The sequence below is a fragment of the Borostomias antarcticus genome (genome assembly GCF_949987555.1).
Source record: "Borostomias antarcticus genome assembly, chromosome: 21".
Taxonomy (NCBI): domain Eukaryota; kingdom Metazoa; phylum Chordata; class Actinopteri; order Stomiiformes; family Stomiidae; genus Borostomias; species Borostomias antarcticus.
Genome location: NC_140254.1, coordinates 15,247,326 through 15,532,261, shown reverse-complemented (window position 1 = coordinate 15,532,261; position 284,936 = coordinate 15,247,326). Strand labels below are relative to the sequence as shown.

The window sequence follows — 284,936 nt, the reverse complement described above, 5'->3', positions numbered from 1 at the left end:
AGACATCTCTCTCCGCTCTGAAGACACGAAGACAGCGATGCGCGCGCTCTCCCTGTTCCACCTTAGATCAAACCATCACCAGAAGGCTAGAATCCAGCGTCAGTACTGTTACGCACGGTTGTGATTTTCGTGCAGTTAGGATGGAAAACGTTACAGCAGCTCAAGAAAACCAGACCTTGCAAACTTGGACTGACCACAACATCGAATACAAGGTCATAGGCACCTTGTTGGTTTTCGTGATATGCGCCTTGGGGATCGTTGGTAATATTATGGTGATCTTGGTGTTTCTTACTACAAAACACATGAGGACACCCACCAACTGCTATTTGGTGAGCTTGGCCGTGGCCGACCTTATGGTCTTAACGGCGGCGGGCTTACCAAACATAACGGACAGTATCTATGGATCTTGGGTGTTTGGCCGCTTTGGGTGTTTCTGTATTACTTTCTTCCAGTATCTAGGAATCAATGCGTCGTCGTGCTACATAACCGCTTTTACGATCGAAAGGTATATCTCCATTTGTCACCCCATAAAAGCGCAGTTTCTGTGCACTCTGTCCAGGGCGAAGAAGATCATACTGTTCGTGTGGCTTTTAACTTCGCTTTACTGCGTCATGTGGTTCTACCTGTCTGATATTCAGGAAAATGTCTACGAGAACGTGACCATCAAGACATGTGGGTACAGAGTTTCAAGACAGTTCTATTTGCCTATTTACTTTTTCGATTTTGCAATCTTTTTCGCCCTGCCCTTACTGTTGGCAACAATTCTATACGGACTCATAGCACGAATCCTCTTCCTGAATCCGTTACCTTCTGATCCCAAAGAGGAAGGCAAGAACACGAAGATAAGCAGTTGTAAAACTTCCCGTCACTCCGACTCCACTGCGACCTCCCGGAGACAGGTGAGCCGTGTAGAAGCGCAATTACGCACCTGTAACCTGACATTGGTGATCCTTTTTTTTTTAAGCCATAGGTTTCTCATAAGTTCAGTTACTACCACAAACTGTCGTCATTGCATAGGCCTATATTTATTATATTTAAATTGAATTGTATTCTTATTCCTAGGTGACCAAGATGCTGGCTGTGGTGGTGATCCTGTTCGCCGTACTGTGGATGCCCTATCGTGCGCTAGTGGTGGTCAACTCGATCCTGGACCAGGCCTACCTGAATACTTGGTTCCTCCTCTTCTGCCGGAGCTGCATCTATCTTAACAGTGCTATCAACCCCATCCTTTACAACGCCATGTCGCAGAAGTTCCGCGCCGCATTCCGTAAGCTCTGCCGCTGCGGACGGAAGGGATCGGAGAAACCCACAGCGCACAGCGTGGCGCTCACCTACAGTGCGGCCAAGGACACGTCAATGGTGGAGAGCACCGACCACTTCACCACGGAGCTCGACGAGCTCACAGTCACTGACGAGTTACTGCCTGATAAGAATTCTTATGTTTGAAGACTCCGTCGTGTCGTAAGGTGACTTTCAACAAAGCCTGATGCTCTGAAAGAATAAACAAAACAGCCTGAAGTACCAGTCCTATCGTGCTGAGGTGTTCAGAGTTGGGCTACAGAGTTGGGAGATGCTGGGGCGACCAGTCCCAGTTAGGCTAATGCAGTTTTTAGATGCAAAACCACTGTTTGCTTGCTGATGCAATGTTTGGTCCACACAGCCTATGTGGAGACAACTGTATGTGGTTAAATGTAGGCTACTCAGTGTACTGTTGAGACGGTTGTGATGCAGCACAACTCAAGAATGGCAAAGTTCCTCCCTCTCTGGAGTGACAAGGTAGGCTTGTTCGACTGCTCTTTGGTTGACGAGCAAGTAGACAATGTGGTGAATATGCATGAAAGGGGTTGCTCTGTTTAGATATGCTGTCATCATGTTACTGCTACTCAATAGAGGAATATCTGAGTGCGCCCTACTGAACAAAGGGAACATAACTGGGAGAGGCGCTATAACTGAGGAATGTTAGATGTCCCTACGAGTTTAATTCACATTTTAATGTTTTTTTTATTTTTTTTTATGAATGTTGAATGTGATTTCAGTGGGTTTTCAAATACATTTTAACTCGATAGTTGAGTCACGCATCATTGTGTGCGATTTGTATATTTAAGTGTTTTGTATATTTAAGTTTTCTCATTTGGAGTGTTTTTTAAAGGCATAGCCTATTATTGTATGACTGCTTCTGTAGTATATCAGCTATTCAGACTTTTTGTCGACAAAAGCGTTTTGCAAGGTGGAGACAAACCTGTAATGCCAGGATTTACACTGTTCATAGTGCCGTGCTGCTCTTTGAATGTCAGTGTAGCGTGTAGCCTTACTTTTAAATCGTCATGATCAATGCAATGTATTTGTTCTTTAACTTGTAGGCTACTCTCACGTTTCTGATCCAAATAAAGTTGACATTGATATATGGCTGAGTATATTTAATCAGGAACCAATGCAAACTGAGAGGCAGGGTTCTGACAATTATGGAAGTCTAGGACTTTATACAACCCTAGAGGGATAATCATGTAGGCTATTTTGAGTATTACATCCTATATGCCAGTGTGTAACTAGTAGTGAGTCACCAAATCAGAAGTGGGTCGCACACATCCCAACATAAGGCAGGTGCTGGACTAAAAAAGTATATGTACCATATGTAGCTCCCATTAAGATTATTTATGGACAAAAAATATATTAGAAGTGACGTTTCGAGCGACGATGCTCTTCCTCAGACAAGAAGCCTGAGCCTCTTCTCTTTGAAATCGAGAGTTTAACATGTTTTTGAAAGATTTTTCAAGGTGCCCACCCACATCTATTGTATGACCTAAACGGTGGTAGAGCAATAATCAGACTTTCTCAAAAGTGCTAGTTTTGTCAACGTTTTGATCTGAACCATTGTATATGATCATAAGTAACCTTAAAACAGGGCTAAACATGCATTTTCCCTTTACTACTCCTTTAAGAGATATTATACAGGCAATTAAGATAACTGGCCATAAGAACTTGCCACCAATTGAGAGGCGGAGAGATGGGCAGATAGAAAGAGAGACACAAAGAGGTGGGGAAGTTAAGATTGAAAGTCTGGTGTAATAAAAAATAAATGTGCCTTGTTCTGTGATAATGGGAAATGTAACAATGTTAGCGGCAGCCACAAGGGCGGCTCTGAAGTAATTACAGCTCGCCTGCAATGAGGGAACAGCCTCTGCTTCCAGAATCATTAACCGTGGAGGAAGATAACAGCGCTGCATGTCAAGTGTCTGTCCATAGAGAAATCACAACACTCGACCTCCATTACATGGTCAGGAGTTGAACAGAAAGCTCTGGCAGTATGTTCTTCCACTGACAGAATGGGATAACAATGGTCGGATTGGTTTCACAAGACAAAGCTAACTTCTGTAGGATAAATAATGTTGGACAATAATTTTATATTTTTCAGTAACCTAGCCTGCACCGCGTGTTTGGATTGCAAGGGAAAATTTGCTGTCTGCCAGGGTAAATTCAGTCTGGTTTCACATTCATGGTTCACTGATTGAATCTCAGCATGCATACCTCTAAGGGAGGACACACCCTCAGCTCTGAGCTTTTAAAATAATAATAATAATATTTTTTTACGATCACTATTCCCTCTCGATTTATCATAGCAAAAACAGCAATATTGAAATGTTTAATATTGTACAAAAATCGTACATACTGTAGCTTTAAAGGTGCTCAGTTCGATTTTCTTCGGCCACTAGATGGGGCAGTGGTGCAGCGTATCAGATATAAACAAGTGGGCGTTTTCACTCCATACAGTGCCGTTCAGGGGGTGGGGCTCAGCGCCGGGCCGGCTTCGCTCATAATAAAAATAAATTCTGCATTTGCTCCACAGGCACTACACCGTTGGCTATATTTTCTGTACAGATAGTGTAGTATATTTTTATACTGTATTATACTGTATTACATCAATCATTTGTTTTACTCTCATGTAGTAATCATTTTATTAAGAATAATGAATAAACTTCAATTTAGGTGAAACTGTGTTATTATAAGTAGTTTAACAGGTCAGTTACAACAGATGTCCTGTCCTGAGTCAGCATTCCTTTGTCCCTGAGTCAATAAGATAGCACCTTTGAAGTCAGTTATACAGTTGTAAAAGGATTCTAGGAGGAATCTCCACAGGAAGACCCAAAATAGCTCCATGTCCGAGGGGGTCAGAACATCAGTTGACCGTTTGTGACCATGTTTGTATTCCTTGTATGCAAATTTATTTGTCATGTGATTCCTGGCCTGAAGCCAGATATAAGCTCGGCACCTCTCTGTGAACTTTAGTATTTGCCTAGAGATTTGGCCCTGTTAGGCATGCTCAATAAATTGATGATTCTACGTATTTGGCCTCCTTGAAGTTCTGTTCCACACGAAGATTGATGCCTTTGAAATACACTGCAATAGTTATGACTCCCCTGGACCTATTTGTTGCATATACTTGATTTTTTTTTTTTTTTTTTTTTACAAAAAGTGCAGTAAATTGAACAGAGCACCTTTAACAGAGTTCATAGAAATAAGGCCCTGGGTATTTACCAACAATGGAGAGGGCTCAGGGTCAGCTACTTTATGGCTGACCTTGAGTGATGGGACTGCAGTGTGTGTGTGTGTATGGGGGGGCTACAGCCATATGGTTCCTATGGTCTGAGCTGATATCTTCTGAAAACAATGACCTGTCAGAGTGTCAGTATAAATTAGGAAAGGTCAACGGCCATGTTACATTATAAGGCACTGTTATAATAAACCTGAGTTTTGGGAATTGATTGGGAAATATTGCCTGCTATTGCAAAAACTAAATCTGAAATCAAGAGTGTTTTGAAGTGTGAGTGACATTAATTTCTATATTTCTTTATATTCAATGCTGTAACCACAGATAACTAAAAGCAATTTGCTGAGTGTTGTTATTTGACAGAACACCAAAAAGGAAGAGAGACCCGGCCCGGAGGAAGCCCGGGGCCCTCGTCTGGAGCAAGGCCCAGACGGAGGGCCCGCATGCGAGCGCCTGGTGGCCGGGCTTAGCCCGAATAAGCAACGTGGAAGCACCATCTCCTCCTCCATCGTCCCGTGGACCCACCACCCGCGGGAGGAATTGTCGGGGTCGGGTGCGCTGCCAACTAGGTGGCGGTGAAGGCGGGGGGCACCGACGGACCGGACCCGGGCGGCAAAGGCTGGCTCTGGGGACATGGAACGTGACCTCGCTGGGGGGGAAGGAGCCGGAGCTTGTGAGGGAGGTGGAGCGATACCAATTACACCTGGTGGGGCTAACCTCCACGCACAGCACCGGCGCCGGAACCAAACTCCTGGATAGGGGTTGGACCCTGTTCTTCTCCGGAGTTGCTCACGGTATGAGGCGTAAGGCAGGTGTGGCTATACTAGCTAGCCCCCAGCTGAGCGCCTCTGTGCTGGAGTTCACCCCAGTGGACGAGAGGGTCGCCTCCCTGCGCCTTAGGACTGTGGGGGGGGGGACTCTGACTGTGGTTTGTGCTTATGCACCGAACAGCAGTTCAGAGTACTCAGCCTTCCTGCAGACCCTGAGTGGAGTCCTTTTGGGGGCTCCTGCAGGGGACTCCAGTGTCCTACTGGGGGACTTCAATGCACACGTAGGCAATGATGGAGAAACTTGGAGGGGCGTGATTGGGAGGCATGGCCACCACGATCTGAACCCGAGTGGTGTTTTGTTGTTGGACTTCTGTGCTAGTCACGGTTTGTCCATAACAAACACCATATTCGAACACAAGGATGCCCACAAGTACACCTGGCATCAGAACACCTTAGGCCGAAGGTCGATGATCGATTTCGTTATCGTATCATCTGATCTGAGGCCATGCGTTTTGGACACTCGGGTAAAGAGAGGGGCAGAGCTGTCCACTGATCACCATCTGGTGGTGAGCTGGTTTCGATGGCGGGGGAAACTTCTGGACAGACCTGGAAAACCCAAGCGTGTAGTGAGGGTGAACTGGGAACGTCTGGAGGAAGAGCCTGTCCGGAGAGATTTCAATTGCCACCTCCGGCGGAGCTTCTCAAGCATCCCTGTGGAGGTTGGGGACATCGAGCATGAGTGGTCGGTGTTCAAAGCCTCCATTGCTGAAGCTGCGGCTGGGAGCTGTGGCCTGAGGGCCATAGGTACCTCAAGGGGTGGTAACCCTCGGACACCGTGGTGGACAGCGGTGGTGAGGGAAGCCGTCCGACTGAAGAAGGAGGCCTTCCGGGTTATGTTAGCCCGGGAGACCCCAGAAACAGTTGCAGGGTATCGACTGGCCCGGAGGGCTGCGGCTTCGGCCGTGACCAAGGCAAAGCAGCGGGTGTGGGAGGAGTTCGGAGAAACCATGGAGAAGGACTTTCGGTCGGCACCAAAGTGTTTCTGGAAGACCATCAGACACCTCAGGAAGGGAAAGCGGGGGACCATCCAAGCTGTATACAGCAAGGAGGGGACACTGCTGACCTCAACTGAGGAGGTTGTTGAGCGTTGGAAGGAGCACTTTGAGGAACTCCTGAACCCGACTAATCCACCCTCTACGATCGAGGCAGAGCCGGAAGATGATGGGGGGTCGTCAATGTCCTTGGAGGAGGTCACTGAGGTAGTCAAACAACTCCACAGTGGCAGAGCCCCAGGGACTGATGAGATCCGTCCAGAAATGCTGAAGGCGCTGGGTGTAGAGGGGCTGTCTTGGTTGACACGCCTCTGTAACATTGCGTGGAAGTCTGGGTCAGTGCCGAAGGAGTGGCAGACTGGGGTGGTGGTCCCAATATTCAAAAAAGGGGACCAGAGGGTGTGTGCGAATTATAGAGCCATCACATTACTCAGCCTCCCAGGGAAAGTTTACTCCAAGGTGCTGGAAAGGAGGGTCCGGCCGATAGTCGAACCTCAGATCGAAGAGGAACAATGCGGATTTCGTCCTGGTCGTGGAACTACAGACCAGCTCTTCACTCTCGCAAGGATCTTGGAGGGGGCTTGGGAGTTTGCCCAACCTGTCTACATGTGTTTTGTAGACTTGGAGAAGGCTTACGACCGGGTCCCTCGAGAGGTCTTGTGGAGGGTTATGCGGGAGTATGGGGTGAGGGGGTCCCTACTTAGGGCCATCCAATCCTTGTACACCCAGAGCGAGAGCTGTGTCCGGGTCCTCGGCAGTAAGTCGTCTTCCTTTCCGGTGGGTGTTGGCCTCCGCCAGGGCTGCGCTTTGTCACCAATCCTGTTTGTGATTTTCATGGACAGGATATCGAGGCGTAGCCGGGGGGAGGTGGGTTTGCAGTTCGGTGAGCTGGGGATCACGTCACTGCTTTTTGCAGATGATGTGGTCCTGATGGCATCAGCTGCCTGCGACCTCCAGCACTCTCTGGATAGGTTCGCAACTGAGTGTGAAGCGGCTGGGATGAGAATAAGCACTTCTAAATCTGAGGCCATGGTTCTCAGCAGGAAACCGGTGGCCTGTCCGCTCCGAGTAGGAAATGAGTCCTTACCCCAAGTGAAGGAGTTCAAGTATCTGGGGGTCTTGTTCACGAGTGAGGGAACCATGGAGAGGGAGTTTGGCCGGAGAATCGGAGCAGCTGGTGCGGTTCTGCAGTCGCTTTACCGTACTGTTGTGACGAAAAGAGAGCTGAGCCAAAAGGCAAAGCTCTCGATCTACCGGTCTATCTTCGTCCCCACCCTCACCTATGGTCATGAAGGATGGGTCATGACCGAAAGAACGAGATCACGGATACAAGCGGCCGAAATGAGTTTTCTCCGGAGGGTGGCTGGGGTCTCCCTGAGAGATCGGGTGAGAAGTTCAGTCATCCGGGAGAGACTCGGAGTAGAGCCGCTGCTCCTTTGCGTCGAAAGGAGCCAGTTGAGGTGGTTCGGGCATCTAGTGAGGATGCCTCCTGGGCGCCTCCCTAGGGAGGTGTTCCAGGCGTGTCCGGCGGGGAGGAAGCCGCGGGGTAGACCCAGGACTAGGTGGCGGGACTACATCTCCGCACTGGCCTGTGAGCGGCTAAAGATTCCCCAGGCAGAGCTAGTTGATGCTGCTAGGGAAAGGGATGTCTGTGGCCCCCTGCTGGAGCTGCTGCCTCCGCGACCCGACCCTGGATAAGCGGATGAAGATGATGATGATGATGATTGTTATTTGTATGATACTGTTTACAAATCGATAATACATGAACATTGTGTATGTACAATTATGACTATATTACAATACGTCTGGTTTCCCTGTTTCTGAATTTTAATTCAATTTGACATGTAAGCATGTAACGATTGTCCACGGGGTGTCAGTAAAGCTCTATCAGTAATTTACATCAAAGTTTGCTCTTTATATCAGCATATCGGCTATTGTCTTCAGAATCAGTGATAAATAAACATAGAGTGATGCAATTGTATGTTCATATTCGCCTGCTCTTATCCCATCACATTCAATCAGGTGACAGCGCTTAACAACTGACCCTTAGGAAACATGAACTGTCCATGTCAAATTTGATTGTGCAGGTTTAACAGGTGTCACTACGTCGCTCGCCACCGAAAAGATAGCAGTTCGATAGCGCGGGTGGAATTGCTTAAGATATTTATGCTGAGGAATTAGGCTAATTTAACCAATTTCACTCGACTACACAGGCTCAGACTGCCATTGTATTCATAGCCTATACCGAGGACTCTTGGTAGCCTAGGACATTGGGCCTTGGTGTTTCTGAGGCCTACACATAACCTATCTGAGCATTTATTAGACAAAATCAGAGGCGATATAGTAGGAATATATATTGTTAGACTTATCTTAATGCATTGTTTCTGTAATTTCCCAATTAAGGGCAATATCACACAATAAGACACAAAGATGTACCTATTTTTACTCATTATCAAGAGAAGTTGAAAGGGGGCTATTGTTGTATAATTACCAGCAGTTTTAGTCCTGTTCTAAGAATTGGCAGCTGGCAACTTCCTTGCATGTTCTAACTCAAATTATATAAAGTCTATATTTGGCATAATTACCGCCATTCTCAGCTCAGTTCCTTAACCATCAGAACAGTTGGTGAGGGGGTGAGAGAATTCTCACCTCCACAGCGTCATGTAAAAGAAACAATCGATTCTGATAGGCCGGATTCATAGTCGACGCAAACTACATAAGCGCAAGCAACACAAGCTTCGCAAGGCCACGCAAGATCTCGTTGCGTCCTTGCGTGTATCATGCCGAAATTTGTCACTTGACGCAAGCAATAGTGCAATTCCTTGCGTTTCCACAAAACAAAACACAGAACGCAAGTTCTCTAGTCATGTTGGAGCTTGCGTTCACAACGTAGCTTGCGTTGTTTACGTCGACTATTAATCTGGCCTAATTGTGCGCGAAAGGACAAGGGAGAGAATTCCTCCAATAGAAAGACGCTTCCTTCAAAGCTAATTTGTGCCAACAGAAAGACACGAAAAGCAGAATCTCTCATTTTCATATCTCTCCGCTCTGAAGACACGACAGCGATGCGCGCGCTCTCCCTGTTCCACCTTGGATCAAACCATCACCAGAAGGCTAGAAACCAGCGTCAGTACTTTTACGCACGGTGGTACGAGAGGACGTAGACATGTGTGCAACAAAGATTTCTTCTACGTTTCTAGATATAATCCACGATATATTGAATACATCTTAAAACATAGATTAATTAAACATAACATTGATTTTCGTGCAGTTAGGATGGAAAACGTTACAGCAGCTCAAGAAAACCAGACCTTGCAAACTTGGACTGACCACAGCATCGAATACAAGGTCATAGGCACCTTGTTGGTTTTCGTGATATGCGCCTTGGGGATCGTTGGTAATATTATGGTGATCTTGGTGGTTCTTACTACAAAACACATGAGGACACCCACCAACTGCTATTTGGTGAGCTTGGCCGTGGCCGATCTTATGGTCTTAACGGCGGCGGGCTTACCAAACATAACGGACAGTATCTATGGATCTTGGGTGTTTGGCCGCTTTGGGTGTTTCTGTATTACTTTCTTCCAGTATCTAGGAATCAATGCGTCGTCGTGCTCCATAACCGCTTTTACGATCGAACGGTATATCGCCATTTGTCACCCCATAAAAGCGCAGTTTCTGTGCACTCTGTCCAGGGCGAAGAAGATCATACTGTTCGTGTGGCTTTTAACTTCGCTTTACTGCGTCATGTGGTTCTACCTGTCTGATATTCAGGAAAATGTCTACGAGAACGTGACCATCAAGACATGTGGGTACAGAGTTTCAAGACAGTTCTATTTGCCTATTTACTTTTTCGATTTTGGAATCTTTTTCGTCCTGCCCTTACTGTTGGCAACAATTCTATACGGACTTATAGCACGAATCCTCTTCCTGAATCCGTTACCTTCTGATCATAAAGAGGAAGGCAAGAATGTACACAACACGAAGATAAGCAGTTGTAAAAATTCCCGTCACTCCAACTCCACTGCGACCTCCCGGAGACAGGTGAGCCGTGTAGAAGCGCAATTACGCACCTGTGACCTGACATTGGTGATCCTTTTTTTAAGCCATGGGTTTCTCATGAAAGTTCAGTTACTACCACAAACTGTCGTCATCGCGTAGGCCTATATTTATGATATTTAAATTGAACTGTATTCTTATTCCTAGGTGACCAAGATGCTGGCTGTGGTGGTGATCCTGTTCGCCGTACTGTGGATGCCCTATCGTGCGCTAGTGGTGGTCAACTCGATCCTGGACCAGGCCTACCTGAATACTTGGTTCCTCCTCTTCTGCCGGAGCTGCATCTATCTTAACAGTGCTATCAACCCCATCATTTACAACGCCATGTCGCAGAAGTTCCGCGCCGCATTCCGTAAGCTCTGCCGCTGCGGACGGAAGGGATCGGAGAAACCCACAGCGCACAGCGTGGCGCTCACCTACAGTGCGGCCAAGGACACGTCAATGGTGGAGAGCACCGACCACTTCACCACGGAGCTCGACGAGCTCACAGGCACTGACGAGTTACTGCCTGGTAAGAAAATTATGTTTGAAGACTCCGTCGTGTCGTGTAAGGTGACTTTCAACAAAGCCTGATGCTCTGAAAGAATAAACAAAACAGCCTGAAGTACCAGTCCTATCGTGCTGAGGTGTTCAGAGTTGGGCTACAGAGTTGGGAGATGCTGGGGCGACCAGTCCCAGTTAGGCTAATGCAGTTTTTAGATGCAAAACCACTGTTTGCGTGCTGCTCCTGTGGATATAACTGTATGTGGTGACATGTGCTCAGTTGAGACTGTTGTGATGCAGCACAACTCAAGAATGGCAAAGTTCCTCCCTGTATGAAAGCTCTCTGGAGTGACAAGGTAGGCTTGTTCGACTGCTCGTGTAGGCCCACCCCCCTCTACCACACCTGTTATGCGATCTCATATAATTATCTACTCTACAAATGGTACGCAGATGTGGACTTTTGTAGACTTAAAAACACACTGTCCACACAGGTTGGTTGCCACAAGTCTAATCACTTCGAATTTACCTCTGTTTGGTTGCTGAGCGTTACAGTAGGCCTATATTGGTCAGTGATGCTATGCTGTGGAGTACTCTGGGATTGTTGCTTTTTGTTTTTAGTTTTGTAGGATTTGGTGCAATGTGAATGTGGTGAATATGCATGAAAGGGGTTGCTCTGTTTAGATATGCTGTCATCATGTTACTGCTACTCAATAGAGGAATACCTGAGTGCGCCCTACTGAACAAAGGGAACATAACTGGGAGAGGCGCTATAACTGAGGAATGTTAGATGTCCGTACGAGTTCAATTCACATTTGAATCTGTTTTTTATGAATGTTGAATGTGATTTCAGTGGGTTTTCAAATAAATGTTCAAATACATTTTAACTCGATAGTTGAGTGAGTCACGCATCATTGTGTGCGATTTGTATATTTAAGTGTTATTTGTCATTTGTGAAAGGCATAGGCTATTATTGTATGACTGTGTTCTTCTGTAGAATATCAGCTATTCAGAAAAAAACATTTTTGTTGTACAAAAGCGTTTTGTAAGGTGGAGACAAACCTGTAATGCCAGGATTTACACTGTTCATAGTGCCGTGCTGCTCTTTGGTGAATGTCAGTGTAGCGTGTAGCCTTACTTTTTAAATCGTCATGATCAATGCAATGTAGGCCTATTTGTTCTTTTTAACTTGTTGTAGGCTACTCTCACGTTTCTGATCCAAATAAAGTTGACATTGATATATGGCTGAGTATATTTCATCAGGAACCAATGCAAACTGAGAGGCAGGGTTCTGACAATTATGAAAGTCTAGGAATTTAAACAACCCTAGAGGGATAATCATGTAGGCTATTTTGAATATTACATCCTATATGCCAGTGTGTAAGTAGTAGTGAGTCAGACATGACGTTTACCTTCCATGTATCTTGCTTGCTCCACATTTACACAGAAACACAAAACACATGTAAAGCAGGACTGTGCAATCTATGTGAATTATTCGTTTTTAAGACAAGATATCCCCCAGTAATGCGTGTTCTCTACATGCAGTAATAAGACGGTGTAAAAACCTAAGTGATTCTTGATAGCCAGAATCCAGTTAAATACAGGAAAATATACCCAAATAGGGTTTAAAAAACAAAATCACAAAAACAAACACTTGCTCATCCCTCTTCTAAAACCAGCACATAAGGAGGGTGAGATGAGGGGCTGTGTTTAATGTACTTGAATGTCTGCACTTCATTTCTGTTAATGTAGCCTATACTAATTGTATGTATTTTTATGTTACAGCCTTTATGTCCAATACAAATTTCCCTAGGGACAAATCAAATGAAGTAATCTTGAATCTTGAATCAGGCTTATGTGGTTTCTGACAGAGACCTTGATAAAGAATGTACAGTATTGTGTTGATGATTGTACAGGTAGGCCTATTACAGCTTTATTGAACAATGCAGGCTAATGTGGTTTCTGACAGAGACCTTGAGAAGGAACATACTGTGTTAAACAATAATGTTAAGTCAGTGAAGTATCAATATGTAGACCTATGATTTACACTAGATAGATCACTCGCGCATATAGAAAACCATGTGGCATCTTGCAAATGGTTCGTCTTCTTGGCATACCATGAATGAACACACATTTTACATTCTGCTCAAATCAATGGAAATTCTGTATATATACTTCATCTTCTATTCCCTCTTGAAGACCTTGAGAGTTCTTGTGAGCACCATATTGTAGTACCATGCTACACTACTACACTACACTACTCTAGACTCAGACAGCGAGCGACTATGGCGACAGTGGTCGCTCTGGTTGCGTGCATCGCGTCGCCAGCTCCCCGGCAGCCAAGAGCTGCAGACGCCGGGGGGGCGGGTTATTCATGTGTCACTCACATTATTGAAGCTGTATTCTACTGCCATTCTGAGGTAACCTGATCTGCTATTGGTTGCTGCCTCGGCGATGTCGCTGCTAATTTGCATAAAGTTGAACTCTGCCCTACTTAAAATCTACGCTCAGATCGCTGGGATCGCGTCGCTCGCTGCCGCCTAGGCGTCCGTCGCCCTATGTCGCCAGCTTCCATTGAGAATGAATGGCAGCCGGCCGCTCTCGTCGCTCGCTGTGTAGCCTACTACACGAGTACTAGGGCTCTCCAACCAGCCAGCCAACACCTGACCTGCCCTGAGCGTTGGCTATGATCTGGCGACGAACAGCAGGTCTGGCTGGCTCTTGTAGCAGAGGAGCTAATCAGTGTCAGGTGCGCTTATTGCCTGATAGAGACCGCGTCGTCGCCTAGCCAACGCTCTCCTAGCGCGCAGAGGTGGAGGGCTGGTCAGGTGTTGGAGAGGCAGATCGGGATGCTCAGTGCACGCCCCACAACCTAAAACAGGTGAAATACCCTGCAGAAATGCTGTTCCCTGTACTCTGGACTGTACTCTCTGACACCAATGCTATAGTTTAGCCACAGTATTTACAATAGGCTACATCAATTACACTTGGCAGAAGATGCACAGCTTTTAAATAAAGATCAGAGGTGCAAACAGATCACAGGTGAAAAAGGTGACAAACATAATGTAACCTGGTGAATTGAATATCACAGGACACAACTAAAAAATATGGGTTCTTTATTCTCGACCACTTTGCAAAGAAACAAAATGGCATTAAATTAAAGTGTGGTCTTCCCAAAGTGATAAGGCTAATATAAACTCCCTAGATCTGAGCTGACTGCAATAAACAAAATTACCTAAGAGTCACACAGTGCATAACTAACACTAAGGTAATGTGAGATGCATAAATAACACTAAGGTAATGTAAGATGCATAAATAACTGTAGAGTCGTTCTTCTATTGACAAAAACTAAAGAAATCAAACCAAAAATACCCACAGTTAATTACAATAGAACATAAAACCTGTGGTAGCCTACATTAACAGCAACTGAAATGTGCAGCCTTTCTCTATACTCACGTACTGTAGGCTATCCTATCTTGGTGCTGCTAGCTTCATGCTTCATTGCACATGATGGCAGGTCCTTGACTCTACTCAGGTAGGCTATTATGCAAACAAAAAGAACAATTACAAATATGTACCTACTCCTTTAAGATATATTACACAGGCAATTAAGATAACTGGCCATAAGAACTTGCCACCAATTGAGAGGCAGAGAGATAGGCAGATAGAAATAGAGAGACGCAAGGAGGTGGGGAAGTTAAAAGGCGTAGTAAAGGGAAAATGCATGTTTAGGAGGGCTAAACATGCATTTTCCCTTAACTACTCCTTTAAGATTGAAAGTCTGGTGTAATAAAAAATAAATGTGCCTTGTTCTGTGATAATGGGAAATGTAACAATGTTAGTGGCAGCCACAAGGGCGGCTCTGAAGTAATTACAGCTCGCCTGCAATGAGGGAATAGCCTCTGCTTCCAGAATCATTAACCGTGGAGGAAGATTACAGCGCTGCATGTCAAGTGTCTGTCCATAGAGAAATCACACCTCCCGACCTCCGTTACATGGTCAGGAGTTTAACAGAAAGCTCTGGCAGTATGTTCTTCCACTGACAGAATGGGATAACAATGGTGGGATTGGTTTCACAAGACAAAGCTAACTTCTGTAGGATAAATAATGTTGGACAATAATTTTTATATTTTTCAGTAACGTAACAACCTGATTTAGAGACTGCAGACTGAAGATGATGGAAGAGGGTGCATTGTTCCTCACCCCAACACCGCAATAAGGTTTTGAGTACGGAAGATAAATACAGCCACTCAATGTTCACACAATCTACAGCAGCCAGACAAGTGAAGTGTCCATCTGCCGCGGTGAAGTATGCCAGTCACATTGCAGTTGTGTATGAAGGCTGTGGGGAGTTATAGATCCACACTGAAAAGAGCACTTTGCCTGTCCCTAGGACATGCTGCCTGGTCTGCCAGAACAGCGGTTGTCATTATCCCAGCAGCCCAAGCATCTCAGACCTCCGACAGCCGTGTCATGGCACACGCACGCACGCATGCACACACACATGCACACACACAAAGGTGGAGATAGTGGCCTACACTAGCATCGGCTCCCATTGCGGGGTGCTTATCTCCTCTGCTGCGGTGCAGATGACAGTCTTCAAGCCTGTGTAGTAGTGGTGTAGTGGTGAGAAAGCAGATATGTTCCTCTTTTTTTAAATCAAATATTGCAGCCATGGGGGAGCCAACAGTAATTGTGATTCAGTAAGTGACAACCAAAGCGAGGGGCAGTGTTGGTAGCTAAGGGCTTTTGTGACTTTCAGAGAAATTGGGTATTTCTACTTCCAACAACTCAAGTGGATGCATTCATTGTTGAGAAAAAGGCAAAAAATAATGCAATAATATTGGTAGCAGAGTGCTAGTCAGTCCCAAATAGACGACAGTTATTAGCCTACATCTACACTGTCCAGGTAAGAAATAGTAGCCAATCACACATAAGGACAGTTACAGAATAACAGCCTTATCAGTTCAGACAAATTACAATTCTCAACCACTCAATCACTATGGTGAGACGACTTGACAACGTGCTCTGGGCTGTGTTTGAGGAAGCAGTGATCCATTCCACAGAAACATTAGCGTATCTGACAAGACTTCCAAGTAATCTAGGGTTGCTGCAGGAGCTAATCCAACCAAGCGGTGCAGGCTAATTCAGTTGCTCACCAATAATCAAATCAAAAAACGACATTTTCCCAACAAAACAAAGACAGCCAAGAAAACAAAGTGATTACCCATTACCTACAGCAATGCTTGGCTCGGGTAACAAATTACCTCTGACATGTTTAGGCCTGGGGCGGGGGGGTGGAGGCGAATATGAATTGCAGACTGGGACCTCACAGAATGCACAGCTAAAGAGGAATATATTGAACCACAAAATCAATTAATTAAAAACAAAAAACAACTAAATTGCTGGACCCTAGGCTCAGTATTCCTGAGAATCTGTCCTCCTGAGCTACAGTCCAAGAAATGCAGGTTAACATAAAGGAAATATGTACAATGGGTATGCAGCAGTACAGTAAGACTCTGTGGCACCCTTGGGTTTGTGGATTAAACGAGTGCACGTACACCACAATATGTGGACATAGTTATCTATAATCCTTTGGATAAAAGTTGCTGCTGAAGGCCATTTAATATCTGGAGACTTTAACAGTATGTGGCTGTGAAACAGTCTGCTTTGAGATGAAGCCTACGTGGATCTGGTCTGAGAGTATTGATTTAAACATATTAACTTTATCCCTCAGTGAAACTTCAGACTGAAGGGGAAGCTAAAAGAGTGAGTTAATTTGTGTCTCTCTAGAATAGATGTCCATCCAATATATATGAGCATACATACAGTAGCTCTTTTTTTCTCCAGCTGAAGTAGTTTTTATGAGAAAAGATTACTTCACAACGAAATGCCAAACAAGCTAGGCAGGGCTGCCAATAATTCACTGATGACATTTGGCTTCAGCATGAAATCCAAGCACATGGCGCGTTAACGAGATCTCAATAGTACATGACATCACAATGCCTCCCTCCTCACCATGATACTCAAATCCCCTACACCACACCAAATGTATGAACCAATGTATGTAACATACGAGTAAAAAAAAAACAAAAAACATTTAAATTAATAACAAAGAAATATGATAATACACAACAGTCACGATGGATGTTAAGATCAACAAGGAGATGGGGTCAAAATTTAAATTTGGTTTGAATTTATTTCTGCTTTTATTGGTCAGATTTCCTGAGAGCTCGCTCGTTCACATGAGAACATGAATCATGAGCACACAGCGCAGTATATTACAGGCTGCTATACAGTCTCCACACTGGAATACTAAAACATCCATAATACTAATGTTCATACATTGTGGAAAAACACACATTTGAGCGTAGACAAATGCTTCACATACAATGCACATGAAATGTACTAATGGAACACATTACTACTCCTGAGCTCCAGGCAGAGTGCTCTCTCTGTGGAATGGTGGAACACTAGGGTAGGGTAGTGTGGACACCGTTCTGGACGTCCCCGATCTAATTATTGACCTTCAGAACAAAGAGGTTGTTGGAGGTCAGGACGTACAGTCTCTCGTTGGAGGCTCTGAAGCCCAGTATCGGCTCGCTGGACTCCAGGCTGGTCACTTGTTGCTTGGCAACCTGGCCCACCTGCCGTCCCTGTTTCCTATTGAAGAGGACGGTGTCGACTGGGGTCGGCTGGCGGTAGATGAACACCCTCCGCAAGCACTCCCCCAGGGCGGCGTAGGAGAAGTTGGGGGCGCATGTCGCAAACTTCTTGTCACGTTTCGATGCCTGGACATAGCCTAAGAATTTAGGATGCAGGGGAAATGGGTTGAGAAGTCAAATCTGCTACATCGAGACAAGCTGCTGTAAATAGGAACATCCCTGTAGTGATTAAATGGTCTCCGTTCACACGCACTCTCCGCACGAAACGAACAGCAGTAGCGCTGTTCTGCAATCACTTCTATTGCCGGTAAACAAGCCTGACGCCAGTGGCGGTGTGCTTGCGCAGTTTGCACACATTTTCAAGATTATCAAGACTCCCACTGAGCCCCATTTCCTGGGAATTCCACTAAGAAGCCATTCGAAATGACGTGATTGAATGGGACAGGGCCAGGAAAACCACGAAGGCAATTACAAAGTTAAAGAAAGAACAGAGGCAGACAATTTTTTGCAGATGGAGACGCATTGCCACATTTGAGAGTCTGTATGTGCACCCCTAAGGTGTTAGATTGGACAAGTGAAAGGTGTTACAGGCGGGGTCTGCTCCTACCCAGGGCATTGAAGGTGGCGACGTGTTCCCAGAGGTCACTGGGCTGCTCGGGTCGGGGCTGCCATAGAAGCGCGTCCACGTCGTGGCGCAGGCAGAAACTGGGCATGTCCGTCGGGTTCGCGTTGACCGTGAACAGGTACTGGTTGCTTCCCAAATTCACCTGGAGAGGAGAGGAGAGAGAAATCAATCATTGATTCATGTAATAGAGGTGGTTCTTGTTGTCTAAGGACTAACTCCTTATGGCCTTTTCCATTGAGAATCATGATCCTTGGATTGCATCGTAAACATGCATGAACTCATTAAAAAAAACAACGGTCTATATACAGACCAGGATCCCTTACAGCCAAAGAGAGATCTCCACAGCTCTGTGGTGCCACTTCATCCCAGAGACTTTTAGAGAACAGGATGATGATTTAATAACGAGAGCTCCATTTTGAAGCCAGTGTGACAGTGAAGCCAAGATAATTCAAACGAAAATCCTTGACGTGCTGTGCTAGTCTATGCGCACAGCCTTCTGCCTACACCTGCATTTCTCCCAGGATGCTGGGAATGAACCTCAAGATTGTGTGATGTATGCGTACGTGACAAGAATGACAAGTCTGACGTCCTTAAGGCGTGGCATGCGAGTCTGAAACTGCCAACACGTCTTATGGTTCTGACAGGTTCTCACCACCTCATTTTCGCACATGCTTGACAGCCATTGAAAACTTGTATCAGATTCAGAGCCTGGCCCATATGTGGCTTGTAGACTGTCTATGGTGCTCTCATTCTGAAGCTCCTTTCCTTCACCCTTTTCTGATGCCTATTATCTGTCAGTCTCCTGCGTGTTGCCTCACAAGACAATTGTGTTTGTCTAAACAGAGTGATGTTGTTGACAATTGGCTGTGGTTCTGGATAGCCACATGGAAACGGAGAGATGACTGACAGACGCGCACCTTAGAAAGAGCCGTTAACACTGAACAGAAATTAGTGAAACTCTTAGTCATTTTTTCATTCAACGTTACACATCCTGTTCCATCTACCCAGGGTGCATTCTGAATGGGCTAACCTTCGCTTACCTAAATCCTCCCTTTGATAACACTGCAAACCCACACACATCCTCCTTATTGAAACCTTCAGCACAAAATCAATACAGTGATGACGGCATCCCAACCTCCCTCTGACAACAGACAGACAAATTCCATTCAGGTTTATTATAGGTGTATACAGGCTGTCCTATTCAAATGAAGGAATAACCTTCTTCTTTTCTAACAGCAGACCTGCATCTAAATGGTTGGCCTTGCATGGACTGTTGAACAAAGGGTTCAGGGTTCAGAACCTCATATATACTGCTAGACAACATGAGCAACGAGCTCAATACAGCATTCCTTGAAACCCAGTGCCTTAATAATGAACCGCATCTCTAAATAACAGGCCTCTGTGTTTTCTTATTATTTTCCAATACAGCTACTCTAACCATCGCAAGTCCGCCTGCCCCAATTGAAATGTACAGTATAAGGTCAACCAAGTTTGTTTATCAAGCAGAAGGAGCTTTCATTGGACCAGAAACTGCTGTAGTATCAAACAAAAGAAGTGGAGTTCAGCTGTAAGCCATTTCTACAAGCCAAACATGTACGGCGTTTAAAGCGCTTTCTTTTCCCTTTCTGCTGGACCACGCTGCCAGATGAAACAGAACATCAGTGTTTAACTGCATCTAAAATTAAGCCCAGGATTTATTGATGGTTCTAAAGAATCAACATTTTTCCATTAATTCCTATAAACATTGACAGAGAGGACTTGGGATGTTGAGACCCCTTCGTCAGTACTTGGAAGTCTTATCAGATGGGACGTGGTGACTAGGCATTGGAGGCATTGGAGGGAGGAGCAAACACAGACGTCTTGTAAACACAGATGTCACTATGTCATAGATTTAGTGGCGCCTTGCGAGCCCAGCCACGGCCTGCGCCCCTGCTGATTGTCCCCACAGCCTGCCTCGTTACAAACAGTAACTGAGGGTTTTCTGTTAGAGCAGAACTCCCTACTTGAGGAACTTAGCTGGGCAAACTCAGCACCCTCTTTTAAATCCCTTATCAAAATGTACTTTTACATGTAGGCTTTTTAAAATAGAAAATCTGTTAAACCCTCTAGTCATTGTATAATTTGTTTAATCAGGTCTTATGTTCTATGTTCTATTTAAGTTTTTGTTGTGTACTATTTTATCTTGTTCTGTAAAGCACTTTGTAACTGTGTTTTGAAAAGGACTATACAAACTAGAAAGTACATTTCCTGGAGAAAATGTGAGGTGGGCTAGCTGCTGCAGCTGTATGTAACAGCTACTGCTAGAACTACTATGGACCGGGCAATTTCCATGCACCCACCGGCGAAGACCGTGTGTCTCTAGCCCACTCAGGGGATGAATTGTGAGGTTCGTGGCGTGGAGGCAAGACTCCACCCCCTCAGGTCAGAGCTGGTCGGGGACAGTGTACCCCTCTCCGGGCCACCTACCTGCCCCCACCGGTGAAAACCGTGTGTCTCTAGGCCACTCTGGGGAGTTGTGAGGCTGGGTTGAACACAAATGCATCTTAAAAGATGACATAATCTACAATAATATTTCAGCACCCTTGGATTAATTAAAGAGGCTCAAACGCTATACTGTACATACTAGTAGAAGGAACGGATCTTGGGGGATAATATCGCAGACCCTCTTCTCCAGTCATTGGAACTGCATGGTAAACTCTTCGTACATGAAATATTGTACAGATGGAAAAACAGACTAGTGTGAAAGTAACAGCATTTCTACAGTCAAAAGCTGTGACTCACCCCTCGCCCTCTTAGAGACATAACCGGCCCATCTCAGCCCTCAGGAGAGGTACTTCAGAGCAAGCTGATTGGCGAGGTGCCTCAGAGACGCATGGAGCGCCAATCTGAGAGATAGTGCATTTCAAAAAGGTCAAACATATTTCTCCAATGATGGTGACTGCATAGCCCTTTCACGGTCCATCATTAGAAAATGATTGATAAAATTGTTTAGAGGTCCTTGATGCAGTGGAGCTCTAAGACCAACAAAGAAGCCTCCTAACCAGAGAAAACATCACTGTGGAGCTTCAAATCTGATTATTGACCGATCCCTGTACAAGGAAATTAAACCTGCAGTGACAAGTCTGAGAGACTTTGAAGAAAGCAAACAAAATGTTGAACACTGTAATATCTTTCTCATTTTCGCCCCACAAAAGAATAGCGATATTATCACCTTTTCTTTTTTTATTGTGTACCCTATAATTGTAAAAGCATAAATCCCAAGCTTTGAATGAAAGGCTGGAAATTAAACTGTCTGGACCGGGTAGTCTACGCCTGTAAATCCTGAAACTTGCTTTTCAGTAAGAAGTAAATCCACCAATTCTATTGGCTCGGTGGATGGATACATTCTTCACATTTTGATACTCATACCTTGTCGGACAAAGCTTTCCATAACAGATTCACACCTGTATGGAGGATTGACTCTGATGTTTGGTTGGGGGTAAAATGCAATCTCTGAACAGAAAAGACAAACAGAAATCATAGAAGAAACGTCTTTCCCATCAACAGACTGGACATCCAAATCACTTGCCAGCAACACACACAAGCATTACTGCAAGACTAACAGCTGGACTATCTTTCAGGTATTCTGATATTCTTAATAGTTATCCAGGTGGAGTTTAATCAGAAAAAGGTGAATTCCTAGTTCCATTCTGGATTTATCAAATCAAGAGACTGGTTGTTAATGCAAATTGGGAACGTGTCCGTGTTTAAGCTCCACTGGGCTAAGGGGAACGGTAGGGTACTCCGGTGGGAGCTGCTGAGGACATGGTAGTGTGCAGTGTGTGTGTGTGTGTGTGTGTGTGTGGGGGGGGGGGGGGGGGGGCACACTCTCACCACATGAGTGGGCTTTCGTGAGTCTCCATCAAAGCGTGTGAGGCTAGAGCTGTCCTCTGGGAAGCCATCGCAGTCCTCCAGCTCCTGAGAGTTGCATGGAGGCTTGTCCTTGTCTGGGTCTGCATTCTGAATAGAGGGGAGGGGTTGGCAGAGTTAGTAGAGGGGAGGGGTTGGTAGAGTTAGTAGAGGGGAGGGATTGGTAGAGTCAGTAGAGGGGAGGGATTGGTAGAGTTAGTAGAGGGGAGGGGTTGGTAGTTAGTAGAGGGGAGGGGTTGGTAGTTAGTAGAGGGGAGGGGTTGGTAGAGTTAGTAGAGGGGAGGGGTTGGTAGAGTTAGTAGAGGGGAGGGGTTGGCAGAGTTAGTATAGGGGAGGGGTTGGCAGAGTTAGTAGAGGGGAGGGGTTGGTAGAGTTAGTAGAGGGGAGGGGTTGGTAGAGTTAGTAGAGGGGAGAGAGGTTGGTAGTTAGTAGAGGGGAGAGGTTGGTAGTTAGTAGAGGGGAGGGGTTGGTAGTTAGTAGAGGGGAGGGGTTGGTAGTTAGTAGAGGGGAGGGGTTGGTAGTTAGTAGAGGGGAGAGGGGTTGGTAGTTAGTAGAGGGGAGAGGTTGGTAGTTAGTAGAGGGGAGAGGTTGGTAGTTAGTAGAGGGGAGGGGTTGGTAGTTAGTAGAGGGGAGGGGTTGGTAGTTAGTAGAGGGGAGGGGTTGGTAGTTAGTTGAGGGGAGGGGTTGGTAGTTAGTAGAGGGGAGAGAGGTTGGTAGTTAGTAGAGGGGAGAGGTTGGTAGTTAGTAGAGGGGAGAGAGGTTGGTAGTTAGTAGAGGGGAGAGGTTGGTAGTTAGTTGAGGGGAGGGGTTGGTAGTTAGTAGAGGGGAGGGGTTGGTAGTTAGTAGAGGGGAGAGAGGTTGGTAGTTAGTAGAGGGGAGGGGTTGGTAGTTAGTAGAGGGGAGGGGTTGGTAGTTAGTAGAGGGGAGAGGTTGGTAGTTAGTAGAGGGGAGGGGTTGGTAGTTAGTTGAGGGGAGGGGTTGGTAGTTAGTAGAGGGGAGAGAGGTTGGTAGTTAGTAGAGGGGAGAGGTTGGTAGTTAGTAGAGGGGAGGGGTTGGTAGTTAGTTGAGGGGAGAGGTTGGTAGTTAGTAGAGGGGAGAGGTTGGTAGTTAGTAGAGGGGAGAGGTTGGTAGTTAGTAGAGGGGAGAGGTTGGTAGTTAGTAGAGGGGAGAGGTTGGTAGTTAGTAGTAGGGAGGGGTTGGTAGTTAGTAGAGGGGAGAGAGGTTGGTAGTTAGTAGAGGGGAGAGAGGTTGGTAGTTAGTTGAGGGGAGGGGTTGGTAGTTAGTAGAGGGAAGAGAGGTTGGTAGTTAGTAGAGGGGAGGGGTTGGTAGTTAGTAGAGGGGAGGGGTTGGTAGTTAGTAGAGGGGAGAGAGGTTGGTAGTTAGTAGAGGGGAGGGGTTGGTAGTTGGTAGAGGGGAGAGGTTGGTAGTTAGTAGAGGGGAGAGGTTGGTAGTTAGTAGAGGGGAGGGGTTGGTAGTTAGTTGAGGGGAGAGGTTGGTAGTTAGTAGAGGGGAGAGGTTGGTAGTTAGTAGTAGGGAGGGGTTGGTAGTTAGTAGAGGGGAGGGGTTGGTAGTTAGTAGAGGGGAGGGGTTGGTAGTTAGTAGAGGGGAGGGGTTGGTAGTTAGTAGAGGGGAGGGGTTGGTAGTTAGTAGTAGGGAGGGGTTGGTAGTTAGTAGAGGGGAGGGGTTGGTAGTTAGTAGAGGGGAGGGGTTGGTAGTTGGTAGAGGGGAGGGGTTGGTAGTTAGTAGAGGGGAGAGAGGTTGGTAGTTAGTAGAGGGGAGGGGTTGGTAGTTGGTAGAGGGGAGAGAGGTTGGTAGTTGGTAGAGGGGAGAGAGGTTGGTAGTTAGTAGAGGGGAGGGGTTGGTAGTTAGTAGAGGGGAGGGGTTGGTAGTTAGTTGAGGGGAGGGGTTGGTAGTTAGTAGAGGGGAGAGAGGTTGGTAGTTAGTAGAGGGGAGAGAGGTTGGTAGTTAGTAGAGGGGAGGGGTTGGTAGTTAGTAGAGGGGAGAGAGGTTGGTAGTTAGTAGAGGGGAGCGGTTGGTAGTTAGTAGAGGGGAGAGGTTGGTAGAATGAGTGGGAGTGTTCAGAGAAGAGAAAGGAGACGTGAATGCTTTCAATCCATTCATTAAAGGCTGATTTTGACAGGCGCTGGAGGGCACAAGGTATTAATGAGAGAGAGGGTGACAGATGCAGGTGCTATAAATATACAAGGCCGTTGGGACTGGGAAGGTTTGACAGCACATGATGCTTGAGAGCACAGGAGTACACAGGAGAGGGGAGCTCCGAATAACAGGCTGAGCTGAGGAGAGGCAAAGAGGCTTTAGGGTGGGAGAGATGGAGGCGTGACGTGAAGCTCTGTGATGGCGTGGGCGGGAGCCCTTCAGAGACAGAGGAGGGAGACTCGATGGAGTGAGATGGGCAGGCAGGAGAGAGGACAGCCCCTCCGGGGGCGGGGGGGGGGGGCTGCAGAGAGAGAGCCTGTCAATGTTGGTTATCAGGCCCCTAGTCAGTGACCCTGGGCGCTGAGAGTGAGAACAGGCCGAGGGGGTCTGAGAGGGTCTCACCAGGTCCTCGGCGGTGAGGTGGGACAGCCTCTCGCTGAGGAGGGCCGCCTGCTCCTCGCTCATCAGGAACTCCCCTCTCCTGTCCCCCGACACCAGCTCCGGCCACATGGGCCCCTCACTGCGCTTCTGCAGGGTCACCTCCAGACTGGAGGGGTAGAGAGAGAGAGAGAGAGAGAGAGGGAGAAAAAAGTGAGTGAGTGAGTGAATAAGAGAGTGAGTGAGTGAGTGAGTGAGTGAGTGAGTGAGTGAGTGAGTGAGTGAGTGAGTGAGTGAGTGAGTGAGTGAGTGAGTGAGTGAGTGAGTAAGAGAGTGAGTGAGTGACTGAGTGAGTGAGTGAGAGAAAGGTGAGTGAGTGAGTGAGTGAGTGAGTGAGTGAGTGAGAGAAAGGTGAGTGAGTGAGTAAGTGAGTGAGTGAGTGAGTGAGTGAGTGAGTGAGTGAGTGAGTGAGTGAGCGAGCGAGCGTATAAGCAAATAAGCGAATAAGCGAGAACACTGACAGCTAAAATGAGGTCCAGCCTGGGTGGTAGAGCCTGATCATATCTCGGACATTGTGAGCAGCCTATATGAGAAACATCAAGCTGATAGAGGACAGGGGCTTACACTGTACCACATGAGACCAGCGTCTTTCAATTCTGAGATTAGAGATTATACAGGAGGAAAAGAACGGCTCCAGCTGCAACCCTCTAAACAAAAGGTCAGTCTGAATAGCACTCAGCACATGCAGGCATAGTCCACACACAAAGCTGATGATATTTCTTCCTGCTATATATCTCAGAAGAGCACACAATAGAAGCCATCCAAATGCAAATCACGAATATCTATTAATCATTCATTTTTACAGACTTCAGTCAGTCTCCATCTCTTTCTCACTCACTCTCTCTCTCTCATCCATAAACACCCACTGTGTAGCCTACATGTATTTGTACACCACAGACACACACACACAGACAGACAGACAGAAACACACAGTGCAGATAAGAAGGGACATTAAGGGCTTTTATCAAGATCGATATTAAATGGAAAAGTAGAGTATAAAAACAGGCTACATAACTATTTTCCATAATGAAATGAACATAAAAGTGTTTTGTCTGAAAAGAACAGAATGTAGAGAGACAGAATGGAATGAGATAAAAGAGGTCCTACTAGGATGGTGTGAATATATGTGTTGAGCAATGGGTTATTCAGAACGAGTGATATGATTGAGAACGGACACCAGTCTGGGATGGAGACGAGCTGCTGCCCCCCTGTGTTTTATGATCCTCCATCCATCAGGCATCACTAATGGGATCTACAGAAGCCACACTTGTCTCGTGTCACAATGAAAAACTAGAAATGTTGCTCATGGAGCACAGACCTCCACCCCTGAATGCATTTCGTGGCTCTGTGTGCTCCAAAATTGAATGGGTTCTAAAATGGCCTATTGGCCCCACATCCCTCCACTGAGTTTCATGAAAAGCGGTCTGGTAGTTTTTGTGTAATCCTAGTCCAAAAATGAATGGAGGTGAATGGCAGGCCCGGCCATGTTTGGGCTGTTTGTGTTTCATGAAAATCAGTCTGTAGATTTAGCGTAAACCTGACCTAAAAAATGAATGGAGGTGAATGGCCATGTTTGGGCGGCTTGTGGACCCGCCCCATAATTCGGATCTGCTCCAAAATGTAATGGGTTCTAAGGTGGCCCATGCTACATCCTTCCAGAGAGTTTTGTGAAAATCAGTACAGTAGTTTTGCGTAATCCTGCCGACAGACTACGTAAGTACGTACAGTACAGATGTATACACACCACCAAAAACATTACCTCTCGTCCAGCTGTCGCTGGGGCGGAGCTAATCGAAACACAAGGAACAGCACTAGCTAACATAATACAATTCAACATTTGTACAGAATTTCAGCACTATGCAATATGCCTCGAACACCAGAGATTAGAGGAATGTGGAAACCATATACAGTACATGGCAAAAAACTGATTTAGAATCTTGAATTCTTGGCCAGGTCGCTCTTCAATAAGAAATTTTAATCTCAATGCCTTAAGGTAATGAAAAAAAAATCAGAGTGAATGTGTGTGTGCCTGAATCTGTGTGTGTGTGTGTAACCTTCCCCCTACCCCTCGGGGCAGGTGGCTAACCTTTTGTTGTCTTTGATGATCCAGGCGCTGGCCTCGGGGTCCACAGGGGCATGCAGCGGGCCCTCCAGCAGGGGCGCGTAGCCCCCGACCCCCACGCTCAGGCTGTCCGCCGTCAACTGGAAGCGCACGTCATCTTTGGTGAAGCCCTCAGGGCATCGCACCGACACTGTGATGTCCTCCGCTGTTTGCTGCCAGAAGTAGATTGGATCTGAATAGTGCAGAAAGAATGAAGCATGAAGGTAAGCAATGTCAGCCAACATTGATATGATAGGAATCTTATGTTCTGCGTTGTACTACATGCAGCGTGGAGTTCAAATAGCAGACAATGCATACTGGCCTTGGGAGAGGACTCAAACAAGGATGAATTGGCATGTCGCAGGAGCTGTGTGCATTTTAAACAGGGTAAAATGTGTGTGTGTGATTCGTTCCCCTCCATCAACCTGATGGCCAACCATATGGCACCAGCGAGGCAAACAGCCCCACAGTGCCGCCCATTTACAAGAAGACTAATAGCCAGAGACCTGGGGACAGGGAGGAATTAAAGCTGCACACAGGATGACAAGTGTCGTGAGCGCAGCCCTCCCCTTTCAAAGAACAAATTAATCCGTGCAGCAATTGCTCCCTGGGTGGCGGGCGGATCCCGCTGTGTGGGGCGGTGGGCCGCGGGCTGAGAGGCGTCCGGGCTGCCGAGAGGTTGTGGCACCGCAGTCGACTCTTGAGTATATATATTGTGTCGATATGTACTGATGTTATGTTTTCGATGCTATATAAATATGTATTGAGCGTATTGAAATGTGTATGTACTGATATGTATTGATATGTTTTAGGACTCTTGGAAGAGTAGCCATTGGCTCAAAGGGGTCCTAATAAAGACTCAAACTCAAACTCCACATCAGCAAAATCAGCCCCAGGGACGGAGCCCGGAGCTATCCCTGGGGTCCTGGGAGGCCAGTACTATCCAGACCAGGTGCCTCAGTCAATTTAGCACCTGGATCTGGACACACCTGAATACTCGGGGGGGGGGGGGGTGCCTGATAAGCACTCACCAGCAGGGAGAGACAGAAAACAAACAGCTGGCTAGGAAGTGGATCAGGAACGTAAGATGGACATTCAGAAGTAAGCCTCTCTGCTTAAGTGCCCATCCCTCCCCCCAATTACGTTTGATACCTGCCACCTGTGTCTCTTATTCTAGCCTTCCTTACAGATGGTGATGACTGAAAAACAAGCATGCAGCCAGAGTGGATCAACTCTATTCTATCAGGTTACGTAGAGAGTGACGATGGAAGATGGACAGACTGGAACTTCCCGTCTTAAATCGTAACCTTCACAAGGAGAGTGTCGTGCACGTCGATAGCAAGCCCTGCCATTCTGAACAGCAGCCATTAATTCATCTTTTTCCCTGTTCATCTGTTCATCCATCCATCCACCGCCAAGGACAGACTCCACATGACGTGTGAGGGAGGGAGGGGGTGATGACGGGGAGAATGACGGCAACATGGGAGGCAAGAACAGAAGAGGAGAGGAAGAAGGAGAGGGACACAGACTGAGTCATAACCTCCTACACCCTACTTATTTTAATGGCAATTCCTTATTACTGGTAGGAAACAGAATATATAATATATACAACATATATATATACCTGAAGAAGGTTGTGAGACTGAAACGTATATTATTTGTATGAAAGGTGCTATACAAATAAAGTTGATTATTATTATTGTTAATAATAAATGGATTCCATTGAGCAAGTAGAGACAGGGTGTAGATGTTTTCTGTTTCCTTACAATACGTACTCCGCCTACGCACCTGTCATTGAGACGAGATTCAAGCGTGCAAGAGACTCTCTTATCTAAGACCTCATTACCGAAACTGGACCGATTTTCATGTCCTGAACAACACGTGGTACGTCTCGGTGGAGGGAGACGTACTCAATCATATTATGTTTCATCTTTACCTTTCCAAAAAAGGAAAACCAGGAAACATTGGCTCACACAGCAAATAAAGTGTATGGAAATACAATTGTTTAAATGTGAACATGTAGGTATAGTTCACTAGATGGAGGCCCTTTTAAGTAATACTTAAAAACGTATATGTCGAGAGGAAGTGTACACATACAGACCACGTCTGTCAGAGCTCTACATGAGGCACTGTTAGGATTACTGCTGGTTTCTATGGCTACAACAACCCACTTGTGTATTCATGCCCGAGCTCCTGGAAGAGAAGAGCAGAACATTTGAATGCTCCTTGAAAACTAATGACAGCAACTTCATGTTGCATCGATTTCAGCCAATCCAAATCCCTCACAGCGCATGTAAAGGCCGGACAAGACATCGCTGACAGTGATATAACCATATCCATCTTTCATGAGGTAGGATATTATGTAGTGCAGGTCTGAGAAAAGGTTGGACATCAGTCATGTTATGCAGATTTGACAGACTGGGCTGGTCATTTCTGTCAAAACAAATCTCAACCAATCGTAAGATGACATCTTGACTGACTGGGGTTGGTTCAAAGGCATGTCTGAGACTATGGTGGATATTGATTGGACGACCTGAGATCATGCGGTTCACATGTTCCTGAGTCAAGCGTCCTTGACCCTCGTAGCTCTGACCTACCGGCCGTCTCCACCTCCATGGGCTCCGCGGCGGGCTGCTCCACCGGCTGGCCGTCCACGTGCGTGAAGGCGAACGGTTTCTCCGACACCACCATCAGGCCCCTCCCCTGGGGCTCCACCGCTGCGTAGTGAGGGACAGACTTGCCTCGCAGGCCCCACCTCCTCCTCACCTCGTACTTCTTGTCCTGGCCTTGATAAAGACAAACCCAGCAGCATGTAGATCACATTGAGGGATAATATATAAAGAAGACACAGCACCATGTAGATCACATTGAGGGATAGTATATAAAGACAAACCCAGCACCATGTAGATCACATTGAGGGATGATATATAAAGAAGACACAGCACCATGTAGATCACATTGAGGGATAGTATATAAAGACAAACCCAGCAGCATGTAGATCACATTGAGGGATAGTATATAAAGACAAACCCAGCAGCATGTAGATCACATTGAGGGATAGTATATAAAGACAAACCCAGCAGCATGTAGATCACATTGAGGGATAGTATATAAAGACAAACCCAGCAGCATGTAGATCACATTGAGGGATAGTATATAAAGACAAACCCAGCAGCATGTAGATCACATTGAGGGATAGTATATAAAGAAGACACAGCACCATGTAGATCACGTTGAAGAATACCATTGTATATAATAACCAGATCACCCAACACTTTAAAATAAAATAAAAATATTTATATATTTATAAAATATTTTATATTTATAAATAATAAAAATAAAAACTTTTACCTTTTCTTTATTAACCTTTTAATTTGGGGGGAGGGGGTGTTTGATGCGGTAAAGACGAGAGTAAAAAGTCAAGTTGAGAGTTAGTGTTTATCAAACTTCGCCATACTTTCTTTCCCACAGCCTGTCTTCCTTCCACCTGTGCAGAACAGGGTCTGCTGTAGTTCTCAGTTCTCTAAAACAGGCCAAGGTCCTCGCTATATCCAGCACCACCTGAGATGCATTGCAGCCTGGAAAACCACTGATGCTAACAAACTGAACAGCCAGCGACTCATTCTTCCCAAAACTGGGCAACACGAGCAGCTGACTGTGTTCAGGATAACACAAAGGCCCCATCATAAAATAACAACAGAATGTGAGAAAACAGCACAGACGATCATCCACGATTGCTATTACTCAACCATGAGTAATTCGAGTGGAGTGCAGAGTAGGCAAAGGAAATTGGATTGAAAACCAAACAAGGCTAATTTTCCCAAACACCATCTAGACTGTCACTGACTCAAGGACGCTAAGCCAGCAGTGAAAGAATAAACACTGCTAGCAGCTAGTGGACATCAAACGGCTCTATCTACAAATGCTGCACAATAAAGGGGGCTCTCTCTAAAGCCTCTAATTGTTTTCTCATTCTGGCTCCTGTTCCTACTACCAACCAGCCAAGGTAGATAGCTTGTATTCATTGTAAAATGACAAGAATTTATAATATTTTTTAATATATTAATATTATTTATAACATTATAATAATTAATATTCTTGTTGGTGATGCTTGTTTCAGAGGACACTCATCAAGGCTACTTTTGAGACATCATCATTAGGCTTCATTAACCTCAATCTACAGCTCTCTAGCTTCCCAACACAAGTTAATCAAATGGAACTTCTGTATGCTATGGGATAATTTAACAATTACACACATGAAGGTGATAAGCATTGATGTGTCAGCGCTCATATCTTTCTTCAAAGCTGCCTTCTAATTAAAGCCTGTCAATTTACTGTCCCAGTTTATCTAGAGCACATATATTCTCCTGACTGCCTGTAGTCATCTCAGTTTCTTTAGAGAACATATTCCAGATTCCAGAATAGTCCAACACTCCGATGGCAATAAAAGGAGGTCACACGCAAAGAATCTGCAGATGGAACCAATTGGCATCAACAGTTAAAACCACACGGCAGATGGACATTCGTGTCCATTCCCCCGTCTGGGGGGCAGTGGCTGCTGTTCAGCAGCCTGCATGCAGTGACACGCTGTGATTCTGCTGGGTCCATGCACCACCTCCCACCCTGTTCTGTGATTCTGCTGGGTCCATGCACCACCACCCACCCTGTTCTGTGATTCTGCTGGGTCCATGCACCACCACCCACCCTGTTCTGTGATTCTGCTGGGTCCATGCACCACCACCCACCCTGTTCTGTGATTCTGCTGGGTCCATGCACCACCACCCACCCTGTTCTGTGATTCTGCTGGGTCCATGCACCACCACCCACCCTGTTCTGTGATTCTGCTGGGTCCATGCACCACCACCCACCCTGTTCTGCAGCGTTAGATACTGTGATCCAATCCAGAGACACAGAGTAGCCGCTTCCCCTGTCCTCCTCTGGGTCCTTCTGGATGCGGAGCAGCAGCACCTCCATGGAGTGGACCCCCGCCTGGACATGAGAGAGGCTGTGGAGGATGGTGAAGGGCTCCCCCATCGACTCACTGAACACGGGCTGGGGGGGGGGGGGGGGGGGGTCACACGGAGAAGCAAGAAGTAGGACACTCACCAAGCACTGGGTAAAAAAAACATAGTCCACCTTTCCCAATCAGCATCAGTGTCGGCGTTGAGTGAGAAAGGCTCTGTCTCCTCTATGCTCCCTGCAGTTGAATACAACTAAACTATCAGGCTTTTGTACGGCTAGACATACTGATGCCGTGGCTGAACTGATTTGGATGCTTTCTGCTCTTATATCAGCAGCACTTTGAGATTGGTTTCACTATGAAAGGTGCTTTTTTTTTTTCTTTCTTTTTTTTAAAGAAAATATATTTTTTTATAAAAAAAAAAAAAAATTGACATTGGTTCTGTGCTTTGGTGAGAAATTCTATAAATGTTAATGTCATGATGGGCTGGGTCGATGAAGTTGAAGTTGTGCTGCTGGACATTCACCTGTCCACAACGAAACCAATGCTAATGGGAGTATGTTATAGGCCACCTGATCAAAGCGATTTTATAATAATCTAGAAAATGTACTGAATGACTCTGTCTGCAGAGTTGATATGTGATCTCTCATTTACAAGTAACAACCAGACCTTAAGACAGTAAGGATGAGTTTAATCTTTAACTTTATAAAAGTAACCTTATTTTATCTCCTCTACAGAGCATCTATCCTTCATGTGCTGTTACAGGACACCTTCATGGCCACATGGTCCCTTGCCTGAAGTTCTATGAAGAAGATAAACTATCTAATAACTATTAATGAAAGTACTATTAAAAACTAGATGGACGCTAATGGGGTGTGTGTAGAGGACACACAGCAGAGCCACAGAACGCAGCCCCGTTGTTCTTACCTCCCACTTGAGGTGGGAACTCTCTCCCCTCTTGCTGGTGCGGAGGAGGCAGAGTGTTCCTGCGCCGTCGGAGAAGGCTGCCCAGGTGGCAGAGGTGAGGCTCAGGGAGGCGCAGACGCGCTCATCACACAGGCTGGGGTCAGAGGTCACGCGGTAGACTTCTTGGGGCTTCCCCAGGGCTGTGTCCTGCAAATACCGTACATCTTACAAGTATGCATTATGCACTCATTGCCACGGTCCCCACTGGGCTTCAGGGCAAGATCCTTTCCTCAATACGACAGAGAGATAGAGTCAGATGTCATGTCTATCAATGGGAGAGGGGAACTTCTCGACCCTCGCCTGAGGCCCAACTGCTCCTCTCAGAGGGCCTTATTAGAGACGGGAACAAAGTAATGGAGATTCAAAAGGACTGGGCACAGTGCCTGACCTTTTTTGCCATGGTGTGTGATCAATGCATGATCACAGCACATATTATAATGCAACTTCCAGATCATTTTCTCCAGCAACCTCAACGCCCTGCTTGGGGTATAAAACGGCCCCTGTACAATACCCCCCCCCCCCCCCACCTCACTGCCTTTCAAATGTATACAATAGCCTTCTCAGGGTAGATAATTAGCATGTGATTATTGTAATTACAATGTGAACAACACATTTCCATAAAGGCTCTTCTGGTGATGTAACTCCACCGAGAAGCTGAGAATACCATATTGCAGGGAACAGGGTCTGATCACTATCATTTTCTTCACCCAGAGAGTGGGAGCGACACCAAGAATGGTCCCTCGTCATCATATCTTGGCTCTGGAAGCATTCTCAGCTGAGGGTCATGGTTTCACTCTGTTTCCAGCCTCTCTAAAAGGGTTGCAGCAGAATCCTCAAAATCATTTTCAACATCTCAAACTGAATCTAGCCCTGCTGATAAACCATGGAGAACGTAAGGGTAGGTTATGTGAGTTTTGTTCATTTAATATCAGCTGATTGAAATATTATGAAAACTTAAAGGTATTCAATATTATTTCTCAGTAATGGAAATAACACTGTTTAACCACAGAATACGGGAGTCAGAGCGAATAACAATTTTCTCAAGCAAAATACTGGACATTTGGATACGAGTGAGCTAATGCCATTTGAGAGGTGTTTGAGTGCCCCCTCCTGGTGTTATAGGGAATAACCTAGTATTTCAATTGTGTGCTCGTAGTTTAGTTTTAAGCTATAAAAACGGACTTACCAGAGTGACAGTGAGATTGAGTACACGTCCTTTACAGTCCACAAAGTACACACTGTCTTCATACCAGGGGTCCAGGTGCAGGTAGTTGTACATGCCAAAAGCACGCACATGTTCCAGGGTGTATTGGCTGTCTTTCAGTTTAACCTCGCCCACAGCTGAAAACATCATCATATGATTTGTCAACACACCAACAATAGGAGATAAGATGCATGAGGTCTATCTCTACCCAACTAGCTAACAGGCTTCCTGGCAAGCTCTGAGTCTGAACGTGAGTCTGACCATCCTCTTGCTTAGTGCTGCTTTAGCTAGCTATTAGCTATCTCATCTGGTGGTGAATTGACACACGCTATCCTATGGCTGACCATCAACTTTCAATGAAAATAGCTAGCTGCCTTCAGTTGTTGGGGTAACAGCCCACTTTATAATTGTATATTTAAATCCAGTTAAGGGTAACAATCACATAAAGAGGAGTGCTAGCTACGTGGCATGCAGTTTTCAAGTCAGTTCCTCACCAGCATCTAGCTCTACGTTGTATGTTGGTATAGGATCCAGAGACAATCTGTAACTTTCAAAGCTGGGATCCAAAAGCTGTCTGCTGACCTTCAAAGTATAATTTGACGTGGCCATGTTAAGGAACAATGGCAATGTTTACGAAAATATGCAGTAAGAATGACCACAACACACACCAACTTTGTGTACTTCCTGCATGGCGCACGGAAGAATTTATGTGACGGACTAATCTGCCCCGCTGGAGTTATGGGAAATATATTTTTTGTGGTCGGAGCATGGATGTAGAACAATAGGAAGAATAGGGTCGGAGATGCAGTATAAAAGTATTCTCGCCTTCATAATCTACACAGTCAATGCTGAAAAAATGTATTTCGTATCAAGCATTGATCTTAAGCAATTCGAGGTACCTGTATGTATGTTTCGTGACCTGGTATTAATTACTGGTCACTGTCAAATGAAGTAGGAGCTATTAGAAAAAATATACATTTTCCATAAAAATATTAAAACATAAAATAAATAAAATAAAAAGATGTCTTACTTGTCCAGTGTTATTTATGTATGTATGTATGTATGTATGTATGTATGTATGTATGTATGTATGTATGTATGTATGTATGTAGGCTATGTATGTATGTATGTATTTATTTAAAATGTATATACTGTAGTAATCTGGTATTCATTTGGCGTCACTGGGTCACATGCCATGGAAGCTGTTTAAAAATAATGAATTTTCCATAAAAAGAAGAAACACTCAAATCCAATAAAAATAGATGTCTGTATTGGTTTAGATGTCACTGGGCTACATGGATGCTATTGAAAACCAGGCCAGGTCCAGCCTGGCTTATGTGCATGGCTGGCTTGTTTCTGTTCAGGACTGGTCGAATGGAACGGAAGCTAGTCACGCTACTGAAATAGCTGTGAATTGAAATGACATGAAATAATGTGTGATAAATTAAGATAGGTATTGTTGCCTGGACACATCAGTTCCAATGCTTCCAATGCTAATCCAGCACAATAAGAGCCGGATAGCCAGTGAGCTCATGAGCTCACAACAACTAGCAGCAGCTTCCATAACATTAATGGTAGCGGTCAGTGGCTAAAGCAGTTACACTGATGATTCCTGTAACATTAGCTATTTTGCTGCCATTGGTTCAACTTCTGTTTCTGGACATATGTAAGGGATAAACCCAGATAACACAAGGCTAGCGGACCTACAGCGGGTCCCCGATGGACGAGCTGGCAGACCTCCGGCCGAATCCGCTGGCGGGTTCCTGGCCATTTGCACATCGAATGGCAAGCAGACCTCTGGCAGATTATTAGCGTCAGGGACAGCGGCCCGCTAGTAATCCGAAATGCTCCCGCTATTGCTCCACCACCATTCCACCGGTAGTTTATTGTCTATATCCTAGGCCCATTGGCCCTAGGCTTATGGATTTCTATTGCTAAATGAACTTACTCTGAACATTTTTTGGGTAACCCTTCCTTTCATAGTCCCCCAATTACTAAACATTTACCTGGTAAATACATACCAAAGTATAGCCTAATATATAATGGGTAATTACTGAGACACCTATACTGTAGGTATAATTTCAAAACAGGAGTATTTTAAATGTTCAATTACTGCACATAAATTCAATAACTGACATAGCACCACCAGGTAACCACATTTTTACATAACTTCTATAACATCCTGTGACAAACACAAATGACAAAAATCACAATGCTCATATTTATTAAAATGCTTTAAAATTATATTAATTATAACAGGAATCTGGGAGTGGGACCGAGAACAGGAGGAGCAGAAAACAAAACACAGAGTTACATACATAGAGAAACATAACAGTAAGCACAAGTCTAGTATTTCAATGGGACTTGTAATTGGTCACTTAATTGGTCACCCAGTTTCTGCAATCAGTTTGACACAGTTAATTCATCTTCAAAACAGACATTTCCTTAAAAATAGACAAAAACTTGCAGACTTGTCTTACATCACAGTCAGCCCAGTGTCTGGGGCCATGGAACCAGGTGCTCCTAAGCAGTTCAGTATTTAGAGTTGCTGTGGGGCTAGAAGTGATTCTGCTAGCCTCTTGCGCTGCCTCCAGCCACCCTCCTGTCTGACGCCCCCTTCAGGTACTTGGTAGCCTCCTGCTGCAGTGCCTCTTCAGTGGTTACCCTCGTGACTGGGTTTTTCCGCGTAGCCCCTAAGAGGGATAAAGAAGATATTAGCTCAGAAACACATTTCTGCTTTATTGGCACAGCGACAGTAGAAAAGGACAGGAAAGTTGGGAGAGGAGGGGACTGACACCTTCATGCTCTGAGGTACCCATTAATTCGGGGCATGCTTTAAATTCTAAATATGATTTATTAACAACAGACTATTACATTACACCAGGGATTGTCAACCTTTTGTAAGGCCCACTTCTGATTGTTAAAATTCTGAGGACCTAATTGAAGCAGATCCTGATCCACCCCTTGGTGAATTCTTCACTGTTTACTCCATTAACTAGACATTGAAAGAGAAAACAACGCTACCTCTGCACTTGTTTTATTCCAGATCACAGGAACATAGTGGTCGATGATCAGCCCAGACAGGAATGAAGGTCACATGTGGGAAAATACAAAAGACACAACCCATGCATTATCAATTTGGTTAGACTCACTGACATGAAAAGTAGACACTACCATTGCTTAAAAATATGTAAACTGTATAAACTTGTGATCATGATGCTGAGCCCAGTTTCTTAAAGGATAAGTGCACTGAATTTCATGTTTAGCCCTATTCCTGGCTTCCCTGGCATGTATCTGACTAGTACAGGTTAAAATATTTCTGTTTTGTGCAGTACAGAGTTCTGTGTCAATAACGTCAGCGTACTCGCCCTGGCTCGTTGCTAGCTATGGGAACACTCGAAAAACTCTAAAAAGTATGAAATACATGGATTTCAAGTTCAGGAATTACATGGTTTATGCTTACCAAGCTCTGAAGTCGTCCTGTAAACACCATAGGTCCCACCACAGCATGGATTAATTTTGCGGAGGTTTACAGCGTGAAGAGATGGTTGTTGTATGTTTGGTGAAAGTAGTACTGTTTACAAGTTAGCTGTTATTTCGAAATGCAGAGGCGAATGGACCTATGGTGTTTACAGGACGACTCTAACAGTTAGAATATGAGTTGGGTTTGGGACAGGATCTGATCTATAAGGCAAGGGGTAAAGGTTGGAGTGAAAGGATGAACATGTGGAGGATATGCTTCTTCCATCATGTTGTAATGTTTAACATAGTTTCTAAATCTCTCCAAACACATCTCATCAATACCTCTACATCTAATGATGAACCTTTTTGCCAGAAGTATTATTATATTATTTATAGAATTATTCTGTGCCTTTAAGTCTCCAAGTAACACAGTTTGAAGTGAAAGGTCAAGGAAGGTATCATGATATGCTAACCATTTCTGAATCTGTGTCCAAAAGCCTGCCACTAGAGGGCAGTACCAGTAGATGTGGTCAATGGATTCTGTCTCCTCACATGAGAATCGACATTGAGATGAGTTTTCTATACCCCATATATTTAACATTTTCTTAGTAGCGATGATTTTGTACAATAGCTTTAATTGGATATACCGGAGTGACGAGTCAACTGTTGTTTTGTATTTCAATTTATAAACCCGGTCCCATGGAATAGGGGTGTCTATTATCTGTTCCCAGCTGTCCTGTATCTGATATGGTACCATTGTTCTTTCACACCTACTTTTATCATTTGCCTTTTCCATTTATGAGGAATGGCTGAAACGAATGATTATATTGTTGGACTGTGCATACCACCCTAAACGTCCTTAAGAGCTGGCTATAAATTATAATCTCTCCTTTCTGAGATACAATGTCATTGAGAAATATCACTCCACTCCGATATAACTCCTCTATAAACACTGTTTTTTTGTTTTTTGTTTTTTGTTTTTTGATCTATGCGTATATTGGAATTTAACCACAGCATCTGTTGTAAATAGTGTTAATTTTGTTCTGGTGGGTAAAATTTGAATTGTAACTAGCTTTGTAGTGCTTGACTTAAAAATGTCGATGTTTTAAACAAAAATCCATTATTTATTAATTTGAGGTCAGATTCCATAATTTGCATGAATGCAAATAGGCCTTTTGTGAATAGTGGGTGGGCTTGCCTTAGTATTCTAATTTCTTCTACTTCTACTTTAGTGTAATTTATTGCTTTATAAATGTTCTTAGCCGGTAGACAAACATACTCCAGGAGCTTGCTCGATCACATTGTTGAGAGGGGTCAGGGAAGAATTTTTACAGCTCACTTATCTGGCCCCCGGGTGATACTGTTTTTTTGCTTCCCTCTGGAATATGTAAGGGTGGGTCATATGCCCACCTCCCTTGTTTTCTGTAAAGCACATTGTTTTGCCTCTGTGTATGAAATGCGCTATACAAATAAAGCTTTGATTGATTGATTGATTGATCTTCATCATCTTCATTTTCTTATCCTGGATGTCAACCTCCAGTGCCTCTGTGCGTTTGTACAGGTATTGACTGCACCTCCTTGATGTGTGCTGTATTCTGTAGGGACAGAGAGTTGATTTAGTTGTTTTTTTTATAATGGTCTTGCCATTGTGCCTGATTCATTGGTTAATACTCACTTTGTCACCTGTGATTCGAGCTGGAGAGGATGAGGATCCGGGTATGGTCTCTGTGTCCTGCAGCTGTTGGGCCAAACATACTATAAGCACCTCACCACACAAGTAAACTTTTGAGTGTAGGCCTACAATGTAATGTGCAATCCTTGCTTACATGCACAATCTTTAAAGTCACGGACACAGCCTCCTCATCCTCCTCCCTCATAGATGGGCCCTTGAAACCATCAGACTCAGTTTAATGATCACCACTTAAGTTAACATTGACAGGGAAGCAGTCAATCTCATACTCACAGGGTCCAGCATGGTGTCCGTTAGCTCTAACAGGCACACAGTATGTGGCTTCACTATAAAAGACAAAACATGTTAGGACACACACTTTGGTCAGGACTGTGCCAATCGATGAGAACTGTTCCAGTTGATATCAACCTTTCATGTAATCAGCCCGTGTGTTAGGCAGTATGGGGCAGATTCAGCTCCCCACTCCATCCCCTCCATCACTGGCCTCCCTTTGTTGAGCTCCACAGCCAGCTCCTCTGCAGGGGTGAACTCTGGAGCTCCACAGCCAGCTCCTCTGCAGGGGTGAACTCTGGAGCTCCACAGCCAGCTCCTCTGCAGGGGTGAACTCTGGAGCTCCACAGCCAGCTCCTCTGCAGGGGTGAACTCTGGAGCTCCACAGCCAGCTCCTCTGCAGAGGGGCCAGCAACCTCACATTTCTTTTTTGCAGCTGAAATTGATACACATCATGAGATTGGACAGTTCTTACATCAAGCTGATTATTCTGAAGTGCTGATATAGCCTATTGGACATACTTGGACAATATTCTTATGTTTAATTTTCACCTGCTGACACGCTATTTTTTCTCCACTCAAGATGTTACAATTTGAACCCCCCCCGCCCAATAAATGAAGTGTAATTAGTTGAAACTCATCAAATATACATCCTATAGCAGGGGTATTCAATTACAAATTCAGTTGGGTCAGATTTTAAAATCAAGAAATTTAGCTGGGCCAGACATTTTTTTGCGGGCAGTAAACAGCAGGTAATGACACATTTCAAACCAACACAAATAATGTAGGCTAATGAAAAACAAGCTATATTTATTTTGCGTTTCCCTTTTAATTTTGTAGGATGCAATCAAGTATTGCACTTTTGCAGCCCTCTCCTGAGATCCCTTTGGAAAGTTAGCCTGGAGAGTCGGGTGTTTCTCAATGTGGAGCCTCCGGACATTGTAATCTTTAGCCTACCACAACGCACTCATTCAAAATTAAACACATTGGATTGGCATTTGGATTTTGGGGTAAAATAATATAGAGAATAGTAAGTATTTCTCAGTTCAGGCAGGGTTAAACCGACGGTTTTCAATGTCAATTTTACGTTTCAGGATCGAGAGAGACATGTTTTCAGTTGATATCGAACTACACTAGTCTACAAGCTACTGGGCGTTACTACCACGTTACTAGACACACTACCAAATAACGCGCTGATTGAATTGAATATTGCTTGGCGACGAGCAGTGTTGCATTCACGTTCTGTAGCCTGCGTAGGAATTTCTGCATGAATTTCTGAAGGCTCACGAAAAGAAGTAGGCTATATATAGCCTACTTCCCTTAGGCTACAGATAAGAAGTTGACAACACTGGACAGTAGTAGCCTAGCCCACTGCTAACTGTTTAGAGTGATTTTGATGTTTATGTTTATGCCAAGCTCACTGGTTCATTATGAAGGCCTCTATGAGTGGTAGCCTACTGTTTTTGCATACACAATTTGCATAGTTCAGAGATAAGTCTGTTTCCCCACTATGATCTTTTTGTTGGGTTATAATGTAATGGGTGCCCATGTGATTGGTGAGATAATGGTGTAACACAAAGGGAGCCCTCATGTGATTGGTGAGATATTGGTGTAACACAAAGAGAAGGATCACCACAATGTGCACCTGCACACGATATGAGCGCCTTGGTAGGTCCATCCTCTCTGGTTAAAAGGTGATGCTCAGATGAAGTCACACCCTCTGCCGGGGCAAGCCCTCATAAAGGACCGTGGTGACTGCGTTAGTCAGTGAATCAGAGGCTGTGGAGTGAACGCTTTGCTCTGATAGGTAAGACCCTACTACTTATACTTCCTTTGGAATTGGGGTTTTAGATTTTAGCTTTCCTCTAACGGGCTATGCAGCCTTAGTTTCTGGCAGACTACAGTATACGTTTTACTAGTCTGACAAGAGTGACAAGCTGCCCCAACTCTTTTGCATCAAACATTTGTTTGGGGGTTAGTCGTGTTATAAATATAATTTTATTTGAATGTTGTATTTACATGTTGTATTTACATGTTGTATTTATCTGAAGCTTGCACCCGAAGATCTGCATATGGCACACGGAGCGCGTGGGATGGAACGCTGGAGACCGCGTCCGCACCCCAAGGGGCTTGCAATTTTCATCGTACTGTGGTGTTGTTCAAGTATGGAGACAATGGAAACAAATTACAAAATAATATTCTGATCATACAAATTAATAATTGTTTATGGTTTTCTTTTCTTAAAATAGTTTGTCCTTTCTTTTTACTCACAGGCGCTCAAAGAATCAACAGAGTGACGCCAAGATATACGGGCACGAATGGAGCCGTACGGCTTACAATTGAGGGACAAGGTAACTCATTGGCAGTGATATATAGTTGTTTCTATCTATTATTATTTAAAGCTGCCTTTTTCTGCTTCTTCTTTTTCTGGATAATAAATGGGACACTGATGGTTGTCAATGTTCGTTTGTTTTATGTTGGTTGTACATCTGGGTATGTACTAATCTTGTTTTGTTTCATGGTTGTATTTCAATGTACAAGTAATGTTTTAGGTGTCTCGTTTGTTTCTTTGTTTGTTCGTAGAATAGAAGAGAATAGAAAGTTGATTTGCCATGTGTAACAAGTAGGCTAAGGGTAGGTTACAAGTACATTGGAAATAGGTACTCAGCTAGACATTAAACTGGCAATTTACTAAACTATCCATAGTCTATCAGTATCATCCTCATCTACTTATCCCATCCGATCAGGGATGACTAAGTCTGTGTCCATGGGGTAGGTAGTGCAGTTAAATAACGTTCAAGTATATGTTGTGTATATAACGTCCGAATCACGGGGTGGGTCCACAATCTGCACAAACACGGCCGGCCATTCACCGCCATGAATTTTTTGGACCAGGATTATGCCAAAACAACCAGACCAATTTTCATAAAACTCGGTGGAGGGGTGTAGCACGAGCCAACTTAGAACCCAATAACATTTTGGAGCCGATCTGAATCACAGGCTGGGTCCATGAGCCGCCCAAATATGGCCGGCCATTCCGTCTATAATTTTTTTGACTTTGGGAGCGAACAACTCCCCCAATTCATTGTCAATAGAGGGGATTGAAACGGCCATATCACGACATGAGCAGGTCACAGAGACGGGGTTTGGACTGGCATAAAGCTCTCAACCTTACAATAGCAATACCAAACATGTCCTGCTAGCACGCGCATACCTGTGCACAGAGCCACGAAATGCATTCACGGTTGGAGGTCTGTGCTCTGAGCATCATTTCTAGTGTTATGTTTCAATGTTGTCAATGGTCTTGTCTTATGTCGGTTGTATACATATATATAAATAACTTATAATAAAATAAAAGCATAAAAAAAAAAAGAATAAATTGCTTGAATATAATCTGCGGTTTTAATGTTACTGCATTTAAACTGTATCAATTAGCTAAGCGACTGCAAACTGCTGTTGGGATGAAATGTTATTTTGAGATTTAAGATAATATTTTTGCGATTGTTCTCCAGGTTTTGCACAGGAAAAGCAGTTCCAACTCAATCCACAGAATGATGACTTCGGCAACCGTGTGACACTAGTGTCAAACACACGATCCATCCCCTGTGATGTGGAGAGAGACTCAACTCACGGCAACCAAATCATGTGCTATACAAGGTAGGCACTGCACAGGCCCTCTTGCCAATACAGAAACATTCTCCTCTTGTTGTCTAGAAAATATATATTCTCCTCTGCTCCTTTCACAGAGCCATGCCCAAAGACAGGTATCAGGTCCATGTGAGTGTGGACGGCGTCCCTATTCCTGATGCCAATATAGGCTGGTATACCTACGTCTATGTAAGTGAAATGGGACCCTCTTTTAACATGTTGGAACTTGGTTTAATTTGCTCATATATTGAAAGGTCTGTGGTGGAAAGAGCACAAACCAACATCTGTTTTTATTTACAAAACATACCATTTACTCTATTTTGTAACAAAACATACCGTTCACAGACTAGGTGGTGGTACACCCCTACCATCCACACCCTGACTCCTGTTTCTGGACTCCCAGGTACAGCTGCATCTTATATAGTGCAGAATGTCAGTTTGACATGTACAGTAACAAACCCAGTGCCTCATAGTGTATGCACATATCCTTGTGCCCATGTTTTATTTTTTTTATGCCACTTTTCCTAAACTTAATCTTATGTTTTAAAGCTGTATCATGATCAAACACACAGGTACTATAGTCAAGGTGGATGGAAGGATTTACAGTGATGTGTATGGAAGCAACACTCACGTGAGCTCTAATGGCAGAGATGTCCGATTTCTGAGGTAACTAAAATTCTGTTTTTGAGAAACACAAAAAAGCATGGGAAAAATATGTGACAATCATTATTGAACATGACATCCTATTAAAATAATGTAAAAATAAAAAGAGAGAGAATATAGGTTAACTAATTTACATGACACTTCTGGTGCCCTGCAGAGCCTACATGGGTGGGATGCCTTGTGAACTCCTGAAGCCTGAATCAGATGAACTGTAAGTGGAAATACGCATTTAATAGTGGGGTATGTTTCTTTATTGACATTCTTTGGAGAATTACAATTCCTCCTCATTGTCTCTAGATACGGCCTGACTCTGGACTCTGAGTACACTACATGGGGACACATGAGCTGCAAAATGACAGGAACATACGTTGGTATGGACAGTTTTATTAGTTACAATATATAAGGAATAATTATGCTTCAGCAAGCTCATTAGCTCAATCTGTTTTGCCCACAGTATTTTAGTTTTTAAATACAAAATGTTTGTTTCTGTCAGGGCATCATAATTTGAGTTATATTCTGGACAGTCAATATGGGAGGTAAGTCCAGAACTCAACACTCCTGTATAGAACTGAGAGTCAGAACTAGTAATATTACATTGGTATGACAACATATTGTCTCGTTTTCAGGAGTTTGGCAAACACAGAAATCTACACAGTGTCAGCTTTGAACAAGCTTGCCATGTTTCAAACCTATGCAGGTATGGAGCTAAACTTATTGCAATATTGGAGCATGTTATTCTATTATTACTATTATATCAACTGAGATCTTTTCATTGTGCTATTTTTTCCAGAGGTGACAGGAATCTCTCCCTCTGAGGGTAGCTTACTGGGAGGAACGTTACTGACTATCCATGGGCGCTTCTTTGACCAAACAGATCGGCCAGCATTTGTCCTAGTAGGAGGTAACTGTTTGAACCGAATCAATGTTTCATGAGTCTTTCACTACCACTCTGAAGATGAATAAGGTGGTTTAAGAGTCCTAAACAACATGGCCAGTGGAGGTCACATGTTTGAAGTACAGAGTAAACTAACATAGCTACAGAACAGTACTCTAACAGTATTGTAACCCTTGTTACCCTGCACCGTAGTTAGGGTCGTCGGGGTTATTTGAATTTCCTGTCTTTTGACGCCTTTGGCAAACCCAAACTTATCACATAAAACGTTTTTTGTTTTTTATCGTGTAGTAACAGGACCATTAACTGAACCAAATTCCATTCCGTGTTTTCTCTCATCATGCGCTGTAGCCTGCTCAAAAAGACAAATAGTCTTTGATATGGTTGACCTGAGGTACTTGGTGTTCTCAGCAGTCTTTTGACAGACAAAAAACCCCATCAGAATAATAGAACCGTCATGGGTTCATCTATCTATCCATCCATCCATTCATCCATCCACCCATCCATCCACCCACCCATCCATCCACCCATCCACCCATCCACCCATCCACCCATCCACCCACCCATCTATCTATCTATCTATCTATCTATCTATCTATCTATCTATCTATCTATCTATCTATCTATCTATCTATCTATCTATCTATCTATCTATCTATCTATCTATCTATCTATCTATCTATCTATCTATCCATCCATCCATCCATCCATCCATCCATCCATCCATCCATCCATCCATCCATCCATCCATCCATCCATCCACCCACCCACCTACCCACCTATCTATCTATCTATCTATCTATCTATCTATCTATCTATCTATCTATCTATCTATCTATCTATCTATCTATCTATCTATCTATCTATCTATCTATCTATCTATCTATCTATCTATCTATCTATCTATCTATCTATCTATCTATCTATCTATCTATCTATCTATCTATGTATGTAAGGAAGTAACCTTTAAAGAAGTCAGTGGAGTGTTACCTTGATGAATTAGATACTTCTGATGGATTCTCTCCTGTTGTCTAAAGGCAGGCGTTGTGAAATCCAGAGCGTGTCTGATGAGAGAATTACCTGCAGGACTCCGGAGCAGCCGCTGAACAACATGACGGTATTCCCTGGTGAGAGAAACTCCCGCACCCTGTCACCCTGATGTGACGCTTGTTTGTTTTCTTTTGTTGTCTTGTAGTGTCTGGTCTCAAATCACAGATTTGGCACAGGGGGAGGAATTTCAGGCATGAGCTTTTAACAAAGTCTAACTTGTGGGTACCGTAAGGGGGGGGGAGTTGTTATAATAATAATAACAATAATAATAACAATAATAAAACAACAATGATAACAATAATAACAACAACAACAATTATAATAATAATTAATTATAAAAATAATACTATTATTACAATAATACTATTATTACTATTCTTATTCTAATTATTATCATAAGGTCTAGGTTTTGGGGCCCAAAATTTCGTCGCTCATAAGTATTGCTTCCACCCTCACTTCTCCCACTCTGGGCTCGATCTCAGTTCACTTGTCACCAGTCATCAGCAGTCAGACCAGATATGTGGACTTTGATGTCACCATGGTAATCCGTCCATCAGCCGAAGATCGTGTTTTATCACAGTGCTTGAAGTTTGTGCCATGACTCATGGGCAAGATTGCAGATTGTGAAAACAAATCAGCGGTCTGCTTACTACTGAACAGTATGTCCTGCTATGATGTCGCTCAGCATTAGGACATCTATCGCAGATCCTGTTACACCAGTTATTTTCACAATAATGCAGTAGTGACTTTTCTCTGTGTAGTTCATCCATCAAGCAAGCACTGTATCTCTAAACTTAGCCATACTCCAGAGCATTAGGAATATGCATTTAGGATTTTCTGGTTTAGGATTCCTGTTTTAGTGTGTGTTGTTGTTAAATGAGGAACCCTTCCTCAACCGATCGATATTTGATCACATGCGCGTATCTGTGTCTACGTGCAGGTGGCAGAGGTTTGAAGTTTGAGATCTGGAACAACACCAGTCCAAGTTCCATGGACGAGCTGCTGACCTACAACGAGACCTGGCCGGGGAACCACTGGGCAGGATGGACCGACTCACTGCCCTTCACCCTCCCTCAGGAGCTGGACTACTCTTCTGGCAAACTCAGAGGCTTCTTTGTGCCGACCGAGAGTGACAACTACACCTTCTACATCAGGGGCGCTGACCGCTATGTACTCTACCTCAGTCTCACTGGTGATCCTAAAGATAAGGTGAGATCATACCAGTGGCCGTCTTAAAGTCTTGTCTCTCTTCTAGTTTTTAGTTTTAGTTGTTGATCACTTCATGTTACTTCATTCTCAGACTATGATCGCATACCGCGATTGGTATAGTTCCAGCTACACATGGAGTGGGTCACAGAAGTCTGATGTGATGGCTCTGGAGAAAGGAAAAGCGTAAGTGTTATCGTCCCCCACACAAGTATGAACTAGTCATCCTTAGTGGACTATTTGTATCCTTATTGGTATGCCTCATTCAATACCCCTTTTTGTCCACAGGTACTACATTGAAATCCTGGTGCATGATTATAGAGGGGAGTCCTTCGTTGATGTTGCCTTCTTCAAGGGGAAATCCCACTTTATAAATAAGCAGACAAATGAGGCTAGAGCCGAGGTGCAGCAAATCACAGCAAAATATGACGTGTCTGATGAAAAGCAGGTAGGCTGGCTGGCTGATTGACTGACTATTTAACTAACTGTTTAACTGACTGGAGTTCTCATAAGAATTCCTGTATGTTTAAACTATCCTGTATGTACCAGTAATTCCTGTCTATAGTGGTGTCTGGATGCACTCACTATCTCTCTGTCTGTTTATTGTGTTTGTCACTGTTGTCCAGGTGGTGAGCTTTGAGGGCTGGCCCATTGATGCTGTGCCAGTCAAAGAGGTCCAGAGAGTGACCGTCAACAGTAGCTGTGTCAGCCAGAGCCTCTGTGGAAGAACCCACTACCGCCTGGTCTACGGTGCCCAGAAGACAGGTGAGGATGCCTCTGCATCATGTTGAGGAATTGGCAGACAGACAATTGTATTTCAGTGGTTCTGCTTTCACTGATGACATTATGTTTTATGTATCTTATTCAGTTAAGCTTCTTCTTTACTAGCTGCGTGTATATGTATTCATGAGGTGAATTGTGTGATCTAAACCCCTTTGCCCAAAGCCTGTGTGTTTGTGTGTGTTTATGTGTGTGTGTGTGTGTGTTGATTTGCAGGACTGATCTCGGTGAGTGCCTCAGCAGACATGGTGCAGACGGCTTTGAACAACCTCTGGACAATCACACCTGACACAGTCACGGTTACTAAACAGTCCCACGGAGACAGCGCTCACTATATTGTAACTTTCAACTCTGAGAGGGGTAAGAGAACTGCGACCCAGCAGAGGGATATAATGTGATTTAAAAGTTTTATATTATTTTTATTATATTATTTTACGATTATAAGTGAATGAATTGTAACTGCCCAGAAGTAATTTCTGTCTGTCTGCAGGCGACTTTGAATCCCTGGGCTATGAGGTCCTGGGAGCTGAGGTCAACATCACGGTCACAGAGCTCACCAAGGGACGAGGCAGCATGCAGACCTTCACCCTGCGTTGGGGGGGGATTCCCTCCAGGCCTATCGCCTTCAATGCCACAGCGTCTGAGGTCTGTACTCACACCACACTCAGTTGAATCAACTTTTTGCACTATTTTCTGTCAGCATTGATTGACAATTTCAGTCAAATCAGTGAGGAAACGTATGTTTTTCTTTTCTATTCTATTCTATTCTTTGACCAGGTCCAGTCAGCGCTGATTGCCATGCTGAGCGCCGAGTGTCCCAGTGAGATTCTGAGCTCTGAGAACTCAGACGTAAAATATTTCCGGAACTTTGAGGAAGATGTCTCTCAGGTCAGTAGGATGAACTAATAGCCATTAACAAGGGTTGTTTCCAGAAAACTCAGTTTCAGGTGAATACATTTCATACTGTAGGTGAAATCCAAATTTGGTGCATTTAACTTATCTAATTAATGAATGAATGTAACAGTTTAGAACCATCCCAGTTATTTCTGACATTGTGTGACTTCTGAAACCCTGCAGTACAATGGTGATGAGAGAGGAACCCCAGTGACAGACACAGAGGCCTTCTGTGGTCTGAGATCTCTGAAGAATGCCGAGACTCTATTCATGGATAACTATCCTAAGGAATCTATGGGCACCTATGGACCAGTCCAGCTCCAGCAGTACAAAATGGTTAACACCCTCATACTTTACCTCTGACACCCTCCTCATCAATACAGCCTATGATGACTGTTCACATTGCTGAATGTGATTATATTTAAAAGTGTACCTCACATTTTGTTTCACAGCTCTGCTTTGCATACAAAGGACATTTGAAGAATGAAATGGGAGTCAAGTTCACTTACCGCAACACTCAAGGCAAATCTATAACAGTGATAGCAAAGATCCCAGTTCTCTTCAACCAGGGCTACAGGTAAGTCCCTACAGACAGATTTTAACCTTAATGCTTATGAATTTGCCTGCATACACCCTCCATGGATTCATAACTGAGCATTGTTTTTATTGATTTACAGATGGAGTTACACATGTGTGGACCTGTTGAGAGCTCTTCAGACTGACTATGTTGGGGGTGCCCACCAACTCCTGCACCTCTATCTGTACAAAGAATCCTCCAGCAAAGATTTCTATGTGGACACTATTTACCTTGGGAAAAAGGCCACAGCAAATGGCAATGGTACACAAGCATAATCGGAAAATGTCCTCATTAATTTGTCCTTGATAACCAATACGCATTTGTTTGTATTTGTCACTTACAATATCAACCAATTTTTTGCCAAATGAACAAAAATGGTACATTAATTGCGGTACAGTGTTACTGAAGTCGGACACAGCTGGTTAGTTACAGCTGCTGTAGTTAGTTAGGCTACTGTTCTTGTGTGTTTCCCACAGTTGTCATCGAGAAGAGAAGGCCTCCTGCCTTTGGGAGCTCTGGTCGTTTCTTCAAGGAGATCTCTGTGGTCCGCAAGTTCCCAGAAGCCTCCGTGGTCAGCTATGAGATCAACGCTACACCCCTGGACTGCGCCTTTGACTTCCCACTGTTGGATATCGGTTTCCTTGAGGTGAGCAAACACAGTCCATGTTTCAAAAAAAATCCTCAGGCACAGCTTGCCATACAGACAGGTTGTCTGAGAGCCATAATGAGCAAGATATCTGATCCACCCAACTGTCTGGCTGCATATTCCGGCGTAGTCCTGGATTTGCCTAGCAGATTACTGTGGTTGCAGTGAGTCTGCATATCTTAATTCCCCACCCCTCTTTGCCTTAGTTTGTTCTTGTGTATCTCTCTTTATTGGTTCTGTTGGATTTCTGACATTTGCTGACATATGGTTGGGTGAACTGTTTTTTTTTTTTGCTTCCCTCTGGAAAATTGTACATGTACACCCACCCCCCCCACCCCCCCTCCCTTTTTTTCTGTTAAGTGCATTGTGTTGCCTTTGTGCATGAAATGTGCTATATAAATGAAGTTTAATTTGATTTGATGGTTGAAACTCCCTCTACCCATCCAATCCTTTGGGAGAATTCTCCATGATCGCACTGGTAAGGTCTAGATTCTGCATAGTCCATATTTTATCATTTGTGTCAGTCTGTCTGTTGTCTCTCCCGCATTTTGTAGAGGATGGCCAACAGCACAGAGGACATGACTCAGTACATGGAGAGGTCAGCCACTGTGACAGTCACCCGAACTCACAGGGCCAGCCCCCCTCTGACCGGTACCTTCGATGCTGAGTTTTACGGACATCGCGCTGAAGGTGAAACGCAGCACCAGTAAATAACAATCAACTACCGTAAAACAGTCAATTCAGGGTTAAGACTCATCCGCGCCATCGGTACCGGCAGGTCTGGCGGTGAATGGGAGTGCAGAGGACCTCCGGTACGCCCTGCAGGGGATCCCAGAGATGGGCCAGCTGCATGTCGGACGCTTTGGGAACTGCAAGAGGTTGATGTGGAGGATCACCTGGCTCAGCAAGCCTGGAGACCAGCCCCTCCTCCAGGTCAGACTACAGCGCCAGCCTGTACCTCTCCTCAGGGGTACAGTTGACAGAAACCCACCACTGTAAATTCCCTTGCCAATAGGTCATATTCCCTTACCAGCAGATCATGACAAAATCATTCTCACTGAAAAAAATAATTTCCAATCAAAATTCCACACCTCGCTTGATCAACAATTATAGGGCAAGAGACTGAGATGGCTTTACCTCCCTATCACAGATCAATGCCTCGTCTGTGGTGGGAGTCAACCCCATCGTGGGTGCACACGAGACTAACAAGGGCGGCCTATTCAAACTGAGCCTCTCTGGAGACTTCCTGCGAGTTTGGGAATCCAAACCCCAGGTAGGTCTTACCTGTCCATCCTCAGACACGCAACTGCTTTGAATACACATGTAACAAACAAATAATATGTATAAAAATAAAACTGATAAGACATACTTTGAATAAAAACAAATTAATGTATTAATATTCAAAGTATTTCCTGTTAGTCTACTAAGAGCAGTATGTCTTTGTTGTTCAGTTGAAGGTACTCTAATTCATGTACAGTAGATATTGTGGTGGCTGGTGTTACATAACATTATTTGGCCATTCAAAGCCCTGAGGATGAATTTCAACCATAGGTTTCCATTTGACTGACACACTGATTGTGAGTTGTGGCAAGCCACCATCTTGTGAATATTGCAGCCACTGATTCCCTAGCCATGCTGCTACTGTATTTTCTAATATGGGGATCCACAATGCCTCTTACAGGTGGAGGTTCACATTAACGGCATCCCGTCCAAGTGCTCTGGTGACTGTAGCTTTGAGTGGACAGAGGCCAAGACCCCAGTCATTACAGGAATCAGCCCATCTCAAGGTATCTCGAGGCAATGCTTTAATGTAAATTTTCTGCTGTGCTCATACTGTACGTACTGTACCTATGGAGCTTGACTGAAAATTTTACGTTCATTTTATTTTCAATTTTATTTGGAAGGGACCATGTGCAATTAAAACATAAATGTAAAAACATTTGATGCATCGCACCAGAGTTAGCCTTAGGCTAATTTGCATCTGCAGTCCCTCTAAACAGGTAACAGATAAAAACAACAAACATAATAAGTAAAACAAAGTACAATACAGATGACTTAGCATTACATTGAGACACTCACTCTTTCACATTCATCAGTCATAGCAGCACGTCCAGTCACACAACCACACTCATTCACAAACCCACCTAACTGATTAGTGATTGCAGTGTTGAGTAGATTTAAGATGACTTTTTAGGTTGGTTTTAAAGCTGCTAAAAGAACCGCTAATCTTTATGTCAATAAATAATCTTTGCCGATGTGTGTTTTAGGATCAGACGGACTGGGTACTCTCCTGACTGTCACAGGCACTGGATTCAACTCTGAAAATGCCACCATTTGGGTGAGCAGAGCAAGATGCCACGTTGAACAAGTTACAGGTAGGAAATTGAACAAGACGGTTGGGTTAACGTCGAACTGCAGTGATTCTCTGCCACCGAAATATGAGAAACCCACAGTGTTCCTCATTGCACTAGAACTTGGGCTGTGGCTCAGCTGACCCTGTTTGCAAATTGTGTTTCAGACACCACACAGGTCTGCAGAGTAGGCAGAGCCGGGGCAGGCCGCTACCCAGTGTCGGTCACCTTCCCCTCCCTGGGTAACGCTCGGTACCGAGGCGGGAACAAGCTCCATTTCACCTACCAACTGATTGTGTCCTCCTTCACTCCGGCCTCGGGAAGCTTGGCAGGTAAACTTGTACTGTGCGAGGTTCCACGAGGAACTTGTATGTATGTATGTATGTGTGTGTGTTTGTTTGTTTGTTTGTGTGTGTGTGTGTGTGTGTGTGTTTGTTTGTTTGTTTGCTTGTTTGTAAAGTTAAACATCACAGGGGCAGTTCACATCAATCAACATTTCTGTAAATATGCCACCAAATTGGCTCATTTTAACTGTTCCCCGGGAAAGTGTACAGTAATGACAGCCTGTTTTCTGTGGTTCTGTCCTCTCAGGAGGGGCTCTCCTGACAGTGAAGGGGTTTGGATTCAGCAGCTGTACCACGGTGATGGTCGGCAACGGAACGTGTGATCTGGTCTCCTCCAGCACCAACGAGCTGACATGCAGGACACCTGCAGTAAGTGCAGTATCTCTCTACTCTATATCTAACTATCTAACGCATAAATGAGCTACTCTCGGCCTGTCTGTCTGTCTGTCTGTCTGTCTGTCTGTCTGTCTGTCTGTCTGTCCGCCCTGTCTGTCTGTCCCTCTGTCTGTCTGTCTGTCTGTCTGTCTGTCCGCCCTGTCTGTCTGTCCGCCCTTTCTGTCTGTCTGTCCGCCCTGTCTGTCTGTCTGTCTGTCCGCCCTGTCTGTCTGTCTGTCCCTCTGTCTGTCTGTCCGCCCTGTCTGTCTGTCTGTCTGTCCCTCTGTCTGTCTGTCTGTCCGCCCTGTCTGTCTGTCTGTCCGCCCTGTCTGTCTGTCTGTCCCTCTGTCTGTCTGTCTTTCCGCCCTTTCTGTCTGTCTGTCCGCCCTGTCTGTCTGTCTGTCTGTCCGCCCTGTCTGTCTGTCTGTCCCTCTGTCCGGACTTTCCTCGAACATTCACATTTGGCACGGATATTCGCAGGGTTTTTAATTAATGTATTCTTTGGCTAATTTTAACATAAAATACTGCCAGCCAATAGCAATACTGCTCCAAATAGAACCCCAGTGTTCCAGCTGTTTACTCAAATTATTTGCCTGCTCATCAGCGGCAAGCAGCTGCAGCTTTGCCCCAAATTAGTGCAGCTACCCTGATACAACACTGAACTATTACTGTACCTAGCGCCAGCCCTGATACAACACTGACCTATTACTGTACCTAGCGCCAGCCTACTCTAGAATTATTTAGCCGTTGCTCAACTTTGTCCAACATTAGTGTGTTCTATTGTCCACCCAATAGCAGTAGCTAGCTAGCTCGCAAACAATAGTCAAACCAAGCTATCATGCAGACGGGACTTGCCCAACACAAGATGTCCGCTATGTTCTGGCGGGGAGACAGGCATATAATGGACTAAATGGCAAATTTACTGATCGCTCCAACAGGTATCAGAACTAGCAGATAAATTGATTGGATGGGCTAAACTGGTGTGATAGCAGATTAACAGTATTTAGTTGGTGTCCATAGTGCTCCAACGGTTATCAGAACTAGGGAATTGTATTAATCCATGTTTTATTTACCCAGGAAATTCTCAGTGAGGTACAGTTCAGTATAGACTTGATCTCTGTTACAAGGGAGCCCTGTCTGATTTAAATAGATAGATCCCTCACCTAATCCCCAGCTGTTGTCTTGGTTATGACAGGGTGCTGCGGGGTCCCACCCGGTCACAGTGTGGGTTGACAATATGACTGAGACGGCGAGCAGCATGTTCACCTACGACGAGGCACTCACTCCCCTCATTATCAGCCTGAGCCCACTGACCACACATGTCATTGGTAAGTTTGTTTGTTTGGATCTCTTTTAACTCATAGTTTGTCCTAAACCTGAGTTCCCATTCATTTACGTAATTTATACAGTCAGTATTGAGGCATACAGTACACTGGACACATTTTATATTTTGTTTTGATGGAGGGACTATGATATTTATTCACTCACATTACAACCATTCAGATCCTAATCCTTATGGATTATTGTTGATAAGGTTAAACCAAGGACCTTTCCCTCTGTGTCGTTCTATTCAGCCGGTTTGATTGTTGTCAAAGGTCAAGAGAAATTCTATATGCATCTTTTGAATGCTTACAGTGGTTATACATGTAGACATCTTCAAACAAAAGTCACAAGACTTCAAAAAGCTGTCTTTTCTGAGGGATAATGTGTTACAAGGGACAGAGGAACCCAAATGGACACAGAAGACAACCAGAAAATGTATCCAACAGGGTCTTTAATTTGTAGCAGGCCAGGCAGGGCAGGCGGGTAGGCGAGCAGGCAGACAGAAAACAGGATACTGGAAAGCAGGGAACAACCTGTCAGCGAGGTAACAAAAATAGAGCAACAGAAATAGAGTTAGATAGATAGATAGATCTAGAGTCCAAAGACTATCAATATTGAGCGGCCGGGAGTGGAATTACAGAACATGTAGCAAAACACAGAGGTTTCAGTACAGCATGAGATGGAATGATGAACCCCAGCTGTGGAGACAGAGCAGGTGGACTGAATGAGGTAATCAGGAGCTGCAGACTGGAGCCGTGCCCATCACACACACACACACACACACACACACACACACACACACACACACACACGGGAGAGAGAGACTGGCCACAGGCTAGGAGGTATCAGAAGTGGAGGGCGTGACATAATGACTGTGGTAGGGATAATGTCCATTTTGTAATAAAAACGTTTTCTGTTCATGTTAGTCTGACACTTCTCACACAATCTTATGCAACCCTAGTTGTTCCCCAGAAAGAAGCAGCCCTATGGGCATCCAAATGTTGCTTAATCCCCTACTTTTAAGACCTTATGTCAAAAGTACAGTCTGAGAAAATGTTCAGAATGTGCGACACTGATATCTTCTTGTCTGTCATATTCAAAGGTTGAATGATGAGCGATGGTTGAGTGATGAGCGATTTTTTTGGGGCATCAGCAGAGAGAATAACAGTATTTAAGTTGGACAGGTTAATACAGTAGGTTTCTATTTATGTTATGGTGTCTTAGCCTCTTTAACAATAATTCGCACGCATCCCTTTTGTTCACCTACGACTGGGGGTTAAAGCAATGTGGACATGCAGGTTCTCTTCCCTCTGCCGTCAGAGCGAACACAATGTCAGTGATTACAAGATATTGGACTGACTATTAGCCTGGTTGTCATAGTGCTTCTCTGCTTGTACGGTAATTACGAACCTGTTGCTACACGAACCAAGCAATCAGAGATTAAGGTCGATTATATTATTAACTTCGGTATGGAAACGGCATCGCCTTACACAACAAGACAGTACCAGTAACAATACAACTGCATTACTGTTTTATCGTTAGTACTGGTACTGTCTTGTTGTGTTTTGTTCTGTTGCTACTCTATTTGTGTGTCTTGTTCTGTTGCTACTCTATTTGTGTCTTGATTTAGCTGCAACCATGGATTTCCCCCTTGGGGATTGATGAAGTATTATGTATCCATCTATCTTCTCTCTGTCATTCAGGACATAGAATTCTCACCATCATGGGTGCCAACTTGGGAGACCAAGCCAATGACAGTGCGGTTTATGTGGGTGGAGAAGCGTGTCACCTGGTCCGGTGGACCTCCAGTAACATCACCTGTCTGCTCCCTATGCTCCCACCTGGCCAGTATGACGTGGAGGTGCAAGTTGGAAACTATGGCTATCCCAAAACCAGGTGCCGTATTACAATAGTTCCCAAGCACAGCCAAGAAAGTGCTGTCACATATCAGAATAAACTGTCCAGATTGAAGTGTGGTTTTCAAAATGAGGTTGGGATTGAATCAGGGGGTCCTGATTTGATGTTTCTCTATTCTTAATTCAGCGATGGTGTGAATGCCTCTATTGAGTACATCCTGAAGGTGTCCGGCCTCTCCCCGATGCTGGGCTCCCTGTATGGGGGAACCAGACTGACCATCCCTGGCTCTGGCTTCAGCTCCAACATCTCTGACAACAGAGTCTCAGTGGGTAAGAACAGGGAGAGGGCGTTACATTCCAGCTAGCAGCACGTCGGATTTATTGCTCAATGAGTCTGATTAGCAAAAGACTAAGAACTATACTTAATACTTAATAGCATCTCAGTGCTGTTGGGCTGAGAATCAATGGATCATAGTTGATAGTTGAATGATGTTGATAAGTTATTAAAGCACCTATATACAGGGCCGGCTCTAGGTGAGGAGGGGGTATATGTAACCCCCCCCCCCCCCCACACAACATGGATCAACTTTTTTTTCCTGTGATAAAGTGTCATACATTTGTACTAAGGGAAGCAACACTGTCTGAGACCAATAATTATATTGCTCTTTAGTGTTGCTGTTCCTTTGAATGTTACTGATTTAATGTCAACCAACAATATTATGAGATAAATGTTATTGCATAATAGCACAGCACATTGTCTGAGTGTAACGCAGACGCTCCCCAGAGGGCATCAGTAGGGGAGATTCAAAATTAAGTGTTATATGTTTTACTTTTCTGAGATCATGTGCTTGGTGGGTTCTCCACAGGGGATGTTGAGTGTGATGTGAAGGTGGCCTCGGAGAGTGAGCTGCAGTGTGTCATAGAGATGGAGGAGAGGACCCACACGGTGACAAACCAAGGCTCCCACCAAGGTAGGTTTACACCTCCTGTCATTGTTCAGGAATCAATCAACATATCTCAACGGGGTTAAGGTTGAGAGCAGCACAAACCGGATTCTTTTATGGAGGCGTTCCATATGAATAGTTGAGCTGTCAGCTGCAGCTCTGAGTGCTGTGATTACACGGGCAGAGCCTCAGTGATTAGGAAGAAACTGGTGAAACCGGTGATTTGTGAATGAATACCACTGAATGACCTAAAGGAAATTCTTCAAGGCTTCACACTCACAATAATTGACTTTTAAAAGCATGTCCACCCACATAGTGTTCTAGTTTTTCAAGTTCTTTTTCACCATTGCTGAATTGAACGTAATTATGCAATTATGCAATTATGTCCACCCACCCACTTACTCAGACCTATTTCTAATGTTCTTGTGTTTGTGTACATTGTGTTTGTGTACTGTGTGTGTGTGTGTGTGTGTGTGTGTGTGTGTGTGTGTGTGTGTGTGGTGTGGGCGTTTGTGTGTGTGTGTGTGTGTGTGTGTGGTGTGGGCATGTGTGTGTGTGTGTGTGTGTGTGTGTGTGTGTGTGGTGTGGGCATGTGTGTGTGTGTGCGTGTGCGTGTCTGTGTGTGTGTGTGTGTGTGTGTGTGTGCGTGTGCGTGTCTGTGTGTGTGTGTGTGTGTTGTGTAGAGTTGGGAAGGGGCTACGCCTGGAGCCCTGGTGTAGTGGAAGCTACAGTGGGAGAGCGGGTGGTGTGGCGCTGGGAGGCCCCAGCCTTCATCCCAAACCTGGGCTACAGGGTGTTCAGCGTGGCCAGCCCCGCCAGCGCCGTCTATGATGGTGTGAGCTTCACCAGCGGAGACACCAAGACTCCTAAAGGTACCGAGTTAACCGCCTGTAGACGAGACTAAAACAACACCATCCTACCGCCAAGGGGCTCATGTTGAGTTCTTACTGTAGGTAGCCTACGGCATCAAATCAAATCAAAATTTATTTCTATACATGTATATTTCATAGCGTCAACATAATGGTCCTCATTCCTGAACACAGTTAAGATTTCTGGCATACCTGAATGGTTTCCTATCCGTTATTTGTTCTTATCTAAGAATGCGGATTTTAGAACGCGGAAATGCAGTCGTAGGTATGCCAGATTGGAGTGTGCCCATGTTCACAAGGGGCTGAATTTACATCAATTCTAAAGACATCCTAGGCTTGAAATAATAATAATGGTATGTTGCATGTGACAAATAAAACGTCGAATTTACACGTGAACTTCAAAAATCATGTCAATTGGGAACCTCTCAACTTCAAGAATCTGGGGATTCTGTGTGCACACAACCCTGTAGTAAGGAGCTGGCGGGCTGTTTATATATGCAAATTTAGGTGTAGGAGAACGCGCATTCAACTTGCTTGGTCTTACGAAGTTCGTAAGAAGACATTTAAGAAGACACTTAAGAAAATGCTCAGGAATTAGGTCCATTGTTCTTCAGAGAGAGAAAGGGGGGAGGGGGTACATATATAATTCTACTCATAAATAGGGAAGCAAAAAAAAAAAAGGTTCAACCATATAGGCTACTGTAGGAGAACTGAACTGAGAACTGACCTCCCTCAATGAAACGATCAAACGAGCAAGCTCCTGAAAAATCTTGACTACTCTATTAGCTGTATATCATAGAAACATATTACAGGGCACATATGCATAGCATAAATACTACATTATAAGAAGCATAGCACAATATCAAAAATAAATGAGAAAATAAATAAATACAAATATTTTACCTGAACGGTATTAGCTACAGTATATCACAGTAACCCATTATAGGACACATACCACATAATAAGAGCACACAGAATATTTAAGCAATAATAGTAATAATAATAATAATAATAATAATAATAATAATAATAAATGCATACAACAGATAACAGTATAAATAATTTAGAGCTGTAGCATATACTGTAGCGTACATAAAACACCCAAGCCTTATCTGTACAGACAATTTTTCATATAGCTTATTTATACAGTACTTTTACCCGTGGCAAATAAATCTGAATCTGAATCTGAGGTGTACAGAGTGATAAGTGATTCTTTTAGATGACAGGTGATACCCTGTAGAAGTAACACACTATCTCTTAAGTATGTGTAGCATGTTGTTATACAACGCATCTGTGTTCTCCTTCCCCCTAGGTATCTTCATCTACCGTTTCACGGCTCCGGGCGTGTACTATTACAGCAGCGGTTATATCGACGCTTCCAAGACCAGACTGCTCCAGGGCGTGGTGATGGTCCGGCCCGTAGAAGACAAGAGAAGACAACTGTCTGTCAGCGTGGGAGGAATGCAGGCCAGGCACATGACAGGTAGACTCCCCAGATATATGTGTGTGTGTGTGTGTGTGTGTGTGTGTGTGTGTGTGTGTGTGTCTGTGTGTGTGTGTGTGTGTGTATGTGTGTGTGTGTGTGTGTGTGTGTGTGTGTGTGTGTGTGTGCGTGCGTGCGTGCGTGAGTGTGTGGGAGAGGTGTTGCATTAATCTGTATAGTAGTACTAATGAGACTCTGCTGACCGATAGAGAAGCACATTCTGGTATGTGACCCTCAGTGTGTATTCTGGGGTACATCCCTACTGTGAATCTGTCAGAAGTTAAGGTTATCTGTTACCTGGCAGATAGGTCTGAAATGATATATCATTGTTAATGAGTTCAAAGACGACACCAACAAGTGGAAATGTTTAAGGTAACAGAAGGAATGGTTGACAACAATAATGATGAACACATTGAATGGTTGACAGTAATAAATCAATAACAGAATGAATGATTGAATGAGCTGAGGTAGTGTATCCAGGCAGAGAGACTGCCTGGGTGTGGTTGATGAGTCCTTCGGGTTCCTTCCAAGAGCACAGGGAGGGGGGGGGGGGGGGGGGGGGGGGGCAAGAGGCTACCTCATAGGCATGGTGGTAACAGGTGTGTCTAGTTGATTGGCAGGGTGTGGCTTGGAGACATTATTGTGATGATTGTCTCTCTCCTCACAAGTCATTCTAGCTCCATTCTGTGTCTTGTTCATCAAGAAATGATGTCACCTGATCGATGTGTGTCGGGTGATGAATGAATGACGGCGACGATGGCTGATTCTTCCCCTCCGGCTGTAGGTTCACATCGCACCAACAGGGCGGCGCCAGAGTGCGTGGCCTCTCTGCCCGCTAACTGCACCCACGGGCAGCAGGAGTCCAGCGGGATGTCAGCCAGGATCTCTTTCAGCTTCTTAGCCTGCGCCACACCCATGGTCCACTCCATATCCCCAGACAGGGGCACTGCCCACCAGGTCATCCACATAGAGGGCACGGGCTTCAGTGACACGGCCTGTGCCAACGAGGTGAGGGTTAGGCTTAGGCAGTCTTGCTTAAATGAGATCTGGTATTTCGCGGTCATACAATAATCTGGATCGATTAACGTTCGATCGTTTCCCGCAGGTGGCGGTCGGAGGGTTCCCATGTCGAGTGATCAACAGCAGTCTCACCGAGGTCAACTGCAGGCTCGGCCCGGACAGCGGCGCCCCCGTGGGCGTCGCCCTCCTCGTGTCCATCAGGGTCAACAACCTGGGCACCGCCATCGTCGCGGTGCCGAGCGAGTACGGGCGGCGCTTCGCGGTGCTGCCCGTGGTGGACTCGGTCTCGCCGCCGGCCGGCAGCACCACGGGACACACCCGCCTGCTCATCCGCGGGTCGGGCTTCTCCGACGGCCTGGTGACGGTGGCCGGCGTGCCCTGCTCCGTCCTGTCCCTCAACTACACTCACGTCGTCTGCGACACCTCCCCCTCCCTGGCCCGGCGCGGTGACGTCGTCTGGGCGGGCCGTGTCCGCAGCGCCTGCCACTCTAACTGCTCCTTCCTCTACACCTCCTCCGTCACCCCCTCCGTCACCGGCGTCTCCCCCAGCCACGTCGACGGCAGCAACGACACCACGGTGGCCGTCTCCGGGGCCGGCTTCGGCCACCGCCTCGACGACGTGGCCGTGTTCGCCCGCGAGCTGGAGCTGGTGGTTGTGGAGGTCGCGGACGACAAAATCATGGTGAAGGTGGGCGCTCTGGCCGCCGGGGACCACCGGATCATGGTGGTGGTGAGGAGCAAGGGGCTGGCCGCCGGCAAGGCCAACCTGACCAGCCTGGCCAGGGCCTCCCTCTGCCCCGACGTCGGCAGCACCATGGGGGGCACCCCGCTGGTCCTCAAAGGTAACGGCTTTTTGCCCGGCAACACCACAGTGATGGTGGGCGGCGCCCCCTGCAGGATCCAGGAGATAACCCCGGCTAGGGTGCACTGCCGGACGCCCCCCGGTGACGAGGGGCTGGTGGCGTTGATGATCTGGGTGCTCTCGGTCGAGTACCCGCCGCTCAACTACACCTACTCCACCGATCACACGCCCGTCGTCAGCGGCGTCCTCCCCACCACCGGTAAGGGCCGCGCGTCTTCTTCTTTGTCGCACACACGCCATCGGTCTGCAAAGACCACATAACCCTACTGTACATTCAGCATCTGTGCTTTCCCCTTAGGTCACAGCGGTGCCGTGATCACCATCACGGGGACAGGGTTCGACTCGGACCCGCAGGTCATCCACGTGACCATCAACGAGGTGCCCTGCAACGTGTCTGCCGTCAGCGACGCCGAGGTGCAGTGCACTGTGGGGCAGAACGCCGGCGGGACCTACCCCGTGGTGTTCCACCACCATGTCAAAGGTTACGCCCGGTCTGGGTCTACCTTCACCTACGAGCTGCTCCTCGCTGGAGTTCAGCCCAACCAGGGTGAGCAACAGAGACAGAGACACTCCTCCAGTATCTCTGAGAGAGTTGAGTTGTACTCAGTATGGTACACTGTATATTGTACCATATTCAGTGCATGTCAATGAGGCTTCAGGGCTGGCAGTTGGTGTGTACTGTTCATACTGTACGCTTATACATACGTTGCGGCCAGAGACAACGTTTTGTGTTCATTTGCTTAATTAGGTTGCAATTACAATGGGATGCCCATCTTAGTGAGGGGATCAACTGCCCCTTAGTGCTGAGATTTCATATTAGGAGTGGTTCATGAGCGCTCTGTCTTTCCTATGTTTGAAACAGGCAGCTATGGTGGCGGTGCCATGCTGACTGTCCAAGGCTCTGGGTTCGATCCTCACGCCTCTATGGTGCATATCTGTGGAATGGAGTGTGTGGTGCAGAGAAACATATCTACATCCACTCATCTCTACTGCGAGGCTCCATCAAACAATGGTATGTCAGCAAGTTCTGTGCCGTACAGTATGTCCCAGACACATCCATCAATCATACTTCTTTACGTCTATGAGTTTGAGGTGTTGACTGTTGAATGTATAGAGTCTTTTGATCTGAATGCAGTATCTTACTGTAGATCATTAGTCATCCAAAAGCCAGACGCTCCTGTTCTGACAGAAAGGTAATAGAGTACACCTGACAATGGGTATCGTGCTAGATAAGCCGATAAGTATATGTGCGTGCGTCTGTGTGTGTGTGTGGGTGGGTGGGTGTGTGTGTATGTGTGTGTGTGTGTGTGTGTGCACGTGTGTGCTCCTCTCTCCCAGGGACGAAGGCGGAGCTGAGCTGTACCGTAGAAGTTTTGAACCCGCTGAAGGCGGTGAATATATCGGGTGGCTACACGTACACATCCCTGCTGACGCCGGTGATCAGCGAGGTGTCCCCGCGGCGGGGCGGCACCGCCGGCGGCACCAGGCTCACAATCACTGGATCCGGTTTCAGGTGTGGAGGAGCTCTCTGCTCTGCCCGCACGGTCCGCTCACATCACAATGGAGTGGCACGCCCGTTTTTTTTAGGTCGTTAGTTTAGAGAACGACCAACAGGAATTCATTCAAACCTTTATTTATACTCAATAACACATATAGGTTATCTTCATTTATAAGTGCGTTGAGTGATAAAAATTATTAAAAGTCCATAACAAGCCATCGGAATAGCTATCGGATTGTTTTCTCAAACATGCCTATATTTGTTGCTTTGCCAAATTATACTTTGCCTTGCCAAATGCCCTTTCACCTTTCCTCCGCCCCTCCTAACGAACGTACAATTATATTCCCTCTTTGTGTAGCACCGACAGCAGTGAGGTCAGCGTGACCATCGCTGGGTCTGTGTGTGACGTCCAGTCTGCCAACAACACACACATCGTCTGCGTGACCAACTCCCAGCGGAGGTCTCAGGAGACCAAGGTCCGCGTCAGCATCGGAGACAGGGGCATCGCCAAGATGGTGAGAGATTCCCATTGCGCACCCCAGACAACGTTGTGTCGTCTTCACCGCTTGAATTTCCCCCGAGTCAGCTCCCGCTATGTTACTTCTTCCCGTCTCGTTTCAGGACAACGCCGATTTCTTCTACATCGATGTCTGGTCGTCCAGGTTTACCTGGGGGGGGCAGTCTCCGCCAGAGAAGGGAACCTTCGCTGTCATCACTAAGGGGCAAACCATCCTGCTGGACACCAGCACTCCTGTATTGAAAATGCTCCTCATTCAAGGTCAATATCGTCACGATTAAGACTTAAATTTGGTGCTGCCTGCCAACCCATCAACTCCACTGACTGCCTTGACATGCATTGACCTGCACGTCAGGTGATACGTCTATATTTTTTCTAATCTAACTTGAGTTTTCTAATCTAAACTGCCCCCAGGTGGAAAATTGGTGTTCGATGAGGCGGATATCGAGCTGCAGGCAGAGAACATCCTGATCACTGATGGTGGAGCTCTCCAGATTGGCCAGGAGGGGGAGCCTTTCCAGCACAAAGCCATTATCACCCTGCATGGACACCTGCGGTCCCCTGAGCTCCCAGTCTACGGGACAAAGACACTGGCCATTAGAGAGGGAGTGCTGGATCTTCATGGTATATTAGACACACACACACATACACTCATGCACATTACATTCAGATGTGTTCGGTCTTAGACTTACACATGCTCTGTTCAGACCTTAGGTTAATGTGTTTTTTTTCACTAAGAAATATATAATACAGTACACAACTGAGCTGGATCCACTAACCAAAGCCCCTGCTAAATTGGCATTATGTCACAAAGCCTTAAGATAATAGTGGCACGCGAAGCCTGTGACACACACCATAATCAGCCTTATCGGTAACAGCTAAAAGGTGCAAAACTGGCTCCTCCAGGTATTCCGGTTCCTGTCCCCTGGACCCACCTGGCTCAGACTGCCACCAACGGCTCTGTCACGCTGTCCCTCATGTTGGCAGTGACATGGAAGGCGGGGGATGAGATCGTTATCGCCTCCACAGGCCACAGGTATGTCACACCCATCCCTCCCGGACGGGAGTTACTCAGCATAACAGTCGTGATGTAAACCACACTAGCTACATCCCCTGAAGAGGAGCTGAGAAGATCACACTGATGGAAACAGACACTTTGCTCCCAATCTCACTTGCCCCAGGTGATCATACTGTAGCTCCTCTGGTAAACACACACAACCACCTCCCATAAACCCTGTTTTAGCCGGCTACGCCACCGAAAGACAACCGGTTCGACGGTACAGGCTGGTGTTATTTATACTGACTGAGGCATGAGTTTAACAAATTAATACAGTAGGTGTAGGAGCATAAAGCAGCGTTCAGAAAATGCTTTATTACTGTCCGACTGTTGCTTTTCCAGGCACAGTCAGAGAGAGAACGAGGTGAGGAAGATAGCCTCCGTGTCATCTAACGGCAAAACCCTCACCCTGACCGAGCCCCTGATGTACACCCACCTGGGGGTGTCTGTCACCCTACCGGACGGCACCGTGTTCGAGGGCAGGGCCGAGGTGGGCCTCCTGACCAGGAACATCCTGGTCCGTGGCTCCAACAACATAGAGTGGAGCGACAAGATAGAGGCCTGCCCCGAGGGCTTTGACACAGGTACTGGTCAGATAGTCCACGGTACTGTAGCTATTCTACATCATAGACCGAGGCATGGCTGGGCATCGGACCGCTGGTGTAATGCTTTATGGCTTTATGTCCATATCTCTGGACTTGTGTAGGGGAGTTTGCTACCCAGACCTGTTTCCAGGGGAGGTTTGGCGAGGAGGTCGGGAGCGATCAGTTTGGAGGATGCATCATGTTCCATGCGCCCAGACCAAACGAGAACCTGGCCATTGGTAGACTGGAATATGTTGAGGTAATATGGTCTATCTATGGACTCTGATAACATACTCTGAGAGCATTTCTTAAAGTGTGTGTCTGGATGGCAACAGTTGAATGCGTATACTTTCTATGCAGTTGTTCCATGCGGGTCAGGCCTTCAGACTAGGCCGCTACCCCATCCACTGGCATCTGATGGGGGACATCAAATTCAAGTCATACGTGAGGGGCTGCGCTATCCACCAGACCTATAACCGCGCCGTCACCATCCACAACACGCACAACCTCCTGGTGGAGAGGAACGTGATCTACAACATCATGGGCGGAGCCTTCTTCATCGAGGACGGCATCGAGACGGGCAACGTGCTGCAGTACAACCTGGCCGTGTTCGTCAGGCAGAGCACCAGCCTGCTGAACGACGACGTCACGCCCGCCGCCTACTGGGTCACCAACCCCAACAACACGATCCGTCACAACGCCGCCGCCGGGGGGACCCACTTCGGCTTCTGGTACCGCATGCACGAGCACCCGGACGGCCCCTCCTACGACCCCTACATCTGCCAGAAGAGGGTCCCCCTGGGGGAGTTCTCCAACAACACGGTGCACTCCCAGGGCTGGTTCGGCCTGTGGATCTTCAAGGACTACTTCCCCATGGCCAAAGGCCGGTGCCGGTACTCGGCCCCCGAGCCCGCCGTGTTCCGGACCCTGACCACCTGGAACTGCGAGAAAGGCGCGGAGTGGGTGAACGTGGGCGCCGTTCAGTTCAGTGGATTCCTCATGGTCAATAACGAGAAGGCGGGCATCGAGGCCAAGCGTATCTTCCCGTCCATGGTGAGGGGCTTCGGGGAGAACGGCGGGGCGCTGGTCATCAACAGCACCATCGTGGGTCACGTGGACGAGCTGGGTCTGGGCGGGGACTACTGCTCCACGCGGGGGGTCATCCTGCCCTTCGACGACGGCATGAGCGTCCTCTCTACCACGTTCGTCAGCTTCGACCGCAGCTCCTGCACCGCCATCGGGGTCACGGCCATCGACGGGTTGTGCAGAGACCGCTGCGGGGGCTGGGCCGCCAGGTTCGCCGGCATCCAGTACTTCAACTCCCCCAACAAGGCGGGGTTCAGATGGGAGCACGAGGTGCAGCTGGTGGACAGCGACGGCTCTCTGACAGGTGATCTCTCCCTCTCTCTGGCCAATCACGTCGGGACATTTTAACTTGCGTTGTTTGTGGTAACACGGCAATCTGTAGTAAACGTTCTCTGGATATTCAGTATTTTCTCATTCGGTATTCATTGATACTTTTACACATCAAGGCATACCGTATGTTTCTGTATGCGAAACTCTTTATCAACAGTTATGTATATAATATAGTATAAGTTGTCTAATGCAGATCACAGTCGTTGTAAGACAAGGCAAGGCAGGTTTATTTGTACAGCACATTTCAGCAGCAAGGCAATTCAAAGTGTTTTACATGAGACATTAAAAGCATCAAGACAAAGTGAAAAGTGTTGTAGCGTTCTTGTTCTAAACTCCCTCTCTCACCACAGGGAACGCTGACCACAAGGTGGTTCCGATGAGTCCTCTGCTGGACATGGCCCACTGCACCCAGAGGTCCGAGTGGAGCCGAGGATTCCCCGGCGCTGTGTGTGACAACACAGTCACCTTCCACCGACTGGCCTTCAACAGTCCCTCCCCGTACTCCCTGAGGGCCAAGAATGTCATATTGACCAACTCTCATGGTAAAGACAAGCGCATGACTCTCGAAGCCTTTGTAGAATTTCATGCGTCTTAATGAAAGCCTGTCTGTTTGACTGTTTCACTTGTGTCAAAATGGAGGTTGAAGTCTTGATATACAGGAGTATGTTTTCTCTCCCAGGCACCAGCGTGGTTCCTTACCTGAGGAAGAGATTGACTCACGGTCTGGGCTGGATGGCCATTTTGCCTTCTACCCAAACCTATAACTGGTACTTTGAAGATGTGGACCAGATCACCAACATCAGCTACCGTGCCAGGTTCTACAGCTTTATGGTACAAGGATCAAGTAGACCCTCTCTAACGATGTTAGATTACCTTATACAGTATATCTATCAAATAGTAATGAACCAGTCAGAATGAATAGATTTTTTTAATGTAACCTTTATTTAAGATGGTGAAGGCTTTTCTCAGACCCTCTTCCTGTTTTCACAGCCAGAGGATTACGTCATCATCAACCACAACCTGACCCAGAGACCAAACTCATTCCGAATAGTGGACAAGAGGAACGGCTCAGCAGAGCCACTGACCTACAGCAACAACCAGAACGGCGACTGGTACTTGAACGACACCTCCAACAACCTCTACTACCTAGGTCAGACCCTCACACTTGATATACTACGATAGATGGCTCCTGGACTTGGAGCTGTTACTCCTCCTCAGCAGTCAGCAGCATCCAATCAGATGATCTCACGCCCGTGTCTCCGCTTCCCACAGTGTCCGGGAGGAGGAGCCAGCGCAGGCGGCGCTCCAGCGTCGACCGGGCAGCTCGAGACGTCTCGGTGTCCTTCCAGGTGTACCGTTGCTTCTTCCCCAACTGCGTCCGACCTCCTCCTCCTCCCCCGGCCACCCTCGCCCCCATACCCTCCCGCAGGCCAGCAGACTTCATGTATGTATTTACGTTTGCTAGTTCAGCAATTTTACAAACCCGGTCTATTATACAGTAGCTCATATGCTACAGAGATGGATAGTTAGTGTGTGAAAGTGCACTTGAATGTGATGCATGGCACGCTGTTGTGTCTTTTCAGTCTATGGTCCAATGCATCCTTCTGGAACACCTCTGCAGAGAACAACTTTACTGCACCAGCAGAGGGCGCCGATGTGACCATTCCATCAGGTAATGGCTCTGATTCAGCACAAAAACTGGGGATATTTTGTGTGTTGTTTCTAACATGGTCTACATGGAATTATAATACTATGGAATCAGCTGAGCGTCTCTCTCCACAGGGAGATGGGTGGTTCTGGACGTGGACACTCCTCCCCTCAACAAGCTGACGGTGGTCGGCGTCCTTGAGATCCCAGACACCATGAACGACACCTCCAGTCGGCAGGCTGGCAGCGAGCCCGAGTACAGGACCGTGGTCCTGGACGCCACGTACATCTCCATTCAGGTCCGTTATGGATAGGAAGCAAGGCTTGGTCAGTAGAATATAATGTTTAAAAAAAAAAATCAAGGGTATGAAGTCCTTGTATTAGATTCACAGTCCTTGTATCAGATTCATTCAATGTGCAAATATGTACAAGTGCATGTAATAGCAGAAGCCAGTAAGGCTTGTTCTATTCTATTCTATTCTATTCTATTCTATTCTATTCTATTCTATTCTATTCTATTCTATTCTAAACCAGCCATTTTATGCATGTGCTGTTGTAGGGTGGGAGATTGATAGCAGGATGGGATGATGAGCCGTTCAGAGGACAGCTTCACATCAAGCTGAGAGGGGAGCACAGCACTCCTGACTGGCCTCTTCCCGACGGACCCAACCAGGGGTCTAAGGTTCTCGGTAAGGGAACCGTGTACCGCTCTCAATTCATGCCTGCATCACTATACATAATGTTAATAATGGACCCGCTAATGGTGTTGTGTATAACTTTGGAACAGGTGTCTTTGGTAGGCTGGATCTGTTCGGTATGCCCCACGACGTATACCACACCAAACTGGCCAGCACGGCCGCGGCCGGCTCCGACAGCCTCGCCCTGGACAGGCCTGTGGACTGGCAGGTCTGGGAGATTCCATTCACTTGGATCTGTGAACTCTCTTACTGCAGGTTCATTTTTGCTGTATGAGTAGAGTGTTTATTGAAACCTGGAGTTGCTCTCTTTTGTGTGTTTCGCGCACAGGCTGGGGACGAGGTTGTCATCTCCACCACAAGCTACGACGCCTGGCAGACGGAGACGCGTCGCGTCGCCTCTGTGTCGGCAGACAGACGGACACTGACCCTGGACCAGCCTCTAACGCACACTCATGTCGGTCAGTCCACCGCAACGCCTCACAGTTTCACAGCGCTCCACCACGTCCTGCCTGCGCTTACAGATGTAGTCACAGAAATGTTCCTAAAGCTCAATTCAGCTGTTAAAAAAGAAACGTTAACAATCACTTGGGGTATAAACGTATCATCTCTGGGGTATAAACGTCTATTCTATGTCTTTTCTAGTATTGCCACTGACCTTCACGTTGATCTCCTCTCTCCAGGAGAGATTCACCGTGTCAACGGCAGTTCACGCAGCTACCGGCTGGCAGCAGATGTGGGTCTACTGAGCAGGAACATCAAGATCGTGGGTCAAGACTACCCTCAGCTGTTCAAGGAGTCCTTCGGGGCCAGGGTGCTAGTGGGGACCTACTCCTGGGCTGGCATTGACTACAAAGGTAGAGGAGCAACTGCTTTGTTTGCTCGATCGCCTTGTTGAGAGGGGTCAGGGAAGAATTTTTACAGCTCACTTATCTGGCCCCCGGGTGATTACTGTTTTTTTGCTTCCCTCTGGAATATGTATAGGGGTGGGTCGTATACCCACCTCCCTTGTTCTCTGTAAAGCGCATTGTGTTGCATCTGGGTATGAAATGCGCTATACAAATAAAGCTTTGATTGATTTGATTGAATAGACTAAGCATGACTGGTGATAAATTGATAACTGGGAGATGATTTGAACGTTGAAATCACTGTATGGACTCAGAAACGCTGTGGTGTTTGTTATTATGGTGCACGGAGGAAGCATTGTATGCAATCATGCATGTTCCTGGTCACTCGTCACAACTGCTCTACACCTGTATGTTTTTTTCTTTTAAAGGCAAAGCCCAGATCAGGAATGTGGAGTTCCACCACTCTGGCCAACAGGGGTGGACTGACCCCACTGACCCCCGTTACTCTGTGGCCTTCGTCAACCTGGGCGAGGTAGGACAACTCACTGTGACACGTCAGTGCTTGGGATACGCTACAAACTGGGCTTTGTGTGTAGCATCACTTTCATAAACTCATTGGCAACACATATTATACTGTATGACTCGCAAGCAATGTCTAAGTAATAGAAATACCATACGTGTGATGAATATAAAATCGGTGTTTTTATTGCCTGTAGGTCACAGGCAGCGAGTCGTACGTCCAGGGCTGTGCCTTCCACCACGGCTTTTCTCCAGCCATCGGAGTGTTTGGGACGGAGGGGATGAACATTGACGACAACGTCATCTTCTTCACTGTCGGAGAAGGTAGCTTGTCCGTTCTCACTGTCCACACACCGCTAGCGGCCGTTCTGTGTGCTGAACGGCCGCGTCCCGTGGGATGAAGGCCAGCATATGATTTCGTCAAACAAACTTGACCGTGTGCCTCCGATTCCAGGCATCCGGGTGTGGGGCGGCAATATCAGCGTGCGTCGGAACCTGGTGACCATGACACTGTGGCCGGGGTCCTACCAGGACAGAGAGGAACCATTCAACTTTGAATGGAACGCCGCCATCGAGGTGGGAGCTCCTTAAGTACGCGTGGGAAGAAAGATGAGAGAGAGAGAGAGAGAGAGAGAGAGAGTAAGAGAGAGAGAGAGAGAGAGAGTAAGAGAGAGAGAGAGTAAGAGAGAGAGAGAGAGAGCCTCTGACGACTACCGTCAGAGGTAGTCCCACCACCCCCCCCCATTGCATTGTGTTGCCTCTGTGTATGAGACTTTATACAAATAAAGTTTGATTTGACTTGACTTCATGTGTAAACTGTCTGTGCTGTCCAACACCAGGTCAACGAAGGGTACAGCGTGGTGCTGCAGGAGAACGTTGTGGCGGGCTACGAGAGGGTCGGGTACCGCGTTGACGGCGAACCGTGCCCAGGTACGGTACAACAGAGTGGACATAGCAAAACAGACAACAGATTTCCACTTTTAAAATTGATGTTTTGGACTTCTTCTGCAGTTCTTCGACGCATTCTTCTGTTGTTGTCAGCTCTCTTACATTGAAATTCAAAACAGGAGGGGGATTTATGGATGTTACTGTATGTGTTACTGTCTGTGCTGTTGTGTATCACTTTTGCATGTTATCCCTTGGATTTTATTGTCTGCTATATCCATAAATAAAATCAATCAATCATTCATTTAAGCAATTTTACCACAGCTACGGGGGTTTTAGGCCCTCCGCTATCGCGTCGGGCCCAACAACGCCCCGTAGCTGTGGTAAAATCCCCTGTAACCCACTGCCTCGAGTGGTCAATTGCTTTTCTACAACGATTACTACATATATATATTCACAAAAAACACTCAGTATTAACATTCAATCATTTATTTACTGATCATTCTTATCATTTTAGTATTTACAAAATCTTCCGCGATAGGCTATAGTTCTGAATTAAATGGTTGCCAGGCAATCTTGGCTATCTCGCCTATTTGGGTTGGCCTTCTTCGCATAAACCATAAGGCATAATTCGGGTGGTTCACGTTTATTTGAATATTTCCAGCCATGGTGCAGTTATTAAAACAGCTCTCCAGAGCACTCGTTTTTGCTGGTAAGGGAAGTGTTGGAGTCGGACTGATGAGTGCGTTTTTGTAATAGGATACGAAAAAGGCGAGGTTGCTGCGAGTGGTTGCTACGCAAAGCATAGCCTACCGCTTGATTTTATCAATGGCCTCGTCAATGAGATTGACGGCGCATTAATACTAATTGTTATGCGGTCGCAGCAGTGGGTTACAGAGTATTTTACCACTGCTTCTAGCCAATCAGAATCAAGTATCCAAACTCTCCGTTGTTTAATCAACAACTTTAACACCACTTGGGACAGTTAGTGACACTGACGCTGTGTGCAGGCTCAAGGAAACAGGTGGAGATGTGGCGCGACAACGAGGCCCACGGGGGTCTGTATGGCGTCTACATGAACATGGACGGCCTGCCTGGCTGCTCCCTCATCCAGGGCTTCACTGTCTGGAGGAGCTACGACTACGGTGTCTACTTCCAGGTACAGTACCACCGCCCACACAGAGTTTCGATCCCCCAGAGGTCCCCAACCCCCCACCTCCCCCCAGGTCCACCACCTCTTTAAGTCAAGTTTAATGCTGGTTCAATCAGTCCTTCAACTGATGTTCTTCACAAATGCATAATGATTCAGTGTTAACGGTGATCGTTGTAATCAACGCTTCACGCGTGTACAGTATCATGTTGTCTGTCCTCTAACCGCCTCTTCTTTGAACTGGACATACAGGTGGCGATGAGTGTGGTTCTGGACAATTTGACCCTGGTGGACAACGGGATGAGCATCTTTTCCATCATCTACTCTCCTCCCTCCCTCTTCCATAGGTACTCTTCTAAAACGGTCCAGGTCCAGGTTAGTGACGTTTACTTCACTTGTCTCTCACAACAACTGCTGACAATAGGCTCTGTGCACCAACTTCACTACTTCCTGAAAGTCACTTGGCATCTTTATTTCCTGTCCAATATGATTGGATTAAGTGATTAATCAGGTGTGCGCTGGGTCTTCCACACACCTGATTAATCACTTAAGCCAATCATATAGGACAGGAAATAAAGATGCCAAGTGACTTTCAGGAAGTAGTGGAGCTGGTGCACAGAGCCTATCATGTATATCAACGTAGATGTATCTTACTCCGTCAATGTACTGCACTGTTTCTGCTGCATGTACTGTATCTTACAAAACCACTATATCAGATTCCCAGTACCTGAAAATCTCGACCTCTCTCACCCCCAGCATGCCCTGATTGTGGGCAGCAGCCCCAACTTCAACTGCTCAGACGGGGTTCCCGCCAGCGATTATAACATCATAAACAGTGTCCTACACAGAGCTCCTCGACATGAAGGTACCGACCCAGCCTTGACCACAACCATTTTATCAGAACCCACTCCTACAGTATTCTGTAGAATAACATGAATGTTCCCCTCGTGCTTTCATAGGGGCCATGTCCGGAATCTGCTGGCCGTCGTTTCAGTCCTCACATAACGCGGCCCCAGAGATGGCCAACGCCGGGATAATGAGCTACAACGCTATCAGTGGACTCATGACTGTTACTGGTGAGTTCTGGTCCTGGTGTCTGTTCAGAAATGTTAGTCTGGCATAGCCAGTTCTCCACACTTCCTTTATGCTGTGCCAGCACTGGACAAAGGTCTGGCTGGACTCATTACCATTTGGGGATGGGGGGGAACGCTGTATTTCTTTAAGCCAATCACAATCGTCATGGGTGGAGCGGTTGTTAGGTTGTTGTTGTTTCACGTAGTCTGGATTGAATTTGATTGGAACGGGAATTAGATCCGTCGCTACTGATTGGGCAATAATAAACAAATGACAAGTCTTATCTCCAAAACCTACATCCAGTGAGTCAAGGACTAAGAAATATAAACATGACATCTATGATCGTGAATGTGATCTTTAAATGGGATAGTGACAGTAGTGTGGTAGATAAGCTCTTTGAACACAAGTGTGAACCGGAGAGAGTGGCCTTGGCCTTCTTATGTTGTTGCTCTGTGTTTTCTGCATCCAGACACAACATTGGTTGGCTTCAGCTCCGGCTGCTCCGGCCAGAGGAACCTGATGTTCATGACCAACCCTTTGAACGAAGACCTGCAGCACCCAATAGAGGTCCAGAGACTGAGGCTGGTGGACAGTACAGAGGGAAGCAAGGTCTTCATCCACAGGCCAGATGTAAAGTAAGGCACCTAAACACAACCTCCCAAGATCACCTTTACATATGGTATGGTTAAACACACCTCCAGATAACACCCTAAAGGAATACAGATATCAATAGGTAACTTGTCAGTTAGTAATAATGATCAGTTTTAAGGCATTTATGAACTATTTGTTAATAATGACCTAAAACGTAACACTCTTAGCTTGCTCATCCTTTGGTCCTGTTCAGACACAAAGAAGGAATGGATCTCAAAGCTGTCAACAAGACAGAAAACGGCATTGTAACCTTAATTTTTATAGAATTTGTGTTTTTTTGTGTCAACTTTAAATTAGGGGCTGCAAAAAGCTTTGTAAATGACTAGTTAATAGTCAGGTATAACAGGTGAGGAAAAAGGTAGTCCGCAAATTAATTATACATTTCAATATACATGTGTATAGTACATGGTGAATAGTTTCAACTCTAGATTAAGGGCTGCAAAAACCTCTACAAATGATTTCTAGATTTAACATGAAAAACAAATGAAGAATGTCTAGTATGCTTTATGTGTTAAATGTATCAAATAATTTGTATTTTTTGCATTTACAAATGTGCTAACATTATTTTACATTCCATTTTACATTTCATTGTATGTAATGTAACATTATTTAATGTTGAACAGATAATTTACAAGTAACATTGATAATGTCTCATAAATCATCTATTGATTATTTTGTGAATGTTAAACTAATCATGACAAATTATGCATTAATCATTTATGAATGTATATGATTTGTCAGTATCTAGTTCATTATTAGTTCATTATGAACAAATATGCCTTAAAAATGCCTATAAATGCCTTAAAACTGATCATTATTATAAAGTGTTGCCATCTTTTCTGTGTTTTCATATCAGTCTGTCTGATAAACACTTCCCATCCACACAAACTGAGTGAAGATGTCATTGCCTGGTTTTGTAAGTGTGTTTAGATCATTGCCTGGTTTTGTAAGTGTACAGTGTGTTTAGATTATGGCGTGTTCTCTCAGTAAGGTCAACCCGTCTGACTGTGTGGACATGGACTGTGACGCTAAGAAGAAGACCATGCTGACCGACCTGGATGGCAGCTTCCTGGGCGCGGTGGGGTCAGTGGTGCCCCAGTCGGAGTACGAGTGGGACGGTGATGCCAGGAGGGGCCTGGGAGACTACCGCATCCCCAAGGTCATGCTCACCCGCCTCAATGGCAGCCGCATCCCCGTGGACCAGATAGCTCCGAACAAGGGTAAGGCATGGAGGCGGTGGCATCGGGCGCACGTTATTTGTCTCTCAAATGCAATGTCATACACTTTTCACAGTCACACTGAATGCACAATACACACATAGCTAGACATAGGACCATGATAGGTACAGGATCATACAGATTACAGATAGTCATTAGCATTTACAGAGAGCAACACAAACAGGATGGGATATCATGCTGTGTGGCTTGGCAGTGAGAGACTCAGTGTGTGTGTGTTTTTCCAGGTGTGATCAGAGATGCCAACTGCTCCTACATGAGCCTCTGGCAGAGCTACAAGTGCTTCGGGCTCAACTACAAGATGCTGGTCATTGAGAGTCTGGACTCCGACACAGAGACCAGGCGTCTGTCCCCAGTGGCCGTGCTAGGAGACAAATATGTGGATCTAATTAACGGTGAGGTTTGGAGTCGACCATATATATATATATATATATATATATATATATATATATATATATATATATAAAAATAATCTGGTTAAATGCCTAGCATGATGCTAAATTAATCAAGACAATGAAATGAGCATATGCTTATTAAGCACAGCATTTTAACAAGCTGCAAGGTATACGTTGATATAAGATGAAGTAGCACTTGACCATAGACAGACAATGCATTGTTAGAAACTGCTCTAAAGCATAAATCCTTCCCCATTCTTATCTTGTCGCAGGCCCCCAAGACCATGGCTGGTGTGCTGGCTACACCTGTCAGAAGAGGGTGTCCTTGTTCCACAGCATCGTGGCCACCAACAAGGCCTTTGACGTCTTTTTCACCAGCGTCAGTCCTCAGAAGCTCCGCCTTATGCTGCTCAACGCTGTCCCCACAGAGGTCAGAGGTCACATTCAGTCTTGTCTTTAGTCTAGCGCGGGAATCTCTAGCTCATAGCTTTAAGACATGCTATCACTGTTTATGAATGGTATTCTGATAGTTAACAAGCATGAATTTTAGTAGTCACTCATATATTTGGGATTTTCTGTTTTTCTTTCATTTCACAGTCTGTCAGAGTAGCTGTGTTTTACTCCAATCCTCAACGGTTGGATGTGTACGTCGAAAATACTTTGGTCCCTCCAAACAACGCCATCTGGAACAAGGACAAGACTGACTACACACTTCAGGAGCCAGCATTCCCAGGTAAAGGCTACTACTACTGTCAGTGACCACCATCAGCAATATAAAACACATTAAAGTCAATGACACAAAGACCACATACACCATTACAACAGACAAGATGTTCACATGATCTGTCTCTCTCTCTCTCTCTCTCTCTCTCTCTCTCTGAATATATACTGTAAAAGGTGGTCAGTGATGGGATGTATCAGCATGGTGTGGGGTTATGGTTATAAGTGTATAAATGTATATCTGTGTATATTGTATTTGCATTGTGTTCATGTGAGGCAATGTACAGACGTGGCAACAGATTTCCTGCAAAGGACAATAAAGTAATCAGTCTATCTCTCCCCACCAGGCCAGTTTGTTCCACAGTTCAACTCCTCGTTGGGCTCCAACTACTTTGACCACGACTACAAGATGCTGAACGTCCTGTTGCGAGGCTCCACCCCTGTGGAGATCCGCACCTCCCCGCTCCTCATCGTCTCCTTCCAGCTGCCCGCCATGACCGTGGAGGAATTCTTCGGAGAGAACCTAGTCCGAAACCTGGCCCTGTTCCTCAAGGTTCCGCCCAACATGATCCGCATCACCAAGATCGTGCGGGAGGACGGGGACGCCCGTCGCAGGAAGAGGGCAGCGGGCAGCGGCCTGTCAGTGGAGGTGGAGATCAAGAAGCCCCCCGTCCAGCAGACTACCAACACCACCGATGGTGAGTGTCCAGAAATTCTCATACACACACACACAGACACACACACACGTGGGCGTGGGCCCGCACATGCATATTGAGTGGATTGATGCCAGGAAGATAACTGTAAATTCATGCTGTAAATTCATCCCAGCTACCTCATTCCACACTTGTGGTTGTGATTGATTGTTTGAGTTGTAATCGCGGGTCACTAAAGGTTCTTTTTTGACACTTTCCCTGTGTATGTTTTTTTCCAGATGAGGAGGGATTCACTCTGCTGAAGAACCTCGCTGATGACCTGGGCCAGGCAGCGGTCTCCGGCAACCTGAGCCAGTCTATTGGCTTCAACGTCTCGTCCCTGGGTGTCGTCCCTCCACCACCTCCGTCCTCTGACCCCAACTGGAAACAGGTGAGACAGCTGACCAGCCTGCGTGTTGAGAAATAACATAAGAGCCACTTCCATCTGGGATTGGCATGAATGCACTGGAATAGAAGCTTGACTTAAAACAGACGTTCTCAGGCTCTCTGTTGCAACAATATGGACTTTTACGTACAGTAATAATAATAAAATAATAATAAAACTTTATTTGTATAGCAAAGAGTGCTATAATACATTCTGTATTATACTTACATGTATTAACATTGTCACAGGTGGCCACCAAAGAAGTGACGAGGGAAAAGCCCAAAGTAAACTTTGTGTCGACGGTGTCCCGTCTGATGCTAATTGTGGAGCCTGAGGCAGGGGAGTACGAGGGTCCCCTCGTCCAGCAGCCGAGCCTCATGGCCGTGGACGAGCAGGTGAGGCCTGCTAACGGCTCGCTTTCAACTCACAGTCACTGTCATTGTTTCAAATGACAAGAGAGAGGCGTACGTGGAGAAACACACTCGTATTAGGGGGGGACTGCTGTCCGGAATGTAAATGCTTTCTTCTTCTGTGGTGACGGTGCCGTCTTGTCCCCCAGGGTAACTGTGTGTCCGTGGGAGTCACGTCCCTCACGGCCACGGCCACGCTCAGAAGCCCCGGTGGCGACAGCGTGGCTGGATTAGAGGGGAACAGCACCATCCTGTTCAGCAGCTGCTGGGCCAACTACACAGACCTGGCCATCCTGACCAGCGGTAGGTCTCTGTTCTCTCTCTGTGGATAACCGTCCAGGCAAACTGCCAATGGATTCTTTGCATTTGCCTATAAAGTGATTGTAGTGATTTTTTTGGTCAGTGTTTTCAATGGTTTCGAGCATATTAGATCTCACGCCATTATACTTATTCATCTTCCAGGGAAGAACTTGACAATGGCCTTCACCCTGAAGCAATGGAACGCTCAGTCCCGCTCGTTCTCTGTCAAGGCTACTCCCACCACTCCCGTCACCACCAATGTGTCCACCACTGTGTTCACCACTGTGTTCACCACTGTGTCCACCACTGAGTTCACCACTGTGTCCACCACAGAAGGAGACAGCATCTTTGACTCCAGCGCTGCTTTCTCCCCAGGCATTCTCTGCTTGGTTAGCGTGATCTATGCACTTAGCCTGCTGCTTATGGGCCTGTGAAGGCTAGCACTGGTCAGCCACTTGTCTATGAAGATGTTTTTTTTATCATCTGAGAAAATATGAACAAGTCAATGAAGGAATGTATATCTGCACTAAGATTTATTTATGATGGGTTTCAGGTAGTTATTTTTCTACTGTCGTTTTCTTTGTTTCTTTCTCTATGCTTTTTTCTTTATATATATGATATATATTTTTTAAATATGAAGTATTATTTAACAGAAAGAAAGGGCTAAACTATTCTTTGGTTTATTATTGAAATCAAAAACATCTTTCTAACAAATTCTTTATTTTACTGTGTGGTACATTGTTTTTTCTCGTGTCATCATAATACATGGAGGTGAATAAAGCAATTCAATAAATGGAAAGGTTTTTTTATTCGAGCGCAGCGCGGGGTGCTGTCCATGGTGCTGAAAGCAGCAGACGTGACTTGGCGTTGCTCTTCCCAATGTTTTTCCCTTTCCTCTTACGAATGCATGTATTCTCTTCATTCACAAGAGGGCGATATAAGCCCGTACTGGCGCTTTCCAAGACGGCATGTTCCTCACATGCAGTCATTCTAAATCGAGGAATGTGGTAGAATAATCAGAGATTCAGTCATCTGAATATATAGGCCTACACATAAGTACAGAAAGGCGACATATCTCAACCAACCCTTAAAGGGAGTTAAGTTTGAAGGTACAAGCAACGAGTAATAAAACTAAAGTACACATTTTACACTATTGGGCCTTATTAGAATCAAGTTCCTGGACATCTATCTCCAGTGAATGATGAGCAACACTTGGACTTTCGTGTAGTTTCCGCTAGTTCAGTAGAGTCCGCTAGCTCGAATGCAAGGTAAGGGCAAGGGGGCGTGTTCGTGCGTTCCTTTTAACCGGGACGACGATTTTGTGCACTCCAGTGAGTGCAGTCCACGCTGTGCAGGGGCACTTGTTGTAAGTGGATGTAGGCAGCGCCAAGCCCGCCCGTGGTCCCTCTGCCACACTTGTTCCGAACTTTTCGTCGGTGGACAGAATGGATTTTTATCGAATAACTACGCTATATGCGGCTCTAGCTTTTGCGTGGGAGTTAGCTTGTTTTCAAACACTTGCAATTTTCCTACCGTCCGCTCCCAAGACTGGCAAGGTAACGAAACTATTTGATGATGGACAAGAGGCGTCTAAATATTTCAAAGACTTTTTTACACCATCAACGAGTGAGAGACATTACAAAAGTAGTTCTAAAGACTCGATTGAGCCACACGACTACATGCTCTCTATTTATAAGACTTTTTCTACAGCAGAAAAATTGGGGCTCAATGCAAGTTTTTTTCGGTCATCAAAAGCTGCCAACACTATAGCTAGTTTTGTGGACATCGGACAAGGTACGTGGAATTCAGACAGAGAGAAAGCGAGGGGGGGTGGTTGCCTAGGAATAACTGGATAACAAATGAGAGATTATCAATGTGATTAAGGTTTGATTTGACCATCAGACACATTCATAATCTGATATACAGACATGAGATTCCTATGACAGGACCTTATATCCTCGAAAATAAAATATTTCCCAGAATGAATCTGCCTGTAATTATATAATGCCTTTCACAGATGACCTCCCACTTTCCCCTCTACCAAGACAGCAGTATCTGTTTGACGTCTCAACCCTCTCAGACAAAGCAGAGGTTCTGGGGGCTGAGCTCAGGATATACACCAAAGTGTCTGGGAATTTCAGGATATCGGAAACAGAGCCGGTGGACATCCAGCTCCTCTGCTGCCGCACGCAGCAGCTGCTGGACTCGCGGACACTGGATCTTCAGGATTCCCACAGGCCCAGATGGGAGGTGCTGGATGTGTGGGAGATATTCAAGGACCAGCAGCACCTGACCCAGGGAAAGCAATTCTGCCTGGAGCTCAAGGCCACACTGGACAACCCTGAGAGGGAGCTGGACTTGCAACACCTGGGCTTTCACAGGAACGGACGTCCTCAGCAGAAGAAGGCCATCCTGGTGGTTTTCACCAGGTCCCGGAAGAGACAGACGCTCTTCAGTGAAAGGAGAGAGGGAATGGCATTGATGAGCCTGGGAAAGAAGGCGAGGGAGAGGGGTCCGCGCTCCAAAGCCAGCCGGAGACGAAGGACAGCCATGCCCAAGACCCGGCACGGCAAGAGGCACGGCAGGAAGTCCAAATCCAGGTGCAGCAAGAAGCCGCTGCACGTGAACTTCAGAGACCTGGGCTGGGACGACTGGATCATCGCCCCTCTCGACTACGAGGCGTACCACTGCGAGGGTGTGTGCGACTTCCCTCTGAGATCACACCTGGAGCCCACAAACCACGCCATCATTCAGACACTCATGAACTCCATGAACCCCAGCAATATGCCACCCAGCTGCTGCGCCCCTTCCAAACTCAGCCCCATCAGCATCCTCTACATAGACTCAGGAAACAATGTGGTGTATAAGCAGTATGAAGACATGGTGGTTGAATCTTGTGGTTGTAGGTAGTACAGTTGAGCAGTATTCACCCCTCCTTTTCCGGCGGCTGTGTTTTGGGTGAGTGGGAGATGCCCTCAGAGCCTCTCTGGTGGGAAGTTACCGGATATGACTGAGTGCATTTTCTAGTATGAGACAAAATGAGACACTGTTCTTGCCAGAAAGGTATTGACTTACCGGACTGCTAAAAGGTTGCCCAGTCCTGGAATATATAACTTATAGTCATATATAACTATATAACATATACATGAATGATAAAAAAGGAGGTTCAGGATGGCAGCTTGATAGTATTTATTTGCTGACGGGTTTGGAAGCAAGTTCCTTGATCAGAGCATGAGCGTACATCAGCAAATAAGCCTGATAGAAGGAAACCAAGATGCCGCCTTGAGCCCCCTTTGCCACTTTAACGTTCTCTGATATATAAAGAGGTGTGATTGATTTGATAACCAGCCTCTTGGGACAAAGTCATGTTCATAACCTCCATCTTAAACCTTTTCACATTTTCATTATTTTGGCACTAGAAAACTGCCAGCAAATCTGTATTTACAAAATAGAGCAGCATTTTTGGCACTTGTCACGGCCTAGGACTCACAAGTGTCTGTGAGCGCTTTAGAGAATATGAAGCCTTTTTGAGCTGAAATGCCTGTGTAAGTCAAGTGCACTTCCACCAAATGTACCCTAAGGCTTGCCCTAAGGCCTGTAGTAGGTAAGGACTCATACTTTTCCTGTTGTGATTAGAATTGGAGGTGATACTTTTTCTGCAACGCACTGATGTTCATATTACCATTATGTAAATACTGGATATGGAAATTATAATTTATGTTCTATGGATAAATTATTATATTGCCTGTGAGAGTTTTTTTGTTGAAACCCACAATTGGTACACTACAAGCTAATTTCAAGATTGCATATCTTTTTTTATAATTATAGACTGTGCCATTGTTTTCTGTTATTGCATACTTGATTATATTTAGAGGCTTTTCATTAATTGCCTTCTTGTATTTTATGCCTGCATTTAACATTCGTTTTTGTAAAGCTCAATACCAATTTATTTCACAGACTCCCGCAATGTAAAAAAAAAAAAATGTTCCAGAAATATGTCACAAATTGATTTGTAAGTTATTGTAAACAATGAAGGCTAAGTGTCCGACCGAAACACTTCCAAGCACTCAGATCAGTTCAGCTCCATTGTAGGCCAATAAAAGATCATGCTTTGGGGGAACTCACCAAAATTATTTAACCCAATGAAAAACATATTCGTACCTAACCATAACCCATTTGGGGTATATACTTAACCCTAACCCATTTGCTTTACCTGTAAAATGTTAGTGAAATAGGTAGATTAAAATCTTTTGAATTATGCATTTTATCATATATTCTAATGTTTTATCGTGTCAGTGCTTTTGTATGTCTATTACTGTAGTTATATGTTTGAGTCAATTGCCCTTTTGCTCATTTTGGTCAGCTACATTTTGTTTCCTGGCAAGGAGTTGTTGATACTGTGTTACCATAGTGACATGCTCATACTACTTGTGTGTAGTCCACTTAAGAAAAGTCTTCTCCCAACAAACCTGTTTGCTGATTTGGATCAGACACAAGTTGAACCTGTCCTCTCCATCAAGCCAGCACTCTCTAACCAACCTCACGATACAGAGATCAACATAGTTTGTGGGCCTACCGGAGTGGAGCATATAGTATTCTGTTTGTTTAATGATCAGAAAGAGTGATTGATTCAAGACTTGACTTGACTCAGACTTTTCATTCACAATTTCCCAATGCTGTGTTGCATCCAGGGATGAATGACTTGAGTGACAGTGTGAGGGGTGAAAGTAGGGTCAGCAGACAACTTCCTCCAGAATAAAGCCCTGCGTTCCATGGGTGGGCTGGATGTGTGTGTGTCTGGGTGTCAGGGGGGCAGAGGGACAAACAAATCGGTAGGCAGATGCAGGGAGCGACCCTGTGTCTAGTGCCACATTCAGTCCTCGGCCTGGCAGACAATGGCAGGCGAGGATCCTGCCATCAGATTAAGCATGCCCTTTCCTCAAGGGGTCAGGGGTCAAGTGGCCCATTGTCTCTGTGGACTGTGTGCATTCTACAAGGTACACATCCCCTAAGAAAAGGCTGGCAATCAAGAGGGAGGGGGGGGGACAAGGGACAGGAATGTGTGTGATGCCTTCTGCAGTCCAACCCTGCCTTTCTCTGTGTGGAATGGCTCCCTGTCCCACCAGGCCCTATACAACAAGGTACCATATAAAAAGGGGCGGCTACTTTAGGCAGCTGCTCTGAGCGGCCATTGGAGAACAAAGGGCTGGAATGCATAGTCTCTAAAGGGACATCTGGTGGCCCTCTTGGGCCCTGTTTCACTGTGGAAGTTTGGCTGTGGATATATCAGCGGAGTAACTGAGAGTTAGCTGTTGTAATTAGCAACATAGTAAAAAAAAAAAATCAGATTCAGTACATGTAACAGTCACTTCCAAATGTGTAAGTTCTCATTTTGGGGGAATAGCTTACATTTGAGATTGTTTCACAATGAAAAGTGTTTTTTCATAAATTAAGTGAATTATTATTATTCATTATTGGCCTATTCTGCAGTTTGCTTCGACGATCCACCTCTGGGAGTTCTGTATTTGAATGTATTTGAAGCTCTGATAACCTGCTCTGTTGTGGTTTGGACACAACACATAAGCTACTTCCTCAAAATTAGTCTCTCCTGTCAGCTCAGAGGGAAAAGTGATGGTCCTGTTGTCTTGACCTCCCTGTTTGCTCTTGTTCAACCTCCTTTTGAGCGGCTTTAAAGCGGAAGTCCTTCCTACCGAGGAGTCAGAAACCCCTAAGCCCTCTGACTGATACAGAGGCGGAGGAGAGGGATCGCGCGGTCGAGTGGCTAAGCAAAGTGATGGAGGAGGAGGTCTATTTTCATAGCAGGAGGTCAGGGGGACACTCTCTAATCCAGGGAGAGAGGGGGTCTTCCATGGGTCACTGCTGTTAGCAAACAGTCCTCTTGAGTATAGCCGGCACTACGCACTGCATTCTGGGCCTGACTCGCCCTGCGTAGCCAGCCCTGCTCACTGCGGGGGCCTGGGCCTGGCCATTCTGGGCCTGACTCGTCGTTCCGGGGGACACATGGCTGAGTCCTTACTCTCTCTCTCTCTTTGCTCTCTAGAGGAGGGACCAGGGGCTGAATGTTCTAGAACAGTGTCGACACAGCGCACGCAGTGTTCTCCAGTAGGTTCTAACGCAGGGAGACACGCTGTTTATTGTGACCCGCTACTCGGGAGAACGGTTCTCTCATGTTTGGGCCTGATGTATGTTATGTTTCATAACGAGGCACTGTGCACATGTCTCACGGTCTTGCCAGACTCCTCGTCACTTAACATTTTATAGCGGTGAAGTTTTACACGGCTCAGAGATCTGCACCTGAGCAGAAGAGTCTGCCGAGAACCTAGAAGATAAAGAGAGAGAGAAAGAGAGGGAGTGAGAGAGAGAGAGAGAAAGAGAGGGAGTGAGAGAGAGAGAGAGAGAGAGAGAGAGAGGGCGGGAGAGAGAGGGGGAGAGCTCCCTGTCCCAGAGGAGAACCCCATCACTCAGAGTCTTGGCAAGGGAACAAACAGGGAGAGTTAGAGAGGGTGTTCCCTGCCTGCTCAGCTGCCCTGCTGCAGAACCCTTTTACTGTCATACCGCCATAAAAATGATGAGGACATGCAGAACAGGCACATGTTTGTAATAGTGTTCTATTATGAACTTTCTCATATGAAACACGTGGCTCTCATTTGGTAGAGATTGTCTATGGTATATACACTTGACATTAGTTTTATGTGAAGTAGTATGATACTTAAAGAGAAGGGGTTTAAGTAGAACCAGGGCGACCCGCGTTCACGTGCTTGGACTGAATGAATAATCAGGGCCTGGACTTCTTTTGTACATTAGAGGCTTGGTCTCAGTGACAGCGCTGCTAGTGTTGTTTTACAGTCGGTCTACATTGGAAATGTGAACCAGATGAGGAAGGTCTCCTGGTAATTAAAAATGGCTGCTGAGAGCTCTTTACTACTGCCAGATCACAGATCATCACTGCCTTCTCACATCAAAAGGAAATGACACAGGACACAAGGCAAACCATTAGTGAGTATATTTCCCCCGAAAGATCACAGGCATTCATTGGCCAGTTGATTACCTACAGATTGTCCGTTTTTTTCACTGGCCCTCACCAGCAAGGAGAGATGTAACGTTCAACGCTGGACATTTTTTGCTCTGCGCTAATTTAAGACACTGCTAGCATATGGTTTGTCTGATAGGACATAGCTGCTGCAGTGTTCTGGCACCTCTGGCCCTGCTGTCTGGTGGTGTTAGTCCTCTGGGGAGCCCTTTAGCTCTGTGTGAATATCAAACCTTGCTGAGCCATTTAGCTATCCTCTAGTCTAAGGTGCTGAAGGCTGGACATTTTTGAACACCTTGTAAAATTATTTGCAGGTGTAATAAGCAAGGCTACACCAATTCCAACCTTAACATAATCGCTTCTCCTACAGTAACATTCCCCTAAAAGAAATGTGGGCAAGTGGCATTTGGGGGAAGTATAAAAGCAAGTCTTCAGGTCAATAAAAATCAAAAAAGCTGTTATTGACTTTGAAGCCCTTTGCCTTTTGAGGGAAACCCAAAACCATCCATTTCTGGCGAGCTGAGCTCGTTGAGGCCGGGGAGGAAATGCGCTGTGACACTAACAGGCTGAAAGAGGAAGTGTTGATGGACTGAATTAAACAAGGGGGAAAGGGTTGGGGGGTTGGGCCATGACACTAATGTTTTCCATTGACAAGACGGAAAAGCCCCGTTGCTGTGCCACACAGGCACACACACACACGCACACAGGCACACACACACACACACATACATACATTCATGTATTTCAGAGAACACATTCAGTCAGACTCTCTCTGGCATACATTTGGGCTCTCACCTATGCATGTTTGAGAAACAAACTGTTTTGGTTTCTTGTTGAAATATTGGTTTCATTCCACTTTATCCAATTAGCCTGCGGAGGAAAAGAGTTAGATTGCCTAGTGCATAAACATACTCTGGTACTTAGCAATATTTTCTCACCCAGAGAACTAATTTAGAGGTGCCAAATGTAGTTTAATGTATCTAAACAATGGCTGTATTTCAGTCAACGGCCTATTCATAAGAAAACCACAGTTTTAAACACGTTTTGGGCTACTGTAACTCAACAGTGCACCAAACTATCTGTTTTCAATTACAGCTCTTAAGCTGTCTAAGGAAATGTATGGTAACTTCTACAGGAAATATTTTACATGCGATAGCCATAACAGCAGAGAATTATAGTTTAGCTGACGTTGACTGCATAAACTGCTGGCTCTGTTTCTTCTCCTCTCCCAGACAACCAGTGGTGAATAAACAAAGTTCTCAGAGTTGTCAGAATAAAGAAGCAATCTTTGGGCCATGTGTGTATTTACTGTATGTTTCTCCACGTTGGGACAGAGTGAAACAAGAGGAGGGTGGTGATGAAAGCATGTTTTGATCTACTCAATCTGTAAGCCACTTTTCATATTTGGCTTTGAGAGGCACATGGCATGGGAGAGGTCACCGTGTATGGGCCTGAAACTCCGGGTCAGACAAGACCTCCCACTACGCACTAGTAAGCATCTAATAATGCGCCCGGGCCTGGCCAAGCTTCCCTCGGAGTCTCTGATAAGGTTGTCAATCAACTCCACACCTCCGGAGGGCTGTCTGGAGCTCTGGAGCGCCGTGGCCTCACCCATGCTCTCCTGCTCACATGGCTGGGTTACCCTAACCCTAACCCTAACCCTAACAGCTCAGAGGGACGGGTGACCCGGGACACCGTGGAGAGTGTCATCGGCTCTGCTGTTCCAATTAAAAAACAGATCTAGTGAGATGTATAGAGGAAGGAGAACATGGACAGGTCAGCATGACCGTTTTCTTGATTTCTTGAGTCGTTGGTCAGGCCCTGGTCCTTGCTAGCCTCTTTCACCTTTAGGTGTTGATTGCTCTTAGAGCCCTATGTCTAGATTGGGGGCTTTTCCCATGGAGATTAGACGATCTGCTTTAAAGCTGTTTCAACAGGTCACTTGTGGAGGGTCAAAGGTCAATTGCATAGTAGTACCTAATGGTAGCAAATAACGTCAATCACTTTAAACGGACCAGCGGCAAGACTTGTGCCTGACTTTAGGTGGAATGCAGGGAATCCAGGGGTTAAGCTGGTGCCATGGAGCGGCAGACGCAGTCTTAGACACGCGCACACACACACACACACACACACACACACACACACACACACACACACACACACAGGGAGCTGAATAGAGGGCTGGTAGAGCTCACTCACCATCACCTACCACCCTCAACCACCACTATCAATCTTCCAATGACCTCATTCCATCTGAGAAACGGTAGGGGCCCGTGGAAGTGGTGTGATCAGGAATGGCTGCTGCGTAGTCCTGTCCTCCTCACTAGTCCCCTGGTTGTGGCTGAGGTGAGGTATTCTTCCCAGGGCCTTTTATTTCCTTCAATGAGAGAGGCGCTCTACTGTATAAATGCCCTCAAGTTTAGATCACATGATTTGTTAGGACTCTGTAATTAATGACCCTGCCTCAGGCGAGTAAACAAATGACGAACGCGGATGACTCATACCCACACAGAGCCCTCACCTGGCTCACCGTCTGCGCCAGACTGCGATTCCCTCACCGGGGGTACAATCTGTGATCTCAGGGAGCAGGCTTGACTCCAGCCAGCTACAGTCCACTTCACCTGCCAATCCCCTGAGTCACTCCATGCATAGGGATGCCTGATTGGACACAATTACTTCACAGTAACAAATGACATCAGCTCACCTATGCTAAAGCTTCCACACCAGAGGGTTCACTACAGTGCAGGGTTCAGGATTCTGAATCCATGTTTCACGTTGTTATGTTGCCCCGGCAAATAGTGTTAGGGAAAGCATCAATGGAATCGCAGCCGCCATATCTTGCACGTACAATCATCTCACTCTGCTGATGGAGTGTGTGTGTGTGACAGTGTGTGTGTTCATGTGTGTGTGTTTGTATGTGTGTGTGTGTGCGTGTGTGACTGTGTGTGTAATCGCGTGTGTGTGTGTGTGTGTGTGCATGCGTGTGTTTGTGTGCATGTGTGTTTGTGCGTGTGTGTGCGTGTGCATGTGTGTGTGTGTGTGTGTTTGTGTGTGTGTGTAGACGACCCTACGGAGAGGACAGTCATACTCGCTCTGAGTGCCCGCCGATGATGGATGATGTGTGTCTGTGTGTGTTTGAGTGTTTGTGTGTGTGTGTGTGTGTGTGTGTGTGTGTGTGTGTTCGTGTGTGTGTGTGTGTGTGTGTGTGTGTATGTGTGTGTGTGTGTGTGCGTGTGGACCACCCTATGGAGAGGACAGTCATACTTGCTTCGAGTGCCCGCCGATGATGGATGATGTGTGTCTGTGTCTGTGTTTGAGTGTGTGTGTGTGTGTGTGTGTGTGTTTGTGTGTGTGTGTGTGTGTGTGACTGAGAGATACTACAGTATGCCAGTCACACAAGGGCTTGAACATTATAATAAATGCTTTGTTTTGTTTTCCTGTGGGGGCTTTGTATCCATTTAATGTCCTTGTGTAAATATCCTTCTTCTGGGAAAGTCTAAGGCGGTTTATGGCAGTCCATCTGTCATTCGCTGCAAAGTAAGATTGATGATGCGAGCGCTGACTGATTAGCACACAGAGCAGAGAAGTCTGTGTGCCACTCCACAACATACACAGCACACTAATAAACCACGATGCCCATCTGGACAGGGATAAACAAGTATCAGGATGCCCCTACCGCCTTCATTAGATACGTGAGGGAGAACACATGGTACATTTATTTCATACCCAGTTTTACAACACAATTTCACCGTCCATTTTATTACTTTGCCCATGCTCAATTTTACTTTTTCTGGAAAAAATGTTTAAAAAAATAAAAACACGCTTCTATAACGTTTTCCACCAATGAGAACTGTCCCAGAGGGTCCCAGGACCCTAAGACCAGACTGGTCACTTAACCTCCCTCCAGACACCGTGCTCCCCTCCGACTGCTGCTTTAACACACCGGGTCACACTGACACTCAAGAGGAAGTATGTTAACGATCTCCAAGCACCACTGACCAGGTTTAAAAGATTGCTTAATTCTGCTGTTGACCTGATTAAGGGGCAGATGACTGGTCTGCAGAGAAGAGGCCTGGACCGTTAACCGCAGCAAGGTGCCAGAGAGAGAGAGAGAGAGGTTAATGAGCTAAACGCTGCGCGGCCAGACCAACTTTCAAGTCTGACTTTACCTCTCTATACAGACCAATAAACGTGTCTTGTAAAAACCGCTGTGTACGGCTGACTCGACGGCTCCGCTCTTCTCCGCTGACTCTCTCGTCAATCACAAGTCTCTCAACAGAGGCTCTCAACAGTCACATTCAAGATTTCCGTCGATGGAGAATGTTAAACATTGTAAACTATAACACCATCGTCAGGTTTGAATGTACTGTAGGCCTGTGTCTGGTACAGTAGTCACAGAGACTGAGGTAACGAGGACTGGCTGTGCGTGCACAGCGTGTATGGGGAGGCGCTGACCCACGACAACCCAGATAGGTCCACTGAACTTAAAAGGTGAATTGGATCAGGGCCCCTGCTCTGCTTCTCAGCCTGGAGCCTCCTGATGAGGGCTTAGCAGCAGCAGTGAAAGCTACCTAATGAGTAATGAGTAATCAATACTATTACCCAAACTGGCTAATGCATCCAAGAGTCTCTATCAGCAGGTGCTACCGCCATTTACAACGTGGAGCCAGACTATGCTAAACCAGCCCATGTTAATCAGAAGAATGTGCCAGGAACAAATCAAACATTGTTAATAAAACTAGTAGCCTAAGGGAGAGAGGGAGAGATGTTGGTGAACTAAAATGGCTTAACGGACGTATAAGTATTACTGCTATGCTATAAGTCATAGAAAGGACTTTGAGTAATGACTTGAAATGGATTTTAGCCTCTGTGCTACCATCTGGGCTTTTACCTAAACGGATGACTTCACTAGCTCTCATTGGCCAGAATCCACTCCTTGTAAAGGATGTTGGGTCCCAATAAGGGCAACATTGAACCAAAACCGAGATTTGCACAACCAGGAAAGGTACAGAATGTGTTGCAGGCAATTTTCTACTTTCCTTCGATTAGTTAAAATAAATAACACGTTCTATTTCAAAATGACCTTTTTCATCGTATATTAATCTACATTCTCCAGTGGTCCACAAATGATACCTTTTTCCCAATAAGCTATGATAACACGGCAACAGGAGTCTGAAGCTTTAGATTATGGTATAATATATTAAGAAGGTTTCTTGGTTTGCTAAGTGAAAAAGATACCCAGTTGCAGACTTCCCCCACTGGCTTAACAGAAGAATCAGAAACCCCATGACAGAGTATTATGAAGTAAACTTTTAGGGATTTGCACTGACTAACACTGCCACCCAGGTCAGCTAAGAACACACAGGAATTCCACCCCAGCTTATACGGTCCATCACTCATATGATTAGTAAATTACTGTTTACCCCTTAGTTGTTATCGCTGCTTTCTTTTGGGCAAAGTGTGTCGATTCCATCATGCCCAGAACACAGGCCATGGTGGTTATGCATAACAGGTTTTGCTTTAGTTGCTTGAGCTATTCGTTTTGATTCAGGTATTCACCTTTTTGGTATATATAACACCGAAGTTATGAGCGGAGCTGAATCCATTCCCCGTATAGGCTACATAAAGCGCCTTAGAGAATTAAGAACATAATCTTTTTGGTGGAAATGATTTAATGAGTCAAGTGAAAACACTGGGTTTAATCTTTTCATCTGAAGGGTTTTTGTTTCCCTTGATGTTCTTCACCACTAAAGCCTTCTTAAGATTCAGATTTATCAAAGTTATCAGATATCGATCAATAGGAGCATGTGCTTTTCTGGAGAGTCTCTATGATACAAACCTCAATATGGAATCTGGGTTGAGTTGTGGGTGGCCTGTTGTATGTTCCAGATTCTATGACATGTGAGAGAGATTGAGTTTCAAAAGCAGTCCGGGGCCTTAATTCATCTGTTTATCTGGGTGCATAACTATGAAGTAAAGATGGGTGAAAATCACCATGAACTCATCCAAAAATCATCCGTATCCGAGCAGAAACGTCCAGTTCTGAAGCTCCAGCTGAAACATAACATACAATGCATGCTTTTGTTACACCTCAATCCATTCAAGGTTTTGTGCTGGAATCTGTCCTGGCCCACATTCTGTGTCCACAATCAATAGGATCAGATCAATGATCATAAAGATCAAAACCCATAGAATATGCAGAACCTGTAGAATGTAGAATGTGAACCGGTATTATATCTAAAAAATAAAGAATGCAGCCTATGAATCCCTATTGTCCTCCTTTATGTTCAGGGTGAAACAGTTTTGTTTAAATCTTCTCTAACTGTGTCATTGCATTGGACCATTTTGGAGCCAACCAGACGTTTGGTTTGATACTTTGCAGCTGCTGGAGATGTAATGGGCCGAGCCCAGTGGTGCCAGGGTTGGTTTATGTTGGCTCAGGATCAGGATTGGGCCACTGTTCAGTTCCTGTTTCAAAGGTTTTCACAGCGCATTGGATTGCTCCCTCTGCAACTCACTATAAATAGATAGCTGTCATATATCATTAGACGTAGTCAAATGTCAGTGTTGTTGAATGGTAGAGATTTTATGGACTCACCAGTTATTTCAATTACTCTAATGAAAATAAGTTTTCTTATTGACTCCTGTCAAATATGATCTTACAACGCCACCTTGTGGTCGAGAAATTGCAAACAAACATGGCAATTATTTGGCATTTATTTCTCATTATTTTTATATCAAATATACAAGGATTTAGAAAAATATAAATGTACATACAATGCTACATTACCTACAGGACGATTGCCAAGTCTTGCAAAATAAAGCAATAAGAAAAAAGTGTAGGATTTAAAGACAACTCTACACCCCAGGTATTAATCAATGGAACACATGACATTGTGGTCTATTCTATTCACATTTGTTCAGTGCCACTGAATTGGTTTTGCATAGTTTTCAATGTCATCGTAGTCACTCTCCGAGGAGGGGTGGTCAGGTTCAGGACTCACCTCCAATTCACCCAATGCTGAGTGCCAAGCAGGGAGGCATTGGGAAAAAATTTATAGTCTTTGGTATGACTTGGCAGGGATCAAACCTCCGACCTCCCAATGTCAGGGCGGACACTCTAACCACAAGGCCACTGAGCTGAGAAATTGAGAGATATTAAGATCTGTGTGCAAGTTCTGGAAGCTAGTAGCTATACGTGTCTACATTACTGAATAGAAAACGTATGTGCTGCGACTAAATAGTTCTATGCTAAATATTTTAAAAAGCCTTTCCAGATGAACTAGAATCTTACTTTATGGTGAATTATATGTCAGAATGCCAACTAACACCTCGGTGAGTTTCTTGTCTTTGAAATTGAGAGTTTAACATGTTTTTTGAATGATTTTTCACGGTGCCCACCCACATCCATTGTATGACCAAAACGGTGGTAGAGCAAGTATCAGACTTTCTCAAAAGTGCTAGTTTTATCAACTTTTTGATCTGAACCATTGTATATGATCATAAGTAACCTTAAAACAGGGCTAAACATGATTTTCCCCTTTACTACTCCTTTAAGATAATTCTTTTTGTATTACACTGTCTTAAAAAGTATATATTTTTTATAAACCTAACATTAGAGTTACATACAGCTGTTCTTTTGATAGTTCTGGACAAATTTCATTGCCTGTCCTATGCACTTCCCTTTAGGTGTTGAAGTAACTAGACCAAGACACAGTGGCTTATCTGCTGGAACAACCTGGAGCTTAACGCTCTAAAGACAGTAGAAAAGGTGGTCGATTCCAGGAAGAGTTAGGTTAGGCTGCTAACCCTAACCCTAAGAAACAATTATGTGTTTTTGTTTGATGGCCACCGTACTGGAAAAGGAAGTTATGTTACCACAAGTGTGATTTCAGCATTTTCAGTTCTATTAATACATCCATGGATTTCAGTTGGGAGTCGAGCTGAGCTGTGCACTCCAGGCTGCAATGTATGAACACTCCTTTTCAACACTTAGAAATGCTTTCTCCAGGCATCAGCATAATATGTTGCACAAACACAAGTACAACATACTATCAGTCAGAGGGAGAACAATAGAGCTCAGTATAATTAGTATGCGTCAGTGCTGCACAAATACAATAGCATACCGTAGGCTATTATCAAAAATAGTTAAAGGTATAATATGTAATATGTGGATTAAAATAACCCAACACGGGATTTATTGGACAAGGATACAATCACATGGAACACTGGGATGTTTCCCTAGTCTCTCTCTCTTCCTGCTTCTCTGCTGGCTGCGGCTGTGGCGCGAAGTCGTGGCCTTTGACTTCCCTCCCCGCATGGTGTTATCAGCGTGCCTGCCTGCTGGGAGCAGCGAATCTGTCCGGCTGAGTTGCCTACCATTTCCAAATCGAAGTCTCAAGGTTTGGTTGAGATGTTAAATAGTGCTCTCTCGGCCCACCCCCCACGCCTAGGCCTGCCCGTTTAGGGCCTAGTGAAGCTAGATTGGTGTAGGAGTGACCATACAGACATGCCTGTCACCCTAACATGATGTCTTAATCACCATTGGTTGTCAGTCTGGGTTGTGTGGTTTATAGTGTCCCATAGAGATGTGCCATTGATACCCCAGAGGTGAGACCCCCCCTGTGGCCTAAGTGTGACCTCTTGAAACCCACTACCCCGAACGGCCACAGCAGCAGCAGCATCAGCTGTCTCCCTCACTCTATCGACTACACAGTGTCCACGTGAAAACAAACAAACACATTAAATCAAATACATAGCAGTAATACTCTGTAGATGTTAGAGACATTTCTCCCTAGATTCTTCACTCCCTTCCATAGATCTATGGGTTCTCCAGCTGCATGTTATAGATGTCACTGTTGGAGCTTTAGAATTTCAATAATGGGTTTTTATCCACAGGGAAAACCTGCTTTATGAACAAAACTGAGATAATATTAATTATGAATAAATAAATTAATATATTTATATTTCAATCCCTCTCTTCTCTCCAAAAACTGAGGAGAACTGTCCTCCCCTGCCTCAATGGAAGAGCCTCCACTGGTATAGTCCCATGAAGTCATCCCTACCGGGTCTTGAACCCCGGTCTCTCGGGTGGGAGTCCAACAATCTGACCACTACTGTGCAGTGGAGACCGATTTTGGTGTCCTTCTTGATTTTGGTGTGTTGGGACTACTGCCTCTTGTGGTGCCAACAGAGAGATGCAGGCCAACATTGTCGGGCATGAGCGAGGGAGGGAGGGAGTGATAACCCGACAAACGCTATACTAGCTGCGTGTTGTGCTTACATAGAGCATAACTGTTGTGGTTTTCACATGCCATGATCTTTAGAAACGTCTTTCGAAACGAAATAGCTTCCTCACTTGCTCCAGCACTAATGCGCACAGCGCGCAATCGTTGCTCCAGCACGCTGTGCGCATGCGTGCTGGAGCAAGTGAAGAAGCTATTTCGTGTCTAAAGACGTTTCTAAAGATCATATTACAGAGGCATGTGAAATACCACAACAGGCCTATGCTCTCTATGTAAGCACAACTAGCGATTCATCAAGACAGATTGATGAAAACAACCGTTTCGCGGCAGAAAATAGATTTTTAGAAGCTGCATTCTCGTTGCCCCCACCACCGCCATTACATGGATATACTGGCTCGCGCTGGATTTTAAATTTCTTCTACATGCCTCCGAACTACACCAAAGTGATCTCGGTGAGTCAAACGTCTTACAATATGTCGTAAATAAGGTCCAGGTTGTCAAAAACGAGCATTGTCCTTTAATAGAACCCTCTACCCACTTCAGTACCATGGACAGCGCGACCAGGTGACGCTGGCGCCAATCAGCTCATGAGAACCTGGCTACTGCAGCCCCGGCAGAAATAATCAACCAGACACAAAAGCCCAGTCGAGGAGGCAAACTCTAGTCAGTTGACTCAGTAAGTTCTGCCGAGCCGCACCCGTTGAAACGACTTCCAAAAATCCCTGTTTTTCTCATCTCGCCCTCGGGTGAGGACCAAGGACACGGACCTGGAACCTACAGTAGGCTAGGCCTACAGGCCTACGGCTGAAGGACCCAGGCGAATCGAGGCAGCTGAGAGCTGACCCTCGGACCATTGAATGTTTCTTTCATGCACGTTTTGAGTTTTGTTTGTGCAAATAAACGCGCCGTTCGCGCTCACTCGCTCCTGCCTCGACATTCATCCTGTGCTCTACTTACCTCTGCTCTCATTGGTGATTTTATAGGGGGGGCAGGGGGGGCAAGTGCCCCCCCTGATTGGACAGCCCAACTCTGCTCAGATTCTTAAAAAAAAAAAAACTTTTATTTTTACTAATTAACACAATTATTAAATACATAATTGTGGTTTGTACCAGTTTGTGTTAGATCATCATTAATTTTAAAAGTGTATTTATTACTTAAACTAGGCTACCTTTAAAAATATATATATATTCATAATCCACTAATGGCACAATTCGTCCGTCGAAAAAAATGAGATCTGACTGTACTGCTCAGTGCTCAACAAGCTACAACTAGCCAACCTGCTCATAATGGCAAAAAGAGCTATAAAAACAATTTACCACTTCTTCATAAAATAAAATCTGGCAATGCTAATGAAGAAGCTACCACTCGAAATGACAGCGCAGCAGGTGCAATCGAATGCAGAAGTGCTCCAGAGGCTATCGGAGCTAGCACTAGCACTAGCAACATCACCATCGGCGAGGAAGCTAGCACCAGCAGGCAGTTGCAGTTTGATGTTGTGATGTTGGGTATGGCCTAGTGCTCGGTCATAAAGTCATATTGACATGCTCGTGGTGTCTAGATGAAGTTTGATGCGTTGTACATATTGAATTGTCATACGGATTTCTTATTAGCATACTGTTCACAACTGGTATTCTTTGTAAATAGATGGGACGAGACGGCAGAACTGTTTTTTTTTTTTCTCACGTCAAAATGTTGCCCCCCCTACTCTCAGAGGGTAAAATCGCCTATGTCTGCTCTCATTGGCTACACTCAGTCGCTCATTAGAGTGGCGCACTAGCCCTACTCGGTTCACCACGGATCTTCTAAACGTCAAGTTCCTCTTTTCATTTTTTTCCGGTAATTTAGATTTTTGATCATTGCCTCACACACGAACACACCAATTCTTAGACTGTTGTTCAATGATTACAGATCCGATTTCTGAACATTATTCCCGATTAAACTGTAACATATTTGCGGGACATGGACAGACAGTCGGCGTATTCGTAAAAATATTCACACAACCTAATATTTATTCACAAACACATCAGCGTCAGGATTGCTGTCATAAACCCATTCTTACGTCTCGTCATATTCAAGTCATACTATGGCTTGCGGTACGTGCGGTAATGGATGAAGGATTTAAAACAAATTGATAATAAGGACTATATATTGGAACATTTTGACTGAATTAGATTATTGAATAGAGCATATTATTGAAAAAGAAAAGGTCAGGAGTGCTCGGAAGTTCAGACAGGTGTGGGGAAGGAGCTGTTTGGTCGGGAACACAAAAGACTGAGCTGGGGAGCCTATACACGCGTAGGCTATAGCGGCATATCTCAATACAAGCTTTTTGGCAGTTACTTTTCTTTTTCACGCCCTCTCCTCCTCTCTCTCTGGCTCCTCCTCCTCATCTTGTGGTAGAGAAATGCCAAACAAACATTCCAAACTTTATTTTCATCAAATATACATGCATTTAGAAAAAAATATTCATTTACATACAAAACTAGCCTACTTTACCTACAGGACAATTACCAAGCCTTGCATAATATGGATTGACAAAAAACTGAACACCTCAAGTTCTCCAGTGTTATTAAATGGAACACATTACATTGTGGTCTATTCCCAGTTCAGTTGCATTGAATTGGTTTTGCATTCTGATAGTTTGCAATGTCATCATAGTCACTCTCTGAGGAGGGGTGGTCAGGTTCGGGACTCACAGGAGAGTACATAGGGCCCTCATCACCGCTGCCTTCAGAAGGGCCTGAGAAACAGACCAGTGTGTCAGGAATAGCAATTCCCCTTGGTGTGCATACTGCACACCAAGTACAACTGCGCAAGTACAAAAGTCACCGGAAAGCCAGAAAAGCACAACTGCGCAAGTACAAAAGTCACCGGAAATAGTCAAATGACTACAAATTTGCCAAGATGGCGCGGTACAATAGGGCTTCATTTGTGATAGCGGTCAGTGAATGGAGTGGCTGTATCCAGTTCTATTAATACATCCATGATACACACACACACACAAATCAAGAACCATTCATTTACCTTGATCATGAGAGTATGTTTGGCCAGAGTTAGAGCACACTGAGGCCTGACATGGATTACTTTCCTCTGATAGGGACAGAACAAACGGGATATTAAAAGAGCTATTGTAACACTGTCAGGGTGTCTGGTTTGTAGTGCTGCTGTTACAGTATGTGCTGTCTATGGTAGCTTACCTGCTGCAAGGAGGTTCTCTACCTCTGGCCCTGTGTTCTCATAGCATTCTCCTGAGGAGGTGCTGGAGGACTCAAAGGAGTCAACTGCAACACACACACAACAAACACCCGTAGCTTTTAGAGGTCATGATCCAAACAAGGGCATCGCTTTGAATGGTCTCTGCATTAATTGTGCAGTCAACTTAATTATCATGTGTTTGAGAATACTCACTACTTGGGGTGGCAGTGTTGGTTCCTGAAACTCTACCATAACCATTTGTTGACAGAAAGTGGTGGTGGCTTGCATGGGCTCCAGGTACCACATCACTGGGACCGCCAGCTGAAACAACTCAAGGTGCAGGAAGGATTGTAATTTACATTTACACACTGCCCAGAGCGAGGCCCTAAATGTAGTTGACCCTTCACCATTAAGCAGCAGAAGAGGGAGATGGTGGTATCAGTCTGCTACTACTGCAGTGCAACATGGGAGATGGTGGTATAAGTCTGCTACTACTGCAGTGCAACATGGGACATAGTGGTATCAGTCTGTTACTACTCCAATGCAACATGGGGAATGGTGGTATCAATCTGTGACTGTGTAACTAGGCCTACTGCAGTGCAAAATGGACTCACCCTCCTCAGTCAGACTGTCCAGAGCCGACGCCCTCATCAGGGGGTTCCTCATGTCTTGTCTGTAGCATTTAGAGTCTAGATTTAAAGTCAGCGATTTGATATACAGTATTAGTGTTCTGAGGAAATAAATATATTCTGTCAAATTTAATTACAAATAAAAAACAGAACGGTTATTTCCTGTGAAAACTAAAAGGAGCAGTGCTCACTCCTAAAGGTGGATAGATGGGCTGAGGGATCTGGTTCACTGGCTTCATAGTCTGTGTCTACAGAGGTGCTGTCCATGCTGCTCAGCTGGGGCCAAGGAGCGCTGGAGCTGGAAGGAACTTCATAACAAGCCCAAAATATGTAAAATGACTGAGTGTTCACTATACGGTTCCTAATATGTTCAAAATAAAAACAGACCCAACAACAGTTTGTGTATATGAAGGATATTCTAATTCTATAGAAACTGTCACTCTTATAGTAAAGACCAGGTTCCAATCCCCATCCTCATAACTTCCAGGTGAATATTTGAAATAATATAGCATTATTTGAATTATTGGTAACATCTGAATTATTGGTAGCAACAAGTATGTAGAATGGATGTGTACTTTTAGGAGCATATTTGGAAGTGTTCACTAACCATCAATCTCAGTGGGACAGCTGGTGACCTTGATCAGATCAATAGTCTCTCTGTATTCGTTGTCATGACGTTCAGTCGGTGCCTGCAAGTTGGCGTGTCTCTTCTGAACTGAGAGAGCTGTGAAAGATTTGGTTTTCAAAGTGATACTTGTATAATTACAATAGTATGAAGTATGTAAGTAAAGTAAGTAAATATGTGTGTACGAGAGTGTTTGCGCATGCGTGTGAGTGTTTGCAGGGGTGTGTGTGTGTGTGTGTGTGTGTGTGTGTGTGTGTGTGTGCGTGCGTGTGTGTATATAGCTCCATTAGGACTTACTGTCTTTCCTTTTATAGCGGCAGCAGAGCACAGCGTTGGTGATCAGAGCTATAAGCAGAATGAACGAGAGCAGGAAGCAGCCCAGCAGCTCTGGTGACATGGATGGAATGAGGCCCTCACTGGCTGTGGTCACTGGGCCTGAGAGAGAACAATACCCAGTAGGGCCAGAGTCTTAAACCTCATATTCATGTTTTCAATAGTTATAGAAATGCTGAGATTAAAATGATTACTTGTCGTCATCATCATGGTTGTTGATGTTGGACCAGATTGTGTTGTAAATTGTAGCCCCAGTGAGCCTGTGGATGGGATACAGAACATACAGTATATTTGTAGTCACAGGTTCAAGCTGATAGACCTTCTGAGCTGTCTTGTACGGGGTAATACAATTTTGGAAACTAACCATTACAGATAAGTGCTGCTGCCTTAGACCTCAAGCAGAATGGTGGATTGGCAATTTCCGAACAATCCCATAGGTCCTTGTACGGAGTGAAACACCTGTAATACCACACTGTTCCATTGTTGTGAGTGGTCAAGTGGGGTTCAAATCCATGCATCTGATCAGGTGCCCCGCAGCCCAACTTTGAACACACCAGAGACGCCGTATCTTGCTCCCAACAATCGTAGCAGACTGAGCCCCAGGTTCCATTACGATGGATCTCCACCTTCCCAGAGCAGTGGTCCAGGCCTCCCGTCAGCCTCACAGCTTTCATCTCTGGAGAAGGGGACAGGGACAGCAGGGATGAGAAGGGTGTACATGGATGTACATTACTCAAGTACCACCAGATAAGTAAAGCTGATGGAAGTAAAATAAAGTACCAATTCATTCAAAAAAAAAAGAGTACAATGGGGAGAATAATATTCCTTAATCTTACAGGAAAGCCCAGAGTGTGATGTTTTACCTGAGCAAACCACCCCAGCGTCCTCCTTGTGTCCACAGTCGTGGCCCTCCTGGGTGGCTGGGCACTCCCACAGGTTTCTCTCCTCGCCCGTACAATTAAGCTCATCCAGGTAGACGGGGCCCTGGCCCTGAGAAAAGGAGCCGCCCTGCCCTGACACCCTGAGGGCATAGCCACAGCCCAGCTGGCCACACACCACGTGACCCTCCCTCATGTCCCACTGGTCGTCACACACCGTGCCCCACCGCCCGTCCCTCCATAGCTCCACCCTGCCAGCGCAACGATCTCCGCCTCCTGCCAATTGCACAGCCTGGTGCCCTGCAGCCCGACAGGATAGAGCCAGAGTTACCATGACTGTGTAGGTTGCAATCTATGTTTCCTATTTATCATTTGTTTTTTCAATTCAGTAACTCTCATTCTTTGCCACTGAACTGTTTTAGTGGAGACTATTTGTGTTGAAATGAGCATGTCATCTTACCACAAACAACTTTAGACAGGATTGTGCAATTGGTCCCTAAAGCCAGTGAGCAGTTCTGAAGGCGGTGATTCTGGTAGGAGCAGCCCGCTAGGCAGGAACTGTTGGGTGGTGCGGTGGTTTCACTGCAGCTGTAAACTCCACCACAGCCAAGAGCCTGACAGATCTGGAGGATCAGTCTATCTCTGGACTCTGCAGTGAGTATGACTGAAGTCTCACTTCCAGGCGTGTTGAGACCCCAGAAGCATCCGCTGGCGTGTTGGGTTATGTATGGCTCAGCTGCTGAAGAGTTGCAGTGAGAAACACAGAATGAATGCATATCTCACTATGATGAGATTAGGAGAAAACATTGGTGCAGCAACACTGAGTGGGTAGACCCGGGGGAGTGATCTCTTCCTCTGACTGCATCTGCAAAGTGCAACATTTGCAGGAAAAACCCCAACCACCTCCACATCCTGTGACACACTTGAGATGCTGAGAACATACTGTAAGACAGACAGAGAGGTTTAATCAAGTCAAGCTCTGCTGCACCAAATATTCACTGAATGCTGTGGGAAGTAAACAGTGTGAAGTGGCCCTATACTCGAGAGTTTGGCTTAGCTGGAGGGAGTTGATATAAAGGTTTAAAGGTGGCAGTTGAAGACAAAATACTTACAGTTCAGCTCAGTTTGATTCCTGTCCATGTCAAGTACTTCAGGCTGGGATGAGTTTTGGCCAGTTGGATTGTGATCAGCTGAAAGAGAAGAAAATTGTGTCCTATTCATATGATTGTTAAGGCGACCTGGCACGAGTACAGTCATTTCTCAGGGTCCTCTAACATCTTGTTCAAGTAACACTTGACCAAGCACCATCCCTGGTTGGTATTCAGGGTGTGATGTGTAAAATGTGGTTAGCCTCGATGACATATACAGTCTGTGACCACAGCATATGTGCTTTATTACATAATTACTGTACATTACCGAACAAGATCTTGCCATTACTGGTAAATATGGTAATAAAAAATATGAGCCAATCAAACATAAACAATCTACAATAAAGAACAGAGAATATGTGATGATAGATCTCAAGGAATTGTAGACTAAGGAGTAAAAGTACTCTTACCTTGACAGAGATACAACACTGGGAAGATCACAATGAGATCCATCAACTTCATTCTGTTTCAGTCAGAGACACACTAATGAGAAAGTCTCTGAAAAAAACTCTGATCAGACACTGATCACTGCCAGACCTCACACTGTCTAAGATGGCATCGTTTGTTATCTTTTGTAACTGCCTGCAAAAGGTGTGGTTTTCTCAGGCATGGAGGAGCGTATTAATCTCATTTCCCTCTTAGTTTCACAAAGCCTCTGTACTTTCCTGAAGCACTTCAGTGTGAGAAAATAGAGCCTACAAACGTCTAGTCAAATGGAGTCCAACAACTTAGCGCACAGTAACACTGTCTAAAAGTTATATTGCAAAGTTATGGGATGAATGTTGTTGTTTTTTAAGTCAAAAGGGTGTATGACATAACAAACATCCAACAGAATCTTAACATGCAGAGTTCTGCAGATACATTTTACACGTACACAGAAAAACACAGCAAATGCATGCAGAGTAGAATAGTCAGTTACCCACTGTTAACATTCAAAAGAGAGCTCTCTTTTTTACCACCTTAAATCCAGCCCCCTAGATACCCTCGATTCCAAAGCCATCCAAACCCAAGAGCTGAGCCCAGAGAAGAGTCAACTGTGTCAGCTGGTGCTGAAACTAACTGTCCAATCTCAGACACACTCTGATCAGACTCACACATACTGATTTCCAAACACCAATCAGAGTTCACCAAATGATAACACAATGTAAAGAAAACTATTTGGAACACTGTAAATAAATAAGTAAAAGCCAAAGTACATTAGAATGTTGTCTGGCCCTAGATTATAAATTGGCAGAATATCTCTCTACTGTCAGAGATAGAAAGTAGAGACAGATCCTAGCCAAGTACATAGGCTCAGTGACCATAAATTGGCAATCGAAAAAGGACAACACAAAAAAAGGCAACCAAAAGCAAATTTGATCACTGTTCAAAAGGTGAGGTTGAAACAGCAATGCACTTCCTCCTGTAAAACATTCAATGAAATAAGAAGCATCTACTTTAACAAGTTTTAACGTGCAGACTTCAAAGAGCTTAATGACCTTTCAAAATTGTAAATATTCCTAGGAGAGGGAGACAGGGGATGTATGGCTGCCACAACCTGAGGGACAGTACTGTGCAGTGACCTAGACACACATACATACACACGCACACACACGCGCGCGCGCGCGCACACACACACACACACACACAAATATAGGCCTACACGTAGGCCTATACATTGTGATTATTATTTTTGTTGGTTAATTCGTTCTATGATTTGGCAATATTTACGTACTTATTTCCTGCCAGTTGATGATACTGATAGAATGCTAGACTATAGTATAGTAAATTGCCAGTTTGGGAACCTTTAGCTGTGTAGGCCCTAGGACTGGAATGAGGAACTGATTAGCACTGATAAGTAAGGACAAGCGATTACACGAATTCCAACGTAGGCTACCTGTACCCAAACTTGTTACACATGGCAAAATACACGTTCTATTCTATTCTATTGTTGAATTGAATTGTGTATAAATAATGGATCAGAACCTTTTTCGCTATTAGATTTGGGTCAAGACTTGGGAGCGTCTGAGATTTGAGTTGGCCTGCCGCTCAGTGGTTCTCTTGCTCCCTCTCCAGTCCACTGTTTACATTCTGAGCCGAAAGCACGTTGTCACAAGTCTCCGTCCTATTGGTTAACAGGATTTGAAACCCCGCCCGGCTCCACGGCTGGAGGCACCAGACAGTTTTGACAGCCGGTGTTGATGACAATGAAGCGCACAAATTCAAAATACAAAATAGTTTATGAGGCCCTCTGATATAAGGGTGTAATAGTCGTGATATTCAGTAGACCTGGTATTTAGCTATTTATTTAGCTATGTCTTTAGACATTTTAGAAACTGTAGAGAAAAGTCTATCACACTACAATCAACATCTTTGACCTCCCCCCTATATAAACGAGAAATACCAATAAAGAAACCAAATTAAATGTTTCTGACTCCAAAGGTAAATACAATTTGCCTTTTCAATTAGTTTTATTTTCTCCAAACAAGATATAATTCTTGGTTCTAAAAGCTACACATGCGCAATGTCTCTTGACAACAGTGGGAGTAGTTCAGCGCCCAGCGCCAAACTTATTCATTCTACAGCAGCAGATCCGGTAAGCAACACCGCATCCTACACACTAACAACGTTAATGTCGTCTTAGCTACACTATTTCAGTTCGCCTATCTGCATTGTGACATTGATTACATTGTTTTTATGTACTGCAATGCAATCAAGACTGTTAGCTAGCTAGTTATTTTAGATAGATGGATAAAGTTGTGCTAGATAGCTGCTCTAGTGCTGCTGACCAGGCTCTTGGTTTTGGGGGGCTTCTCGACTCTTAGGTCCTGAATTAAAACTCATAATCGTTAAAGTTGATAAATGTGTAGAGCCTGCTTTGCAAAAGTCATGCCCTTGAATTCTGTAACAAAATGCATGTTGGCGGTCAGCTTTGTTCTAGTTAGCTAGCTATAGCTATGCTAGCTCATTTAGCAGGGAGCAGCTGCTATTTTTTGGAGGGACTGGTATCTAGCCAGCTCTTTGTGTAGTAGTTGTTGGTCTTTTCAAATACATTCGAATTCGATGAATACATGATTTCTGTCCAGGACTATGTATATTTTGAAAGAGATGATGCAGTTATGAAGATTATTCCATAGCCTATTAGTCATTAGGCATCTATTTTCGCGGGTAGTAAGTTTCCAGATCCAGTCAAGATTACGCGCTCAGCAAATCTTGGCGCGTAGCTATGTCTAGCTATGTTAGCTCTAAGTTTAAATAAAGATATGTCAAGCTAGCTAGCTAGTTGGTTAACGGTATACTATAAGGTATTCTATTAGTAAGGTTTTGATAGCTAACGGGGTTATTTCCTTTTTTCCAGTGGGAAAGACGGCTCAACGCTTTGCTTTGTAACGTTAACTAATCATGACTAGACGAAGGTAAGGACAGTAGTCAACCTATTTGTTTGTTTGACGCTAGCCTATAGCTACATTCCACAAGGAACCTATACTATGCTGCTATTGACACACTTTCTCTCTCTAATGAACCTTTATTTTGTAGTGGTCGCCTGCATTCAAGATCCGAAAATGCACGAATTCAAAAAGGAAAGATTACAAAGGTAAGAACTGCCCCCTCTGGATATATGCTGTCGAATGGTTTTGTTTTACTACTCGGTGGTCTAACATTGGCCTTTTATTTCAGCAAACCAACAAAAGGAAGACACAACCTTTGTCAAGACAGGTAGGCCTACATGCACTGGATGTGTCCTACCCTATGTCATGCAAACACTCCAAAACAAAAACACTACCTTTCCCCATACTACTACATCCAAGTAAAACAGTATATGATAACATTATTTTATCATTTCATTGCCATTTTAGAGTCAGTTGGTCCTGGAAGGAGTTGCCAATCCCTGCATTCTTATCGAAACACCAGAGAAGGGGGTGGATGTGGGCTGTGAACAGTCTCGCTATGTTGAGTTGAAATCCACAGATGTCTTGGTACAGCCATCTCCTCTCCCCCTCCTCAGGTAAGTTGAGAATGGACCTCCTGTATGCTTTAACAACTCCTGACACAGGTACCTTGTTTGTGAGCCGAGTTGTGTGTTTGTCTTGACCAGCTGGGGCTCTCCTGAGGACGTGTGGGAGAAGATGCTGAGTAAGGAGCAGAAGTACAACCACAGCAAGAGCTTCATGCAGCGACACCCCAGAATACAGCCCAGGATGAGGTCCATCCTCTTGGACTGGTTACTGGAGGTGCGTGCCAAGGGTTGGTGTTCTGTACTGTAATGTCTGCACTGTCTCTACGGAGAGCTGAACTAACGAGTGTCTTACACACATGTGTTGTAGGTGAGCGAAGTCTACACCCTCCATCGGCAGACTTTCTACCTGGCGCAGGACTACTTTGACAGGTTCATGCTCACCCAAGAGGACGTTGCCAAGGACAGTCTGCAGCTCATTGGAATTTCCTCACTTTTCATCGCATCTAAAATTGAGGTAATGTCTCAACCGTTTTTGAGGTCCTGTGTTCTGTGTCTTGTATCGTTGGTTATATAGTGACAGTGTTAATGATCTTGATGTTGGTGTCACACCTTCTGATCCTGAGCTATTGATCATGGTTGGTTATTGTCTCTTTAGAATGCCCTTCACACCCTCCTCAAACACATTCTTGCCTGTACTCTCAGTAAACGTGCCACCTTTCACACATTACATCAGACGTCTGCTACACACTAGGGAAGCTACATAATCTCAGACTGCTGCTAGACATCAATGAAGCTGTGTCTTCTATCACCTTATTCAGAGATCTGGGATGTATTTAGTGGGGGTCAGGGTAACGTTAACCAGTGGGGAAAAGCTGAATGTTACACTATTGTCTTCACAGGAGATCTATCCTCCCAAGCTAGCTGAGCTTGCCTATGTGACAGACGGGGCCTGCTCGGAAGACCAGATTCTTCAAATGGAGCTTGTCATTTTGAAGGTAACCGTAATCTGTACAGTCACCACACTAACACAAAGGCCTCATCGCATGCTTCTGCAAAGGAATAGGAAAAAAAACAACTGTTATTGCATGCATTTCATTCATTTCCTGGTGCGTTTTGCAGGCCCTGAATTGGAATCTTTGTCCTGAGACGGTTGTGTCCTGGTTGAAGCTGTACATTCAGATGACATCACTGACTGACCACTCTGATGTTCTGGTGCCTCAGTTTTCCCAGGAGATCTACATCCAGGTCACACAGGTATGTTGGCTTGCTGACCCTGACCAAACAACTTTTATTTTATAGATACTAGGCCTGAGATTCAACCTAAACATAATGCATTGAAAAACAGTTGAGTCCAAGTGCTGCTCTTGCTGATGACATCATTAATTTACGACGAGATTGAGTGAGTGACTTTGACATAATTTTCCTCTCAGCTTTTAGACTTGTGTATCCTGAACATCAGCTCGTTGGACTTCCAGTACCGGGTACTGGCTGCCTCTGCGTTATGTCACTTCCTACCATACAAGTTGGTAGAGAAAGCCTCAAGTAAGACTACATCCCCCATAATGCTGTCTTCTACTGCCTTAGCCATAAGCAAAGTGACACTCAGGAATGTGATGACTGAGCCGGCTGCTTCCCTCTCCCCAGGCCTGTCGTGGGATGACATGGACGGCTGTATAGACTGGATGGCCCCCTTCGTGGAGACGGTGGCTGGGTTTGGCAGGGTGCAGCTGAAGGACTTTGTGAAAGTGACGTCGGACGACCGACACAACATCCAGACACATGCAGACTACCTGACCATGCTGGTGAGTTACCACCCGGTCATCCCGACCACACATGACCCTCTTCAGATGCGTCGTGAGATCTGAATGACCCACATTCTGTTCTTGTCATTTCAGGACGAGGCCCAGCAGCGGGGGACTGAAAACCAGATCCTAACTCCACCCAACAGCACAGAGAAGCCTACCACACTGAGCCAGGGACGGCTGAACAGACACCTCTCTGGTCTGAACGAACACTGACCAAAACAGCAAAGAGCCCAATGACTCTCAAAGATGGGGCTCAGTCCTATTCTAATCTAGGCCACCACTGAAGATGGTCCTCAAGTTGATGGAGAAATGGCTGTTGCTGACTGGCACTTGAACTGAATGACAAGCTTGGATAGGAGCGGGCTGAACTCTTCAACAAGGGTCCTAACCTGGTTCCAGAGCTCCAGACCAGGGGTATAGTGGAGGGTCAACTCGGTTTACCCACCTCTTTAAAATTAGGCTGAGAGTTTACTCGCCTATTTTTGGATCAGCTGTATGAATGAGGAGAAACAAGGTGGGTAAACTCTGCACTCGACAGGGTTTACCCATCTGTATTTACCATGACACCCTTACTCCACACTCTGGACTGACAGTAGTGTAACACAAGTCTGCATAGGAATATATTGAACTTGAATTCTGGCCCACGTTTCTCATGTTTAAGGAAATGTAAAGCCTGTTTTGTAGATCAATTACAACTGTGTCAAACTGATTGCAGTAGCTGGGTGAAAGTATTACAGGTCCCATTGACCTACTAGACTTGCTTAGCAATAGTATGATCATAGCATCATCAGCTTTTTATACTTTTTTTTTTTTTATTCACTAAGACATTAAAATGTCTGTCTGGTGTGATAATTTAAAATGCCTTTCTGGAAATGAACATTCCATAAATTATAAATTGCTCTTGAATAGTGCAATCCCCCCCCCTTTCTTTAGTATCAAATATGTAAATATATTGAACAGGTGAAATCTGTTGGAATGCTGCCAAAGGCTAATGTAATTCAAAGCATTACTTTATATGGTGCTGTTTAAAGCCAGGGCTTTGATTGTGTACCTGTCGGTGCTGTTTAAAACCAGGGCTTTGTGTACCTCAGGGGGCTTGCCAAAATCAACAAATGTATTTATTTTGAAAAGTTTTTATTTTCTACAACAAAAATAAAAATACAATTGTTTGATGTTTTTGGTCCTCTTTTAGTTTTGTTCAGAAATACAGCTTGGCCATTGCTTGCAGGAACTTCTTCTTTCTCTTCTGGGCGGCCAGCTGGAGCACCTCCTCTGGGTTGCTGGCATTCAGTTCTGTCTGTCCAATCGCCTTGATCTGAGCAGAAACGAGCATGCAATGTTTATAAACTCAATGTCATAATGACCCATAATGCCGTTCACACAGTCTGGAGGAAGAACAAGACGATGTACTTGACAACACTGATATAAAAATCATTTAAAAACTACTTACAGCTATTTGTCTTTTCTCACTCTCGCCCCGTCTATGGTGGATGTCTTTATGGTCAGTTAAAGGCTTAGGACAACACAAAGGGATGGATTACTCTTAATAAATGACCATGCATGTTCTCGTGTTCACAAGGGTTCCCTCCCAAGAACCCAATACGAAAAACATGCAGAACAACAGATGCTCTTCAGACCTGTCCCTGACCAGGACTTGGACTGAGCACTTGGACTTGGTCCCCAGGCGCTATGAACGATGGCTGCCCACTGCTCCTGGCTGCCTCTGGAGGAGGACAGCTTTGATGGGTGAAGAGGACAAATTCCACCTGAAGAAAGCATATGTGTGTGTTGTGTTCACCGCTCACACGTGTGTGTGTGTGTGTGTCCCTGTGTGGTCAATAAAAAAGCCCCTCAAGGTCCTGGAATTATATACAGTATCCACCTATACAGATTAATTCATTCTCTGAACCCCATTAACAAAGATGCAAGGATACTTGTCAGGTACTCCAGGATGGTGACATCCCAGATGTAGTCATACAAGGAGTCCATGGCGTCGTGGCTGTAATAATAATATCAAAATTATGAAGTACATGTTCAATTTTCTCTAACAAGTCTGGAATATGCAACATGCCATACCTGTTTTGTTCTTGAAGGGCTTTGAATGCAGTCATGTAGTCCACGTCTCTAAGAAACTGACAGAGTACTGCAACCTAATAAGTAACAGAATGGCATGACATTATTTTATAAGTAAGAACAGCCATACACATTATTTACAGAATCAAAGTTGTCAGGTGCTGAGTCTAGAGACATGTCTGGAGAGACGTCTGACCTGGGTGTGGCAGTTCATCATCGAGCAACACTTGATCATCCTCTTCAGGACCTGCAAGGAAAGATTACAGAGTCAAACAGGGAGAGATTCCTAAATGAACGCCTAGCTCTCCGTACCTCCTAAGCGCTTGTATAATGTAGATCTAAGAGCACTAGAGAGGTTTAAGCAATAGCAGAAGAAGGCAGCTTTGAGCTTAAAGACTTCTCCAACCTTTTTAGATCTACACTAGTGCCTGCTAAATCCAGTTCTACTGACATACACATACTGTATTTGGTAAGAACACAGTGGTTATTCTACCTGGTCAGTGTAGACATCGGGGGGCACAGCCTTGGTGAAGAAATCAGAGCACACCGCCCCAGCCTGGAGGTAGAAGTGCAGAGCAGCCGAGTACTGGTTGGTCACTGAGGAGACAAAATGGAGGACAGGGAAGGGCTTACCAAGGAGGTTCTTACTCAATAGCAGACACCCAGCTCGCCAAGCGACCGGCGGTAGATTCTCCATCCAGTGCAAGTTTACGTTGGCTTCCTTACCGAAGTAGATGTCCGCCTGCGTGACAATCCACGACTGGTTATTGGGGTTCAGTGTGAGGGAGTAGGAGACGAGCTCTTTCACCGTCACGGCCACCGCCTCCACGTCCACCGCCTGCAAGCTGGAGGAAACACGGCTCAACACGGCTTCCTCAGCGCTGCTAATAAACTTGTATTCAGAGATTGTCCATCTATTTGTACGATGTTTTGAGATTGTCCATCTACTTGTACGATGTTTTTTTTTTTTTTTTTAACTCAACAGAAATGCTCCCACATAGAGGGAGAGGGGATTCCTACTTAGTGACGGATGATGGCCAGATAGCGAGGTGTTCCGCAGTCACTTCGTTCACAATATCATCCTGAGGGAAAAAGAGAGACACAGTCGGTTAACCGAGAGCAGACTTCAGCGTCTCGTAAGCGACAGCGGTGGTGTGAAGCACGTGTGGCGCCGTCGGCGCTGCTGCTGTGACGTACCCGGACTATGCTGTGCAGCTTGACGAACAGGGAGATGAGGGTGGTCAGTACCAGCGGCTCCTGGAGGAGACGAGAGAACGTGGTTATTACTTCACGGTCTTTTCTGACTCAAATACACACACTGGACGACGGCAGCCCTGTCCGCTCACCCGTAGCTTCTTGATGAAAGTGATGAACTTGCTCCTACAAAGATAAGAATAAAAGGCAGTAGTCGGTAGCCCGGGAATTGAATTCTGAGAGGGTGAATAGACAGGCCCTGAACAGACGTAGTGAAGTGGAGATGCTACGACTACTATGCCCGGCCAGTGAGTTGTGGTTGTGTGTACTGTTTGGAGTCCCTTTTACCTGTGCATGATGCCCATGGTGGACTCTCTCTGTTTGATGAGGCACACCCTGTTGTCGCTGGCCCTCTTGTACTGGCTGGACACGCTGCATATCTGCACCACCACCTCCCACAGCTCCTTGGCTGTACGCCGGCTCTCTTTAGGACCTGGGAGCTCCTTACAGGTGGAGGCCAGGAGCTGGCCCAGCTGGTGGGGTCGAAGGGTGCAAGGAGGAGACGGAGGACTTCAGGTGAGAAACGACTATTTTGGTCTATTGGCCAGACGGCGATTGGATTAATATAATGCAACCAAATGTTGTCAGATGTCTGGAATAGAATACTCGTTTCATTTTATTTCACCTGCACTAGAGATGCTAGACAGAGGTGTCTCAGGAGACCAGCCCTTTACCTTGATGTAGGGGTTGTTCATGACCAGAGACTGGGGCACCTGGAGAGTCAAGTAGTCGTTTTCTCTCCAGTTGAGCATGAAGGCCACACACTCCTCCCCAACCACCTGCCGCAAAGGGACATCTGGAGCAGACAGACACCCAGGGCCATGGTAAACGGTAAACGGTAAATGGACTGCACTTATACAGCACTTTTATCCACTTTTTTACAATGGCCCATCACTTACCCATTCACACACACATCCACACACCAGCGGCGGCAGCTGCCATGCAAGGCGCTAAGCCTGCTCACTGGGAGCAATTTGGGGTTCAGTGTCTTTGTCCAAGGACACTTCGATATGTGGACAGGAAGAGCCGGGATTCGAACCGCCGACCCTACGGTCATTGGACGACCCGCTCTGCCTCTTGAGCCGCAGCCGCCAATCACAGCACAGCTTACTGATGGAGGCGGCGCAACAATCTAAAACCAAACGTGATTGTTCTGTACAGCATGTGGCGCATATGAGTATGTTTCTCTAATTCTTTGTTTATTTGAAGATTTTAAGTGTGTTCTCTCTCTTTTCTCTCTCTCCAACCCACCATGTATCCTCATCTCTAGGTAGCCGCGGACCCTGCTGACCAGGTCTGGCGCCGGCCGGTCCCTGCTGCTCTCGTGGGCCCTCACCTCCAGCAGCAGCATCTCGTTCAGCATCACCTGCCGCAGCTTGGGGGAGAACTCGGTCACCAGCTCCAGGCAGGCGGAGAACATTTGCCGCGCGTGACCGAAGTCCTGAGGCGGCGACATGTCGACAACAACCGAGATCAGCTTCCACCACGTTCGTCACACAAGCCTAAAAACTCAAATGCCCACACACATTTTGGAGGAGGAGATACAGACCTTTATAGTGATGCAGTGAAGACCTTTGGCCATCAGAATGTACACCAAGTCCTTGGTCAGGTTGTCTTTTATGCTGAGTATCGCATTGACGTAGTCTGGGGGGACCTCCCACTGTGAATCCCAAGACAGAGGGTTAGAGACCACCCCCGTCCCGACCATACTAAAACAACTACCTTCAGCACATTTAGCCGCCGTCATCTCTGTCTCTGTACGGCCCCTGCGTTGACCCCTGACCTTGCTGTTGACCCTCCAGAAGGGTCGCTCGGCCATGCCGTGGAGCTCGATGAGGATCTGCCGGATCCTGCGTGGCTCCAGGGAGAGGATGAGCTGCTGCTCCAGCTGGCCGATGTTCACGCTGGCGGAGGCTGGGGAGAACGACGGCACAAACACAGGCTCAGAGAGAGATACAGTAGAGAGATCTGTACCTATAACACAGGCTCAGAGAGAGATACAGTAGAGATCTGTACCTATAACACAGGCTCAGAGAGAGATACAGTAGAGAGATCTGTACCTATAACACAGGCTCAGAGAGAGATACAGTAGAGAGATCTGTACCTATAACACAGGCTCAGAGAGAGATACAGTAGAGATCTGTACCTATAACACAGGCTCAGAGAGATACAGTAGAGAGATCTGTACCTATAACACAGGCTCAGAGAGATACAGTAGAGAGATCTGTACCTATAACACAGGCTCAGAGAGAGATACAGTAGAGAGATCTGTACCTATAACACAGGCTCAGAGAGAGATACAGTAGAGAGATCTGTACCTATAACACATGGGGGGGGGTGCTCACTGCACAGTTAATGTTGAACTTAATATTACATTACGGTCATTTAGCAGACGCTTTCATCCAAAGCGACTAACAATAATCACGTTGTTGTAATGAGTTGTCGTTTCTTACCGGGGATGTCATAGAAGGACGGCAGTGGCTTGGCGCTCAGGTTGACGGTGGCAGATCTCTTCCTCATCTGCTCCACCAGCGCCTTCCTCTCCTCCTCCTTCAGCAGCTCCATGAACAGCTTGTGGGACGACACCACGAAGACCAGGGGCAGCTCCTCCAGGCTCTCACACAGGGTTCTGCATTGGGGGGGGATTTATGGTACGGTGTTGGATGTACATCATCACTAATGCCGGGCTCAGACTACAGGATTTCTGGGCCGATTTATCCCCGATTCACCCCTCCCGACAATCGGAGGAGAAATCTGGTCTGGAACGTTGGTCAGGGCCGATGATCGGCCCAGATTATCTTGTAATGTGAGGGGTTTACAGATCCAATCTTATACCTCCCGATCGGCTCGCAGACCCATCGGGGCGGCCCCGATAATATCAAACATGTTTGATATTTAAGATTATTACGTCCCGACTTTACAAGTGAGACGGCGAGACCAGTGGTTTGTTGCTCCCTCGGGCACTATAAGATCCTGTAGTGTGTGATGAGCCGTTATTTTCAAATATTGCTGTGTGTGCTTGTTTGAGATGCGCAAGAAGAATATCAGTTAAGATTCTCCTTATGTGCGTGATGTAACCCGATTTCGAAATTGGTTAGGATTTTAAATATCCTGTAGTGTGAGCCCGGCATAAGAGCTACCGGCATGTTTGAGGTCCAATCTTATTAATCGTTAATCATACGCTTCTCCTTCCTAAGACAGATGTCTCTCCCTCACCTGAGGAAGATCGCCATGTTCCGTCTGGAGGTCTCTGATGGAAATTCCTTGTCTAATGACCTTGTGCACACCTGCGGGGAAAAGGTGCTATAAGCGAGATGGATGAATTCAGACGTCACTGACACCAATGGGAGGAGGGGGCGTGTTTGTACCTCTAGTATGAAATCCACCAATCGCTTGCTTGGCTTGAGTAGCAGCTGCTGAAAGCGCACGCTGAGGACCTCCCCTTCCAGGGCGTCCCGGACAGCGTTGCACACACACAGCCTGTGACACACCTCGTCCAGGCCCCTCTCACTGTGCCCGTTATGGAACGAGAGAGCATCAGCATCACACTGGGAAGAGTTTATACATGCTGCCGGGAAGGCCTACAACAATCTACACGGATCTGGGCCTTGTTTGCAATAAGATAGATCGATAAAAACAAAAATTGTACAGTATACACATCGACATTTGCATTTGGAATTGCAGATTAATGGCATGATCATGAAAGGTGTTCCTCACCCTTGCTGGACTTTATGCAAAAACTCCCTCAGGACCGACTGTCTGAGGTGATTGGGCAAGCTGCGAGATATGTTGTCTTTTATAAAGGCTTCCACAAGAGCCTTTGGAGAGGAAGGAAGAGAGAGGAAGAGAGAGGAAGAGAGAGAGAGAGAGAGAGAGAGAGAGAGAGACAGAGAGAGACAGAGAGAGAGAGAGAGAGACAGAGAGAGAGAGAGAGAGAGAGAGAGAGAGAGAGAGAGAGAGAGAGAGAGAGAGAGAGAGAGTGGGTAAAGTGTGAGGAATAAACGCTTGTTCCACCTTCATTTCAAGATTTGCAAAGCTTTCCCCTGACCTGGTGGTTGTGTGTTCTGATGAGGCTGTTGATCTGTCCGTAGGGGGTCAGCTGGGTGTCGCTTGGGTCCGAGGTTCCGGTCAGGGCCCGGCAGGCACTCCAGTACCCAGCCAGACGCTTCTCATCCAGGCCACAGTGCAGTGCTGAGTCCAGCTGCAATACACACAGAACCAGGATGTTAGAGAGGGTGTCAAAGAGTGGCAAGGACACGCAGACAGGCAGACAGACAGACAGACAGACAGGCAGACAGACAGACAGGCAGACAGGCAGGCAGACAGGCAGACAGGCAGACAGGCAGACAGACAGACAGGCAGACAGGCAGGCAGACAGGCAGGCAGGCAGGCAGGCAGGCAGGCAGGCAGGCAGACAGACAGACAGACAGACAGGCAGACAGGCAGACAGGCAGGCAGGCAGGCAGGCAGACAGACAGACAGACAGGCAGGCAGGCAGGCAGACAGACAGACAGACAGACAGACAGACAGACAGACAGACAGACAGACAGACAGACAGACAGACAGACAGACAGACAGACAGGCAGGCAGGCAGGCAGACAGACAGACACAAACCTTCAACAGCAGCTCCCTGGTTTGTCTGAAATGCTCCCTAGCTTTCTCATAGGCCTGTTGGTCCGTGCATCCTTGTTGGAAGAAAATTCCCCCTAGGTCATAATGCACCTGCAACACACGAGACAGCCACACGTCATAATGCACCTGCAACGCACGAGACAGCGGCGCATGGTTGTTACAGAGATGTGGGTGTGTCCAGCCTGTGGTGCAGCTGAGCAGTCCAGCGGCCCCACCTGGCAGTGGAGCTCATCGGCGCTGATGCGAAGGCCTGCCGTGGACGACTCCGTCTCCCCGTTGGCAGTGCTAGGGTCTGCCGCCAGCAGGTCCAGCGTCCTCATGGTGTGAACATAGAAGTCCTTCTTCAGCCCCAGAGCTCCCTCCAACACCATGATGGAGTCTGCCGACTGCTCTTTCAGCTGCAGCGGGTGACATGACACAGCATGGTATTATGATGGACACATGACACAGCATGGTATTATGATGGACACATGACACAGCATGGTATTATGATGGACACATGACACAGCATGGTATTATGATGGACACATGACACAGCATGGTATTATGATGAACACATGACACAGCATGGTATTATGATGAACACATGACACAGCATGGTATTATGATGGACACATGACACAGCATGGTATTATGATGGACATAACTCCATTATCAGGTCCATTTTTTTCCCCCCAAGAGAAAACATCCCACTCACCACGCTCAGGATATTTTCAGTCAATTCTTTCTCCTGCTGCACAATATTCAATCTATAAAAAAAAAAAACACAATGCGAAGAATACGAATAATTGTTGTGACATCCAACAACATAACATATGTCAGAATTGAAAAGCTGTAGAGTGAAGTGGAGAAGATTAAAAACCTACATGTTCATCTGGTGAGGCCCAGGTTTGGTCTGTTTCTCTGGAAAACTGTTCAGCACAATGGTTCTTATGGCCCTTAGACACAAAACAAGGTAAACAATATGAGCTGCAACATGGTAACTCCAGTATGTGCAAGGTCACTGTCTATAGGGGGCTGACCAGGTGTATTATATGACCCTGGCCAGGTGTTCTATAGGCGGCTGACCAGGTGTATTATAGGGGGCTGACCAGGTGTATTATATGACCCTGACCAGGTGTATTATAGGGGGCTGACCAGGTGTTCTATAGGGGGCTGACCAGGTGTATTATATGACCCTGACCAGGTGTATTATAGGGGACTGACCAGGTGTATTATATGACCCTGACCAGGTGTATTATAGGGGGCTGACCAGGTGTTCTATAGGGGGCTGACCAGGTGTATTATAGGGGGCTGACCAGGTGTTCTATAGGGGACTGACCAGGTGTATTATAGGGGACTGACCAGGTGTATTATATGACCCTGACCAGGTGTATTATAGGGGGATGACCAGGTGTTCTATAGGGGACTGACCAGGTGTATTATAGGGGGCTGACCAGGTGTATTATAGGGGGCTGACCAGGTGTTCTATGGGGGCTGACCAGGTGTATTATAGGGGGCTGACCAGGTGTATTATAGGGGGCTGACCAGGTGTTCTATAGGCCGGTTCTTGCCTCACCAGCGGTTGTAGATGATGACAGCCATGGCGGTGGTGGGAGGCAGAGTGGAGAGATCCAGGTCCACGTGCTTCACCCCTGGAGGAACCTTGCTCACACACAGCAGCTCATTCAGTAACATGTTCAGCACTGGAATAGTCAAGCTAAGGAGGGAGTAAAAAAAAAAGTTGTGTTGACATGAGATTGTTTTCATATGTATTGTGTTGCCTGATATCAGCTCAGAAATGTCCACAAAACACTCACCCTTTCTCCAGAGCATCCAGATCCCATTTCAGGTGGGCGGCTACTTTGAGGGCCAGCAGCTTCAGAGTACGGTTTCTGCGATTGTCCGCCGGAGGCTGAACTTGGTTCTGTTCATTCACTGACGGCTTGGTCGCCTGCTCCAGGAACTGAATGACGAGTTGCACTGGTGCTGGGTCTGAAAACAAACAGTCTACATTCAATCAGACAAACCTGTCCTTCTTTGCAGTTGCTTCACTTTTACACCTTACACAGTAGTTAACCCTAATAACAATGGCAGTGTGCAGACCTGGATTTGACTTGCTCTGAAGGTGCTTCTCCAGCAGTGTGTCATCCAAGAGGAACTCGAACCAGGAGGTCGGCGGAGGAGTGCTTGGTCGGCTGCCGGTCACTGCCACCCGGTCCGCCGCCTCAGCACTCATCTTCTGAGACTGAGCCATGCTATTGTAGGGGATGGAGTCGTAAACAAAATAAATGCGCGGACAATTGAAGGGCTTACTTTTTATCTAGTAGCTACACATAGATACATAGGGGCATATGCACACAGCAGTAGGACCAGGCGAACCCGCACAGGGCTGGCAGTCTTTTGTCTCCCTGACTCGGGCAGTCATGCACTGGGTGACCGATTATGTTCGTATATGAAAGCTTACGTTAACGTTTCTTGAAGTACACGCAGAAAGCAAAGTTTCAAATAATTACTCCCAAAGGTTTGCTTTCACGATGTTTATAGTTCTCACATTCTGCATACGGTTAACTTCGATGTCACATCCGGTTCCGACTTCATCCAAGGGTCTCAAACATTGACGAGGTTTATACCGCCCCCTGCTGCGCAATTTCCTTATTGCATTTCATACAGGTCAATGATTCTAACTACTACATACACAAAACTGTCACTCATTTGTCAGTCCAGCTTTGTCATTATTTCTTCATTTTTCACGTCACCAATAATACTTTCCTTTTACTGAATTAACTTTTAATCACCTTTGAGGTCATATGGTATAATTCAAAGTCCCTCCATTTCTGGGTAGTATGGCCGCACTGATCATGGAGACAAAAATGTATTTTCATGTTCAAAGTGTTGCATGTAGAGAGGGACGACAGCCAAGTAAACAGTATTCATTATGTGTCAGTTTGACGATGGATGCACCTGGCTATTAATGGTAAGCTCCTGACATACCCAGAAAGGCACAAAAACTAACTGAAGCAAAATAAAGAGTCAAGGCTTGCTGATTTTCCTAAAACCTGTTTTCAATATGGAGGTGGAAATTCCATTTACAGATGGGTCCAACTTGTTCTGAAGGACATCTGCTGACACATGCATAGAAACAACAAACCTCTCATTACCAAAACCAATAAACACACAGGATAGTCATTGTCAATGTATAATTTTTACACAGACCCAGGGGAATAAACAGACATGGCAGCTTTGCAGTTCAGCACAGCTAGTAACCGTTTGAGACAAAACCCTACAACATTTGGGACGAAAAGCTTCACAATGGCTCTGCATCCATCTACTATCTAACTCATTAAAATTAAATTTCAATACATAGTGAGTTAGACTGGCTCGCTATAACAAGTGTAAGACCAAAGGTTACATAGAGGGGCAGCTCACATTGCATCCGTTTGTTCATTTCTGGATATTTTAGGTAGACTACGAGGCTGTTCCATGTGCCCTACATAACAGGTGCAGCTCTGCAGATTGCCATACTTGTGGTTGAAATACTGCAGCTACTTTGCAAGAGCAACACTTGGAACTGTAGCTAAGGCATCAAGAAGAAGAGGCCTGTGGGAGAAAAAGCAACAAAATATGGGTAGTCTCAGTGCCTGCCTTAACAACCCAGTCATAAGGCCTAGAGGTGAGCTCTGCTCATCCTTATTGGCCCCTTCCCTTTTGCATTACAGAGGCAAGCGAGGTGCACACAGCCAGATAACTCAAAAGCACAAAGCAGCATCTTTAAAAGGTTAAAACCACATAGAGACACATGCGCTGCATGTGAAGCATCATTGTGGAGAAAAATAAAACAACACGAGAACAGACTGACTGACCTGTAGACCCAACGCTGATGTCAGACCACTTTCACTCACAGCAGAGAAGTTACTTAATACAGTACAGTGATAACAGGACATATTTGGCCGAGTGATGCCTCTATCGGACTCATTACAAGTAAATAACCATCACTGATGCAATATTTGGAGGACCAATAGAATATCTTCACTGATCTCACTGCACCATGTGAGGTGGTGCAGAATATCAAGCGATTCACCTCCCCAGTAGAACATCGACTGGATATTCAACAGGATATTCAACACAACTCTGCAAACGTGATAACCACCAACTGCTGAGGGGTATTGCATTGCATTATGGGTAGCGGAGCTGAGTGGTAATGACTGACGCTACTGTCAGTACTGGAAGGAGATGACAGAGTTGACTTTGTAGACGTGATAGGAGCGGTTCCAGAAAACCCTGGTGAAGTAGTTGGTGTAAGGAGAGTAGTTCATCTTGATCTCATGACAGAAACGCCCATGTTTGGAGAAGGAGTACATCTCCCCTTTGTCATACACCACCTGGAAGAGACGTGGAGGGAGAGAGCAAGGAGAGAGTTGGGTATGACTAAGCAACCACCTGTAATACACACAGCATTTTCACAGCCTCACCTTTTCTGTGAACCGCAGAATTGTTCTACATGGCAAGTTTAAAAAACAAGGCACATTTGTGAAGTATGTTTTGACGCTGCCATGTTGGGTTAGAGTTAGGGTTCATGCTCACATGGCCGTTGGAGATGTCCAGCAGGTCTTTGATGCGACAGCCCTTTATCTGGCTGAGCTCATTGCACAACGACTCCTCGATGATGACGTAGTTGGTCTTGTGCAAAGTCAGAATCTTATAGATGTCCTCTGCCGATCTCAGCGCGTACGTCTGGTACATCTGTAACAGAAGGAACGTGTCAAAACATCTTGGGAAATTTAATAGAAACAGAGAACCGATCGATCGGATCCCATCTATCCCTCCCTCCCTCCCTCCCATCCCATCCCTCCCTCCCTCCCATCCATCCATCCATCCATCCCTCCATCCATCCCTCCCTCCCTCCCTCCCTCCCTCCCTCCCTCCCTCCCTCCCTCCCTCCCTCCCTCCCTCCCTCCCTCCCTCCATCCATCCATCCATCCATCCCTCCCTCCCTCCCTCCCTCCCTCCCTCCCTCCCTCCGGGGTGCTGAGGAACTCACATCTTCACTCCTCCTGAGCAGGTCGATGTCTGTGTAGAGCGGCAGACTGGTCACACTCCAGCCTGAACACAGCTTCACTGTTCCCAGCAGCTGGGGGCTCCCAGCAAACACCGCCGCCACCGCGGCCTGGTTCCTGCTCAGGGAGGAGGGGAGAGGGAGACGGGCCTGATTACTGACCCATCCATGGACTGAGCAGACACAGTGTACACCAAGGGATCGACGAGGAGGAAGTGGAATTAGAGCCACATCAGTTTATTGCCAGGGTATAGCTTTACACATACTAGGAATTTGTTTAGGTTGATGGTGCATACACTGGTGGAGACGACATAGGACAGGGTGCAGGACAGGACGGGACAGTGCAAATGCAAAATACAATATATACAATAAAGTACAAATGCAAAATACAATATACACAATGGAGTGAGGTGAGTGTAATTAAGTAGATCACTCACTTGATCCAGTTCATCAGCTCCACTTTGTCCGGATCAAAGAACTCCTGTAACTCTGTCAGCTCAGCTATGACATGAGGAATGTACTGCAAGAGAAAGAGAAATATACAATATTTAACCTTAATTTCAGAATTTAAAATGTACTTGCAGCAGTGTTGTCCAAAACCAAGGCAGTTTCTGGGAACACCAGCAGATGTTGCCGACCTCACCTCTCTCCACAAACTGAACCCAATGATGGTTGGAACCGCTGTGCTCAGTATTAAAGCCTGGGGGTGAAACAAGTAGCAGACGGTGCATGTTACTAAAAGGCTTCTGTTGAATCATGTGACCAGAGAAAGATCTTGGACTTTAGCCAACTGAGAGGCCTTTCTCTCACCAGAACCACAGGGTGAATGGACTTGAGCTTCAGCCACTTGAACACAGTCATCCATAGCTCTGGAGAACACACACCAAACGCTGTGAACATGCACACGTACGGGGTCCACAAATACTTCATCCTGCAGGAGGAGGGATCATTAGACTTCAGCTGAACGAGAATGGCTAGTTGTAGCATGTCTGAGTCTCATTTCCCTACACTCTCTGTCACTTACCCCTCAAAGACCATGGCCAGTGCCCCGAACAGCAAGGTGTGAAAAACGTGATAGATGACCTCCGGCTGCTCTCCTATTCGCCCATCTTCAAGCCTGTGCTTGGTTTTCAATGGCTCACCACTGTCACAATGAGAAAATATAGAATTGAACAGCCACTGAGAAAAACATTCACTTTCCAAACCTTACACCAAGAGCTCACATGTACTCTGAGAGAACCCTGACCTGAGTCTCCTGTAGATGGTCTGCAAAGTGGACAGCAGACAGATGACAAGAACCAGGAGGTAGAACGGCAGCACCGAGGCTTGGGTGAGACGAAGGAACAAGTCCTGACTGGGTGTCTGGAAAGCCTCCTGGCACAGGAGCAGGTTGGTCACAAAATCACTGGGAGAGAAGAAGAGTATACTGTCAAATAAAGTATATTCTTCTCTTCTCTACCATTCCAAGTAAGGACACACATGAATACATCACAATATCAAGTACGTCAGAGACTCACTCACGTTGTTGTATTGAGTCCAAATTTCACTTCAAGAAATTTCAGTAGGAAGTCACTTTCATTTACCGGCACTATTCTCTGTGAATCATAAGCCACCGTTATTTTTAAAACAAACTTCCGTACGTCTGGTCCATGTCACAAAACGTTGACGAGGCTGACGTGAAGTGTGGGACCCTCACCTTGACCACATAGCTGAAGGTGATCCCTGTGGTGAAGACAAGGTAGAAGTGCAGAAAGATCTTCATCAGGCGAGCTACCAACGGACCCATCTTCATGTTTTGCTGAAGTAGGATCACAGAGAATAATGAGACACGGAGCTAAAAGGAACTCCTGGGTTTCAGTTCAAGTGTTTCATTAGGGGCCTGTCCTGAAGGAACGCCCCAGCTGCTGCTGCCAGCACACTTCTTTAAATCTGAAGGGACCAGGCAGATATTAGTTACATCTGAAGCGACCAGACGGGTATAAGTACCATCCTCTACAGGGTAGGTGGAATGTTCCTTTTTTTACTCGTATCAAATCACATTCGATCCATTTAGATACCTCCGGGTGTATTAGGGGTGAATGTGACCCGTTTGTGGACAAGGCCATGGTGGTTCCACAGAGAGAGAGGCTAACTACCTGGAAGTACCTAGCCATGGTGGTTCTACAGAGAGAGAGGCTAACTACCTGGAAGTACCTAGCCATGGTGGTTCCACAGAGAGAGAGGCAAACTCTACCTGGAAGTACCTAGCGAACACAGAGCTGACCAGCAGACTGAGGAGAGGGGAGCTGAGCAGGCTGGGGTTCTGGAACTGGAGCACATAGGCCAGGAAGAGAGAACTCAGGTACATCTTGTGAATGTCAGCCATCTGCCAAGAAAGGGAGGGGCATAGAGATAAGAGTGAGAGAGATTGTACTGTACAACACCAGCACATTTTCAGCATCCATTCATTCATTCAGCATTCATTTCGTTCAATGAATCTAGTCATATTACATGCGACTTCTCAGAGCAGTAGCAATAGTAGTGGGAGATGACAGTAGCAGTACCTTGCGTGGCTGCACCAAGTCAAAGCAGTCCAGCAGAAAGAGAGCTAAGCCTTGGATGAACAGCACATAGTGGCTGTGCTCCCAGACCAGGATGAAGGTGAATGTGGTGGCACTCATCAGGAGATAACAGAACATCTAGAACACGAGGGAGCGAAAAACAAAAAAAACACACTTTAGTGAAACACAGAGAAGCAAAGACAATGCACAGTGAAGGGGTAGCTTTAAAACACTCGGCTAATACTTTCTCACAATCTCACATATGCAGGTGAGGTTTATAGCTAGGCTTAGACTGAACTGAGCTGTTTTATGGGTGCCCTTTACTCCAATTTCTTCTTAGTGCATTTCACAGGCTATTGTAACAAGGCAAGCTCACCTCTGTGGCAGAGTTGATGTTGTTACTCAGGAATCCAGTTAAGGCTGCCACTTGGCAGGAGAAGTAAGGCAGGGCCCAGTTGTCCCGCAATGGGATGGCATAGTCCACTTTGGTTGTGTCTGGCCTGGGGGATACCGTGGGCAATAGAAGAGTTAGAACAAGGCATGTCTAGAACGACAGAGGTCAGACTATTAGTAGTCTCTCTCCAGACTCAAATGTTAAGTTGAATCGCTGCGTCTCCGCATACTACACAATAGAGTCTGTGCCACTTCGCCGCCCAAGCTGGTGTTCTGAGGGCGTATGGACGGCTCAAAATTGAAAGAGTGACAGGTCGTAGCAGCAAATGAGAGACCCTAGCACAGGTTAGATGGGCGAAAGTCGTTAATGATTACATGTCACGTTCACAGGGATTCCTGCGAAACCAATGAATTGCGAGGATTTGAGCACCAGATTTTTGTATGAAGTGTCCCAGACCCATAGAGAGATCTGCAGCATGCAGTAACGTAGTGTATCAGCGAAACAACTCTCATGGTTCTGGCGTTGAGACTAGACTATTAGAGACAGTGGCCCTCATTTACTAAACGAACACAACAGAAAACTGGGCGTACAGTCATTCCCATGCAAAGCTCGGCATTTATCAATTTGGACGCGAGCGGAAGCTACGATCGAATCTCACATCAAGTCTCAGCTCATGTATGCAAGTCTGAGAATTGTCATGAGACTTATTCCGATTGGCATCTAGCCTATGCATCCACGTAGCCTACCCTATGACACAAGAGGGTTTTCCGGGGCCACAGGGATCTTTTCATGGAGAGTGACGAGTGGCCATTGGTCGAGCAGTCAGAGAAATGTCTCTCCGTGGCCATATTACGCATATCCGCGTCGTGAAGGAGGGGCGAGGCCAGAGTATGTTGGGGCGTGATATTTAAATGACGACTGTTCTCAGCCGCCACATTTATCAACGGCCGACCATTCGTACGCTGTGATTGGCGGGGTACGAAGGTTTCACCAATCACGCACGAAAGCTGTCGTACCATAATTTCTGCGCTCGGATCTGCGCTTCCATGTTCCATTGATAAATGAGGGCCAGTGTGTCCATCTGCCTTTGACTCACCTGTTGATGACGTACCAGGCCACAGCAAGCATGCCCGCCACCCACGTACCGCTCATCACCCAGCTGGACACGAAGAGAGCCGTGACATAGAGAGCCTGGAGGCCAAAGACCATCCCAATGTAGAAGTACACTGGCTCTATCACATCCTGAAGGGAGAGTTACATTAGTCCTAACCCTAACCCGTTAGTTACACAAAGGGCTAGTCCTAACCCTAACCGTACCTCCTCTGCACTTCCATTCACTTGGAATTGGCTGGCTGGAATTGCTGTTGGACAGCCAGTGAACAGCTGTCGGTGGACTGACCTGGCTTCCAGTGATTCTGTACATGAGGCTGGTGAGCAGCTCTGGGTACAAAGACAGACGCTCCACTGCATTGATGGTCTGACCAGACAAAGTCCTGTTGTCTCTGGTCAACTCGTATACACCTGAAAAAGACACCAGAGGAAGATAAACATAAAGGATTGCATTGGAGGATGATGATATTCAACTGCCTGTTGGATTGTTCTAGTGAGGACAGATCGCAACAAGATTGCTACCTCTCTCAAACGAGGGTGCCGTCAGCATGTGTTTGTAGTAGTAATAGTAGAGTCCACTCCCTCCCTGGAAGGTGATTTCACGCTCCAGCTCCTGATACAGAAACAAACAAAGGAATGAACCCTGTTGAACATCTAGTCATAACTTCACATAGAAAGCAAGAGAAAGGTGGTATGGCAGTGGAGGAGAAGACTGAAATAGTAGCAATACTTGAAAAGACAATGTTACCCACCTGTCGAGTTGAGAACCAGAACTTTCTCTCATGATATGTGGAGAGATACACAGCGTACATCATGCCACAAGCCACCGCTGCCAGGCACCCAAAGAACAGCTTCACCAGACGCTGAAGCACCACCGCTAAACAGATGCAATGGGAGTTTACAGTGTTGTCAGAAACTGGTTAAAACACTCATACACCAACTCACTCCATGTTTATCTCTCTATTTTTTCACACCAGCCTCTCTCTCTCACACTCACACACAGTTTGTGAGGGGCTTCCTCCATCATCCAGCACAGTGCAACATTAACTAGCTACATGAGAATCACTCACATTTACTGGAGCTCCTGGTTCTTCTAACAGGAGATTTTGTCTGTTTGTCCGCCTCCTCCTCTTTCTCCCCCACCTGCTCTTCCTTCTGCTTGGTCTCTTCCTCATCCTTCAGCTCCTTTTCATCCTCCTCTCGGGGCTCTGATACAGCACCCACATCTGTCTCGGCGTCACCATTCTGGTTCACTGGGTCCTCTATAAAGGTCATTTGTTTTAGGTAACGCATTTGCATTCCCATAAATGCTTAAGTATAGCCACAACGTGCAGTGATTACCTGTTTTATGTGGGCGTGGTTCATCCTCTCGCCCTACTTGCAACACTGTTTTCCGACATCTTAGCTCAGCCATGTCCTGCATCTAGCTAAACAAACCAGTCACAACATACTCGGTTAAGCCATACATCTATCTATCTGGCTAGCTTTTAGTATTAGCACCACTTTAGCTAGCTAGAGTTGGTAAGCCATCGTTTAAGATAGAGATTCGTTCGTGCTAAGTTAGCTAGCTAACGTTACATCTAGCAAGCCAGAAAGTCTAGAGAAATGCTCGTTGGTTATTTTTGGTAGCCAGTGACAGTACACTTACCGGGGAGATTTTCACAGTCAATAATAAGTCAGCTCACTAGTAGTTACTACCGTTAGCTGGCTATAACGTGAGCTAATTTACTACAAGAGATTGGTATCTCTTTGGTTACTAGCTGCCTGCCTAGCTAACTAACGTTAGCCAGCTGGGTGTTCATTTTTCACATGGTAGAAATCACGTGCTTAAATTACTAGCGAGCTATCTAAGTATAGCTGGTAGCCAAAACCCTGCAAGCGATGGAAATTAGAAATAATCCACAGCAAAATCTAGATAATTATCTCACGAGTAAACTACCTAGCTAGTGTCCGACATCCTTACTACTTCCTTCTTTGAGACTTTTACTTTCACCGATCTGCCTGAAGGGCCTCCAATCACTAGATGTCAGTACTGAGCATGAATTGCTTTATTTTAAAGGGTTGCAAAGTATGAGGGATCCATCTTCTTTGTTTTCTGTTTTAGAAGGCTTTAATGACTGGTAATGACTGGTTTGATCATCAGACTGGCATGTACAGTCGGCTCACTTGACAAATGTACTTATTGCAAGTGACTTTGTATAAAAGCGTCTGCTAAATGACAAACATGTACATGTAAAATGAAATCATTTTATGTGCAAAAGAGATATATGCTTCAAAGAGACTCCCTGACTAAATAAAATTGAATAAGTATGTGTAAATAATGTGTGTTTTAACAAATACAATTTCTCTAGTTTATATTTTGCACAACAGAACACGAATGAGTTTCCTCAAACCTGGCAACAGACTGTGTACAAAAACTGCGCGGGCGCTCGCTACATTACAGTAGTAGACGTGACTAAGGTGACACTGTCGCAGAATAGTTTATTTTTTACCAAGCAGACCACAGGTAGGTTGTAAACAAAAACAATTTCTCGACCCTGCTCTTGTATCTTTCTTCTTAATGGTATTTGATTCTCGCTGTAATATGCAGTAGGCCTATATAGCGTGTAAGGTGGTTTTAACCATAGATATGGTTTTAACGCCCGCACTCGGGAAGGGTCGCGGTCTCTTGCAGTCGGGCTCCAACGCTTCACCGCCTCTGTAATAGATAATAATTAACATTATCAGAACTTTAAAACCAAACTTGGCCCTTTAGCCAGGACTGGACTGGGTGAATATTTCCTACCGGGAAATGTAGCCCCAGTCGGCCCACTAGCCGAGCCGACGCGGTGAGATGGAACACCTTCAGTTTCGTTTTGTGGACGGGGGGGGGGGGGGGGGGGGGGTGCTGCTGCGCGATTTGTTGACGGAGGGGGGGAGGGGTGAGGTGCTGCTGCGCGATTTGTTGACGGGGTGGGGGGGGATGCTGCTGCGCGATTTGTTGACGGGGGAGGGGGGGAGGGGGGGGGGTGAGTTGCTGCTGCGATTTGTTGACGGGGGGGGGGGGGGGGGGTGCTGCTGCGCGATTTGTTGACGGGGGGGGGGGGGTGCTGCTGCGCGATTTGTTGACGGGGGGGGGGAGGGGTGAGGTGCTGCTGCGCGATTTGTTGACGGGGTGGGATGCTGCTGCGCGATTTGTTGACCGGGGGGGGGGGGGGGGGGGGGGGGGGGGTGAGTTGCTGCTGCGCGATTTGTTGACGGGGGGGGGGGGGGTGCTGCTGCGGCTCTCTAACGGCCCACGCAAATGACACCTGAAACTAACAGAGGGAGGGGTGGGGCCTACATATGATTGGGCCAGCCCAGTGTCAGTATAGAAAATGGACCAATGGGCCGCTGTCCCTGCTCTATGGGCCGTTCGTTCTCTCGTTTTTTTAGATCGGCCCACAAGTAGGTCCGGCCCACCGGGCATTTGCCCGGTACGCCACATGGCCAGTCCAGCCCTGCCTTTAGCCCACTCAAGCGAAGCCCAATCAAGCAAAACATAAAAATAAAGTATCAAACTCAAAGGAGCAAACTGACCATAGGGCCATCCATATGGCTGGACGACAGTGATTCAACGGCCTGGCTGCCAGAGGGAAGCTGTGCCTACTACACATCAAAGTGCCCCTCTGGCGGCCGGGGTGTGATGTGTTTGCGATTAGGCACAGCGGCCCTCTGACGAGACAGAGGACAGGGACAGGGAGACCGACGGACACAGTGTGTGTTAACCATGGATGTATTAATAGAACAACACACGAGAGAGAGAGAGAGAGAGAGAGAGTCTCAGAGAGAAGGAGAGAGAGCAGGCATGTGATTGGCTACGTATAAAAAGCAGAAAAATACACAAGAGTGCAGAGCATGTGAGGACATGTAATTATATTTAATCATATTATCATGCTGTATGGCTATGGTGTGTGTGTGTGTGTGTGTGTGTGTGTGTGTGAGAGAGAGAGAGAGAGAGAGAGAGCGCATACATACGTGAGTGTATTTTTTTGAATAGTTTATAGCACTAGCCTGGGCCTGTTATATAATTTCTCTTAGATCTGATGATGTCATCAACACAGGACCCTCCACTTCAGGAGGCACTTTTCTGCTCCACCATCTGGGAGAGGTAGGCTACATAATGGTCACTAAGAACTTCAGAGTTCCTGTGCATATGTGAAAATCTGACTAAATGACTGGTAATGACTGGTTTAATGACTGATCATCAGACTGGCATGTACAGTCGGCTCACTCTTGACAAATGTACTTATTGCAAGTGACTTTGTATAAAAGCGTCTTCTAAATGACAAACATGTAAATGTGTATCATTGAAACATCTGTCACCGTCAGACTATCGTAAGTATTGTTTGCCTGACTGGACTCTGCACTGGATGGATTGCTCAGAGATGGCAGAACTTGTGTCAGATTCTCCAAAGGAACACTGATGTTCTGAGTGACCACATAGTAGCCAATTACTGATGGTGGAGCAGAACAGTCCTAAGACAAATTTAGCCAATCAGGTCAGAAAAGCAGGAAATCCTGTTTAATCAGGAACAATCACATCACCGAGAGAGAGGGACAGAGAGACAGACAGAGAGAAACAGAAAATTTAATTCAAAAAGTGAAACTGTCATGTATTCTAGATCCATTACACGAAGTGAAATATTTAAAGCCTTTTTTGTTTTAATCTTTATGATTGTACAGTATGTTCATTTATACACTCAATACTTGGTCGGAGCGTGGCACAGAGGCAATCAGCCTTGAAATATTTCACTTCATGTGTAATGAATCTATATGAAGGTTTCACTTTTTGAATTAAATTACAGAAAATAATGAACTTTCCACAATATTCTAATTTTCTGAGATGCACCTGTACAACATTAACCCTACCCGACAATATGACATTAATCCTACTTGCCTTCTGTTTTACAGTATCTCTACCAGTGAAGACATAAGAATGTCAATCACACCTTGATTGGGAATGACTCTTCAGGAAGAGGGATACAGAGGGACAGCAGCATGCAGTTGTGGGGTGAACATAACCATAGGAGCCATCTGGCCAGCAGAGATGCTTGCTAGTTTTGAAATGCAGATTCCATGTTTTGTAATATGGGTGAATGTCTGTTACTTCCAACTGTTCTTATTGTGTAAACACATACTGTATTTATTGCCCTTATTGAATCCTTATCAGTAAAGGTTTCTGTGAGTAAGCATTTCATCTGATCTGAATTGTTAACTTAAAATGTTGTGACTATTACTTGAGCACATGTAGAACATTACATTTAGATGTACATACATACATGTCAAAAGGTTCTGAAATGTTTTTACAGTGATTGATTGTACTAGGTTCTATATGAATACCTCAAACAATGGAATAGAAAATGGTCTCATGTAAAATGCAAAATCAGACAGACATTTAACCAGGTTTATTTTTTGTATCAAAATAACACCAAAAAAAAAAAACATTTTTGAAATGTTTTTAATAAAATAGAATTGTGAAAACAATCCATGAGTCACTATGGTTCCTTCACTTCCGCTACCCTTTCATATCCATAGTACGATCTTAAATGTAGTCCACATGCCTGACATGGCATAAGTGCTGCACACAGAGCCAAGTACATTTTTTTTATACAAATGCAGCCTACTCAGCTATTTACATATAACAAGCCCACGTTTGTGAATAATTCCTAAATGGCCTTAAACACGCTTTTAACATGCAGTCTGCAGTCTAATAGTAAAACCTACAGGAGGAAAAGGTAAAAAAACACAAAAAAAACACAGAACTGATTTGATAAGTGATGCCAGATCACCAAACATTTTCAAAAATGCACCAGCAAGTCCAACAATAGACTAACAAAAGCAGAGTAAAATATTACAGTAACACTTTTACCAACAAGTTCAATATGCAGTTCAGTCATCTGATGTGATGGTGTAAACTTAAGGCTCTTTGTCACAGTTCACATCCCGTTTCTCCCTCTCCTCTGCCATTAAATCTCCTAAGGGTTCAGGGGGGCTTGCGATCATCTTAACCAACAGTTCATCAGCTGGATTCTCCTCTTTCCCTAGACAGTAATGAAAAACAACAACAAATGAAATGTATTAGAATGAGTGGTGGATATTACCCATCAAATACAGTAAACGTTCGAATCGAATCCTTTTTACCTCCACATATTTTGCTTGTGCTGCCCCTATTGTAGTTTTCAAAAGCATCTTCAATTCTCTCCAGCTCCAGCATTGGCGTCTTGGTAATCAATGGCTTTTTGACCATCGTTATCAAGGGCTCATCATCTGAGCTATCATCATTGGATGACCCTGGTTAAACAATAACAATGGTCACAAAACACATCTTGTAATGACAGATCTCGGACATCATAGAAATCCATGTTGTAAACCAAACAGCATCCAAACCTTTACTTGTGTATTGCACAGGCTTGATGTTTCTTCTGCTCCTTTCTTTGATGGCAACGTTCTGTATCTTTACTGAGACCGCCCTCCTTGCTGGCCTCTGAGTTGGTGCTGTGGTCTTCTTTCGAGGGTTAGATGGATTTTTAACCAGCTTGATCAAGGGTTCTTCATCGGAGCTGTGGTCTGAAGTACCTAAACAGGCAAGCATAATGCACTCAATGTTTTTCTGATGTACATCTCTGGATATTGTAGACATCTTTACCACAATCTAAATATGATGGAATAATTCATCTTAATGAGTGTACCATTCTCTTTAGAGGGGCTGTGTGCTTACATGTGATTTGTGCAGTGTCAGTGTTCTTCCTGTCAACTGCTCTGTTGACTGATTTTTTCTTGGACACCACAGTATTTTCTGGCACAAACGTCTTCTTGACTGGTGCTCTGGTCTTCTTTATAGGCTTTTTAACCAGTCTAATCAAGGGCTCGTCATCAGAGTCCTCTTCCCCTACAAACATAAACAAAATAATGGTAAGATATACCAAGAGAGGGTAAGCGACTGCATGAGATGCAGAGTACAATCATAGTTGGAAAGTCAATAATTTGAAAATGTTGCTGCACAGTATAGACCTTTTCGGAGTTTATTTCCCTTATGTATGTTGCTGTTAGCTCTCCGCCCCCGTTTTTTCACCAAGGTGCCTCTTCTTCCTGGAGATCTCCTGGTCATCCTAATCAATGGTTCATCATCTGAGCTATCCCAGGACTCTTGGTATATGCATTAAGAAAACGACACAGGCAACAACAGTCATCTTTCAGTGGAAGTACCTAATGTTGTGATAGAGCACAATGGAGGGGATGTGCCAGGTTCTCTAACCTCCACTCCTCTGCAGTTTGTTAGGAACCTTCCTGGGGGATTTTCTGGCTGCAGAGGGGGGTGTCTTTCTTTGTCTTTGTGTCTTCAAGTTCTTGACTGTGTTGCTCAAGGGCTTATTATCATCTGAGCTATCGCTTGTCGAGTCTGACAGTGCGGAAAGAAAAAGGAAAACAATTGAATCCATGCAAAAACAGTGTGATGGATTCACTCGTACATTCAGCAAAGACGAGGGAATTAAAGAACCGGTCTCACCTGCGTGTTTGTCTCTGCTCTGGCTGACGTTGCTGTTTTTCCTGGCTCTGTTGACAGGTCTCTTCTTCAGAGGCAGTGGAGCAGTCCTCTCTACAGCTGTGGAGGGCTTCTTGGTGTGTCTGATCAATGGCTCGTCATCTGAACTTTCCGCTTTGTTGGAACCATAGCGGTTTAATATATTTAAAACAGTTAAAGACAAATTACAATCATTACAATCCGTACACATAGTTATGTGTCACAAACAGTGGCACAAATGTGGAAATATATTTTGATATACACTGTAAGCATGTATCACCTGCAGTCTTTTCAGTCTTAATGCTGCCTCTTTTGTTACCCTTGGATTCACCTGACATTTTGACTGGAAGAGATATCCTCACCATCTTCTTTAAGGGCTCATCGTCTGAGGTGTTAAACCCTTATTGTGAGAACAGAGATCAACATTGCTTTAACTGATTAAATCAATTCTGATGGCCAGCTATTTCAATTTCACCCTCGCATTTCTCACCATCTTTATTTGAGGTGGATTGTGAGTTGAGTTCACTCTGGGACGTATTAGACAGGTCGTCGGCCTGGGACTTTTTAATTAACTTAGATAAAGGTTCGTCGTCGGAACTGTCACCTGTGGAAGACAGAATGTGGCATATGAACTGTGGCGTTAGCTAGCTAGCTAAAACCACAAAGCATCCTCACCGTCTTCTTAATTAACAGCTCATCGTCTGAGGTGTCAAACCCTTATCATGACAACAAACAAGATCAACATGGTAAGTTATAAACACTTTGCTTAACCTGATTAAATTAATGTTTCTCTAATACAGCTATAAGTGGCTGCCGTTTCTCACCATCAGAGGCTTTTCTTGAGTCAGGTTGTGAGTTGAGTTCACTCTGGGTCGTATTAGACAGGCCATCGGTCTTGAGCTTTTTTGTGAACTTAGATAAAGGTTCGTCATCGGAACTGTCACCTGTGGAGTCTGGGGGGACAGAGAATGTGGCAGATGAACTGTGGCGTTATAGCTAGCGAAGCACAATGCGTCTTCTGGCGCATGAAAGAGCTACAATGAACGCTCCGCCAATATTAACCTTTGCTGTGATATCACCTTTGTATGCAATGCTGTATTGGTTTATTATGTCACCTGAACACTTGTCCATAAGAGCGTCCGCGAATTGAATTAAAATCCTGCAAACAGTGCTGATCTCAGACAAGAGCTTTTGAGCGTTATTTCACCGCTTTGTTTACTAAGTTCGGCGCGCTGTCCTTACTTGATGACGTTTGATGTCTTGATTCGCTATAGCAACTGTGATACGTGTAAAAAAAAATAAAAAAAAACGGATACGTGTGAGCTCGTTTTATTATACACGATAAATATTGGTCTTTAAAGCATAAATGACGCAAACAATGTGGCCCAACAAAGATGCACGTGTAACCCTAGGAGTGTAATTGGCTAGGATTACATTTTTTGTTTTTTCTTAGGACATCTCCCCAGAGAGCCTGGTGACGCGAGGCTAGTAGGACATCATCTTCGAGATTCAATCTGCTTTATTGGCCGTGTATGTGGTTCACATACACTAGAAATTTGACTAGGGTAATGGCAAACGCTCAAATCTTTCAGTTCTCCGTCATTTGACAGGAGAGGATGGAAGAGAGCAAAACTGACTATTGTGATTCCGAGATTTTAGAATGAGGCAGAATGAAAAGTCTGGCTAGCAGCAGCTCAGCCGTTTATTTACAACTCCGAATTCACTACAGGACCTGGAAGCCAAGGCGGAGCATAACGGTTCAACAACCCAACAGTTCCGGGGGTGAATTATGCCCTTTTAGTGTCCACTACACTACTGTATTTTGTATTTTAAAGTCGCACCGAAAGGGAAGTTGGAGAACATCTTACTTCCGTACTTTGACGTATTTCCGCCCGAAACGGGCTGCATGGGCGGGACATACGTTTAGATGAATAGACGATTGACAGGGTGGATGTCGTGAGATTATTGGCCTAAAATCTAAGGTACCTGTTGACGTAATTACACGTGACCTACCGTTTTCCAGGAAGTACGAAATTATAAGAGTACAACAAAAGTAGAATTGTGTATTTTTTTGGGGCATCGTTGAATAGGTGAACACTATGACCAGTTATGTGAACCAAAATGGGACAGAATGCTTTTTTCATTTCTGTGCGACTTTAAAGCATTCTGAAACCTGCCATGTCCCAAGTTAAATCAACTCGTTATGATCAAAAGTGCTACTGCAAAAGTACTAAATTGAACATGACAGTTAAGTGCCCATACAAAACCATATAAGATATGCACCAAATATTGGTGTGTATCACCCAACACAAATATTCCTAACAAACTAACTAACACACATCTGTTACAATGACATCAATTAATTAGTTCTTTGTTTTGTTAACATACAGTACCAGCAGTGCAGTTGACCCTCCTGTTTTACTACAGGATGTTGGCTGTCTGTTAAACCAGAGAGGTGTTCATTGTATATAGTTTGCCACTCGTTGAAACCTTCAACCATTTCCACTTATAGACTGCATTGGCTACTGCTGATCGTCAACACAAGGTCCAGTATTCAAGGTGTAACACTTCTCTCAAGAGGAGAAGACCATTTTGAAATGAAGACCTTTCAGCCATGATGTCCTCTGGCGGGTAGGTTACAAGACAGGTCCCTGTCTGGGAAGGAGTTACAGAGCAGCGATTTTACTGGCTTCCCGGACCCCACTCAGATAGGCTCCTGTTACAGTTTGCGGGAAGTGCCTGTTAGTTGCCTGGAAACGGACAATGTTAACAAGTTAAAGGGCAAATTATTATTTACATTCTCTCAAATGTGAAGACTGTATGTCTGTATGGACTGATGCATGTAGTAGGCTGATAAGAAATGTTAAGAAACTCTCACCTCCCCAGCAAAGAACACTTTTCCCAGAACATCTTCAGCAATCACGTCATATGCCTCCCCACTACCTCCTGTCTTCACAAAGCTGTAGGACATTTGAGACCACAAGTCTTTGCTCCAACGCGTGACAAAGTATTTCACTGGCTCTGGGACCTCCTATTCAGGGAAATTGAGACAATTAGCATAGAGAATATCTTCTGTTTGAATAGTGCATGTATACACAGGTACATGAATCTTTAATAGACTGTCTTCCTAACCTGTTCCTTGAACAGTTCACGCAGGACCTTCATGCACTCGTCCACAACCTCTTGATCCTCCATATCCCTGATGGAGGGCACAGCTTCACCGGTGATCACAGACATTAGGACACACTGCTTTCCCTGCACATTGAACCAAGACAGACATATGTCATGTTTCACTCTCTCTTTACTTTCTTTTATTCAGCATGGACTCTACAGTAGGTAGAAGAGTTTGCCACTGACACAAGGACTCAAACAAACTGTTGATAATCTGACCTGTGGATCCATGTCATAGAACACACCGAACATTCCTCTCTTGTCTGGACTGGGAGGAATGTGACCAAAGTAGTCTGCTCCTTGGATCTTACTGTCCCAAAATCTGTATGGGAACTGGAGTGCAATCTATGGACATATGTAGAAGACAAGTCCTGATTAGGTCATTTGAACTAATTTATTTTCCTTAAAATTAACCCAACATTTCTGAACCAACATTTTTTGCATCCCTTACCTTTTCAATGATACCTGCTCCAAGACTATGGATAGCTTTTAGTTTTCTCTCAGGAAGAGGAGGATGAAACTGAATGACATTATTCTGAAGTAAAGTCAATGGGACAGTAACAAGAACCTAGAAATAAGAACAAAAGAAGAATAGTCTATAGTCTGGTGTCATATCTGAACAGATGCTGTATTATAATTTGTCAAATCATATACAGTATAAGTCATTTAAATCCTTACTTTCTGAGCTGTCCACTGCGAACCATTGGATGAGGTAACTTTGACAACGTCCCCTGAGTAGTCAATAGCCTGAACCTGGATTTAACACAAATAATAATTATCACTACTTGTGCAATGTACTGAATAGTAAGTGGGCATAAGTGATCAAAGGAACATAACGTGAATTAGGTGTCATACTGGGCTCTTGATACGGATGTTGAGGCCCTCTGCCAGTTTGTTCAGTACTGAAGAGTAGCCCTCAGTCAGCAGTGTATGGTCTCCTGAGAACTGGGCGAAAAACTCATTGTGGTCCCAGGATCGAGCTGACACCTGCAAACCCATACACACCAAATATATTCTCATATCTCTCCCAAGGGCCTACATTGACTATGACAAGAGTTTAGGTATGAATTAGGTCAGCTTCAGACCTGGTCCAGGGTGCTCCCACAAGCATACTCCAGGTTGCTGAGGTGAAACTGAAGCACCTTCTCCTCCAGTTCACTGAACTGGATACCAGACTCCTGAAGGAAGTTCTTGTAGACCTCATGAACCCTTTCTGAGGGGGGAAAGTCTTAAATGAATATTAAATATGGCACAATATCCTTATTTTCTAAAGTATGTTATCTGTTAGATGAAGTAAGGAAAGCATTGTATGGAAAAGGATGGTTAGGGTTAGTCTACCCCCCAGAGGAGTGTCTTGGTTCTGAGACTTGTCCTTCCTCCACTCTGACACCACATCCAAGATGGCGTTGAAGTGGAAGTCCATGCGCTTGTCTATTGCTGGGTCTGTGGCCCTGCCTCCTTCTTGAAACAGGTCGCACCTCTCCCCTAATGTGTGCATCTTGATGCCCAGCTGCACACAAGACAAGGCGCAACTCACTAAGGGAGCAACCATACACTTGGAAGAACTACATGCTTATGGTGGTGATCTACTTAACAGCTAACATTGTTATTAGGCAACATCAAGGTGAAAAGACTTTTCACTATACCCACCTGCTCACACATCAGGGCGATGGGATTGTTGACACAGCCGTTCACAATCTGAGCCCCCCGCCCAACAGTGACACCCAGCGTTGTGTCATCCCACACCCGACCTCCAATCCGCTCCCTCGACTCAAGCACAACGACCTGTGTAAGGTTCAAGTATCCAGGATTTGAGGTCTTCACATCCAGGGTCAGAGGTCATCATGACTAGCAGACAAACTAAATCATGTCAGAATGCGTTTGCACAAAACTGATTTGGGACCAGAAATAGGAGATGGCCTGAGAAGGTTACCTGCATGCCGAAGTTGTGCAGCTGTCTTGCAGCCGCCAGCCCCGAGGCCCCAGCTCCGATGACAATCACGTTTTTCTAACAAAGCAAAGAATGTATTATATAATATATATTTTTTTTTTTTTCTTTCTTCTTCTAGGTATTTGATAAAGCAACAGAGCTGGAAAATGGTAAAAGATGGGGGGGTCAGACAGGGACACTCACATTGCAGTATCTGTCTGGGAGCAGGGGCTGTTGGACTGACAGAACCCCCGTGTTGATCAGGCCCTTCCTGGTCATGAAGTGGAGCACTCTGTCCATCTCCTGAACACAGCGCACCCGTACCAGCCCCCGCACGATGATGTGAGAGGCACACTTCTGGGGCGTCAGCACCTCCTGAGCACAGCAAGGTCTACATTTACGATCAGGTCCTGTTGTACCGCCAGAGTGGCGGACACAACAGTGACCTTCGACGTTGTAGGCAAGGTTGTTTTATGGTTTTACCAACATCATCACAACATTACCTACAAACAAACAACAAAAATCCCCAAGGGGAAGGAAGAGGCTGGGAATGCGTCCAGTAAAGTGTGTGTGCCGTACCATACAGTTCCTGTGCCAGGACGCCAGGATGAGGTTGCGTAGGGCCAGGTACATAGTGGGGTCACGGGAAAACTCTGGAAACTCGTAAAGCTCATCCAGCTCCATCATATCCGGCCGCACACACAAGGCCTTCCCGCACTCGTTGGGTTGATAAAAGGGCTGGAAGTATGGACATAGTCCTGGAACTGAACACATTTCAGAGTCAGACCATTAACAACCATTTGGGATTTTTGTATTTTTGTACTATTATACAAGAAACAACAAATAAAACGTAGTGTTTCACTGGTCCCCCTAGATTTGTTCTTTGTGCTTCACAGTACAGTAGGTCTTTGGTAGGTGTATTCTCCCCACATCCTGGACTTACTCTGGGGCTGGATGGTTCTACAGAGGTCTGCCCTCAACTCTGCTAGAGGCTGGTGGCTGGGGGATCCTGAGGGGCTCATGCCCACACAGTCAGGGTAGTATGCTGTGAGGAAAGGGTTGGCCGGGCTGTCCTTAAACAACGGGGGCAATATCAGCATGGAAAGCCACCAGCTTTCAATCACCTCCGCCACTCTCTGTGGGGGCACAGAAGGGACTGGATAAATACAGAGTAGTGTCTCCAAACGCTCACAAACATCATATATTGCTGCAGAGATAAAGACACTTACTGTGTGTCAAATTTTGATTGACTGATTACTGAGGCTCCTACTCACCAGATCTTCTGGCAGAGAGCACTGGTCTGGTCCTTCAGTCTATGTACACAAACAGAAGACATTAAAACATCAACATTAAATGTCAATCGACAAATGGCTGATGATCTACTGTCTTCCTCCTCTTTCCTGTTTACCTTGACATTGTTTAACTTCATGCCACAGCGATAGGTAGCTGCTAGAGAGGCAGTGAGCTGGATCTCCTTGGTCAACTGGCGCCATTTCCCACAGTCTGGCTTGGTGCATTGGACCTGGAGGCCAATCACATTAGGATGAATGTGTTTACATTGGACATGATGGAGAGTATAAGGATGTTAACTGAAAATCATTTGATTAAAATCTGTCAGTTGTTCTCACCCAGTATGGAAGCAGCTGGTCAGCCATGAAAGCTTTTAGACTGGGTTCACTCTTCCCATTACTGGTCCAGACTTTCTTCCAGGAGGCGTAGGTCTCATAACCATCTTTGTGACTGGAATCGAAAATTCATGGTTATCATTATATCCAGTAATGAAACATGAAGATAGAAGATCAGTGGTCAATGTGTTTTATGTTTTGAGTGTCAAGATGTTTTACAAAAAAAAGTGTTATTCATTTCACTCTGAATAACACTTTACCTTCTGTAGTAGTGGTCAAAACACTCGTTACAAAAGTGCTCTCCACAGGACAAGTGATACCACCGAGAAGTGTAGCCGTTTTTAGCACACCTGACCGAAAAGACAGAAATCATTACGTAGCCATAGAAAGTACCCATGCAGAGATAATGGTTCTTTCTCTTTTGCGGTATCTGTGCGTTAAGAACAGGAAATTATACCTTTCAGATGCACTGGCAAAGCATACTGGGTATGTGGCGGAGCATCCAGCCTTCTCGCACTTCCTGTACTTCTTCTCAGATTGGTCATCTTCTTCCTCTGTGTCGGTGGCTTTTCTTTTAGTCTGAATCCAGGGACACATTATCAGTTACTATAGTTTTGAATATCAGTCAACATCATGACAGGCAACACAGTGCATAATTGTCTCACAGTGTGGACCCGTCCCTTGCATAATGGATTCTCACCCTGAGTGAAATGGGGCATACCTGTCCAGGAGAATTATTATCGCTGCGCTTCACTCTGACATTGACCTGTCTTCCAGAGGAGCGTACTGACTGACCATCACCTAGTGACTCCATAGCTGCTGTCCTCTTCTTGGCCCGCCTTGCACCATAAGTATTACTACCAGTGTAATCTGGAAAGTGATTAGATGTTGCAGATTTAATAATAATGCAATGCAAGTACCTTAGCCAGGGCATTTCATTGTTGCTGAGGTACATTTCCAGATAAGCAGTTAGCATATAATTGTTACAAGGTCTACCTACGAATTCTGTAACGTTATTAGAACACATATGCCTAGCTCACACGTGGCTTGTGAGCTATGCATAGCTAACACGCGTTACCAATAGCAAATCAGAACTGTCAAACAATAGCCAGTCAGTGCAGGAAAATTCTGACCTGCATCCGTCAGCATGGCTGACTGGGCTGTCCCTTTGCGACTCAGGATTTAGTCCTTTAAATGAGACGACACGGCGACTTGTTTATTGAATAAAGAGGTCTTGAATGTCAATGCCGCTCTGTTGTTGTTTTACTGTAGAGTTAATCAAGGCGTTGCTGTCACCGAACACAACTTCCGGTCGTGGGGGTGGAGAAATGGGCGTTCCGTTTGGGTATTTGGCATGGATGTATTAATAGAACGGTATTTGGTCGCTTCTGCTTTCCGTAGTGGAGTGATAACCATAGCAACAGATACACGCGTACAGGTGACCGGAGGCAGCGAAGCGAAGTGAAGGCTGTTTAGCACTAGGATAACTAGAATATGTGACATGCTTTTTAAAATATATTTATCAACTTGTGAGCTAGCCATGTTCGTGTAGTTTTTTAGATGATGACCGGATGAAACATTACTTTTTACATGTTGAATTCCGCTGACAAGGCTTTCGTATAGATTAATTGAAATGCCCACTTCAGCGACTGAAATGACAAAAAGTTCTTTGAATTTGATGACAACTGCAATTGGATCCAAAGTCAAAGTGCATGGAAGAAAACCTCAGATCCCAGTGGTCAAAAATATTGCAAAGGACAGCAATGATACGCATGGGGTACGTATGATCTTAATTATCTACATGTGAAGTTACACCTTTTTAGATAACTGCATATAGTTCATATTTGGCGAATCTAACGTAGCTAACGTTACTGCAGCTAAGCTAGCTGAGATAAAATGTATTCATTTTCCTTTTAGGTCACAAAGTCCCTTGAACTTAGTCGTATAATTAATCTTCTAGAGGATCCTTTAACAGTAAGTAAAAAGAAAGTAATCACAATGTTTTTTGTTGTTGTTGTTGTTTTTACTTCGATCGCCAGTACTATCAATAATCTCCAGATTGCTAGGTAACTTTTATTCAATCATTTTGCTTAAGGGTACATTGAAAGAGAGACACCTTTCTGTGTTGAAGAAACTCTTGAAGAAATGTCAACGGGGATTTGTATCCTTATTTCACAGAATAGGCTGGACATTTACAAGATCTGAACATGCAAATTTTCACTTGCCCTTTACCTTAATGATGTTCTGGAAATAGACATGTTAGGTCATGTCATGTCTTCAGGGACTGAAATGTAGTTCCCAAGATCCCAATTTACAAGCTATAGCTTATTGCTTTTTGTGTCAGCACTTTCCTGTTTCCTTACACAGAAATAATCATTATGACTCAGTAGGGTGCTGCAATAACTTGTCGTATTTTCCAATTACTACTTTCCATGTTTGTGTCCTTAACGTTTCAATTTCAAGCTTTTGAAAGAACTGGCAGACATCTTAAAGATTTTAAACATATGTGCTGAGAAGTCAAAGGAGCAGCCTGAATATGCATCAATGCTATGTGATTTGCTTAAGATATGCAGGTAATAATCAGAAACCAAAGCCAATAATTCTCATTGTGATATGTTTACCTCAGCCTTTGCATCTGACATTCACTTGATTGTATTTCTCCTCCAGGCTTCCCTTTCTGAAGGAAAAGAACTCTGATGAGATGACCTATGCACCTGCCGTCAAAGAGTGTCTGTCACAGATGGGTATGCAGCACTTTCAGTTAAGTAATAGGGGTCATGCCAGACTGCCTGTGCTAAAAGGTCACGCACAAGTCTACTAATGTGTTCTTCTATTGACAGGGTACCTGATGAGAGTGCCAAATGTTGAAGTGCGACATCAGATCTGTGACTCTATCAAATCATTATATAGCCCTGTGGTATCCAAGCAGTCATTGGATGGTATGGGCTGTTCCACAAAGCAACCATCTACATCTCTTATCTCTCACAACACAGTCTCTATGTTGACATTGAGTTAGGGCCACTTCTTGTATGCTCTGTGTTGTCTCCTTATTCTAAAACCTGCCTGAGATGCCATTCAGGCTTTATCACATGTTTCTGTAGGGCCCCAGCCCACCACCCCAGGCTACAAGGTTCAGCTGCTGGAGCAGAGTGGCCTGGCTGAGACCCTGGTCCTCTCCATGGTACTGCTGGAGAACCAGCCTGCCATGAAGCTCCAGGTCCTGAAGACCCTTCAGGTTCTCTCTGGCTCCTCGGGTAAATAACTGCCTTCAGCACAGGGCTTTCTGACACGAATGTCTGGCCAGCAGATTACCTCCTAGAGTAGCTCTTGAGAGGAAGCAGCTATTTAAGGAGGAACAATCACATCTGTGACTTTGTGGTCCTCTGTCAATGTCAATGGGGATTTTTTCTTTTAATTATGCCTCTTTATCGTCTTGCTTTTTTCAGACATGAACTGCAGTCTCATTCTGAAGGCTCAGGGGGCACAGAAGATCTGTTTCCATATGAATGAGCCAGACCCTTCAGGACAGGTTCTTTTCCGCTCTTCTGAGATATTGTGGAATTTGCTGGAGAGAGGCTGCAAAGAGGAGGTCACATCTCAACTAAGCAACATGGACTGTATTATGTATGTGGCTTGATTCTGTTACACTTTGCTGTCAGTCATGTATGAATTAAACTGTCAGGAACGCCTGGTAAAATGGTAATTTCTTGTTTGAACCATAGGGCACTGAAAGAGGCTTTTTTCAACCAGTTGTTAAATGGCTACCGGCATTATGATCTTCAACTCAGGAATGATCTACTTGTCATCACAACTCTAATAGCAGAAAACCCCCAATCTCCACTCATTGTAAGTAGAGCAGATGAGTGTGTTCCCAAATACATTAAAGCAGTAGGTTATTCAGAGTATCTTTTGTTGTTTGCTTCTTCTTTTTTTTAGGTCTCCTTATGTGTGTTCTCGTTTACAGGAGAGTTTATATGCCAAACAACTCATGATTTTTGTCACATTTCCAGAGCGTGAGTTACTTTTTTTGTTCATATATCAAATCCAATCTTAGTTATGTTTCAGATTTAAAATGAAGACTGATAATGTCTTGATTTTTTATTTCTGTTAAGTCAAAAGTCACAACCCTTTGGTCCGAAACCTGAAGCTGTCCTTTAATAATGAAGATTTTGAGATGAAGAGGCTGTTATTAAACCTGGTTGTTGTCATATCAAAGGACTTGTCTGCCCTGCAGGTGAGTGCTAGATGCCAAGAGCACCGGTTTGGCTGGTTGTTATCTCCATGGGCTGTTGTTGTTTGTGTTTTGAACATGTTCCATAATGTTTGTGTTTGCCAGCTGTTCAGAGAAGCCTGTGTGGTCCTGGCCCTGCTGCTCCTGGTGAAGCCCCCCGCTGTCCCGTCTGAGGGCCAGTCAGGACCACGCGGCTGGACCCCCATCCAGCAGGAGGAGCTGCAGCTGCAGGCCCTGGCCACCTTGGCCACCGTGGCTCCGCTGATGCTGGACGACTACATGACCTGCCAGGGCAACACCTGCCTGCTGCTGCTGCTGGGTTGGTGTGCTGAGCAGGGTGAGAGTCACTCCGGGGGATTGGACAATACCAGAACGGTATGGAATGGTCAAGTTTAGTTTACTAGTGTTCCACTGTTTGCATCATCACCTCTACGCCCAACAGATGCCTACTTTGGCCAAGGCCACAGTTTCCATGGCACCGGAGGGAGAGGCAGTAAGCAGGCCCAGATGCGCTACTGTGTGAGGCTGATGAGATCCATGGTGTCCCTAGGCAACGAGGCAATCAACGAGGACCTCTGTGATCAGGGAGCCATCAGTCTGCTATTAGGTCATTTATTTAACCACGCCTGGGAAAATTGATTCAAATACAAGCTTCACAGAGAGTAATAAATGGCCATTACCTGGCAATCTGTCCATAGTAACACAGAGGTCAATGTTCTCAGGGACTCTGATGCAGACAGGGAACGTTAATGATGAGGACGATGGTACCACCCTGGAGATCAAGGCAGACATCCAGCTCATACTGTCTGCACTATGCGAGAACGATCTACACAGAAAGGTAGAGCCCAGGTCCCTTGTATTAGAGCCGCTTGCTTTTCCATAATGCGTTCTATATCTATATATCTATATATCTAAACAGTCCGACTTTGTGCTGTTGTGTCTCAGGAATTGTTTGGATCTGAGGGAGTTGAGATGACAGTGCATTTCCTCAGGATGAACCCAGAGAATTTCTCCAGTGGCCTGGGACACAACAAGCTCATTCTCTCCACAGTGGACTGTGTCTGGTCAGTTCACTGCCCCGCAGAACGTTGTGTCTTTGTTTCACAACCGTAGTGGGATGCCATTTCAAAAACCTTATATTATATTTTGCAGGTCCTGTATTGTCGGATGCTACACCACAGAAGATTACTTCCTGGCAAGAGAAGGAGTGTTTCTCCTGCTTGACCTACTCCACGTAAGTAGCTGGATCATGCTTACCGAGGCTCAGTCAAGCTTTCCTGACTTGTACCTTGTCGAATATCTATCAATGTCCTCCGTGCAGTCCAGCCCCAGGAGCATGCACAGCGTGGTCCTGGGAACCCTGCTGGAGCTGTGTGACAACCCCAAGACGCTGACACACATCCTGGCCTGGCGGGGCCGCGAGGGCCTGAGCAGCCCGGGGCTCCTGCTGCAGCTATGGAGGCAGGAGGAGCTGGAGATGGAGGTCAGCAGAGACAGACAGGGGAGGATCGCAGGTGGGGCCGCTGCTGTGGACAATCACACTGTAGCACAAGTGCTTTGAAAGGTTAAAAAAACAAAGGTAATATATTTGGGTCTTTTTAATAACTGATGGCCAGATCCCAAGAGACCTATTTTGTGCTGCTGCCAAGAGGAGGACGCCCGGGTCTCCCTGCCCGCAGACAGGCCCAGCGCCGCGGTCATGGACGTGTCGGAAAACCTGCGATCAAAGATCTACTCTGTCTTCTGTAAACTCGGTAAGGATGTCCTTTCATCGGATGGATTATGGTCTGACGTGTCAAAATAGGAACATTTGCTAAGACAGAGTCTCTAAAACGCAGGTTTCGAAGGACTGCCTGGATTGTCAACGGAGGACTATGTCACTCTGAGCATCGTCAACAGATACCTGGACTTCAAGGTAACCATTTGCATCGAGCATTGTGGAATACAGTATATCAGTCACACATTAAAAACAATCAATGGAATATCAATCTGAGATGTCAAACAAAGCCTTGGCGCTGAGTGTGAGTGAGCTGAAGGCTGGTGTTGGCTGTGCTGCCTGCAGGTTGGGGAGGTGTGGGAGGAGATCTCCAGAGAGCTGTCCTTAGAGGGCGTGAGACCCATCACACCTGACAAGGAGGCCCTGGACACCATAGCTAAGATGACCGAGGACATGGCCAGGAGAGTGACCGCAGAGCAGACCAGCATGCTGGAGCAACAGCAGAAGGAGGAGCTCCATGAGGAGAAGCTCATGTACAGAGAGGTGTGTGAACCTGGAGACCAAACACATCTGTGTGTGTGTGTGTGTGTGTGTGTGTGTGTGTGTGTGTGTGTGTGTGTGTGTGTGTGTGTGTGTGTGTGTGTGTGCGTGCGTGCGTGCGTGCGTGCGTGCGTGCGTGCGTGCGTGCGTGCGTGCGTGCGTGCGTGCGTGCGTGCGTGCGTGTGCGTGTGTGTAATGTTTTGACAGGGGCAGGGTGTATTTGAATGGTGCATGCCTGACTAGATTGTACGTCTCCATCTTTTTATTTCACAGATCAGTTCCAACTGGGAACAGCGGGAGCTTGCTGCCCGGTCATGGGACCAATATGTCGCCAAGACATCCAACTACAAGATTCTGAAGGTTAGTAAAGCTTATCAGTTCCAATTTTTTCATTGTTATTATGAAGATGGTGTGATTGATTAGTCTTCTTTTTCTTTGTCAGGATTCAAAAGCATTGCAGGAGAAGTCTATAGAATCGTCCAGACCTGAATCAAAACACAAGGATTCTATATTTCACCCTACGCAGATACCTGGCTTGCAAACAACAGTATGTGAATATGAATTTTACAGATGTACAGTATGTGTGTGCTACTTGCCTTGAAATAGTTACTCAATGTGTTTGTGTGTTTGTGTGTTTGTGTGTGTGTGTGTGTGTGTGTGCGTGTGTGCGTGTGTGCGTGTGTGTGTGTGTGTGTGTGTGTGTGTGTGTGTGTTTGTTTCAGACTTTCTGTGGACGAGTGATGATCATAGAGAGCACTCCTGCTCATCTGACCGGAGGGCCCCTGGCCGACACTGACCTGGCCCTGGAGAGAGTGCCCATCCAGGGAGGGGCTCTGAAAACACTCCCTCCTCAGGACGCGGAGCACTTCAGCACTGTGTCTATCAAATAAACATCCTAATGCTTCCTCACAGTCACTACTTGGTGTGTTAGTTACTAGTGTTACGATCAAATATATAAAATATATCATAAACCTTTAGCCAATGATAACCAATTTATCATATTATTTTAGATTAATTATGAATTCAATATAAAACAAATACCCACTGTTAATGGATCAACATGTATGTGTCTAAAATGAATAAAGTGCTTGGACCTGAAGAGTTGAACTTGGTTGGACTTTTTATAACATCATCACACCATTGTGACTATAACATCGGACAATTTTGTAGGTAACTTTACTTTTGTGATGTCACAGAGACAAAATTCCATGACATGATGACACAGAGACATTTAATGATACTTCAGTGTCTTGTTGCTGGACAGCTGGTTCAAATTGTATGCATTTAGTAAGGGATAATACACAACGAGGTAAGGCAAAGGGGGCCTCCACAAAGATTTTATGCATTTATGTTTGATAACAGTCATGGGCAAGGTAAAATAACAATCATTTGATATGTAACAGTTGCTGTCCTGATTTATTCACAAGGATAATAGGATGCTGGTCAAATGTTTCTTTTTCATTAAATGCCAATATATCTTTTAATTTCCCTTGTAGACTTACGCAAATGTATTAAGCTAGTCTCTCATTCATTTTCATTTTGTTTTGCAGTAACAGATTCCAAACGGGAAGCAATAAGGCCTGAAATAACAGCCCCATAAGCCAAGGTTTGTCTTTCCTCTGACCTCTCACCCGTTCGTCTGTCCAAAGGACAGGACAGGACACTAGTGTGGGGATGTAACAACACAGTCATTCTCTTTATGGTGGACAGTTAATTCAGCTTTAGTGCTGAATTTATATGTAAATATACTGTATTGACTGCACAGACCCATGGGTGAAGTCATTCAGTTGCCACAATCAGCATCTTGTAGTCCTCCCCTCCCCCATGGGGTGAACTGACTCCAGCCTCTGTGACTAGACTGAACGCATGTCTGCTGCAGGCTGTGGACAAAGGATACAGTAGGCCTATAAGACCCCTGTAAACATTGGGAAATGGTGAGTAAGAATGGATTAAAATGCTGCTTTCCTGGTTATTTGGACCTATAATGAAGGTCGTGATAAGGGTTAGTGTCAGTGTGATTTCATGTTACATCTTATGGGTAATAGAGATTTTCTTGTAGGCATGGAGACCTCAGAAGTCACTGTGACATCATAGAACTGTAGAGCCCTTATATAACCTGGTGGAGAGAGCTTGTTCGGGAGGATGGGAAGTTGGTCCCTATGATCTCTGTTCTGTTACATAACCTACTGCAGCGCATTAACACATGTTCCTTCAAGCGTGCAACATGCCACACAGGCACTCTTTCCCCTCTCTCTCTCTCTCTCTCTCTCTCTCTCTGTCTCTGTCTCTGTCATTAATGACTGGTTGACAAAACCATAACTGACAGCCTGAGGCTTTTATGTTGCACTGTGAGTGGGTGTTGTGTGAACGTGGGTGAGAGGGTGTGTGTGTGTCTGTGAGTTCAGCCAGAGGGAGTGGATTCATCCCATTGGATGTGAGTGGGGTTTACAAAAGAACGGGGGCACACAGGAGCTCCCTCGTTGTGTCCCAGGCGGGCCAGTGTTTGTGTAGGGGGCGGTGGCGTCGCGGAGGCTGTCTGCTGTGGAGCTGCAGGAAGGTGAGGGTCCAGCGGGGCTCCTGGATCTGTCCCCTCATTCTCCCACTGCACCAGGCTCCATACTCTGAGATGAGATTGGACGTATGTCCACACTTGGTAACTCTTTGTGTTTTGTGTTTTGGGTGCGGTGTCTCGTTATTTTGCTCTTGTCTCACTCTCTCATTTTCTATGTTGCACGTCAGAAAGTTCTGGTATCTCTAAAATGTTGATTTGATTCTGAAAGTTAGGACTCTTAATGCTGGGACCTGTGGTGGAAGAGCTTTGGTGCCACTAGCTGGGTGGTCAGTGGGAAATTAAATACAAGTTGCTTCATTGGCAGCATGGGATTTTTTAATGGACAGCATTTATTTTCAATGAGCTTATTAACTTGCTTGTTTGTCACATGAATGTGGCCATTGTTGCTGAACAAATTGCAGGCATGAGATCAAAGTGGATTTCTTGTTATGTACTATCGCCAAGGAATTCGTTTCTAGGTTGCTTCTCTTGTGAAAAGAGTTCCACTCTGGTCATTGACAAATTCATGTTTTGCACTTCTATAGGCTAATACACATTGTATGTGGACAACATATCCTAATACCCGACCCAATACTAATCTGAGTTTACACAACAGTAGAACTGTAAATGACCTTTTCGTCAGATTCTGATGATATCATCAAATATCTTTGTGTGTATGTGTCTGTGCAGGTGAACTCTGGGCTGCTCTGAGAAGCTCCAGCAGCAGACATGATCCTGAGACTGGGACGTCTGACCCCAGGATACTTCCGCCTCCTCCAGGTCTGGGTCCAAGTCTGTTTTCAATTTTCTTGGCTCTTTGGCTGAAACATTTTGCATTGTGAAGCGCAGGGTAATATTAATCTAAAATAAATTGTTGTGAAGGATAACAATGCAGGATATGAATATTTCATAATGAAAGGCTGGTGCAGACCTCAAATGATTATTTATACAACTGTTAGTTCTGGTTCTTGATTCTGATTGGCTGGAAGCCAAGTTAAAATACTTTGTAACACACACCTGGGGACTGCATATCATTCCATTTTCAGTATTAATACGCCTCCCATTTGATCCAATGCATTGTAGTCCGCTTCGCGTCGTGCCTAACAATACCCCCTAGCTGTTATAAAATCACTATAACACACGGCCTCTCGTGGTTTATTGCTTAAGTAATGTAGGCTAGCACTGGTTGTTTATTCCTTGAATGAACAGCTACTATAAATGACTGAAATGTAATGTACTATGATTTACACATTACTGCAGGAACAACAGCAAGAACTGTTATAAATTATTATGTTAAGAAACTGCTTATTGATAACATAACTAATATAATGTATGAGTACTTGACAGGGGTGCTTACAGTATATGTCACTTCAACATGCCCATGTGTCTGCTGGAGTTTTACATTAATTGTTGTCAAATGGTTATTGTTGGCAAATATAATCTTACGCATGGCTGTAAGTAATCATACCAGCCATTAGCTGATGCCAGTTTAAAAACAAAAACAGTCCGCTGAAGTTCTTTCCTGACAGGAAGCAGAACTGTAATGTTGAGGTGTTTATGTGCATGGTGATAGTCGTAGAATGGTAACTAGAACATGGCAGTTCCTCTGATACTGTTCCCAGTAATTTACTTTGTTCTCAAGGCCTGTGCATCCTGCCTGTGGAATGTCAGAGTGGCCAGCCTCATATCCCTAATTTCCTTCTGTACATTTGTATTGTGCAGCCCAGGTTACATTGTTCTAGTATTAGCAGCTGGAAACTTCAACAGCTCAGGGCTGTTTCACTGCTCAATGGGTTGTGTCTACCATACTTGTGTCCATAAAAAGACAAACACTCTGTGTTAAATCTGTGCGTGCGTGTGTGTTTCCCCTTGCAGAGACAGGTTTCAGGTGAGGTCCAGATTCAGCCTCAGGATGGCTTCGTCAACCCGATCGCCATGACGATGGCCACAGTAGGCATCAGTGTGTCCCTCTACAGCGCCAGGCAGATGGCGGAGAGGGTCCACCTCAAACAGCCTGCAGCCTGAGGGGTGGACTGTGGACCACGCAGATGAGGAGGAGGAGGAAGAGGAGAGAGAGAGAGAGAGAGAGAGAGAGGGGGGAGAGCCAGAACAAGCTACACTCCATCACGTGGCAGTGGCTGACACCTACCCTTGCCATGCGGGATGGTTCAGTGGGTTCGGTGGTTGTTGTTTTCGAGAGATTGTTTGTGTCAGTTGGAATGGAGGTGGTTGTTAGCAGGGGTTGAGTCATGTACATTACACTAAGAGCTGCTGAGTGGGAGAACAGAGTTTTGTCTGTGTATTGTGCTTGAGGGAAAATGTAAGTGTCCTGTGGTAAAATGGTAATTTGTTAGATTATTAAACTTTATTTACTCACAGCTTTGATCTATTCCAATTGATCATGTTACCTACATATATACTTCAACTTAGGGCTTAGTAGGATTCCTTATAATGTCTTGAGTAAAGGGACACCACAAGCCAGTGTATCACTCAGTGAGCTATTAGTAGGCCTATTTGTGTAGCATTTTATCAGAGCAAAGGGAAGCTTGAGATAGGAACTGTCTTTTGACACTCTTAATCAATGACCGAACTATATTCTCTATTACATTTTTTTGTACCTTTTATCGACAAAATAGTGTTTTGAAAAATTTAATTCCAAATAAAGCTCACATTTCACTCAAAGGAAGTTGAATGGTGTATTTTGTCTACTGTACTTCAAAGCTGAGATCTCATATGCAATGCCAAACAAATGACTAACTAAATGTAGCCTGGCTCCCAAAGTGAAACGGAATTCAGTCTGTCAGACTAAACTAAATGGGTTTACCCATGTGAAACGTCCATTAGGGTGTGACTGTCACACTAATGGATGACTGCCCCGGCTGTATTCAGCGAGTGAAAATAATTTTACTCTAGGAATGTGAATCGGCATGAATGACACACCACCATAAGTGGTGACAGTGGGACAAGCTGCACATCCTACAGAGCCCCAAGACTACTCATCCCTGTCTGCACTTGCTCTAGCTGATAAGCTATGAAAACTGCTCCGGAAATCTATTGCCTATTGGTCTCTATCCTCCCTGGAATGTTCCGGAAGCTTATTCAGCTATGAGAACCTGCCCTGGAGGTGGAAGCTGAATGCTGTGGTGGGAACCAGCCATGTTGACAGATGAACAGTGCGCCTAATTAAGCAGTTTAATCCTCGTCGTCTGGCTGTCGGTTTTTCATGTGGTTCAGGCAGGCTGTGGACTCTCGAGAGTGTTATAATAGACTGATACAGACTACGTGGGCAGATACATCTCTCCTCATCCCTCTCCCCTACTCCTGCACTGCCCTCGATCAATACTGCTCTACAGGCTAGACTGGAGCTGTATGCTCAGCTGAAGTCTGCATAAGTAAATATACAGAGCCCAGTTTGTTGGTGAAAGATTATATTCATAAAATGTTCTGAATTATAGTCTTTGATGCCAACTGGCAAACAATTGCTTTACTCAAAGACTAATTACAGTCAAATGTGTCACCATTCCCCATAACGAGGGCTCACCTCTATAAACTATTTGAGCACTGGTTATTTTAATAATGAATTCTAGACTTTATCACTCTGCATCTATCTTCTATATTCATAGTCAGACCGCAGAGACACGTACACTTGCTGGCGCGTCTTGGCAATGTCCAGTTCCTCCTCGCCAGTAGAGGTCACAGAACATCACTGTGCGCTTGGAGCCAACGTCGAATGAGTCCAAGAAAAGCCCACTCTCTGAAATTCTCCGGAAGACTATCGGAGAATACCGAATAGCTGTCTTGAGTTGAAATATCAAAGCAACACGCGCGTAACGCCATAGGCTATCTGATTATATACTACTGTTGTAAAGCACCTGGCACTGGCATTAACTGGAGTACTTTATTTATCGAGAAACAAAATTCGTCTGACAGCTATGGAACACTCAACGCTTGAACACAGTTATCAACCACTAGTTTCATTAGGAGGACCGTTTTCCCCAGAAGCGCGTGATACCAGTGGATGATTCAGCTGGGTGAAGTGCGCGCTTGATCCAGAGGATAATGATTTTTATTAGTGATTAACTGTCAGATCATTTGAAATGCCTACAGTCAGATGCATGTCTGCTGGCCGCAGAAGTTTCCTTCAATGGCACAGCGGGGGTCTCCTTGTTTTATTGCTTGTCTTCGCGTCCATTGCGTCACGAAGTGTCTCTGCGAACCATGGGATTTCGAGCAACGGAACATCTCGAAATCTATCTTTCTCTGTTCATCATAAAAAGGCCTTCCCTGTTTTGTCAGTCAACTACGATCACGTACGCAAACCATTTGAAATTTCGCTATGGATCCTTCTCGCCTTATTGATGAAACTTGGTGAGTGTGTCCCCATTTGTATTCAGAGTGCATGTGTTGGAATTTGAAATATTGAATTGGGCGTCAGGACATGCCCACTTACACATTGATTTGATTTATGTTCTATATGGTCAAAACAGACCACCGGGGTTGTTTTCTCACTCATAAAATACGTCCGTACGTTCTGCAAGATTAGTGTTATTAGAGTTTAGAGAGTAAACAAGGCATGATTTGGCAAATGATTGGGACAAACAGGAGAAGAGAGCAGTTAATGTGACATACTAAGGGAGGAGGAACATGCATGTCTCTCCTGTGTCTGCACTCTGGCTCCTTACACAACTATTATAGGTGGATTGAATTTCCTGCACATACAATGCCTCATAACACTGAGATCTACTGCACAATGGCAGTGTGGGAAAACAGACATGGCGATTGGCCCTAGATATCACTGATGGTCCATCATTGAGACCATAAGCGAAGCTCATGTGGTCTTATCTAGTTCTCCAGCTGCTCTCTGCAGGGCCAGCCTGGCTTCCTGTCCTACTTCTGTTTGTGTGATAACAACTAAGAAATAGTGGGTGTGGTGAGGCTGATGCATGACAGTATTTAAGTTCCAAATAATCCAGAAGTGTTAGCAAATTACCAATATTCCAGTTAATTACAGTAGCCTACAGTTACATTTGAGTCTTGTCTTTTTCTGTACTGTAGTGAAGGTGTATCTGTGCCCATAGACATGGTGCTGTATGTACAGTGTTTCAAGATGACGCAGCATCTGCAGTTCAAAAATAGCTGCTAGAAAAACAACAAGGCCATGCTTAAGACTCAACCTAGAATTGTCCACAGAACAGAAGACATGTCCTCTTGTCAGGTCACCCAAAACCATATGCACCTGCAGAAGTCCAAGAGGGTTGAGCAGGTGTCTGAAATAACAAAGCAATCAGATGGCAAGATTAGGCTGTCAAATGCCCTCCGATCTCCACCTATATGGGGTAGGACCGGATCTGAAGCCAGCTGAGGACTCGTCCGCTTGTCTCCTCCCTCCCAGGGTTCCATGTGATCCCACGTCTGTCCAACGTGGTGCCAGAGAGCTGCCTGCTGATCGTGGTGGGCCTGCTGATCGGGGGGCTCATCAAGGCCATCGGAGGGAAGGCTCCTGTCCTGGACTCGGAGCTCTTCTTCCTCTACCTGCTTCCTCCCATCATCCTGGACGCGGGCTACTTCCTGCCCATCCGGCCCTTCACAGAGAACATGGGGACCATCCTGGTGTTCGCCGTGGCGGGCACCCTGTGGAACACCTTCTTCACGGGGGGCATGATGTACGCCGTGTGCCAGCTGGAGGGCTCGCTGCTGGCCGGCGTGGATCTGCTGTCCTGCCTGCTCTTCGGCTCCATCGTGTCAGCCGTGGACCCGGTGGCCGTGCTGGCCGTGTTCGAGGAGATCCAGATCAACGAGCTGCTGTACATCCTGGTGTTCGGGGAGTCCCTCCTCAACGATGCCGTCACCGTGGTGAGTGATCGCTGGAAACATCAGCAGGCAGTGATGTCAGAGATCATTATATCATGATATGAAGTTGACGTCTTGCTGATGGTGATTGCTTGCTGACTTTGATTTCTGGTTTTAGGTTTATTATTTGACAACACTGTTAGGTTTCCAAGACACAGATTATCTGTAGCGCTCAGAAGACCATCACTTTGCTTTTTGCTCCCGGAGTGTGCTTAGTCAATGTCTAGACACATGGCACTGTCCTCCCCACTAAGGTCAATTCAGAGACCCATGGCTGACTCTACCAGTTACGCCTTTTAACAGGCAGCCAGTGTTCTCAGTCACCAGAGCCATTATTTTCCTTCTCACATCGATTCTCCTTAAACATGACAGTGTACTTCTTGCTGAGCCAGCGGCAGAGGCCATGGAGATTAAATCTTTCTCTGTCTCACACTGTATCTTATTAACACATTTCAATGGATGTTTAGTGTCTTTTTTGACACTTCTGGCATGTGTACTTTTAACTCTACCCAGGAGGCTATTCATGGTCAAACTGTATGACTCTTCACTGTGAAATGTCAACCTCCCAGAAAAAGACAGATGGCAGTTTAATGAAGCTGAAAAGTAAAGAGGGCTCATTTACTGGCTGTGATAGTGGACCCATTGTGCCAAATACTGAGGAGTAACTTAAAGCAGCTGCTAGGTAATATCTGGGGCTTGACTGATAAAGGATAGTACAGTACTCTGGATCTATTTACAGTGTTGCTTACATACTATACACGGCACAATCAGGGGCATTCATACTATTGTAACCGGATACAGTAACTGGATACATCAGTATACAGTAGGTGTTGTGTAACAGTGCGTAGCTAACTGCCCTGCTGCCCTACCATTCAGGTCCTCTACCACCTGTTTAAGGAGTTTGCCTACGTGGGGTCTGTGACCGTGGTTGACGCCATCCTGGGGGTGGTGTGCTTCTTTGTGGTGTCTCTGGGAGGGGTCCTGGTGGGGGCCGTCTACGGCCTGCTGGCAGCCTTCACCTCCCGCTTCACCTCGCACACGCGGGTCATCGAGCCCCTCTTCGTCTTCCTCTACAGCTACATGGCCTACCTCTCGGCCGAGGTCTTCCACCTCTCTGGCATCATGTCGTAAGTGGGAACAAGTCTCAGATTACATCCTGCTAGAGTCTGGAGTAGAAGTTACATTTCATTAGCAGATGCTTTTATCCTTACAATAATTGCATTGTCTCCATGCAGTGCGCTTCCACCCTTATTCATTTATGGATCACTGAGCAGCTATTTTTGTGAAGGGAACAGCTGAGGCTTGTTCGTGTCTCAAAGTAATAGCCCATTAGGATCTGTTGTAGACTATCAGGTTACTAGGGTATGATTTGAGCCATAGCGGTAGTGAATGTGAACTTATTCCTACAGGTTGATAGCATGTGGGGTGACTATGAGGCCCTATCTGGAGGCCAACATATCCCACAAATCCTACACTACCATCAAGTACTTCCTGAAGATGTGGAGCAACGTCAGCGAGATGCTCATCTTCATCTTCCTGGGCGTGTCCACGGTGGCTGGCCCGCACGCCTGGAACTGGACCTTCGTCATTCTCACCGTCTTCCTCTGCCTGGTGTCACGGGTCATGGGTCAGTAGTACAACACACAGCTTGTACTGTGTCTCTTTTTAGTAAGTGAACACAGTGGCTGTATCTCTGTTTGTGTTATTGCAAGGCACGAGTGACTATGATTGTGAATGGACCTATCATGACTTGTATTTCAATTTTGTGTGTTTGTATTTCAGGAGTGGTGGGTCTAACCTTCATCATAAACAAGTTCCGTATAGTAAAGTTGACCAAGAAGGACCAGTTCATTGTGGCCTACGGTGGCCTGCGAGGGGCAATTGCCTTTTCCCTAGGGTACCTACTGACCAATCACAAGATGAGGAACATGTTCCTCACAGCCATCATCACCGTCATCTTCTTCACGGTCTTTGTTCAGGTCAGATGGTGTTATCTCAAAGTGTGTGTTTGGGTTTATGTGTGTGTATTATCAGTCATTACGTGCGCCACTGCGAGGCATGTAAGTAGGGTGTTCACTGCTGTCTGTGTGTGGTTATGTGGGTGGGTATGTGGCTGGATGGCTCCTTTGCACCATTGCTCGAAAACAAATAATCCTATGATGTTCATACTTGGTACAAATATTCACCCTGGACCTGATTAGATTTTGGAGTGGATCAAAATTATGGGACAGATCCACAAATTATTTTTCTCTTTCTTAATGAATGTATAGGAGTTATTAATTTAGCATAGGAGTTATTCCTTTTGACCGACTACCAGAGGGCGACGACTACCTCTCTCCATGCTTGATTTGACGTTCAGCTCCTCGTGACCATTTTGAAAAAGTCGGCTTTTGACTGCAGTACCTTCAGAAGCGTGCAATCGACAAACATGTTCAGTGGATTTTACACCCATACGTTGCAGCTTGGTTCCAGGTTTAAAACTCTTAAGGGTTTTCTGGAACGTCAGTGAAGTGAATGTAGGCGAAATTCACTTCCTGATTGGAAGCAAAAACCAAGGGGGCGGTCACTTGCGCTCTCAGGCGAGTGCAGTCTAGTTGCATGAACTCTCCTTGGTCTGTTTTCAGGGCATGACGATTAGGCCTCTGGTCGACTTGCTGGCAGTGAAGAAGAAGAAGGAAAGCAAGCGCTCCATCAATGAGGAGATCCACACACAGGTGACCACTAGTGTGCTGTAGAATGCATGACCACTAGTGTGCTGTAGAATGCATGACCACTAGTGTACTGCATGGTTGTTATTGAATAAATGGTTTTGTAAACATTCCTGATTTATTTCTCTTAGTTCCTGGACCAACTCCTGACAGGCATTGAGGGTGTTTGTGGTCACTATGGACATCATCACTGGAAGGACAAGTATGTGCCTTCTCAGGCTATTATTACATGACAAGCACATTGTATGCTTGTGGTTGACTAGCGTTGTGAGACCATCCTGATCTCGTGAGCTCACATTCTATTTCTCTCCGCAGATCTGTCTGGACTTCTCCCTATCTAGAACAATTTCCAGAGCATTGCATTTGCAACCAGGCCAATCAGGGACTGCGTTCTAAGTGCTCTTCTGCCCACAGTGGGGACACAGCCCCTGATTTGGTCCCGTAGGTGATGACGTGAAATACAGGCCGTCAGCAAAATAGTAAGCTAATGGTGTCTCTCAAAGCAACGAGTGTCAATGTTGCGTTAGTAGAATAAACTCAGCCATAAGTGCAGTTATTGTAGAAATAGACTCAATACCAACAATTTAAACAAGGACAACAGTATGCACTAGCAGAGTTTCTCGGTGGAAGGAGTTTCGGTCAAGTCAAGTATTCCCGCACATTGAAATCATTCTAGATAGGGGGAAGGCCACACTGATCTGCAGAGAGAAACGGAATGTGAGCTCACGAGGCCAGTGGTTGACTGGCGTGTGTTGTGCAGGTCTAAAGCGGCTATGTTGCGCCCCCCCCCCCCCCCCCCCCCCCCGTCATTTCCCACCATTACCAGGCTCAACCGCTTCAACAAGACCTATGTGAAGAAGTGGCTGATCGTTGGCGAGCGCTCCATGGAGCCGCAGCTCATCTCCTTCTACAACAAGATGGAGCTGAAGCAGGCCATGATGCTGGTGGAGAGCGGCAGCTCGGCCAACCTGCCCGCCTACCGCTCTGCTGTCTCCATGCAGTGAGTCGTCCTCCAGTAGACCCCAGCCGAGCGGCAGATGAAACACACGGAGAAAATAACCAGAATGATCCTTATCCACTCCTATCCCATTGCGGGGCCACTTAAAGCCTGGTTTATTTGGAGGGATCGAGTGCATAGTATAGTAAGGATGGGGGAAATGAGCATGTCACGCTATAACTTTGCAAACTCTTGTCTGGCCAGAAACATCCAGCCCAGAGGGCAGGGCGGCAGTCAGGCGCGGCCACGCATCTCCAAGGACCGCGAGGACGAGATCAGGAAGATCCTGAGGGCCAACCTGCAGAGGACCAGGCAGAGGGTGAGGGGGGCCACAGGGGAAAGTTGAGAAGAGGCGTTACTGAACGACTTTGGGCCATCTGTCTCAGATAAACAGACGGGCATCGGCTTCACTGGCTCTGCTAGAGGTTTTATTACAGCTGCTAAGATATGTTAACAACTTGGCCCCACCCATCTCTCTCTCTCTCCCTCTTTCTCTCTCTCCCTCCTCAGCTGCGCTCCTATAGCAGACACACTCTGGTTGCCGATCCGTTTGAGGACAACGTGTCTGAAGTTCGTCTACGGAGGCAGAGGGTGGAGCTGGAGAGGAGGGTGAGTGTGAGCTAGAACGTTTCCAACGAGCGTTGGCCAAAAGCCACGACACCAAGACTTCAGAGTGTCCCCTGGCTGCTATAGCAAAGTATACTGGACACGTTTAACCATGGTCTTTTATACATGGTCTTTAATCTCAATGCAGATGAGTCACTACCTCACTGTCCCAGCCAAGCAAGAGACACCCATCAGGAGGAGGGTCCGCTTTGAATCAGGTAAGTCACACACCTGTTCCCCTGACCCCAGGCTGACCTCAACCCAGGCTGACCTCTATCTTGTGATTTAATGCCCTTTTTAATCTCTTTGTAGCTGTAACTCCTTGTTATTATGAATACCAAGGGTACAGTATGAGCATGGGAAGTTGGTATTTTGCTGATGTGTTATCGAGTGTTAATGTAGTTATTTCCTGCGTCCTCCAGACACCCAGATATTCAGCAGTGTCCCCAGTGTGCACGTGGACCAGGCGTCCTCCTGCTCTACTGATGCTGTGAGCCTGCTGGACGAGTCAAACCAGAAGGCCAGTCAGAACTGGAACAAGAACCAGAACCAGGACGGTGCCAAGTCAATACTGAGAGCTAAAGGGGTCAACAGCCAGAGAGAGCTGGACCATCAGAAGATGGCCCGCTGTCTCAGTGACCCTGGTCCAAATAAGGACGAGGAAGAGGAGGATGAACTCTGACCTGTTCCTGTCATTATGATGAAACGTGAAGTAGGCCGCACTGTTGGGAGTGTCAAAAGTGCTGAGTATCTGCACTCATTTTAATGAAATAGTGATATCTCGAACTTCATCAACATTGTTTTAATGAAATTTAGCATGTGTATCTGTGCCATTAATATTGTTCAGTCACATTTACTTAATTGTTGATAGGAAACAATGTGGATGGTTTGCCAGTGGTTCACATTCCGTATCATTATTTCTCAAGCCAAATTTTATTTGGATATCACAAACACATGAATCATTTTTATATTCCGTGCTATATTCAACACTTCCTGTTGTCTTAAGCTTTGCACTTGACTGTCTTTCACACTGCATGAATGATACATGTTTTCTCAGGGACTGCAACACTGGTTAACATACTGACTGCAGTAAGATAATATTTTGTACTGCTATCCATAAGTGCACATGCAGTTTACAGTATTGTATCTTTCAATATTGCTAGTGAGTTTTAACTGGCAGCTAATGCAAGTATATCCCAAAATGTGTGCACATATCAAAGGAATCACTCCTATCATGCCTCTTCTCCACTGTTTCGGGGGTGGATCTACACCTATGCCATTGCTGCCCAAATATATGTTGCCTTGCAATTAATGTTTGTATTGTAAAAAAAGAAAAGTGTGCCATGTTCAATAGTTTTTGGTATAAAACAGAGTATTGTATTTGAGACTGATGTGCAATTTGTATTGAAAAATAAAGCTTTACAGAATATCTGAAATTACCTTACATATTATATTTGTAAATTATAGTTACCATGTAGATTTGTCCTTTCAAACTGTGTGATAATTGTACTCTATAATCTCTCCTCCAGACACTAGTGTCCATATAGTGTTAATGGTGGTGCTATGTGATTTGAGACTTGAGCGTCTCCCTTGGGTCTCTTTGACATGGAAATGACTGAATAACAGGGATGTAAAATCCCCAACATGCCAACCGTCTCTGTGTGTGTGTGTATGTACAGTATGTGTGTTTGTTTGTGACATCTATGACAACATGGGAACAACCATTGATATGCGCCCTACCTGGCAGTGGCTGAGGCAAACCAGTTCAGAGCTGTAAGGAGGAACACTACTAACAGGCATGATGGACTTCAATGGAAAATGGCAAATCCATGCTCAGGAAAACCACGAGGACTTCCTCAGAGAAATGGGTGAGAGCATTAGAACTCAAGTTGATATTTCTGAGCACATTGCAATGATGGTGTCTTTGCTGAAAGATAACCATGTGCAATGTGGTTGTGTCTCAGCTGTACCAGAGATGTTAGTGAAGATGATGAAAGATTTGAAGCCAGTAACGGTGATAGAGCAGGATGGAGAAGACTTCACCATCAAGATCCAGACTTCCATTCGCACTCTGACCAACTCGTTCAGTGTCGGCAAAGAGGCGGAAATTACCACCCTGGATGGGATGAAGCTCAAGGTGATTTTATCAATTTTTGACAACTGCTGATTGTGTTTACATGTATGTAGAGATATTACATACATGTAAACTATAGCTTTTCTCAGAACAAATAGTGGTGAGCACATGCTTAGTATGAGATTCCCAAATGACTGTTCCCTGAAGAATGGGTGTGGATGAATGATTCTCAGTGCACTGCTAGACTGGAGGCTGGGAAGCTGATCTGTGACACAGAGAAATTCAGCCACATACGTGAAATCCAAGGGGAGGAGATGGTTGAGGTAGGAAGTCGGAATTCAGTTAATGATTGATATTCTGTCTTTCTGATTGCTTCAATTTCCTCTAAAATATGAAATGATAACATGCCTGATAACCTCCCTTAAAGACATAATTTCCAGCTCAAATTCCTTATGTCTCCATATGTTCATGTGTCTGCTTTTCACCCTCTCCTCCAGACTCTCACTGCTGGCTCCACAACCATGACCAGGAAAAGCAAGAGAATATAGCAGCCAATCTCACAAGCCACTTGATCACTCATTGCAATACTATACTACATGTTCTTATTATATAGTACAATCTGAAATCCATTCAATTAAAATAAAATAAAACTGAACGAATTCACCAATTGTATTGTACAAATAATTGTATATATTTTAACCAAAATCCTCACATTTTTAATTCATAATAATTGTAATCATTCTTTTCAGGTCGGTCTGCAGGAGGCACAACTTCAAAAAACAACAACTTTACTGCACCTTCAAGGGATGCAATTTATACGGAAGAGCATTGAAGAGCATTCTCTTAAATGAAGAAATTCTGACTTTTTTCTCAGAAGTTATTTCTGACTTTTTTTTCCAGAAATTCTGACTTTAAAGTCAGAAATTCTGACTTTAAAGTCAGAAATTCTGACTTTAAACTCAGAAGCTTAAAAAAATAATACACTCAGTTGTTGGCCCGAATGCTCTTCCGTAAATTTAACTGACAGTAGATGGCGCTGCGCTGTTCGCCAACCCCTGACTGCGCCTGCGCAATATATCTTCCACGTCCCTGAAATTCCATTTAGCCAAACTACTAGCTAGCTAGGCATAGGTAGCTAACGTTAACTGAAATATTAACTTGCTTTCAGGGCGGGTGTAACAATGGCTAGGTATTTGAGGCCCCCAAATACATCTCTTTTTGTAAGAAATATTTCCGATGAGTCCAGGTGAGTCAACACCAACACGTCTCAAACATACCAGCTAACGTTAGCTAGCTAGCTAGCACTAACATAAACAAACATGCCTATCTAACGTTAGCTATAAAAGCTAGCTAGTTAGCACTAAACAAACCATTTCGGACCGTGATATGCGATCTGACCTTGCTGAATAGAATAGCGTTAGAATAGAATGATATCGAATCGAGTGGCAGAACGCACTGTTGAGTGGTCATGTCTCCTCGTGCTTACTGAGCTAGCATGTTTAGCTAGCAGTTGGCCCAGTGCGCATTCTTTTCTCCTGTTCCACCTCTCACCATTCTGACCCGCCCACGGACAGTGGTACCAGTGGAACAGGCCAAAGGGCATTCACTTTGCCGGTTTGGGCCAAGGGTCAACAAGATCCGCCTACAAATTTGAGCCATCTTGCCAATAATTGTGGATCTCTAGTTACATGTAAGGTAATTGTATAGGTGGTTGAATCATCATTCCTCTGAAGCTAGATACGTTAGCAGGTGTACACTACAGTGCTGACTGCTGAAGTTCTATAACCATCTCTACAGATATCACTTATGGTCTAACTAAGGCTTTTCCTCCTGGTCATTGAAGTAAAACTTGTATTTACGGTATTCAGGCCTGAGGATTTGCGCCGTGAGTTTGGTCGCTATGGGCCAATAATAGATGTCTACATTCCACTTGACTTCTTTTCTCGTCGACCAAGAGGATTTGCATACATTCAATATCCTTTCCCTCCAGAAGTGAGAATTAATTAACCATTGCTTTTTCTGTAACCTTGTTCTGAATGTAGTTTTAAATGTGTTTTTTAGTTCAATATGATTGTTATATTGTGTTGCAATACTAGTCAAGTACATTTTTATATCTAACTTAAATTTCTCTATTGTTGCTCCAGACAAGGTAAAGGTGTCCAGTTGTGGAGGCCGCCACAAAGAGACTAACAAATTCCCATATAGATTAGATGTAAAGACAAGCCTCACACACCGTCAGGATGCAAGAAACAGAGAAAGGGACAGGGTGGAAAGAAAGAGAATTTAAAGCTTGAAGAGACAAAACAGAAAAGAGGGGACGGAGTCCAGGCTCGGATATGTCGTCAAAAGAGAGTGGAAAAGGAGAGAGATTAAAGGGAAAAGACATGCAGGAAACCCAAGGTCTTCTGGGAGGCGTATAAAGAGCTTAAAGATCAAGACCAAGGTCAAAGTCAAGCATGTTTAAGATCAAGATGAAGGTCAAAGTCAAGCATGTTTAAGGTAACAAGCTGGAATTTATATATACAGTATCCTCCCAAAAATGAATCCACCGAATTGTCAAGAAAATAATCAACTGTAGCCGATATGTAAAATCTATCTATTTTGATTATTAATTACAAGATCGATCCGTTATGCAGTTCGAAGTTTAAGCTGTTTTTCTCACTAGAGATCAAATTGGTGGCATTTTATAAAAACATTTTTCTTCTTTCATCTCCTGAAAAATCTTATTTGTAAACTACTAATGTTCCTGACAACATACGTTTTTCAGATTTCGCTGTTAAATAATGCACAAGTGTCAAGAGCCGCAATGTATACACATGTAAGGTATGTGACCTCAAAAGACTACAGGTAAGAGCCTTAACAGATCAGCATGTTTGAAGACGTGCGGGATGCAGAGGACGCCCTTCACAACCTCGACAGGAAGTGGGTGTGTGGCCGACAGATCGAAATCCAGTTTGCGCAGGGAGACAGAAAGAGTAAGGTTTCACTGATGATAATCTGCCTTAAGAAAATGACAAGAGTTAACAAAAATGAGTAATGGATTGTCCCTATTATATGAACTTATCTTCTTAGTCCGTGGACCAGACCAGATATCACTACCATCTGAGTGGGCAAAACCTTACCTATACTAAATTGTTTATAGGGTCAATATAAGTAAATTAATTATGATAGACTTTCCACATTACTGTATAACATGTTATTTTCCCCTATCACAGCGCAGGTACAGATCCTGGAGGGGGGGCTGGAGGGGACGTGTCCTCTCCAACTTATGAAAAACATGAAGTTGTCCCCATCAATATAAATTAGTAGTAATATTTAGTGTTCATTTAGTATTATTTGTTAATATAATATGTCACATATTTCACTGCACTGCTCGTCAGTAACTTCCCCCCTCACTTGCCTACACTGTGTTCGATCCCAGGTCCTCTGATTTGTCAACGCATTTGACAACCTTACAAAACACCGCTTTACATTATGCTGATACTCATCCAAGTGCTCCTGTACATCTTTCGCAGTCCAACGTGCTGTGGGCTTGCTCTTGAATATGTACGCTAAGCTGAAGTCTGGGCAATTCCTAATAAACGTCACGGCCACCTCACTGTTGATGCATCCCAGGGAGAGGATATAATGAAAGAAAGATGATTTCTAAGGAAGGCACGTTCCCGGTTTTGAACAACAGAAGTCCATACTTTAAGAGGGGATAACTCCTAATAAGCTGACAGCAAGGTCTATCATATCGAAACAGAATCTAGGGATGTATAGGAATTTAAAAAATCACAACTAGAATTTGCCTTCCCAGATGGTACCGATACGTTAAATCTTGGGTCTGGGCCCATGGACTATGTTTTTTGGGGGGACGTTCTGTCTTCTTTACCCAAACCTTATTTTTCAATCACAGCTCCCAACCAAATGAAGGTGAAGGAGAGATCTCCACGCAGCTCCTCCCGAAACAACGACGATCGGGACAGCCGTCGCAGACGCTCTCGCAGCCGCAGCTATGACAGACGCAGGTCGCGCAGCCCCTCCTACGGGCGCCGGCCCAGGCGCTCCGAGAGCCCCAGAGAGTAAGGGATCCTGTTCTGACAATACTGCACAATACAGCACAAAGCTGTGCTTCCATGGGTTGAATTCTTAGGGGTGTTCGTATCTTGTCTTCCAGCTCCCGTGGAAGGATGTACGGTAGAGTGAGGAGCAGGAGTCGGGAGAACGAGAGGTGAGCTGCTAGATAGCCTGAGTCTGAGCCAGCGTATCAGCATAACGGAGTCTGAGCCAGCGTATCAGCCCCCAGCATGGTTCCTTTTCACTTACTGGGTCACAGCGTGCCTTCTTTCTACAAAAGACTTGTTTGAATGTCTTTTACAGTTCTCCCTATAAACAAGTGAGATCTGCTCACGAGAGCACAAACCTCCTCAGTGTGACCATCAAACCTCTAGCATGCTCCTCACAGCTGCTCCGTCTCCGTCTCCTCCCAGATCCAGGCCCCGGCCACGGAGGGAGTCCAGGGGGAAATCTCCTTCCCGCTCCAAGTCCATGAGCCCGCGGGACGGCGACCTGCACCCAGCCTCCAGCTCACATGAGCCCCAGGACCAGTCGCTGCGCCTCCGCTCCCCCTCGCGCTCCCGCTCCCGCTCCTTCTCGCGCTCCCGGTCTCGCTCCAGATCCTGGACAGGCCGCAAGTCAGGGGGACACTAGAGAAAGATGGCTCCTATAATAACCCATGGTCATCCAGATTCTAGGCCTAGAATCTTTTAAGATCTTGATCGTGGTTTGAGTTGGTTTGTTAAAAACATCTACCTTTTGTTTTTAATTAAGGATGACATAAGAGGACGATGCTAGCCTGTTGTTTAGCCTGTCTGGCCTGTGTGAGACAGAATGGTAGTATTTCAGTGTGTTTGAAGATTTTGTGGGTCTTGAGAATGTTTTGGTTTTGTTTGATAAATTCAAAAAGGCATTTATTGCATGACCTCCAGGAACACCAAAAGCATTTCGGTTAGCCTCTATTCAGCTTAAACAGATACATCACAAACCCCTTTGTTGCCTTGTACATACTGCATAATACAAACACGATCAGCCGCAACATTAAAACTGCTGACAAGTGAAGTGAATAACATTGATTACTATCTTTTTATAATGGCACCTGTCAAGGGGTGGGATATAGTGTATTAGGCAGCAAACAGTCAGTTCCTGAAGTTGAAGCAGGAAAAATTAGGGTCAAATTGTAATGGCTGGACGACTGGGTCAGAGCATCTCCAAAATGGCAGGCCTTGTTCCCTGTATGCAGTCAGTAACTACCAAAAGTAGTCCAAGGAAGGCCAACCGGTGAACCGGCGACAGGGTCATTGAAGCGCACGGGGAGCGAGGCTAGACCTCCCTAATTAACGCAATAGATGCTGGCCATGATAGACAGGAGTCAGAACAGTGCATCAGAGCTGTTTTTGCGGCATGAAGGGAACCTACACAATATCAGGCAGGTGGTTTTAATGTTGTGTCTGATCGGTGTATGTTGAGAGAAAACATTGGAAACAATTAACTATCTGATAGCGTCCGTTTTTCTTTTCAGTTATTTTGATGACCGTTTGATTTATGGCTTTCAAAGACTTTTTGTCCTGTGTCAATCTTGTGTTCCATTTGCATGGTTTCCCCCCCCTAGACAGCAGTGTCAGGAATGTAGTCTCCTCGAGTTCATTATACATATGATCAGTTATTTGTTCAACTGTATATCCATTGTATTATCTAGAAAAGTAATAAAAGCGTGAACTAGATTGTTGTCTTGTCTCCATCGTACTCATTGAGCTGGCATTTGACATGTAAAAACGGCTTTGTGTGTAGCTGAGGCATACTGAGTGACACATTCTTTACTGATCACATTTAACAGCGTTCCAAACTCACTGGGACAGAATGGGCCTGCATACATCACGAGTTACTAACCCTGTACAGCTGTAACCGGCCAAGGCCATTGATTTCCTGGAAATAGGATAGAAAGCATGGTAGCTGGGAGGAAGGGCTTATTGTGATTCAATCAGAGGGAGTCATCTGTGTGTGAAATCGGACATGACAGATTGATTGTGGTATAGAGAAAATGCATTGATCAACATGTAGTTGTGGAATAACTATTACTGTATGATGACACTGTTTCACAAATTTATGAAGAGCCGTTGGGAAGGACAAAAACCCAAATCCTCTTGTACAAAAAAGGGTGAAACCTTTTTATGAGGTTGTGACAAGTTTGATGTCCAAGAACAGGACAAGACTGTGTCATTGCCTAATAAATGGAACTTGGAGGTTAGGATATGCAGTTGTCGCTAGAGGTTGATCTCGATACAGTAGACATGGCTTTTGTTCAATTACAGTAGATTCTGGTCAGCGTATATACAGTACTATAGAGAACATCATACTTTGTTAAATGAGCATTATCCACTGATGTATGGGAATATGTTGAATGAGCACGGTATGGGAATATGACCGACTATTGAGCATGGTTTGGCCCATCTTTCAGTCATGTACAAAAAAATCGATCAGACAGCTGCAGCTAATTCAGAACACTGCTGCTCGAATCCTATAAGACTAAGAAAGTGGATCACCACTCCAGTTCTGAGGTCTTAACACTGTGTTCCTGTCTGTCAAAGAATTGACTTTAAACTACTGCTGTTGGTTCATAAAGCACTGAATGGTTTAGGGCCAAAATATTTTTCTGATCTGCTGCTACGTTATGAACCATCCAGACCTCTCAGGTCATCTGGCACAAGTCTGCTTTCTGTCCCCAGAGTTAAAACAAAACATGAAGCAGCATTCAGTTTTTATGCTCCACATATCTGCAACAATCTTCCAGAAAACTGCAGGTCTGCTGCAACTCACAGTTCTTTTAAATCAATACTGAAGACTTTTCTTTTTGCCGCTTTTAATTAGATCAAATAATTATTCATTCGTACACTGCACTGTAACTTTTCATTTTGTTTTAAATGTCCTTTCATAATGTTTTTTTGCATTTCGTTTTATATGACCTTTTATAATGTGTTTCTTGCACTTTGTCTTTATGCTTTTAATGTCTCATGTAAAGCACTTTGAATTGCCTTGTTGCTGAAATGTGCTGTACAAATAAACCTACCTTGCTTTACAAAAACAACTCAATATAGGATGAGGGTTAGGTTTGGGTCCCAGTACTGTCTCGTTTCGCTGTTATAGGATGACAAAGGACACAATTGACTAGTACAGAAAAGGTTAGCTTTGAGGGGACATTTATGGAGGAATTTCAAGCAGGTTGTCAACAAACATTGGGCAGAAAGTAGGGCTGGGCAATATATCGATATATAGATACTGCAATGAGACATCGTCAAGATATCGTCTCAAGATACTGTCTTAGATTTTGGATATTGTAATATGGCATGTGTTGTCTTTTCATTGTTTCAAAGGCTGCATTACAGTAAAGTGATGTAATTTGTAATAAATTTTTAATGTTATTGTTAATTAAAGAAACAGTCAAGATCATCTGATCTGTATCTCAAAAAACAATATTTGCGCTCAAATTAGTGTTACTGTTTGCACACACTCAGATAAGAAAGGCTACTAAAATGTGATCCATAATTTTTCTCTCTCATATATCGTGATATCAATATAGTCCAGACAGTGGAAAACATTGTGATATGCATTTTAGCTCATATTGCCCACAACTAGCAGAAAGTAAGAAATTGTGTTTAGGATGAAGGACTGTGTTAACCTGAGGCATGCAAAAATGTACTCACACAAACTGTGATTAATTTATGGAACTGAACATTAGAGGAAAGCTTTGTTGGAGGATGTTGAAAGTGTAAAGAACTGAAGAAGGCTAGAGAAACTCCCGAGAAGACAGTCTCACAAAGCAACCTGTGAAGAACCACAACCACCCCAGCAGTCAACCACTTTAAATGCCTCTGAAATCTATTGCAGTATATATTTAGTGGAACTGCAGGAACCCTGTTGTAGTTTAGGGACTGTAGGAACCCTGTGGTAGTTTAGGAACTGTAGGAACCCTGTGGTAGTTTAGGAACTGCAGGAACCCTGTGGTAGTACTGAGGGCTCAGAGGGCAAACCGCTGCACCAGCCCCCTGTGTTTTACAGCCAACCACACAGCTGCAGGGTAAATGGCAACAGATCACAGCATTGATTTATCTTGGCCGGCCGGCTATATGTTCTATGCCAACGGGCTTCATTATTTCAAGTTGTTAGTCAGCTGGGGAATGCAAATCGCCTGCAACAGAACTTTTACTGATAATTTTCTAGAAGAGGATAGACATTGACGATGTGCACAGGACTGCATCATACTGCATTGTTTTTGGTTTAAAGTGTCTTTACATTTACATATACTTTCCAAAATGAAAGGTAAGATCATTATTTTGATTTTTGGTGGTGAATTATAGTGCTTGTTTTTTTTTCTTACCGTAAATTGAGAAAACTAAGAGCTTTCCTGGCTACATTTACTGATGACCATTCAATCTGATTATTGTATAATGGTTATAGGGAATAATGATTACCATTATTCCTGATTATCAAGTTACATTGGAACATGAGGATATCAACTTTAATCCCACCACCACTACTTATTTTAAGTTATCTTTAATGCATTGTGTTTTTTCCCATTTTCCTTTTTTCTTTCTCCCCATCATTAAGAGCCTGAGTGAAAATGGGAGACTGGAACTTTCTTGGGGGCATTTTGGAGGAGGTGCATATCCATTCCACCATGGTGGGGAAGATATGGCTGACCATCCTGTTCATATTCCGGATGCTGGTGTTGGGCGTCGCCACGGAGGACATATGGAACGACGAGCAGTCCGACTTCATATGCAACACTGAGCAGCCTGGGTGCCGTAACGTGTGCTACGACCAGGCCTTCCCCATCTCTCTCATCCGCTACTGGGTCCTGCAGGTCATCTTCGTCTCCTCGCCCTCGCTGGTCTACATGGGCCACGCCATCTACCAGCTGCGGGCTCTGGAGAAGGAGCGGCGCTGTAAGAAGGTAGCCCTGCGGCGCGAGCTGGAGGCTGTGGACGCGGAGCTGGTGGACGTGCGGAGGCGTGTGGAGCGCGAGATAAGACAGCTGGAGCAGGGGAAGCTCAACAAGGCCCCGCTCAGAGGGTCCCTGCTCCGCACCTACGTGGCTCACATAGTCACCCGCTCTGTGATGGAGGTGGGCTTCATGATGGGCCAGTACCTCCTCTATGGCCACCACCTGGACGCTCTACATAAGTGTGACAGGGAGCCTTGCCCTAACGTGGTGGACTGCTTTGTGTCCAGACCCACAGAGAAAAGCGTCTTCATGATTTTCATGCAGGGCATCGCAGCCGTCTCCCTCTTCCTCAGCCTCCTGGAGATCATGCACCTAGGCTACAAGAAGCTAAAGAAGGGTATCCTGGACTACTTCCCACACCTCAAGGATGACCTGGATGACTGCTGTGTCAGCAAGTCAAAGAAGAACTCTATGGTGCAACAGGTTTACCTGGGCTCGTCCGCGGGCCACAAGGCAACTATTCCCACCACACCCAGTGAGTACACACTCCTGCTAGAGAAGCAGTTCAACGGCCCCACGTACCCCCTCCTCCACGCCTCCTCTGCTTTTGTTCCCATTCAGGGAGACCCTGGTGCTAAACCACGTTCCGACAGCCACAAGGACAGTAAGGTAGCAGTAGTGCCAAGCTCCATAGAGCACAACAGCAACTCCAACAACACAAGCAGCGAGACACGCTCTCCTCTTGTGGACAAGCTGGAAGAGCCAGAAGACGTTGGACGTCCTCTCCGCCACATCCATGACTTAGAGTCAGGGAGCTCTGAATTCCCACGGAAACCACGGAGGGTTAGCGCGCCGTGGAACTTCTCCACGGTGGTGGAGGGGAACTGCTCAGAGAGCGGAGACTCCTTCCCAGGGACCGTGAGCATGAAGCCTCGCTGCAGCTTTGTGGCCAGCCGGGTCAGGGCGTTCTCAAGGGCGGACCTCAAGAGACTGAGCAGGGCCCAGAGCCCGGACTCTGCAGGGGAGCTGAGCTCTGCGTCTCAGCACAGCCGCGACGGCGACAGCCCCGCTGCCTTCTCTCCCGACCGCAGAGTGTCATTGGCAAGTAGCGCCAGCAGCAGGCGAGCCCCAACCGACCTGCAGATCTAAGAGTTAGTTAAATAACTTGTTCTGCTTCACAGCACATTTAACAGATGAAGAACGTTTGCGAGGGTTGGTGAGGTCACATTTGTGAGGTAACATTACATTTGATTGAGGCCACAATGTGTTATCTTGTGTAAGGATGGGTCTGTGCCATAAGGCTGAAAGGTACGGCCATTCTCTTCATCTCCATTGCATGTTTTTATAGACAAGTTACTGCACCTAAGCCCTCTGGATAAATAACGTGCAGTGCAATGGAAAAACACAACCAGAAAATCAATAATCAAACTTCAGGCAGTAATTTGCTATTGCTGTATGTAGGCTGAGCTCTGAATCAATGACATTCATTGGATGTGCTCAGTATCTTGTCAATCATCACGCATTATAGCATGATTTCAATTACAATAAACTCAACCCCAGATAATTTGACCTATTTCTTCTTGTATTCAAGTGGCAAGTGGTCAAGTTGTGATAATATGCTCAGTACTAACACAAAATGGTTACAGTACATAATACTTCCAATTTGTTTTCTCTTTCAGATCTCGGTACTGCAGATGTCCTCCATCCTGAAAAAGCATTGATATCGTTTGGCCCAAAGATCATTTAAAATTGTATATTATGTATATTTCTGGTACTGAAACAGGTGTTATTTGTTGCGTTATATGCAAATGTATGTTATTTCTACTGTTTTATGAAACAGATTATGGTGATCTATCAATTAGTAATGTATTTTCTCAAGTAAATTACCCAAAATATGTTGATTTATAGAATTAATATGCAAAAATGATTTATTAATAAGAAAAATGTTGACCAATGTCACTGGTTAACAGTGTTACTTAACAGAAATCAGGACATTGGGGCTTAAATGAAGCAACCGATTAGGGCTCAAAAGAAGAGTTGGCATTAGTTGCTCAATGAGTTGACTTAAGACCATTACTTTAAATAAACTTACGGTGGGGATATATAAATAAATAAATATAAATAACCTTAAATGTGCTTGTTATATCCATGTCCAGCCTAATTTCATGAGAAAATAGTTGGTGCATAACTCTGAAAGGTTTTGAATTGTCTAGATGCAATGTCCCCGGTTCGATCCCAGCTCCCGGAGTGTGTCGAAGTGTCCTTGAGCAAGACACTGAACCCCAAAATCACTCACGTATGGCACGGTGGTATAGTACCTAATATTGTCACCTCACAGCAAGGTCTTGGTCCTTGGGCACCACTGACGAGGCTGCCCACTACTGCTGGCTGCCCCTGGAGGACGGCAGCTTGGATGGGTTAAATGCAAGGAACAATTTCCTCCGTCGACCGCTAAAAAGATGTGTCGTGTGCTACTGTGTTGCCGCTCACTCACGTGTCGTGTGTCCCACCGTGTGGCTCAAATAAAGACCCCCCCATGGGTCCAGAATTATGAATTAGAATTAAATATTTATATAACTTTGACTGTAGGTATCATCATGTGATTTATCCAGCCTATATTACCACTGTGACTCATTTGAAGGTCCATAACGTTTATAATGTTTATGATGTTTGATAAATATTTTGATACATTTTGATCATGTTTGAAATAATGCTAGAAATAATGTTTGAAAATGTTTTTTCTAATGGCTTTTTACTATTATTTTTTTTCCACTTTTCTTTGTGACCGCCTTTATTGTAATTATATGATTGCCTGCACCTATTATTTGGAGGGCAATGTATCCTGCTTAAAGCCTGGATGCATAAGAAAATTACAAGTAGGCTACCCTAACGAAGGTTGAGGCCGAAACATTGGTCTATTAAATATACTTTTGCATCGGAGCTGAGTGTGGCTACTCCTTATTTCCCGTAAGAGGTGTACTTGTGTAACAGAGTTAAATAGAGTTAAATTGGTTAAACTCACTCAGTATAAATACCGCCCACCCGCGCCATCGAATTGCTTGCTTTTCAATGGCATACTGTAGCTGGTTGCGGTGTTTATGAGTGGTGGTCACGTGTGTTAAATCAGTTCGTAAGTCAAGTTCGAACCCAATGTGGGGTCAAAGTGAGGGTGGAAGCTATATTGAAGCGCAACGCAGTGACACCTGTTAGCCGTGGTCTGAAACAATCTTTAGGTAAGTGGTACAAGTAACATCTACATGAATGCCAGAAGCCAAGGTTTCCCAGCAGAACATTTCCCAGAGCATCACACTATCAATGTTATTCACTTCATCTGTCAGTGTTTTTAATGTTGTGGCAGATTGGTGTACATCTTTACATTATTCTTTTTTTTAAACAAAGAACAATGCAACCCCTCGCACTGCAATGTTAGTCTGCTCTAAAATGTTACTCTGCTGCTCCATCCTCAGGCATTGGTTCATACTGTAGAAGCTGAAAAACAAAACAAAAAACTCACGGGCTTGCACCTAGAGGTGCTGAATGTACTGGGCACCATTTTGGACATAGCACAGTATGGAGATAAGAATTATTCCCTCACCCTATTCCTTAGTTCTTTGTTCTCCTCCATCAGCAGTTCACACTTCTGTTGTAGCTCTGTCAGTTCCAGGCGGAGTGTCTCTGCATCTGCTGTGTCTGGCCCAGGCACACCAAGGTGGTGCTTTATGAAGCTGTGGTTTGAGTGAAGGTTGAACAGCACTATAATGATACCCCAATTCATCACAGGCTGCTGTAAGGTAATCTAATTACCAGTGAATTCAAGTTGATGGCACCAAGCAAGAATTTGGCATGTATCTAGTGAATTGATCCATGAAACTATAGGCCTACATCCAAGTTCCCCTCTTTAGAATACTACACCAACAGCTGACCAATGCAATCACCAAGTCAAAAGGATACTCCAAAGCATTATCAGGTTTATCCGTCTCTTCGTAAAGTGCCACCAGTACTGGAAGAAGACATTTTTTAGTTATACAGGGCCAACAGTTAGTAACGTTAGTAAAACCATGCAACCAAATGAGTTACTTCCTGAAAAGAGACCTACCACTGGCGAGGCTGTCTAGAACACCAGCCTTTTCAAGGTATCTTCGAAATTGTTCTCGTTTGGATTCAGGACCCTTAAATAGGCGAGAAGTTCAGCTAACGTAACTGAACAGTTATAATTACTTCATTTTGTAATTTAGTGGAAGCTTCCTTAGTGTGAGCTGTGATGTGTCCAGTTCAGCTAGCTGGCTAGCTAGCTAACGTTAAATTGGCTGGCTGATGTTAGCTAGCTAGCTGAGACACATTCGGCTCTAAAAAGATTTAATTCTAGTACTTCACAGCACTGCTTCCGAGAATGACAGACGATGTTAGCTCCAAACAAAATGTAGAACGCAACAACAATAACAAAAACGTCAAAGACGAGCTGAGTGTCGACAAGCAGAACATCTTCTAACTTCGGTAATGGGTTGAGTAGCACTAGCTAATGTCAACGCCATGTATTAATAGAACGCATACTTACTTTGTAATGTGCCATTTTAGTGCGAGGAAATGCAAAATAGGAATTTAGCCAACTAACAATCTGCAACTGCACCCTGTTCACTCACGTTTCGTAGACACTACAGTTGCCATAACAACGAACAACACACATTTTGATTGGGGGAGGAATGTAGGGAATTCTCGAGAAAAATGGTCCAGCCTTGCAAGTCAAGAAAGTCGCTGTAGTTTGTCAAGGGAAACGTATTAAAAGAGGAGAAATCACTATAAGTCTGGCCGTGTTGGGAGCTGCGGCAATGCCAAAGGCAGTTCTGTAGGGCTGCGGGAGTTAACAGAGACGAGTAAAACATGTTTTAAATTGACAAACGTCATATGTGTATAGTCATTCATTGCACATTTCAAACGGGACCCAAAAAGTCTCCCGCAGTTATAGTTGTCCCGATTTTGTTGTGGTAGTGGCCTACGTTAGTTCCCACGCAGAGACCGGCCAAACCATAACCCCAACCCTAAACTTAACCCAACCCTATACTTAAGCCTAACCTGAACCTAACCCTAACCAAAAGCCCAACTTTCATTTAGCCATAAGCTTAACCCCCTACGGTCTCTCTGTTTATGGGAACTCTACCTTTTGTCCCATAGGTTCTGCGCTACCCTCTTCCGCTGATCCATGGCAAGCTGTTAAATAGCCTATCGAAGCAGCTGCTACCTTATTTACTTTCATTTTCAATTGGTTTACCATATAGCTTTTTTCGCCAGTGTATATGCTATACCAGCAACATAATCAATTATTTATTGTTTATATTATGGAGATTATTCTGCATCAAATCATAACATTTCTAACAGGTACTCCCAAAAAAGCCGTTCGTCATTAATGTCCCTTGAGAGGGAGCTCAAGGTGTCAGGTGAGGCTTGGTTTTGGATTATCCTTTAGTCTATGGAGCCTTCCATTTCCCAAACCTGTATTGGTGTCAAAGAACTGGACAGGCCATCAGGTGACCTATAGACCCCTTATCATAACATGGTATTCATATGGAGGAGAAAGTGAGAGTGAGTCATGGACGTAATGACATGTAAATGTAAATTCTATGGAAATGTTATGGCCTTTTTGAGATATATTTCTACGCATGGCTCATGACTCTGGCAGTATTTGGTTATATGTCAACCTGGCCTCCATGGTCCTAATATCCAATGATCTCATACTAGTTATTGACTATCTCATAATAATTGAGACCCTTCTTTTACTTGTCAGTGATCTTGTGGATGAGAAAATTAGGTCATCGGTGAGCAGCCTTATGGTAAGACCCCGTGAAGGTTCCAGTAATATTCGTTCACTTAGTCATAAGGACAATCGTCAGTCTGATAAACCTTAACTCTTCTAGAGGGATTTTCTGTTGCATTTCTCTTAACAGTAGTTTACGGTTTGTATAAAACTATTTTGTTGCCATTTAAAGCACCACAAGAAGAGGGGCGGAGCACCAACTCAGTTGTCAGGTTACAGTCTTCGTTTGACATGGGTGAGTTGTCATTTGACCTTAAACACACAGGATGGGTAGTGTACAGATGTCTTCACTGATCCTGTCACTGACACTCACCCCAGTTCTTTCCTTTTAAAATCAATGAAAGAAGGTGCACTTTAAGCATACTTAAAGCAGAATATAGAGACACAGAGCTACTATTAGAATTTTTAATCAAAAAGACACTACACCAAGTGCTACTGGCTTCTTTTATTTGGTCAAAGGCATAACACTCAAGATACAGTACCAACTCCTTTGATTGAATCTCAGTACAAACAAATAATGTACAGTGAGTCAAATCCTGTTTTACTAGTTTGCTTTGTGTCCAGAAAGAAGCAACACCACCACCCAAACCTGGCCTTAAGAGGACCCTGTGGGTGCTGGATGAATGGTAATACTGATGAGTCTAACCCATGAGTTCAGAGCAATGTGGTGGACATTGCATTATCTGGCTATAGTTACTGGGTACAAAACAAATTAAGCCTTGAATGAAGAAATGTTCTAAATTGTTCTAACATTGTGTATTATTTTAGTCATGAATTTGGCATAATTAAAGGCCAGGAAACCTTTTATAGAAAGGGACTCTGAGAACCAGGTTTGAACGAAAACAACTGGACAGTTTGTCTCAGGATCTTCAGATAATTAACACAATATAGTTAATCAAACGCACTTGAATTTAAGTAGTATGCAACCAATTCTGAAAAAACAACAACATAACACTGACTTTATATGAAGACTTCACATGTCTGGGTAGAAATACAAAACTATATTATATACCCAGGTTATTCTCACTTTCTGTACACAGCATGACAAATGGGGAAAAATAGCTTTTCGTGTTCATTTCTGGAGACTGTTGTCAAATAATTAAAAATCATGAGATATATTATAGCAGTTAAACCCTATTGATTCAAAATACTTGTATACCCTCCCAAACCAAGAAGTCTGTATCTACAAACACAGGACTCCTCACCTCAGATAAAACAGTGAATAACCTTTTTTACAAATGAAATACTGCATTCACATTGCATACAAAAGATAGAATGGTGGCTTACTATCAACAACAATCTGCCACTGAACAGTAGATGGCTCAACATGGGCTTTGTCCCATGATCAAAATGTAAAAAATAAAATACAAAATAATAATCCAGTAATGTAGCCGACAAACACTGCCACTTATACTTCAGAAGAGAAAAGTACAGCAGTACAACAATCAATACCGTAAAGGTCAGGTGTTCATTCAGAGTGCCACATTATCACTGATGTTCATCCACAGATAGAGCACATTATCTCTTGATGAACACCTGTCCAATCAGATGCCAATGTGACAAAAAGTCCCTTTTGCTGAGTTTTAACAAGTAACAGGCGTGTTGAACCTGTGGTCTGAGGTCTACAGTTGAAACTAAAGTAGGTTCACTGCTTAAGTCTGAAAACCTCTGCAAAAACCCACTAAATAAAGACTAACTAATCTATATCAGCACATTCAAACCTCAAACACCTCCTCCCTACTGCAGGGCTGCTGTAGTTAACACTGCAGCTACTGCTTAAATACAGATAAACAGAGGAAAAACAGAATTTGGAAATCCATTGCCTTGCAGGTAGAACTGAAAATACTCAGATCAGGTCTGTGGGTGTGGAGGATTACCTCAGCTTTTGGCCAAACAGAGCGCCAAAACGCCCCAGCAGAATCCAGTGTCTCAAACAAACATTTAAAAAAAGAAATAGTCTTTAGTCACAGCAGCATTAGAATGACCTGTGGACCAGTTGGGTGCAGTTAGTCCCAGGCAGGCCTGGAGAAGCCCATGGGCTGGACGCTGAAGTGTGCCCATGGTAGAGGGCGCCCGGATGGTCAGGGGTGGGGTTAAAGTGGGGGTCTACGTACCCTACCTCTGGGTCAGGAAAGTAGGGCTGAGAGGGGGGCCTCACAAATCCCCCTGACATAACCTCTGGGTGGCGGCCGAGATCTGGCAGCGTCCTGAACACAGGCGGGCCAGGGAGGGCTCCGAACCCCTGGGTCTGTGCTCGGATGTATAGCTGGTGAGAAGGGTGCCCCCGGGGTTCAGGGTTCAGGTCAGGGCTGGTTCCAAACCCATCCGAAACAGCATAGTAGGGGTCAGAGGTCATCCTGTGGGCCTGAGGTTGGGGTGGGTAGGTATTGGGCGGCGCCTCGTACCCATGTGACCCGGAGCGGAAGTGGTCAGGGGAGGGCTGTGTGGGTTCCCACTGTGCCCTGTACCTCATCTCGTAGAACTGCAGCCGAGGCTCCGCAGCTACGCCACCCATATTAACGCTGGCATTGGCCCTGTAAACACCCATGTGGCCGTCGTAAAGGGCCGGGTCACCCGTATGAAAGTCCATGTCACGCCTCTGAAGGACCGCGGCATCCCCGTAGTCCCGGTGCCGTGTATGGTACTGCAACGGAGGCTGGTTCGTGTAGTACTGTTGCTGGGGAGAGTAGGACTCCCTGTTGTTCTCCTCTACCTCCGCCTTCATCACCTCAACCCTCAACCCAACACCCCTCTGGATCTCTGATCTGTACAGCTCTTCTTCCTCAGTGTACCTACGGGCAGTTGTGCTTTCGTCTGCATGGTACAGACGGTCAGTTTGTCCTTCTCCTGAATGATATTGACGATCGCCTGCCTTTTCTTCCTCACGGTGGAAGCCGTCGGTAATCCTTTCTCCTGAACGGCACTCACTGTCAATCGGCCATTCTCTTGAAGGGTAGCGGTTGTCAGTTAGCCATTCTCTTGAAGGGTAGCGGTTGTCAGTTAGCCATTCTCTTGAAGGGTACCGATTACTGGCTAGCCTTTCTCCGGAATGGTACGGATGTTCAGTTGGCCCCTCTCTTGTAGCCAGCGGTGGATTGGTGGGCCCCTCGTCCTCACCGGCAGAGTAGCTGTCAGGGAAAAGCTGCGGCCTGTCAATGTTCAAGGTCACACTGACATTGGCTAGTCCGCCGCTGCTAGTGGTGCTTTCACCGTTGCCGAAATAACGACCGTCAGTGGCGCCGTCCTGCTCTCCCGGCTGCCGGTGGTCAGTGAGCGTGTCCTGGTCTGCAGTTTGAAGGAATGGGAGTCCGCCACTAGGGGGTGGCGTTGGACCACAATCCACCTCTGAGCTGATGGACTGGGGTTGGCCGGAGGGGCTCGGCGGGAAGTCAGGCGTGGGAGGGTGCTCAAGGGAGGGGTCCTGGCTGAAGGATGTCCTCTCCAGCAGAAGGGGGCCGTCCGTTAGAGACAGGCTTACCTTGAACACCGGCTCACAGCATTGCACCTCCACTGGCCTTTTCTTCTTTCTCCTGACCTCAGTAGCTGGCCTGGAGCTGGCGGGGTCATGCTGCTGTGGCATCGACGCATGCCGCTTTAGTGACACTCCTTGATCTTTGACCTTTGTTGCATCATGGCCCGTTTCTGAGACTGAGAAAGGGGTGAAAGAGAGAGAAGGAGGGAGGGATGTCAAGAGCGAGTTAGAAGGAAAGAGAGAGAGAAGGAGGGAGGGGTGTAGAGAGAAGAGAATTAGAGGGTTGGAGAGAAGGAAGGGGGATGTACAGAGTTAGGGGGATGAGAGAGAGAAGAGAACAGAGAGATAGAAGAGAGAGAGAGAGATAAAAAGAAGGTACATCGGGAGGTCTGTAAATGTACTGCATGTCTTGCCCTTCACGTGTTAAACCCAACACAACCACAAGGAGGATTTGGAGGGGTCACTTACTGCTGGAGGGGTCACGTTACTGCTGATTTTGGGTTACTATAAGGTCCACTTACCTGGTATATCTTCCCTATTCTGTTTCACTGTTCCTGATCTTGCCACCTCACTGAAACCAAACTTCAACATGTCCACACCTGAGAGAGAGAGGGAGAGAAAGACACAGACAGACACACACACACAACAACGGAGTGACAAGGAAGGGAGAGAACAAGAAATATAGAACGACAGTACATAAAAAAGGCGATGGAACCAGGTTCAGGAGAGAGGAGTTAAAGACCATCCTCCAGTAGATGAAGGAGTTGGGGGAGAGAGAGAGAGACGTACACCATTTAAAGAGAGAAAAGCGGGTTACAGATGCAGTATTTTAATATCCAGCCATTGTTGATACTTTACATACAGTCGCACACAGGTTCAAACTTCCAGCACAGGCAATGAGAGAGAAAAGCACACAGCCATACCAGAATATCTGCAGGTTTCAGCAAGGTCAATTTAAGACTTTTTAAGACCTTTTTAATGCCACAATGCAATTTAAGGCCATATTTACAAAAAATATATGGACGGTGAGACCAAATGCCCAAGAACATATTTTTAATAAGTAAAATCGGCAGATTATGACACTTGGATCAGATTTAGATTTGAAACTGATTTAATCATTATATATTTTGGGGAACAAAACGACTGTTATCAGTGCTTTGATCCATCAATTCCTGTGATGGATTTTTCCATTAAATGTGTAAAACCATTCTCTTTATTGTGTAATCATGATTGTATTATGATATATGCTGTTAAAGAGTTAACATGTACTTCCTGGGTCAGTATGAAATACTGACTGTGCAATGAGGGAGCTTGTTTGAGCTTGTTTGAGCTTGCTAAACTTTGAGCAGACAATCCATCTGTGTGGTCAGACCATTCTAACCAGGTTGTGATATGAACTCTAGTACCACCCTAGGCTGAGCATTCACCCGATACGGCTACAGAGTCCTGGGGGGAGTTGTCAACCATGGTGTTTAAAAAAGGAGAACTTTGTGACTCTGTATTGAGCTGGTCTCCTCATTTGCAAAAATCGTATAAAAGCAATTCTGTTTGTGCTCGTTGTATTAATCTCAGTCTGCAGACGTGACTGATAACGCGTGGTGGGTGTCCATAGATCTCCCATGACATTCCTCATTCTAATAAGATTCATGGCCCTTCTAGTACTGTAGAGGGCAGAGAAAACTTTTTTTTTTCCAGATATGAAAGGTAATAGTTCTACAGTATGCATTATAATACGATTGATAAAGATAGTGTTGTGGTTTCCAGTTGGACCAGTGGAATAAAGATTTATTGGTGGCTGACATCTAGTGAAGTACTCGCTGTTTAGGCCAGAATAATGTCCTTGGTGTACAGACAGTCTCTGGTTTCTGGCAAAACACCCTCTGTTTGGTGAACTCTGAGCTCCCTGTCTGACTTCCTATTAAAAGTATTAAAGCTACATCAATAGCACTAGAGCAGATGTAAGTCAAATATTAATAAGTCAAGTGTGATGGCAAATATAGGCCTTAGAGCGCATCATCAGTAAGACTCCTCTGTGTCATAGTTGATCAATACCAAATGTGCACCGTCTGTGTCATCTCAACTGAATGGAAAGTCACTGTGCATAGACAAAGATGATTGTTTTGGGTTAATCATTTGATTTGACTACTGTAGAGGCCTTGTATCCAAGGCCTTCATCCTGCTACGAGCTTAGTTATGAATAACAAAGTCTTTATTATGACGATATACATTCTGAAACTGATGATGCGTGTGTGCTATTTTGCTGCCGGAAGTCTGTGTGTAGAGTAAGAACCGTACTGCTATGAGCTACTGGCGAGGCCAGCTGTAAAGAGGAATAAATAACAAAGTCTTTATCTGTGTGTTGATGGTTGTTCTGACCTGGCTTACTAAGGTCACTATACAATGCCACCTGTATAAGAATTAGGGCTGGGTATCGATTCGAATTTCAAGAATCGATTCGATTCCGATTCACAAGGTTCAGAATCGATTATCACGATTCAATTCGGTTAGTGTTACTAAAACCTGTTTTTTTTTAGCTGTAACCTTAATTACATGACTGCCAAGTTATGCAACACATCAACACTAGGGCTGGGTATCGATAGTGATTTCCAAAAATGAATGAGTGAATGAATGAATTAAACTATTCATTCCTTCATTCATTCATTCATTCAATAAAAGATCGATTTTGGGATTCATTAATCGATTCTGAATCATTTGATTCAGAATCGATTAATCTTTTCTTTTTTTTTTAACCCAGCCCTAATAAGAATGCCTGGATGCTCTGAGTGACCAGAACTCCCTGCTGTCCCTCGCACTGTGTGCATTGAGTGTCGCTGTTAAAAACACTTTGTGACCTTTAGCTAGGTAGTCTACAGCGCCAGTGGCTATTGGTGGATTACAGTAGATGGTGAGAGCTACAGTGCACTGACTATTGAAACTGTGATTCTCTTACATTAGGCTGTGCGAGCCTTATATAAAAGAAAAATGACTGATTATCATTGTGTCCTGTTCTGTAAATCTGGATGTTTTCATCACTCTCTCACCTCACCTACCAGCAATCTCTTATGCTATCTCATTGTCGGATTATCATGAAAAAATGTCAATATCTTTACCTTTCTTTGCTTGTAATGTTGTTATTGCACATTGCAAATGAAACATTCAACAATTTGACAAATGCATGGAAGAACGAGTTTAGCCGGTAATAATGATGTCATGTGTGATACTGCAGCTCTGAGGCGTGTTGAGCATGAAGGCCTGGTTTTCTGTAGAACATGATCGGTTTGTTTTGAGAACGCGAAACACCCCTTCACATCAAGAACATCACAAATCTACATCCATTCACCAATTCTTTAACAGCCCCTCTATACAACACAGAGTAGTTCTCTGTAATTAATTTATTAAGACTAAGACAATTTAAGACTTAAGGCCTTTTATTTAGTTAAATTCATTTGACTTAAGACTTTTTAAGGACCTGCAGATACCATAAAAACTCAAATCATACATACCATTTACATCAGAGAGAGGAGAGAGAGAGAGATGGAGAGAGCGATGGAGAGAGCAGGTGATGTACTTACACCACTGGTGTGAGAGAGAGGAGAGAGATGGAGAGAGAGATGGAGAGAGAGACAGAGAGATGGTGAGAGCAGGTGATGTTGTACTTACACCACTGGTGTGAAAGAGAGGCAAGAGATGGAGAGAGAGAGGAGAGAGAGATGGAGAGAGAAGGTGATGTACTTACACCACTGGTGTGAGAGAGAGAGATGGAGAGAGCAGGTGATGTACTTACACCACTGGTAACTGTTCACAACCATTTGGCTGCACAGGGAGGATGATAATCTCATCACCTACAGTAGGAAACGTAACATGATCTGAACATGACATGAGCAGATGACAGCGGGAGGGTGGGGTGGAGAATGGGAGGAGCTGAGCCTCTGACTGTCCCCGTCTCCACACGAGAACTTACAGGAGTGTGTGTGTGTGTGTGTTACCTGTACTTGTCCCCTCCCTTCCTCTCTCTCCAGTTCCCTGGCAGCTGATTGCAGATGTTGACTGATATCTGGCCCTGCCTTCATTCCCTCCAAACACTCAGCGTGATATTTCATCTACAGGCGCCCGCAACACACAGACACACAACACGTGAAACAACACATGCGCTTCTCCCAGCATCTACGGCACAGTGGTACTGGGTAATGTTTACTGGTAGTGGCGAGTAACAAGGAAGAAGTAGACTGAACCGACCATGTAGTTGAAGCGGTGGTAGGGGTTAGTCAGGTGATCTAGGATGTCATCATTGGTGGCCTTCGTATCACAGCACCGACACAGGAAACAGTAAGGAGGGCCTTCCATCTCGCTTCTGCACTCCACCACACATGTCAGACCTGATACCGAGCATGAGCACGCACACGCGCACACACACACACACACACACACATTTTCCATTGTGCTCGGCTGTTAGGACACCATTCTGTACAATCCAACACTCACCAATCAATGGCTCGTCCCCTGTGTAACCATGGAGATCCTCTTCACTGATCTCTGATTGTACAATGGCGTTCGGTGAGTCCATCTCTGATTGGGCAGAGACCCTCTGAAAGGAATCCTGCCTTACGTTGGAATGACTGTCGAAGGGGACGGCAGTCGTCTGTGATTGGACCACGATCTCAGGTTTGACGGATCGCTTCTGTGGCGGAATTACAATTCTCTGCGATTGGGTGGCGTGACGCTCGGACGGAGCAGTGGGATTGTCTGATTGGTTCTTGAGCTCCTGTCCAGTTCTGATGGCATGCAGTAGAGTCAGGGCTGGGGGAAGAGAACCATGCAGTGAAATGTGTAAAAACCTTAATATCCTGTGTGTTATAGAAGAATTCTTCTCATATTACTGTAGGAGTGCCACAATCAAAGATATTTGTATGCAAGCAGACTTGTGCAATCTCTGTAAATGTCAGCTTGACATTCTGGCTCTAGGCCGACTGCTAACCCTATCCTCCCATCCTGTTTTCCACGAGAAGGACCTTGAATTTGAGTTGTTTCTTATCCCTCCTGATGTTCTGTGCAAGTCTGGATGTTTGTTTGCACGTCCTACCATTGTGTGTGGATACTTAGAATGATCTTATTGTGTTACAGCCCGGGTGGATCCCACCTATACCAAGTGAGGAAATGTATAAATGCTTTGTTGAACTATTCTTTGTCAGAGAATACCACTCTGGCCTGTACAGTGTTTCCCTGTTTGCAAACCTTATAAAAATACTCTTTTTCAAATCAATTCAGTTTCACAAATTCTGTTTGTGTCTCATGTCTCATTGATGAATCTGGCTGTGTGCAGAGGTAGACTGGTAGCGTGTGCAGTGGTAGACTGGTAGCGTGTGCAGGTGGGTGTTATCCTGGGTAAGAGGAGGATGGAGAGAGAAGGACAGGGTGAGGAGAGGCAACGCGACTGACCATGACTCTCGCTGTTGGTTGTCATCTCTGCATATGTAGCACTGTCCAGCTGTAGCACCTAACGGGATGACAGGCAGGTCACACACACACACACAACAGTCCCTTTTCAAATACAACACAATTTACAAATTGAAACAGATTCCACACAGACTAACCCTCCCAAACACAAATACTCTCTCACACACACACACACACACACACACACACACACACACACACACACACACACACACACACACACACACACACACACACACACACACACACACACACACACACACACACACACACACACACACACACACACACACACACACACACACCTGTACATTTCCGGTGCCCTCTCTCCTCTCCAGTATCTGAGCCATCTCCATGAGAGGTCTGGCCATCTTGGACAGGTCAGTATTAGTCTTCCACTCAGACACAAAGTGCGGGTACCTGACTCTCTGCTCCAACACAAAGCAACAAAGACAGGAAACAGAGACACCGCTGACAGATCAGGACAAATGTATATATCTAACACAGAGAGGTTTGCTCATTTGTGCATCTCAGTGCGTTTCCATTTTCCTCGGACACCGTCAGCCTGACAGCGTTCATATTTAGCACAGGTACCGGCAGAGGTCCCAAGCACACGGCGACAGATTTCTTAACGACTAATGGTAATGGTAACACACACGATTCACGACTCGGCCAATTAGTGATTGTGTGCTATAAATATATAACATTTATATTAAATCAATGTATTGTGGGTAATGTTGAGTAATGTTGCTACAAAGAGTGTGCATGTTTGTGTATTAAAGAGAGCGTGTCTACTGTATTCATGAAAAGCGGTATTTTAAATGGTTGCAAAAAAGAAAAGCATAATTTTAAGAGTGCACACAGTGTGTTTAGAAACATGATTGTCTCACACAGACACACACTTACAATGTAGTTGAATCTGTGGAGACTGCCCATGATGTGGTTCTTGGCATCATTTTTACTGAGCCGACACTTACACACCTCACACAGGTACACCACCTCCCTGGCACCTGCTTTCACACATTCAATCACACAGCTCAAACCTGCAAGCACATTGCACATCGCAGTCACACAAACACACACACACACACACACACACACACACACGTAAATAACCATGTTCACCAAATTACCACAACATATCCTATTACTATAACATATTACTAAAGCATAACAGATTGGAAACATTCTCGCTCCATCAATCTTATACACGCACGCACACGCGCGTATTCAGTTGTTACTGACCGATAATGGGCTGCAGTCGGTTCTTGTTGTTCAGATACACCTTCAGAGAGTGGAAGAGTAGGCTCTGATCACACACACCTACAGCCAGAGAACACGGTAGTCATACACACACAATGACACACATGGGCACTAAAGCTAAACATTACATACCATGAGGGAATTCATGTAAATGGTAAATTTACCATTTCAGAGCTACAAGACAGGCAGCCTACCTGATATTGACATACTGTACCTTTCGGGGTTCTTTCTGGCGGCATGCTCAACATCATAAGTCACTAAGAACCTACAAGGAAATGGTGATATGACTTGACCTGACACAGCTTGATTTGATTAAGTGGACATAAGAATGAATTGAACTGACTACAACTGAGACTTCAGACTCTGCTTTTATTGTTTTTACTATAGAGGCCTACTACTGTAAAAAGTAATGATGATCATGTCTTTTTAATGCCCTTGTTGTGCCTTACATTTTTGCCGTGCTTGTGTGTGTTTTATGTATTTAATGTACAGATACAATTAATGAATTTCCACTCAGGATCCATCTATCTAACATAAGAGTCTACTGATTGGCAAGCACTCACCAAAGCCTAGAGCCAAGTCAAGCTAGAAGCCTTCAGAAGAGCCAAGGGATAGCAGTCTGGAATGCCAAAGTGGGACACGGACCGAGGATATTAAAGGAACACGCCGCCAGGTGGAGCAACTAGCCTAATGTGGAAGAAAATAATCCAATCTTCTCTAATAATCAATAAAGAGAACTTGCGATGACCACCATGGTTTCTCACGGAGACAGAGTGATGGCAACGTCTCTGTCTGAGACAGTCCCAATCAGAGATTTGCATACAATATTACAAGCAATACCAAGAAACACCTGGCTATGATGCATGCAAATGGAGTTGTTTTTAACGGAGAAGAGTTGTCCTGTTTTGAACAGAAGACAAAACAGAACAGGGAGTAACTTCGGTCACAGCTGCCCTAGGAGAGACGGTACTGGGAGGTACAGACACGAGCAAGCAAACAGCATTATTTAAACTTCCTCACGACCACATACCAAACATGCGCGCTCGTAGCAAACTTTTGAAGGAGAATGCTAGGCTAATGGCTAGCTAGCAAGGAAATAAGACGGACAAATACATTAGCCACGGATCTAGCTGGCTAGAACAACACTGGATTCTAAGCAAAATGAAAGCCACACTCACTTGTTTGCTCGTAAGTCCTATGCCAGGTGACATTAATTTGACATCATGCCGATCTTGGGGTTAACTGAAGACTGAGCCTCGTCTACCGTTTTGTTAGCTAACGTTCGATTTAAAAGAATTCCGGGCGGCGGGAGGAAGTGTTATTGACAGACAACCACCACCTACCTGGTGTGAACTTTGATTAAAGTGGCTGGCAGATCTGATCAGCACTCAACAGGGCAGATAACACCCACCCAGACAGAAGGGAATCCACGCGCGGCGTCAGAGGGTCTGAATCGGAGGTCGTGTGAAACCGAGGACCTCGTGTGAAAATGTAGCAACAAAACAATCCAACAATTAGACCCGGACATGCGAACCTCGAAAGTGATCGCGTCAGTAGATCCAGATGCACCCGTGTGCATGCATGTAGCTCGTGTGCAGTATATTTGTAATGCATAGACTTTTAATAAAAAAAGAACTTCAGGGGAAAAACGGTCGAATTAAGAATGTATTTGAGTAAAGTCAATACAGGGACAAATCTCAGGCAGTGTAGTATATTTTTATACTGTATTATACTGTATTACATCAATACATTTGTATTACTCTCATGTAGTAATCAATTTATTAAGAATAATGAATAAACTTCACTTTAGGTAGAACTGTGTTATTATAACAGGTTAGTGACAACATATGTTCTGTCCTAAAGTCAACATTCCTTTGTCCCTGAGTCAATAAAGATAACACCTCTGAAGAATAAGTCAGTTAGCCTACAGTTGTAACATGATCCCAGGAAGCCCCGTGTCCGAGGAAGGGGGGCAAGAGCTCAGCTGATGCAAAGACCAGTTGACACCTTGACCAATCAGAACATCAGTTGACCGTTTGTGATCATGTTTATATCCTTGTATGCAAATTGGTTTGTCATGTGATATTTGTCCTGAAGCCAGGACATATAAGCTGGCCGCCTCGTGAAAGAAAGTGGTATTGCCTTAGTTTTGGCCCTGTTAGGCATGCTCAATAAATTGATGATTCGACGATTTTGGCCTCCTTGAAGTTCTGTTTCACAAGAAGAAGATGCATCCGAAATACACTACAGCAGAACTGAAATACAATCCATGAGCAGCAACTTGGCTTTCAGCCAGGGTTCACATGATTCCACATGATCACAATTAACATAAAAGACAATGGACCTCATTCCTGAACGCAGTTAAGAAGAAGTTAAGAAGAAATGTCTTCTCAACTCCACTTACGAAGTTCCCGGGACAATTCTGGCATTCCTGAATGGTTTCTTATCTCGGATTTGTTCAAGAACGCGGAAATGCAGTCGTAGGTAGGCAAGATTGGAGTGCGCCCGTTCGCAAGGGCTGAATTTATGAGAAATCCGAGGTGATTGCGTTCACATCAATTCTACAGACATCCTAGGCTTGAATAATAATCATAATCATAAATACGAGGATATTTGTATCATTTCCAATTACGTTTCACAATCATGATTCTACAAGGCATCGCAGTGTCCTAAAATAAATAAAAGCACTACACAAACACTGCAAATGGCAGTGAATTATTAAATAAGCACTAAACTCAGTCGCTATACTAAGACTCAGCACAACAGCACCTTATATTCCATAGTCGTCAGAATGGACACAATTACATTCTGTAAATAAACGTGAATATCCATAACTAAAATATATCATATGGTCCTACATAATATAGATATAGGGCCTATCAAGATCCATAAGTAGCCTACTCATGCATTTAACTAAACTGTACAATTGAATCTGCTCTCAGCACATCCCATCCCTTTCGGCTATATATTTTTCATTTTGTATTAAAAGTCCATATATACTGTCTTGTTTTCTTTTGCTATTTTGTATTGGTTTTTTTCACCTTGCTTAAGCTTAGTGTGCACGTTATAAGAGCCAGCGGAGAAACGTCTCACTGCTCATTTTATTTTACTGGTATGTTGCATGTGACGAATAAAACGTCGAATTTGCACGTGCTCTGTGCACCAGCTTCACTACTTCCTGAAAGTCACTTGGCATCTTTATTTCCTGTCCAATATGATTGGATTAAGTGATTTATCAGGTGTGCGCTGGGTCTTCCGCACACCTGATTAATCACTTAGGCCAATCATATAGGACAGGAAATAAAGATGCCAAGTGACTTTCAGGAAGTAGTGTAGCTGGTGCACAGAGCCCAATGGCATGGAGGTATGCTCAATGGTCTCAACTTTTTCCGCGCTGTCTGGGGGTTTTGTGTGCACACGACCCTGTAGGAAGGAGCTGGCGGGGCGTTTATGCAAATTCAGGTGTACGACAACGCGCATTCAAACAGCTGAGAACACTTTGCCGGTTTAGGAACACATTTCCATTCATGAATCCGGCGGAGATCTTTCTTAGGGTTGGTCTTACGAAGTTCGTAAGAAGACATTTAAGAAGACACTTGTTCAGGAATGAGGACCAATGTTAACTGAACACCTAGCCCTTTTCAGTCCTGTAGTCGCATGCTCGCTCGCTCGCTCCAGTCATTTCACCCTCCGTTCACTTCGCCGTCAAAATAAATCGGTGTCGGCCTATTTAGGAGAGGCACTCATATTTACAAGTGTCAGATAAACATGAAACTTAACTTACCTAAGCAAAAGGGTCTATTTAAACAAATGCTGGGTTTTGAAGCCTCGGCGCTACCATTAAATAACTTATTTAGACGCGTTCTGTCCCGAGTGAAATAATTTTTCCGAGGTAGTCTTCTTCTGTGGTGGTGGCGGTGTTTTGAAGCTTCAAAGAGTATACTGGTCAGCAAGTCTTTCAGTCCCCTGCTCCCCTCCGGACACTCGGGCTTTCTTACCGAATGTGCTGACTCAGACCAGACAAAAGGCCATCTCTTGAGCCAGCTGTCCTTAAATTGGTACAGCTCTAACTAAATTGATGTTTTACAGAATATCCAGTGTCTTATATGAATGATTACTACATGAGAATAATACAGGCATGAGGTTAATATAATACAGGCTAAAAATATACATGCTCATTCTAAACTTCCTTGTGCCTTTTGCCCTGTCTATCTCTTGGGGGTAGGACGGTGGAGGTATCTCTGGGGGGTAGGACGGTGAAGGTATCTCTGGGGGGTAGGACGGTGAAGGTAGGACGGTGAAGGTATCTCTGGGGGGTAGGACGGTGAAGGTATCTCTGGGGGGTAGGACGGTGAAGGTATCTCTGGGGGGTAGGACGGTGAAGGTATCTCTGGGGGGTAGGACGGTGAAGGTATCTCTGGGGGGTAGGACGGTGGAGGTATCTCTGGGGGGTAGGACGGTGGAGGTATCTCTGGGGGGTAGGACTGTGGAGGTATCTCTGGGGGGTAGGACGGTGAAGGTATCTCTGGGGGGTAGGACGGTGGAGGTATCTCTGGGGGGTAGGACGGTGGAGGTATCTCTGGGGGGTAGGACGGTGAAGGTATCTCTGGGGGGTAGGACGGTGGAGGTATCTCTGGGGGGTAGGACGGTGGAGGTATCTCTGGGGGGTAGGACGGTGGAGATATCTCTGGGGGGTAGGACGGTGGAGGTATCTCTGGGGGGTAGGACGGTGAAGGTATCTCTGGGGGGTAGGACGGTGAAGGTATCTCTGGGGGGTAGGACGGTGAAGGTATCTCTGGGGGGTAGGACGGTGGAGGTATCTCTGGGGGGTAGGACGGTGAAGGTATCTCTGGGGGGTAGGACGGTGGAGGTATCTCTGGGGGGTAGGACGGTGGAGGTATCTCTGGGGGGTAGGACGGTGGAGGTATCTGGGGGGTAGGACGGTGGAGGTATCTCTGGGGGGTAGGACGGTGAAGGTATCTCTGGGGGGTAGGACGGTGAAGGTATCTCTGGGGGGTAGGACGGTGAAGGTATCTATGGGGGGTAGGACGGTGGAGGTATCTCTGGGGGGTAGGACGGTGCCCACGGCGCCCTTTATCTTGGAATTGTAATGCAGAGGAGGCAGAGAGGAGTAACACAACGGCCTCGGAGCTGATATTGGAGTGCGGCAGCCACACAGGTAGGCGGAGAGGGTACTGGCTGAAAGTGTCTATTGTAAGATTAACTTCTGTAATAAACCTGTATCTGTCGCTGCTTCTTATCCCGTGTTGGAGTGAATTCTTCAGTGATTCTTCATTGCAAGAAAGACAATTAAGATCGTGGTAATAGTTAAGCGATGCTGCACCTCTTTATTGAACTTAAATATATACAATTCAGACTAACACACAAGAAACATCAAGAAAGGCTTCAAAAGCCAACACTAGTATAACTTATTCCTGTGTGACTACTGAGATATGCTTAGCTAAATAGTGTTCGACCATATATGACCATGTGTTCTAATAAATCTGAAGTCTTGAGGGACCTACTGTATTGGAGACAATCTTTCTAGGAGCAGACAGGGGGCACTTGTTATAATTGTATCTCCTTAGGGACACGCTGACCCTACAAGTATGTGAAGAAACACCAAGGTCAGCTGCAAGCCTAACTCAGACCATATCAAGTTTAGCCAAAGCTGATAATGAATTACTGACGTCCCACCTGCCAGAGGGTGTCACTTTCCTCACAGTAGGCTTAACTGTTGACTAGTATATTTTGGTTTGGATAAAGAAGGACTGTTTTTTATTTAATTCTATTTAACCTTTACTTAACCAGGCAAATCATTAAGAACAAATTCTTATTTACTGTCCAGGTCCGTCGATGACAACTATTTTATTTGAATCAAAGCATCAAATCATTCTGCAGTAATGATGATATGGGTATGAACTAAGACAAGAGCCATCATTTGATTATATGAATATGCTTTTCCCATTGATCTAGTAAGCTCACGTACAACCTGAAGGTATCATATTCTGTTTTCTCAACACTTCATCCCGGGTTGGTTGCAATCAGCTGGTCTCATGAGAGCATAGGCTACTGTAACACAATATTATAAAGCATTTCAATGGTTACATAACAGTGTGATATTAATAACAGGAGGGGGGTGTCTGCCATCATCTTATTGGTGGAGGACAGCTCAGTCCCAAGTATAAGCCAAGAGGGAACTGGTACCAGACCAAGTTCCCGATGGAGACACTGACTCAATCAGTCAGGGAGCTAAGAGTTCGCCAAACATGGAGCGCTCTTTCCAGCAACTGGAGACTGGCTGTACACCAAGAACTGGCGAAAACACACACCTACCAGTTCAGCTTTCCTGGGGGTTAGATAAAGACTACAACAGAACTTAACCAAAACTAGACATTTCATCAATAGGCCTATTCCACAATGCAGAATCAAATATTTCTCCCACAGTACAGAGGCTTTAATCCCAGCAGGAATTTTGTGTTTTGTGTGTGTGTGTGTGATGACTAAACACCCCAGAAAATATATCCCTGTTGTGGGAGATGTTTTTTATTTTGCTTAAGAGTCATCCACAGAATATTTTAAGCATGGTTAGTTTTAAATCACCTTCAGAATAAACCAGCACTGTCACAAAGTGAAGTTAAAGTTTAGAGAAACAGGAACGCTTCTGATGTATGCCTTCCAATGCCTCTACGCCACAATATAATGTGTCCAGAGTAATGTATAGAGATAGGCACATATAATGAGGTTATTGAAAAGAAAAGAGCTTGCACAACCACTATGCAGACCAGGTGCAGGACAAACCAGAGTAGTGAATGAGAACCAGGCCAGGTCCAGCCTGGCTTATATGCATGGCTGGCTTGTTTCTGTTCAGGACTGGTAGGATGGAAGCTAGTCATGCCACTGAAATAGCTGTGAATTGAAATGAAATGAAATAATGTCTGATAAATTAAGATAGGTCGCCTGGACACATCAGTTCCAATGCTTCCAATGCTAATCCAGCACAATAAGAGCGAGATAGCCAGTTAGCTCATGAGCTCACAACAACTAGCAACAGCTTCCATAACATTAATGGTAGTGGTCAGTGGCTAAAGCAGTTACACTGATGATAACATACAGTCATCCCCAGCCAAGACCCCGGTCTCCCAATTCAATGAAATTAGCAATACTCTACCCTCCAGGCTTAGCGAGGGGCCTTGTGGACTGATATCTTCAGGGTGTGTGTGAGAGAGAGAACATGTATTAGTGAGATTTTGCTGACTTCTGTTGTGTATTTGTGCACGTTACAGAATTTCTCGTACAATATTGGGTTAAGCCAGAACAGTTCAACAGTGTTAGAAGAATTTATTTCATCCAAGGATAATTACAACACTTAAGTGTGGCTCTCTGACAAGCAACCTGCAACAAGGGCGGTCAGTTGAGAGAGAGACCGATGCTCTCTGGAATTCAGAATTCATCCAGAAAGTGCTCAGCTCCCCCTTTCCTGTCCATAAATCAGGATGTAGATAAGACTCAGAACTAGACATGCGTAGAGACACTATGCAGGTCCAGACCCTCCAGATCCCAAGCGTATGTAGTAAAGTTCCCTAGGACATGGGTCAGTGGGGCCTGCCCTTTCCATCCCACCCAGTTATACTTCAGCTGCCTGTCCAAACATAGCTCTCCCTGACCTCTTTGTGACCCCAAACCCTTGTCTCACATTGTGATACATTAAACACTGTCTTTGAGTTCAAGGTACTAAACACATTATCCAGAACAAATTTTTACCCTTACAGTACAGTAGGTGATGCGTGTGTAAGAATGTGTGACTCATATATGCACCTGTGTGTGTTTGTACGTTTACAACATACCAGGTATTTGTTTCGGTCAATGGTGCAGAACATGGAGACATCATTGGACCGGGTGCAGGGAAGAGATGGGACAGTGCAAAGGCAGATAGTGGATCATCCATCACAGTAGTCAGTGTCATCAAAACTCACGGACGCACGCACACACACACACACACACACACACACACACACCGGAGGCATGTATACATTTAATAGAAAAGATTTAATAGAACAAAATAAGTCTTTTCAAATACAAAAATAATATCATAGCATAATATACATTAAAACAAGCATTCGGCTCCAAAAGTCTTTCCATGCATTTATTTTTTTATTAAAACGAAAATACTTTAAGCCTTATACTTAAAATACTGCTGTATATAACAAGATAAACATAAAAAAACATCTCTGTGCCTCATTAACCATATGAAATTCAGATTTTTGGGAATGAGTAACCAGAACGTCAACTCACAGTGAAACATATAAAGAGAAAAATAAAAAATAAATTCCATTACAATGTAACAACATAAAAATAAAAAAAAGCCTAAATAAACATCTTGTGCCTCATTTTCCATAAGAAATTCAGATTTTTGGGCATGAGTGTGATAGTAACCAGATAATCAACTCGCAATGAAACATATCAAGGGAAATATAATTAGGAAATTCCATTACAATGTCTATTATAAACAATATAGCTGATGTAAGAGTGTGTGTGTATGTCTGTCTGAAGTTTCAGCTCTTTCTTCCAGTAGCACCAGGGGTAGAGAGGGATCTGCAGTCAGCACCTCTTCTGGAACAAACCACAGAGAGAGGATAAGAATCGTTCTTCTACATACACCCCCCCCGCCAGTGTGGGTCTGTGTGTCAGTACTGTAGGTGTACTGTCTTCAGTGTGTCAGTATATAATCTACATCTTCTATGTGTCAGTATAGAATCTACATCTTCTGTGTCAGTTTATAATCTACATCTTTTGTGTCAGTAAAAAATCTATATCTTCTGTGTGTCAGTATATAATCTGTTTTCTGTGTGTCAGTATAGTCTACGTCTTCCGTGTGTCAGTATATAATCTACTCTACTGTACATCTTCTGTCTGTCAGTATATATAGTTTATGTCTTCCGTGTGTCAGTATATAATCCAAGTCTTGTGTGTCAGTATATAATCCAAGCCTTCTGTGTGTCAGTATATAATCCAAGTCTTCTGTGTGTCAGTATATAATCCAAGCCTTCTGTGGGTCAGTATATAATCTAAGTCTTCTGTGTCAGTATATGCTACATCTTCCGTGTGTCAGTATATAATCTAAGTCTTCTGTGTGTCAGTATATAATCCATGTCTTCTGAGTGTCAGTATATAATCTAAATCTTGTGTCAGCATATGCTACGTTTTCTGTATCAGTATATAATCCAAATCTGTGTGTCAGTATATAATCTAAGTCTTCTGTGTGTCAGTATATGATACGTCTTCTGTGTGTCAGTATATAATCCAAGCCTTCTGTGTGTCAGTATATAATCCATGTCTTCTGAGTGTCAGTATATAATCTAAATCTTGTGCGTCAGCATATGATACATTTTCTGTGTCAGTATATAATCCAAGTCTTCTGTGTGTCAGTATATAATCTAAGTCTTCTGTGTGTCAGTATATGATGTCTTCTGTGTGTCAGTATATAATCCATGTCTTCTGAGTGTCAGTATATAATCTAAATCTTGTGTCAGCATATGATACGTTTTCTGTGTCAGTATATAATCCAAGTCTTCTGTGTGTCAGTATATAATCTAAGTCTTCTGTGTGTCAGTATATGCTATGTCTTCTGTGTGTCAGTATATAATCCAAGTCTTCTGTGTCAGTATATAATCCAAGTCTTCTGTGTGTCAGTATATAATCCAAGTCTTCTGTGTCAGTATATGCTATGTCTTTTGTGTGTCAGTATATAATCCAAGTCTTTTGTGTGTCAGTATATAATCTACGTCTTCAGTGTGTCAGTATGTATGCAGCAGGGGTGTCATTTTGACTGGCTGCAGGTCTAATACGGTCGCTTCACCAGTACCTCTCTGGCTGAGCCTGTTTCCAAGGGAACTTGGTTGACTGTAGCTGTGGCAGCACCAGCCCAGGTGTCGTAACTCATCTGATGTCCCGCTGGCAGTGGTTGGGCCGTGCCCCAAACTGGTGCCGGTACTACCAAACCCGCTGTGCCCATATGGACCATCAGTGGGTCGTAAGGGTTGAAGCTGCCTCCAGAAATCCCTTCAGGGCCCACTTCTGCTCCATGATAAGCCGGCATGGGGTAGCCGTGATACCCGCCACCCAGATACCCGCCTCTGAACACCGGTAGAATCTCTATATAGACTGTGGGATCAGGGTGGCCATAGCCCACCAAGGCCTGGGGATCAGAGCAGGGTACACGGTTGTGGTCGAAGCGGAACTGTCGGTTCTCATAGTTCCAAGGGTCTACACCAGCCAGTCCCTCGTGTGACAGTGCTGTCTCCAGCTGGTCAGTAGGGGCCAGCACAGTGGCGATAGGCTGGCCCATCGTCTCATCGCTCCGAGAACCCTTAGGAGGTGGTTTCCACTTCACATCCCACCTGTTATTGGCCCTCGCAACCGGTGCCCCGCCACCGCTGTCTGGGCCGGCCGGGGTGGCAGGCTGGGGCTGGGCCAGGGGCCTCTCCTTCAGCATGGCAGGGCCCGAGCTGGCTGGGTTGGAGCTGGGCTGACCTGAGGGGCTCCTAGAGGACTGGGCCCGGGCTGAGGACGCCTCAGTGAGTTTGGCTGAGCGGAGATCCGAGAGGTGCTGGGGGAAGGCGTTTATAGTCCGGGTGGGTATGGACGCTAGGGTTGTGTCAGGGTTACTTGTGGTCCTGGAGGGCCTGGTTGTCGGCTCGCTGGACTGTCCAGGTGGTTGTTCCGAGGCTTTGCCGTTAGAATGCCTGTGCTGCTCAGAGGGCGGAGGGTGTGCGGAAGCCTGCCTACTTGCTTTAGAGGGGGAGCAGGAGTCATGTCGCGGTCTCTTGTTTGAACTGGGACGGTTTGTGTGCGAGTGTTTCGTCTCGCTGTCCTCCAAGTCTTCGTGACGCCTCTTCACTGTGTCTCTGCCCTCTGTGAAGAGATATACAAAGAGTATTCAGCATTCAAATCCCTGTGATGGGGGACCGAAGCCAAGGAAAAATACCTCAGTAACAAGAGTATGATGTCTCAGGATGCAAAAGCTTTACTTGTGCATATACGTGAGAATCAACTCAACTCAATGGTGTTACAATACGTACATGTATCCTCCAAAAGGTAGGACAAGCAAAAGTCATGATTAGCAGAAATATGTGAAAGATGAGTACTGTAATCATGAGTGACACTAGAATACTGTAAGTAGGCAATTGTAGCAGGCAAGGGGCTCTGGGATGTCTGGGGAGCTAATTACTACAAGCCATTTACACCTCCTAACAATGACTAGGCCCTGCTAATCTGCGCCATTTGCTTGGGGGCTCAGCGACAAAAGCCCAGTTCAAAGGAGTTCACAACCCCTAGGCATGGCAGACATTGCAGGAGCTATTGAGCTGGGGTGATGCTTGAGTGGCTTGAGTCTTGAGTGATCACATTCTCCTGTGGTGGATAAGAGCAATCTACAGTGCCAGTGAAAAGCATTCAACCCCCCTTTGACTTTTTCACATTTCATAGTTGCATGTAATCAAAATGGATTTGAGTTTTGTCACTGATAAACAGAAAGTACTCACTTTAATGTCAAAGTGAAAATACAATCTACATCTAATTAGAAAAAACCCGCCAGGTGCAGTTAAATCTGATGAGATTAAAATAAAAACTTTTTGGCATCGACAATAAGCGCTGTTGAGCACATCAATGCCAAGAACACCATCCCTTACCAAGAACACCATCCCTTACCAAGAACACCATCCCTTACCAAGAACACCATCCCTTACCAAGAACACCATCCCTTACTATCATGTTTCTCAATCCAAAACTCTCAGGATGCTATGACATTATTCAAGTTTATTCATGCATGGAGAGAAGGTTCTTTGCTTAAAGACACTGCCCCCTACTGTTCAGTCACATTAACAGTCTAGCCATGCATTGAGTTACAGTATCTGTAACATTCTACAAGCTTGAAAAATATTAAAGGTATGCATAAAGGTGGGCGTGGTTTTGATGAGTAATTAGTTGATTATTAGTTAATTAGTAATTAGTTAATTATGCATGAGTTTGATTTTGAGGGATAGGTCATTTTGACTAAAAAGTACTTCTAACTTTAGTAGCTGACAACTCACTTGTGTCGTATTGTCTGGTTATGCTGTTGAGATATCACTGAGTAAACGTATTACCACCACATGACATCATTCTATACGTAATTAAAGTATTCTTGAGCTCACGTACAACAACACAGAAGGTTGATGTTGCATTATCCCAACGCATGTGAATATCTTGTGTTGTGTGTGTGTGTGTGTGTGTATGTGTGTGAGTGAGGCCCATAAAAGCGTCCTGACCTCCATTTACTCCCAGGTCTCTACACACCCTGATGTAACCCGGATCCTCTAGACTCAGCAGATACATTTTAAATACTAGATGTGTTTTTTCCTACTGATATTGAACTATTGAAGAATAATTGTTTCTTTCCTACTGTTATTGAATTATTGAATGATAATTACCTTTTACTTACTATTATTGAACTATTGAGTGATATTTTTCTGATAAAGGATATTTTGGCTATATAGTCTGCTTGTACTAGCACAAAGCTAATAAAAGCTAATTTAGTTATAACTTAATAAAAGTTGAGAACCTAGTTAAAGAGATATGGCTGTTATACTGCGACATAGAATGCTATATTGTTACAGACACCCCTGCGCTGAAAGTTGACTCCTCCTGCTGAACTTGAAACTTATTTCTTAGAAAGACAGATGCAGTGGTTAGGTTGTGGTGGAAAACGGTTTTGGCAGTGTTGTGGGCATGCTTTGAACCCACCTACAGTAATAAAGATGTATTAACCTGCCTCGTCTCATCACACTGACATATTGGACCGATCCATTCTCAGATTACTGGAAATGTACTGCTTGTTTGTACAACCTGTACAACCTGACACATCAGCAGTTCTTGTCTGGACTTAGATCAGAACTCCACCTAGGGTTTATTTATCGCGCCATTCATATTGTCCAATCATAATGTGGCCTTTCTTCATCATTAAATGCTATATTAAAGTGTGATTGTACTTTATTGACCCCAGTTGCAGGCAACCATCTGGGATGAAGTGTCGTTGATGATCTGTCAATAAACGCAGTTTCAACTGGCATTTCTGTTGTCCATCTGTTTCATTGGCAAAGTATCAAGACTTCTACAGCAGCAATTGACTTAACTCTGCATGAGGAGTCATTCAATCAGATATATAACCATGTGATACAATCAAGGTTTTGTTCCTGTTGGGATGTTCTCATAGACAGAAACATTATTGCGTTCAGTTTCATTGCAATCTATACACCATTTTTGACCCATTACATTATAGAGCTTTCATTGTGCTTTGAATGAATAAACGGCTACTGATGAGAGGTCAGTGGCGACCCAGGAGTTCTCGTCTTCACCCTGGCGCTCACCAAGGGAGGGTTGGAACACAAAGATCTGTCTTTAACTAGTTTCCAGTCCTTCAGCAGTGCGCCGCGGGCAATCAGTTGTCCTGCCTGACAGCGCCAAAATTGAGGTGGAAATTTGCCGAAATACGAGACTTGGTGAAAAGAGAATAAATATACTGCAGTCTACAAGAGACCTGGGATTTGGGAGAAGATTCATCTTCCGGCAGGACAATGACCCAAAACATACAGCCAAAGCTACACTGGAGTGGCTATTCAATCCAATTGGGAATCTGTGGCAAGACTTGCACCCATCCAACTAGATGGAGCTTAAGCAATTTTGCAAAGAATGGGTGACAATTATTGCTGTAAAGTTTAAAGATTGCACATGTATATGCTTGCTGGAATCAAGTTAATCAATAACATTTTTGTTCTTTTAATTAGGCCTAGTTGTTTTCTATCTGTGACTCAATGCACTGTACACATCATGCCCTGAGAAATAAGTGGCCTTGACGAAATACATACAGTAGCCACCATCTGCTTTTGATAACTGCTGTCCAGCTCTGACACCTGTTTGTGCTTCTGTATGAATGTAATCTCAAGGGGAGGAACTCTTTTTTTGCATTCACTCTGAATGCGCCATTGTCTCTCCCCTTGCAAGTAAAATAAAGACAGTTTTATACCAGAAGCCACAAAGAGTTTTCATTTACGTCCAGATGTGCAGATCTGCCCAAACAGACTTACAGCTATAATTACAATAAGTATTAACTCTATTAATACTTATGGAATCAATTATTTTGTTTTTTATTTGTAATTAAATTAGGACAAATTAGGTTTTTTTCCATTTTAGAATACCTTGTGTTTATCAGAAGAAGAAAAAAAGTCCAAGGGGGTGAATATCTTTTATAGGCCCTGTATGTTATGGGTGTAGGGTTAACACCAACTCCACAATGCTGTTGATTCCTATCAAACAAATGGCCCTTTCTCTTTGTATCCTCAAACTGGTCAGTGATTGGTTGAAAGAGATTTACATATTATGATTACATTGGTCAACAGATGTGTGAGACGGGGTCTCAACCTCATTTAGAGTAAAAACAGAATTGTAATGTTTGAACACAAACCTACTTTGACTTTTGGCCGATACTACCGTTATCGTGCTTGGAAACCTTCCCCCCTGCAGTGGTTGATTAAAAACTAGTTAATGCATTTGAGAATTAAGGCCACTGGTTTCTTGTTAGTCAGTATGATGGACGAGCCCATCAAAGGGGGGATTATGTCGTGGAAATTAGTAGAGTTTAGAGGTGTGTTAGGCCGTAAGGTCAAGTTGAGTCATCTGGGGAGAGCTCCCCAGAGTGAGCTCCCCACTTCAGAGAGTTCTAGTCAGGAATTTTCCACTTCATAGTACTGCATGTCTCAACAACAAAGATTTATATCTACTTACACAAGTTCCAAGAAAGCCATTAGCCACAGCACACACTGTGTTTGAGGTTAGGATATAAAGGTGATGATGAGCTCAGTTGGGCTGGGGCTGTACATCAGATTTGTGAAGCTGTGTTGAGTGTGTATCAGTAATAAAATACCCGTAAAGGCTGATCGACTAGAGTCTCCTGTGAAGTTTTGTACTATCAGAAATTACCAACATTGTGAGCTATTTGTAAACAACAGTACTCAGCACACTGTTAGACAGGCCAGACAGTTACCCTACATAGCTGTAATAAAGCGGAAGCTGTCCTGAATCTGGTGCTACTCTGTCAGACAGGAGGGGACACCACAGGACTGTAAATCATTTCCTTCCTGAACTGACCCAACTAGATAGCCCACTACAAACCATATGACCTTATTTCAGTTAAGGTGCATTCACTGATTTTATGCATATTGTCAAAACTAATTAAAACCACTTGATATCAGATTGTTTCATTGAGCCATCGCATCCTAATAGCGTCCTACTTCAATGACTCACCCCTATCGGTCACCTGGCTGTTGTTATTCCAGCATTTCTGCCTGTGTTGTCAATTGCCTGTGTTGTCTGCTGACCCGTGCCTTTGCCCCGCCCACTGTGCCTTATATGGCTCTGGCTGCTTGTTTCAGCAGTTGCATGAGTCCCTTACTGCTATCTCGTGGTAAAATAAAATAAATGAATGCAGCTTTAAGATTCAATCTAATCTTTGTAAGGAATGGGGGAATCAGACCTAGGTTGAAATACAGTTTGAAATTCTTTCAATTACTTAATTGTTTGCTTGAGTCCGCCTGATGCGCCACGTGTGCTCTTTTATGAACAGCCCATTGGTTCTATTGTGCCAGGACAAAAACGATCAATTACTATCAAGTAATTGAAATGATTTCAAATAGTACTTTGACCCAGGTTTGATGAGAGGACCATCCGCCACCAATGCATACTGTCTATAAATGCTTGCTGAACAGAGAGGAACTTTGAGAAAGCTTTGACTAGCAGCTTCACAGTTCTGAGGAACGGCTTCCTCAACTCCTCATGGACTTCACCTACCATGGTGGGAGCTCAGCGGACTCTCCTCCACCTCCTGTTTGACCGCCACTGTGAACACAAACAACCAACCCGCTCAGTACTCAAGACACATTGTGGTCAAGGTCATACATGCAAACTACTATTTTGACTACAGAGAAAGCCAAAGTTGTACCAGGCTCTGGTTTGCTGGTCACGCGGGTCAGGAGTTCCGGCTGGTTCTGTTGCCTGCGGATATCCTGCAGTCTGGACACAGCTGAGGGGAGGTGGTGGGGGGAACATAGTCAAGGGCAGGTTAAAGCGGTGTTCCACTAATGCCACTGTAAAAGTCCTATACGGTAAATGAGCCTCCTCTCTGGGATGGAAGAGTTCACAGCTGTACCTTTGTCCAGGTCCATGAGCCAGATCTCTTTGTAGTCTGCGGGGTCCAGGTGCACCTCCTGCAGAGCCGACAGAAAAATAGCGACAAGCTAGGAACTGGGACAAACACAGCGTATCACAGTAACACTTAACACCCTGACTCCATTCGAGGGCCACACCCACCTGTAGTGTGCCAGGCTCATCGTGGTTCTGCGCCTCCAGCTCCCTGGCCAACTGCATCAGCAGCACGGACTGCTCTGTCACCCCGAGGCCCTCCAACAGCCCCCGGATGTACCAGGGGTACCGTGCACTCTGGGGGGGTTAAAGAGTGTATGCGTTTACTCACCAGATGATTTTGTGCTTGTGGTAGTATACTGTATGTTTGTGCGTGAGAGGGTGTGTGTGTGTGTGTGTTAGTGTTGCACGGTGTATCGATACTAGAAAAGTACCGTGATACTCTGTCGTCAAAAACGGTACAATACCCAAATTTAAAGTATCGATACTCTAAGAAAGACAGTGTTTTAATAAGAGCCGTATATATTGAGTTGCGTTCATGCGACAGTGAAGCCGTGTTTGTTTGTAGGCTGTAGTGCTCTGCTTCTCTCTCCCAAGATCCCCGAGTCGCGGGGCAGTATGTGTGTGTGTGTGTGTGTGTGCACTCTCTCTCTCTCTCCTCGCTCTGTCACTCTGCAGCGAGCAGCGCAACAGTTTTAACTAGTCTAGCCTGAGATGGCTACAAGTACAAATGTCGACCGTCCACAGCTTGTCGATAAAGCTGATGCGCGCAGCGAAATCTGGCATTATTTTGCTTACAGAGCCAACAGTGAGGGCAAGCCCACGGACATTACAAAGCCCATCTGTAAACAATGCTACAAATCTATACAAACCAAGGGAGCCAATACAACCAACCTGGCAAAGCATCTTGCAGACATACATGCCGACTTTTTACAGTACACAAAGAATTCAAAGAGCGACAGGTTAGCGAATGTGATAGAAGATAAGATACACACAACAGCAACACAAGTACTGAATAGAACTGAAGGATATTTAGCCTACCTTATGTTTGAATGTATGAATGCACAATACATGTATTGCCCCAGATGATAGCTAGAGAAGCTTATTTTCATTCGTAGCATGAGACTTTTAGCTAGCATACAGTAGCTGCAGCCTAGCTGCAAGCCTAGCTCTCTGCCTAGCGCACGTGTGACAAAAAAATAAATACCTGCTCCGACCTCGTAGAGCAAGAGAACTGTTAACCGTGAGACAATTATCTCTTCTGATAATTTGGAATAGCAAAAATGCTTCAATAGGCCTGGGTTAATTAATAATAATAATAAGCTTTTCAAGTTCTTCTGATTATCTCACAGTTTGCAACAACATAGGCATAATTTATTGATTTCTCCCCACACAGACAAACAGATGCCAGCACAATCCCAAACCATCCAGTCGAGGCAGCCTTCCCTTCCAGCTGTGTTTGAAAGCTACAGGAAATATAATAAAGACTCAAAAGATGCAAAAAGACTGAACAGAGCACTAAAAAAAGCCAACAATTTAAAGTTCCATGTTCTGTCATCTATTATTCCATTACTTTTCCTTATGTTTTAGATTTTCGCCGTGGTATCGTTTCGGTATCGATATCGAGATATTTTGGGCAGGTATCGTATCGAAGTCATAATTTTGGTATCGTGACAACACTAGGTTAGAGAGTGTATGCGTTTACTCACAAGATGTTTTTTTGCTTGTGGTAGTATACTGTACGTTTGTGTGTGAGAGGGTGTGTGTGTGTGTGTGAGAGAGAGAACTTACCAGGTACACCTGACGGTGCCTGTATTTAATGACGTGGTTGATGATGAGCTCACGCTTGACCTTGCTCCCGCACGACACACACAGGTAGAACGGAGCCTGGCCCTCACTGCAGCACTCTATTACAGCGCAGAGACCTGGAGACACACACACACACACACACACACACACACACACACACACACACACACACACACACACAAACACACACACACACGATATGTACTCACACTACAGTAAGGAGCAACATAACCGGGTTTGAAGTGTGGGCAGCCGAAATAAAAAAATCTTAACAATTGAATTGAATTAACAAGGTCCAGTAACAACCCTGGGGATTCGATTCTTTAGATTATTCAAGGTGTATTGAATTGTTGACTTCGTAAAACCATCCTGATCTCAAGAACTCACACTCTGTAGCGAAACGGAATGAATGTAATCTTGAAGGAGATCACAATAGAAGATGACCTCCGAATTCAATTTACTTACAGTAGAATTACAAATCAGTACATCATGGACAAACAATAAGATATCGAGAACGCGCACACACACACACACTCCTGCCATACTGACCGACCACCGGCTCCGATAGTTTGCTCCTGATGTAGTCCCTCAGCTGTGTCCTTTCTGCCAGAGCAAAAGAAAAAACATCCTCTTCACAACTCAATGTCAACCCCTCAGCTCTCCGGCAAACAAGACAAAACGCCATGATTCACCAGTTTGGGGGTGTTAGGCCTCACCTGCGGCTCCGGCCAACCGTACGCCCTCCTGACTGGGTCTTGCAGTCGACCGTACGCCCTCCTGACTGGGTCTTGCGGTCGACCGTACGCCCTCCTGACTGGGTCTTGCGGTCAACCGTACGCCCTCCTGACTGGGTCTTGCAGTCGACCGTACGCCCTCCTGACTGGGTCTTGCGTTCGACCGTACGCCCTCCTGACTGGGTCTTGCGGTCGACCGTACGCCCTCCTGACTGGGTCTTGCAGTCGACCGTACGCCCTCCTGACTGGGTCCCGTGGTCGACCGTACGCCCTCCTGACTGGGTCCCGTGGTCGACCGTACGCCCTCCTGACTGGGTCCCGTGGTCGACCGTACGTCCTCCTGACTGGGTCCCGTGGTCGACCGTACGCCCTCCTGACTGGGTCCTGTGGTCGACCGTACGCCCTCCTGACTGGGTCCTGCAGTGGCCCCCGCCATCACAGCCTCACGCTCACCTTACAGAACGAGAAGCAGAGATACGTTTGCATTGTGCACGTGTGTGCCAACGTGTGTAAGTATGGGTTATCTATCTGAACAGGGAAAAATTAGAGTTCCACGCACCAGATAGCTCTCATTAAAAATGCCCTAACATGCACAGTGGATTGTGTGTGTCTTTTCAAATTTTTTATTCAAACAGCCATGGCAGCATCCCGATGTTACTCTGTGATTGTCACCTCCTTCATATCAAGAGAGGGCTGTTCTCTTGTCAGCATTGAAACAGTCCAGGAGTGAAACACACCACTAAGGCTACAGGAGGCTAAATGTCCTAACTGCTAATCATAAGCACGTTTAAATAGGAGTAGGCTAGCTGCAAAGCTACAGAGTAGTGTATTTATTTATTCATCCATGCATGAAGGTTTTTTATTAACTTGATGAAAGACATCAGCTTCAAAGTCAACAACTTCTTGTTTCATAGTAATTGGAGGAAGGAAAGTGGAAACAGTAGTTTTGTGCGCTTCGAGCTGTAACAGTTTAACTTTTGGCTAGACTACGACATGTTGCTATGGAGCATCCACCTTTTCTTTCCTTCTCCTGTCTTCCAAAGCAAGGTCTGCGAGGAGCTCCCAAGGCTACAATAACCATGTTAACGTGGCGCCAGTAACCGGCGAGAAGCAAAGGTGTACAACATGGGCTTCAGTTAGCTGTTTCAGTTTACCCAGATATCCATAGTGTGGTTCTTCAGGATGAACCAGACAGTCCTCTCTCTCTTGTTTGACGGTGACTGGGCAGAGAGGGAGAAACACACAAAAATGTATGATAACAATATATATTTCACTCACTTTGTCAATACACGCAAACAGACTCAGACAGACTTATTTGTAACTCATCCTGTATTACATCACACGTCCACCCACATCACAGTTCTACTTAATTAATTTAATTTTAGTACTTGGCAAAAGGCAGAGGAAGTGAGTGCAGAGCAAAATAAGCTTTACAGGTGTTGATTTTCGTTGTCTTTTATTATTGTCCTTATTCAGCTCTGCGTTGTGTTTTGATTTCAATAAAAGACGGCCACCAATCTCACACAATACCAAACAGTCCAGTGTCCCATTTCTGATGTATTCCAAATGAATCTCTCTAACATGGGATTTGAGCGACAATCAAAAGCTGTTTATTTACAGAAGGTTTAGCATACAAAAGACGATGGCATCTAGTCTAATGTCAGCTTGCCTGTCTGTATGGCTGTCTGGCCCAAATCAAAGCATCTGAGCTCGAGCATGGTTCTTATGGTTCGGGGGCGTTCCACCCCCCCTCCTTCCTTGATCAGACTGGTCTGTACTGGTCGGGTCTCTCCTGTGACTTAAGGCCTTGTAGCGAGATAACTGGCCGATGATTCGGCGGCCAGGTCTCTATCTCTAACCACAACTGTTGCTGTTGTCCACAGAATGTACCAGCCATGGAATGTCATCTTTATCTCATATGGGATGTTTGTCTATGCGAAGGGAGACAGTTTCTTACAGAAACTGTGGCCAACAGCCACATTCAGGGGTCAAACATCATAATTAGAAACAGCTAACAAGATCAGGTTAAACCACAACATTTCTCTGAAAACAGCCATTTTCATCACAGGAAACAAAACTACATAAGAGCGTAAGGTACAAGTGGAAACCCAAGCACAGAACATTAGGGCAATGTAGTAGTTTGGTTTTCGGCTGGGTGCGTTATTGCAACAAAAGAAGGCATTACCACCTCCGCCTTTTCTTAAAATAAAAGCGCTAGTGTCACCATGACCGACACTCTTAGAACAGGTGTTCTTCACCTAGGTTGCCAAGTCCTGACAACTGCGAAAAAGTTATTCTTGAAATTCCCTCTCCACTGTGTGCTAGGCTAATGGTTCGAAGCCACTTCTAGTGATTGCAGCTAACCTAGGCTAACGGCACGTCTCAATGCTGACTACTGCACACACAGACACGAGAAGGGTATGTATCTTCTTGTCTGACTCTGGGGAAGATGGGAAATAAGCTAAATCTTGGCCTGTTCCTTTAAAGGCGTTAAAGCATAAACTAATCAAACGGTGCACTGCTCATTTTCATTGTGAGACTGAGTTGGGGGTCCAAGGAGAAAGCTCAACCCACAACACCCTCTTACCTGTTGCGTCCGAGCAAGGTGGCGTTTCTGGAGACTTCCGTGGGTCCTGGGTTCGGTCCTGGGCGGCCTTGTCTCTCTTCAGGTTCTGGTTCCCCTCAGGCTGGTTCTGCGCCAGATGTCCAGGGTGGTGTAGTGGCACCCCAGGCTGGACCAGAAACTCAAACTCGGGGTCCACTCGCTCCTGTTTAACCCTGACTGGGTAGAGAAAGGGAGAAACACTCTGCTTAACCTCCTCCTCCTCCATCACAGTGCTAGCTGTATTAAGCACGGTTCACATGAAGCAGCCCAGGTGGTTTTACGTTTCAGAACTAAGTTCTAAAACTGCCATCAACATTCTAAACATTCTAAAACTAGCCCGGTTGCAGCAGTTGTACTGGATGTGAACCCGGCTTTACGGAGTATGTACGTATTTGAACATAACTTCAGTTCACATACTGTTGACAGTGTACTTGTAAGTCGCTTTGGAGCTGCTTTGGATAAAAACGTCTTCTAAATGACATGTTGTTAATATAAAAATGTAACTATTCTTTTCCTCTCACCTGTTGAGACAGGGCCCGGGTGTGACTCTGGAGAGTTCCAAGGGTTCTGGGTTCCGATGGGCTCTGGAACCGCTTCTTCCCTCTCTGAGCTCTGATTGGACGGGGGATGATCCGGGACGCATGTGACTGCCTCTCTGTGGATCGGCTCCCTCTCGAGACCAGGGCCAACTGAGAACAGCACAATAACGACGAGAAAGAAAGAGCGTGCGATCTTCGATAAGTCTACACAAGGTGTTCAGAGTATACAGTGTTCATCAAGCGTCGGTTGTATGTGAGAACTCCTGTTCCCAGACTAACCGGTCTCTGTCTCTGTTCTCCCAGCTGCCGGTGCTTCTGGGGGGAATTCCTCAGTGTTCCACCCAGGATGAGGCTCCCAACTTGCTATAAGAGCTAAACAGAACAGAGAGGTACTGCTAGTTACACCAGTCTGCATGTGCCTGTGTGTTGTGCATGCGCATGCGTTCTCTGGGCGTGTGTGTGCTCTGTGCGTGCGTGTGTGTGTGCTCCGTGTGTGTGTGTGCTCTGTGTGTGTGTGCCCTATGTGTGTGCTCTGTGTGTGTGTGTGCGCTCCATGTGTGTGTGTGCTCTGTGTGTGCTCTGTGTGTGTGTGTGCTCTCTGTGTTTGTGTGTGCTCTGTGTGTGTGTGTGTGTGTGTGTGTGTGTGTGTGCTCTCTGTGTTTGTGTGTGCTCTGTGTGTGTGTGTGTGTGTGTGTGTGTGCTCTCTGTGTTTGTGTGTGCTCTGTGTGTGCTCTGTGTGTGTGTGCTCTCTGTGTGTGTGTGCTCTGTGTGTGCGCTCCGTGTGTATGCGCTCTGTGTGTGTATGCGCTCTATGTGTGTGTGTGCTCTGTGTGTGTGTGTGCTCTGTGTGTGTGTGCTCTGTGTGTGTGTGTGCGTGTGCGCTCTGTGTGTGTGTGCGCTCTGTGTGTGTGTGCGCTATGTGTGTGTGTGTGTGCTCTGTGTGTGCTCCGTGTGTGTGTGTGTTCCATGTGTGTGTGTGCTCTGTGTGTGCTCTGTGTGTGTAACTCACTCAGTGGGTGTTTGGGGGCACTAATCAGGGGCAAGTCACAGTTCTGCTCCTTACAGATGAGATTGAGCATGTATAGGGCTGTAACACAAACACACAAAATCACTTTAAAGGCCCCCTATTATGCTCCTTTTAAACAAGTTAATATAGGTCTCTGGGGTCCCCAAAACATGTCTTTGAATATTTTTACTGAAAATACCGCTCAGATTAAGCATTCTAGCATGGCTCAATACCCATCTGTTTCAGTCCTGTTCTGGATGTGCCGTTTCTGTGCTCATAGAGAGCATTTCTGAATGGCTAATTAACTTAATTTCAGATGGGGGGCTTCTGATGTCAGAACAGGAGGCAAATCAAATGGCTTGTCGAATCAAATGTTTTCAGAATTTGGCTGTCAAATTCTGAAAACCTAAAATGACTGGGTTGTCTTATTTCAAAGTTTGTGGACCCATCAGAGACCCAAATGTATATGCACAAGCACTGAAAAAGTGAGTTCTTCATAATAGGCCCCTATTTCTAACTACAAAGTACCTTAAAGCAAACCCAAAATATATCAACAAGATCAATTACCTTGTTTGAACGGAGCACATTGCACACGCCCATACCACGTCGGGCCCAGTCTAATCACCTGATCATTACATTACAACACATCACAACAACACAAAAAACAGGGTTCACATACAACAGCCAAGACAGTTTTAAGCAGTTCTAGAATGTTTGTAGCTCTAGAATGTCTCTGTAGTAAAACTGGAATCTTGAAGGTTCATTATGTCAAATCTTCAGAACTACAGCTTTAGATCTGAGAGCAAGGTTTTTTTCTACAGCACTAATGGCTGAGCCATCTCCCATCTCATCTGTGCTGACGGTTTGCTGATTGGTTACCTGGGCATCTATCCCCGCCTCCTGGTGACTAAGTACTATGGCGATTTTCCTGAGGTGGTGTGGCAAAAACTCCTCCCATGCAGAGAGGACAGCAGGATCATCACTGTAGGACAGCATCCACTGTGTACACACACAAAATGTATATGTCCGTTTTTATTGGGGTGGGGGGGGGGGGGGCAGACTGATGCTGCGGTCGCATACAAATGACTCACCATGTAGCGGCACTGGTGTCTCTTGGAGATGATGTGATCACAGATGTGTGTGCGGGGGAGCATCTCGGCACAGCTCACGCACATGAAGAATGTGGCCTGCGATATCCCCTGGCACTCTATCACATATCCCAGCCCTGTAACACACATGCGAACACCTTTCAACACTCTACATCATCCCACCCAAAAAACTATACTGAGAAAACTATATGAGAGAAACACACACTGACCTATAATAGGTTCTTTGTTGCGCAGCCCCTTCACGCTCAGGTACCCTGACAGATTACTTCGTCTCTTGCCTGTGAGTGACACACACACACGTCAGCCAATGATAGACAAGCACACTACAGAGTGACAAATCAGTCCACCAATCCGAGTTGAGTCACTCACCAGTAAACGTGTTCTGGAGCACACGCCCCTGCGGAAAGCTGCCGCACCATGCAGGGCGGGGCTCCGGGTGTGCGTGTGTGTGCGGGAAGGAGGGCGCGCCCGCCTGTTCCTGGACCTGACTGGGAACAGTCCCCGTCGGACTGTACAGGAGGGTCTCCACGGACGCCACGGGAGACGGGGAAGCGGCGCCGCATTCGGGGGCGCCGGATTCCGGAGGTGTGTGGTCTCCCGAAGTCTTGCGCTCCCACCACGCCGGGCTCCCTGGAGCTTCCGGCAGAGGCAGCGGTGCGGGTGCGAGCACCTCCGTAGGAGGGTGCGCTGGTGCAAGTTTGTCACAGTGTTCCGGACCAGGGGCGACAGGATCTGGACATGGCTCGTTCGCAGACAGGGTGGGGGTGATGGGGGGAGGGGTACAGGAAGGGGGGGTGTCTGAGGTACGGAGGGCAACAGGGATTGAGACAATGAGGTGAAGAGAGGGGGAGGCGAGGGATGGGGAAGGAACTTGAGGTTCCTGGTCTTCTCCCAAAAACACTGTGACAGAAAGAGGGAGAGGGGGGGGGGGGGAGAGACAAGTGATTGGCAAAGGACAAAAAAGCTAGAAAATATACAGAGTGCGGAGCCATCTGGGAAAACAACCGGAGAGAAGATTTGGGCATAAAAGCTCAGATTTGGTGGCCTCTGGCACATTCTAATGCCACTATTTCATACACTGATCATAAAGGAGTAGTAAAGGGAAAATGCATGTTTAACCCTGTTTTAAGGCTACTTATGATCATATACAATGGTTCAGATCAAAACGTTGACAAAGCTAGCACTTTTGAGAAAGTCTGATAATTTTGGTCATACAACGGATGTGGGTGGGCATCTTGAAAATTCTTTCAATGTTAAACTCTCGATTTCAAAGACAAGAAACTCACCGAGGTGTTAGTTGGCGTTCTGACATATAATTTGCCATAAAGTAAGATTCTAGTTAATCTGGAAAGGCTTTTTAAAATATTTAGCATAGAACTATTTAGTCGCAGCACATACGTGTGGAAACGTCCGCAAACTAGGTAGCCTAGCAACATAAACAATAACAATAGTTACCGTAAGTAGTTCCGCTTCCTGAATCCCCTCTGCGGATTGATCTACACATCTACAACGGTTGCTTCAATACAAGTCAATAGATTTCATAAAATGATCAATAAAACCCTACAGGATTCATACTTTGCGGCGAATTTGATGTCAGAACACCAACGGACACCAATTACCCCCTCGGTGAGCTTCTTGTCTTTGAAATCGAGAGTTTAACATGTTTTTGAAAGATTTTTCAAGGTGCCCATCCACATCCATTGTATGACCAAAACGGTGGTAGAGCAATTATCAGACTTTCTCAAAAGTGCTAGTTTTGTCAACGTTTTGATCTGAACCATTGTATATGATCATAAGTAACCTTAAAAGAGGGATAAACATGCATTTTCCCTTTACTACTCCTTTAATATCTGCACTAGTATCATTTTTATCAAATTCTTATTCTTAAGCCAATTAGGTTGCTGAAAAGACTACACGTGTCCATGTAATTTACTTTACTGCATATTTCCTCAGAATTGTTTTACAAGAAACACAAAGGCACTCTTATTCAAAGAAAATAAACAGTTATTAAAGGTTATTTTAAGGGGGGGAAATGTTTTTAATACCGTGTCTTATCTAGCCTATGTATTGGTTCATTTTGAAACCTTTGAAGCTCAAGCAAATGCCCAAAAGTTGTTCTTGGATGTTTAATGGGATTTTATTAATCAAACTCATGTATTCTATGAAGTAATGTCTGATCAGTATTTAGAGCGCTGTTGAACGGATGGCCATTCCCAGTTCTCCTAAATACCATGTTCGGACTCTAGTCATGCTTTCTCTCCCTTGTAGCTAAACCTTCCTGCAGCATACCAATACCTTAGTATTTCCGTTCGTGCGGAAACCAAATTCACAGTATAACCATATTTGGTTTGACTTCCTGCGACTGGCAGGTGCTCAGGAAATGAGATAGAATCTAGTACATCACATAACAGGAAATGAAGGGTATGCGATGTTTGAGAACTACTTTCCCATCTTATGGTTATCATGAGTTATTTCCCTATTGTGGCTTGAGTGGGGAAATAACTCATGCTATGCCCAGATAGCACAATCTGTATCTTTTGTAACCATATTGGCCTTTTGAGATAACAGATGGACGGTTAGACCGACCAAGAAGCCTATATAAACTAACATGAATATATGTCTAATAAGAGGGCAAATCCAATCCAAATCTCAAAACAAAGCCTTTTAGAGAAGAGTGCTGTAATTTTGGGCACCAGGGCCGGTTTTAGCTATGGGCAAGGTAGTCCTGGTCCAGGGCAGTATTCAGGGCTATATCCCTGGTATACCGCCCTGCCAGGAACCATTCATTGCACCACTGACTCTTGTCACTCAGTCTGCACATCACATATTATTGTTACTCGCTGAAGTGAAGACGTTTTTCTAACGATAAAAGCCTTTTCTCCGAGGTAGCTTCACTTTCTTTGGGAAGAAACCCTTGCGAACACGGGGAGAACATGCAAACTCCACACAGAAAGGCCCAGGAGACCTTCCTGCTGTGAAGGTACTACAGTGCAAGTACTGCGCCATAATACAGTACTAAGTGCTGCGCCACCAAAGCTAACCTTTAAGCCTACAAAATGGCGGCATCACCTCACCACTCTATTTCACTCTGGCTGCTCATCATCACCACGAGACACCAGCGCTGCTACAGTACATGGCGAGTGACATCATTTGCATGCCACACACATCAACTCAACATCAGTCTGCAACCCTCTCATAACAAACTGGTTCTATTTACCTTGCGCTGCCTCTGTACTGGTGAAGGGAGCCGTCTGTCTCAGATCTTCCGTCTGCCCCTCCTCCTGCTGCCCCTCCTCCTGCTGCCCTCCCTCCTGCTGTCTGATGATGACCTCCAGTTTCCTCAAAGCTGAGGGTATCAAAACAAAGACCACATGTCATCCACAATCATATGACTATCCAAATTTTTTTTTTTTTTTTTTTTACAATCGGTAGATAAATAACTATTTATAAACTATTTGTAAACCATTACAAATTATATAAATAAATGATCAGTAAATAGCATACAGAACCACTGTATGAGGTTGATATAGTAATCAAGCCCAGATCTCCCTACAGTGATGCACTGATGGATTGTCTCTAGTAGTCATAGACTTTGTCGGGACGTAAAAACTAAAAGTAACCGCGAACGGACACAAATCGGTGAAGAACTGGGAATGGTCAGGAATGAAGCTCACCTTCCTGCTCTGGTGCAGATATCAGCTGCTTTAACTCATCGTCGTTCACCTTCACTTTCTATACCAGAGAAAAAAGGAGATGGGAGGTGAAAACACTTATGAGTTCTGGTGAGTAGTAGTACACTGATTTCCTATGTTAAATGCAATTACTGTAAGCTGCTTTGGATAAAAGCATCTGCTAAATGACTAATGGAATGTAGTCACCTGCATAAAGAGGCCAGCGACTCTGTCAACCTTCGCCAGGCGAGCAGTAATCTTGTGCAGCTTCTCGTCCTTCACCATTGGGGGAGCGGTCCAACCAGGATACTTCAACCTCTATATACACACACATATACACACACACACACACACACACACACACACACACACACACACACACACACACACAGAGTAAGCTAAATTCTAAACGTCCTAAGTACATAAGAGTCTGGGAGCTAATGCCAGATAACCGTTTGCTTTAACTGCTTTATTAATCTTAACGACTTCCAGAAAATCTTACTCTCCCTAGATAACATAGACCTCTATAGTCAGCCCTGGCTGAAGCACTGATTAAGACACAAACATACCACATAGTTGTACTGGTGACTGGAGCTGGTCATGTGATCAGCATGGGCTTTGTATATCCTAATGGAACACAGCTGACAGAAGTAACATTGCCTCTTCTTGGATCTGACCAAAACCAGGAAGTTTAAGCCTAAAGAACGGACAAACACACACACACACACAAAATACAAGTTTGAAAATGGTTGAAGAAATACTGTACACTTAGGTCTATTATATATAAAAAATCACACCCAGGTGAATGCAGGGAGTCAAAAGCAGTCAACAATTTAAATGAAACAGAAAATGTGTATGCATCTGAAATTACCAACACCTGGAGTGTTCTGAACATTCTACTGGGGAGCATGGTCTTGTCCCAAGTACCACCATTCATTCTATATGAGGAAAGCATGGCTGGTTTCAGACAGCTCTATCTCAACACTGAAATACATTGAAATATATCAGTGTAGCTTGAAAAAATGTAGAAGCAGTGACAAGTTTTATCCATCATTGAAATATGTAGTCTATTCTTTGTCCCATTAAAAAGATTGATAGAATGCTTAGTTTTAGAGTGGTGGCAGTTTGAAAATGTCCACACATTTTGTAAACTGACAGCACTCCAAGTTTTAACAGCACATACACATATTATGTATCGAAATGTTCACATGATTTGCTGATTTGTTTGACAACCATGCTCACCATTGAAACGAATGGCACTCCACTCTAGCTTTTGAGTTGCTAATTTTGAAATCATACCTGTTTTCTAACTTGACCCCACTCCTAATGTTTTTAAACTACATGAACATATCATCTACCGAAATGTTCATCTGGATCCCAGGATTCCTATGGGGTAAATATATAAGCTGTGACACTTCTTGAGATAGAGCAGTCTAAAACTGTCCATGCTTTCCCCATGCCTGCCCTCTACTGCTGGTGTGCAACGGTACGGACACGTCACTGCTTAAAAAGTAGCTGTGGTTATGATTTGTAAAAAGTTGAAGAGTTTGACTTCTGACTGAAGTTAAAGGAGTAGTAAAGGGAAAATGCATGTTTAGCCCTGTTTTAAGGTTACTTATGATCATATACAATGGTTCAGATCAAAACGTTGACAAAACTAGCATTTTCAAGAAAGTTGATAATTGCTCTACCACCGTTTTGGTCATACAATGGATGTGGATGGACATATTGAAAAATCATTCAAAAACATGTTAAACTCTCGATTTCAAAGACAAGAAGCTCACAGAGGGTGTAATTGGTGTCCGTTGGTGTTCTGACATCAAATTTGCTGCAAAGTATGAATCCTGTAGGGTTTTATTGATCATTTTATGAAATCCATTGACTTGTATTGAAGCAACCGTTGTAGACGTGTAATTCAATCCGCAGATGAGATTCAGGAAGCGGAACTACTTACGGTAGCTATTGTTATTGTTTATGTTGCTAGGCTACCTAGTTTGCGGAAGTTTACACACATGTGCTGCGACTAAATAGTTCTATGCTAAATATTAAAAAAAGCCTTTTCAGATGAATTAGAACCTTACTTTATGGCGAATTATATGTCAGAACGCCAACTAACACCTAGGTGAGTTTCTTGTCTTTGAAATCGAGTTTAACATGTTTTTGAATGATTTTTCAAGAAGCCCATCCACATCCATTGTATGACCAAAACGGTGGTAGAGCAATTATCAATTTTCTCGAAAATGCTAGCTTTGTCAACGTTTTGATCTGAACCATTGTATATGATCATAAGTAACCTTAAAACAGGGCTAAACATGCATTTTCCCTTTACTACTCCTTTAAGTCTGACAGTCTGACTACAGTTCTCCTGACAGTTCATTTTTGTTGCCTAGCAGACTTATCTTAAAACTACAGTATGGTACTGTATGTGAAAGATGAATACCCTACAAGTAGATTCCTTCTGTGATAATTTACTAACAAGGTCCTTCTTGTTGGGCCAATGGACATGAGTCATGGACAACTGGAAATGTCCATATCAGCCTGCATGGTTTTGAGTTCCACCAAAAATAGTGGTAAAATCAAATGTGGACATTCTATTTTGGCCTCGTCATACCAAATCATGTCCGGGTGATGTAAATGGAATGGTGATGTATTGAAATGTCGATCCCTCTCTCGCTGTAGCTAGCTAGTTGTAGAGTCATAATATTGCATGCAAAATTACTCTTTTTAGCTACACCATACAGTGTCACCTTTTATATTTGATTTTAAATTGTTTGGAATGTTTTTTTTTTGAAAAACAGCAAATTTTGGGCTCGTAATTACTTTGATGTAATAACATAAAAGATCTCTAACGTTGTGTTTTTGCACCGTTGCTCCAACAAAGCAGCCATTACTCCCAGTCAGTCAGCCCCTCCCCACCCCTGCTGTATGCGCGCACACACACACACACACACACACACACACACAGTGCAGGTGCACCCATCCAATGACTTGATGTATGCTGTAGCGCTGAAGTGACAAATAAAGCAGCTACTGTAGTTATAAAAAACAGTCCTACTAACCGACCACTGAAACTCTGCTCCGCCTGCTCCGATTTTTCTGGTGCTTTGATGGCTTGGGCGATTTTGAGGAAACAGATCTGTGTGTGGTTGGGGTCGGTGACGGATGGCTGTCTCGGCCCCGAGTCTTGGACACGGGCGCGTGCGCAACCGAGGTTGAGGAAACAGGTGTGCGTGTGACCTGGCTGAGTGCCTGCAACTCCTGCAGAGGAAGAGCTGTGGCTGCAGTACTTGGGTCCGCTGCTGCACTAGAGGGACATATAGACTTTGCGGTACTGGGCATGGTTTTAGACTGTGCAGAATCAGGCATGGTTTTAGACTGTGCAGAATCAGGCATGGTTGGGGAGGCTGCAGACTTTGAAGTACTGGTCGTGGTTGCAGATCTTTCAGTACTGCCCATGGCTGCAGACTTGGCTATAATGGAGGTAGCTGCAGACGTCGCAATACTTGAGTTGGCTGTGGACTTTGCAGCATTGGATGTGGTCGCAGACTTTGGTGTAATGGAAGTGGTCTCAGACTTTGATGTAATGGAGGTGATCTCAGACTTTGATGTAATGGAGGTGGTCTCAGACTTTGATGTAATGGAGGTGGTCTCAGACTTTGATGTAATGGAGGTGGTCTCAGACTTTGATGTAATGGAGGTGGTCTCAGACTTTGATGTAATGGAGGTGGTCTCAGCATCTCTGGAAGCTGCAATATACAAATACTCATTAAAGACTACATCACAGATCGTGTGTGTGTGTGTGCGCGTGTGTGTGTGCGTGTGTCTCACCTTCATCACTGGTGGTGGTCATGGATGACGGACCAGCATGTTCCATCTTCACCTTCAGGACCAATTAACAACTGAATAAGTTATTCGGAATGGTATTGATTCTAGTATGCCATGTGATTTGAGTATTTTATGAAAGTGATTGACAAGGTTAAGTCATGTGTATTCTCAAGTATAGTGATGAACTACCTGCAGTTTCCCCCAACCCTCTTTACTCTCCAGTTCTACGGCGAGTTTGTGCAGCGGTTTGATTCGATCCCATGGATTGGCAATCTCTGGCCAATCATGGATCAGATGGCTATGCTTCAGTTTCTACACACACAGAATGTAGTCATGATGAAAAAACTACCACAAAATATCAAAATACTGTCCTTTGGGATAGTGACCATATCCACAAACACACTCACTATGTAGCTGTATCGGTGACGGGCAGAGATTAGATGATACATGTATTTATTTGGCTGAAATGTCCCAGAGCAACTGCCACACCAGTACTGGTTTTGACTTGGTTGTCCTGGTGACCGGATTTCTGTCACTGTATTCAGACCTGAGAGAGAGAGAGAGAGATTGAGAGAGAGAGAGAGAGAGAGAGAGAGAGAGAGAGAGAGAGAGAGGGGGGGGGGGGTAGTGGGTTAAAGGTCATACGCTCTGCAGGGCCATAGAGACATGAATACAGAGAAAGCACACACATGCGCGCGTGCACACACAGACAATGTGCTGACCGATGACAGGCTGTTGTCTGGAGGCCTTGTTGAGGTAGTCCCACAGGGCAGTGAAGGTCTGGGTGGGGTCCACCTCCTCCACTTCCTGAGGCTGAGGGTCAGGGATCACAAGCTGGGGTACGGGGCTCTCATTCTGCTTCGACACGGCCTCCTTGACCTTCTTCAAGACTGAGGTGACATCCCAACACAAAGTAGAGCTTTACAGGATGTGATGAACACAAAAAATAGGCACCCCAAGCATTTCCTCCACAGGGATTATTTAAGTATCCATTTATCAGGGTCACAAAACGCTTAACATGTGGAAAATAGTACTTACAAAAAAAAGTAAAAAAAAAAAAAACAAGCTCCATACATTGAAGAACTTTAGAGGTGACATTATCTGGGCCAATAACAAGAACCTCAGTCTTGTCAGTGTTAAGCTGAAGGAAATTGTTGGCCATCCAATCCTTAACAGCACTCAAGTCAGGTAAAACAGACATCTTATCAGTCTTATCTGGCTTAAAATATATGTACAGCTGAAAATCAGCGTAGAAGTGATAAGAGACATCTTTAAATTAGCTAATAATCAGCCGTAGGGGAAACATAAAGCAACATAAACAAGATGGGACCCAAAACTGAACCCACACCACAAGACAGGGCAGTAGCTTCAGACCTTAGGACCAACTGACACAGAGAAACTCCTATCGGAGACATAGGAGGAGAACCAGTCAGAGATACTGTTGGCTTTTGATGTCTTCTTTGTTGCTCTGCGTTGTCATTTTTTTTTATAAGCCTTAATAAAGAATTGCAGCACCATCTAATCATGAACCACAATGTTAATTGCCTGTTGATGATGTGATAATCACTGATGAAATCACCCAACACGGGATTGGAAGCGGCGGAAGATGATTTATTATACAGAGATTCACTCACATGGAACAGTCCCTGTCTCTCCCGGTCTCTCTGCTGGCTGCAGCTGTGGCCGAAGACGAGGCCTATCGTCCTCTTCCTGTACTCCCCCGCTCATTGTTATCAGCGTATGGGGCTGTTGGCCGCCACGAATACCGAGAGTCTACCGCATTCACAATCAAAGTCTCACGGTTTGGTCGAGACTTTAAACAGTACTCTCTCGCCCCACCCATACGCCTCTTTAGGCCTAGTGAAGCCAGATTGGCCGAGAAGGGACCATACTGTCATAAATGTGGGGCCTGTCACCCAGAACCTGACGTCTCAATCCCACTGGTTGTTCAACCTAGTGGTGCTTTTCACGTGACTGTCAGAATGCGCTCACACCATGTGCCATGTGGTCAGGACACCAAGTTCACACTGAATATCCAAGCTAAGCCTGAGGCTGAGATCATATTGAAGAATATAGGTAAAAGTCTACAGAGTCTTAAAGTCAATGTAAAGCTGTTTGTGTGTTTCTGTTCTCATGTGGACGGTCTAAATGTGCAGTGGTAGGGATGAAAGGAGACAGTTGTGCTGTGCTGGGGCCGGGGGTTAAGAGGCCACGCTGGGACATCACAGGGGGGGCCCCCATCCTCCTTTTCATAGATTGTCATAAAAGTACCACTGGCCAAACAATCAGTGGGATTGAGACTTCAGATGGTGGATGACAGCTCATGCCCCTTGTGCCTGACAGGCTACGCATCTTGTGACAGTAGGGCCCCTCCGGAGAGCCAATCTGACTACACTAGACCTTAAAGGACAATTCTCGTTTTTGACAACCTGGACCTTATTTCCGACATATTATAAGACGTTTGACTCACCGAGATCACTTTGGTGTAGTTCGGAGGCATGTAGAAGAAATTTAAAATCCAGCGCGAGCCAGTATATCCATGTAATGGCGGTGGTGGGGGCAACGAGAATGCAGCTTCTAAAAATCTATTTTCTGCCGCGAAACGGTTGTTTTCATCAATCTGTCTTGATGAATCGCTAGTTGTGCTTACATAGAGAGCATAGGCCTGTTGTGGTATTTCACATGCCTCTGTAATATGATCTTTAGAAACGTCTTTAGACACGAAATAGCTTCTTCACTTGCTCCAGCACGCATGCGCACAGCGTGCTGGAGCAACGATTACGCGCTGTGCGCATTAGTGCTGGAGCAAGTGAGGAAGCTATTTCGTTTCGAAAGACGTTTCTAAAGATCATGGCATGTGAAAACCACAACAGTTATGCTCTACGTAAGCACAACTAGCGATTCATCAAGACAGATTGATGAAAACAACCGTTTCGCAGCAGAAAATAGATTTTTAGAAGCTGCATTCTCGTTGCCCCCACCACCGCCATTACATGGATATACTGGCTCGCGCTGGATTTTTAATTTCTTCTACAGGCCTCCGAACTACACCAAAGTGATCTCGGTGAGTCAAACGTCTTATAATATGTCGTAAATAAGGTCCAGGTTGTCAAAAACGAGCATTGTCCTTTAAGGGAGGTGTGGGGGTGCAGCAAGAGAATACTATTTCGTGTCTTGATTTAACCTTGAGACCTTGATTTTGGGATGCGGTAGACTCTGTGTGCCTGTGGTTGCCCAGCCCCGATTAGATCAAGCTGGGGAGTAGGGAAGAAGATTGAGGCCTCGTTTTCTGCCCACAGCTCCAGCCAGCCGATAGACAGGGAGAGACAGGGACTGTAACATGTGAGCTTAAGTCTGTCCAATAAATCATTGTTTGCCGCTTCCAATCCCGTGTTGGGTGATTTCATCAATGACCATCACAACAAGGCGGCTATTAACATCGTAGTCCATATTAGATTTGCTGAACATTTATTAAGACTTACAAAAATACACAACGCAGAGCAACAGAAGAAGAACAACGCCAAAAGCCAAAAATATGGTTCCACAATGGACAACAGATTCTGGAGAGACGCAACGGACACCCCGGGGGGAACTTCCCCCTCCTGTGATGCCCTAAGGTGACCTCCTGACCCACGGCCCCAGAAGCAGCGCAGCTGTCTCCTTCCATCCCTACCATTCCACATTTACACCGTGTCCATGTGAGAGCAAACAGACAAAATCAGCTTACATTGACTTTAAGACTCATTATACAGACATTAAGACTCGTTATACAGACATTTCTGCCTAGATTCATCAATACCCTCCCACTGCCTAAGCGTTTCGATCAGGATGAGGTGATCTACTACTGTATCAAAAGCTGCGCTAAAATCTAGTAGCACCAGAATACAGCATTCACCCACATCAGAGGATCTTCTGATGTCATTTGAGAAGAGCCGTTTCCCTAGAATGTTTCTGACTGAAACCTGACTGGTATTTATCAAAAATGGAGTAAGCATTCAAAACAGCAGTGAGCTGTTTGGCAACAACTTTTTCCATGGTTTTTGAGACAATCATAGGCAATTTTATATGGGCCTATAATTCTTGGGCAGGGATGGTTCATCTTTTTTAGGAGAGGCTGAACAACTGCATGTTGTGTGTACAGCAGCTAAGATATGAGTTTACATAGAGTGTCTCGTCACGCAGCACTGGATGCAGCAACACAGAAGCATAACATGATGATTGAAGGATGGCAGGTCTTACCCTCATCAAAAGACTCGTCGTCCAAGTTCCTTATGGAGCTGTGAAGATCATCAAACACATCCACTGCCTGAAGACGGGTACATGGGGGTTTAGCATAGAGACAGATGGGCAGGTCAGTCAGAGACAGGGAGATGGCTGGATACAGACAGATAGGTAAAGAGTAAGACAGACAGGTAAAAAGTAACGTCACAGGGTGACAAGTGGGTGTGCATAGATAGTAGGGTACAGTCCTAATTAGAACACTGCTGTGTCGACCATGCTAGCGGTGTACTGGGCGTTTGGATTTATTCGCACACAGGTGTGGGCAATTTGGGGGGTTTCTCCTTTCCCTCAGATATTTCATCAGGTGCTGTGCAAATGAGCAGCAGACGTGGACAGTGGAGTACGGTGGAAGTGGCGTGACCAGAGAAGCGAACCAGCCTACACGAGAAAGAGGGAGCCTCTGATGACAGCGGAGGGGCAGTGACGCGTTCCACCCCTCTTCCAGTTAAGTAGCTCTCTATAGTGGGATCCACGTTAAATTTTGACCCAGCAAACCGACCTATGACACGTACAGACTACACAATATTTTTGTCTTTCACGATGGTCACCATAGTGACCGTCAGATTGGGCGATCACAGTTCCATAAATTCTTGCTGCATCGTGGAGACACTGGCTACACTACACGAATGACCACGACCAATCATCGTATGCTATCTTTAACGACCATGCGCATCATTTATGTGGTCAAGAATTGTCAGTCATGGAAGAAACACTGTATTCTCGAAATGATGGTGGCGGGGTGTTGTGCCGAATTCCGACTCCCCGGCAGAATCAGTTATCTTTTGACTCACCAAACCATATGTACCACAACTAGGCTATATCTGCCTCATTAAAACTACAGTTGATACAGTTGTAGTATTAAGTTTTCGTCTGGGATTCATCCCTTTTTGTGCGTGACTGTAATGCTGTGTTCACACCGGGCACAAATATTTCCTGCGGCGCGGTGAGTTTACATAGAAAGTCAATACAATTTGCGTGAACTCGGTGGCTCGGCGGTCAGGATTCGCCGCACGGCGACATTAGCAAAAGTTAAAATTTTTGAACTTTCGGCGGCGGATTCGCGCAGCGACCCATTGATCCCGCGGCGAGATTGGGCAAACTGGGCGCCGCGTATTTTCTCGCCGCGCCCGGTGTGAACACAGCATAAGCCAGCGGACCTAGGATAGCGTTTGTCCGGTTATCACTCCCTCCCTCCCTCCGGTCAATGTTGACCTGCATTTCTCTGTTGCCACCACAAGAGGCAGTAGTCCCAGCACACCAAAATAAAAAAGGACACCAAAATCAACCCGCCGATCTCCACTGCACAAGTAGAGTAGCGGTGAAAGCATTGGACTCCCACCCGGGAGATCAGGGGGATGATTTTATGGGACTATACCCCAAACCTCCACATGTTCATCCTTTCACTCCGACCTTTACTCCTTGCCTTATACGTCAGATCCTGTCCCAACCCCAACCCTTATTCTAACCCCAACCCACACTCCTTCCCTTATAGGTCAGATCCCATCTCAACCCCAACCCTTATTCTAACCCCAACCCACACTAGGGACTGGAAGAAGGACACCAAAATCAACCTGCCGATCTCCACTCCACAAGTAGAGTAGTGGTGAGAGCATTGGACTCCCACCCAGGAGATCGGGGTTCAAGACCCAATGGGGATGATTTTATGGGACTATATCCCAAATCTCCACATGTTCATCCTTTCACTCCGACCTTTACCCCTTGCCTTATAGGTCAGATCCTGTCCCAACCCACACTAGGGACTGGAAGGAGGACACCAAAACCAACCCCTCGATCTCCACTCCACAAGTAGAGAAGTGGTGAAAGCATTGGACTCGCACCCGGGAGACCGGAGTCTTGGCTGGGATGACTGTATGTTATCATCATAACTGCTTTAGCCACTGACCCCTACCTTTAATGTTATGGAAGATGCTGCTAGTTGTTGTGAGCTCATGAGCTAACTGGCTATCCCGCTCTTATTGTGCTGGATTAGCATTGGAAGCATTGGAACTTTTGTGTCCAGGCGACAAGACTTATCTTAATTTATCTGACATTATTTAATGTAATTTCAATTCACAGCTATTTCAGTGGCATGACTAGCTTCCGTCCTACCAGTCCTGAACAGAAACAAGCCAGCCACGCATATAAGTCAAGCTGGACCTGGCCTGGTTATCTACTGACTACCATCCAGTGACCTAAAGATGCAGGCAAACCACAATAAATGTGAGGAGGAATAAATAATATATGAATGTAGGCCTATTACTTGTAAACTATAAGTTCCTATTCCAAGTGTGTAGTATATTTTAATAGTCACTCTAATAGTAGAAGTCAGCTGTGTTTAGAATAGCCTTACTTTGGGGGAAACATTTGAGAGGCTTGGACAGTCTATAATCCCTTTAAACGGAATGTGTTTAGATTACGACGGAATTGAACAGGATGTCAGGAAGTGCCTTAGGTTTCTTAAGTAAACTATTAAATGTGCATGTCGTCTAGGCATAAACGTTCGAAAGTGTGGTTACATTTCACGCGACAAGATGAAAACACGGCCACTTGCAATGCTTGCAAAAACCTCATTAAAGGGGGGAAATACTACAATTATGCAAAAACATTTGGCCACACAGCATGCGATAACTTTGCAGGAATGTCCCGTTTTTGATGCGCTCCGGAATGACGACAGCAGTGCAGCTAACATTAGTGTAGTCGAAGGTAAATTCCTCCAGAGTCCCTGTCTATTGTGTTAGTGCCATTTGTTTAATTGTGTAAACCAGCTTTCACTATATGAATAATCTCCATTTCCATCCATGTAATTTAGATGATGACGTTCAGAGTCAGGGTGGTGGTAGTCGGTCTGAAAAAATACTGATTTGTTTGTCAGTTTTATTTTTAGTTCAAGGTGAATACACCTAAAAACAGCACTGTAATTGGCATGTTTAAAGTAGTACATATAAAAGAAAACTAATGTTTATAAACCTGTTTGTACTCTTTTTTGCCCAATGAGAATCGATAAGAGAATCGATAAGGAATCGGATCAATAAGCAGAATCGAAAATTGAATCAGAATCGCTGAAATCTTATCAATTCCCATCCCTAGCCTGGTATGACCATCCCGATCTAGCGAGCTCACTGCTTCGCTCCGCAATATCGGTCTGGCCTTTGCCCCATAGAGAGCGATTATGTGGGCGGGGGTACTTGCCTTGACAGACAAACACCTTCAGCCAATCAGCGTTCAGCAAACTTTTGCCAAATCCAGTCAGAAGAACGGCAAAAACGTATTTTCCACTGAGAAACTCCGCTAGTGCATACTCTTGTTCTTGTTTAAGTGTTGTGATTAAGTCTATTTCTGCAATAACTGCACTTATAGCTGCATTTATTCTTCTAGCGTTAATGTTACCCAAGCCCCCAGGATTCGAAATCTAAAGTGAAGGCCTATTGAACCGCGCCATCTTGGCTAGATTTGTAGTCATTTTGCTATTTCCGGTGACTTTTGTACTTGCGCAGTTGAGCTTTTCTGTCCTACGCGCGTCCACGCACGTTCTCGGCTCTCCCCGCTTTGATTTAGCAATGAAAACCGGCTTGCATATGAACCTGTTTTTGTAAAATATATCCATTGGATAAATTATTTTTTCATCCAGGCATCTTAGTTTTAACAGGTTAAATATAACTGAACATGTTTTGTTTGCTAGTAGATGGTATTCATTCCGTTCGCGATAACGTTATTGCAGCCAGGCTAAATTCCTCCAGGGAGCCAGTGACCGGCGAGTTGAAGAGCTTCACTCCCCGCCAGCAGGAGCTTTGGCCGCTGCTACCGCATCTCGGATAACCGGCTGAGTTCATGGCTGCTATTTCACACTCGCCCTTGATCAATCCCAATACCGATCCATGGTAATAATGAATCAATCGTTCAGATCGGCAGTGCTGCATGCATGTTACAACATCATTGTTAGCTTTATTAACATAACCATAGCCTACATTTATCTCTCTAACGTTAGGCTATCCATCTTACACCAGTCGGCCATTCGATAGCTAGAAGCGGTCAACGTTGACCGTGGACGTGGACGCGCGTCGGACAGAAAAGCTCAACTGTGCAAGTACAAAAGTCACCGGAAATGGTCAAATGACTACAAATTTGCCAAGATGGCGCGGTTCAATAGGGCTTCATTGTTGATAGCGGTCAGTGAATGGAGTGGCTGTATCCAGTTCTATTAATACATCCATGATGTTACCACTCGTTGCTTCGGGAGCCGCCATGTTTGTTCAGCGAGCGGCAGGGACAAGAACCAATCAGGGCCTGCTTTCCATTGTGGTACGGAACAGCAGTTAAAACGCAGTCCCTGATTGGCCTGGTATGGTCTGGATTTTGGGATAATCGCTCTCGAGGAGGCGAAGGCCAGATCGTTCTGCGTTAGTGAAACAGAATGTGAGCTTGCAAGAACGGGATGGTCATACCAGGCTAGGTAAAGGGTGAAATATACTAGAAAAAGAAAAGAAACCGCACTCGGCCGAAACGTCAAAATCAATCGCCCAGCATCGAGAGCTTGAGTGTGTCTTTTCTTTCTGTCATCTTAAAATCTAAAATAGGCACACTTTTTGTGACAAGTTGCTCCTGTGATGTCCTGGTCTTTGCCAAGTGGTAGAATATATATAAGATACAGGTACCATGCACAATGAAATGCTCACAGAGAGGCGTATAGATGTAGACAGTTAGAGATGGACAGACAGGTAGGTAGGGAGGTAGACAAGAGTCTGGCCCAGTGCTGACCTGAGCCTCTCCCCATCCCATGTGCTTCTCCAATATGCGAGCGCGTCTACGCAGCTTCTTGGTAGGCTTCAGTCCTCCCGTGTTTTTTGACTGCTGTTATTGGGATGAGAAGAACACACACTGAGGAATAAATGTCCACTCTTGCCATATATCAAGGTCTTCATTCATTGCTTGAGTACAGCAATAACCATCAGTGACCACTCGCGCTCTTTTAATTTTTCTCCTCTCTAACTCAAGCAGTCGTTCCAATAATGCTGTGGCTTCTCCAGTTTGTGCCGAACTTGGGGTGTAGCCTCTCTGTCAGCCTTGTTCCTGTCCATTCCTATATACAATGAACACCCAGTGAGCATTTCTGTCCTGTCCTTTCTTTGATCCATCAGTATAGATCTCCCATTCATGTACTTATTTATCAGTTCAATTATTCCTGTACTGAAGTTAGTCCAGGGCCCCACCATAGGCAGCAGCCCAGACGTGTGTCTGAAAGTATTTGCTGGGCCATTCTTGTCGGTTAGTCGAGTTGCCAATCCACAGTATTCCCCTTAGCGTAAATCCTTAGGCTAGATTACGTGGATGACTGTTTTCCAGGTCATTAGTGGCTGGGCAGAATTGTCTGCTGGGGCTATCCTAGGTTCCTTAAGCCCCTCACTCCTTCAACCACTTTCCGGGGAGCTGTTTCTGCAGCCGCTCCCTCTGCTGGCAGCTTTTCTTCCAGCTGACTTTCAATGGCTCTTTTCTCTTTACCAGTCCTCTTGGTGATTCAATTAGAAACTCCTCTTGCAGTTGTTTCCTTTTTTTATGACCTCTCCAGCTAGGGGTTCTCCACTCCTTTTAGCTGTTTGGTCACTGTGAGACCGCTCCTGTGGTCAGGGTCTGTCAGCGGTTCTGTGCCCCAGCTCGTGACCTCAGTCGTGCCCACCCAGGGATGCCAAAAATGTCTCCGGTGCCCTTAATACAAGGGTCCGCTCTGCCCTACGTTCAAAGTGTCGTTTATCAGCCCACCTGGTTCTCCGCAAGTGCGGGTTTCTGATAGCCTACTTAGGCAGGATGAGAAGACTTGCCCAGTCCGCTAACAGTCTACATCCCAGTCTCCACCCTGCTCCCACCCCCACAGCACCCCCCCAATGAGCTGAGAAGGGAGATACCGTCAGGGGTTGCTACTGGTTAACGACTGCTCTTCTCTGTGAGATCAATGTTGGTGTGGTTGCTGGGTATGGTTTTAACGACTAGTATACTTTAGTCCTAAGGGTGTGTTATTTACTAGCAGAGGCAACTGATAAGAATTATAGTATGCATCACCTAACTTTTACATGACCTGAAGTACCTAATTGTCTTCCCCACAAAATGGCTAATCCATTAAATTAACAGTAAATTGACATGAGATGATTAACATTTTATAATGCTCAATATGCGTTTTATTTAGAATAATAGAGAAGGATAGAGTTATTGCTAGGCAGATATATGCAATATATGGGATATAATCAAATCCAATTAAAATCAACATAGTATAGATGGATAACTGGTTGGAGAGAGAATCTAAAGTATGGCCTACTTGACTGTCCAGTTTTGAACGTTGAGCCAATGCCCTGATATTGTGTGAGCACAACTTCCTCTTCTGACAGTCGGGGAGTGAGAGGCGGAAACCGCTTCGTAGAGGGCAAAAAAGCTGTGTGTGCAGACTGATCTCAAGTTCTTATTGCACCAGGGGGAACTATGAATGTGTGCTCATGTAACTTCTACTCGGAAGGGAGATTGCGCAACTGTCCCTCGGAAATCTTAGGTTTGTTGTGTTACCGGACACTGACCTTGATCATGTTCCCCACTACTGTTCGAGAGATTCGCTTAGAGTGGGGATGGCCCCATCCGTGCATGTCACAGTTGGAAAACATACAACCAGTCTCTCTCACGACCTCTTCACCCCGTTCATCCGACATAGAGATGGATTGCCTCACTCTGTTGTTGCAAAGGTTCTTCACCAAAGGTTCTTAACTGACTAAAAATTATATAATGATCAATAACCACCCTCACCTCAGACACCGTTATGTCACTACCAGACCCTTACCAATCTAATACCAGGTCTGGCAGCTCTGCAGGTTTCTACACCGCAAGGCTCTACAGATTTAAGCAACTAATTGGTGTAGAGGGATAGAGAGAGAGGGGTAAAAACCTTAGTTAGTTGTTCAGACAGTCAGTTGAGTTGTTCAGTTTGGCTTCATCCAATCCTTCCAATTTGTCCATCGTTCTAAGGTTTAGAGTTGCGGGACTCGATCCAATTGGTGAAAAAGGTGGCCGTTGGAGTCCCAAGATTCTTCCGTGTATCAATGTTTTATACTCTACCCTAAGCCTGCCTCTCTCCTCCCAGTTTCCTTGCATCATTTTACATCCATCCATCCATCTTCATCCGCTTATCCGGGGTCGGGCCGCGGAGGCAGCAGTTCCAGCAGGGGGCCCCAGACATCCCTTTCCCTGGCAGCATCCACCAGCTCTTCCTGGGGAATCTTTAGCCGCTCCCAGGTCAGTGCGGAGATGTAGTCCTGCCACCTAGTCCTGGGTCATTTTACATCAACCAATCAAATACAAACACATCATGCTATAACCTCTATTATCACCATGCTACAGGTATAGCCTACTTGGGTAAAAATTGCTTAAGGAATTTTCCACTTCTCCTTTCCATGAACTTTTCTTCTTTTCTCTGGTGGCATGACCCGTCTTTCAAACTGGGAGCTGGCCGGGAGTTCAGGAACACTGATTTGGGATCACGGTCTTGACTTCTTTTCCCTTTTCTCGGTCTCCCTGTTTCTCCTGGTGCGTTCCGATCCATGCTTTCTTTCTTTCCTACCCTTTTTATGTGTGTGTCTAGGTCTGTCTGCTGATGTCACCTTAGGATCCAGTGTCTCCATTTCAGTGCCTCTTGGGGTGGTTATCTCTGATGGCCGAGCCTGCTCTTTACGGCTCCCAAACACCTCTCGCTCCTGGGCTGCCCCTGAAGGCCCAATGGCCTGCCCTTGTTTTACCTCTCCATCCCCGCCTCCACTTTCCTCATCCTCAACCTGCGACTCCTGGGCCGAATCATAATGAGCCTCAGATAATATCTCTACTACCCCTGGGATCCGTGGAGAGCCAGCGTGAATAGAAAGTTGAAGAGGAGAAAGCTGAGGAGAGAGCTGAAGAGGAGAAAGTTGAAGCGGAGAAGTTGCACCAGGAGATCTCAGACCTCCTAGGGAAGTTTCAGATCTCTCGACACCACACATCAGGGATGCAAACACATGTAATGTGAAACCAGGCCATGTCTAGCCTGGCTTATGGCTGATGGGTGTACATACAGCTGCTCTTTTGTTAGTTCTGGACAAAATGTCATTGCCTGCCCTATGCATTAAGCAATTAGACCCCACTTCCTGCTTACGCGACGTTGCAATTACGTTGAGCGCAGCCATGTTAAATTGTGGCCATTCAACCTTGTGGAGTATGCATTTTAATTAGAATGTCAAAGGGATGATGCGTTAAGCAATGAGACCTCACGTCCTGTTGACGCAGCATTGTGCTGACATTAAGAGGAAGCCATGTTGAATTGTGGCCATTAACCATCCATCCATCGTCCATCCATCGTCATCCGCTTATCCGGGGTCGGGTCGTGGAGGCAGCAGTTCCAGCAGGGGGCCCCAGACATCCCTTTCCCTAGCAGCATCAACCAGCTCTGCCTTTATATTTAGCCGCTCACAGGCCAGTGTGGAGATGTAGTCCCGCCACCTGGTCCGAACCATCTCAAATGGCTCCTTTCGACGCAAAGGAGCAGCGTCTCTACTCTGAGTCTCTCCCGGATGACTGAACTTCTCACCCGATCTGTCAGCCACCCTCCGGAGAAAACTCATTTCGGTCGCTTGTATCCGTGATCTTGTTCTTTCGGTCATGACCCATCCTTCATGACCATAGGTGAGGGTGGGGACGAAGATAGACCAAAAGGCAAAGCTCTCGATCTACCGGTGGCCATTAAACCTTATTCATATTAAGTAGAATGTCAAAGGGATGATGTGTTAAGCAATGAGACTTCTCTTTCTGTTTACGTGACATTCACACAAGTCATGCAAATTGACATGCAAAAAGAGACATGGTATGCATCCCTGACACATTGAGGATCGAGTCACAAATTCACAGGCCAGCGGGAGTTTACTTAGCAGGTAAGCCCGTCAGTTAGTGAGCTGAGACACACAGGAGCAATACACACACACAAATAGGATGGTGGTCTCACCACGTAGGCCAAGTAGTGGGTGGGTGAGGTCACATGATGGACGATTCCTTTCGTATCGCCTTTCCAACGACACCCCTCACACAGGTAGATGGGGCTGTGTCCTTCACTGTGGCACTCAATCAGCATGCTAAGGCCTGGAGAGAGAGGTTGATAACATATTGTGTAAAGCCGGGTTTCACATACAACAGCTGAGATGGTTTTAAGCAGTCTAACTAGTTCTAAAACGACATTCAATTGTTTTGTGACAATTGGTAACACCATACATGACAGTTATAAGACGCTTTCTGACTGACGACTTCAAACTGGCGTGAGTAAACCCAGGGCGAACTCGGGGTTGACCCTCCCCTTCCCGTCCGTGTTCGCGTCAACCCTGTGTGTTTTCGCACATGCTTTGTGAAATACAATGTTCGAAATCTACCGGGTTGACTCTCCCCAGGGTTGTACTGTTAATTCCTCACTATATATTTTCAGTCACGGTTCAGTATTTAAAGTGTTAATTGCGAAGATTTCAGTTTCATTGCCTTTGGCGATAAGTGGTAAAAACTCTACTCTAAAACTCTTTTAAAATAAAAAAAGTAAATAAATAATTTTTTACAATTAAATTACCGGACACTAAGGGGGAGTCTTTATTTGGCCACACAACGATCACACATTACATTCAGTGAGCGGCGACACCGCACACAACACACACATGCAACTTTCTGGGCTCGCCGGTGGAAATCGTTCCCTGCATTTCTCCCATCCCAGCTGTCCTCCTCCAGGGGCAGCCAGGAGCAGTGGGCAGCCATCGTTCATGATGCCCGTGGGAAAAAGTCCCAAGTGCTCAGTCCAGGTCTTTGGGAAGAAACCCTTGTGAATACGAGGAAAACATGCCAACCCCGCACAGACAGGCCCAGAGACCTTCTTGCTGTAATGCGACAGTACTGGGTCACCATGCTGCACGTGAGCGATTTTGGGGTAAAGAGTCTTGCTTAAGGACACTTCAGCACACTCCGGAAGCTGGGATCGCACCAGGGACCTTGCGATCCCCAGCTGGCCGCTCTACCTCCCGAGCCACATGCCACTCCTAGCCTTCTCTCTTATTCTCATCATTTCATAAGTGAAATCTGATGCCTACTGCGCAGTCCTCTCTCCTCACTCACTCAGCCCCCCCCTTTAAAAAAAACTCTGGCCCTACACGATTCAAGTGAATGACCTGAACAGTGATGTAGCTGAAAGGCAACAAGTTTACCTGTGCAAACATGCATGACCTTGTTTGACCTGTGCACCGCTAATGAATATTGTGTGGGAATGTCGCCTCAGACACCCAATTCACAAAACTTGGCAATGCTGCAAATGGAAAGGCTTTTGCGAATGGGGAATCAGCTGAATCATTACTGTCAACAATCGACAATAGATAGCGGCGAAACAGACATCAAAAAGCTTTAGATCATTACTTTAAAGCAATACTTAGCGTTTTCTGATGTTTCGCTTCGGTTTTCTCACCTCCGCCATGATATCATTTAGCTAGAAAATGCATGATATCCATAGACGCTGGAATAGTTATCTACTACTGTGTTGTTTAAGCACAACGTTGCGCATGCGCACTTCGACTGAATGCTGCGTCCCGGGGTTTTTTTTTTTTAAAGGTAATAAATGTCAATTTATTATCTTTCTGAGTAAACTGTTTGGACGATTCAGCTTACCTTTAGTAAATCTAATTGGAGAATTAGCACCAGACATGTTTGTAAAGGTCCAAATATTGCGATGTATTGCTTTAAATACAGAAGTTATTTTAAAAACCCTGCTACTGTGGGAACTGTGAGTTGTGCCGGTCAGAGAAAGAGGATTGTGTGATGGAAAATAAAAAACACATTTAAGTAGTGCTTTTATGAAGGTTGAATGAAGCCTTATATGCTGCATCATTGCATCTAATGTGCGACCGATAAAACTATATCACGGATTGGTACGGTACTGACCAATAACAGGTTCTCGTGGGGACTGCTTCAGGTATTTCCACAGATGGCTGGATACAGTGGACATGGGAGGAGCGGGAGGAGTCACTGCAGGAAAAGCACAGTGTCAACACTGCAACATGCTTCAGAAACAAGCACGCACACACACACACACACACACACACACACACACACACACACACACACACACACACACACACACACACACACACACACACACACACACACACACACACACACACACACACACACACACACACACACACACACACACACACACACACACACACACACACACAGATTATGCCATACAGGAAAACACTCATAATACACACCTTTCTCCAACACCTTGCTGGTATTTCTTTCCAGTGTATCAGAGTTAGTCATTAGCTTCCTCTTTTTGCAGGTCCCACTCTTGCCTCTATCTTTACCGGCATTTCCTTTCCCAGGTGTTCCTCTTTTCCTCGTCTTAGGTGCAATGATGGTCTCTATGATCTCGCCGGTCTCTCTCCCTGTGACCGGGTCATTCTCATTGCTCTCCTCGCTGGGTCTCTCGGAGATCAAACTAACAACAGACTCCTTTACCGGTTCTCTAGACGTCTGTTTTCCTGCCTCTCTTCCGTTCTCTTTCCCTGTCTCTTTCTCCATCTCTCTTGTCTCTCCTGTCTCTTCACCCGTCTCTTTTCCTGTCTCTCTTCCAATCTCTTTTCCTGTCTCCCTTCCAGTCTCTTTTCCAGTCTCTCTTCCTGCATGTCTTCCTTCATCTTTTCCTGTCTCTCTCCCCATCTTTCTTCCCGCATGTCTTCCTGTCTCCTTTCCTGCATCTTTCCCTGTCTCTCTCCCCGTCTCCTTTCCCGATTCTCTAGAGGTCTGTTTCCCTATCGCTCTTCCAATCTCTTTTCCTGTCTCTCTTCCTGTCTCTTTTCCTGTCTCTTTCCCTGTCTCCTTTCCCGATTCTCTAGAGGCCTGTTTTCCTGCCTCTCTTCCGGTCTCTTTCCCTGTCTCTCTTCCGGTCTCTTTCCCTGTCTCTCTTCCGGTCTCTTTCCCTGTCTCTCTTCCTGTCTCTTTCCCTGCTTCTCTTCCGCTCTCTTTCCCTGTCTCTTTCCCTATCTCTCTTGTCTCTTTACCCATCTCTCTTCCTGTCTCTCTTCCTGTCTCTCCTCCTGTCTCTCTCCCGGTCTCTCTTCCTGTCTCTTTTCCTGCATCTTTTCCTGTCTCTCTCCCCGTCTCTTTTCCTGCCTCTCTTCCCGTCTCTTTTCCTGCCTCTCTTCCCATCTCTTTTCCTGCCTCTCTTCCCTTCTCTTTTCCTGCCTCTCTTCCTGTCTCTGTACCTGTTTTTTTTCCAGCATCTCCCCCCATCTGTTTTCCTGCATCTTTTCCTGTCTCTCTCCCTGTCTCTCTTTTTATCTCTTTCCCTGTCTCTCTTCCTGTTTCTCTGTTGGATTCTATACCTGGCTCGGTAATGATCCCATGGGGAGGTTCTTTGACAGTCTCTTCCTGGGTCATTGTGCCACTGCCTTGGCTGGTGTCACTGTTCTCTCGCCCACAGTCTTTTACAGTCTCCTTGGTCACTCTGCTGGTCTCTCCGTCAGTCTCTCCTCCGTGTTCTTTGTCAGTCTCTTTTGAGGTCTCTCTTCCCTTCTCTTCTGCAGGAGTTGGCTGTGGATCAGCCAAGGTCTGGGCTGATGGAACTGAAAGAGACAACATTTCTCACTCTCATATCACCTTCACTCACATACAGGGTTCCCACTCAAGTCAAAGTCAAATTCCCTGACTTTCAAGAATTTCCATGACCTATAATGAATGGAAAAACTGTTGAGTGGGTAGGGGATAAATGAGCGCTGAAAATCAAGTAACCATAACAACCACTCACAATACGGGAAATGTGTGAGATAACCCGATAAAGAAAAATACTGCATGGAAAATATTATATTTTTTATAAATTGCAATTAAATTTAAAAAATGCTAAAAACAAAATTCCCTGATATTCCAAGAATTGGCCCAAAAAATTTGGAAATCCCCTGACTGGTCTTTAAATATATACTTTTTAAAATTCCATGATATTCCAGCAGTTCCTAACCTGATGCACTAGATTTTTAAAGCAAAGGTAAAGGCGTATTTCTGGGGTGGCGTGTCTGTATTAATGGTGGAAATAAGTGTTTTTAGTAATGCTTGTAATTTCCACTGTGGAAATGTGTTTTTAGTAATGCTTGCAAGTTTGGGGTTTTCTTTGTATACTTTCCCTTAAGATGTTGTGCTTTTAATTTCCAAATAAAAATCAAATCAATTCAAATTGTTTGCTTCACATAACCAGCTGGGAACTCTCCATTGGAAACTGTTTGGAAAAGGGCATGCACTTTCAAAAATACTGGGGCAGGTGATTGGATCATGAACCATCCATCACCGTCGATCAGGCGCTAACTTCAACCGCAAACCTGTCCACCGTAGCTGTTTAAATTTCCTCATAGAACGTTGATTGGCGAATTCATTTTCTGATCTGGCACAAATATTTATTTATTTTACTACTTTAGCCGGTTATAACTAATTTAGTAAAAACCAGCTCTCACCCAGTTTGCTGACAAATGGCTGCACGTTAGAGTACAATCTCTTCAGGTTCCACAGAACTGCAACAGAAATACACAAGACTTCACCATGATACAAAGCTTGTCATACACAGCTTGTCATGCACAGCACACAAGACAAGAGCACTCAAAACACAAACGCAGGCATGCACTGACCAGTGTTATAGGCAGAGTTTTTGATGGGAACGGCCAAACATTCCTGAAAGACAAAACACAGTTTTTGATGAGGATTTTAGCCTAATCAAAAACAGAATTCTCTGGTGAGGTCTGGACCTTCAAACTGTTAACTTATTTCCAAAAATCTTTTATATAGTCTTCAAACAGCATACAGACCACCAATGATCATTCCAAAAAGCATGCAAGTATCCAAAGAAAGTCCCTAGGTCTAGCCAAGTGCACCAGGGAAGGCAGAAAGCATTCAACAGTCCTTTGTCCGATTCTCGAATTTATACTTTATAAGTACCATATTGCTCCATATACTAACCTATCATATACTCTATACTAATATACTGCAGTAAAATCTATCCAACCATACTGTTGGCCAGTGGCCAAATTATTATATGTTTAAGAAAAGGGGGTGACAGAGGGTTATTCTAGACTCTGAAAAACACATTGTAAAGGAGCCCCCAAAACATCTGTTCCCAATTAAGTACTGGTCATTTCTCCTGTGTGGCCTAGTGCTGTAATTCGATGCTCCAGCACAAATCTCTTATACTTGTATGTCACAACTCAATCCATTACATTTATTATTGCATAAAAAAAATATCCCATTAATAACTTTAATCAAATCTTCTTCATTTTGGAGACAGAAGGCCAGGGCAGGCAGAAATATATTACAATGCCCTCAGAAGTTAACATTCATCCAAAAACAGTGGTGGCTTTGATTCAGATTCAGGCTTTGGAGTAATAATGTGTCCTACCTGTACACGGCCAGGCGGGTGTGTTTTCTGTGCCTGTATCGCAAGCTCAAGCAACCTTTCTTGATCCTTCTGGGTACCAGAATCCTCCATGTCTTTCAGTGAGTTGGGATTGATACACTTCTACAAACACACACACACACACGCGCACACACACACGCAGTCAGAAGGATCTCACTGATATAACCACCCCGTTGAAGCAATCTTGCAAAGTGTTTGTATTGTTCATGTGTGTGTATATGTTTGTAGGCTCACAAGAAAGGCGGTGACGTGCTCATAGCTGAAAGCATGGCCGCCAATGGTCCAGACCGTTAACTTCCTCTTACAAAGCAGGCATAGGAAGCCATGTCCTGGATCCTCTGGGGATTTTCTGACAACCCTATATTGAACCAGACACTGCAGGCCTGGGAAAGGAATAAAGATGGGACACAAAAAGGGAAAGGACAGAGATACACTTTTTTGTTTGTTCCCTTTTTTTACACGCACCCTCTTCCCTGTACAGTATGCTGTGTTTTGAGTGTCCAGCTGTGCTCACCAAGCAGAGGATACTTGCTTTCCCACAGTTCTTGACTTGCATGGAACCCATCTACAGGAAACACACACACACACAGTTAGGCCCCCACAGCTCCTCTGAAGGACACCAGAGAGAAAGTTTAAATATTAGGGTGAAGACGACAACTTGACAGCTGACCTTTAAGGTAATGCGCAAAGTGCTGCAGTTCTTTCAGGACTGGAGAGGCCGTTGAAACAGGACCAGCATCGTGGAGAGGGGAGGGACCAGAACACCGAGTCAGAACCAGAACACAGAGTCAGAAACAGAACACAGGTTGGACACTCTTGTTGGCTAGTGGTCAGTCTATAAGTCTTACCATGGTAATAGGAAATGACGCCAGTAGTTATGAAAGAGAAATGGACGGCTGGAACATCTAGCACCTGAGAGAGAACGAGAGGGAGAGAGGTTAGAAGGCCAGAATGAGAGAGAGACAATACATAGCATCTCCCCTCACTTTCCAGATTTTTCTGTGCGTGTTACTGTAGTGTAATTTGGTAGTTGAGGAGAAAGGAAGAATGTCTGGATCCATTGATGCCGTTCAACACTCTTTATTGAATCAAAGCATCTAATCACTCTGCAGAATGATGAGTCCACACAAAACCAACGGGTGAAACTGGTCTGGACTGACTAGGGAATTTGCATGAGCTGCTTATATAGACATCTCTGAACATGAGGCCAATTCTTCTGATACCCAATTCTGACCACTTGATGAGTCTACCTAAACCTTCTGGTATGCCATCATATGCAATTCTGTCAGTTTAAGAGTCTATCTACACTTTCTGGGTTCCAGAGGGCCATGGAAAAATGATTATGCTAGCATAATATCACCTCAAAGGTATAATGCAGACCCTCTATCTAGGCTGGTGAACAGCTTTCAATAACAAAGTACTGCCAATATGTGCAGAACAAAAATAACCTGTTTGTATCAGACAAAGAAATGTTTGATACATTAGCTCATAGAAAATGCACCCTCCAGGTGTATAGCAACAGTTCTCTTATTCAACAGTTTAAGAGTACAGGACATTCAAAAGTACAAGATGTTCTTACAGGTATGTGATCAGCAACATAGGCTACATGTGATTGTTTAATGATTTGTGCAGCATTTCTGTTAGAAAATATTGGTGCCGGTCCATGTGTCCGGAAACATTTCAATGTCCCGGACAAACAGGAGAAATTCTGGTCATTATATTATAATATAATATTATAGGTGTCTGTCGTGGTGATTAGCTGTTGTGTAGCCTACAGTAAATATGCAATTTAATGTCTATTTCTCATCCGATACGATGTGTGCTATATGTTAGGCTGTTGGCCTTCTTCACAATCAGGCTGACAGGCCAAAATGTCAAAATAAAGTAACTGCATATGGAGCCAGAGTGTGCAACACTTTTTCTTCTTTCTTATGACCAGTTCTTCCAGTGATCAGCACCTCATAATACCTTGGTGTGCGATACCTTTTTGTTATCTATAAGCTTTGGCTTTCATGATTCGCATGCCCTATAGATGTCCGGGACTGCGCAAGCGCCACTGGGCAGCCTTTCACTTTATTTTGTCGTCTTTGCTACTTTGAATTACGGCTGAAGGCTACTTTAAGATGTTTATGGGATGAATTGGATTTGAGGATGTAGCTGGTCATCTTAGATAGGACTACTTTATCTTCTGATGCCTATTTGAACGGACTGCATCGATCAATGCAATGACTCCACATTACGCCTTAATTAAGTATTTGTTTGGGACTAACAACAGTAATGTGAGTTTTCCATTTTCTCTTTCCATGTTTTCCAGTTTTACCCTTTTCATCAATAAAACGTCATTTTTATAACCACGTCTCATTGATTGGGAAGCCATTTAGAGCTGCTTGTCAAATCATAACCTACTTATTCGGACTCAGAGGATGATGAAGAATATAGGTAAAAGTCTACAGAGTCTTAAAGTCAATGTAAAGCTGTTTGTGTGTTTCTGTTCTCATGTGGACGGTCTAAATGTGCAGTGGTAGGGATGAAAGGAGACAGTTGTTCTGTGCTGGGGCCGGGGGTTAAGAGGCCACGCTGGGAAGTCACAGGGGGGGCCCCCATCCTCCCCAGGGTGTCCGATGCTTTTCATAGAATGTCATAAAAGTACCACTGGCCAAACAATCAGTGGGATTGAGACTTCAGATGGTGGATGACAGCTCATGCACCTTGTGCCTGACGGGCTACGCATCTTGTGACAGTAGGGCCCCTCTGGGGAGCCAATCTGACTACACTAGACCTTAAGGGAGGTGTGGGGGTGGAGCAAAAGAATACTATTTCGTGTCTTGAGTTAACCTTGAGACCTTGATTTTGGGATGCGGTAGACTCTCTGTGCCTGTGGTTGCCCAGCCCCGATTAGATCAAGCTGGGAAGAAGATTGAGGCCTCGTTTTCTGCCCACAGCTCCAGCCAGCCGATAGACAGGGAGAGACAGGGACTGTAACATGTGAGTTTAAGTCTGTCCAATAAATTATTGTTTGCCGCTTCCAATCCCGTGTTGGGTGATTTCATCAATGGCTATCACAACAAGAAGGGTATTAACATTGTAATCCATATTAGATTTGCTACAACGTTGGCTTATACAAAAATAACACAACGCAGAGCAACAGAAGTACGCCAAAAGCCAACAATGAGGAGGACATAACTGTTCATTGAGAGACAACTGATAGTCAGGCTGGGCTATATAAAGAAATACCACAATGCATGTAGTCTAGATGTATAACATTATGGTTAGGCTATACACTTGATGGTAGACTGCCCTCTCGCTCGCTATGGTTTTCCGCTAGGCAGGCTACATTGCGGCTGTTTTGTTCATCGCAGAGGCCTATAACCTACATATAAAAAAGGAATATTTTGGGGGGGGTTTTATATAGAAGGAATCAGACTGTGGAAATGTAGTTTTAGCCTATGTTATTACAATTCAAATTGTGCTTAGAGGGAATTATTTTCGCCGGACATTATGACCGGAGAGATTTAAATATGTCGGACTTCAACAGATTCTCCCAGACAAAAAAGGGTAATTGCCGGTTAACGGAAACCCTGGATGTGTGATATATGTATCTATGATATTGTGTGACAAAGTGTTGTGCCAATAAAGATGTTCCAGTGTGAAACTGTGTTTGGGCAGACAGACTCTCTCATCCTGACTGCCTGAGTGTTGGTTGTTGGAGATCCAGCCCCGGGTGTTGTACTTGTACTATTTTTGAGTACAACATTATTTTAACTCTGTTGAACGGTGTCTTGGCTTCTTGATCCTTTTTGTATGAGAAATTCCGTAATAAGTACAAGACGTTCTTAAAGGGCAATGCTCGTTTTTGACAACCTGGACCTTATTTACGACATATTATAAGAAGTTTGACTCACCGAGATCACTTTTGTGTAGTTCGGAGGCCTGTAGAAGAAATGGCGCGCAGACTGGCTATTCTCCGGCTCACATTCTCTGCGCTACGATCGTTGTTGGTGCCGAGAATATTGTCGTCGTCATTCGTCAGCAACAATCCGATCGTAGCGCAGAGAATGTGAACCGGAGAATAGCCAGTCTGCGCGCTGGCCTGTGCGCATGCGTGCTGGAGCAAGTGGGGAAAGGCGTGTAAAGATCATATTACAGAGGCTAAAGACCCCGTATTTGAAAACCACAACAATGCCTCGCGTTGAGGAATCTCAACTGTCGATTCATTCAAACTGATTGATGAAAACAACCGTTTAGCGGCCGAAAATGGATTTTGAGAAACTGCATTCTCGGTGCCCCGATCACCGTCATTACATGGATATACTGGCTCGCGCTGGATTTTCAATTTCTTCTACAGGCCTCCGAACTACACCAAAGTGATCTCGGTGAGTCAAACTTCTTATAATATGTCGTAAATAAGGTCCAGGTTGTCAAAAACGAGCATTGCCCTTTAAGTGATCAGCAACATAGGTTACATGTGATAGGATTGCATAAAATTAGGGATGCACCGATTGTAAAATTCTGGGCCGATGCCGATGTTTAAAATAACAATCTGGTCGATGGCTGATTGTTTTATTTTAATTCCCCCCTTTTGTGCTCTGGAAACAAAGAAATTAAGTGTTTGGTTCCAAAACGCCAATTTGTCATAGTTGCATAATAGGTAGGCTCTTTATCTAGGTGTGAACTATTTCTGGCATCATATTTTAAGATAAGGCTATACATTTTTGTGCAAAGCAAAACAATGTATTCACAGTGTAGCTGGAATGGAAACGGCATGAAGGTATGATTTATCATACCATGAAAGCAAACTACACGTGCGTTTGCGGCGTTACGTCACGGATCTTCTCCAAATCTGCAGCTGGGTAGGCTACGTTTTGCAACAAAAAAAGACGTAATTGTTGCAACATAACATCGGCCACTACCATCAGTGAATGTCATTTTATTTGCCGATGGGCCGATGGCAGTCAACAAGGCCAACATCGGCCGATGCCGATGTTCGGCCGATGCATTGGTGCATCCCTACATAAAATATACTACATTACCTTGATCACCATGTCATCCCTTGCAGAAGCCTTCTCCTCTCTCCAGGCTAGGGAGGTCAGGAGCGACATGGACAGGTTCTGCCCCCAGCCAAACGGCAGGCGCTCTGGGCACTGGTGTTTCTGCCACAAACACACACACAGTGTAAATGAATATACCATTACACTGGGGTACCAGTACAAACATGTCAGAGCCAGAAAACAATGTGCATACTACTGTAAAGGCTGATCAAACAACTTGGGAAGTGTTGTGAAGATTGACCCGACTCAAGTTGACAGAATCCTTGGAGAAAATCTTTATTGACCAGTTAATGAGTGCAATTCAAAAAAAAAAAAAAAGGAATGCCAAAAATCCCAAATTAGTGGCTACTGGCACATTCTAATGCCACTATTCCATCAAATACAATGACTTTAATTATGGGGGATTTTCTGTCTGGTCGTGCTGCATCCTTGAATTTTATTCTCATAGGCCAATGTGCAGGGTCACTGAAGAACCCACTTCACACTGCTAATGAGGGATGAGCTGTTTGTTCCCCACCACAGACATCGCTAAATGGCATTGTTGTTATTGTAGCGAATGTCTGAGTTTCCTAACGTTGGCTACGCTAGCTAGCATGATGCACAATACAGTAGTTAGCAAGGCTGGCGAGAAAATTGGTTAATTATGCCAGCCGGGCAATTTAGCTGGCTAGCTAGTGATGTAGCTTTATTATGATATAGATTTAATTATGATATAGATTTAATAAACTTGATAAGTCAGGCAGACGCAAGAGTTGCTATTATGAAACATGCTTTATTGACGAAACCTCAACACAACACTTCATCCCGGGTTGGTTGCAATCAACTGGGTTTCATGAGAGCATAACACAAGTTTATATGGCATTCCAATAATTAATAATGGTAAAATGTTGTAAGATGGGAAAGGGGTGTTTGCTATCATCCAACTGGTGGAGAACAACTTAGTCTCAAGTGTTTGAAAAGAAAGAACTGGTGCCAGCGCAAGTTCATGTTGGAGCCACTGACACATCGTTCAGGGAACTAAGAGTTCACCAAACAGGGAGTGCTCTTCCCAAAAACCAGAGACTGGCTGTACACCAAGGGCATTGTTCTGGCATAAACTAGTGTTTGACTAGATCTCACCCACCAATAATTCTGTATTCCTTTGGTTCAGCTGGAACCCACAACGCTAGCTAATATAACGTGCTTGCCAACTTATTTGAAAAGTTGTGTTTACAAGATTGACAGCTGTTGTGTTAACATACTAGCTTATCAGAGGTTAACTAACTGCATCGGTTTTGGACAAATTTGTGCAGAGGTGTTCACGATGTGCTGAGGTGTCCACAATGACATTCGTGTACGTGTACGACAGGGAATGGACAAATACAGAAGTAAAATTTTTCTGAAAATACACGAGTCATGCTGGCTGCCCCTGATCCTTCACACCCACCACCACAGAAGGCTGAATAAATGACAGCAGGGTACTGTTGCCATTGACAACGATGTTTCTAGGAAGGCTCACCAGCGTCCTGAGGAGGTGTTTTCTGCACTCCAGGTGAGACCTGATGAGGCAGCTGGGGATATTCTCTTGGCAAATATGGCACATGAATATGGGTTCGGCCTTGGCCTCAGTGCTCAGGCACATCACCATCAGATTGATACCTGTGAAATGGAGTCCCCAGTCAAGAATGAAACATACTGTACACAGACTGGAAACACCGAAATGATCCATTTTACATTTTAGTCATTTAGCAGATGCTTTTATACAAAATGACTTACAACATAAAATATTCATCATGAGTAAGTATAGTACATTTTATCCAATCCTATCACATGTGGCCTATGTTGCTGATCACATAAGAATGTCTTGTACTTCTGAGCGCCCTGTACTCTTGAGCTGTTGACTAAGAGAACTGTTGCTATACATCTTGACGGTGCATTTTCTAGGAGCTAATGTATCAGGAAAGTTCACATTTTGGCAGTACTTTGTTATTGAAAGATGTTCACCAGATGTAGGTAGAGGGTCTGCATTATACCATTGAGATTATATTATGCTAGCATAAGCATTTTTCATGGCCCTCTGGAACCCAGAAAGTTTAGGTAGACTCTTAAACTCTCAGAAATGTATATGATGTATATGGTGTGAACCCGGGTTAGGGTAAGGAATGTGTTTTACATACGACCATGTACCAACAGTTTAAGATTCAGTGAGAATGATCTACACACTCAGGGCTGAAAATTAACACCTGCCACCGGCCAAATGCAGGTAAAATTGGTGACTAGATTTCGGAAGGCTATCTGATAAAAATATATACTTGCCCGGTAGATTTTTTTCATCTACAGTCCCCTTGGCAGGTGACTCACCATGAGCCAAAAAGTTAATTTTCACCCCCGTACACACTGTATATGTGTTGTAACATTGCAACCACTTAATAACGCCAGTGTAAGCACACATGAAAGTTTCAGAAAGAAGATTCGTATTGAAAACAATCTTACCAATCACTGGTATTGGCCTATTAGGGTTGCTGAGGATGTTGTACAAGTCAACGGAAGGAATGAACCCTAACAACGACAGAAAGGAAGTGGTGTGAGATTAAATGCTGATTCATTCTTTATGCAAAGATTGAAAATGGCTTATGTTAAGACAAGATTTAAGTTAACACAAACACAAAGTATGCAAGATCGCCATTTAGCGTTGCTTATATATTGCATATCTGCATACATAAGGCATTGATGAACAGTGAAATGTCATAGAAATGTTATTGATAAGAAATGTTTAGACGTTAAATATTGCTACATTGCTGTGGAAATGTAGTGGGCCTCGCCCTCCTGAGAAAAACAGTAGTCGTACAAGCATGACTCTGTAGAAGTGCTATGCCTGTTTCTATCAGAGGGAGAGACACAGACACACCCAGAGGAGGTGCTGAGTCAACCTCCCCTGTAAAGGAATAAGTTACTGTGTGGAGATCTCACTGAGCCATGTTTGGTGTCTCTCTCTATTAACAATAGATACCTATAGTGTGACTTAAGACTTCTGTCTCTCAGTCTCACCTTTGCCTAGACAATCAGGTGGAGATATTTCCACCACAGACATGAACAAAGTGAATGGAGTGAAAACCTACCTTTAGCACCACACAAAATGCCTATCGCACCATAGGAGACAGAGAGAGAGAGAGAGAGAGGGAGAGAGATTAACACACTTATCGGTCTCTTGCATATCAATAGCATCACTGAAAATAATCAAGTAGTACCTGATCCAAAAGTCTGCTTCAGTCTCTGGTGACACACACACACACATACAATGTTTTTGTCAGTACTTAATATTAGTTGGGGAGACAACATTGACTGATTTATTGAACTGCAAAAGCAGAAAATAGATGGTGACAGACCTCCCTGTGCGCCATCCCACGCACATGTGCCTTGTAGAGGGATACCGACAAAAATGCCTCTTTGCAGACCTGCGAGGAAACCAATATCACACGCAGTCTTTCTTAGTTTTCTTTCGGTTTCTCAAGATATAATAGTGCATGGTCTAGTCCATAGTGAAATAGTGAATTACTGTACTGTGACTACAGGTAGAGGAAGTTAAAATGTATACTTACCACACAGCTCAGCCTGCAGATACTTCGCCAAGGAGTCCCTACGGAAGGATCAATAACAACTAAGAGTCACCAACAAAAACAGCATTTTGCGAGTCACTTGAGCACTGACCAAGCAAGTCTGAATTAACACACAAGCATACAATTGTAGATAAAGCTAAACAAAGCATTAAAACTATGCCAGCAGGAGCATAGTGAAGGTGTATCCACTGATTGAAAGTCTATGTGGCATCATCACTGCTGTCATCGTTCTAGATGGTTGTGTCGTGTATTAATTTGATCAGGCCCTAATTAGACTCAACCCTTTGTTCTAATCAAGATGATATTATATATGTCTATTGTCAGTCAGTCAGGCCAGGGCAGCAGAATATTATCAGGAGAGTTTTATAAGGGAGGGGGAGTCACAAGGAGCATCGTGGCGTGGGAAGACAGGTGCTCTCAGACTGTTCATCAGATAACACTGTATGAAAAGGTATATAAGACGCTGTCACGAGTCAGTCGTGTGCGATATCTCTCGAGAGCCCACCGGTGTTATTGTCTGTTACTGTTGTACAAGCAATAAAGCCTGTTGCATTGGATCCGGTTACTAGTGCCTTATTGATTCGACTTCAACTACTGAACAAACAACTTTGGAGATTGTAATTAAACAACTAAAGGCGTCATACACGTCAGTTGACCTTAGAATTTGTAAAGGTAATCTGATCTGAAATCTGTGACTAAAAGCCATCTATACCTGAGCCATGTCATCGATCAGTAGACTATCTTGACTCTCACCTTTCTTTGCCTCTGCCATGTCTGGACGTGACATGCCTGGATGAGTCTCCACAGGAACAGCATCAGAGCCTGGGCTTGTGGTAACGGCTTGAGGGACTTTTGGTTTGTCTGAGGAAGGAACTGAAGACCCACAGCAGAACATCAGCGAGAAAACACACACGGATGGAACAGAGGGTGATGAACTAGACACTTATGTTTCAACATTTCATTACGTTGTATTTCGTTTTTTGTGCAATATATGTAGTATGTGCAATATGGAATGAAATAAATCGAAAGCGCTTTACAATGAAGGCCTCTCATTCACCCATTTACACACACACACACACACACTAATGGCGGCAGCTGCCATGCAAGGTTCTAGCCTACTCTTTAGAAGCAATTTGGGGATCAGTGTCTTTGCCCAAGGACACATCGATATATCATGAGGAGGAGCTGGGATTCGAACCACTAACCCTACGATCAGAGGGGGTGCCCAATTGTAGCAGATGTGGCTTCTCAGTGTTTCAATCTTCAGTGTTTTCCTTCAAGTGTAATGGAAATTCTGTATTATTAGATCTTAGTTGAACCCCATAACATATTAGACCTCAGGCGAAGTAATTTAACAGACTGTGCATTGTTTTGGCCAGTTAGAACTGGCCTCTCATTCCTTGCATAGACAATATTGTGCATCTACTATCTTATGTTTGTAGAACTAAGCGCCCTTGATCGTCTTCGCTCACACGGTCCTCACCACCAACCCTCTCTGTTGACAAAACAGGAATCTACCTGGGCTGGGGGAAGGGGGGGGGGCGAGGGCCGGGAATTACTGTAACTCAGACACCACGGTTTCTCCCTTTGACTGTATAAATGTTGACTGTAACCGCAGATCTGCAGACATTTGTCTCATTGCAGACTCCTGTGTGCATGAAGCAACTGAGATTTGACAGTCCCCTTCTCGAGGCGGGTTATTGGGGGTGTTTGTATGTTATTGTGCTGTTTGGATGTATTGTATGTGGCTGCTGTGCTGCTTGCATGTAATAAACTTTGTTAAACTTAGAACGTTGGCATTCAACTCTCTCCTGAACAACACTTTGTCAACAGAAATTTCCATGACAAGTTTCTCTCAGTGTAACTTGCCCGTCTTCTTTTCTCTACCCCTCTCTCCGTGTCCTTCTCTCATCAGAACCTCAGCTAGGGCTGGGTGATATGGCCAAAATATGAACTCTCAATTTTTTTCAGTGTTATGGATGATTCACGATTTTAATAATTTTTTTTCCTGTTTACATGGACTCAAGAGAAAACATGATTCAACTAGAAATGGTGCTCAGAGCACACAGACCTCCACCCCTGAATGCATTTTTGTGACTCTCTGCACGCGAAATTGAATGGGTTCTTAATTGGCCCATGCTACACCTCTCCACTGAGTTTAAGCAGGCTGGTAGTTTTTGCATAAAGGATAAGTGCAGTGAATTTCATGTTTAGCCCTATTCCTGGCTTCCCTGGCATGTATCTGACTAGTACAGGTTAAAATATTTCTGTTTTGTGCAGTACAGAGTTCTGTGTCAATAACGTCAGCGCGCGCGCCCTGGCTCTTTGCTAGCTATGGGAACACTCGAGAAACTCTAAAATGTATGATATACGTGGATTTCAAGTTCAGGAATTACATGGTTTATGCTTACCAAGTTCTGAAATCATCCTGTAAACACCATAGGTCCTTTCGCCTCTGCATTTCGAAACAACAGCTACATACAACAACCATCTCTTCACGCTGTAAACCTCCGCGAAATTCATCCGCGCTGCGGTGTGCGGAGGTTTACAGCGTGAAGAGAGATTGACACAGAACTCTGTATTGCAAAAAACAGAAATATTTTAACCTGTACTAGTCAGATACATGCCAGGGAAGCCAGGAATAGAGCTAAACATGAAATTTAGTTTACTTATCCTTTAATCCTAGTAAATCAATGGAGGCAAATGGCCGACCTGGCTGTGTTTGGCCGGCTTGTGGACCCGCCCCATTATTCAAATCCGCTCCAGAATTTACTGAGTGAGTTGACCCATGCTACACCCCTCCACTCTCCACTCCCTTTCATGAAAATACAGTCTGGTAGTTTTTGTGTAAACCTGATCTAAAAAATGAATTGAGGTGAATGGCCGGCCGTGTTTGGGCGGCTCGTGTACCCTGACCGTTTCAGATCCTCTCCAGAATTTAATGAGCTCTTACTTGGCCCATGCTACACCCCTCCATCGAGTTTCATGAAAATCGGTCTGTCAGTTTTTGAGTAATTCTGCTAAACAAACCAACCAAGAAATGGCTTGTGGATCCTCTGTGATTCGGATACGCTCCACAGTATTTAAAATGAAAAGATACTACAGCCAGCCTCTTACGCAAGAAACGGCAAACCATTCCCATTAGTGATATTGACAAAATCAGAAGTATATATCCAACATTCCACCATTCCCTTAGCCATCACCTTGAAATGTGCATCCATTTTGTCCAGTGTTCATCCCATCACACTGTCATCCCTCACTGAGATAGCCTCCTCATTGAGGCCTGCATCGTACCTTCTGAACCCTGTCCCTGCTCCCCTTGCCTCGTTGCTCTGTGAAGAATCTTGGGATGGTTTTTGACAGTGATTTTAAATTTGATAAACAGATCAGTGCTGTAGTAACGACAAGCTTTTTTCAACTGCGTCTCCTGGCTAAGACCAAACCCTACCTCTCTGCTACTGACCTAGAGAGGGTGATCCATGCCTTCATCACTTCAAGACTCGACTACTGTAACGCCCTGTATGTTGGCATGGATAAATCTTCCCTCAACCGCCTACAGCTTGTCCAGAATGCTGCCGCTCGCCTCCTCACAGGCAAGAAAAAGCATGACCACATCACGCCAGTCCTGGCCTCACTTCATTGGCTCCCGGTCTGCTTTCGCATCGATTTTAAACTCTTGCTAATGGTTTCTAAAGCCCTAAACGGCCTGGCCCCTCTGTACCTCTCCGAGCTCCTGCATTGCCACACCTCAGCCAGAGCCTTAAGGTCTGCTGACCAACTGCTGTTGGAGGTGCCTAAAACTAGACAAGTCTAGAGGCGACAGGGCCTTTGCAGCGGCTGCCCCCAGGCTATGGAATAGCCTGCACCTCCATGTTAGATCCTCCCAGACCCTTGAGTTTTTTTTTTAAATCCTCCCTAAAGACCTACCTTTTCTCCCTGGCGTTTTAACCAGTCTGTGCCTTAGCCTTGTTCATGTTTGATGTCTGTATTGTTTTGTTGTTATTTCCTTGATTTGTTGAGAAATGTTTTCACCTAGGACCCACTTTTGTACGGCACTTTGGTCGACTGCTGTCGTTTTAAACGTGCTCTATAAATACATTTTGATTTGAAGCAGTTGTCCAGCCTCTCCTAAAGAAAGCCAACTTAGACACCACCCTCCTCAGTAAATTGTCCAAGATACTGGAAAAGGCTGTCCTCAGCCATCGAAACAACATCCTGGAGAGGTTCCAGTCTGGTTTCAGGGCTGGCCATAGTACTGAGTCTGCCCTTTTGAAGGTATCCCACAACTTTCTCTGCATTGACGACTCCGGGAGGTGTGCTGCCTTGGTCCTTCTTGATCTTGGTGCAGCTTTCGAAACAATAGATCACACCATACTGATTGACCGCCTCCATCAGGGGGTTGGTATTACTAACAATGCACTGACCTGGTTCACATCCTAAGTAGTACACTAGTAAGGGGGCGATCACACCTGGGAAAGACGCTAGAAACGAGACGCTAGTAAAACCATTGATTTCCTATGATACGGCGCGTCTGACTGGCGTTCCGGCGTCTTTCTCGACGGGCGTCTTTCAAGCGTCTTTTCTGACGCGCGTTCTTGCAGGTGCGTCAGTTTTGACGCGCGTTTGTAGATGCTGAATTTAAAAAAAAGTTGAACTATTTTCAACTTTTAGCGTCAGACGCGAGAAGCGCCATTTCGTCATTGTCATATTTGGCCCAGGCGTTTCAAGCGTTCACGCGTCTTTTGCAGGTGTGATCGCCCCCTAATAGAACATTCTTGGTGAGCCTTGCAAACAGATCATCCCACCAAGCCAGCCTCGCCTGTGGGGTTCCTCTGGGTTCTATCCTTGGGCCCATCCTGTTCTCCCTATATATGCTCCTCCTCAATCAAGTCATCCAACGCCACAACATTTAATTCCACTGTTATGCAGACGATACCCATCTCCATCTCCCACTCACGACAGATGACCTTACCGGCCTGGACCGCCTTAATGACTGCCTGAGAGACATCAAGGATTGAATGGCACAAAACTTCCTGCAGCTGAATGAAAGCAAGGGCGAAATGATCCTATTTGGCTCTACCACAGCAGTCAGTTACATCACCAACAACATGGGAAGTTTGTCCACTCTGGTGAAACCAGAGTGGACAAATAACCAAAACCTTGGGTTATATTTGACTCTGATCTCAAGTTTGCCAGACAGGTGAGCTCAGTGGTACAGTCCTGCTTCTTTCAACTGCACACCATCGCAAAGATCAAGTCCTTCCTCTCCCCCAGTGACTTACGGAGGGTTGTCCTCATGCTCATCTTTTCCCGATTGGACTACTGTAATGCCCTCTATGCAGGGATTGCAGACAAAACCAGCCACAGCTGCTGCCAGGCTTGTGACGAGCACCAAAATGAGGGAGCACATCTCTCCAGTCCTTGCCTCCCTCCACTCGTTCCCAGTGAGGTGTGTACTAGCCAGTACACCAAAATTCTAAAACCAGGCCAGACCCAGCCTGGCTTATGTGCGTGGCTGGCTTGTTTCTGTTCAGGACTGGTAGGACGGAAGCTAGTCATGCCACTGAAATAGCTGTGAATTGAAACGACATGAAATAATGTCTGATAAATTAAGATAGGTCTTGTCGCCTGGACACATCAGTTCCAATGCTTCCCATGCTAATCCAGCACAATGAGAGCAGGATAGCCAGTTAGCTTATGAGCTCACAACAACTAGCAGCAGCTTCCATAACATTAATGGTAGCGGTCAGTGGTTAAAGCAGTTACACTGATGATTCCTGTAACGTTAGCTATTTTGCTGCAATTAGTTCAACTTCCGTTTCTGGACAAAGGTAAGGGATAAACCCAGATAACACAAGGCTAGCGGACCTACAGCAGGTCCCCGATGGATGAGTTGGCGGACTTCCAGCGGAATATAACACAAGGCTAGCGGACCTACAGCGGGTCCCAGATGGACGAGCTGGCGGACCTCCGGACGAAACGGCACAGGTCCATGTCTTTAAACAATTCCATAGTTTTGAGTTTTCTATGATCAAAGGAGGTTGAACACCAGGTGAGCTGTCTTGTTTGGGAGAGACGAGGAGCACTTGTCCTTACTGACGAAACGGCACAGGTGCTCATCCAGGCTCTATTCATCTCCCGCCTAGACTACTGCAACTCTCTTTGCTGGGGATCCAGCATTGGCCATTAAACCTCTGGAACTTGTCCAGAAAGCTGCAGCTCACCTGGTGTTCAACCACCTCAAGTCCTCCCACACAACCTCTCTTCTCTGTTCCCTACACTGGCCCCCTGTAGCAGTTCACATCCAGTTTACATTTCTGGTGCTAGAATGGTGAAAATCTATATGTAAATATGTATAGGTTTATATTTTCATACACCAATGTTTTTGGCAGCTGTATATTGTCTGTTCAGTTTGATCTGTGGATCGGTTGAGTAGATTTGCAGGATGGGCTTCAGGGTCTAGCATTCACTGCCACATAGGAGAACAGACTACCTCTGCAGAGAAGCAGCCGAGTTTGATTTGTTGGAGGAGGTTGGAGTTCCACACACTGGCCATGCCATTCAGAGCCCTCCATACAAGCGCCTTCCTCCCTTTAAGGTCTTGCTCGGACAAGATGACCAATGAGCCCAGGTATTTGAAGTCATCGACTTCCCTTAGAGCAATGCCTCCTGTTGTTGTTAGAGGTGGATAGTCCGGGAAGATGTTGTCGTGATAACCTCGGTTTTCTTGGCATTTAGCCTAAGGCCAACCTTGGCACTCTGTCTCCACTCTGCACAGGAGCCCCTGTGCTTGCTCTACTTGGTCAGAGAGCAGGCTGATGTCGTCCACGTAGTCCAGGTCCATTAGGACTACAGCAGGGTGTCGTCTCTACCTCCTAGGCATTATAGCGAGGCCGAGTTCCTGCTCTTGTCCACTGATTGCCTTACTGGATGCATAGTCAAAGACTATGATGAAGAGGAAGGGGGCAAGGGTGACCCCTTGCAACTCCCCAGCCAGGATGTCAAACTCCTCACTGTTGCCGTCTGGGGTCACCACCTTGGCTCTTGTACTCGTGTACATGGTCTCTATGGCCCGCAGTAGATTGGGAGGGACAATGTGGGCCTTAAGTATGTTCATTATCGCACCTCTGTTTATCAAGTCAAAGGCCTTTTTGAAATCGATTAAGCACAGTACTGCTTTCAGGTTGTTCTTTTTCACCTCCTCGATGATTCTCCTTAAGGCCAAGATCTGGGTCACAGTAGTCCTCTGCTCTGGAATCCCATTGGTCACATATGTCAATTTGTCATCCTTTCGTGACAAATGTGAGCCAATTAGGTAATACTGTAAGTGGGAAGGGACAGAGGGGGTGTTTCCTTCTCATGTTTATTGAGAATGAAAAATGTATATAAGACAATGCATGTCCACTGGTACCTCAGATGCTCAGCTGACCAAGTCACTGTAATAAAGACCTGTATTCCCCTGAAGACTCTTCCTCCGACTAACTAAACTCCACTACACTAGCCTACAGGTCAATGAAAGGAACAATCCTACCTCTTAAAGCACCCATTGTATTTTTATTTTGATATTCATGCACTTTGGCTTTAGCACTAGATTATGCTGAGTCACTTGTTTAGAAAGGAGATACACTTCTGGTGAGTAATAGCACACTGACTACCTACGTTTAATGCAATTCCTGTAATCATATCAGTCGCTTTGGATTAAAGCATCTGCTAAATTACTAATGTAATGTAACATGTAGTGTAATGATCTAGGGATGAACTTGCCCACCCAATGGTCCCGGTATGTACAATTTTGTGTCTGAGCCCATGAACTATATCTCCCTCTGTCCCTTTCATCGGAAACTCATCTACTCATTCTCATTCAATCTACTCATTTCTTCCTTTTTTTCTTCCTCTTTTATATTTCCTCTTCCCCATTTGTCAATGGCCTCCAACTTTCTCTTGTTGTCCCTCCCCCTCAGCAGAGCCTCTGTCTCTTATCCATCTTCCTCCAGTGAGTCAGTAAGGTAGTGTGTGAGGTAGAAAGTCAGGTTGTGAGTCAGTTTGGTTGTGTTAGTTCGGTAGTCAGGTACTATGAGATACATTTGTCCTGCATCTGAACTCACCCCTGGCAAGAGAGGAATGATACCAGTGTAGCGGTATGAGCTAGCTGACGGTCCACAAGATACCAGAATGATCATATTAAGCCCGGTCAGGTTGTCTAGGGTTGATTCCTCGCTTACAGCCACTCCCCAATCTCCGCTAACTAGCACGCTAACACAGAAATCACACATTTGCCAGAAACCCCTAGAGAGCTGAGAAAGAGGTTAGCTCACCTGTGTCGTAGTGAGATCCATGTAGCCCTAAGGCTGGTCCGCGTCATTGCGGCCAGCTCCATCTTTCTTAGCAGCTCGTTCAAGGGTTTACAACAGTTCTATAAGATCCAGTTAGGAATCCGGGCCAAAAGGGATGCCCACACAATCCAGAGTCCCTGTGAGTGGTCAGTGAACTCGCTCCTCACGAGGTCCACCGCCTTGGACCGTGCCAGTCGACCCCTCGGTCTCCATGTTACTTTCATAGACAGTCTCTCATTCCGGGTGCGTTCTTTAACCAGAGCGCCAGGCGAAAGACGACAACCTGCTCACAGTCTCAAAGCTGCATGAGAACCTTTTATATTTAAATATTCAGGGTTTTCTGTCTAAGCAAGGGTAACATAAGACCCTTTGAATTATTTAAAATTTCAGTGTACTCGCTAGTACACTGTATTGCTAGTATACTGCTAGTGTACTGCTAGTTTACTGCAGTTTTTATCACAAGCAGAGGGGCTGCCAAAGTGCCGAATCAGCTCATGCAGCTTTAAAGGGACATACCCAACCTTTCACACCCTCACAGAGGTACCGGCACTCCTTACTGAATCCACTGAAACAATTATATACAATAATATGCGATGGGATTGATCTAATAAACCAAAATGAACATAAATCATAGGCTACCCTGCTCTACTTTCTGAAACCACCAGGCACTCCTCTGTCTAGGGGTGGTCCCAGATATGGAAATGCCATGCACTAGGGGTGGACCATATAAGTTCATATCACAATATTTTCCACTGTCCGAACGATATCGATATATCACATAAAGATATATGAGTAAAATGGTAAATGGTAAATGGACAGCACTTATATAGCGCTTTTCCACCTTAGCGGCACTCAAAGCGCTTTACAATGGTCTCTCATTCACCCATTCACACACACATTCACACACCAATGGCGGCAGCTGCCATGCAAGGTGCTAACCTGTTGATTGGGAGCAATTTGGGGTTAGGTGTCTTGCTCAAGGACACTTCGACATGTGGACAGTTGGAGCTGGGATTCGAACCGCTGACCCTTTGATCATTGAACGACCCGCTCTACCAACTGAGCTACAGCCGCCCCGTAAAAAAAGATTATGGATCCCATTTTGTAGCCCTTCTTGTGTGTGCAAACATGATTTCTTTTCCACTAATTTGAGCACAAATCATTTTTTTTAAGTTATAGATCTGATGATCTTGACTGTTCATCTTTACTTAACAATACATTTTAAATCACATCACTTAACTGTAATTCAGCCTGTAAAAACCAGGAAAGGATAACTTAAATGCCATATTACGATATCAAAAATCTAAGACAATATCTTGGTCTCAATACAGTATCAAATACTGCATTTAGACTAATACCAGTTATCAATATATTACCCAGCCCTAGCGTGCACATAACACCAGCTTCTTGTCAAAGAGAAATCAAATGGTTTTTTTCTGACACACTTGGAGAGACCCTCATGGGTATATGTCTACCTGCATTAGACACAGAAGGGCCAATCTTTAGCCTCTGTACCTACAGACTAACACATATCATAGCTCCATTGGTAGAGAAAGAGAGTCAATCTCAGGGTCCTATGTGGGAGTTAAGGATCTCATTGTACATGATACCCAACTTTTGTTCTATCAACGTCATAATTCATTCTGCCTTCCCTGCCAAGCTCAGTTCTGCCTACAGTGTACCTAGTCCTGTAACTATGGTCCAGTTATTATATCATTATGTCAACATTAACCTTTCTTGCCACAGGGTTAGGGTTAGGCCACGGGGATTAATAAACTACTACTACTACTATTACTACTTCAACCAGGAAAAGACAGAGATACAATCTCTTTTTCAAGGGGGACCTGCCCAAGAAAGGCAGCAAACAGAATAAAATTGTAGTTTATACAAATATAAAAGTTACAAACATACAGGGTAACCAGACGACAAATGTCAAACTGTTTCCTGCTCACACACACTCAATCAGGATTTAATTCATCTGAAACATCACCCATCACCAGTCAGTGTTTCTCCTATAATTCTAAGAACCCCCACTAGGCCAAAATAGTGATGTTGTAGATCGCTAACGTTGTTAGCATAAGTCACATATCGGAAATTAGCATCACGGCTAGCGTTGACATTGAACTAGAACTTGCTGACGTAACATGATGTCCAACATCCACGAAGATAAGAGTGGTGTATTGCTAGCTAGCTAGCCAGCTTATGTTCTGATGCACTGTCAAGATTAATATCAAAACCACTTGACAATGCCTCGTCTTTGTCCAGTGCATGGATGCATTATAAAAAGAAAACTGGATGTGGCATTGAAAGATGGCCGCCCATTCATTCCAATGAAAGTTGCTCAACCAGCGCATGAAGCCGAAAACGTTTCCACGCGTCCTACTCCTTTTCTACTTCTTAAGCCCACAACACAGGCACATTAGTGTTTTTCTTGACACCGCCTAACCCTTTTTACCATAGACCAATGCAGCACTACCACATACAGAAACAGCTGTAAAAAGGCTATTGCTGGTGCATGCCGGTGTAACCGTCGTACTCGTCTGCGTTGTGTTCAACAGTTAGACCCATGTTAAGTGCTTGCCCAGAGTGGGATTCAAACCGACTTTCAACAAGCTCTTCTGCTTGTGAGGCGGACACGCTGACAGTTGCAGAGGTAGTCATCCATTATCATAGCACACTCAGTGCTAATACATACCGAGTTTGTCCCCTGGTTTGGGGATGGTCAATAAGCTGCTCTCCTTGCGTTTTTTCCTCATGGACTCCAGCTTCTCAAACACTATAAAAGACCAAACAATTACTGTAGAGACGATGAGTCTTTGTGTGTGTGTGTGTGTGTGTGTGTGCGCGCGCATGTGTGTTTTGCATGTCCCTCTCCACTTACCGCACGCATAGCTTGAGAAGACCAGTGATGTGAACATAGCTGGCTCCAACACCACTTGCTGTAAAGACAAAGCACACACATTATCCAACACTGAACCAGATGTCACACACAAGGCAAAACCGCAAACAAGGCGAGAAAAATACATACGGCTCAATGGCCACCTTTATCTCTGTGTTGGCTTCTCCGCTGATATCTTGTGCTTGCTTGGCTAAATCACGCATCATGGAGCCAAATTTGCAGGTGTAGGTGTAGTCTTTATAATCATCCTTCTTCAATAGGGTGGATGGGTGCCATGCTTTCTACACACACACAAAAACCAACACAAAGAAAGTAATCACCCCTGAGTTGTGTACCCGTCTGTTCATGTACCAGGTCTGTAAAGACACTCAAAAATACACACACACAGATACTTACAAAGTACCAGTAGAGGTGGTCGAAGCTGACCATGTGTTTGATGACATGGTTGTCAGGGACACGGAGGCGACAGAGCGTACATAGGTAGGCACGCCTCTCACATGGCCCCTCACAGGTGAACTCCACCAGGTGCTGCAGGCCTGCAGGGTCAGGAGGTTGGAGGTGAGAGGTCACTGGGTTCAAAGGTCGCTCATCTCTTACACACAGGGGTTAAATTGGGCTGGGGTTCATCAGTGAGGGGCCTGTACCCCAACCCCTGTTTTTTTAAATGACGTTTCATCATCACTTTCACTGGCCTGGGTCTTTCACTCCGCTTCTCAGTCAGTTGTCAGATTAGAAGAGGTGTAACAATGCTCATGGGATAGGGAGCCGTCAGATTATTTAATGCGTGAGTATACCTTGGAGTTCGTTTGATATTCAGATTAAACATTGTTTTCGCTAACAACACCGAGTTGATGCAAGTACGCTCATCATATTTTCGATGCTTTGTTTTGTTGTCCATTGCCACGGCAAGGTTAGAACTAGTACGGTGGGGAGGCTACATTAACACATATTGAATTTACAGCCTGCAATGTCCTTAAATTTTACACACATCTCTCATTATTTATTTTTTTCTCTCAAAAAAATCACATTTCATTCAAAAACATAAAACCCTATTACACTTTAATTTCTCTAGCCTCATGAGCAAACAATCTGGCACTCAGGTTTGGGTTTCTCTGCCCCTTCCTTGAAACACTCTGGCACCCTCCAGGGGAGGGGCCTCACACTATGAAAACCAGGATAAGAAGATATACAGTAGGCAACTGTCTATATAGAAGACATAGCCTACTGTATGTGCTTAACGAAAGTAGAAGCTATTATTTTAGCTAGTTAATTAGCTTTAGGTAATCTGATCATTGTACTGTAGGTTGAGTTTGATAACTTTATAGCGTTTTTATAAATTCTAGGATTGAGTCGCCCAACCCAGCAGTAGCTATAGTGATGCACAGGATTGAGAAGCGAAGTGTTGTGAATTGTATTGAAAGTCGCACTGAAATGAAAAATGCATTCTGTCCCATTTTGGCTCAGATAATTGGTCATAGTGTTCACCTATTCAACGATGTATGCCCAAAAAATTACAAAATTCTACTTTTGTTGTAATCTTATATCAAAGTATATAATTACTTACTTCCTGGAAAACGGTAGGTCACGTGCAATGACGACAACAGGTACCTTAGATTTTAGGCCAATAATCTCACGACATCCACCCGTCAATCAACGCTATCCTTCTATCGAATCTGTCTAAAGTTCTTAAAACCTGTCCACTCGTCAATGTTCCAATCAAATTCCTCTAAACATTATGTCCCACCCTCATAGCTTGTTTGCGTCGGAAATACGTCAAACTAGGGAAGTTAGATGATCTCAAACGTCCGTTTCTGTGCGACTTTAAACAAGAATCAAAAATACTTTAATTTCAAAGACAGGTAGATCATAAAGGCTTGATATTTGTTAACTCCGCTAAAACAGGGCCCCCCCCACATAACAAATCCCAAGTTAACCCCTGCTTACACATATAAAGCTAAGTGTATCTGCTCTGTTTGTGAGATGCAGAACCTGAGCGCTGACACATTCAACAACATTAGGTCGTTTCTTGGCAGGAAAACCGTGTATACTGACCCAGCAACGGGTTTTTCCTGTTGGGGTCTTTCCGGTACACTCGTAGAGTCCTCCGCTCTGGCCTGCAATCTGACAAGAAGGAAGGGAGGGGGGGAGAGAGAGACGGGTGAGTAAAAGAGAGAGAAATACAGAGACGCCAGATGCTCTGGTCTAATCAGACCTGCCAATAAACAGAGAAAGCATTCTACAACACATCATTACATCAGACTCTCTGACCAATGAGGAACAAGGGCGGTGCTGTCACTGACCTTGGATTGGCTCTGCCAGTAGGTCCGTCCGAGGGAGAACCTGCATCACTGGCGAGAGTAGCGGATTAGTTAGTAACATTAGCTGGTGGGAGGGTAGTCGGCAGGATATTAGGATAGCCTGAATATTAGAATATTGTGAAAAGATACGAAGCGGTGCCGACTGTACCATTGCACTTTATGTACTATACCTTTGGTGTAGGTGCTTCCTTTGCAAGCCATATACACACTCTTGGGCATGTCCAACACCTGCACACAGAATGACATGAGGAGGAGACAAATAATTCTAACTAACTAGTTAAGAAAACTGCTGTGTCCATGGAATTAATATAGAGTTGGTGTAAGAGGAAACACAAGCACACACATACCTGGAGTACCCCCGATCCCTTTGTTTCAACCATCTTGAGAGCCTGGAGATGAAGACTGCTCCTCATAGTGGTGCTGGGCAACCAGGAGAAACTCAACTCATCGGGATCTGTGTAGCTCTACCACACACACACACACACACACAACTTCTGACTTCTACACACACACACACACACACTACTTCTGACAACATCTGGTTTGGACTGGAGTGGAATATATTCCCACAAACTTACATAATAGTTGATGTAGTGATCAGAAGAGGCCAGGTGATCTATAAGCCGTCCATCTGAACAAGTTTCCTCACACACGTGGCACAGGTAGAATTTGAAACTTGGCCCTGACATACATAAGGTCATCAAATCGAGCCCTGGGGAGAGACGAGCAAGCATGCGCACGCGCACACACACAATAAGATTATATGAATGCATTAGACATTGATAACTCACACACATACAGACACACACACATGCTTATGCACCACACACGCCAAAAAAGTACTAAAACACAGAGACAGTCCCTGTGACACACTAACCTATCACAGGGTGTTTGAAAAGGGACTCAGCCTGGTTATTATCCATGAGAATGATGCCCGGGAAGTGAACTACAGAGCCCAGAGGAAGAGAGAAGATGGGTCAGACAGACAGGACCAGTTCCATTTCAGTCATGACTGAGCCAGATTACAGCTGCTGCTTGAGGAGAGAAACTGAACAGGGCCATGGAGGTAAACAAATGAGACAACTCACCTGGACCTTGATGCAAATCTGGAACAGGGCGAGAAAAGGGGAAGTCAGCGGGTGAGGTGGTGTTAGAGGATTTAGTAAAACAATAAAAAGAGGAGAGTCAGCAGTATATGTACATCGTACATTAGCCTACATGTGACAAATAAAGGAATCTTGAAAGAAAAAAAAACTAATAAGAAACTGGTCACACATTCCAACACACTACCTGTCTGGAAGACTTCTGCCATTCTCTGTAAATGAAGGGTAGGAAAGATAAGTGTTTCGGTTAGGTCGTTTTTTTTAGGGAAAAAGACCGAAATAATTCCAGAAAACAAGATGAAGCTACTCGTGCTCACGTGACAAACGATACCCTTGCGTTGAACAGCTGACGGGCATATATTATCAGACGCCAAACGTGGAGAGAGGCGCGGGCTTACCTGTCGGTGCGCTTCCGCGCGCACATGCTGCTTGAAAGAGGCGAGCGTGGCAAACCTCACAACACAGACCTAAATCAGAGGAAACCAAGTCACAATCTTCTGTGGCAAAAAAAAAACTGTCTGTTAGCTATTATTTACTTTGTAAAACGAGATTGAAATCGCGCCGAGTACCAAATAATCAACCACCCAGCTCACCTGACAGGCGATTCCGTTCGGTTTACTTTTAGTATTATGTACTCGTACTTCGGTCTGGTGCAGAGCGGAAGTGTTCTCCGGCGCGGATATTTTAACGTTATGGGCCATGTCGTAAGATAGCTTGCAAAACAAACTCCGTTTAGTCTAGCCAGCTAAATTAACCTTGTATATCATCGTCAATAATGTGAATCTCGACCATCCAAAACAAAGAACGTGGTCACATAGCCGAGCTATCGACAGATCCACGGTGAAAATAACGTCTACCCGCTAAATTACTACTGTATGGTTCCTTTCTTGATGAGGATGTAAATTTCCTCGGCTTGAACTCTACGATATCCATCGATGTCTCGTATTCTTTGTACTCCCCTTATCCACACCCATTGGTCGATTAGTTCAGAGGGGTGGGGGCTCATAACTTATCCACCAATGGCTTTTGAGAAACGGCTAAGTGGAAACAACCCAAGGAATCGTGGCCAATCTAGAAAAAATCGAAGGAACTAGAATCGAAAGCCAGACCTCGCAATCCTCGCTCCTTTTATTCAAGGGAGTCTGGTGTGGGATATTCTGTCCAGTTGTGTGCAATATCTGAGTTTTTAGGCGTAACATGAATAATAAAGAAGTGTGTCTCACACAAGCAAGCAGAGTCCAATGGTCTTGGAGTTTTACCGATCGATCAGGTCAGCTCACATTTGGCTATACATTATGAGACACCCAGCTCCCGTTCTCTCCTTTTTAAATATATTTGTCTTGATCATATAATATATTTGATCATATATACCACATGTATAACATATATGTTTGAACTGTCTATTGTTTTTATTAGAGGTGGTCATGTATGACTGAACATACTTGTGTACTTGTGTAATTTTTTCAATCAGCCATTACAGACAATAACAGAAGACATAAGTTACAAAAGTAGAAAGTAAGTCCAGTGTTCATTCCTCTGGGGGGTAAAAAGGCCCTGTGTCCATGCCTCTGGGAGGGCTATGTGATGGATAATACTGTTTTTTTCCGGTTTGCTTCAACACTCAAATGAAAAAGAACACATAGTGAAAGCTGAAACTCAAGGGGCAAAATCTCAGCCCAGATGTGCAGGTAGCTTATGATTTATATGTAGACTAATACCACAGGATCCAGGCTAAGAAAATGTAACTTTTCCTAATACAGTGTTTATCTGATTTGTTTTTCATGAATCAGATATGATTTTGTTTTACGTGCATAGAAACATAAGACAATATTGGGCGTAAACAACAAACAAACCAGGCCAGGTCCAGCCTGGCTTATGTGTGTGGCTGGCTTGTTTCTGTTCAGGACAGGCAGAATGGAAGCTAGTCATGCCACTGAAATAGCTGTGAATTGAAATTACATGAAATAATGTCTGATCAATTAAGATAGGTCTTGTCGCCTGGACACATCAGTTTCAATGCTCCCAATGCTAATCCAGCACAATAAGAGCGGGATAGCCAGTAAGCTCATGAGCTCACAACAACTAGCAGCAGCTTCCATAACATTAATGGTAGCGGTCAGTGGCTAAAGCAGTTACACTGATGATTCCTGTAACGTTAGCTATTTTGCTGCAATTGCTTCAACTTCTGTTTCTGGACAAAGGTAAGGGATAAACAGATTGTGAAAGGATGAACATGTGGAGGTTTGGGGTATAGTCCCATAAAGTTATCCCCACCGGGGCCTTGAACCCCGATCTCTGGGATGGGAGTCCTATGCTCACCACTACTCTACTAGTGCAGGGGAGATCGGCAATTTGGTTTTGGTGTCCTTCTTCCAGTCCCTAGTGCTGGTTGGGGTTAGAATATGGGCAGAATGCAGAGAAGATAGTATGTTATGTTATTTTTATTTATAATGCGCCCCCCCCCCCAACCAACTGTTACATCAGCCCAGGGTGCAGCCATGGCAAGTTTCATACCATAGAGAATAGAATATCAAAATAATCGGGTACTGGTTTAGAGAGTTACACACAAACATGCAGATAGTATTCTACAGCACACACACTGACACACAAACATGCAGAAAAAATCTTGTGTACCTGAAGGAAACATCTGGTTTAACTGTATTACTCTAATTTTGATAAGGTAATAAAATTTGGTGGAAACTGATAAACCTTTTTGACATGTAGTAGTGTAAAACAGGACATGATAAGGTCAGAGTGTACGTGAGATCATTGAATTAATGGAAAACGCCTATTCATATATTAAAATGTTAGTAAGTGTTGAAACTTGCATGGATGAATCTGGGCCTTAAATCTTACTAGAACCAGAAAAATATACTACAATCACCTCCCCTGCATTCCCATGGTCAATGTTTGTCAAATCAAATCAAATCAAACTTTATTTGTATAGCGCATTTCATACACATAGGCAACACAATGCACTTTACAGAGAGCAATGGGAGGGTGGGCATAGGTCCCACCACCCTAAATATTCCAGAGGGAATTAAAAAAAAAAAAACAGTTTCACCCGGGGGCCAGAAAAGTGAGCTGTAAAAATTATTCCCTGACCTCTCTCAACAAAACGATCGAGCAAGCTCCTGGAAAATGTTTGTCTATTGGCTAAGAACATACAGATGGGGTAAATACTTCATAAGAGAGACATTACTAGGAGAGTGCACAAATAGTTACAAAGAAGTTGCCTATATGGTAGGCCATTATGTGTTAGCTATCCCTGTAGTCTCTAATATGATATTTAAGTGAATCATATAATGAAGCACAGTAAGCACTTAGCAGAACAGACTCATAGATCCAGTGGATGCCCCACTGTCACCAGCAGACCTCCCTGAGTCCGATAGATACCTCTGTGTCTGCTGTGGATGTTATAGCATTTAGTTAACACACACAGCGTTTCCGCTGGTAAGGTTTTGCTGTGGCGCACCGCCACGGCAAGATCCTTGCCGCCACACCAAACATTTGATACAAAAAACAATAATACAAATTAGGCTATACTGTATATATAAAAGTCTTAAATTAAACATCTTAAACTTTCTAAATATTTCTGCCTAAATGCGCTTTCAAAACCACTGCCATGCCAACATTAGGACTATTTATTTTCAATAAGACTAAGAGCCTATATGCCGCGCGCTCTGTGCCGCTCCATGCTGCTCCTCTCTGAGGTGATCGGAAGACTCGGCGCGTGAAGGGATTTTTTCTTCAGTGAGCGGCATGAGGTTACAACGAAAGATAGGCAGGCTATTGCTGCTCAAATATAACCATAGTGTTAAGCAGTGTTTGAATTGGGCCAAACACTGGTGCTGGCACCTAGGCCTACTCCTCAAAATGCCTAGCCTACTGTCTAAAATACATTTATGTTAGTAATAAAGTGCCGTTATAGCTACAGTTAAACGTACCAACAGCTCCTGCCCATCTCAAGCACGTTGGCAAAGCCTTTGGTTTTATAATTCCCTGATGACAAGTAGCGGATCCTATAACCATATATATCAATACAAGTTTCCAGATGGGCATACGACGATTTTTGAAGAGGAAAAGAGAGGAGAATGATGAGACCAGTCAGGTAGGCTAGGTTATTGCTGGCTAGCCATGATTCACATCGGGGGGAACCAGGAACAAGGCTCGCTACCTGTAGGCTAACAGTTTTGCCCGCTTCCCAGGGACCAGTAAACTCTGTGTGGACAAGAGGAAGAAGCCTCATGCAGTCGTCTGATCGGACAAGTAAAAAATTAATATGATAAATTGGCCTTGTGTTGCTAACGTTACGTAACGTTATCTGAATATACAGTTTGAGCCGAAGTGGAGCCTGCTCCATCTGAGCTACGCGCTGCTGTCAGTCAGTCAGTCAGCCCTTCAAGCGAGCGTTGTCAAGGAGACATACACCACAAGCGCGAGTAGGTTTTGCAACTTTCGTGCAAGTCAGGTGCAGCGCTGCCTGATGGTGCGACCGTCTTTTTGGCTGGATGAACTAACACTAGCTTGCATTAATGTTCCTCCAGCCACCTAAAAAGTGCCAATCAAAATAACTGAAAAAGCAACAAATTATTTAGGCATGTTTAAAGACTAGCTTACCTTTAAAAAAAAATCTACAGCTGCTGTTATAATGGTAACCTACAATACATCTGATTAAAATATGTCTATATACCATATGATTTATTAAGTGCCTGTGTGGGTTTACTGTTTTATCCCGTCCAGTTACATGTCATTAATTACATTTTAAGCTCTAGGACTTTACCAGCCTTACGAGATAAGTTAGGCCATCTTTATAGGCCTACTCTTCAGTTAATTGTTTTTTTTAGGCAGAGGCAGGGATTGTAGTAGGAGAGGACAGGACTGTGGCACAGGCACAGAGTGGAGGCACAGGTTAGAGAGAAGAGGAGAGAGAGGTTGTTGAGAGGGGACAGGAGAGAGGCACAAGGGAGGAAGAAGGGCGGTCTCCGATCCCCCGCTTTGGTTTTGAAATCAGACTCTTTTTTTCACACACCACCACACCAAGAGATCAGTTCCACAGGAAACACTGAGCACACACACACATACACACAGACATACACCAGCCCACTTCCGGCTTGTTGAATCTCTTTGTCTTTTATTATTGTCCTTGATTAGCTCTGCGTTGTGTTTTCTCGTTTCCAATAAAAGACGGACCCCCAATCTCTAGATATACCACACAGTCCAGTGTCTCCTTTTCTCAGGTGTTCCAAATGAATCTCTCCAACACGGGATTTGAGTATAAGCATAGCGGTTTATTCCAGAAGGTATAACATACAAAAGACGATGGCATGCCTAATGTACAGGTGACCACTCTGGATGCTGGCTGAACCCAAATCAAAGCACATACAACTGAATAGTGGTTTTAACACTTGGAGAAGGGGGGGGGTGTCCCACACCCCCCTCCTTCCTTCTACACAAAGCTGTCTCTCTCTTCTCGAAAGACGGCCTTGAAGCAAAGATAGGATGAGGCGCCTGACGCCCCAGTATCTAAAACAGTCGGTGTTTGTACACCACATGTGAGCATGTCACCCTTGACCTAGGTAACATGTAAATCTGTCCGGTGGAGACACGTCCTCTCCCTATAACCAGGCTTACACATATTCAGATTAACATTTCTTGATACAGCCAGCTCTATACATTTTCATCAGGCTTTAGGCCTGGGCCATAGCAAACACACACCAGTATTTGCCATGTATCCCCTATGATGTTTTTTAGCCTCTCTTACTCTGAAAATGTAATTTAATGTAATGTATTGCTTTATAAATGTTCTTAGCTAGTAGACAAACATACTCCAGGAGAGAGGGGTCAGGGAAGAATTTTTACAGCTCACTTATGTGGCCCCCGGGGTTTTTTCTTCCCTCTGGAATATGTAGGGGTGCGTCGTATACCCACCTCCCTTGTTCTCTGTAAAGCGCATTGTGTTGCCTCTGGTTTGAAATGCGATATACAAATAAAGCTTTAATTAATTGATTGATTGATTGATAGAGAATGCCGCAAGGCACAGGTGGAAGAAAGCAGAGAGCCATAGGTAATAAAGGGGTAGGGTTGGCTGGATAGGGACAGCTGACGACACAGAGTGGGAAGGAGCGTGTGTGTCAGTGTGTGTCCAAGCCTTAGAATATCTCAAAAACAGATGTCGCTGCTGGAGATCGCCTTTCAACGTCAATCTCGGGGTCTGGAGAGGCCCGCTGCTATCATCGTATCCAGTTCCATCCCGCTATGTGTCCCCAGCTGTCCCAATCAAGTCACCCGTCCTCCAACAATCAAGTTGGATTTATATAGTGCCCTTCATGATACCCAGAGCGCTTTACAGAGTCCAATATTCACTCAGACACAGTCATACCGGTGGTGGTAAGCTACATCTGTAGCCACAGCTGCCCTGGGACTGACAGAAGCGTGGCTGCCAATCAGCGCCTACGGCCCCTCCGACCAACACCAACATTCATTCACATTCATAAGTTGCATGTCTTTATGATGGTGGGGGATTATAAGATATGTCCTATCATGCATTACAGGGAAAGCTCAAACACATAATAGCCTACCACGTAGGTAACATCTCTGCACCTATTTATCTACTGATAGTCATGTTTTTTATTACGAAATATTTATTAAGATAAGATCAGACTTTATTGATCAATCCCCCCAGGGGGCAATTAGGCATTTCAGCATTGAGAAAGAAAGGTTGGAAAGAAGAGAAAACTATACAAAGTAAAAATAAGAAGACACTAGATAAGGGTACTGGATACAAGTACTGTATAAAAAGGGATATCGGGCTAAGTGCCACCATATGCAGTAACTGTGCAGTATAGAATAGAATAAGATTTATATGTATCCGCATACATTCAGTCTGTATGACTATAAATAACTATACTATACAACTATATAAGTTAAGGAGGACACAATATGTATGTACAAGATATATATGTACCTGCATACAATCAGTCTGTATAAATATATAACTATACTATACAAGTATATAAGTCAAGGAGTATACATTGTCAAGATACGTCTCTCTATGCCTACGTGTCAGGAGAAGATGTTCACAAAACTACAAACACAGTATTAAAAGTATAAACAGTTTATTGACTCCACACATGCAAGTGACCGGAGAAAGATGCTCTGTCCTTTCCTGTAGAGGGCCTCAGTGTTGTCAGCAGTCCAGTTTGTTGTTCATCTGCATTCCCAGGAACTTGTATGAGTCCACCATCTCAACCTCCTCCCCCTGGATGGTGATGGGGGTCGGAGGCCTCCTGTTCTTTCTGAAGTCCACCACCAGTTGCTTAGTCTTGCTGATGTTGAGTTGGAGCTTGTTCTCCTCAGACAAATCCCCTGACCACATCCCTGTACTCCTCTTCGTCTGCCCCAATGCAGCCCACAATAGAGTCATCAGAGAACTTCTGGTGGCACACACCAGAATTGTGGCTGAAGTCTGAGGTGTAGAGAGTGAACAGGAAAGGAGACAGGACTGTTCCTTGAGGGGCAACCGTGTTGCTAATCACCACGTCGGACAGGCAGCCCTGCAGGCGGACATACTGTGACCTGCCAGTGAGGTAGTCAGTGATCCAGGCCACCGAGTCATGGTCTACTTGCATGGCTGGGAGCTTCTCCGTGAGCTGGAGGCGGAGGATGCTGTTGAAAGCACTGGAGAAGTCAAAGAACATGACTCTCACTGAACAACCTGGCTCTGTGGAGTAAGTAGATCATGGCGTCGTCCACACTGATTCGGGCCTGGTACGCAAACCTCAGGAGATCCAGGAAGTCGCTCACCATTGGCCTCAAGTGCTGCAGAACCAGTCTCTTGAATATCTTAATGGAATGGGATGTCAGTGCCACTGGCATGTAGTCATTGAGGACGCTGGGATGTGCCTCCTTGGGCACTGGAACGATGCAGGGGGTCTTCCACAGCAGTGGTACCTTTTTCAGCCTCAGGGAGAGGTTAAATAGGTGTTGGAGAATGCCCGCTATCTGCTCCGCACACTCCTTGAGCACCCTGGGGCTGATTCCATCAGGACCAGAGGCCTTTTTGATTTGTAGCCTTTGGAGTTGGCCCCTTATCTCACTCTCGGTGATGAGTGGTCTGGTGGCGGTAGGGGGAGGGGATGGGGGCAGAGACGAGGGTGATGAGCTGCCTGATAGCCTCATAGGGGAGGAGGGGGGCAGGGGCGGAGGTGTTGGGCTGCCTTCTAGCCTCACAGGGTGGGGGCTGTGTCGAACCTGTTAAAGAACCCCCCTCCACAGCTGGGCCTGAAGTACCCAGCCTTGTGATTCTCTTCATTCCCAACCACACTTCCTTGGTGCTGTTCAGGTAAAGTTTGCTCTCCAGCCTCCCTCTGTAGCTCTTTTTGGCCCTCCACAACTCCCTCTTCAGTTCCTTCTAGACTGACCTGGCCTCCTCTCTGTCCTTTGCCATGATAAAGGCCTTCTTTTTCCTGTTAAGCAGGGCTTTAATGTCCTTATTAATCCATAGTTTGTTGTTAGGGAAGCAGTGTACCTTTTTAGTGGATATGATGCATTCCTTGCAGAGCCGGACGTAGTGTGCCATGCAGTAGCAGAGACCGTCCACGTCCTCTTGTGGTCCTCTGTGAACAGGCCCCGGTCCGTGGACTGGAGACAGTCCTGAAGGTTCACCCTGTATAATGTTCCTAGCTATTAGATTTTGACTTTTCCAGGTGCTTGCTTGATCGTCTCTTTGAGAGAGGTTAGGGAAGATTTTTTACAGCTCACCTCTTTTGGCCCCCTGAGTGAACTGGTGTTTTGCTTCCCTCTGGAAAAGGTAGGGGTAGGATCTAAGTCAACCCCCACTTTGCTCTCTGTAAAGCCCATTGCGTTGCCTCTATGAAATGTGCTATACAAATAAAGTTTGATTTGATTTTAATCCTAAAATTGCCTAAGGCCAAATGACTGACTAGAGAACCCTGTGAAACCCTCATGTCCTGACACAGACTTAGTTGTCCCCCACTTCACATCCAGAACATGTCCTGCTCGCACGTACATTTGCGTGCACAGAGCCACAAAATGCACACTGAGCAGCATTTCTAGTATTACATTAGAGAAAAAAAAACACTATGGATTCCAAATGCAACATTTTTCTATACAGCCCACCAGCCCAGAGTTACATTTACATCTTAATTACCTGTAATGTTTCATGCTGCAATGTGACATGCAAGACACCTCACAAACAAAGGTGTCATAAAGATTGCCTCTCAGACCATTTCAAAAGACTGACCCAGACCTAGTGACTCTGGCAGGCACTTTTCAAGGTTTTCAGAGTATGTGAAGCTGGATCAAACAAAGACCCCTTGCAGACATGTTGATTGGGGGACAGAGCACTGACCAATGGAGGGCCATGTGGCCCCCTAGCTCAGCCAGTGGTTGTTAGGAATTTGTTAGAGACTTTCACAGGAGACTCAGATCTCCCTGTGCGGCAGTGCTAGATGCACAGGGTTTGGACTGAGGTGTGTGGGGCAGGGTTTCCGTTAGCCGGTAATTACCGGTTTTTGTTCGGAAAAATCTGTTGAAGTCCGATATATTAAAATCTCTCCGGTCATAATGTCCGGACACAATAATTCCCCCTAATTGTATTAGGCGTACAATAGGCTAAAATTAAATTTCCATATATTATGATTCCTTTTGAATATAAAAAAACGAATAGGCCTATTCATTTTGTTCCGTTAATGTTTAGGCTACTGCATATGCGATGAAAAAATAGCCGTAAGATAAATCTGCCTATAGGCTAGCGGGCCACCATAGCAAGCGAGAGGGAGCCCGATCGAGGTACGGAGCTTGAGGCGAAAATGCATAGGCCCATTAATATCAAATGGAAATTAGCCTATGCAGGTTGTAAGTTCTCACACTTTATTTAAGGAGGCTATATTTATTTTCAAAGAGTTTTGTTCTATTTTAGCCTATCTGATAAAAGGCCGAAATTAGGCTATAGGCCTAGCCTATGAATTCCAATCAGCGCAGCCGTAGGCCTTAAATTAAAATGTTACGAGAAGCCTACATGTCGCACTTTTAAATACAAATGTTATATATCTAGACATGCATTGTGGCATTTCTTTATTTAGCCCAGCCCGCCTATCAGTTGTTTCTCAACAGTTATGTCCTCCTCATCCTCATAGCCTACTGCAATGTCCATGGTTATAATGACGCTGTTTTATTGATAAAAAGGGTAGGCTAAAACTGGAAAGAGAAATTAGTAAACACATATTACTGTCGCGAATCCCAAACCAATTAGCCTACATCCTCAAATCCGATTCATGCAATTGAAATAAACATTCATGTTCTAGCCTACAGTCGCAATTCAAAGCTGACTATTTTTGTGGCTGTGCAATTACATATAGGCCTAGCGCATGGAATCATGACAGCCTATCACACATTTAATCATACGGATGTGAAATAAGACAATAAATGGCATATATAAGATACACAACGGCCAATCACCGCGACAAACACCTATAATAGGCCTAATATCATATTATAATATAATGACCGGAATTTCTCCAGTTTGTCCGGAAAAGTCTAATCTTCCCGGACACATTGACCGGTACCGATTTTCTCTAACGGAAACCCTGGTGTGGGGGGAGGGCCCAGAGTGCACCGATTTGCCCCCCACCAGCTGTGTCCTGAGGGGAGGTGCCACAGAGCTGGCCAAATACAGCCATTCATTCACCTCCAGTCATTTTAACCTCCGCCCCAGCGAATCACAGGGCGGGTCCATGAGCCGCCCAAACACGGCCCGGATGGCCATTCGCCTCCATTCATATATTGGACAAGAATTACGCAACCAGGCCAGGTCCAGCCTGGCTTATGTGTGTTGGCTGGCTTGTTTCTGTGCAGGACTGGTAGGACGGTAATGTTTGATAAATAAAGATGGGTCTTGTCACCTGGACACATCAGTTTCAATGCTCCCAATGCTAATCCAGCACAATAAGAGCGGGATAGCCAGTAAGCTCATGAGCTCACAACAACAAGCAGCAGCTTCCATAACATTAATGGTAGCGGTCAGTGGCTAAAGTAGTTACACTGATGATAATATAAAGTCATCCCCACCAGGAACCCCGGTCTCCTGGGTGGGAGTCCAATGCTCTCACCACTACTCTACTTGTGCAGTGGAGATCGGCGGGTGGGTTTTGGTGTCCTCCTTCCAGTCCCTAGTGTGGGTTGGGGTTAGAATATGGGTTGGGGTTGGGACAGGATCTGATCTATAAGGCAAGGGGTAAAGGTTGGAGTGAAAGGATGAACATGTGGAGGTTTGGGGTATAGTCCCATAAAGTCACCCCCACCGGGTCTTCAACCCCAGTCTCCAGGGTGGGAGTCCAATGCTCTCATCACTACTCTACTTGTGCAGTGGAGATCGGCGGGTTGATTCTGGTGTCCTTCTTGATTTTGGTGTGCTGGGACTACTGCCTCTTGTGGTGCCAACAGAGAAATGCAGGCCAACATTGTCCGCAGTAACGGAGGGAGGGAGGGAGTGATAACCGGACGAACGCTATACTAGGTGCGCTGGCTTACAGACACGCACAAAAAAGCATCAATACATTAAGCTCATTTCTCCATCACTACCTAAAGCTGTGCCAGTCAACAGTCAGTCTAATCACTGAAAATAAACCACATAGGTGTAGAGCAACTGGTGCATCACATCCTATACAAAAATTAATTACTATAGGATTTGAAGTGTCCTACTCCTATTGTAATGAGGACTGTCTGTCAGTAGCGTGCAGTGGGGTCTTGCACAGGGTCTTCTCCGACATTGTTATTACTCCCAATTCTCCCCAACCCCCCCCCCCCCCGCCCGCACACTCCGTACACACATGCAGATAGGGAGAGAAACTACGCACGTAGGGGTCAGTGGAGTCTGCTGGGTCCTAGAACCAGGTAAGCCAGGACCAACGAAGCACGCACGCACGCGCAGCGATTTCGTCTGTCTTCCTCTGCTACTGTTTCAAGAATGCGCGCACATACTTGTGCGGACTAGGCTGTAAAAGGGTCTATAATTAATAAATATGACCCACGCTTGTTACATAACTTCTACAACATCCAGTGACAGATGCAGTGATGTGTCATGGTACCTTTGTATGTCCACACCAAGGATTGAACTCACAACCTTCGCGGTGATAGGCAGCGCACTATCCACCCAGCCACCGCTGACCTGGGAATTATTTTGATTTTGATGTTCTGCCTCTTGTGCTAGCAACAATAGAATTGCAGGTCAACAACAAGAAGAAAGAGGAAGGGAGCGACAAATAGGATTCCCTCTTCTTGGTGTGTCGGCTTACAGCCAACACACAAAAACAACCAGACTGGTTTTCATGAAACTTGGTGAAGGGGTGGTGCATGGTCCAATTTAGAACCCATTACATTTTGGCATGCACAGAGCCACAAAATGCATTCAGGGGCAGAGGGAGGTCTGTGCTCTCTGAGCACCATTTCTAGTTTGCATTTCTGCAATTGTGTCCAAATTGACTTAAAAAATATTGTTAATGTTGGGGTTAAGCACTTTGCTCAAGGACACAATGGTACACAATGATTGTCAAGTGTTTTGAACCAGCGACCTTTCAGTCATGTTTACCTCATGTTGACAATCCCACCCCCTTTGCTGACCATCCCCCTTGTGCTTCAGACAATTTAATATGCTGGCAGCTGGCCCACTGATGTTCTGTAGAGGCTCATCTCTCTGACAGCAACAAAAAAAATGTTGTTTTTTTTCATTTGGAAGGGGAACCCCAAGAATATGGAGATTTCCCCAGAGTCAGATGTGTTTGTACCAGGTAAACATTTCATTATTGGCAGTAGCTCAAAAGGCCATGTACAGTGGAAGTTTTGAATGCATTTTATAATTGCGCCTAGAATGGTGTGGTAAATTGTATCTGGTCGTAAGAAAGGAGAATCAAATCCGTTGATGCAAGTTTCAACACTTTTATTGAATCACTGGCATCAGAATCACACTGCAGTTGTGATGAGTTCACACACCAATCGTCTAGCATGAACTGCGCTAAAAGCAAAGGAACAATTGTTTATATGAAAAGGTGCTTTCCATTAATCATCTCACATATATTCTGACATCATAATGTCCTATTTTTTACTACTAATACAATTCATGTCAAAAGGGTTTATCTGTTCTCACCAGATTTTATTCCCTTATCAGAAATTCAAACAATGCATTAATCCAGATGTTTCCTTCATTTACCCACATTCTGTTTGCCTGTTTGTGTGTCGGAAAACTCTCTAAAACCAGTATCCGGTTGTTGACACCCTATTCTCTAGAAACGAAACTTGGCATACAATTATCTAGAAGAGGCACTGAGCTTCGTTCTTGAAGCCCTCAGTGTCCTGACTTGAACCCAATAGGCCTCTCACTCACCTGCATCATGTAATGTTTTTGGTGGTGTGTGTTAGTTTGTTTGTCCATCCATCTGTTTGTGAATCCAAATTACGGGGCAGGTCCACGAGCTGCCCAAACATGGCCGGTCATTCACCTCCATTCTTTTTTTGGGACTTAGGCTCAGGAGCAAATAATTGGAAAAGCCATATCTCAAAATAGGAAGGTCACAGAGACACAGGGGTTGGACTGGCATAAAGCTGCCTGTCGACCTAATGAATGCAGCAATACCAAACATGTCCTAACCCTAACCCTAACCCAAACATTAATGGGCAGAGTTCTGTGCGCTCTGAACACCATTTCTAGTTTACATTTTGTATCTTACACAGTCAGCAGTTTCTCTGGTTTCTCTGGTACGGCTGTGTGTCTATTGTGAGGGAAATTGTGTTTATGACATTATGCTTTATACTTTATAATACTTTATTCTTTATTCCTATTAACAGTGTTCTAAGTTCATACTTCTGTACTTAGGGTTGTTCTGTGGGATTTTCAGTTGTCCCCTGTTCCCAGGCTGATGAAAGAGCATTGTTCCAGAGATTGTTTCATGAAGATAAGTTTCATTTCTTAAAGCGGGGCTGCCCATATATGGTACCTTTTTCCTGTTGTTGCTTTTGTGGTCGGGCACTTCTTATCTGAGCAAAGACACCTGCACCAATCATCTGCTCAGCACTTTTGTTTTCCAAACGTCACACGTGCTGTATGGAGTTGATGGAGGCATGTGTGCCTACAAACTTTGGAGTGCTTGTGTAGATGTGAGCTGTGTGTAGATGTGAGCTGTGTGTAGATGTGAGCTGTGTGTAGATGTGAGCTGTGTGTAAGCACAGGATCAAGGAAAGTACAAACCAGATAGGACCAAGAAATAGTGGTCTATGCAGCAGACATAATGCAATAAATTTGAGGCAGGAGGGGAACCCACAGACAACCTCGAGAAAGGTCTCTGTGACCAAATCGTTGACTTTTTAATAAATCAATACAGAGATGTGTGGGGGGATCTTCATGGGATTTGATTCCCAGCACCAGTAAAAAGAGCACGTTGGTGTGCCTGTTGCCTCTACTCATCAGAGAACAAAAGTTGGCAATATGCCTCGAAATATGTAAGAGAAGATGTTTTTGTTTAATTGACAGTGAAGAACAACTGATGTAGAGAATGAAAGAGAATGTCTTAACGCCTTGAAGGGGATGATGGCAGATCCTTTCGAATAAGTACCCTTTTGAATGCAAACCTGATCTGTCAATACATGCTGATCATATTGTGCTTTGCTACACGCTTACAGTACTCTTAAATACAGACATGTACACTCACACCTACATTCAAACACCCCTAAAGAACACACCTCACTCACACAGGCATTCACACCCAAGAGAAAATATATATATACACACACACATATACATAAACTATACATTTAAGATTTGAGAGAAATGTTATCATGTTTAGTTTTAAGTAAATGATTTGTTTGAAAGTAATGAAATGATAGAGGTAAAGAACAAAGCCATAAGAATCAGTTACAGTATGTTTGGTATGGCTGTTTGTGTGTTTGTTTCACAATTTGATCCTCAGAAAGGCTCGTTGTGAAAGATTGAGTTGGGGAAGCAGGATGTGGCGGTGGTGAGGAAACAGGTTGTTGCACTTCACTGGTATACTCACAATAACATCAGGCTAAGTGCGTGAATCTCTTGTGAGAGCGCCTTTGCCCTTTTGCAGGACAGAACGTTCTACGGGTACTAACTGGTTTGGTTGATGAGGAAATGTCGACCACGCTAAAGGTTGACTGTTGAATTCTGGGACTTTTTAGAGGCATGTTTCCGATGTGGGAGTGTCTCTTCTTGGGTTCATGTGGGGACTTTCCATGACGACATGCTGGGATGGAACAAAATGGCTACGTAGTGAGGGCTGGAGAATGATTCACTGTTCATGGGTATAAAAGACTGTGCGACCGTTAAGTCGGAGAGATGTCTCCCCTGCTCGAGCATCGACCAACACTCCTAAGCAGAAGATTCGGCTGAGAGTCTCCCAGCCCTTCACCAACGGCAAAGATTTCCAGCGGTTGTCCTCCTCACAGAGAAGACCTGAACTCCAGACACTTGTTGCTCTGAAGGACCGTTGCGACTGATACCACTGAAATACCTGGGCACAGTCCAAGAAAATACCTGAAGATGCATTTTATAATGGTGCCTGGAGTGGTTATAAGTAAGAGTGTGGTATACTACTGACAAAGGTGAATGTCACAAAAACGTAATGTCAGTTCAGTTAGGTCTTTGTGACCCAAATCTTCCATGTCAAGCCCTTGAATGTCAGTGTACATACAATGCAGGAGCAGATCCAGCCTGTTGGGTGAAATGAGTAGTCAGATAATAGTGTCATTCACCTGCATCATTATCTCCGTCCCAGCAACAGCTCAGAGACGTCCCTGCTCACATAATTAAAAAGATGAAGTAGCTTTCACATGTAGCCTAGCATAGATATACTGCTAACCAAGACTGTATCTGTATGCCACTATGTATTTGTAAGAATTGTGTTTTTGCTGTATGGAGTTGATGGAGGCATGTGTGCCCAGGAACGGTGGTAGGAGTGTTTGTGTAGATGGAGTGCTTGTGTAGATGTGAGCTGTGTGTAAGTGAAATAGTGGTCTATGCAGCAGACAGAATGCAATAAATTTGAGGCAGGAAGGGGGAACCCACAGACAACCTTGAGAAAGGTCTCTTTTTAATAAATCAATACAGAGATGTAAGTGTGTGGGGGGATCCTCATGGGATTTGATTCCCAGTCAAAGTAAAAAGAGCACGCTGGTGTGCCTGTTGCCTCTACTCATCAGAGAACAAAAGTTGGCAATATGCCTCGAAATATGTAAGAGAAGATGTTTTTGTTTAATTGACAGTGAAGAACAACTGATGTAGAGAATGAAGGAGAATATATGCAGGATGCATTCTGAAGGTTAATTAATACATTCTTAAGGTGGCCCACATGCAGAATCAAAAACATCTCCCACAGTCAAATGTTGGAACAGGCATTTATTCAACACATTACAGGATCACCAACAACATCCATCTCTCATGAAATAGAGGCATAAGATATCAAATAAACTCAACTGTCTCAACTGTAACATTCTCTCTCTTCCACACACCACACACACACGCGCGCACACACACTGAGAACCTGATAGGAGCCAAAGCAATAATCAGGAGAAAACCAACACACAAACATAAAAAAGAGAAATACCTGATAGTGGCAGTAACATTTCAGATAGAAGGATGGTGCATGCCATGTGATTGGTGTAATGTTACAGAAATGTTATTGATGGAAATATTTAGATGAGGAATATTGCTACATTGCTGTGGGGATGTACAGGGCCTCGCCCTTATTGTGAGGCTAACACAAATATGACTATTTCTAAGTACAGGCACATAATAGGTCTACGGTCTGCATGTAGGTAGCTGCAGAGTGCTCTGAGCATGTCCCATATACACCAGGAAAACCAACCTTCAACCCTGTTATCTACTGTACGTTCTTGTCGCGCTGTCCCCTATACAGAAGGACGGTGCTGAGCTGGGAGCTGTGCAGGAGAGGTTTCACTGGTGAGCCTTCTCTGGTGTTTCTCTGCTTGCAAATATTAAGACCTGTGTATTGTTTTAAGACCATTAAGTCTCACCTTTACCAGGGTAATCAGGTGGAGATTTTTCCACCAAGAGTGGACAACAAAAAATATCGGAAGAGTGTGATGAAGAGAAATTATTTTAGACCTGAATCTTCTCATGAATAAACTAATTGCAAAAAACAGACCTTCAAATGGAGAGCACATTGTTAAGTTACAGTTTCACGCTTCCACAAAGGGACTGAAGATTTGAGGAGTGTCTGATTGAAGTAGAAAGTTCAGGTCACAGACAGGCACTTAATTGAGAGACAACTCGTAAAGACACAACTCATCGAAACTAAATCACTCAAAAATAATAAGGACACAAGCACTCAGTGATGCCAGAGGAGGTAAACATCAACATCATCATCAACATCATCGCCACAAGAAACACTTCAAACTCAGACTCCTTTTGTAAGAGTGTGGAGAAGACTTTGTCCCAGTGCCCTAATGTTGCTCTCTTTTTTCACTTCCTGCCTCTGTCACTTTTCTCACTTCCCACCTCCGTTATCTGTGTTGCATTACTTTACTTAAAAAAGTGAGGAAACCCGTTGCCTTAGGAAAATTAAATAAAGGAACTTATATTTGTGAGAATATTTTTTGCAGGGACACATAACTAAGTTCAGTAAACTCGTTTGAAATGCGTTTCAGAACAACAACAAAAAATTAAGTCAGATGGTACATATGTTTCTAAGTTAACAGGGCATCATATTTTACAGTGCATCTTCTCCTCCACTACTGACAAACTGATAGCCGAAGAGGACTATCACACATGCCAATGCCCGGAAAGAGTCAACTTAACATTGAAATAGTCTCATTTCTATCGCTTGCCTTTGTTTTCTCATTAGGAGTGTAAGGAAAAAAACTCTTTGACCCCTCCCCCCACCCATATCATGTCATACGACCCCCCCCACCCCCCTTCCCACACACACGCCTCCTCATATCTCCTCTCCACGCTGCCCCGGCCCACCCCTGTCTGAGACCGTGCCCCTCATAGCTCGTCATGGGCGACTTCGTCTGCCTTCAGTTTGAACTCCTCTTCAGTGATCTTGCCATCTCCATTACGGTCCTGGTTGGAGAACATGTTATCGATGATGCGATAGGGGTCAAAGCCTGGGGCCAGGCGACCTTTACCCTCGGTCACCTGACGCAGGATGTAGTCAGTGAACTACAGAGGAGGAAGAGAAAGAGAGAGAGTTATTATTGAGTTATTCAGTTCCAGTAGATGAGTAAATATGAAAGAGAGGAGGAAAGGTGTAAAGCAGAAACAGAAAACAGAGTAAGTAAAAAGAGCTTGCACGTCCATTATGCAGACCAAGTGCAGGACAAACCGAAGTAGCGAATGAGAAAAAGAGTAGAGTCTGCACACTGGAGAATATAGAAAATGGACTGTGTAATGGGAAATTGTGTTTTTGTACATTTTGTATGCTTATACAATAGGGAAGACCCTGACACTCAGAGTGACCTTACATCACCACATGTGTATTCCCAAAACGACTGTATGCCTGTACTCCCAACATGTACTCAGCATGAACTCTGTATGTATTCTTGGTCTATTGTATGTATTCCCAGATGTACGGTCCCATGTTCACTCCCATGTTTTGTGACAGTCTCGATGAGTGGTGTGTGTCTGGTCTCGCCAGATAGGGATGTGAAACCAGTTTTGGGCTGTTCAAGTGTGACAGTTATTTGACTTATGTCCTGTGCCTGGCGAGACTGGTGCATACTTCCCCTTTTCCAAGGACTGAGAAACACCCTCATGACAGTCATATAAATCATTAATAACACTTGTACTCATATTTGACCTTTGACACGACATTTTCTATTTAATAAACTATGGGGAATAGTGCATTTTCTATTTAATAAACTATTGGGAACAGTGCATTTTCTATTTAATAAACTATTGGGAACAGTGCATTTTCTATATGTGTTGTGATTTATTTGATTTAGTCCCTCTGTCTTGATTATGATGTTATTAAACATTTCATTAAGTGATAAAGTGTAGTTTAAACAAGAAACTCTGATGTATACAGACAAGAATGTGTTGGAGTATTGGAAAGCCTATCAGTTCCAGACTCTGAAAAGAGATTTACAACAGCCAAGGGGCCGCCTGTGAGCTCAGAGACCATGACAAAAGAGAACATGAAGGAAGATTGTGCTACACACACTGCATGAAAAAGCATTGCTGGAGTCTGAGTCTGGGTTTTGTGGTCTCAGTCTCTCCCACACACACTCTCTCTCCATCTCTCTCTCTTTCTTTCTCTCTCTCTCTCTCTCTCTCTTCTAAATGATGTTGGAGTGACCACAGGTGGACCACATGCCTACCTCGGATGGCTCCACTTTCTGGTCCTTGTCCATGTCCATCTCAGTGAAGAGGTCAGCTGATACCTCATCGTTCCAGATGAACATGTAGCCGTCGGGGAGGCCCTCCTCCATCTCCATCATCTCGATGTCAAACACCAGCACGGCACTGCCAGGCACTTCCCCATCTACACACACACACACACACACACACACACATTAATACACACTTGTACGTTGTCTATACCTCTTTAGTTAGATATTAGTGTCTCTCTATTTCTCTTGAAACTACAGTAGTATGACTCTTGTCATTAAGATGCTCATCCACGGCCCTGTTAAGAGTTATGGCTGCACAGCTGGATGGATGGATGGATGGATGGATGGATGGATGGATGGATAAATGTATGGATGGGTGGATGGATGGATGGATGGATGGATGGATAAATGGATGGATGGATGGATGGATAGGTGAAACGATGGATGGGTGGATGGGTGGATGGATGGATGGATGGGTTGTGACCAGGGTCGGAGGGGGGTCGGCCACTATCTTTCTGGCCTGCTACTCCCTGTTCTGGTTTGGGTAAGAGTTTGTGTGTCTGACCCTACTGAGTCACATTTGAGAGAATGCTTGTTGTTGTCTTGCTTGTAAACTGTCCTCCCTCTGCAGAGTTTTTTGAATAAAATGCTTTACTAAGAAGCGAGGCTAAATCTTTCTTAAAGTTTATTAGAATAATATTCACGACTCGACCAACTCGTTTGCCAAAATGATCTTCAAATCACTGTCACAGACAACATGATATCCATTTAAATACTACGTAGTGACGTGTCGTTACGCCTTCGTTAGGTAATTAAAATCTTCAAAGTTCTTTGTTCAGTAGTTGAAGTCAATCAATGAGGCACTGGAAACACTCAGAGTCCGATGCAACAGGCTTTATTGCTTGTTCAGCAGTACAGGCAACAAGACCGGTGGGTTCTCGAGAAGACACACACTCAAACTGACTGATACAGCTCCTTATATACCTTTTCCGGGCTATCCCCGCCCTTCTAGCTTGACTACAACCCATTTTTTAAAACACACCCCTAAGTTGGCATGATTCTAATGGTGTATTAACATATACATTGCAAGTGCTTCCCCCTAGTGGTACGAGTTCCCGTGTAATTCTAATGGTGTCTTAAAACTGTATTGTAAGTGCTTTCCCCTGGTGGTGGTTCACAGTTTGATTCACCATTAGCTTCGTCCTTGAACCAGGCCAATTTTTTAAAAACAATGTACGTCATGTGCACCTGGTTGTCAAAACAACCCTTCAAAGTCTTCAGTAGATAAGACTTAATTAAATAGCACATAATCTTAGCATGTGTCAACTTTATCTTTCATAGAGGGAGCAACAACATTTTCCTCTCGCTTTAGTCATTCTTTAGATAAGACACCTGTTGCTTAATCTCTAGTACATTCGCCTTTTACTCCTTAGTGCAGATTCTACTTTTCTGCTGATCACTCGGCACATTCTTGTCTGTTTGCCTTGTCTGTTTGCATCTTTGTATCAGAACATCTGCACATTCTTGTCTGTTTGCCTTGTCTGTTTGCATCAGAACATTCTCGTTCAGCTTAAACTCTTTTATTCAAAACATGTGTAATAACATCTTAATTAGAACAAAGGGTTGGGTCTAATTAGGGCTAAATCAAATTAAATCACGACAGTAGTCCAAGACTAAGTAAATGTTGGGGTGTGTATGTGTGTGTGTGTGTGTGTGTGTGTGTGTGTGAGTGAGTGAGTGTGTGTGTACTGTACTCACCCACTCCCCTCTCTCCATAACCTAGGTGGGGAGGGATGACCACATGTCTCTTCTCTCCTACACACATCTCCTTCAGCCCCTCCTCCATTCCAGGAACCACTTGATTGGCCCCCAGGACTATGTTATACGTCTTCCCGTAGTTGTACCTGTAGAAAGAGAGAGAGGGAGGATAAACGTGTGTGTGTTTGTGTGTTGTAATATAATTTATAATTACAATATACTCAGTAAATGCATGTATGTAAACTTCAGGCCTGTAATCCCTTCTTTGGTAGAGTATGAGAAAGGAATGCGGGCTGCGCCTCTGTGTGTCCAGAGAGATAGACAGACACATGATGCATTGCACTAGACAGTGGATGGCAAGGTCAAGGGGCAGGTGATCAGGAGACGGCTTGAGGCCCCTAAAATTATGAGGTACCTAAAAGTTTACATTGTGTCAACGAACTGACACAAACATCGCAAATTCATCCATGTATCAAGTTCTTTTGCGTCAGAGAACAAACCTGTACTTAAGGCAGCGTGAGAAGCTCATCTTTGTGCATTCTCTACTGATTGACTTGCTGTGTCTTTCTGTATTTGAATCCGCCATTCTTCAGGCCTGAACGAATTAAAACTTAACAAATTCTCACTTCTGAGGGACGGTGTGGTGATTTCAAGGTTCCTACATTGAGTAATTCTTACACAGTGTGTGTGTATGTACAGTATGTATGTGAGTGTGTGTGCGAGTGCGTGTGTGTGTATGTATGTGAGTGTGTGTGCGAGTGCGTGTGTATGTGTGTGTGCATGTGTGTGTGTGTGTGTGTGTGTGTGTATGTATGTGTGTGTGTGTGTGTGTGTGTGTGTGTATTGTTGTGGGCACAATAAAGATGTATTGATAAATGTAATCAATGCAAGTGCCTTCCTGCAAGTGCGGCTGTAGCTCAGTTGGTAGAGCGGGTCGTTCAATGATCGAAGGGTCAGTGGTTCGAATCCCAGCTCCAACTGTCCACATGTCAAAGTGTCCTTGAGCAAGACACCTAACCCCAAATTGCTCCCAATGAGCAGGTTAGCACCTTGCATGACAGCTACCGCCATTGGTGTGTGAATGTGTGTGTGAATGGGTGAATGAGAGGCCATTGTAAAGCGCTTTGAGTGCCACTAAGGTGGAAAAGCGCTATATAAGTGCAGTCCATTTACCATTTACCATATAACCGTTTGATTGCAACCAGCCCGGGACGAAGTGTCGTTTGATGGTTTGTCACTAAGTCTCTTAACAGCAACTCTTCCGTCTGCATGAATTATCATCAGCGTATCAAAACTGCAGCTCTATGTGAGTGTGTGTTTGTGTACTCACGTAGAGTCCACGGGTGATCCGTCCATGAGTGTGGCGTTGTAGTGGTATCTGACGTAGTCCCCTTTCTTACTGAGCGTGCCACAGACCTCAGGCTTGTAGGTGACGTTCACCTCCACTTTGTCGGACGGGTTGTGGAAGTCGATGATGTGAACGTCGAACACCAGCACTGCCGAGCCTGGGATCTTAGAACCTGATAGAGAGAGAGGGAGAGGAGAAGGAGGAGGGTGGTGTGGAAGTTTAATCAATGTTATTGCTTATGCTTGAAGTGATATGCTTTTTCTTGCTTTTTAAGTATATCGTTTTTGCCTATGGTTACTGTTGTGATTTATTTTTGATTAAGCCTCTCTATCCTGATCATTTTTATTGTAATCATTTAATTAAATGGTATGATATACTCTAGACAGAAAAGGCTGATGTAGCAGAGGGAATGCTGATGAAGCAGCAGGAATGTTTAAACACTAGACACACATCTCCATGTCTGTTTATTCACACTGTTCATCATCCCTCGTGTTTGATCATCATCCTCCATGTGTGATCATCATCCTCCATGTGTGATCATCATCCTCCATGTGTGATCATCATCCTCCATGTTCTCAGATCATATTCCCCTGCTCAGCAATTTGGTTGCCAAATAAAAAGTGCACATTGGAGTTTTACTGTTTTAAAAAAAAATACTGGAAAGTCCCATCCAAACCTAATGCTGTCAAGAGTGATAAGTTAGGGGTCTTTCCGTCCACTAGGGGAATTTTTAGACACCATTAGATTCAAGCCAATTTAGTTTGTTTTAGTTTTAGTGTTTTAAAAAATGGGTTGTGGTTAAGATAGAAGGGCAGGGATTGCTATGAGAGTATACTGTATAAGGAGTATATATGAGAGTATATAAGGAGTATATAAGGAGTATATATGAGAGTATATAAGGAGTATATATGAGAGTATATAAGGAGTATATATGAGAGTATATAAGTATATATGAGTGTATATAAGGAGTATATATGAGAGTATATAAGGAGTATATATGAGAGTATATAAGGAGTATATATGAGAGTATATAAGGAGTATATATGAGAGTATATAAGGAGTATATATGAGAGTATATAAGGAGTATATGAGAGTATATATGAGAGTATATATGAGAGTATATAAGGAGTATATATGAGAGTATATAAGGAGTATATATGAGAGTATATAAGGAGTATATATGAGAGTATATAAGGAGTATATATGAGAGTATATAAGGAGTATATATGAGAGTATATAAGGAGTATATATGAGAGTATATATGAGAGTATATAAGGAGTATATATGAGAGCATATAAGGAGTATATATGTGAGTATATAAGGAGTATATATGAGAGTATATATGAGAGTATATAAGGAGTATATATGAGAGTATATAAGGAGTATATATGAGAGTATATAAGGAGTATATATGAGAGTATATATGAGAGTATATAAGGAGTATATATGAGAGTATAAAAAGAGCTGCACAGACAGCAGAGCAGTGTGTTTTCTTATCTCACCCGTTTGTTAATGTATTCTGCTGAATGAGCAATAAAACCTGTTGCATCGGACTCTGCGTGTTTCCAGTGCCTCTTTGTTTGGACTTAGAATTATTTGACTGCTGATCGAGAACTTTGACAACTCATCAACAACTGTAGATTAGTATTTTACTCAACATTACATTGCAGTTAGAAATTAGTTATATCTGTCATGTCTGTGCCCTCTAGTACTGAATCCTTCTATGTACTTGATGAGGACACTGTGGCCTCTTGTGAAGGACTCATTGATCTGTGGATGTGGGTTATGTTGCAACTGGAGTTTGTAGAATTTAGAGGGAGAGAGAAATGGAGAGTCAGAGGGAGAGAGTTGGGGGGAGGAGGGAGGGACCAGAAGAGGGCTGTAGTATCAACTCTAGATGTGGTATTTCTATCTTTATTGCCCCTGATGAATAGGACACCACTGCCCCCCTGTGGTCTGGTTGTGAAAGTGCAGCCCAGTGGTCTGGATTGGCTGGATCAGGTGGACAGGTCTAGGCAACTATCTTTGTCTCTTGCACCGGCCTCCTGTGTGTGAGGTGAACTGTGGGAGAGCTGTGATGGACATACTAGTACCACGACAAGGCCCTGCCGAGTCTCTGATCCAGAAACACACAGATACAGAGAGGCACATCATTCTGACCACACCAGAGATTACTCAGGTTCAGAAACAAAGTATGTCAGTGGTTATTAGTATTATATATATCTCTGACTGCTCCAGTCACAGTGAGAGAAACTTTGCTCTCACTGTACTCCATGCACGTAATTTTATTTTATTTTTTTAAATACTACTGATCTGCACAAGTTCTCCTTATTGATTATTAAGGACGGTTAGATTAATTTCTTCTACAGTAGGAAAATGGGTATATTAGAAATAATAGTATCAAAATAATCTATAGGATATGGTGGAAAGAAGGCAGGATGAGAGGGGTGAAGTTGAGAGGCGTGCGCACACACACACAAACACACACACACACACACACACACACACACACACACACACACACACACCTGTGCCCTCCTCTCCATAGCCGAGGTGTGGGGGGATGGTGATTGTGCGTCTCTCCCCGATGCAGACCCCAATCAGACCCTCGTCCATGCCGGCAATCACGTAACCCCGTCCAACATACGTGTCATACGTGCGGTTCCGGGAGTAGCTTTGGGAGAGAAACCACATCATCAGAAACACATACACACTTTCATGCTCTAAGGACATGCCTCACAAATAATGCACAGTGGTGAAATTAAGGAGGTAGTTTGTTTTTGTGGGGCGATGCTGCCACCTTGAGTGCAATTTAGGAATAACAAGTACGAGGACCAGAGCAAACCTCCAAAAGGAAAAAGGGATTAATTACATGATCTATAATTAAATTAATTTAATTAATTGCAAATTGATCACATAATTATTTGCTGGCAAAAGCCCCCAAATGAAGATATTTCAATTCAAAGACATTACATAATTGTGGCTTTGTGACTGTGATTACTAACTGACGTCCAGTGATCCCCGGTCAGAGCAAAGTATTTGTCTCGCGCCAGTACTTCTATTCTTGTGGTCTTTTCCGTGTCATACAGCTGGTGGACTTTTGTAACTACGGTGCCTCTTGAAAGCGGCTTGTAAGTTGCCTCGGAGGAAGCCATTTGAAACGCCTCCATTAAGCCCTTGTCCTCTACCATTGAAAGTGGCCTGCAGTCCACAGCAATCCACTTTGCGATGGAGTTTGTCAATTAGAAAAATAGAAGTTGCTCATTTAGAGCCTGCTCTCAGTGAGTGTGGGTTGGTGAAGCCCGCTAGTAGGCTACTGGGGCTGATGTTCAGCCCTGAAATGATAAGTTAGGCTAGAACTGCTCCCATGGTAATTCATTCTCGCAGATATTGCACATGACCACGCTCTTATTAACTGTGCCATCTGGTAGTTTTTTTAAAGTAAACTTTCCATTTAGAGGGCAAAGCAAAGTCTGATTATCTGCCTCCTCGAGTTTGTTTGAAGGCAATGATGCTTTTGCCGCTGAATGACCTCGTAGGCTACGTCGCGCTGCAGCCTAAGGGGTCATTCAGGTCCAAATTAAGTTTATCACTTCAATAATGTTAAATTAGGCAATTACAAGAAAACTGTGCCACCTACAGCTGGACGAAATCAATGAATGCGATTAATTTGTGTTAATTTTTATAAACGCGATAATGCATGATTAATTAATTAATCTAATTAATGTGTTAAATTGACAGTCCTAATACGTACGTACATACACACACACACATACACACACACAGACCTGGAGTCAAAGAAGGTTCCGTCCAGCAGTGATCCGTTGTAGTGGTAGCGAACAAAGTCGCCCTCCACGGTTTTCCTGGGGCAGGGCTCCGGCACCTCCTGATTGCTTATAGTGATGCTGTCTTTGGGGTTGTGGAGGTCCAACAGAACCACATCAAACACCAGCGACGCCTGGCCTGGGATGTCACTTCCTGCAGGGAGGGAGAGAGAAATGGAGAGATGGACGGAGATAGATGGGGGGAAGAGGGAGGAATCAGAAGAGGACTGTAGTATCAACTCTAGATGTGGTATTTCTTATCTTTATTGCCCCTGATGAATAGGACACCACTGCCCCCCTGTGGTCTGGCTGTGAAAGTACAGCCCCTCTTGGGTCCAGTGGTCTGGATTGGCTGGATCGTTCTAGGCAAGGCTGCAACTGAAGCCTACAGGCCGCATAGCTTCTGCAGGGCCACCATGGGAGAAAACTCCACTACCCAGAGGCCTTCACTCACCATCTCCGTTCTCGCCGTATCCTAGCGACGGGGGCATGGTGATGATGCGCTTCTCTCCCACACACATTCCCAGCAGCCCCTGGTCCATACCAGCGATGAGCCAGCCAATGCCTACGTACGTGTCATAGGTGCGCAGACGGGTGTGGCTGGAAAGAGGGGGAAGATGAAAGAAGTATGTTGTTTGTGAGGGGCAGTTAATACATGAGAGCAGTCATACGTCAAATTGTAGTAAATAGGAAGTACACGCTTGCACACTGATGCAGACACCCCACTTTTGGGGTGGAAAAATGAGGCGGGACCAGAGCAGGTCTTGAACTTCGCCGTCATTCAGATTCAACGTTGTTCACCCAAAAAGGGTCGGT

At 44.8% G+C, this 284,936-nt stretch overlaps 21 protein-coding genes and 1 pseudogene across 27 annotated transcripts in view; 10 read left to right on the top strand and 12 right to left on the bottom strand.

Annotated features, from left to right (window-relative positions):
• Nucleotides 1-140: 140 nt before the first annotated feature.
• On the top strand, nt 141-1,487 carry LOC311323280 (thyrotropin-releasing hormone receptor-like; annotated as a pseudogene). The gene is made up of 2 exons: nt 141-899; nt 1,063-1,487. The product of its transcript is annotated as a thyrotropin-releasing hormone receptor-like (transcript).
• Nucleotides 1,488-9,644: 8,157 nt separating this feature from the next.
• Nucleotides 9,645-11,000, top strand: trhrb (thyrotropin-releasing hormone receptor b; the record flags this gene model as incomplete). Its single annotated transcript, XM_084454976.1, has 2 exons — nt 9,645-10,412; nt 10,575-11,000. 2 exons carry the CDS (start codon nt 9,645-9,647, stop codon nt 10,998-11,000), a joined length of 1,194 nt encoding a protein of 397 aa, XP_084311102.1.
• A 6,128-nt stretch (nt 11,001-17,128) lies between these two features.
• Nucleotides 17,129-34,610, bottom strand: nudcd1 (NudC domain containing 1). Its single transcript, XM_084454873.1, has 10 exons — nt 34,427-34,610; nt 33,915-34,069; nt 32,690-32,875; nt 31,671-31,854; nt 29,400-29,588; nt 26,788-26,995; nt 24,666-24,810; nt 22,071-22,196; nt 18,180-18,339; nt 17,129-17,709 (listed from the first exon to the last, which is right to left on the bottom strand). Exons 1-10 carry the CDS (start codon nt 34,539-34,541, stop codon nt 17,423-17,425), a joined length of 1,755 nt encoding a protein of 584 aa, XP_084310999.1. The 5' UTR covers nt 34,542-34,610; the 3' UTR covers nt 17,129-17,422.
• Nucleotides 34,611-40,990: 6,380 nt separating this feature from the next.
• Nucleotides 40,991-78,248, top strand: LOC311322857 (fibrocystin-L-like; the record flags this gene model as incomplete). Its single annotated transcript, XM_084454975.1, has 76 exons — nt 40,991-41,021; nt 41,627-41,704; nt 42,866-43,010; nt 43,100-43,190; nt 43,347-43,404; nt 43,574-43,667; nt 43,822-43,875; nt 43,962-44,035; nt 44,158-44,200; nt 44,291-44,361; nt 44,455-44,565; nt 45,594-45,683; nt 46,547-46,815; nt 46,907-46,998; nt 47,101-47,260; nt 47,439-47,577; nt 47,809-47,952; nt 48,083-48,237; nt 48,370-48,480; nt 48,670-48,822; nt 48,939-49,063; nt 49,164-49,324; nt 49,540-49,709; nt 50,264-50,399; nt 50,488-50,561; nt 50,860-50,982; nt 51,391-51,496; nt 51,977-52,084; nt 52,228-52,392; nt 52,652-52,773; nt 53,975-54,107; nt 55,806-55,998; nt 56,146-56,288; nt 56,825-56,929; nt 57,586-57,774; nt 59,084-59,254; nt 60,039-60,262; nt 60,360-61,335; nt 61,435-61,683; nt 61,999-62,148; nt 62,475-62,649; nt 62,993-63,149; nt 63,256-63,412; nt 63,566-63,775; nt 64,058-64,187; nt 64,551-64,792; nt 64,915-65,051; nt 65,153-66,182; nt 66,559-66,750; nt 66,888-67,039; nt 67,199-67,358; nt 67,481-67,652; nt 67,792-67,880; nt 67,991-68,154; nt 68,415-68,544; nt 68,643-68,761; nt 68,882-69,011; nt 69,234-69,407; nt 69,827-69,930; nt 70,118-70,241; nt 70,372-70,493; nt 70,757-70,847; nt 71,813-71,961; nt 72,205-72,327; nt 72,709-72,817; nt 72,912-73,028; nt 73,496-73,661; nt 74,665-74,897; nt 75,140-75,307; nt 75,580-75,737; nt 75,905-76,040; nt 76,375-76,725; nt 76,959-77,110; nt 77,353-77,499; nt 77,664-77,817; nt 77,977-78,248. The coding sequence occupies 76 exons, from the start codon at nt 40,991-40,993 to the stop codon at nt 78,246-78,248; spliced, it is 12,582 nt and encodes a 4,193-aa protein (XP_084311101.1).
• Nucleotides 78,249-79,259: 1,011 nt separating this feature from the next.
• gdf6b (growth differentiation factor 6b) lies at nt 79,260-80,724 on the top strand (the record flags this gene model as incomplete). The annotated part of the gene is made up of 2 exons (XM_084455082.1): nt 79,260-79,608; nt 79,832-80,724. The coding sequence occupies 2 exons, from the start codon at nt 79,260-79,262 to the stop codon at nt 80,722-80,724; spliced, it is 1,242 nt and encodes a 413-aa protein (XP_084311208.1).
• A 15,992-nt stretch (nt 80,725-96,716) lies between these two features.
• Nucleotides 96,717-101,380, bottom strand: LOC311322855 (T-cell differentiation antigen CD6-like; the record flags this gene model as incomplete). Its single annotated transcript, XM_084454973.1, has 10 exons — nt 96,717-96,901; nt 97,135-97,200; nt 97,308-97,391; nt 97,920-97,994; nt 98,542-98,649; nt 98,857-98,994; nt 99,257-99,568; nt 99,756-100,070; nt 100,231-100,509; nt 101,329-101,380. 10 exons carry the CDS (start codon nt 101,378-101,380, stop codon nt 96,717-96,719), a joined length of 1,614 nt encoding a protein of 537 aa, XP_084311099.1.
• A 2,882-nt stretch (nt 101,381-104,262) lies between these two features.
• On the top strand, nt 104,263-106,873 carry LOC311322854 (G1/S-specific cyclin-E2-like; the record flags this gene model as incomplete). The annotated part of the gene is made up of 11 exons (XM_084454972.1): nt 104,263-104,313; nt 104,435-104,492; nt 104,576-104,614; nt 104,755-104,903; nt 104,994-105,129; nt 105,223-105,369; nt 105,755-105,850; nt 105,975-106,109; nt 106,286-106,397; nt 106,500-106,657; nt 106,751-106,873. The coding sequence occupies exons 1-11, from the start codon at nt 104,300-104,302 to the stop codon at nt 106,871-106,873; spliced, it is 1,167 nt and encodes a 388-aa protein (XP_084311098.1). The 5' UTR covers nt 104,263-104,299.
• A 968-nt stretch (nt 106,874-107,841) lies between these two features.
• Nucleotides 107,842-117,170, bottom strand: ints8 (integrator complex subunit 8). Of its 2 annotated transcripts, none has more exons than XM_084455208.1 (28): nt 117,066-117,170; nt 116,705-116,856; nt 116,419-116,608; nt 116,178-116,318; nt 115,486-115,557; nt 115,317-115,368; nt 114,835-115,017; nt 114,602-114,709; nt 114,036-114,188; nt 113,705-113,805; nt 113,356-113,497; nt 113,204-113,274; nt 112,441-112,616; nt 111,771-111,901; nt 111,537-111,647; nt 111,239-111,428; nt 110,662-110,783; nt 110,276-110,460; nt 110,080-110,113; nt 109,931-109,990; nt 109,754-109,815; nt 109,460-109,578; nt 109,227-109,330; nt 108,930-108,980; nt 108,737-108,810; nt 108,595-108,659; nt 108,111-108,154; nt 107,842-107,975 (listed from the first exon to the last, which is right to left on the bottom strand). In XM_084455208.1, the coding sequence occupies exons 2-28, from the start codon at nt 116,853-116,855 to the stop codon at nt 107,859-107,861; spliced, it is 3,009 nt and encodes a 1,002-aa protein (XP_084311334.1). In that variant the 5' UTR covers nt 116,856; nt 117,066-117,170; the 3' UTR covers nt 107,842-107,858. The 2 variants fall into 2 exon arrangements, with proteins under 2 accessions (XP_084311334.1, XP_084311335.1); XM_084455209.1 differs by having other exon boundaries at nt 116,419-116,593.
• A 655-nt stretch (nt 117,171-117,825) lies between these two features.
• On the bottom strand, nt 117,826-125,602 carry LOC311323433 (putative C-mannosyltransferase DPY19L4). Its single transcript, XM_084455664.1, has 20 exons — nt 125,347-125,602; nt 125,040-125,125; nt 124,769-124,960; nt 124,451-124,575; nt 124,221-124,311; nt 123,988-124,109; nt 123,685-123,830; nt 122,571-122,694; nt 122,198-122,332; nt 121,888-122,019; nt 121,351-121,452; nt 121,176-121,249; nt 120,901-121,059; nt 120,679-120,798; nt 120,465-120,585; nt 120,298-120,354; nt 120,092-120,174; nt 119,640-119,772; nt 119,183-119,341; nt 117,826-118,980 (listed from the first exon to the last, which is right to left on the bottom strand). Exons 2-20 carry the CDS (start codon nt 125,119-125,121, stop codon nt 118,816-118,818), a joined length of 2,322 nt encoding a protein of 773 aa, XP_084311790.1. The 5' UTR covers nt 125,122-125,125; nt 125,347-125,602; the 3' UTR covers nt 117,826-118,815.
• A 3,593-nt stretch (nt 125,603-129,195) lies between these two features.
• Nucleotides 129,196-132,443, bottom strand: LOC311323541 (uncharacterized protein). Of its 2 annotated transcripts, none has more exons than XM_084455786.1 (11): nt 132,357-132,443; nt 132,066-132,194; nt 131,732-131,845; nt 131,522-131,641; nt 131,227-131,376; nt 130,975-131,118; nt 130,731-130,865; nt 130,438-130,608; nt 130,107-130,295; nt 129,861-130,010; nt 129,196-129,760 (listed from the first exon to the last, which is right to left on the bottom strand). In XM_084455786.1, the coding sequence occupies exons 1-11, from the start codon at nt 132,370-132,372 to the stop codon at nt 129,636-129,638; spliced, it is 1,443 nt and encodes a 480-aa protein (XP_084311912.1). In that variant the 5' UTR covers nt 132,373-132,443; the 3' UTR covers nt 129,196-129,635. The 2 variants fall into 2 exon arrangements, with proteins under 2 accessions (XP_084311912.1, XP_084311913.1); XM_084455787.1 differs by having other exon boundaries at nt 130,113-130,295.
• Nucleotides 132,444-132,867: 424 nt separating this feature from the next.
• On the bottom strand, nt 132,868-139,234 carry kdm1b (lysine demethylase 1B). The gene is made up of 21 exons (XM_084455117.1): nt 139,101-139,234; nt 138,689-138,837; nt 138,425-138,546; nt 138,228-138,317; nt 137,971-138,082; nt 137,751-137,864; nt 137,617-137,655; nt 137,286-137,478; nt 136,922-137,106; nt 136,547-136,717; nt 136,346-136,420; nt 136,063-136,197; nt 135,751-135,922; nt 135,498-135,625; nt 135,268-135,399; nt 135,091-135,165; nt 134,864-134,980; nt 134,632-134,757; nt 134,374-134,496; nt 134,120-134,272; nt 132,868-133,991 (listed from the first exon to the last, which is right to left on the bottom strand). The coding sequence occupies exons 1-21, from the start codon at nt 139,114-139,116 to the stop codon at nt 133,908-133,910; spliced, it is 2,511 nt and encodes an 836-aa protein (XP_084311243.1). The 5' UTR covers nt 139,117-139,234; the 3' UTR covers nt 132,868-133,907.
• Nucleotides 139,235-139,645: 411 nt separating this feature from the next.
• On the top strand, nt 139,646-149,031 carry cfap69 (cilia and flagella associated protein 69; the record flags this gene model as incomplete). Its single annotated transcript, XM_084454971.1, has 24 exons — nt 139,646-139,744; nt 140,431-140,540; nt 140,635-140,711; nt 140,808-140,906; nt 141,069-141,221; nt 141,414-141,591; nt 141,690-141,813; nt 141,932-141,980; nt 142,080-142,201; nt 142,304-142,535; nt 142,641-142,805; nt 142,921-143,036; nt 143,144-143,262; nt 143,351-143,432; nt 143,520-143,712; nt 143,815-143,952; nt 144,037-144,113; nt 144,261-144,458; nt 144,729-144,815; nt 144,898-145,002; nt 145,178-145,330; nt 146,967-147,012; nt 147,722-147,786; nt 148,882-149,031. The coding sequence occupies 24 exons, from the start codon at nt 139,646-139,648 to the stop codon at nt 149,029-149,031; spliced, it is 2,937 nt and encodes a 978-aa protein (XP_084311097.1).
• Nucleotides 149,032-151,121: 2,090 nt separating this feature from the next.
• Nucleotides 151,122-157,849, top strand: LOC311322852 (Na(+)/H(+) exchanger beta-like; the record flags this gene model as incomplete). The annotated part of the gene is made up of 12 exons (XM_084454970.1): nt 151,122-151,374; nt 152,399-152,859; nt 153,733-153,983; nt 154,266-154,483; nt 154,639-154,835; nt 155,481-155,570; nt 155,696-155,766; nt 156,391-156,564; nt 156,766-156,880; nt 157,072-157,170; nt 157,316-157,385; nt 157,590-157,849. 12 exons carry the CDS (start codon nt 151,122-151,124, stop codon nt 157,847-157,849), a joined length of 2,259 nt encoding a protein of 752 aa, XP_084311096.1.
• Nucleotides 157,850-158,968: 1,119 nt separating this feature from the next.
• On the top strand, nt 158,969-159,789 carry fabp10b (fatty acid binding protein 10b, liver basic; the record flags this gene model as incomplete). Its single annotated transcript, XM_084454969.1, has 4 exons — nt 158,969-159,035; nt 159,132-159,304; nt 159,475-159,564; nt 159,739-159,789. The coding sequence occupies 4 exons, from the start codon at nt 158,969-158,971 to the stop codon at nt 159,787-159,789; spliced, it is 381 nt and encodes a 126-aa protein (XP_084311095.1).
• Nucleotides 159,790-160,299: 510 nt separating this feature from the next.
• srsf10b (serine and arginine rich splicing factor 10b) lies at nt 160,300-165,003 on the top strand. Of its 2 annotated transcripts, XM_084455684.1 has the most exons (6): nt 160,300-160,487; nt 161,110-161,214; nt 162,113-162,216; nt 163,140-163,305; nt 163,401-163,454; nt 163,714-165,003. In XM_084455684.1, exons 1-6 carry the CDS (start codon nt 160,423-160,425, stop codon nt 163,931-163,933), a joined length of 714 nt encoding a protein of 237 aa, XP_084311810.1. In that variant the 5' UTR covers nt 160,300-160,422; the 3' UTR covers nt 163,934-165,003. The 2 variants fall into 2 exon arrangements, with proteins under 2 accessions (XP_084311810.1, XP_084311811.1); XM_084455685.1 differs by lacking the exons at nt 160,300-160,487; nt 161,110-161,214 and adding an exon at nt 161,248-161,740 and having other exon boundaries at nt 162,009-162,216.
• A 2,894-nt stretch (nt 165,004-167,897) lies between these two features.
• On the top strand, nt 167,898-170,019 carry gja9b (gap junction protein alpha 9b; the record flags this gene model as incomplete). Its single annotated transcript, XM_084455619.1, has 2 exons — nt 167,898-169,372; nt 169,901-170,019. One exon carries the CDS (start codon nt 167,898-167,900, stop codon nt 169,368-169,370), a length of 1,473 nt encoding a protein of 490 aa, XP_084311745.1. The 3' UTR covers nt 169,371-169,372; nt 169,901-170,019.
• Nucleotides 170,020-171,574: 1,555 nt separating this feature from the next.
• Nucleotides 171,575-172,857, bottom strand: mycbp (MYC binding protein). Its single transcript, XM_084455784.1, has 5 exons — nt 172,777-172,857; nt 172,318-172,390; nt 172,173-172,221; nt 171,817-171,946; nt 171,575-171,710 (listed from the first exon to the last, which is right to left on the bottom strand). Exons 1-5 carry the CDS (start codon nt 172,789-172,791, stop codon nt 171,666-171,668), a joined length of 312 nt encoding a protein of 103 aa, XP_084311910.1. The 5' UTR covers nt 172,792-172,857; the 3' UTR covers nt 171,575-171,665.
• A 1,618-nt stretch (nt 172,858-174,475) lies between these two features.
• On the bottom strand, nt 174,476-186,160 carry LOC311323218 (uncharacterized protein). 3 transcript variants are annotated; one of them, XM_084455407.1, is made up of 12 exons: nt 185,563-186,160; nt 184,783-184,838; nt 184,202-184,484; nt 183,863-183,999; nt 183,262-183,384; nt 182,939-182,996; nt 181,985-182,299; nt 181,739-181,878; nt 181,489-181,602; nt 181,287-181,344; nt 178,024-178,101; nt 174,476-177,678 (listed from the first exon to the last, which is right to left on the bottom strand). In XM_084455407.1, exons 4-12 carry the CDS (start codon nt 183,890-183,892, stop codon nt 176,006-176,008), a joined length of 2,589 nt encoding a protein of 862 aa, XP_084311533.1. In that variant the 5' UTR covers nt 183,893-183,999; nt 184,202-184,484; nt 184,783-184,838; nt 185,563-186,160; the 3' UTR covers nt 174,476-176,005. The 3 variants fall into 3 exon arrangements, with proteins under 3 accessions (XP_084311533.1, XP_084311532.1, XP_084311534.1); XM_084455406.1 differs by lacking the exon at nt 184,783-184,838 and having other exon boundaries at nt 185,398-186,160; XM_084455408.1 differs by lacking the exon at nt 184,783-184,838.
• Nucleotides 186,161-192,404: 6,244 nt separating this feature from the next.
• Nucleotides 192,405-215,089, bottom strand: LOC311322850 (uncharacterized protein). Its single transcript, XM_084454968.1, has 24 exons — nt 214,985-215,089; nt 212,495-212,622; nt 212,133-212,243; nt 211,929-211,986; nt 211,472-211,600; nt 208,624-209,154; nt 208,464-208,532; nt 208,237-208,370; nt 208,025-208,144; nt 207,713-207,770; nt 207,149-207,226; nt 206,419-206,511; nt 206,122-206,289; nt 205,583-205,777; nt 204,150-204,215; nt 202,978-203,448; nt 202,811-202,864; nt 202,244-202,377; nt 200,621-200,749; nt 200,460-200,517; nt 200,253-200,333; nt 200,102-200,149; nt 194,085-195,133; nt 192,405-192,832 (listed from the first exon to the last, which is right to left on the bottom strand). Exons 2-24 carry the CDS (start codon nt 212,525-212,527, stop codon nt 192,821-192,823), a joined length of 3,879 nt encoding a protein of 1,292 aa, XP_084311094.1. The 5' UTR covers nt 212,528-212,622; nt 214,985-215,089; the 3' UTR covers nt 192,405-192,820.
• A 179-nt stretch (nt 215,090-215,268) lies between these two features.
• On the bottom strand, nt 215,269-231,823 carry LOC311322849 (uncharacterized protein; the record flags this gene model as incomplete). Its single annotated transcript, XM_084454967.1, has 10 exons — nt 231,320-231,823; nt 230,988-231,071; nt 229,030-229,163; nt 224,787-224,879; nt 219,990-220,056; nt 216,473-216,640; nt 216,158-216,297; nt 215,940-216,062; nt 215,754-215,805; nt 215,269-215,273 (listed from the first exon to the last, which is right to left on the bottom strand). The coding sequence occupies exons 1-10, from the start codon at nt 231,768-231,770 to the stop codon at nt 215,269-215,271; spliced, it is 1,317 nt and encodes a 438-aa protein (XP_084311093.1). The 5' UTR covers nt 231,771-231,823.
• Nucleotides 231,824-233,693: 1,870 nt separating this feature from the next.
• LOC311322848 (uncharacterized protein) lies at nt 233,694-258,572 on the bottom strand (the record flags this gene model as incomplete). The annotated part of the gene is made up of 28 exons (XM_084454966.1): nt 258,395-258,572; nt 258,200-258,268; nt 257,989-258,013; nt 257,787-257,804; nt 257,576-257,644; nt 257,277-257,410; nt 257,046-257,162; nt 256,869-256,926; nt 256,681-256,728; nt 256,433-256,501; nt 254,777-254,916; nt 254,524-254,661; nt 254,363-254,420; nt 254,177-254,257; nt 243,902-244,021; nt 243,131-243,168; nt 242,918-242,986; nt 242,780-242,804; nt 242,651-242,671; nt 242,025-242,090; nt 241,051-241,190; nt 239,535-239,654; nt 235,353-235,416; nt 235,175-235,213; nt 235,019-235,069; nt 234,739-234,887; nt 234,487-234,606; nt 233,694-233,765 (listed from the first exon to the last, which is right to left on the bottom strand). Exons 1-28 carry the CDS (start codon nt 258,500-258,502, stop codon nt 233,694-233,696), a joined length of 2,226 nt encoding a protein of 741 aa, XP_084311092.1. The 5' UTR covers nt 258,503-258,572.
• A 17,271-nt stretch (nt 258,573-275,843) lies between these two features.
• fkbp9 (FKBP prolyl isomerase 9) overlaps nt 275,844-284,936 on the bottom strand; it is a 13,100-nt gene continuing 4,007 nt past the window's right edge. The window contains exons 4-10 of the mRNA XM_084455472.1: nt 284,575-284,720; nt 284,085-284,274; nt 282,825-282,970; nt 280,279-280,468; nt 278,949-279,094; nt 277,179-277,342; nt 275,844-276,021 (exon numbers count right to left, since the gene is read on the bottom strand). Coding sequence (XP_084311598.1) covers nt 275,845-276,021; nt 277,179-277,342; nt 278,949-279,094; nt 280,279-280,468; nt 282,825-282,970; nt 284,085-284,274; nt 284,575-284,720 — 1,159 coding nt within the window. The 3' untranslated portion in view covers nt 275,844. The remainder of the gene's footprint in view (nt 276,022-277,178; nt 277,343-278,948; nt 279,095-280,278; nt 280,469-282,824; nt 282,971-284,084; nt 284,275-284,574; nt 284,721-284,936) is intronic.

Bases quoted from the DNA above. Each gene is read 5' to 3' on its own strand.
- kdm1b (XM_084455117.1), bottom strand. The intron at 135,923-136,062 runs GTGGGTATAGTG...TCTTGTGTGCAG, and splicing joins TCGCCCTGATGTGTGAGCAG to CTGGGCATCAAGATGCACAC. The intron at 133,992-134,119 runs GTGAGAGTTTCT...GTCCGTTTCCAG, and splicing joins AAGTGTTCTTTGCTGGGGAG to GCAACTAACAGGCACTTCCC.
- LOC311322850 (XM_084454968.1), bottom strand. From the start codon at position 212,527: ATGACCAGCTCCAGTCACCAGTACAACTATGTG. The intron at 211,987-212,132 runs GTGACTACATTC...TCTCTGGTATAG, and splicing joins TCGCTGGCCTCTTTATGCAG to AAAGTGAAGGTGAACGACGA. The intron at 211,601-211,928 runs GTGAGCTTCATT...TGATACCCTCAG, and splicing joins ATCTGCACCAGAGCAGGAAG to CTTTGAGGAAACTGGAGGTC.
- ints8 (XM_084455208.1), bottom strand. From the start codon at position 116,855: ATGGCTCAGTCTCAGAAGATGAGTGCTGAGGCGGCGGACCGGGTGGCA. The intron at 111,902-112,440 runs GTAAGAAACGAC...CGTTCTCCCCAG, and splicing joins GTCCTTCTATGACATCCCCG to CCTCCGCCAGCGTGAACATC. The intron at 109,991-110,079 runs GTGAGCGGACAG...CGTCTCCTCCAG, and splicing joins CTTTCATCAAGAAGCTACGG to GAGCCGCTGGTACTGACCAC.
- LOC311323433 (XM_084455664.1), bottom strand. From the start codon at position 125,121: ATGCAGGACATGGCTGAGCTAAGATGTCGGAAAACAGTGTTGCAAGTA. The intron at 123,831-123,987 runs GTCAGTCCACCG...CTCTCCCTTCAG, and splicing joins ACAGAATCACTGGAAGCCAG to GATGTGATAGAGCCAGTGTA. The intron at 119,773-120,091 runs GTGAGTGATCTA...CTCCCTGAGCAG, and splicing joins GAGCTGATGAACTGGATCAA to GAACCAGGCCGCGGTGGCGG.
- mycbp (XM_084455784.1), bottom strand. The intron at 171,947-172,172 runs GTATCCTTTTGA...CTCAAACCACAG, and splicing joins AAACCTGATAATGCTTTGGA to CTTCATAAAGCACCACCTTG. The intron at 171,711-171,816 runs GTGAGGGAATAA...TTTGTTTTTCAG, and splicing joins ACAAAGAACTAAGGAATAGG to CTTCTACAGTATGAACCAAT.
- srsf10b (XM_084455684.1), top strand. From the start codon at position 160,423: ATGGCTAGGTATTTGAGGCCCCCAAATACATCTCTTTTTGTAAGAAAT. The intron at 160,488-161,109 runs GTGAGTCAACAC...TACGGTATTCAG, and splicing joins AATATTTCCGATGAGTCCAG to GCCTGAGGATTTGCGCCGTG. The intron at 163,306-163,400 runs GTAAGGGATCCT...CTTGTCTTCCAG, and splicing joins CGCTCCGAGAGCCCCAGAGA to CTCCCGTGGAAGGATGTACG.
- nudcd1 (XM_084454873.1), bottom strand. From the start codon at position 34,541: ATGGCCACGTCAAATTATACTTTGAAGGTCAGCAGACAGCTTTTGGAT. The intron at 31,855-32,689 runs GTAAGAACAACG...CCCCCCCCCCAG, and splicing joins GTTCCCACCTCAAGTGGGAG to CCCGTGTTCAGTGAGTCGAT. The intron at 26,996-29,399 runs GTAGGTCAGAGC...TGCACTATTCAG, and splicing joins CATGGAGGTGGAGACGGCCG to ATCCAATCTACTTCTGGCAG.
- LOC311323541 (XM_084455786.1), bottom strand. The intron at 131,846-132,065 runs GTGAGAAACGGC...TGTCTTCCACAG, and splicing joins CTCAAGAAAAGCCTCTGATG to GTGACAGTTCCGACGACGAA. The intron at 129,761-129,860 runs GTAAAAAGGATT...ATTACTGTCTAG, and splicing joins CACAAGCAAAATATGTGGAG to GGAAAGAGGAGAATCCAGCT.
- LOC311323218 (XM_084455406.1), bottom strand. From the start codon at position 183,892: ATGGGCAGTCTCCACAGATTCAACTACATT. The intron at 183,385-183,862 runs GTAAGTGTGTGT...GTGTTGGAGCAG, and splicing joins TCCACAGATTCAACTACATT to AGAGTCAGGTACCCGCACTT. The intron at 181,879-181,984 runs GTGAGTGTTGGA...GCTCGGTATCAG, and splicing joins AGGGGACGAGCCATTGATTG to GTCTGACATGTGTGGTGGAG.